Source organism: Plodia interpunctella, chromosome 20 (genome assembly GCF_027563975.2).
Source record: "Plodia interpunctella isolate USDA-ARS_2022_Savannah chromosome 20, ilPloInte3.2, whole genome shotgun sequence".
Taxonomy (NCBI): domain Eukaryota; kingdom Metazoa; phylum Arthropoda; class Insecta; order Lepidoptera; family Pyralidae; genus Plodia; species Plodia interpunctella.
This window is the reverse complement of record NC_071313.1, coordinates 4,227,375-4,515,732: the sequence shown is the minus strand read 5'-3', so window position 1 is coordinate 4,515,732 and position 288,358 is coordinate 4,227,375. Positions and strand designations below refer to the sequence as shown.

The 288,358-nt window shown below is 33.4% G+C and overlaps 1 protein-coding gene across 2 annotated transcripts; it reads left to right on the top strand.

The window, feature by feature from the left end:
- Positions 1 to 53,902: 53,902 nt before the first annotated feature.
- Positions 53,903 to 288,109, top strand: Sox102F. 2 transcript variants are annotated; one of them, XM_053760217.2, is made up of 8 exons: positions 53,903 to 54,256; positions 123,475 to 123,539; positions 218,269 to 218,802; positions 237,382 to 237,526; positions 274,435 to 274,605; positions 276,993 to 277,215; positions 284,771 to 285,065; positions 285,488 to 288,109. In XM_053760217.2, the coding sequence occupies exons 3-8, from the start codon at positions 218,273 to 218,275 to the stop codon at positions 285,735 to 285,737; spliced, it is 1,614 nt and encodes a 537-aa protein (XP_053616192.1). In that variant the 5' UTR covers positions 53,903 to 54,256; positions 123,475 to 123,539; positions 218,269 to 218,272; the 3' UTR covers positions 285,738 to 288,109. The 2 variants fall into 2 exon arrangements, with proteins under 2 accessions (XP_053616192.1, XP_053616191.1); XM_053760216.1 differs by lacking the exons at positions 53,903 to 54,256; positions 123,475 to 123,539 and adding an exon at positions 186,813 to 187,189.
- Positions 288,110 to 288,358: the final 249 nt, after the last annotated feature.

The window sequence follows — 288,358 nt, the reverse complement described above, 5'->3', positions numbered from 1 at the left end:
ACTTTAACAGCCTGATAAATTCTCCCGATTGACAATCACACAGAAAACAAGGCGTAACTACCTTGCTTCGCTGTACACCACAATTGTGGGTACTAATTTACCCAGCGGTGCCTTATACAGCAGTTGGAGTGTTAAGAATCCTTGTTGATCGGCGTTTGTATGAGTGCGACTTAAGAGCGCTTTGACGAATCAGAGTGTACCAAATAGGGTTGGCGGTGTCGTGAAAAATTTGCCTTTCAACCCTTTAATTGGGTGTCGTATAGTGTTTAGACGATACTCGCCGACGTCAAGAACTGTTGACATCGTAGCTTGTAAGTTTATTAAACTAAATGTAACTGATGTTTCACTGTAATTAAATACACGTTTAAGACATAAAAAAAAAACAAATAAATAAAGAACAACTAAATTGAACTTACCTAAAATTATAAAAAATGTATAAATATAAAATTAATTTAAATGAAAAATTTACCCTAATTCATTGCCATGCGATATAATTCCCGGAAGGCTGGTGAAATTCCCTCTATGGATGGCCAAACTCAACCGTTGACAAAATAGTCACCAACCATTGGGTCCCCAGAGATATCGACCAGGCATGCGGAAATATCTTTATAAAGGGTTTTTGCATCTGTATTCCGAGGTTCCAGGGTCTCCACAGCAAAAGAAGCAAATATATATAGCGTATTATTTGCGTAAATAAGTAACTTACATCCATCCCGACATCTATGTAATCTATGTAATCATATCTAGCTTGATGTGGCAGCCTTCAATAGAATTTTACTTTTGAAATGTATGTACTTATGTAATTGTGTAAGAAATATTGTAATTTTCTCTGGCAGTCCAAATAAATAAATAAATAAATAAATAAATAAATAAATAAATCTATCTCTATAGATATGTACATTATGATGATAAATATTAAGTAAAAAAAACAACTTTCTTGAAGCGATCGCCGTGAGGTCGTGACCGAAATAGTTCGAATAGTAGAAAACTTTTGTTATACAAGTTGATAGCCCGTGTGTCACAGCTAGGGTTGTCACTGATTTGTAGCCAAGACGTTTCTTTTAGCGTTGATATGCCGCGATCAGGATGCATGAGGTGTTTGTATTCGGGTTTGTCTACTTTTTGTCCCTAATGAGAGTTCGTTAGTTGTCAAAGTGGGAATACATTCAATTGTTTTAACCAAAAGACAGCATTGTTACAACCTGTTATTTTTTAGATTATCTGTCAGGGTTTCCAGACTGGACAAATGTAACTGCATTCTCATATCCTATCTAGAAGAGAAATGAAACAGCGAACTCAATCCTTCTACTAAATTACTACCTCTGTTAGATCAAAAAAGATGTTTCAAATTAAAAATTACATCAATATATTATAATTTATATATTAAATCATAATTCTCATTGCTCGGAAGTCCATTGTTGGACATCGAAATATCTCGCTCTCATAGACGTTCACACAATTCATTTGGAAACGATGGTTAACTATTACATGATAACTTAGGTATCAGTTCGGTATCAGTTGAATAAAATCAAATGAAAAAGACTGCACCAATAGTCAAACGACTAGTTACACAAGAATCCAGATTTCTACATCGCAACATTGAAAGGTAACGTAGAAACGTAATATAGAGTTAGAACTGGATCTAGGCATAATCCAGGATCATAATGACAGAGATAGCTGATATCTAGTGATTTTAATTGCGGCTGTTGACTCGAATCGACTGTATTTGCCTTGTGTGTATTTTCTCTATAAAATTAATACATGGCGCCTCATCTTTTTATAGCGTGCCTGTGTGTGTGTGTATGTGTGTAACTAACCAATGATGCTAACACTGGTGTACAATTTGATTCAACTCGACCACGAAATTCTGTTGAAAAATTGTTATCTAACGCATTCTTTTTGGAATGTCTTAATCATGAGCGATTTCCATTATGATGCTATTATGAATATTTCTATTACTGAGATTTCTGCAATACCAATTACTGATAACAATCCCTATGAAAGTTTCATAGGACTAAAATATGTTAGACAAGGGGGTCGCACGGTAGATTGGCGAAATAATGGTCGGGGCATATGTAAATGTCAGATCTACATACATCGATCGAGACCATGCCATACTAGTGCTGCAAACGATCGCGATGTTTTTCAAAATTCCAAATTTTTTCCCACTTAAATGTATTGTTTTAATTTTTTTAGGAAGATGGAGGACGGGGTCATACTGTAAATTCTATATTCGAAACCAAAAATTTTCCGCATATATTATATGCGATATTTTCCGAAGTTCCATATCGTTATCTTTTCTGGATGATGGGGTCCATTTATAATATTATCTACGACATACGAGTATTTTAAATTATCTTCATTTTACAGATGTGACTCGAAATTACTGACACATTCATAGACAAACGTGATATTAAATTCTATTAGGCTCAGGCTATTTAAAGACACTAAAGAACCTTTTAGATTACAAATAAATTCCCATTTACAAAAAAAAAAACTAGGTAACGAATCCTGCGATTCTTCGATATTTTTAATTACACAGCGCGCAAAAGGCATTTTTTACTATAAAATATTTATATCTGGTTAACACATATCAATGCAAATTATATATATCACATTACATTAAAATACATTGGACATTGGCTGATGGAATTTTATTGTTTTTTGTCTTTTGATTACTTTTTTTTGTGTTTTGTCTCATACCAATTTCAGTGATATGTCGAAACAGAGAACGTCACTAAAGTCGCGCAGATGTGGGAATGTACCCCGGTATGTCTTCTCAACTATTTGAATACCGTCGGTGGCCTCCCCACTTTTTGTAGCGGATAATTTGAAATTTGCCTTTGTCAGACGTTTCCTAGTCGAATCATGTCGCAGTTTCACGTTAATTGTATTACATTTTCAAATGTGTGGCTTTATGGCTGAAGAATCAACCGGGAAATGTATGTGTGTATGTTTTTTACTCTTTCACGCAAAATGTATTGGACGGATTGTTATGAAATTTTGTACACGGGTGGAATATAACCTGAAAAAATACATACTTTTTATCCCGAAATTCCCACGGGAATGATGCCCCGGGTAATACCTAGTAATACATAGTAATATATTTTTTTCTCATTTGCATTTTTGTGTTACAATGATAATAAAGTGACAGGGTATGGTTCCGACCTACAATAGGACCAATCTATCTATGTCCTTCCGTGGATGTCGTACAAGGCAACTAAGGGACACATATTTAGTAAGCTGATAGGCAACAAATAACGCGTCCTGCCTGATGTCAACCCAGGTTGTAAAATCGCAGCCCATTCTTTAACATTTGAAGGTTATTTTTACGCTGAGACCAAGCTTCGCGGCGTTACAGCCCCGAACGAGAACGAGAATATGCGGAGCCGAGAGAGAGAGATGGACAAAGTAACTAAGTAACTTTCTTGATAAAAAAGCTCTGTGACAAAATAATCTACGTATCTAAAATTCAAATTAGGCAAGGGTTTAAATTTACTAATTAAATTAAAATAACTAAGCTTACATTACCAGCTGTACCATTAACCCATACAAAATTCTCTAAAAGTTCACCGACCTTTGTCTTCCACAATCTAAGGTCAATCTTAACTGGCCACTCGAATCTTTAATTATGTTATTAAAAGAAAAAAAGGTGTTTTTTCTATACTCATTTTGTCGGCTGAGTCGTCCAAAGTGGCCATTAAAAACACGTATCTAAATATCTTAAGAAACCTATCGTATGTACAAGTAAAGACCGTAATTAATTTCTTTAAAATTCAAGTTAAAAATTCAAGGCATTCGCGAGTGTGGTTGGTTTCGGTGATAATGGAATAAAAAGAGATGATATTACCATTAATATAAAAAACAGTTTAGTATCTCTGTGCAGTTAGCGTAAACAAAGCAAATCTTATTGTAACTGAACAATAAATTATATTTTACCTTATTTCGTATAAGGTAAATGCTAATAAAAAAATAGTTGCCTGTAAAGTCGGTTTTACGGGGCGAAGATTTTACGTGACAACGTCTTTTTACGCGCGCGGCAGACCGATCATAGTTGAGTGGGAGAGAGACGCAAGGCATTCGGCGGGCCTCTCTCTCGTTCGGTGACTCATCGTAACGTTACCGGGCGTTACACTTTTTCATAAGTGACTCCCAGCCGCAACCTAATTTAAGACGTTGTCACGTCAAAAAATATAAAGATACAGTCGGCCAAGAAAGTAAAAAAAAAATAATGACGGCGCTATCTTCTGTTGGCTGGCAACACTGGATGTTTATCAACCAATCTTGACAATTCTATTTGGTATTGCAATAGCAAAAAAATATAATTATTCACAAATCTATTTTATTCACTTTCATGAAAGACTGTAGAATGGCAACCAGATCGTTATTACCAGATCAAAAGAAGTCAGCCGGAAAACACAAAAAGTGCTTGTATTCACTTTATTGATTTAGCCTTTATGATAACGATTGATTTATGAACGTATTGATATTTATTTTAAGTATTTACTTACTGGAAAGGAGAAGGATTGTATATAAAAATTTTAAAATCCTGAAACTATAGATCAAAAAATGAAATGGAACGGTATTAACTGCTCTATATTCTTAATACAAAAACACATTGTTTTCGGTAAAACCGTCCAAATGTCAACACAGTAATGATCATTTTTCTCTCACCGATCGCATCTGTGTATTTATCGTCGCTCCCTGTATAATTCCACCTTTATTAAGGCAGTAATACATTAATGAAACGATTACTCAAACTGTTATCTTGTTGCATCGCGACATGCGACGAGCAAACGCGGTGCCTATTGTGGTATTCGGGCCTTAAAGAATTTTGTGTCGATACTCGACTGTTTAATGAATATAATTATGTTACATTGTTAAACCAATCACTAGTTCGCTGTGTAGTGTTCGGTGGACCATTCCACTCGTTATTATGGAAAAAATTGCGACGAGATTAAAATTTACCTTTTTTCTTTTTATTTGTGTCGTTAGCAGTCGAGTTTTAAACTCGATTTAACATTATAAGCAAATATAGTTACAATGTTATTCAAATCACTGTGTAGCGTATGGTGGGTCATCTCACTTAAAATTATTGAATAAATTACAACAACATTTGACCTCAAACTTTGAATGAAACCAATGTGCATAATTATTTATTACTACTATGTAGTAGTAATATAGTAGTAATAACAGTAGTATGTACTACTGTTTGGTATTTCAAGCCAAAAAATGAAACTAAATGAAAGCAAATATTTATAAAGGTTTGTATTCTGCCAAAGTGGCGTACAAATATACAAAATACAATTTATTGGGTCCATATTTCCTATATATAGACCTAATAAACTGTATTTTAACTGACTTTCTAGTCATTTATAAAGTATACTAACAACTACAATAATATAATTTAAGAATGAAGTTTTCCAAATTCTGAGCTAAGATATCAGTTGCAGAATTATCTTAATCGCCTCGCTGCCCTTCCTAGCGTAACTAGGTAATCAAGGGACAGAAGATTTCATTTTAAAATGCGTAATTATAAGCGATCACCGCAATGGTCCTCATGTTATATTGAAACAAACCAGTCTACTTGCAAGAAGACGCATTCTTTTAATAACCCCACTCACTGTGCTACACAAATAGCTTAAAAGATTAGAAGAGGCGTACTGTTCGCAGAATAATATTGTGTATGCTTATCAAATGGTTTTAATTAATAAAAACATTGTCTGGATTTGTGTGTCACTTTCAACATTGGATTCTTCAACTATTTTTGTATGTCAATAAGCATTTTTCCATTATTTATTTCCACTTAACAATTAATGTAAAACATAACGTCGCTGGCACACCCCAATTTTTTTAGTATCAATTGCGTACCTATTTCTCAGGAATTGTATCTCTCCCTTCTCCTCTAGTCCTAACTCCTTACTCTTTACTTACGTATACTGAAGGAATATTATACGCCACTAATTATGTCAAAGAAAGTTTTCCTAAGCGCTCAGCGAACAATTTGCGAAGTTAACTATTCTCAAAGTTGTTCAAAAATTAGTTAAAAAGTTGTGGTTTTTGACTTAGCGGCATGAAATTTAATGACGCTCGTCTTTGAAAGCAAAAAATTTGATAAAACAAATAATTTACTACTCTATAGAGAACAAATTTTACTTTTATAAAAATATCCATGTAATTACTAACACAGGAATATATCTTTCTAATAGCCATTTTTCATGTCCCAGTGTTGTGCAAAGACCTATTTTCCATTCCTCCAAGCCGTTCGATCTTCGGCCATATTGAATTCAAGCCACACTGTCGCCGAACTCAGACACATGCTGATGCGAATGCCTGAACATTGCGTAGTTAATGTGAATGCTTTTATTTATCGTAACGACAAACCAGCAATGTATACCGAATTCGCCAAAGTTTGCCAAACTGTTCTACTACAATGTGGAGTCGGCAGAATATACAGAAAAATTTAGTCACTCAAAAGCATACTTCCACTCTCCAACCCTTAGAAGATTGCCTTTTAAGCCTTTCTATTCTAAGCTATATCAGTATCTACCAGACATCAAAATCAGTCCAGCACGCTTTACGTAAATCAAAACGATAATGATAAAAAAGTGTAATAGAAGTAAGTATTAAATTAACAGCATATTTTCATTAAATAATTTGCCGACGCTACATTACGTAGGTAGCAAGACGTTTGCGCTGGCGCATCTCAGGTAGTCTGATTTACTGCTGTCTTAATGAAACCTGTTATATAACTGGAATATTTATTATTTTGTCCTGCAAAGACCGAAGGAAATTGCAAGCTTCTGTCTTGGATAATAATTAACTTTCTATGAGTACAACGACCTTTGTACTGTCAACAAAAGTGAAATTAATTTAATGGGTAGAATATTTAAGAAGTAGAAGTTGTCATTTTGTATATGATTTCCTATTTAGGAAGATACAACTTAAAGATGAAAAGCCAGCGATGACCAAAGCTTTACTATTTCACAACAGCGGAACTTTATCTGTAGTTTCTTTAACAGTAGTTACTATGATCGATTTGATGTTTTCAATGTTTGTATGATAATAGACAATCAAAAGCAAGAGTTAATTATGTTTGTGGCCTTATACGCACTATTATAATAAATATATGGTTGAAGTCACAATTTGAAAAATCATGGTGACCACATTGTGGTATATCCTGATTGACATTCACAGAGACAGAATAAATTAAAACTATATAAACAGCAAAACAAGAAGCATGGAAAAAACAATAAATAATATCATTATAAGTGTAGGCCCTCTGCGACCTTACGCTCGACCCCGGATAAAGGGTTAATCCGACTAAGGGGTTGCCCTATAAATCATGTTACGTTTTGTTTCAGGGTTGGCAATCAGCACTTATTTATTTTATACATTTATTACACAATTGCCTAAAATGATTGTTTTCCACCATAATTTCTAAATGTCTCGGCAAATAAAATATGTGAGGTAATTTAATTGGTAATTTATTTAGGGCATAGTCCTTGTTGGTTGCTTATCTTTAAATAAATAATACTTCTATCGTCTGTTAGTCCCAGACTTGCATGCATTATTATTCTTATAATGCAACAATGCTTCAATGTGGTTGTCAATTCCTCTGTCTTCATCGCATCTTGCTGGTTGCATTCACGATGATTCAGCTGTAATTTTATGACTGACCACATGATCGATGTCAGCCCTCTTTGGTTGTGTGTGGTTACTATCTAACAGCTATCAATGCTTCGGATCAGATCTCCAATAATCCATATTGCTCGTACGACATCTACGGGGCGGAAAGGAAAAGTTAGAAATGCGCAATAGTGTAAATTATGAATATTTGTATATAACAATGCGTGCTAGTTGCCAACCCTATCATATAATAACTCATTCAGTTGACACAGATGTCGCTGTTGTACATCAAAATGGCCAGGGATTAGTGTCCACTATGATTTATTCCCATCAAGCATTTGTATGTAAATTTGTATGAATATCTTGCAAACTAGTTTTATATAGTACTACCATGCTACAAACTGTTTTTAAAACAATAAAATGTAAAATGAAATTTTCAAATGTTTAATGTAAATTTTCAAATACAAGGAATCTGAAACGACGAGTGAAATTTTAAGTTGAGTTTCAGTGTAGAACAAGGGGACGTAGTTAAAATTTAAGTTGCAAGATTTGATCAAACAAACGTCGGTCCAAGTGAAAGTAAATAAAATCTCGTAAAATATAATTGCGCATTAGTTTGACAATATATAAGCATGTACCCAGGATCGATTCACAACTAAGGAACTCTTCAACGCTTGATAGTTTTTATGTCACTCATTGAGTGCTGTTTCATGCAGATCTCTCTGACCATAATATATTTTCATAACAATTACAAAAAATATATACCTATTGTAAAAAACGTGTTAAATAACAATTAGGGCTACAAACCCAAATATGCCTGTATGTATCTCATAATTTATTCCGTGTATTGCTGGGGTCGTTTTGACGCAATAATTCATAATTGAGCCGAGTAATTGACGAGCGAAGGGTTAAGCCCTCCGTGGCGTTCGCTTTGACAAATGCGATGATGATATTGGACTTTAAGTGATGGCATTAAATAAATAAATAAATAAATATATTAGGACAAATCACACAGATTGAGCTAGCCCCAAAGTAAGTTCGACACTTGTGTTATGGGATACTAACTCAACGATACTATATTTTATAACAAATACATATATAGATAAACATCCAAGACCCGGGCCAATCAGAAAAAGATCATTTTCCATCATGACCCGACCGGGGATCGAACCCGGGACCTCTCGGTTCAGTCGCTAGAACCTTACCACTGCGCCACCGAGGTCGTCGATAGGCATTCTAGTAGATATCGCTATTTAATTGATCACAAATGATTTGCAATGCATGTTGAAAAATAAGTATTTCCATTTATGTAAATATTGACATCTATCTATATAGACATTGGATAAAACTGTAAGGTGTGGTATGTCTGTACATAGGAAATTTAAGAAAAGTAATGTATGAGACGTATTTTGTCTGTCTGTCTGTGAGTTTGTTCGCGCATCACACAAAAACTACTGGACAGAATTGGGTGCGGTTTTCACAGTTATATAGCGGATTGTGTTACTTCTGGTAAGTATAGGTTTCATCGCGATATGGTGCAATAGCTAGTATATTATAAAAAATAAGATTATTTGGATAAATAGGAATGAAAAAACGATTAAAAAGCACTGTTTGGAAGAAAAACATTTTTGGGCTTGGGCACGATCATAAAACAACGTAACAATTGCAATAATTTGAATTACCATAAAAACTTTTCTCTCCACTCTATTATTTTTTAATTAACAACTTTATATTCATTTATAATATTTATTCGTCACGGTTCATCTCATCGATTCATCTTTGTATTTCGCGAAAACCAATCAAACACAATTAATTCCCAACTAGAGGGCTCGCTTTTGTTGAATAATTAATGTACACACTTTGTTAAAATCAAAACTGAATTAAAACAAGCAAATTAGATAATGCCGGCTAATGCCTTTTAAATAGGGTCATAGCACAGTCTGATTAATAATATATTATTGTTATAGGGATGATCTGACAAAGGATTTTGTGCTTTACCCGTTGGTGTTTGAGTTCAAATTTTGTTGTGATTGTTATGGGTTATAAATCTTCGTTGTACAACTTGTCTTTTGCCACATGCGTTGTTTTAATTATATTAAGATGGCAGCTACCCTTGTAGATTTTGCATCTGTGTTGACATAATAAAGCTGAAGATTTTGTTATATAGAATCGATAGATATTTGTGTTTATGATAGCCAATTTCGGGATAACAAATCGGTTACTTTCCTTATTTTTAGCATTTAAGTACTAAAAACTAGTAGAGACCCGGGCTTCGCTCGAGTAGGAAATTCGATAAAAATATGGAATGTGCTATTCCAGTATATATTCTACTCTTGTGTGAAATTTCATTAAAATTCGCCCAGTGGATTTATATGTATGTAAATAAAATTTCATACATATATCTTTACGAATATCTGTAACGTTCTCGAAAAAAGTAAGAAAAGTAGGTCATCAACTTCTAAGTTACAACACAAAACATTCTTCTTCTACTATACAAAACATTTTTTTCTCCTCTTTAGCGTCCTAGTTGCGCAACGCTTTGCGCAGCGGGAATACGGTTTTTAAAATATTCACAGTTTCGCTTCCTTGCCGCTTTCGTCGCTCACCTACGACGCGGGTAATTCTAATTCAGCGAGGCTGTGCAATCCATCAACAATGCGCATGCGCTCATCAGACGAACCAATCCGCTTAGAATAGCGCTCGGCTATTATTCCGCCATAAACAGAACCTGGAGCAGAGCAGAATATAACGATACACCCTTTTTAGTACTTTTTCTAGACTATAGAAGTTTTAGAAATGACTATGGTTATGATGATACTGATGTCCTATGTCACCATGAGTAGAAACGGGATAAAATACTTTAAATTATAGATCTCTGAATAGGTAATGCTAGTTTGCAATTTTATTATTACTTTCATAAGTACAAAAGACCGACTTAAAGCCTATTTTTTCTGCCAGTCCAATTGATTTAGATCGTTCCACAGAGAAACATTACATGTGGTATGTTTGTCGTCCCAGCTCAATGCCATACTGTTGTTAGTCATTGGGACACACTACAATCATTTTTGACAATTTTATTCGAATTGCAACGCGTACACTTTAGTCTTAGACGTACATTTGATACTTGGTGGAAAACCACACTAATTTAATTTACCATAACTTACAAAGAATTATTTATTTTAATACTAATTATTTGAATTAACCTAACAAGAATGCTGATCAATGTATGACAACAATAATACGTAAGTAAGTTTTGGTCAATTCTACAAACAATAAAGGCTATCATTCGCAGCCAATCAGGAAACACTCACATGTCAATCACCAATTACAGCGCAGTTTGTCGAGAGCCACTAGCCGCACTCCAATCAAGCGGCTCAATTTAAATTTAGAATCTTCTATTGTTTCGTCGTCTAACTAAGAACATGAAATTTGAATTTATGGGTTTGATAGAATGCACTAATATAATTTAAGTAACAGAAAATTATTAAACCAAATTATCATTTTAAATTACTTTTATCGCACTATTAAGCGGAATTCAATAAATTCTATTTAAAACCTGTCATTGCTACATTGTAGCTTCTATAGATTCTATGAATCAATTTCGTTGTTAACCTTTCTTTCTCACCTAAACATAACTTTTTCCCTTTTTGAATGAAAAAACGTAAACATCCCAAATGCCGATCATAAAATACACTAATCGTTTCGGAACCGCTATTGTCACACAAATGCCGCCTTCGTAACTATTCAAACATTACTCTTGTAGGCGATCTGTCAACGGCTTAATGGCACCGAAACAATTTCCAACAAAAAAAAGAGGAAGCACACGTCCCTACGCGCTCTTTCCGTTTCCTTGCGACAACAAAAAGAAACAAAAACGTCTAAGGCTTTCGAAGAAAATCTCCCGTGTCAAGTATTGGTAACATTACCCTATATAATTTTCACATTGCAATTTCAACTATACTACTTAAATAGCAGAGCTTATATTCGTTTGGCAGGTTTTGGCGTTTAGGGTAACCGTGCCCATAAAGGAAACCATTATTTTCGAGGGGTTATACTGAAGGCATTTGTATCGCGGATTTGAAGAAGTTCGACAGTTTGTTTTCGAGTGCATTTCGTCATTAATCAATGTTTTGTTGGTTTTCTCTCAGTTTTATATTTGTGTTTTACCTGTTCCAAGGCGGGACTCGCGCTTTGGCAGTTCCCCTTTGTAATTGATTGTTTGGGGTTTTATTTTAGTTTCTTTCGGGTTTTATTATGGGAAAATTTATTGTTACAATGACTTACTTTTACTTATGTGATGTAGGGCGAATATTATTTATCGTTTTACTTCTATATCGAGATATTTTCTTGAACCTTTTTTTAGCTTTAATGAAAATTTTTATAGACGAATAGCATCAACAATTATTTATACCTGTATAGATTGTTTTTCTGTAGCAAATAATACAAAAACAATAAAATAATATAATCTTAAAACTAAGCATGCATGTCAATGTGCCACAGTGGCCCTCAGCCTAAAACTTTTGTTGCGAAGAACAACTGAAAATCAGTATTTTCAGATGTTACGTTCGCAAGAAACGCGACAACAGTAGAAAATGTGTTACCGAATTTACCTACGAATTTTTGTATATTATCTTCTTCAGACTCGTATTCCTCATAGATGAGGGTCGTAGTCATTGCGTGGAATGAAACACACGCAACGACATTCTTGCCAGTACTTGCCATATTATACATCTATATATAATATGGCAAGTACTGTCAAGAATATCGAAAAATTAAATAAAAGATCGAGCTGACCAGTTCCCCCGGAAGCACCTGTTCACGTTCCGAGTTGACGCGTGAGTCAGCCATCGCGAAGCTCAACCACAATAGAGGGAACCTCCCGACCCGATCCACGAAATCCCGCGCGACAATCTACGCGACAATCCCGATCCGATGAAAACTACTGTACATGAGTCAGATTCAATGGTAAGATTGGTATACTCACTCACTTGGCACTAGTAGGATTCGAACCTGGGACCTTTCGGTCACAGGCGGGCATCTAAACCATTACACCATCAATGCTTCCTTGTGTTAAATGTTGTAAATTATAAACGCTGTCTAATCATATATAACGACAGAAATATATACAGGAAATTAGTTTTTATTCTACAAATGTATTAAAAATTGTTCGAATAATAAGCGACAGTAGACTCGCCTTATTTCACACTCATCATCAATTACGGAGCCGGATCATTAATATAACTGTTAAAATATTTTTCCCATAGAATTAATTTTATCTAAACTTGATTCTCTCAAGGCGCCTAAATTATAAAAACAATATGGCAGAGCGACTACAGCATTGTATACAAGAACAAGATGCACTTGCGTCGATCAGATCCCATACATATTTGTCAAAATTCCGGAGTGAGTTTAGTTCAAGTCAAGTTAGAACTTTTGAAAATTTTAAATTGATATAATAATTATACAAAATAATCTATTACATACTATCTTTTGCCCACGGTACCTACTTCAAACTAAAAAAAATCAAGAAGAATAGTTGAGCAAATAAACATACTTAATTTCGCATTTACTATTTAGGATTTTAATGCACACAATTTATGTATTTTGCAAAAGGAATAATGTCTAATACCAGTCTATTGGAAAATCTCTTGCTTTTAGGTATAAGTAGTGACTTATTCCTATACAAATACATGCAGACTTCATAAATGAACGAACTGAACGTAGTGATCATAAACCAAAGTTTTTTACAAAGGGTAGCGAAGGGTACGTAACTCACGTGTCTGTATTCTACTATTTTTACCCGACAAATGGTACTCTTTGAATATCTGTACAATTATTCGACAACAATTATACGATATTGCCACGTAACATGGACTCGATATAAGCGCGATATATTGTGATAGCTATCTATTTTTATTAGTTAAGATTACATTTAAGATTACACTAACTTGCCTAAGACCATGCATAAATTTATTCACTCTAGTTACTATGCTATCTACCTGATTTCGGTCCTACAGCAACAACGGAACGTGACGGAACTGCAATGGGAATATGCTCTAATAGTTTTTTTAAATATTCTCGAAACGTTGGCTTCGTAACATTTTAATAACTGAATACAGCGACAATATAATGCCCACGCACAGCTAAACCTGGCCATCGAGTTTCGCAACTCTTGGCTCTGTCTAACCAGTAAGGGGTAAAGACGTGACGTTGTACTCACGCGTACGTACGTACGTACTTACGCTTCATGAATGCTAATTTATGATGTTTTGTAGATGTAAATAATTTAAGACTAAACGATAAAAACAATTGCAACTAATGAAATGTATCTTAGAAGCAATAGGGCTGTCAATAATTACCTATTGCTGAACCAAGAAACTTTCCGACGCTTTTTATATTCTCTACCTTATATCTTGGGAATAGGATAGCACATGTTCAAAATGAGTGCAAAACATTGGTAATTGTGTAATGAGAACGGTCGTGCTATCCATCAGGCCACGCCAATTACATGGCGTCATGCGTTCGCTCCTTGCAAGCGGGAACCCTATTTCCAGCAAAGTTTTTTGTCATATAATCCATATTACGTAAGAGTGTGCGAAAACAGCTAGATGTATTTTCTTTTAAGTGGTAATCGGCGTGTAGTTTCCGCCCTAGAATGAGCCGGAGATTTATATTTTTAAAGTATTTAACTATTGGCTGAAAATCAATGAACAAGAACAAGAAATGATAAATACCTATAGTGCTAATTAAACACTGCATTCATGGCTAAACCGCTGGATCGATTTTGATGAAATTTGGTGTGCATGTAGTTAAAGACCCCAGTATAGGCTAATTTTTCAAAAATAAACCCCCAAATTACTATCATAGGGGCTGAAAATACACGCGAATGAAGCCGAACATATACAGATAAACATTTAAGAGTACACAGTCCTGCAACGTGATCATTAGGCCACAGAGATCAATTATTTGTTTCTGTAGGGTTGACTTATTAAATATAAGTAGATTATTTTATTTAATAAACGGTTGGAAGCTTCCAACCTAGTTGTTTGATTGACGCTTTATCATGGCGACTAGGATGTGATCTGGGTTTCAATGAACGAAATTTTCATAACAATCATATTTGACGACCTCGGTGGCGCAGTGGTAAAGTGCTTGCCCCTGAACCGAGAGGTCCCAGGTTCGATCAGATCAGAAAAATATCATTTTCCAACATGACCCGACCGGGGTCATGATGAAATTGATGTTTTTCTGATTCGTCTGGGTCTGGGATGTTTATCTATATTATAAAATATAGTATCGTTGAGTTAGTATCCTATAACACAAGTCTCGAACTTACTTTGGGGCTAGCTCAATCTGTGTGATTTATCCTAATATATTTATTTATTTATCTATACTATTATTATAAAGAGGTAAGCGTTTGTGAGTTTGTGAGTTTGTATGTTTGAGGCGGGTAATCTCCGAAACTACCGGACCGATTTCAAAAATTCTTTCACCATTAGAAAGGTACATTATCCAAGATTGCTATAGGCTATATTTTATCTCAAAATTCCCACGGGGGAGAAGCACCGGCCAACATCTAGTTTAATATAAAGAAGTAGTTTTCCTACTCCCATTTAGTATCTACAACACCAGCAAATATACCTATCCCAGTTATTACGGCCGCCTTTGAGCTCAGCAGCAGGGTATTGAGAGATTTCCTATATCCGCCCGTTTTCCTTTATGCTACCTGCAATTTTATCCCTCGCTGCCGTTATGAACTTGCCACGGTACGTTTAAGTGGATAAGACGTACCTATTGCTAATTAATTTTCACATATTCTTATAACTTGATTTTTTTATACTACTTTCACTCTCTTGTATTATTTTGTTGAGAATGTCTGTTTGACTCATCTATCTCTATCTCTCTCAGTCTCAGAGATATAAAAATAAATAAATCTAACTTTGATAATTGACGATTCGATTGTGATTTTGCGACCGATTGACCTGTCAAACATCAATGGGAGGTTATAGAATGGTTCTATTTTAGAACAATATTCGCACGCCATAAATTGTCCCAGTCCACAACCAATTCGTAAAGATCACTTATAAAATGTTTACCATGACAGTTTAACATTTTCATTTATTCTTATCCTTACATATTATAAAACAAAGTCCTTTGTCGTGTCTGTATCTGTTCGCCATAAACTCAAAAACTAGTGCACGGATTTTCTTGTGGTTTTCACCAATAGATAGTGGGATTGAACTAATATAATCATAATAATTTATTATGGTTTTATCTGAGCGAAGTTGGAACGGGTCGAAGTTGACTATAAGTAGGATGGCTATAATTTTCATAATTCAATTTAGCGAAATTATTCTGGCGTATTTTAAAAAATATTGATATAGGCGTGTCCATAAAATCTCATCTTTTGATCGGACATCATTTTCTTGGCTCTTTTAAGAAAATGCAGCTGACTCGGCAGTCTATAACCTCATCTATTAATACGTCTTATTTTTATTAATATCTCAAAGACTTTGAAAACTGTTATTAAGATGATCAAAGTGTGGTGGATCTTCTCAAAGAAGGTAACATAGAATATTTAGACTTTAGTCAATATTTTAGATTGTACTTACATAATTATAAAGATAAGTGTAAATTACGTAGGTGTCCTTACTTTCTTTTTTTGTTAGTGGAGTCGAGTACCATAGCTAAGCAGCAATACTGAAAGAAAACTAATTTAAACAGTTTGTTGTTAAACTCATTTAATGGCGTACTTTAAACTTTAACCTTAAATATTGTTATATTTTAGAATAATATTTTTTTTTGTTCTTTCTTCGTATCATTAAACGAGTAAGTTGAAACATTAATACAGCAAGAAAAGATTTAGATAAATGTACAAATCAATAAGGTTATTTACGATGTCCAAGTGTCATGACAAGCGCATTAAAAACGAGAAAATAGCATCACACGCGATCTGTACGTTCTAAAAGCACGGAGGAATTTTTCATAAATAAATTTAAATATCCCTTTTCAATGTTATAAATCTGTTTGGGACAAGGAATACGGTAGCCGTAGTCTCACGCAAGCTAATTAATATGGAGTAAGCATCGATTTATAGGCTTTTTGCCTGGAGTTACGCGTCTTCTGCTCAATGAACATACGACATTTTATTTCAACGAGTAGTAAATAAATGTTTTATATTTTTATATTAAAAATGATTTCATGAGTACGTTGGTCATCTTTTATTGACGTTTTCGTTTGTATATAAAATAAACAGCTTTTGTCATTTGAAAAAACTATCATATCTCCTCCGTTAGGTATTGCAGCGCTTGCAATAGTTGAGTTAAAATCAATCTAAGAATTACATATCGATATATCGATCGACAACTATTTTTGCAATGAATAGTAAATTTATTTTACTGTAAGTACTAAAATATTCTTGTTCTTTCTGGGCTTCATCCCATTATTTGTGGACAATCCTCATTCTCATGCACCGGGTTTTTTGACCTCGGCTAGGCTTTTCGTTGAAATGGGCCTGTTTCAAGTCCATTGATATTGGTCGACTACTTACTGGTAAATAGGTACTGTGAGTAAAAAATAAGCAATTAAATGCAAATCAAAGTAATATATCCTGCACTGTGAACCCTTATAATGAGTGGAATAATAAAAATGATTAACAAAATGTAAAACATAATGCTCGCTGAAATATTCGTTCGTGTGTTTCAATCGAAGTGTAGGTTCTCACATTACACCTTGTATAGTAGATACTGCGCATACAGATAGCATCGCGCGGTGTTGTCTGCGCTGAAACGGAACACTTTCGGTGATCGCTATAATATTTGGTTACAAATCTATTTATTTGTTGGTAAATATATACATACATACGTATATTATCACACCTGTTTCCCATGGAGATAAGGATTTCCACTGATTGATTTTCTGATTTAAAATAATACTTTCAATGTAATACACATTTCAATGTATTTTTAAGGGTTAATATGGCTTGAAGGAACATTTATTACAATTGTTAGAGTAGAGACCCTGGGGCAGAAAACGTCTAGTCGCAGGAAGACCACAAATGAAAAAACAGCAACCGGATCTTAACTACCCAGAATAGGGAAACTTGGGGGAACTGATGGCACTGATGGCATTGAGCAAACTGATATGAAAAAGGCTCAAGATAGGCATAGCCTCCATTCCTTTTGGAGGTACTAGAAAAAAAAAATATTGTGCAAGGCTGAAAAGTAAAGAAGAAGAAGATATGGAACAGGCCTCAGGAAACAGCTTATCACCTACACAAAGACAGCAATTACGCTGCTATTCTGGAGCTTAGAGACCTTTTTTGTATCCTCATAAATAGTTCTTATGTATATGATTGCAATACTATTATAGTCGTTTATCGGTTTAGTACAATAATTTGAGATTTATAATGCACTATAATTATAAACATCGCGCGTTACAAAATAACAATCTTCTTTATTTGTTAATCCGGACTAATGTAGGGTATAAATAACTGAGGTGGTGTTTATGTTAATTAGAATAGCCAATGCCACTGTGGGACGAGGGCTGGTTGCACGATTGTTTTATAGTAGGATAACACGCGATTTAAGTGAACTAACCATTAGGCAACAGCATAGAGTGGACACTATTGAATATCTATATCTAAATCTATTACAAAGATTTTTAGAGGCGTTATGTCTTCAAATTTGTGTAATCTTAACCGATATAAAAATCCATTCTGTGATAATATTTGGATTTCTTTGATCGCGGTAAGTTTCTGTCTTAGGCTGTATGTAGCAAACTGCTCCGAAACTTGTCTACATGGACCCGCCATCTTTGTTTTGATCGCATTTCGTATGTACGAGTATGTTTATTAATTTTAAGACCAATGCCTTATTGCTCAGTCGTGCTCCGTTGCGACGACGCAACAGGTTCTATCTCCGTTGTTTTCTATAGGTTTTATAAATCCATTTAATCGTGAAATACAGAAATTAATTTTCCCAATATATTTAAATTTAAATTTAATCTAAGCTGGTCATTTATGAGCATGCAGCCACCGGCCACCGAACACTTGAGTCTTCTAAATCTTCGTCCAGACTAACATTCGCGCCCTGCCGTGCTTGCAGCATTGTGCTTTATTTGTATTCGTTAATGTATACATTCTCTAATTACACGCAACGCCTTCCAGCTATAGGGTTGCCTAGACTGACTGGAATCATGAATAAAAAATTTACAAAAAATATTTTCTGTTATTAGCTGTTGGTAGGCTGTATATTTGCCCCGCGTGGTTAGTTTTTCATCGCCCATCCTCCTTATCCAACCATATAAATAAGGCCAGTGCCTCAGCAGTGGGGACGTAGAATGGCTGTAGATGGATGATGATGAATAATCATCATCAACAAATACTAGCTTTTATTTAGTTTCATCTGTCCCGATATGTTTGTTACATTCCTCGCAATGACCAGGACCCTCAGCCAAAAACTGCCTCAAAACTGAAAACGTGGCAACCCTAACTCTCTCAGCTTGCTGCATTAGAAGTCAGGTTCCGTAGGTGTTGTTATCCCCCCCTAATTAGGAGTACTCAGGTGTCGGAATGTCTGTCCTCTTTATTCTGGAACGTGTATGGCTTTGTTCAATTAAATTAAAGTTTACTACTGACTTTTAAAAGTACCCAACTAATCTACTTGCTATTTTGAATAGGTATCTTTATATAGTACACTCCCAAAGAGGGTTAACGTCAAGTAGGCGGCCGATCGAAAAACCGTAGCCAAATTATTATGAGCATTAAAATAAGCGGGTTCTGGGCTCCGACGCTCAATAGAGGCGAAAACAACACAGACATTGCGAAGATGAAAGAGATATATAATTTAGAATACGGAAAAGCACGTGAAGTAGGTCCTTTACAAAATGTTTCCGTAGGAAATTCACATGAAGTCTTTCAATTTCCACACAAGAATTGACGAGAAGACAGAAAAAGATACTATGATTACCTACATTTATATTAATAGTATGTAAATCAATAAATATATTCAGATTTATGTCGGCCAAATGCTATTCTATTCAATAAATTAACAATTCATAATCATACATGGTACGATAGTTGTATACAAAAATAACTAAATGACTTAACAGTTGTTGAAGCATAGCGTGACGGATTTTTTTATGGTCTATTGTTTTTCAAATGGTCTCCCATTGGCCGACGAAACCGCGGGCGGAGCGTTCTTGCTTCTTATTGGCCATTTTGAAATGAATGCGAAATAATAATGGCTGCTTGATTGTGTCACATTGTATTGTTGAATACATTAGTGTAGACTGTTCGTGTGATGTTTTCATTAGATGAATCATAAAGTATGTTACTTAGTATACTTAGTATCAATTGTATTCATTTACGTTGTTTACGTTGCTTATATATGATTGTAATATTGTTGTTTGTTATACGAAAGCCAGAACATAAATTAACGATTACCTTTAGACAACAGCGGATACTCATCCCATGTAGGGATCTATCACCCGCTGATAGGTTAGTAGCTGGTTGGCTAGAAGTAGGAATATTCAAAACTAAGAGAAAAAACAAAATTTAGTTTTACGAAATTTCATCGAAATCAGTCCAGTCGTTATGGCCTGATGAAGTAATAAATATTCCAACATTCGCACGGGTAATTTCTAAGGTCTCAATCTCTAGAAATTCGCTAACAGCAATATATCATTTACCATTTTATCAACCATCTCATTCTCAGAGTATTAATTACAAAATGGCTGCGCGTAAAATTAAACCTATGGATCAGATACGGGGATCAAATTGAATTGTCAATAATTGCGCGTGGCACCGCGGGTCAGCACTAGCATAGCCTGGGAAAGATGGTGGATTTATTATATCTTATTAAATTTCTTGAAGTCGTGTTGATGCAGTGGTTAAGACGCCTATGAACCGAAAGGTCCAGATACGCCACGTACACCTATCTGACTCAAGTAGTTCTCATCAATGAGCACTTGTTTCCTGAGAAAGAAAAAATCGTGAAGACACTTTCACTCTAGTTGACAATAATGTGGAAATAGACAAAAATTGCACATGAAGGCTATGTGAATAATTGGTCGTCCGACACAACCCTCGTCAAAACATCGAACTAGAAAAGTTAACTTCTACTACTAAACTTTTAGTTTTTGTTTAGTCTTAACGTACTTAAGTATATCGTATTTAATAAATACGGTAATTTATATCTAGTCCAATAGCAAGCTAATAAGTAATATCACATGAACCTAGTTTTATAAAGACCAAGGTATAGAAATAAAAGCTTTTAGTGCACATATAAATATAAATACCTAGACCTAATAAAAAAATATATGTGTAGTAACATACCTAGTTTACAAAATCTACATTGGACAGACTCATAATGGACTGGAACGTCTTAAATGAAAACCATGTTAGATAGAGTTCAAATAACAACAACTTTTGTTAATTGAAACCTGCATTCTTAGCCAGGCGCTCCCTATTTGGCTTCGACATAGAATACAAATGGAGGAGAATGTATACAAGTTGCTGTGCGTAGTTTCTTGTTTTCCCACACTATCTACTTGTTTTGATACTATCATACACATATTCAATCTGTATATTATGTTATACTACAAAGTGCTCAATCGAATCATCATTACATAATATCATTTAGTTTTGAGAAGCAGTGACGACAAGAGCAAGACCCTTAGCCACAACGAGCACTCGACAATCCTGACCTTACAGGCGACGCTTGCATGATCCGATATATACTAGTCAATTAGTCCTTTGATTTCTCTATCAACATTTTATCGAATAACCTACGCTCATCCGACCATTTAGTCCTAGGCCTGCTTCGCCTTCTGAACCCGTCAACTTGTTAACTTATATATTTCCTATATGTGGGGGGTTCCCTCATCTTTCGGGAGAGATACTGTATAGATGTAGTGCAACGCTGGACAACAACCAAAGTGGCCTGACGATATCATCGAAGACGCTGGATGCAAGCGACTTTCGATCAAACTTTGTGGAAACCTATGGGAGAGGCGTATGTCTAGCAGTGGATTTTTTTGGCTGAGATGAAGGTAATGGTGCCTGCAGACCACATTAATTTCAGCCTAGTTAGATACCTTTTCTTACACATCACTTACCTTGCCTTTTTGTTATATTTAAATAGTTACATGTAAATAAAATAATAACAACAAAATATACTTTTTACTGTACACTGTACTTATTACTTTTTTGCGTCGTACAAAATCTGTTTTTCTTAATGGTACACTGAGAGAAAATGCTTTTTGCATTAATCACCATTTGTTTTAAGTAAGTTTTTACTTGGAAATATTAACTTTAATAAATAACTTACCTACTTCATACTTAACCAGTATACATTATAAAACAGCTTTATGATGCCAATCCCATATGATATTAGCCGCAGTACATCATTCATCAAGCTAAGATGAAGTAGAATCGATGGCTGTCTGCCGCTACCCGATTAATACGTGAGCGAATGGGTTACGATTAGTTGCCGTGAGAACTGTTAAGTTTGATAAATAGCGATATGTTTGATAAATAAAAGCGATTTTACATGATTTTTGGACTCCTTATGAGATTTATACAAAAGGAAAATTGCCATTTATTCTAATATCTATCTCTCTAAATATTTGGAACACCACATTGGAAGGTTTCATATTTGAATACTTTTCGATGACGAAAAACTCTTTATTTTTAGGTAAAGCAACATCATTATCAAGTTAATCTACATGGGTTAACGTTGGTAATAGCGGTGAATTTTGATGACAGTTTGACGTGCTGATGACTGTGTACACTTTATTTCAATGCCTTAAAAACTATTATTAAAATTAAGATATCTCTTCTCAGGCAACGCCTTAGAGGAATCAAAGTTTATGAGCAACAAATTGAAGCCATAAAATTCGACAACAGCCAATCAAATTGACAGATAACACACCCATAGTTTATCACTTATCATACTAATCACAAGCAGAACACTGCACTTCGTCTAAAATATGCACGCATGCTGTTGAACTTTAAAACTATACACTGAAGATTCATAATCGTTTGAGTGATATTACCGAGAATAATTAGTGCTTATTGTTAGACACCGTCATGTTTCTATTGAGTACACCATAGATAAAATAAATATTTTATATATGGCGTACCATATACAATAGTGTTATACATATAGTGTGATCTATCTCTAAGTAATAATAGGTATGTTAAAATTGTTATTGTATCTGTAGTTTATCAATATTAGTGTTTGGGGCAACATAATGTTTGTCTGTTTTACAATAAACTCTAATATCGAAAACTGTAAAATCTTCATAAAACTTTGCACAGCTATGTACTTTTTAGTCCAACCAAAGAAATAACACAACTTTGAATTGACAAAGAATCGAAACCAACGTAGCTAGAATATTAAAATTAAACATAGTAGGTATCTAATAATTGTAGTAGACAAGAGTTTTGTCTTAAAAAAAAAAAGATTTTTCTAGGTTTCGGAGTCATCCAGTTTTACCAGTGACATTTTAAATTTAAAATTGGAAAAAGTTCTGGTTTACGCCACTTTGTGCCCCTCGGACTCATTGTCACGGCTGATTATAATTATGATTATTATGATATATGGTAAACTTACAATATCCCTGGTTTTCGTGCCGGGGTTTAAAAATAAAAATAAATAAACCGAGCGAATACTGGCTCGTTGAGGCGTTGTAACAATGAATGAAGTCGGCCGCTCGCGGCTGCGCACCTGTATCTGTAAACACGCGATCTAAGGCTGGTTGCAGCTATGTTAAAAAAATATATGTTTATTTTTTTATTTTTTTCTTCTCGAAATAACAGATACATTATATATTTTGATCAGTAAGTAGACACAGCAATCGCCTTGTCATTAATACATAAAGGCCTATAAAATAAATAAATACCAAAAATGGTAATTTTTGTTGTTGTTACTATAAAAAAGTAGTAAAGCGTAACTTAGGTTCTGAGAAAGGAACCAAAAAAATCATGAAATAAAGAGAGAGTTTTATTTTAGATCTTACTACGAAGACTTTAACACAGAATCCTCAAAATTTATATTTTGCCCAATTTAAATCATATTGAATTAAAAAAAACTGCTGTCAACAAAAATATATTGATTCTACATTTAAAACGAAATAAAAAGATTCGCTATATAAAAGTAATTGTTAAAAAATAACATAAAAACAAGAAGTTGGCGGAATTATTAAAACGGTACCAATTAGCGACTTTATTGGGAGAACACATTGTTATAAATGATTATAATTTCGGTTAACGAGCAAAAAATAAGAAATTCAAGTCCAAGTGCGTAAGGACAAAAGGCTGTCGCAAGCAGAGCATGTGTTTTTGTCAATGTAGCCACAGGTTAAATTTGTACAGAAGTCTACGTTTTATATTCGACAACATCGCAATATTCGGTCCATTTTTAGTACTTCAGTAATTTTCCAAATTTAAATTTGATTGGTATATTCCTATGATTATACCTAACGATAGCTTATTACTTTCTCCTTTCATCTATTTAATATTATTATAACGGTAAAAAACCCACATAAGATCGTGTAATAGTAGTATTAGTAGTAGTAAATATGTGCAAACTAGTGTGTTTGATCCATTTTTGTCTCAAAGCTGGTTCAGTATAGTACCAACATATAAGTAAACTCCATGCTGTGCAAAGGCTACCTTCTACTCTTATTTATTCTGTGATCCATCTCCATTGCTCGTGTATTAATAAATAACGTAATGTATATTTTTGGTATAAGTACATACCATAAATGACTTAATGAAAGATTTATCTGAGCCGATAATTTTAGCACGTAAAGAAGTTATCAGAATCTACACTCAGATTTAAAAATAAATTTATATTTTTGATCTATCAGAATATATTAAGAAAATCATATCTGATATCGTGTTAAATGTGAACAAAGCCTAAGGTCCGTACCCGTCGCCTGTGATTACTTGCAAACGGCCGAACCTTTTTAAAAAACCAAAGTTTCAAAAACCCGCGCCATTATTCCCGCGTCTTCCTCATTTTTAATTTGGAAGGACAATGGCAATCACTTTTTCGTTTTTTTTTCTTTCCAGCCAGCATCCAAATTAGGCTAAATTATTATAGGGTGGCTAGCTACGCTGCTGTGGTGGTGTTCCGTTTTCGTGGGAATAAACAGAAAAGTTTAATTATAACTTTTATAACTTGGATATCACCTAGGATGCTTTTTATTACAGATTTTTAAAGACGATATTTTTACAGATGAATTATATCTCTCTACCAATCTATGTTAGCAAAATTATTATAATATAGTATAGTAATAAGATTATTCTTTGTTGGCGGTAAGATTGAAAATAAATGAATATAGTAACTTAGTTCGACAAGGATTCATGCAGCCATAACATTGTATCATAATACTAGGCACTATTTCAATAATTCGGAAATAAGACAACTTAGATTGCACTTAAAGTAAAAATATTATACCAACATATTTACTTGTTTTTCAATGGTTGGCAACATTGTGTGCTGTGGCCATTAAAAATGCGTTTGGATTGTCATTTTACTGAAGACCAGTAGTCGGCATTTTAAACCTCTGGCAACACTTTTGCGGTTACGGAACTCATCTGCAGAACATGTTTTTTTTTTATTATTCAGTTGGCAAATTGAGAAAATTGTGAGGACATGGCCGATTGTCGATTCCGGCAAGCACTTTGTTCGTTTAAGAGGTCCTTTTCAAAATGATAAACACTTATCTCATTTAGTCAGAGAGCCTGGTGCCGTAAGAGGCTGTAAATTAAATAGATTATATGTCCCGCGCAAAATTAAAGGACAAAACCGAGCTGTTTCTTTTTTTAAATATTTATAATGTTTTGTTCTTTTTTCAATGAGTTTGTGTACGGCTGTAACCAATCAGTGGTTGTAAACTACCTGTGCTTAGTTTTTTAATTAGGAAAAAAGACCTTATAATTAAAAAAGACCTGCCAGTATACAAAATATGTTACATTAAAAACAACAATTACATAATTATCTGGTTCCATGCGTTTGCACCGTTGTTTTCTTTCAAAGTAATTTACTACTGCACAAGTTGCCCGACCGCGCGCATATTGATTGAAGCTTATACAATTCGATAAAAATCTCCCGACAATTTTTCATAAACAATAGCCATTTTAATATCGGCAAAAAGGCGAAGACCATAGGCTATTGATAATACAAAAAAATGCAATAATAAATTACCAGGCGGTGGGTAATAAACCGCGATTTGCTTCGGGCGACTTGGAGAGCTACCAGTGCCGTGCCCCGTGATACAAAAGAAAAAAAAACAAGTTAAAAATAATACGCTTAATATCAAAGGAGGTGTAGTTCGTTAATGCATTCGCTGCCTTAAGGCTGCCAGTGCAGACATTGTTTTCTGGAATGTGAATTTAAAAAGTTCGAGTTCTTTTTTAAATTCAAATTTTGATTTCGCCGAATTTGCCCTGGAAGTGTTCGATCGAGTTGCAACGAAATGACATAATTATTTGATTTTTTCTGCTCGCTTTTTTCTCGTTTACAGTTTGATTGCGACGGAAAGTTGTAAAATTTTATAATAATATTTAAGAAAGTGTTAATAAAATTCCCGCACTAGTTAATATATAGTTATGTAGGTAGGTACCTACTATTAAATTAGTTCAATGACCCAAGGTTGACTAGTACATAATTTAAGTGTTTATTATAAGGATTTTGTGTACCTACATACCTTTTTAATCAATAGTAGTTTAGTAATGTAGATAATAATTTTAAATTATAAGAGTTTTGATTTTGAAGTAAGTAAAACGATGAAAGTGTGTGTATTTATTCATTCCACGTACGGTTAAATATGAACATTTCTTATCTGGCAATCTTTATTGGTTTAACAAATTCAATAAATCATAACCTCAAAAGAAATAGTATTTATTTCTTGCATGTATAGAAGGTCGTTTTACAGTAATATGGTTTTTGTATCGTGAACTTAGTGTTAGTCTAAAATTAATATATATTACTTAAATCAAACATAGAAGTTTTAAATTAAAAAATATATAATTATATTAATGATAAAAAATTATGAGTTGGTGTTAGATTTTATTCAAGTCGTCTAAAGGCATCTCATATGTCACGACTTATAGGTATAATGATTAGTGTTAAAAATCAAACGTATTTTCCAAAATTAAAGTAATACCTATATACTCACAAGTTATATTATAAGAAAGTATGTAATTTAAGGTTTAAAACTTCATGATTTTCTAAGTGAAACAAGTCAATTCCAAAAGATTTTTTTTATAGTCTGCATATTTGGCAGGAATGTATTAATACTGACAGCTTAAACCCTACCCGTAATAGAGTAGGTAACTCAACAAAAACTTTTTAAATGAAAACAAAGCCACGCGCTCTTGCTCTATGGATAATACTTACTCTGTGTTTCGACACACGTTGATTTGTATTCCATGCGGTTATTGATTTAAGTGAGTTTTAAGCTGCGATGACGTGTGAAAATCGAATGAGCTTTTGATGAAGTAATTTATCAATTAACTAGCTTTTGCTTGTGGCTTCGTACGCGTGTTAAAATTCCGTTCTCGTGGAATTTTCGGGAAATTCTCGTTTAGGGCTCCTTTCTCCCTTACGGTTCCTTAGAAAGACTTAAGATAAGCTTTTTAGCTTAGTGGTCATTGTATTGTACATTGGAGGTTCCGGGTTTGATTCCCAGTTAATGTGGTTAAGTAAAAAAAAAACATGTATTATCCCACTTATAATATAAATGCGAAAGTTTGTGAGCTGAGGATGTATGTGTGTATGTATGCTTCTCTTTCACGGAAAATCTTTTGGACAGATTATTATGAATATGATTATGGGTAAAATAGATATAACCTGGAATAACACATATGGTAATTTTTATTCCGAAATTCTCGTCACTAATGATTATTAAAATAAATGTTTAATAATCATTAGTTAATCAAATAAGCTACATAAATTTCGGGAGCTAAAACGAATTAATTAAATTAGCCCTCAATACTAAATACGATGTTAATTCACAACCAACCAAAATGTGTTGCCGATAAATAAACGAACAGACAAATAGACCTGCCGAGACCTCGTATTACTGGCGGTGCGTACGGTGCATTAGTCAAAAGAAACTACAATAAGGGTTATTGATAGCCAATAGTTCGTTGGTCAGTTAGTCGACGCGATGCCGAGCTGTGTTAGGTTGTAGGCACATTTAAGTCAAGATGAAAAAATAAAACATTGTCATTCTGCTTATTTAAATCTTATATATCTTACTAGCTTCGCCCCGGGCTTCGCTCCCGTGGTAATTTTTGGATAAGATGTACCCTATGTGTTTTTCCAGGTTTTATTCTACATGTGCACCAAATTTCATAACAATCCGTCCAGTTGATTTTACGTGAAGGAGAACCATACCTACACACATCCTCACAAACTTTCGCATTTATTATATTAGTATGATACAAGTTAGTTGACACACGCAAAACGATTTTAGGCACTAGCTCCTGTGAGCTAACGTATCTTTTCTGTAAAAGAACCAGTTGTTTACACACTACAACAAACAGTCAACCCTTGTGCAAAGTTTCCGCACTTATTTAGTGAAAGTAAAATATAATTTATTTTAATGTAATTTTATTATTGAATGAAAATAGCACACCAGTGTATCTCAACCACAAATGATAGTACAAATGCCCGCAGCGGGGTTCCGTGCGACCGAAACGCGTCGCATTGTCGCTCGTTACTGCGACTAATCGCAGCCTCGACCTCGACTTGTCTTGCTCGCGGTCGCAGCTAATTGTCGCGACCTTCGTCTTATAACTTATAACAATCTTGATAAAATATTATAGTGTTATATATCAGAGCAAGAGAAACACAAAAGATGGATGGATTGTGTCAAAGAAAGTATATAGGAAGGAACTCACAGAAAAACTACACCACGCAAGTTGGAGAAAGACCAAGAATAAGAATTGTACGTATTTTACATGTTTGTTCGTGAATCACGTAAAAACTACTAGCTGGAATGGATGCAGTTTCCACAGGTTCGCGGATTATCTTTACTTGAAATCTGTTATAGGTTTCGCCGAGATACGTTGCTTAGAACTCGCGATATAGATAATAATAAGAACACGAAATAAGGGCAAATCCGCGTTCAAAAGCTACGCTCGTTTTCAGATTATTTCTCGTTCAGCAGTCGAGGTCCTACGGCTCTGTCGACTGAGACCTACAAGATAGATTACGGGACCAAATGTCCATGAATAATGTAGCTATTTGCTGCTGACAAATGATCTGATGTGATGATTTTGACTAAACAATGCAGCTAGATAATATCCTGCTATTTCCTATGAATAAGCTAAAATTAATATAGTTTACGCATCTTTAACTGGCTTTATTGGCCGAAATGAAAGATTTTCAGGATAGTAAAGTTTGGTATTATGCATTTTTAACATGTCTCTCTAATGTTTTTATCAAACTGGGCCTGACATCACTATAAATCATGTCGTGGCTAGGTGTAAAATCACAATTAAAAAAAAAAATAATTTGCGACATGACAGTTTCGAATGCAACTTCGAGAGCCCTTCCTCGCAAAGTAGGTATAATTATAAGACTAGCTTATTTGAAGCGATTAATAATTCTCAAGAACAAGAAATGTTAAACAATAATTGTTATTATGAAATAAATGATATTAGCATGCGATTCGCATTACCGTCACGTCACGTTGATCGTCAGATGCCGATGCTCTGGCGCCGATGAATAGAACGTCCACCTCTATTGTAAGTTAATGCTCTGGGACAAGACTTGTTGGCTGTGAGACACACGGCTTGAGCCAATGACATACCTATCATTATGTACGTATAACCGCGATTGATTGTTTTTGCCTAGGTTCAATCTCCAGACAACCCGGAGTAAAGTTGGAGAAGAGGTGGACAAAGAAACAGAAGATTGTGTTTTAGCTTAGGTTATTTAACATGACTTGCGGTCATGCCACTACATCCTGCCACCTACAGTTTCATCGATGAAATAAAACTGCAGAGACAGCCAAAATCAAAGTATTTTTATCCCAATTATTACCTACTAGACATCAAAATGATCAACTCCTAACGGAACGAAAACACGAAAAGTAGTTCGATTTACAAAGAGGCTATTACTTCACATCTAAAAAAAATACCATAACAATAGTTTTGACCACTGGTTTGAGAAATTTCAATCACGAAAATTCGTGGCTCCATCATTTAACAAAGTGTGTATTAAATCACATAATCAAGTCAGTAATCTGGCTGGACATACTACTATATAAATCTACTCAAATGTCTTTCATTTTCTCGAATTTAAAGTCAGATGACATTGTTTGGGTCACGAAAAAACGGTGGATGAAACTAGCACGAGACCAGTATTTTCAGCCCACAATAAGTAAGTGTGACTTATTGTGGGCTGAAAATAATAAAGCCGTGTAAGTACGTGATAAAGTTGGCGAGCGTGTGCGATGAAAAATACACCCGTGTGTCCCAAGTAGCATCTCCAGAATGGTGATGTGGCCTCAACAGGAAGCCTCCGCTTTTGTTCTCAAATGATAAAAACGTCAAGCAAACCTGCGCCTGCGCTATTGTTCGCAACCGGTATTCGTTTGTTTTATTGCCCCGTGTGGTGGGTAATCGAGCTTCATACTGTATGAAGTTATAAGCAATTTTTTTGTTGGATTCCCTCTTATTATTTCGCAGTGGCGATATGATCTTTAAATGGATTTTTTAAATGATTGTTGTTGTTGTTTTAAAAGTACATACGAAATGAATATTTATGATAATTGTGCCTTGAGCTGTCGCAAATGTTACTTATAAAGTGTCAAAAAACCCAACCTAATTGAAACATTGATTGAACATTGTATTAAATCATAACTAACCACAGATTTTCTCGCAATGGGAAGTATGTTTTCCAAACTAAATTGGACACTTGTGGATGTGGTATATGATGCTAATAAAGGTTACAAAGAATTAGCATTTAAGAGGCTACAATAGCATACTCAAAGAGGGCGAAGGCAGGCAGGCTACCAGTCAAATCTTCAAAATTTTTAGGTTTTTTTTCTCTGATATTCAAGGCATCATATCTACCAATATAACTAGGAACATGTTAGTAAAAGAGCTTATCCTAATAATGTAAATATAAAACAATTATATTAAAGGGATGAATAAACATTTAAAATATTGTTATAAGTGTATAACGTTGCAGTGACTATGTTAAACTTTGTAAATGTGAAAACCTAACCTGATAAAAAAAATACTATTACTGCCATGCTAAACACCCAATTCTCACAATTATCATTTCATTTAAACTTAGATAATACAAATAGTTAAAACAGGCAGCCATGCAATCTAAATACATATTATCAATTAGTAGCACATCAAACTTTCTCTTAATTGCCCCCGAAATAAGTTATGTTGTGGCTTCCTCAGAACTATAAATTACACAATTTATACTTAATACGATAAATAATTTATGTAGCTAATATGATATTTAGCCTGTCAAAACAAAGTGAGCCGCAGGCCTCATTTATTGATGAATATTTAAATTTAAATATACGATCGTAATAAGTAACGGTTTGATACCGTTTTTATTATTGTTTTTGCAATATTCTGCAATATCACTAATTATCACGTCAGTCAGATTGGTATACAAACTCATGTGGTATGTGTGGTATGTGTAAAATTCCAACCTTTTGAACAGAGGCGGATGGTCTTGATCACTTCATATGTTTCAGTTGCTATTTTATATCGGTCGTGTTATTGTTAACACTGGTGTCACATTGTGTGACTCTGAAACATGTCCATGCATTTCTAGACTTCCCTGTACGTAGTATAGTGCACCTGTGTGGAGTGGCTCTGATTGCCGCATTGTCCAGCTCACAATAACTCGATTAGGGCCGTCGTCGGACATGCACGCCACATGCCAATGTGGATACGACAGACTAGATAGCTTTAGAACATTTACAGCGAAGTCCATGAAAAGATTTATACACTATATTATATATACATTATATCCATGAAAAGATATCGAAACGATGATATTCGTGATAATAATGGTTTAATAAGTAAGTGTGAGTTGCACCAGTCTACTTTGACGTTGACTTTGATCAGTGCGCCACAGCTGACGTTTAAACACGTGTGGCGTATTTTGGGTATTTCTGCCCATTGTACATGTATCTTTCTTGGATTAATTTCAATTTCAGCACTTATTTTCGTACAATGAACTTATTACAAACAAAATGTAGCAAAAAAAACATGTCCACACTATTCTACTGCCAACGATCCCCCAATTAGGCCCGAACGGGTGCTACCGCTGCACAAAGGCAAAGATAATGGTCAGCTAACTTAGTTCGGAAGATAGTTCACTTATAGGCAACTTAACTTTATCAACTTGCAATTAAGTTAGCTCGCTTAATTGAATATTCTCACGGCCCACATCACAATTACGACCTCGTGAACTGGCTATCGATCGTCACTTCGCGTCCGGTCCATATTTTGTCATCTTTCTATTGCCTATAGGTATGAAGACTGATTGTGAAACATTTATCTCGAGATTCAAAAGCTTAAATTTTTTTAAGTACTTTTTTAATGACGACAAAAAGTAGCATATGTCACATTCCAGCTCCAAAACTATATCCACTGATTTTGACGTGAAAAATAAGAACAGACAAACGAAATTTTCCGAACTCAAACTGGACTTTTATGTCCTTAAGAATCCAGAGAATCCCAAAAAATTAACACGCCCTAAAAGTGAACCTTTGTGACAGTAGATAAAGAACACTATACATTTGTTGTCGTTGTCTTCCGTTTCGCTCTTACAAGAAAGAGATTACATATTTATCTCTCATCTTGTGCCCAGTTTTTTAAGGTCCAATCTGCCGCTTAGTATGAGATGGGCCGGGAAATTGTAAGGGAATGTTATATCTTATTTGGCTAAGCTAGCTCATCGTTTGTATTTTCTTTGTCTCTGTTCATGACCCTTGCATCTCACTCTCACGGCTTTAAAACTGCGACATATAAACCTCATGTAACTTTATTACCTCCGCGGCCACATCAAAATCTGAAATCTTAACATTTTATTGCCTACATAAAACAGATATAAATAAAACGAGTATTTGTTTATGTCACAGATAACATCGGAATTATAAGCTTTGAATTAGATTTTAATTAACATGACTAATTTAATGAAATATGTTAGGAAAGCGCAGAAAATAACGCCAAAGATTTAGTTATTCTTTTATCGATCGAGATATCAGTTCTCAAGTTCAAGACATAGAAGCAAAGGACGTTAGATTGGCATTGTAGAAACAAAATCTACCTTTGCACCTGATATTCTACCTGACGAGAAGCTCCAACACCGAGACGACCAACCTTGGACAGTGTGTAAATAGACTCCGGGCTGGAGTACGGAGATGCCACGAAAACCGAGACAAGTGGGGCTTTTCTAACCATAGCCTGTGTGACTGCGGTGCCATCCAGTCTATCACTCATCATAAACTAAATCATAGAGTCATAACCATAGCCATATATTGGTCGAAAATTATATAATAGACATTCCGACTCGACAGAAGAAGATTGGGGAGTAGACATTATATGGAACGTGGATATTTTGACTCGCTGGAAGCCAGGCTAATAATTTCTTTCCACTGTTCTAGGGCAACTAGCATGTAAAAATGACAATAATCGATCAGTAAAGAGTGTGAGATTTGCTTTGCATATAAATAATAACCAGTTACCGAAGCTAAAACTTATTGTCTGCCGCCCTTTCTGCCCAACTTTACAGATAGCAATCACAACTAAATCGCTAAGCTGTATCTATGTTTTGACCACCTATAAATATATCTATATTTATAGGTGAATAAACAAAGACCATTAAAAAAAAACAAAATTCATGGATCTATTATGGGGTATAAAATTTTCTACTCAATATAGAAAAAAAGTGGCGATTAACGAATTAATTGAGAAACTTTTCCATTTTTCAAATTAGTTAATAAATAAATAATATTAATCTACCATCTACAGATATTTCAGCCAATTAGGGCAACTCTTAGGTTATAATGACTCATTGTAATATCAATGTTCCTTATACGGACCTATAACTTTTTCCCACTCTCGTTACTGTAAAATATACGTCTATCTGTCAGCGCGGTCTATCTGTCTGTCCTTTGGCAGATAATATACAACAAATTGGCACTATTGGCAAGTTTAAGCATTTAACTGGTGAGACGATACGGCAAATGTTTGGTACAAATTTAATATTGAAACGGAATTATTTGAATAATTTTTATATGTAATAAACTTAATTGCTGGAAGATGGTCACATAAATTGGGTACAAAATTATGTATTTGGTTATATACTATATACTTTACTGACGGCCCGTCCCGGCTTCGCTCGGGTAAAAAGACTTTGTTTGACAAGAATAACGTTAATTACCTTATTTTGATCTCGAACATAATTCATAATTTCCAAAATGGTTTCATTCGTTTTACATCACTTCATCCAAACGCGTTCTTGGTTGCATCCGGACCTAGCTTGTGTCTGTTACTTCTGACTTTTCACCACTTCGGTCGGCGTTTAGCATTACTAGACCATTTTCATTTTAAAACCGCTGCCTCTTTTAAAATTGGCCGATATAACATTGTATCGGCGGCTTCTTTACTTGCCCGCGGGTGCAAGTACACCTGTTCGTCAGGCCTTTACGCTCGCCGCCGTTTGTCAAACATTGCATGAATACGGATGGTGTCGGGAGTAATTTTTGTTTTTTTTTTTATATCCATCTTTATGCCATAGTTTAGCGTTGGTAATTTGGTAGTTGATTGCGGTCGGCATGTCATGTGACAAGTCGTTCCTATTATCCTATCCCATTTATATTATGCCTGTCAATCGAAAGGTTCTAAGTTCGAGTCATACTCGTACCACGTGAGTTTATATACTCATATTTGTATAGTCGTTTTCATCGACCACCGCTTGCTGCTGGTGAAGGAAAAAAACGTGAGGAAAGCTGCGCTCTGTAATGGAGAAGGCAATGGCGTATCACGCAAAGTCGTCATGCGTGTTGCCTACCACTCAATGACCACAACCCTTAGTGATGAAGAATACGATTATAATGAAAGAAATCTAGTATTATTTGGTGTTATCTTTTTCACAATATCGATATTGTGAAGTAGATCTACGTCATTGATGGATTTCTCAGAATTTGACGAATGTGTAGAAAACCAATTTAGCGCTTAAAAGAAGAAAGCAAATTGAAGACTTTGTAATTTCCCGAACTTGACAAGCTTGACATTTCCCGATCTATCTACGTTTCCATACTTTGATATTAAACGCAGATACGATACATATACGTTTTTTATATAGATAAATTTTGCAAAGCACATACAAAGAAGGAATTCTATGACTGTAATAATTAGATTTTTCCAGATTAAAAACAAATTTTGATAATAAATGGCTTAATAAATTATTGCGATAAAAGTCTTAAATTATACTCAACATATTTCGCTATTCTGGTTCAATTAAAGCAACCCTGCAAAGTTAAAGTTACAGTCAGTGAGCCCTATCGACGGTTTGACGGATGATTCAGCGGCCGACAAAAAGCTATTCCCACATAACCTTTAAGATAACGTTAAGAAAATGCTAGTTTTATCTAGAAGTACTTAAATATGAAACTGTTAAAAGATAATTTCGCATTAAGCAAGAAAACCGAGAAGTTAAACTTTAATCGGAGATTTTTTTAATGGTTCAGTTTTGACAGCTCTCCTGAGAGAGCTGCTAAATGTGAGATGGCTGCGTCTGAACGCAGCCATCTCACATTTAAATAAAAATGGTATCAAAATGACCTTTTTGACTTTAGCCCCATCAACACCTCAAATACCAGGCACTATAGTAATCATGATTATGTAGGTATGTATACAGATGATTCTCAGGGATTGGAAGTTTATATCAGTTTTCTACATTTTTTCTGAAAGTCTAGCTACCTAGTCTAGTTTCTGCATTACAAAAACCATTGTCACAAATTTTGAACTCGTCGATCGGTCGAACATTTTCGTTTGTAACTTTGCATACAACCATCGAAAAAAATTGGAGAAAATTGACGAAGTGAACTTCGGGCTCCTAATATGTATACCTATATAATCATGATTACTTAGTGATGCCAAACTAGTGGTCCTATTGTAGGGCGCAACCACACGCCTGTGGTTCCTCCCGTGGATGTCGTACGAGGCGAGTAAGGGACACACAGACTAAGGGAATCTTCAAATTTTAAGGTTTTTTTATGCTGACCTCGGGCTTCGCAGCTTCACAATCCGAGATGAGAGGGAAATAATCATAATTGATGATGTAACAGTGATGAAATGATGATGTAACAGTGTCTAGGATTTACTCAAATTAAAAAATATACCATATAATATAAAACCATTTTATCGCACATAAAAGAATGCGCAAAAATGTATTTTGTGGTTTGTATTTTTTATTAAACAAATTATGAAAAGTTAACTTTTTCGAGCAGTCGGCCATAAAGTTTACAATTTGTAAATAAAATCTAGGTATCTGTAAGTCTAGGCGGGTTTATCTCCTTGATAGCCATTAAATGGTCACTAATTGCTTTTAAATGAGCGTGCGCAGCAATTAAAATGATCCACTAGATCTGGGCGGGCTTGCACAGGACATTTTCGCAAAAAAAATAACATAATATTTTTTACTACTCATGTTTCCTGTTTTCTGTAGTTTATTTTTCGTAACTGAATTATATATTATAAGGCGGAACCACTCTGTTGTATGTATTACAAAATCTGTTCTGACCTGATTTGTGGTGATATGCGCCATGTGATTCTTGCTCTGGAATATAGATGTCGTACAAGTCGATTAAGGGGTATAAAGCCTTGATAGCTGTTAAGTAAAAATAGTATTCTCAAAGGAGGTTGACGTCAGGCAGATTTAAACAAATATTAAAATAGTAGTCCTTGGGCTTTAGCCGCAAATGAGTCACGAACACACGAGGATGTGAGGGTACATTCTGGGCTGTGACGACATAAAGCGCAAAAAACAAACCTGAAAATAATTTTCAGGTAGTCAAATAATCTTGAAAAAAAATATATTGAAATGATCTGGTGTAAGTAAAGCAGTATATTACCACTTAACTACTTAACCACGGACTACCAACCCCATAAAACCTGAGTTTTACCGAGCATTGTCCCAAAAAAAGAGGAGTAGTGTTTTGAAACCGTATCCGAAGCCTAATCTTGGCTGTCATCGGGAAAATAACGTGAATATGAAGCCAGCTAATGAGACAAAGGGTTAATGAGTATAACAATGGCGGCCACTAAAATATTGGATTTATTTACGTGAGACAGCACCAATGATCTGATAACGCGGCAAACGCGTGGTTAAGGAGAAGTAGAAAAGTATTTGTACACGACTGCTCAAAAAATGCAGTGTTATGTTTTCAAAGTTAATGTTTTGTATGCATGTGAGTTTTTAGGGACCCGTACCTCAAAAGTGACGATTATGTCGTTGGCGATATGACCGTTTATGTCGAAAGTTTTGCCATTTCACAGGACACTCAAAACCAATAGGGTAGATTTTGAGTTGACCTAGAATAATGAAATTTGCCAAGAAATTTGAATTAACAATGTAGATAAAGAGAAAAATTCATGCAACTGCAAGGCGAGGATATTGTGAATGGTAGAATAACGATAATTGACCGAGCGAGCGAAGCGATCTACAAATCGCCTTGGGGAAAATATACATTTTTTATATATATTTAAGTATGTATGTATGTACGTAACGCGATAACTTTCGAACCGTAGGTCTGATTTTGATGAAATTGAAAAGGTATGTATGATCTGTCAATAGAAATTTTAAGTTCGTGGGGCATCAAAATCGGTTAAGTCGTTTTTTAAATATTCCCAATTTAGTAAAATTCATTGTGCTCGCGAGGCTAAGTTCGCGGCGAACAACTAGTTAGAGCCAAACAAAAGAACATCGCCTTAAAACCAGCATGGTGTCCACAATGATCAAATTTCGTTTTTATTGTTAATTCGGCCACTAAACGAGGAGGCCCGTATTGAGACCACTAAACAACTGACACGAGAAAAAAGTCGATTCCCGAATTCCACCGATAAAGGCTGGTTTATTAAAATCTCGACTTGTTATTGTTACATGCGGATGGTAGTAAGTTTCATTTTATTATATACGTTTTACTTTTCGGTGTTTTCTTGGAATAAGTAAAATTTGTTGTGTTGTTGTTTGAGATTGTTGGTCGAAGTATGTATTTGTGACTGTAATTTGATTATTTTATTTTTATATAACGCGGTTTCAATTCCAACCTTATTCCAAAACTTCAAACTACAGTATTATCTATCATTTAGTCTAATTTTGGATATGATAATTGAAAATCCACCCAGTCATTGAAACGTGACTTTGACAAACATCTAATATTTAGTAGGAATGTAATAACTTAGAAGTAACAGAATTACGTCAATTCACAATATGAAATTGAATAACATAGAACCATCCTTACATATTATAAAACAAAGTATTGGGCCGCATCTGTCTATCTATCTGTTCGCGATAAATTCAAAAACTACTGCACGGATTTTCATGCAGTTTTCACCAATAGATAGTGTGAATCCTGAGAAAGGTTTAGATGTATAATTTATTGTTTTTACCCGAGCGAAGCCGGGACGGGCCGCTAGTACTATATAAATAAGGGGGCAAAGTTATAGTTTTGCCGTACCTGACATATGACACTTTCTCAAGGCATTTAGCATATTTAATACCAATACCTGTGCGCAAAAATTTTTTTCATGGAAATAATATTATTATCAACAAAATACACAAGCCAATTCTATTTAAACTATTCCAATTTCTGTGCTCGCTGTCGCGTTCGACAACAAAAGAGTTGCTGACAACGACGCGCCTGCAGGTGACTGTACAATGAAATGCTGACTGTACAATGAGATGTTGTATTTCACATTAACATTATGTTCACAAGCTGAGCCGTGTCCGCTATTGTCCACTTATGTTGGAGATCGGTGAGCGTGAGCTCACATGTAGCTGGGACTTAATCTAGACTCGCCTATCATCTTCGAATTTAAAATAAAAATACAGACGAATGGCAATGTCTATTCCAGGCGCATTTCAAACTGATGACGGTTGTCTTGAAAGCCTATGTGTACCTTGCAACCTGCACAGCATAATTATCCTGCTAAGACTACTGGAAAACAAAATGTTGACTATTACTAGTATATATAATACTAGGATAAGCACTGGGGATAAACGAGCTGATAGACTACCTATATGTATTGCGGGAAAAAAACACGTTTCGCTTTTGTGCAAGTATTACGAACGCTTTTTAATAAAAGGATAAAAAAATATTTCCTTTATCGTCATCAAGTCCGCCAAAAAAATAACCACCGCTGGACATAAGCCTCTCCCAAAGACTGCCGATAAAGACCGAATGAAAGCTGCTTGCGTCATGCGCTTTCCTGCTACTTTGACGGTATCGTGATCCATTTACTTGTTCGACATCCACCAGCGCTGCAATCCAATACTTATGTGGCCGCTATTGAAGAAATCTTCCATTCCACCAACTGCCACTTAAACTTCATTAATTCGTGTAATTAACTTCTTCAACTAATTTCTTTGAATTTGTTTATACAAATTCATTTAATTCAACATAATCTACAATCGTCCCACGCTCCAAACAGGGCCATGTGAGCCCAAACTAAACTCCCTCATTGTGGCGGCATTATCCATTGAAAAGACTACCTATTGTTATTTCAGTTAAATTTAAAACAATACGCAAAGGTTTTCACATCGGCCATGTTTTATTTGCCTCCCTTTGTCCATGCCGCGACTGGTTTTATCTCGGCAACTCATTAAGTGGTTTTTTTTGTCAACATTCATTGATGTAGATGCATCATTCACATTCTGATCTGAGGGTTTGCCGTTACTATAGATTGAGATAATGTGATTGACATTGGACGGACACAATTATGAATGAAATTTAGCCTACTTTTTAAATTATATTGTGTAGCCAAATTCAAAAGCGCAGCGTACATTTTCATACATTTATTACAAGATTTTTCATTTGTCACACAGAGTTGAAAATTTAACACTTTGTTGCAGTTCCAATGATAACGTATTATCGTGTGGAGCATCTTGAGAATGACCCGATGTTGGACTTAGGATTGGCTCCCGACGAATGAACTCTTCAATGGCTTACTTCGTCAGCATTAAGTTATACTCATATTCTTAAATGATAGTTATACCAATTAATAATACTATCGTGGTTAGAGTCTTACGGAAACATTGTTACATTGCAGCTTAGCTTTGTCGTTATTTGAACAAAAAAGAAGACATTTTTCTTTATCATCTATAAACTTCAGCCCATTAGAACACTAGAACGTATATATGTGTGTGTGTGTGTGTGTAAATCGATCTACTAAATACAATCTACTTGACCAGATACACACACACATCCATAATAATAATAGTCTCTTAACAGAACAAAACTTATTATCAAACAAATGTATTTTCTGTTTTCATTACTACAATAATGTAAATGCAAAATGGATGCTATAAACTGGGGAATATTAAAATATCTTCAAGATTACAATGCTTTTGTCCCTATATTGGATATGCAATACGAATGGTCTGTGAACAAAATAAAGGAAATACAACCGTCTTAGCCAATGTCGTCAGGGAGTTGAAATTGTACAAGATAAAGATACAGTCTCACACGAATAAAGTAGATTTATTACAAAATAAAATACGACAGCAATTGGGAACAATTTTTGGACTAAAATGCTTTTATCGCCAAGGAAGATATTTTTGCCGACAATTAAGAATACCTGAGGTGGTGGCAATTTTTCGTTAAGCAAAGAATGCGGTGGTGGTGTAATGGTTAAGACGCCTATGGATCGAAAGGTCCCAGGTTCGAATCCTACTCGTGCCTATATTAGTTAATATAGACCTGCTTCCGGTGAATGCTGTATACTGGTTGATTATTAACTTATGTGTAAAATGGTGAAGGCAATGGCAAACCACTCCATTAAAAGTGCCAAGAAAGTTGTTGTGTGTGTTTCATTCCACGTAATGACCACGATCCTTAGCCATGAGGAATACGAATATAAAGAGAAGGTAAGGAGTAAAAGAAGTGCCCAAGTAAGACAGCTGACATTAGACTCCGTCGCTTTATGATTGAGGGAGCAACCAATAAATGGCTCTGCCATTGAAAGATTAAAATGTAACTATACCTTCTGAACAATTTTCTTATAAAAAGTTCAAAATCTCTACATTGCGAGGTATTTTAATGTCGCGCCGACAAAGAATTTCGATAAAGCCGTCAACTCAGTCGAAAATTGTTGGACAAAATGGGACCAATTCCGATTCCTGACAAATTCTTGATCGAATCGGTGTCAATGGATTTCTGAGCAAGATTGATGGCGATAGCAAATTGTTTTCGAATTTTGGAGTTATTTTTAATTAAATGTAATAACCGAAATCATATTTTGAGTCTCACTAGGAATATGTCTGGCTCGTGTGCTTTAAAATACTATTTTTTTTTCAAAGGTACCTAATTTACCTATGCGCGATTTTCACAAGATGTGAAGAAAAAGTTAAAAATTTTATGTCTATTGGTTTTAATACCAAGTTTTCACAATTTTTTACTAAAATTGTGTTGTTATTTCTTTAATTATTCATACTTACATAAATAAAATACGTTTGTTATTACCTCGTTAGATATCACACCAAACCTGGCTATTAAAAAAACAACGACAGAGGTTCGTTGGAAACACAAAACAAGTAATTAATACTAAATCATTAGTGAACGCGAGTGTACGACATATAACCACAGATAGGATTATAAAAGCTAATACAAAAGTTATCCGTAAGTTATCAGAGTAACAAACGCGGCTCAATAAAAAGTGCGACGAACCCACGGTAGTAACCAATATGAAAAATGTCGTCGCTCTGTGGGGAATACTATAGAGATGTTAATTCTCTGTCCTCTTAATAGTTTTTCTTTGCTTGCTTTTAAATTAAAATTGAAAAAAATCCATCCATTTTTATAAATCGAAATAAAGTTAATGGAATTTATATACAGGGTAACTGTAACCCTCTATAAGCTTGGCAATTCTACCTAGGTACTAGTAACTTAAATGTAATTTAAACGTTCAATGTTTCACGTATTACCGAAACATTGTATTGATACGGTCTTTTCGTGTGGAGATTATGGAGTGTGACATAGGCTACTCTGGCTACGGGCGGAGCAGTGATCAAGAGCTTGTTTTAATATGACGTATAAACACTAAAAATAAAATTTTTATACTACACGTAAATTACAAAAATTCATTGTAGTATTATCATCTCTGTAGAAGTACTGCATCGTTTGTGTGATCTCCGCCGCCCGGTGCATTCGATAATATGTGGACAAATACAAATTGATAAACAAAAAAACATTACGTTTTATGTGCATAGCTAATTTTAGCGGCGACAATCTCAAGTCTATAGGTTTCTGTAGGAAAACTTACAAAGTATAAAGTAATATTTTTGTGGTCTTTTTACGGCACTGCATTGATGAGATATTTTGATCGTAATCCACTCCATTTCACGCATACACGTACCGTTTTATTATCTAGTTCCTATGTGTACTTACTTAAGCACTATACTTACATAACAAGTAAGTTCATAAAGTAGTACTTACTTAGATAATAATTGAACGCTTGAATGTGAAAGAAATAGAGAATTACATAGTCTTTTTCCTATTTTTATACGTTACTAACGGCTCGTCGCAGCTTTGTCAAACCATAATAAACTACACATATAAACCTTTTTACAACTCAGATCCGGGTGCGCCAATTACACAAACCTCAGCGGCTCGCAAGTTAAAGTCAACGTTAAACTTGACTGGAGCAACTCGCCCTTAATTTCCTTCGAGTATGTAGCCGTAGTTTAAATAAACATAGAATCGGCTTATTTCACACGATTTCTCACCACTCACACAATCGCAGCTTGTCCAGCTTGTTTGTATTAGTTCACAGCTCTAACAGCCCCATTGATCCGTCTGCCCACAAAGCCCGGGGCGTCCAGCATCCAGTCCGTGCCGTGGTAAATGAAACCGTGATAGATGGGCCTGGATTTTAATTGAGAATACTTGCTTACGCTGTTTTGTGGCGTTTTTCTCGTCAGAAAGTTAATATTTTGTAAATATGTAATATACATTATATTAATTATTAGCGGCCCGCCCCGTCTTCGCTCGGGTAAAACCATAATAAAAAGTAGCCTATGTCACTCCTAAAGGTTTCGTCTATCTCTGTGTCAAATTTCATCAAAATCGGCTAAGTTGTTTTTAAGTTTAGTCATTACAAACAAAATACAAATCTTTTCTCTTTATAATATTAGTTTGGAGTATTGATAATTATAACTAGTTTTACCCGCGGCCTCGCCCGCTTGAATTTTCTTTTCTAAACAAAGACTGAAAGCAAATTTCCAAATCATTTTATTGTTTTTCACTAATCACAATTTGTTGTCACAATTAACAATTCTTTAAAAATGACGAGAAGTTTCATACAAACTTGCCACCCCTATTTCAACCCTTTATTCCAAAAATATTTTCTTAGAGGATTCCTAGGTACATCATAGTAGCTATCTGTATGCCAATATTCAGCCTGATCGGTTTAGTACTTTGGGATATGTGCGTTGATAGATCAGTTAGTTACCTTTGCGTGTTATATACATATATAGTTATAGGTATATTGGTTTATCGATAGTACACAAATGTTTCATTACATTTATCTTTCGCGGGTTTATTTGAAAAATGTCTATAGAAATATGTAGTAACTTATTTCTATAGACTAAACCCGCAAAAGACTTCGGGCATAGTTTCGTTTTACTTAAGCTGGTATGTTGTTTACATAAATAAATTAATATTTTACTTATTTTCTATTGTATTTCTGCCTACTTCAAAATGCCTAACACAATGCTTGGGTAAGTATCACTACATAAAGTACACGTTAATACTGATTTATCAGAACTAACGTGTGCTAGTAACGATGCGGTTTTCACTGTCACATAGGAAATTACTTGGCTTATGCACTATCAACTTTCACAGCGCGATGCTTGGTTGGGTCAGAAGTAAAATAAAAAGTTGTTCATAAAAAATACCATAATAATTGTTAATATTTTTGTACGAATTTTATACGTAACATGCATGAAGAGAGGTAAAATACGGTATTGAAAACAGTGGTCCGTTGTTGGTAATTACAAAACATGGCGAATCAAAGCCTCAAACAATATAAAATGAAACGTACAGCATATCAATAACAGTACACTGTATCATTGATAATTGCGCATGGTCTTGTTCAAATTAATCGAGTTAAAAGCATGCGAGTCGATTGGATTTGAAAAAATATAGTGTAGTCCAGATTTATTTTGAATATCAAGATAGATAGATAATATGAATATGTTTGCATATCTTCTATTCTTTTTGATGACCTCTGTGGCGCAGTGGTAAGTGCTTGACTCTGAACCGAGAGGTCCCGGTTTCGAACCCCGGTCGGGTCATGATGGAAAATTATCTTTTTCTGATTGGATCTTGGATCTTTATATATCCCATAACACATAAGTCTCGAACTTACTTTGAGGCTAGCTCAATCTGTGTGATTTGTCGAATCATATATATATATATATTATTCGTTTGGTTTTGTGTTTAGTTTTCTTGGTGTATTCTCATCCCCTTCTAATCCCCCTCGATCCGCTCATTTCACTCGACCACTGTGCACAAATCCAGACGCGTGCTGCCAATTATTTTTTACAACTGGTAATCGTAGCGTAATCGTTTATTTACCGTAGTGATTGGGAAAAGTCAGTTTTTGTAATCAATGTTGAAGAATTTGTTCGATAGTTTTAATTGGTGCTACGGAATTGGTATTTTATTGTTGGACTTGGATCAAAAGATGTGGCGGCGGCCATTGCTGTTATATTTATTACTAGCTGTTTCTCGCAGCTCTGCTCGCAATAGTCTATGTTTGACCTCGGGTCATTAAGTACATCTATTCCAAATTTCATCAAATCGGCCCAGTGGTTAAGCCGTGCAAACGTGTCAAACAGACTATATTTATAAAATTAGTATGTATTATATAGGATGTATTTACGACAGCCGTCAAATTTTCACAGCAGGTAATGAAATAGAACAAGCAATCGAAGAAGTCTAGTTGTAGCAAAAAATGGCTTCTCTCCCATATACCTAAATATATTATTATCCTGACCGACCTAGAAAAGTCGAATATTTATATACTTTATCAAATTATTGTAAAAATTTCGGTGGCGTTTAAAAATACATCCTATAATGATAATATAGCGGCCGATTCAATAAATCAATTAATTTCTCTCTTTCTCTCTGATCTCAGCGTTTTCCCGGATTCTTTCTCAGCCGTTGAGCGGCCGAGCTCAGGGTCCGCTTTCCTACGTTTTCGTATCCACTTCGCACGGTCGTCGGCATAAAATCAATATATCCTGGTAATTCGAAATGGTCATTAATAAAAAGAAAAAGAAGTCATGATTGTTAGTTAACATATTTCAATAATTGTGTCTGTTTGAAGTAATTATTATCCATTCAATTGATTGAGTCACGTAACACATATACGGTCAATCATTTTCTATGGCATTCAGTGCATTTATTACATGATTATTAGCTCACAATGCTAAAACAATTATTAGACTAACAATGAAATCGGTTTAATCACACTGAGGCCATTCTCATAACACAGTGTTATTCTATGATAGTCTATAATAATAAAAAAATTAATACTTATATTTTTTTAGAAAAAAATAAATGATTTTAAGATTCATGTTAATGACGCATTCATTCAATCGAACTTTATTTACCAATATCGTACATCAAAAACTGAAAGATCATTCATAGTTATTGGTATGAAGTATGAATAAATAATAGTCAGTAAAATATATGTAAACGAATAGGTGAACAAAATATATAGCTTGGCTCTTGTGTTTATGCTAATAAATGTTTTACGAAAGATTTTATTTCAGACGAGACATTGAGTAATTAAGCGAGAAACAGATAAATATATATACATTTTGATTAGTATATCTCTCTGTCCCGGGGCTTTTATTTTGACAAACAAGTGGCCTTTTTGCTAATACAGTGCATTATTATACCAAATTTTATCAAAATTCGTCAAGTGGCTTTTCCATTGCTATTTCGTTCACATCGAAACTTTCGCAATCATAAACCATATTACGACATATTTACATATAATAAAATATAGTCAGCACGAAAAAGTATTCTATGTTGCTTGAGGAAATCAATTGAGTGTCAGGACAATAAGTTGCCAGATGTCAATTCTGTACCCTTATAAAGTCTATGAGAACAACTAACACTTAATTAATGAACATGGACAAATGTAAATAGTAGTTATCATGTAAACACCACACTTGGCTAACCAACGATGACCAAAATATTCGTAGGATGTGTTAAAACAATTTTCAGGCCAATTAAACATGGCACCCTAGCACGTGCCATTCTAAATTCAAAACTGTTCACGCTTCGTTTGACGCCATGGGACGCCATTCTTCGCAATCGAATTGTTTTTTTAATTGTAGACAAATTAAAGTTGAATTTGGAATGAACTTTTATATTTTGTTGGTGTTTAAGGTTGATATTGTACATTATTACAAATGCTGTTAAAATGTATGTAATTATAAGTAATGTTAATTTCTAGACAAAACGTGTTAAGTGTCCGCAATTATAAATTAATTCCAAGAACGAAACTTTGTACGTTTGCAACGCTGCCATCTATAAAAATGGGTTTTATATTGTGCTCTTAACACTTAATATGAACAGGTAATATAAAAACACACTCATTGACTTTCTACATCATTGAATGATTGTTCACAAAATCAAAACTCATCACTTTTGATAGTCTCGGATAGGCATACAATGTGCGCCACAAATTGGCGACCATTCCGCGGTGAATGGGCCGAATCTAGCCAATTAAAGCGATAAGTGGCAGACGCGACTTGTCGCTAACGTGTCGGCGACGTATTGTCGCTGTCGCATTCGATGTCGGCGAAAAATGTCGCCGTTTGAGTGCGCCGCCGACTTGTGATACTAGAATCAGCGAAGGTATAGAAGTTCATGAAGTTGATATTCCCGTCAAATCTGAGAAAATAAATGCATGTAATAATGCTTTTATTTTCTAAAATGTTTACAATGGCTTAGTTCGTATACAGATGATCTCTTCCTAAAAAGTCCAGACAATCTGTCCAGACAGAACCATATACGACTCGACAACCACATATCGACAAGGAAGAGTTAAGGTAAAATTAGTAATTATAAAGACTGTTGCAGTTGCAACTGATCATGTCTTAAAAAACTAAATGTAGGTAGTTATCGAAGCAGTGATGGTGTAATGGTTAAGACCACCTCCTGAAGATCGAAAGGTCCAGATTCGAATTGTACTCGTGCCACAAGAGTTTGTATACAAATCTGACTCATGTATAGTTTTCATAGATCACCACTTGGTTCTGGTGAAGGAAAAACATCGAGAGGTAACCTGCACACTTGTTGATTATTAACTTGTGTGTGAAATGGAGAAGGCAATGGCAAACCACTCCATTAATAATGCCAAGAAAGTTGTTACGTGTATTTCAACCACGAGCCTCAGTCTTAAGAAATACGACTATGAAGAAGAATTATAGAAAACGGGAAACAAAATCCGTGTACTTTTTTATGTTTCGCCAATAATTTTGCGAAAAAAAAACGCAAAATTGGCGAAGTCTTAGAACACGCGGCTTTATTTCTACATTGCTTCGTGCATCCAACACGTTTAAACCTTTTTTTACCGCGCATTTGTAAGCATATTACATAGATTTAAGATAATGTTTACAGATGTTTTATGCTGAACATTGGGCGTTTTGTTTTCGCCTTTATTTTCGTTTCGCCGAAAAATTCGCTGATTTCTGATTGCTGGACAATTTGGACATGTTCTCGATTCGATAAAATAATAAAATTATATCTTAATTAAATAATTGTAGTCGCTATCAACCGATTTTGTTGCATAAAACACTTAAATTTGGTTTAATAAATAAAAATATATTTATTTTTGTTTATATAGTCTGGCTACGACCACGACGACTGCATATTGGTTGAAACATCAACAACATTAAAATAAAAAAGTTTGTGCTAAATCCCGTTAATATAATTCGAGTTTGTGTAGTTATGTGTTCAAGGAGTTAAAGTTTAAAAACACTTTTTTTTTCCAAATTTGTAGGAAAATTTCTACAACAGATTTATATAAGTCTCATCTGTGAGAAGCCGCAACGAGCAACTAGTATTTTTTTAATATAAAATTTTACCGCAAAGAGCTACTTAAATTTAAATACGATATTCATAATTTATACCTATTTTTATGATGGACAATAAATTGTATCTCGGCAGAATATCAAAAGATGTCGCTATAATTTTCAGAGGCTATCGAGATCACATCTATTAATTAGACTGATTTGAGCGATGAGATATACGAATCGTGATTTCATTATAAAACTAAATAGCTATATAATTTTTTTGTTTTTTTTTTATAACCTATATTTATGTCTTTGCTTTTTTTACCTGCAGTGGTGGGACGGCATAATAATTGTGTAAAATTAATTCAAATCCATATATTTTTTTTATTTAAAGTATTATATACATTCGCAAAACATTGATGTATTGAGGTTTGTCTAATTACATTCTTTTTGTCCAAGAAAATAAGAATTTCATATTGGAACTTTCCATTCAAAAAATGGAAAAAACATTTGGGAGTCCACTCCCATATAATAATATTCGTCTGTATTTAAGATGAACCCTTCAAATAACATTTTAGTGCAATATTTGAATATAAAGATAGATACTATCGGCAATCCAGTCAACTTCATTAATCTAAATTAGTCATTTCTACCCGTTACTCCGCCGATAACTCACCAACATAAGTGGCTTAACAGAAAAGAGTAGAAACGCCGAAACGCCCAAAACTCAATTATCTATACGACCAATTGTCCGAAGCCCGGACCAATAAAATTAATCTCACCCGACCGACGCCATTACGTACCAACCCGTATTAATCTCAAAGCGTTGATTAGTAAAACTATAAAAGCGGAAGTATCACAAGAATGCGGTTAATGAGCGACTGAAACCCGATTTTATGGTTGATCGTTAAAATGGCCGACAATTGTCTAATTGTTGACTACTAAACATCTTACATCGTGGGAAGACACATCCGAACTGATGGTGAAAGTCAAAAACATACGCTTTTATAGCGTCACCTGGATTCTAAATTCGAATTGTAATCTAAACAACGAATCGCTTTTAAGATCTAATTTTGAAATTCGGAATCAATTTGTTTTTTATTGTGTCGAGAATTTTATGATGGCCAGTGAACTTGAGTTTTTATGGAGTCGACAGGTTGCAGTATCGGATTCGGCTACATTTGGTATCAAACACATTTTGACTAAGTAATTGAATTTTGTACATAAGTCACCAATATATTTATTACTCAGAAAATATTTATCGTCTTTACTATTTACAAAATAAACGTAGTAGTGTGTTTTAATGCAATATCATAATACTATTTTTTTCCATATCTGATGATATATATCATCGTACGGAGTATTTAATTAAAAGTAATATATATAACAGGTTCAAATATCAATTTACAAAACCTATTAAGCATGCCATTCTTACTTAAAAAAGCAAAAGCTTTTAAAATATGGCAGTCATGCGAATCATCAGCCATCTAATTAGGCAGTTAATAAAATTGATTATATTTTATTTTTCACATAGACAACCGGACATGGTTTACATTCTTTGAATAAAGCATAATTAATAAATTTGTATTTATTTAATTACTTTATTTGTCACATGATTTACCTTCTGTCTTTCATTTTCTCGCGTTCCGGAATGCATTCGGGGCGGTGAGGTCGCTAAGCTCGGGCAAGCCACGTAAAAATAAACCTTCAGATCGCCTGACGCCAACCCTCCTTAGGAATGCTACTGTTGCCTATCATCTGTCAAGCCTTTGTTATGCTCTATTAATCGCCTTGCACGCGAAATCCCATTCAAGGTAGGATAATAGTGGTCCTGGTCTACAAATAAACCACACACCATATCACATGGTTAGCCTTAGTGTCATAAAGTCAAATAGGATCTAATTGCACATAGGTATAATTGATTTATAACAATCAAAAATAATTAACCCAGTCATAAAAATCTTCAATTGTAAAATCTCTTTGGAGAGATGTTTACAGATTTACAAGTTACAGAAGGAGTTCTGTAAATCATGACAATCCCCTACCTGTTCTATGAACCTGTTTACCTACCGGACCGTTATCAAAAACCCGACACAATAAAATTGCCGCCCCGCCCACAACAATCACATAAATCACAACAAAACACAATTAGAAGAAATTACATACTCGTGCGTAATTAAAATCGGTTATATTTCATGAGTGTGTCGATTATTAACAAATACCCGCAGACCACCTACTGTTTTGGTATTTTTAGGAGTTCATGCGTTTAATGTACTTATGTGGCGGTAATAACGGCCAATTTGCAATGAATATACGTCGAGGGATGTGCTGTTAACTTTACTTATTATGGCAAATAGTATTTTAAGGACTATTTCGAGTATCTAGTTAAGAACCTCGAATTCAGATTAAAAGTGACACCGAGACTTACAATGCTGTTCTTAGTTTGGAATCTTAATTAGTAAATATTTTTAACTCTTTACAGCTCGCGGCAAAGAATTAAAAAAAACATTCTGTCATATGCCAATCCACTACAGAATTAGCATTGCCAAGAAAGTCTGTTTCATTTCACGTAGTTATATGATCCTAAGCCTCAAGGAATATAACTAAGAGAGACATTCGTTGCAGATCATATATTGTACTACCTATTATAATATGAAATTTTTAGAAGTGAATAATATGATTATTAATACATAACACTATAGGTATAGTTTCAAAAAATTAATATAATCGTAACAAAATATAAAAATACACACATTTTACAAATTGATTATTTTATGAATAATCTAATTACGGTGCAAAAATTTTGGTTATATCTTGTTTAACTGCCTAAACAAAAGGTTTATAATTCGAAATTCAAAAACGTTATTGGTCACTTTAAATCAAAACTTTGGTTAAGTTTTATGTTAGGTCCGAGAAGATTCTTAGTATCCCACTAGGAAATCGGTTCTTGTATTCACATAACGTAATTTGTACAATACAGCGAGGTGCGTTGCAAAAACTTGTTGTTCCCAATTGAAGACGCTTCCACAGTGTGTTGATTCTTTGCCATTGCTTTATTCATTACAAGCGGCCCGTCCTGGCTGCGATCGGGTAAAACTATAATCAATGTACATATCCCTACATATATATACTATGTAGTGTTATTGCATCGAAGACTCTTCTTTCTTTTCGAGTGTTTTAGATTTTATTCAAGTCGTCTAAATGTATCTGACGTGACTTTTACGACTACCTACCGCGTTTAATAGCAAGTCGTCACATATACACTCTAGTGAATTTAAACTGTCAACCACTGTGCTGGTTGCATAGGTTCAAGTTGTGGTCTATAAAAACTACTAAACATGCGCCATATTGGTCATGTGGTACTCGTAGAAATCGAACCTGGGATCTTCGATCACAGGCGGATAATAATGTGCAACTGAATAAGAAGTCTTCATATAAGCATCCTTTTTCGCTTCATGAAACTAGCATTCAACTCGGATACAACACATCTGACCAAGTTCCTTTGTCGTACATTCAGCAACTACTCACGCTACATTGCAAATTCGCCACTATTACGGCGACATAAAAGCCCGTGTAGGAACTTGATATGCAGTTAACTGTACAATAATAAACGTGCCTAGTACCATAATGCTTGTGCTGCACAACAATAAACGGTTCTCAATGTCGTGAGTCCGATGGACAAAAACATAGAAACGAACACAACACATGGAGACGTTCGCGCGAAAAGGAGATAAAAAAGGTTAACCCTGTAACGGCAAATAGATAAAAATGATAAAATAAATAAATAATATTATGTTAAGTTCCCTACATAACCGGGACACCAAGGATAGCTCACACTAATCACCTATCAAGGCGTTGAATTAGGATATCTTAGATTATTAACAAAAATAAATATTTTATTAATAAATGAAGATAAATTAAAACATTTTTATGTTATAACAAACACACGTACATAAGTAAATACAACAACCCTGAAAATACAACACTTCTTTTTTTGATCACTCATATAGAAACTGCTTCTCTCGGCATCTACCTGACCTAGCAAACCGCTTATTTATCGGGTAAACTTTAATAGCCCACCAAGCACATAAAATACATTTTCACAATTAACTTCATTTATGTCGTATGTACAAACAAAAGATATCGATGCGTTTTCCAATTTGTGACATTTTCTAACAAAACACATTCTTCAATTTATATACCTTATACCGGCTATACACTATAGTCAAGCATTTCACCAAACTACGGCGAATACGGCATACATTACTGGTTTTTCATTACAATAAGTAAATAAAAGCTCTCATGCAAACTACCTATTTAGTAGCATACTATAGCCCTCGTCCACTTTGCAATAATTTCATGTAGTCGGTAGTGCCATGCCAACTTTTCGGAAACATCAAATATAACATCACACTACGCAACGTTCATTTTATTCATGTCGGCATGCGTCTGAGTTCGGCGATAGTGTGTAACTGGCATTAGATTGTCCACAATATCTGATAAATCATGGTATTAACGTTCGTGTTTACAATAGGCAGGTTATTAATAAGAGAAATCCGCTTTTGTGTAATGTTCTGCCTGACCCTAGGATCGCCCAGCCTACGTTTATATACAATGGTTTTCTCCAGCCCTGTTATACGTATGAATACGTAATGTAGGTAAGTGTTGTGTGCACTTTATCTTAAATGTCCTACGGAGCACGCTCGTTGATTGTCATTCCCATACAAAACTTATTACCCCCATATCCATACAAAAAATTTCATCCACTTAAAATATAAGCGGTTTACATTTTGTACGAACAGATCGGAAATTATATTTTTTAAGTAGGTTAACATTTTTGAATAATAAGATTAATATATTTTTTTCATGACATAAGCTTACATTTAATTTAAAAAAAAAACATATGTGACTCTAATTATATTAAATATTAATATAAAATAGGATAATGTTCAAAGTCACACTTTGAGTACCATTTAGATTTGTATTAAGATAGATACAAACACAATTATACCTATATTCTGTGGTACAAAAAAGCGCTACATATTATATTACGCATTGAATGTGCACTGACTTATAAATAGACAAACTCTTCAGCTTTATTAGTATAATTTTCATTTGACATTAATTTGCCTTCGATAGAAGGAAGATTCACCATTTGATTAACATCTAATCATAAGATCGTAACTTAGTAGGTACTGTGCGATTTCTCTCCTTGTTTGTTTAACCTTTCTCATTGCTTCTGTATATCAAGCGTTGAGGCTCCTGATCAATTATATCTTGCACTTAATGTATTCAATACTATGGTGCATATAGTTCCCGCCTTAAAATAGGACCACTTGTTCTCCCGTCTATAGCGTTCAATGATGAGGCAACTAAGATATACAACGGCATTTACAATGAGGGATGAACGTCAGGTAGACAGTCGGTTTTAAAATTAAGACGGAGCTTTAAACTTTAAAGGTTAATTTAAGTTTATATTATCTCGGTATCTTTCTCGGGTAAATATTTTTAACATAGATTTAGTAAATCCTAAAGTATATGTAGTAGGTAATTTATAAAATTGCAAATTACAAAATTAAAATTAATACCTATTTCCTTCCCCAGACACTCATCTCGAAACTTTTTAATTAACAAAAACAGTTACTTTCCATCGTGCACATTTATAAAACAGTGTTAAATCGACCATAATTAGCCATTATTAGAAAAAAACTAGCTAACAAATTACACGGCATGTTCAAGGTACGCCGTCAACTCTGCGTTTTCTCCATAATTGATGTTTTATACTCACTATTAGAAGTCAGAACTTTAAAAAATCACACACCTATTAAACTGATTAGATTCCTATACGTAATTTATTGTCAAACGGGTAAGCCAGTCTACAAGCACAATGCCCGCTAGAGAGGGACGGGAACGAGTTTAGAGCGAGAGAGGTATAGTGGGCCTTGCAAGGTGATTTCAGTTGCGTCTACGCAAGCTTATGGTCAAGTAGTACGCACACAGGCGCGAAGCTGTGCCATCGAAGCCTACCCGCGATCTCCGGAAAATGACCGAAATGTTCCGAAACGCGGGTTCGTTTCCGGAATTCCCGGAAGCAATTTCGGGATGTTCTGTGTAAAAAAAAACATTCGACTATTAAGTGTAAGTGAAAGTAATTGTATGGGAGTGGACTTGGATTAAATTGTACGAGTGGATGAGTGTGGATGATAATTGTCTGTAACATTAATCAATGAGTTTTGTGCAAACATAGTGACTTGTGATTTTTGACTTTGTGTTGCAAGCTTACCGCACATAATTTGGACTAAAAGGTATGTTTTATAGTCCATAACTCAGAAAGTGATTGAATTTATTCTTACTAAATTAGGTTTACACATAAATAGAGACAAATTCAGATTTTGAGATGTCAAATCTAATTAAGTATGATAATTAATCAGTGCCTAAATGAAGCTGTTTAGGTAATAATTATAACAGCTTTTGAAAAACCATTGCGTAGGCATAACAGTTTTTGATATACTGCCTTCTCATAAGCAGAATGATATGAAATATGCAGAATTTCACTGTGTCATAAAGTAAAATCATCCAATAGTACAATCGGAAAAAAAAAATGTAATCGGGTAGTTTCCTTACATATAAACTCTACGAGAAACTTTATTTACATCTTTCTTTCAGTTTTTTACGAGGATTTAAAACTTTAGACCATTTATTAAATCGATTTGATGTATATATGTAAAGTATATTTGATAAATAAATTTAATAGATAATTTGAGTAAATTTCACTACAAGCATTGTAATAATAAATTTATGTCTGAAATCAAAATTAACTGTTTGCACACACCTCAATAAACATAAATATGTAAAAAGCAATTGAAGAAGATGAATAATTAAGATTTTCCGGAAAACTGCTTGTAAAATTGTCAAATTATAGCAACTTTAGGTATTTAACCCTTTCCTGGACACCATCGTGAATAGACGAGAGAAATAAAACTTATTTTGTGTTTTGAACCAAATACAAAAGAAGTTAAAAGAGTTCAAAGCGTTATAAACAGTTTAAGTAAACTTGATCTTTATACAAGTATAAATTAGTATATAGTAATATAATATTACTATATACTAATTTATACTTATATAAAGATCAAGTTCAAAGATCAAAGATCGTATATAGTAATATAATAATATTATAATTAGTATATAGTAATAGTAATAAGTATTTATTTAGTTTATATTCCTATTAAAATAAGTTTTAATAGAAATACAAACTAAAAACCTTGAAAACCAGTAACATGGGATATCCGCGGCTCCGCGCGCAGCATAAGGTTGAATGTAGGATGGAAGTAAGTTTTGTTACTTGACAATACAAAATTTTTTGACATTTGGTGGACGGGTAGCATAGCAGATATTATGTTGTTTCGATGATCAATATCATTTTGATTTGAAATAAAAGTCACTGATAATTGATAAAACGAGAACCTATATTAATTTACTAGCTTAATGAATTGAACAAATTGCGTCACAAGTCCAAGCGTAGGCACTACAATACTGACGGTTTGGGTTTGACGCCTCGCAAGTGAATGGGAATTAGAACGAGTACGCGTAGGGAACGAACTGATTTTACTGTAATCTATCCTATTCTATTATTATGAAGAGGTAAGTGTTTGTGAGTTTGTGACTTTGTGAGTTTCTATGTTTGATATGGGTAATCTCCGAAACCACCGATCCGATTTAAAAATATTTTCACCATTAGAAAGGTAATGTAGGTACCTTCCTATCGAAGATTATCTCAAAATTCCCACGGCAACGAAGCCCGGGCAACATATAGTTATATATATATATATATATATATATATATATATTACGAATACAGTGGTTTTGATATTGATATGTGCTTGTACAGTTACTTTTTATCTCGAAATTCCACCAGATTTTAAGTAAGATCATATTCTATAAAACTGTGAAAATCGCATTAAATTATATTCAGAAGTTTTTGCGTGATGGGTGAATAAACACACAGACAACAATTCTAAAAAAGTTTTCACTTCTATATTAGACATTTCCGTAATATCTCCTATATACTGACATAGGCCACTCACAGTTTTATTATATGTATAGATTATTATCTTAACTCTATAAAGTGCGCTACAACAATAATATGCGACTCTATAAAATGCGCACATAATGGCGCAGCAAATAATTTTGCATACAAAGAGTGATTGTTTGTCATATTCTGGAAAATCCCTTTGGAAAATACTAATACGTGTGTATAATTGCTTAACTATAAGTATGATTTGGTTCACGAGAATTATAAATACAAATAATATTTATTAACTCCACAAGATAAGGATATATATAAATAGTGTTCACATTTTTTTGATAAATAATTAGTCTAAAGCAGAATAAATTAGGGCAGCTCTTTTTAGGGCATAAACAAAATTAAAAATCTTGGTAATAGCATACAATTGTCCACGAAAACAATATTTTCTGGGATAAATTTATCGTGTGTTCCTTCTACATACTCTTTACAATATAATATACATACGTATGCGTTTCAAAAATATATTTCGAGATAAAGCGTTAAGATTCCACAACAAATAAAATTATACGAACCACTCTCGCTTATGATATTTGTTGAGATTGCAACACGCTTTTATACAGGTATTCTATGTAAAACATATAAGTTTTGAATATTATAGCTTGTAGTTCCGCCCTAGAATAAAAATAAAGGAAGACATAGCTCAGGCAATAATAGCATTCCCAAGGAGGGTTGACATCAAGCAGGCGTAGGGATTGTAAAATCACAACTGAATGTTCAACATTTTAGAGTTATTATTTACGCTTTACGGCGTCACGGCTCTGAACGCAACTTAGAAAATATGGAGACAAGTGATTTCTCATCTCCAAATTTTTCCGGCTTTGAGTTTGGAATACTAATTCACTTGGGTAATAATGATATGGAAACAAATGTGTTTTGTTACAACCTGTCGCGATGCGCCGGCGCGTGTCGTTCCGTAATCGCAACTGGACCAAAACAGGCTCCGATGAAAGCCGAGAGAAAAGCTGGGATAATGATTCATTGGTATATCATTGTGGTTTCTTTAGTATCGATGGTAGTCAAGTGATTACGACTAGCGGTAAAAATAGTAAAAAACGTATTTTTTATATGAAACATTCGGGAAAAATCCATAAGTGGAAATAAATTTAAAAAGTCTGAAATATTGGAAAAAGAATACCTTGTAGACGAAGTATGTTAATTCAATTAACTATACCCAACCAAGATGCATGCGATCTACTAAACCAGAGTTTTTTTTTGTCCTGTTGTTTTTTTTTAGCTATCCTTCGATCCTGGAGATAATAAAAACAATTGAATTGCAATCCGATCGGGCCGTGCGCTAACTGAAAAGCTATCTATATATTTCTGATTTCAAAACCTTTCTTTTCTTTTTTTTACGTAATAATCTATATGTATTATAGCTACATTCATAAATAGAGCTACGAGCTACCCAAATTGTTAAAAATCATAAGGGTGCAAAGCCAGTAAATAAAAAAATAATTTCATCTTCATCACATCATGTTCAAAGAACAAACTCGTTGAAATCTTCCGCATGCGCATCGGAAAGCTCGAAAATATAACTGGTAATTGGTGATGCAAACCAACACACTGATTTAAAGTTTAGCTGATATGTGTGTATGTGACTACTTGCCAACAAGTGTCGGTTGGTAGTCGTAAAAGTCATGTCAGATGTCTTGAATGACTTGAATAAAATCAATAATACCAATTAACAGCGCGCACCAACTTAAGTAGGTATATAATCCGATGAAAATATAAAAAATCTATAACAATTTATATAATGAAACTGTAAGTGTATATAGAAAATATTAAAGAAAAATAATTAGGGCAGCTCTTTATAAACAAAATTAAAAAACTTTTATTTTTTAATGTTTGTCTGCCTGTCTTTCTGTCTGTATGTTTGTTCGCGCATCACGCAGAAGCTATTGGATGGAATTTGATGCGGTTTTTACTGTTATTGTTTAGCGGATAGTATAACTTAAAATCTGTCATAGGTTTCATCGTAATGCGTTGCTTAGAATACCTAAATATAAACAATAATAAGAACACGAAGTTAACGCGTGTGAAAGGCTAGTTTTCAATTGAGCTATAAAATACATGGCTATTTCCGTAAATCAATATACTTATTTTAAAGTGACGTAAGAAATATATTAATATAGGAATTTGCTTTTAAAATTGTGGTTTTAGATAATCGTGGTACATCAATTAGTATCTAACAATATATCGAAGAGTCAGGATATACCACCTATGATCGAATTCATGAATAATCCTAATAAGGACATAAATAAATTGACATATTAAAATGTCACGTATGTAAAGTGAACATACTAATGTGTTTCTATAAACAAACCATTAAAACACGGATGTTTTAATTATATCTGTCTGATTTACTAATAGTTAAATTGAACAGAATTTTAGCGTCGCAAAAAAAATGTCTTGGATACACTTTTAATATTTACTGATATTTTTATTGATGACACCACTGAATCAGCAACAATATTATATGTTTTCTTAGAAAAATACATCATGGCGAATATATAAAACTATTTCTAAAGAGATGAATACTAAATTTAATTATTAAACAAAAATAGTACGTTATCGGGAAAATGTTAAAAAAGTAATAATATTTAAAATGATAAAAAATATTTTTTTCCAAAATAAAGTTATTATGAGTATGATAATTCTTTAACCCATAGTTGGAATATCGTATGAATTTTCTTATTTAAGTCAGAATTTGAACAAAAATATTGTTCATAAACATTCGTAGATAACAAACAATTTATTGCACTTTAATTTTGTTATCCATCTACTCATTTTGCAATCTGTCGCTGCGAATTGTTGAAAAAAGGAATGAACGCACCATATTGATTTACATCGAATATTTTTTTGACGCAGTTTAGCGATTTTTTAATCTTTTAAAATAAAAAACGAACGGTTACAGTATTTTTAAAAATAAATTGCAATTAAAATGTAAATTAGGTTACTTTTTCTGAAAATAAATTACAAATACATTTTATTACTTGATTTTTGTAAATAAACCACTAAATATACAGGACATCGAACCTATATACTTAGCCATAATGTCGATATCCACAAAACACGGGAGCGGCGCACGCGATCCTCACTTTTTCTTTTCTTTTCGGCGCAGGAGTTTGAATTATAACACCACGAAGATTATTTGTTTTGGATAATTGCTTTGTGATATTTTTGTCTTTTTGAAACGGTTAATTTTTAGTGCTTATCTGTTTTGTCAATTGCGCAGTACAAGAATGTTTTTTATATTTGAGCGGAATAAATGCAGACTTTTTAGGTATTATCTTTATATTCCATTTAAATATTTATATTAATAAATTAGAAATAGAAACATATTTTATACTAGCCCAGAAATGATGAGTTATCTAGGTTAATGTAAATATCTAAAGATGTTTAACATGCTACTAATCCATACTTCTCTTGCTAGTTATACCCTATCCTACTAATTTATTTTATATTGTAAATGCGAAAGTTTGTGAGGTTATAAATCCGTGAATTTTGGTACACGCGTATATTATAATCTGAAATAACTTGGGGTATTTTTTGTCCCAAAATTCCCACGGTATTATACATTTTAAAATATATTTGTCAAAGGAGGACCTTTTTCACGTCAAAATAGATCGTTGAATAAAATTATATATTGTATGGAGACAGTAGGCGAACTGGAGACTGACATATGCTATTCGTTTAAGTAATAAAAAAACAAACACCATATTGCATAAGCCCGTATACGCAAGCAAGAAATCAAGCGGGCGTTTAAAAAATACGGATGGAGCATAGCGGCTCTGTCACTGCGCAGGTTTTTAGTGCGCAGACTGCGCAGGCTCGATCCTTTTAAGGTAGTCGTCCATGATAGCAAAACCTAGCTTGATGTTGAAGCAACACGAGGATGAGCTCTGATTAGGGAATCTTACCCGTTTGGAATGTCGCCTTAATATTTTCTTAGTTCTCTTCCTTGTTCGATTTGCTCCCGTACATAAAAGATGGTTGTAATTTTTAATTTTGTACATAATATTTTTAATTTGACACTAAATTTTCTTAGCCGGTTAATTTAAAACAGGCACTTTAAAGAGTATGTGGAATTGTTTTCAAATTAGTTACCTATAGTTAAATCACACAGAATTAATAATTTCTGTAATCTAAACTAGTAAGTAAAACCAACAAATAAAACTTAGCATTTGTGTGTAGGTGAAAAAATTTGTGCCACTGTAAAAAATAAAAATGTATATTTGAGTAATAAATAAATTGTATTGGGGATACTTTTGTGTAATATGAAAATAGAATTGGGGATTTTTTTTTAATACTGAAGGAAGAACCAGTAGTTTGTAGCTTGTGAGAAATAACTATAAATATAAAGATTGACCAGAAAAAGTGCCTGTGAAGGTCTAATTTCTGAATAAATGATTTGAATTTGAATTTGAACGTACTTACGAAACATACAAACATTTCGCACGTTACTAACTTCCGAACTTTGTCTATTTTACCCACATCATGCGCGCATTGTGTAGTAAATAAAGAAAGACGCAATGTCGCCGCGAGTTTTATGTTTTTTGGTAACAATCCCCTTGATTCGATAACTTTTTTTTTAAGTAAGTTAATTTTGGTAACTTTTTCTTAAACAAAGGAAGCAAATCAAAAGCTTTCCATCGTATTATTGTGTTATTTTAACACAGCAAAATTAATAATTATGTATTATTGAAATGCACCGCCACTGATGTAGACTGATAAAGCCAGTTTTCCCCATTGTGACTGTACAATGGGCTATTATGAACGATTACTGCAATATATGCAAGTAAATATACCGAATGCATTATTTACCGAGCACGCAGTCACGATTCAGGATATTGTGAAATTATTTTGTTTCAATTAATAAATAAATATAAATGTATGTGGACGAATCACAAAGATTGAGTCAAGACTTGTGTTTTGGGATACCATATTTCAAATGAAACTCCGGGTATCGCTTGCGTGAGAATATGGGGATAAAAAGTAAAACATCGTGAGGAAATCTGCACCCTAATTGACACACACACGGTGATAGATAGAGGTAGATAGTCGTGAAAGTGCTGAAATATTTTAAAATTTTTTGACAATATCTTTCGACACAGATCAAATACAGTGTGATTATAATGTATATCAAAAAATGTTTTGCTAACAGTGATACAAAAAATCAATTGTTAATTATAATTAACGTGACATTTTTCGAATGGCCGCTAAACTTTCACTCGATCGACAAACAAGTGATATTGTTTGTGTACCACATAACGAGCGCGTATAGCTGTATATATATATATCCGGTACCTAATTAGTGTCTACGGTTGAAATTGTTATAAGTATCTATGATTTTAAGGTCTATATAGTAGATATTGATCGGAGCAATGGTGGTATAATGGTTAAGACACCTGTCAGTGGACCCAGGTTAGAATCATACTCGTGCCGCAGGAGTTTATATACCAATATGACTCATGTATAGTACTTTTCATAGACTAGACCATTTGCGTCCTGTGAAGGAAAAACATCGTGACGAAAACTGCACACTGGTTGATTATTATTAACTTGTGTGTGAAATGGAGAAGGCAATCGCAAACCAATCAATCAACAAGATTGTTAGGTGTGTTTCATTTCACGTGACCACGACCCTCAGCCATGAGGAATACGACTATGAAGTAGACCTTAATGATTGGGCCTTAAATATGACCGTTTAATTTTCTGGATTTAGTCTAGTAGATTCTATTTAGTTATAGAAGGAAAGGTATAAGAAAGAAGTGTGAAGGATTGCCTGTAGAGAGAGAACAATGTAAAGAATTCCACCGACAAGAGCCTCGCAAAAATATATGATAATAAAATCCTGGTAGGTAAGAAAAGTTAAAAAATTAAAATGGTATCAGGTTTTTGATAAAAGATCGAATAGGCACTATAAAATAATTATTTCACAGATTTATTTATTAATTATTATTTATTTGTCTGTGGAAAAATAAATATATTTTTTTATGTCTATGATTTATATTTCTTCAAATTTCCCCGCTCAATTTTCATAATCGAATCTTTTTAATACGATTATAAACCTTCTGATTACAAACCTAATTATACAATTGTATCCAAAATAGATTTAAATATCAATCTTATTTAATTTATCCGTGACAATTTGATAATGCTCCATCACATTTTTTGTGTCGGCACATCTCCCCTTAAATCAGTCAAGAGCTACGATAAGATTGAACAGACAGACAAACCGACGGAGCACCAATAGAGTGGTAATAAAAAGGTAGATAGTCCTCGATTCATCAAACGCTAATGCGTTCGCCATTGTTTTTGAGAGATAGCGAGGTGTTGAATATTCAGAGTTGATACCGTGATGGACAGGTGGACTGGCCGGGGCACTACTTCTGGAACTCACTTTTACGCGTGACTGGTGCGAACATGGTGTGTAGAAGTATCAACCTTTCTATATCGGGCGTCGAAGTGCGTATCAAAGTGAAAATCACATAACATCCACAGAAAAATCAAATCGGTATTACACAACTGCAGCTATATCTCGTTTGTTTAGATATTTATGTGGAAGCACACAACACATAATCCTAGCACAACACATATTCATATAAATGAATTAATTACTTTATATGTAATGTTCACAAATTATAATTATGAATCTCAGTTTGGTGTATGTTTCATTAAAAACACATACTGATTTGTACTTAGACAAGTATTTATGTTGCACGTTTACCTTTTTTAAGTATCTACCTAAACAATCTGTGTGTGATTGATGGAATGGTTCAGTCTAACTCGCAACTCGAGCGCCTACCATAAGTTCTTATACGTGACAATCAGAGCTCATAGTAGGCCCCCGCTCGACAGGCAATAGACAGGTGCACGCATTATTATGATTGAGCCATTGTTTCCCACGACCCTCAGATTACTGTTAATACCAGTTTGTCCACTCGACGGAAAAACTATAAAATTGTGTGTCTATTATGAGCTTAAGTCGATGAAATTTTAGATTTTAGAACTAAATTTCATGTTTGACTGCGAAAAGTTCCTTGAAAGGAATATAACGCTTTCATTGTACAAGTTCTGTTCTAAGTAAAAATTTGAATTACATAATAAATACAGTAAAATCTGTGTCAAGTAATAGAATAAACATTGTGGAGCATGGTGTGTCAATGCTAGTTACAGTCACTTTATAATATATTTTTTGTTTCAAAACCGAGCGACCATCTTCGACCAATGACTGATGACATGTCCAATGCGTTTAATTGTATAATTAATTGACTTAAATTTAATTAGTATTTATTTGAAAATAGACTTTATAGAACCGTGTTAAAGAATAATTTATTTTTTCATATTTATATTGTTTGTCGGCGAATTTCTATATTAAGTAAAAAAATAAAACAAGTCGAGCTCTAGTGCATTCTGGCACCGGGGATTCCGTGTATTATAAAGTATATTTTTTTTATTATTATGTCATAATATAGATATAGTGCTGACCTTTCATTCTTATCGAATGTGAATGCTAACACTGATGTCAGATTTTATATTCAAGTCGCCTAAAGTTATCTGACATGACTTTGTTGTGTCTATTCTATAAAACATATTTTTATTGTTTCAAAAGCTGCGCGAAATTAAAACTAAGTTAAACTTTAATTTGTTTTTATGGTTCCGTGCAAATAAAAACGGAAACATAATAATATACGTCATATCATTTTTTCTCTATAACTACCGCATTCCAGAATGTAATAAAAGTCATATAAGCATGTCTACACAATTTGCGTATCTATGGCCATCTTTGGCCTCCCACACACTCAGGCTATCTACCATAATAGAGTAATCTCGATTCAGATTCAAACCTAAAATACTCGTGTTACCGTGTAGGCCGTAATCGGACGCCTGTCAAAATGTCTAGTGTCCACTGCGCCTCCAATATTCGACCTCATCTATTATTTTAATAAATTATCTAATAGTCTATTAAATTATTTTATAATTATAACAATCATTTTGTGCCATGATAATTTTACGCTCATAAAAGTCTGTACCGCCCGTTTTCACTTTGACTGAACTGGACTTTAAAAATATTTTTTATTTACATTTCTTTCTCAATATCAAAAGGGCAATGTTCGAAAATTATCTGGGAAGTCTATGATGTTATAATACATGGGCATTGAATTTAAAATTCTTCGGGAAATGAATCGAAAGGGCAATGAAAATATTGGCGAAAATCTATGTGCGAAATTTACACTTGGGTCGAATCTAGAGAGTCCAGTGGGTACCACACCCGTCAAATGTCCAAGCCACTTATTGTTTCAAAAAATATATCGTGGGACGATATTGTTGATTCGATTTTACGATCAGTAAACCGTTCCGTTGACTAGTATTAGATTAGAATTTATATAGTTTATAGCTTTATTCGAGTTGTAATGTATTGATTTATTTAATCAACGACTAAAAGTATTAATTAGAATAGTTTTAGCCCCGGGCAGCGATTGCCGCAGTCACGGTTGAAAAATTCGCACTCGTAAATTTTAAAATAGAAATTTTAGTAACCCGCTTCGACTTTTTGTGCCAATTTGTAAAAAACCCGTTTTGAAATCTATTTCTCTTGCATCGTGACTCAGAGATATCTCTTGTATAACTTGCTTTCTAGAAAATACTCGAAATACAGATGACTCGATTTGAAAATACAGAATTACTAATAGTTTTCTCATTCTCAAAATATACCATCGATTAAATTTTATTGTAGATTTCAGCACTGTATTATAGGATCACCTATAAAGCCTCCACAATTTTTAATTTTATAATAGAGCCATCAACCAAAATTCACAAATTTCTATTGATCGTTCGGGTCACATTTCGGGTATTATAAATTTTTCACTATAACTTGTCTAAAATATAGTTTAGTTTTGTCAACCCAAAAAAAATTACGCAGTCGAAAATTATAACATTAAAATAATTGATATATCCTACTAATATTATAAATGCGAAAGTTTGTGAGTACGTGTGATATGTATGTTTGTTACCCTTTCATGCATAATCAATCAAAATGGACGGTATACCAGGTATTTTGATGTTAAATACATGGAATCAGTTAGATTCACTTAACAAATAAACATATTTAAATTACTTTGCCCTATGATGAGTAAAAAATAAAAGTTAAAACGACAACTGTCAGATGACATGCGTAGGCGCAAAGGGACGCCGCTTGGCTTTTTAGCTTGGGAGACAAAAAGAAAAAAAAAAGAAAACCCGTTAATGTCCCCGACCGTTGTTCCACGGCAGCTAGTGCTAAGCATTTTATTGAGTCCAAATACTCTTCGCAATGTTAAATACTGTCAGTGACAGGCTAATGAACATGCATTCCATTTTAAAATTTTAAATATAGAAGAAGACTATTATTACCTATTTTATATTTAAAATAGGTACTTATTATTCTTTTTTTGAAATTGTTTTTTTTTTTCAAGATTGCGTGCGTGCCTGCATGTTAATAATACGACATTTATTGCACAAATCAACAAAATAGAAAAAACATCGTAATAGACATAGTCTTAGTCATTTCGATATACGACGACGATAGTCTAGGTAAAGAAGCATTTCTGTTTTATGGATATTGGCTTTATTATCCAACAGATCCCTGTTCTAGGTCTTATTAATCGTAAAAATTGAGTGATAAATTTCTGGAAGGCACCTGCATACATTCTAGGGTTTATGATGGGACAGTTATTGTGATGTATATGCGTACACTGAGGAGAAAAGTAAGAAAGCGGATCCTGGGTTTCGACGCTCTATGTCCAAAAAAAGTAAAGTAACCAGACAACGCTGGGGAAAGAGAATTAAACACGTACGCGTACGTAATTTCAACTAATGAAAATTAAATAAAAATATTTAAGACTCAAAAGTTGCTAGCATCTGCTAGAAAATAAATAATGGTTTCTAAACGTCCGAACGGACGCTATTCAAACATAGCTTTCAATTTAAAATATTAGATCAAAATCGGTTCGGTTACGAGACACGTTAAACTTTTATAACTCCCCTCCTGTCGTCGTGGGCTAAAAACTGACGATAAGAAATATGCGAAGACTTTAAATGACTATCAATATTTCTGACACCAAAGATTAATAAAGGCAGCCGACGGTAGCGTGGCCAATTCGTATGGCCGCCCTAACGAGGTGTAAGAGCTTTTACTATACGAACAGACGGACAAACTACTGTTCCATTAATATTTATGTAAGTATGCATAATAACACTCCTTCGTATTTTTTTCTAAAACGTTAAAAGCGTTTTTTATATGAGACACATAGGCTAAAGATATTTTTACAGCAAATTGTTTTAAAAATTTACTGAAAATAAAAATAAAGAAAATTTATTTGTGAAAAGATCATATTTATGTTTTGTTTAGACATTTAGTATTAAATTAAAAGGCATTCTGGAACTTATTTTATGTTATGTCAATGACGGTCAATAGAATAGACGAATATTTATCATAATTTCAAAATTCGTTTTCTTTAGGTAGGTAATTTGCTTTAAATTTTAATTTTACTATCTGATATAGGTAAATAGACATGGCGTCGTTATAAAATGGTGGGAAAAAATTCTGCAAATCTCATTCTGCAAATGCGCAACTATATTTCCAAGTCCGTTTATTTGTCATCACGGCAAAATGGCCGGCGCCACAGATAAAGAATCAATATCTATTATTCTATTATCCAGTTTCCGCTGGTTTCTCATTCCACTAGATCACTGACTTCCTGCGCGTGCGACTGGGCATATTGTTTTGCAACCAGTCCATAATTGCGTAGATTTAACGCGACAAGTTGGCTTAGTAATTTAATATTTAACTAACTTCCGTTGTTGGATGACTTTTTATTAGGTAAAGACATTAAAAAGATTTAGAATTAAAAATAAATACTGGCCAGTCTAAGATTTTGAACCACAACAAGCTCTAAAAGAAGAACCTCTCGCTAGTAAATTATAATTCTGACGAGATTCATAGCTTGCTTTCAATGAGACCTAAGAAACTAAAAGGCTTGAAGACTGGCTTGTGAAATTCAACAATACATTAATCTCTAATATAAAAAAGCAATACAATACAGGATTGTTTTAAGGCCTATAAACCACCCCACCCCTAATACAATATTGGCTACGCCCTTGAAATCAGCTGCTTTTAAAATTTCTTCACGTGTAAGAAATCTTTATAAGGCAATCATTCAGCTAAACGTGATCTTCTAGTTTTCGCAATTCTTTACTCTATTATACTCTTAAAGGATACATGATTCGATATCTATGGTCCAAGTGCGGGCATTACACTTCTCACCATCTGGATCGCTTCGAAATGAGACACAGCGTATACAGACATACTTCAATCTCACTTCGAATCGAGTCGATGGTCAGAAGTGAAATGCAAACCCGTACTAAACCCTCAGTAAGAAGTCATCGAGTTATACTCATACAAACAGACAATCTAACGAACGGTCAGAATAGCCGAGACGGCAGGTGGTCACCATTACCATTGTAAGTGGGCCGGTAATTCGCTTCCCTGTTCAAATTACGACTTCATTCCTCATAGATTGAAATGCTTACGGTTTTTCGGTTGCGGTTTATGCAACTTGCATATGTAATTTTACCTAGTTAGCCATTTCAATTGTGAGTGCATACAAGTCTGATTTAGTTTTCATTAGACACCGCTTTTCCTTCGAGGAAGCTACCGGGAGAATGCTCAGTTAGAAAGAGACACTGCTTTTTCCTATCTCTTTCATTCACCGATATAAATCTTGGCTGTGGTAACCTTTAAAATTTCGATTGTTATTTTACGAGCATGCATTATTCTTAGTAATAATAAATTTATTTATTCTCTTCTCACAAGGACATGGGTATATGATAAACTTATTTAATTTATATTATATACTTGTGCAGAGAAAGTAGTAGGTCGAAACCTGTACTACAGTTCTCCAGGCTCCCTCCTACCTACTACTTATTGATGTAGCATACGTTTTATAAGAAACTGAAACAAAAGATAATATAAAAAACAAACATTTTCATTAACTGATCTTATGCAACAAAAAAGTTAAGTTTAATGGTTTTAATTCGTATTAAATTGTGTAACAGAAATGAAGGTGTGTAAGTATTCAAAATCAGAACCGTATCGGTCAAAAGGAAGATGATAAAAAAACTTACCTTTAATCACTAAAATTGACCAAAATAATACATAATTTACATAATTAGTTTTACATAATTTATTCCTAAGTCATAGATTATCAATGGGAGAATATGGGGCGGACCTTATTGCCAAGTTTGGACTTCTTCTCAAAGCAGTGTCTCTCACATACTTCTCAAATTCTCACGCCTTACACCTCACAACAATAGAAAACGCTTCTTTCTACCCCCTAATTTCCTTGTCCACTTTACGCACTCATTACCGCATCAATTTAAAACAGTAAATGAAGATTCAGTTATAAACACAGATTAACATTACTGTTGCGGTACAAAACCAGTTGTGGAGAGCTCAAAAGGCACACGTCATTTATCCACTTCAGAGGTCAGCATGTGCTGGTCATCTAAGAGTAACTACCACTCCTCCATGACCTCCGTGAACCTGAGATTTGGTTTATCTCAGAGGTCAGGTTACATTGGAGAGACTAATAGCGTCTATCGTAACTGTTACAAGCTTTATGGCAATTTCACTTGTTAAGTTTTAATAACAGGATAGGGTTGCGTACGCGCTTGATATGGAAGGACTATACCTTGGTTACACTGGTGGTATAAAATAATAATTGAGCGGCGTTTTAACTGGGATAAATATGTTTTAATTTTTTAATTCTTCCTCGGTATTAAGTCGTTTTAAGAGTTAATGACAGTGGAAATTAACAACCTTCTGATCATTTGCGGTTTCATTAGGAATTTCATAAAAATTATACAGATCGCAGTTTTCACATGTAAATATATTCGATACAGGATGTAGCTTTAAACATTGTAAACAAACATAAAGTTTTCGATTTAAACATAATTTATTTGCGCATACGAACACCTGCACCCAAACAAGCATACACTTTAGATTTACAAATTACACGCTGCAACGCCATTTGATTTTGGACTTTATTTCACAATGAATAAAATCGATTTTAGGAGTTGTTACATTCTCGATTTAGCTCTGGGAAATGTTCACAGAAAGCATGATAATTTATTTAAATATGTTCATAAAGCGGGACCTTGGGTCGATGACAAAATGTCTCTATCTGTAGTAAGGCAATGTCACTGTAATAACTCCATTGTTAAGAAGCCCATAATTCAGATATTTATATCCAAAATACTGGATTCGAATTGATTGGAATTCGTAAGAAGAACCATTTTCGAAGTAATAAAACTCACACGTTCCGATAATATGTTTTTGTTCGATGACCGATAAATTTAAGAAATTTAAATCTTGGTCATTTTGCAACGCGTGAGAAATTTTAGATTCCGTTAATTTTGTGATAAAATTTAATGAAGACAAGAATATAAAATGAAGTCTTCTTTTTTTCAAACTTGTCAAATGAAAGTGCGAGTTGTCAAATGCATGCCAATTAAAATAATATACATAATGACAAGTATACCAATTTGACCGATCGATGAAAATTGAAAATTTTCAAAACTAGCAGCGACTTCCTCATCGAGTTAGATCATAGGTCCTTGTCGCTCTATAAAACAGGACGAAATGTTCCAAAATTCCTTAATATACATATTTGACGTCATCTTTCAACATTTAAGTCTTGAAACATGTTACCTTCTGTATTAAAAAAATAATTAAGTTAATTTCTAATTTGTTAATTAATTTATTTTTTAGCATTCCTAAGTAGCTTCGCCCGCGTGATTTTCCTTTCTTACGATCAAAGGACTAGAATTAAATAAATCTTTTGTAGGAATACAAGACAGGAATATAAGATCTGTTAATAAGACATCAGGTCATAGTGCAGTGTTAACATTTAAAAAATAATGACATCAACAGAACATCTGAGATAAAATCATGTGACACTAAAGAAAGATGAATCACCCTTTATATTCGATACAACGATGCATCGATACACCGTGTATCGATTCAAAGATCGATGTTCAGAGCCTTTTAATTGACAACCGACTATATAGATTATTCGAATTTTAAAGTATGAGGGAGACCAACAAATTTATAGTCGATGCAGGTCCGCTTTCTATGGTATGGAATCATTCTATTTTTGTCTACCACTTATGAAATATTTATTCTAGAATGAAACAGAACGCTCCGTTTTGTGAAAGTTGGTTATTCTAATAGGAAATCACATAAAATATTTATACATATATCTAAACAGATAACAAAAATGTAAGTGGGCTGTCTGTACATAGAAGAAGCAAAAGCAGGTGAAATTTTACTTGCAAGATTTGATATCAGACAAACAGACTTTGGTACAGATGAAACGAAACAAAAGTTTGTAATAAAATTATAAAAGTGCCACCTCTACAAAATAACCTAGTAGCTCATTGTCACTAAATGGTAAGTACGAGACAGGTACTCAGATTATGGGATTAATATCAATCGTTGGCACAAATTGGGCTTGCGTCAGTGCTACCAACCTATAGGATTAAATAAAAAAATGCTTTCACATCGCTGATTGGCGCATGACGTCCGAAAATGGTTGTTAAACATCTTGTTGGTTTTATCCAAAGAAATGTCTGTCAAATGGTCTAAAAGGGATTTGTACAGGTTTTGTTTGAGCCATTGTCGTTTGTTATAATATAGATAACATCAATTTACAAACCTATAAGAAAGAATTTATGACAAGAAACACTATAGTGTTAATTCTTTACATACATTTTAGTAGGTATCGGTTTTTTATTACAGCACGTTTAGTTAGCACAACTCTAAAACATTTTAAAATTAAAAAATAATAAGCTGATTTTGACGTTTAAGTACATACGAATTTAAATTCAAATATAATTTTCTATGACACACTTCTTGTTACTCACTCTCTCTCTTTCTCATCTTCGCGTGTTCCCGGTTGCATTGACGCTGTGACGTCCCAAAGCCCAGGGTTAGCATTAAAAAATATATTAAATTTGGCCATAATTTTACAACCGGCCGCCCGCCTGACGTCAACCCGCTTTGGCAATGCTATCGTTGCCTATCAGCTGTTAAGGCTTTGTGTCCCTTAGACGCCTCATACGACATCTACGGGCGGATATGGAGTGGCCTTATTCTAAAGCGGAACCACACGCCGCTTGTTACTTACCTAATTTAAGAAAGCGACAGAAAACAAATAACTTAACCTCAGTTGCATCAGTCAACTTTGCCGCCATCGTCGATTAAATAAAATGACGTACTTTGCGTTGTTCTGCGCTGGTTAAAGTTAACGTCAAATTTGACTTTAAGCAACTCACCACAACATCACAATTAAAGTAAAATGACAATCACGTGAAGCGGACCACATCATCAAAATGACAATTTCTGTGAAGCAAAGTGTAAAATATCTACGCAAATTATTCTGGACAACACTACATACTTTTACTCCCACGCCTTTGCCCGTAGGGATAAGAATAGGTGTTACTAATTGTCAATTTTTAAAATAAATGCCTGGTATTTATCCACCCACTTTTCGGCGAATACAGTTACGCCTAAAGTTCATCTCGTCATAAGATAACAAGAAAACAGAAGGAGACCTCACCAATATCCGTTGTATGGTTTCCATCAAGTACATCAAAATACCAAAATTCATAGCAAATTCGCCGCTATTACCGTGATTTAAAGATCTATTCTTGTATCGCTACTTTCTAAGCAATTATATTTAACTAGCTGCACCCCGGGGCTTCTCTTCCATTGGAGTTTCAGGATAAAAAGTAGTCAATAAATTTTATTTGATATTCTAGGTTATATTCTACCCATGTACCAAATTTCATAACAATCCATTCAGTAGATTTTGCGTGAAAGAGTAACAAACATCCTCACAGACTTTCGCATTTTTTATATAAGTAAGATTTGTTGTTTTTAATACACTGTTATGACTCATGATCTAGGCAAATGTAATGTTTGTACCAATTTTAATTTGTAACATAAAATTGGCAATATTCTCTACAGCACTATCGATTTTCACTACTAATTTCATATGATTATAGAGAGATTATAAAACACACGATTGCAATACTAACTGGCAGCCCGGCCTGGCTTTCACGAGTTAAAATTAACCAAGTTGACAACAGGCAATTTGCAATGGGTGACATTCTGAAGTCCTTCTTCAGAGTTCCCACTCTCAGGGCATTGGGGTGAGTACAGGTTTGACGCGCCTCCGGTACCACGAACCCCGCGAGCTATATGATAATAATATTAGCATTGCATTAAATCATCGCAAGAAAATAATGTAATTAAAATACTTACATACTTAATTTGTATCATAGAGATCTGAGGATAGTCATTTATAAGAGACAGAGATGGAAGCTTTGTTTTTTGTACTAGTATCTCTGAGACTTATGTGTCCCTTAGTCGCCTCGTACGACAGCCACGGGAGGACATACAGTGGTCCTATTATGAGTTAAGACCACATACCACAAAGTAAAAATAATTTATGAGTATCAGAAATAGTCTAACTTCCTACTTATGAAATTGGAAAACGATTGACCCCAACATACGAACTGACAAATACTTCCTCCTTCTAATATTAGTGTTGAAGTTTAGATATGTTTATTTGAAACAGTTATAGTAATTAAAATTGGCCGTATTCGAATTGATGTAATAAATATCATAGGAAATCACATCGACAGTACTATCTCTAGGCCACCAACGAATATTGCGTCTATTAAAACACGCCTCAATGATTTATATGGATCCTGATATTGTTTCAATTATAAATACCGAATTAAATGTATTCTAGTGCCGCCCAAATTACCGTATCGTCTTGTCATAACTTAAAATAGCTTTCTATTGTGCCGAATACAGTGATACTCAAAGTTTAACACAATTTATATACAATTAAAAAATATATTAATGATACGACGTAAACTTATATCGATGAAATGCATTAAATTAACACAAAGTCACAGAATTTTATTTATTATTTATTTTATTATTTTTATAATTTCTAAAATAACTGTAAAAACAGAGTTATTTATTTTATTTAAATCACTATTTATTTCATCTACGTCATGGGGGATTGATCAAATATTTTAAAAAAGTTAGTACCTAAGTATATCATTTTTCCTTGGTCAAGTGACGTCAGATCTGACTGTCTTGATTTTAAAATAATCATAATATTTGGCGGATAAGATTGTTATTCAACAGCACCAGGTTATAAAATATCCTTCTTTCTTTATTCATCAGCGTAACCAGAAACAGTACAAAATTCGCATGTATTTTCCTAAGATTGAAAACACACGGTGTGCGTTTTCTGCCGTCAAAACGTGTACCAGTTTGAGAAACACTGGCATTAATCATATTTATTATGAAATATCAATAAGCACGGATACTCCCTGAAGCTATGGTATTATACCGTAGGTTCCGCCTATACTGTGTTGTGGGTCCCATTATTTTACTTTCCGATTCGATTCTTGATGGCGAATCGATAGTTAGAAAAGTTATGTGAATTATTCGATTTCGCTAAATAGCGGACATCTTTATGAACAGTAAATGTCAGTATCTAACGGTAGGTATAAGTTAGGTTCGAGAAAAAATTTATAAGTAATTAGTTACATTAAAATTTAAACATGTGAATTAAGATAAATATATGATAAAACTAAAGACAATAAAAAAAGCTAAGCCTAGAATGGGTTACATTGGGAAGGGCTTTGAGAAATTTTATTCCTTACATTATTATAATGAAGTCTGCCTGTCGCGTCTGTTTGTATGAACGCACAAAACTCAAAAACTACCAGACGGATTTTTGTGCGGTTTTCACCAATTGATAACTTGATTCCTGAAGAAGGTTTAGATGCATAATTTATTATGGTTCTATATATATGGTTTATTATGGTTCCGAGAAAAGCCAGCACGAGTCGCTAATATTAGATAATTTTCAGTATTAAATAAATATGTTAGATCTTTTAATATTCTATCAAGTATTTTTTGTAATAATATTTTAACGTTTAAACATTTGCAACTGTGCCAATTTTATGATAGTGTTAGTGTGTTACACTATTAGTGTTAAGTACACCAAACATGTCTTCATCACAATAAACCTACATAATATCTACTAGCAATAATTGCTCACAGCCGGCTACCACGATAGCACGGGCGACCACAATAAACCCACCCAAATTATTTGCAAATTCATCTTTATTTCCCACGAAATAAAGGTTTCAGGTAGACTTGTAGTCGATTGTGCTATCGGCAATTTGCAAAATTGCCGCTTTATATCGCCTGTTATTATAAATAACGGAATCGATCACGGAAATCGGATAAATAAGATCTTAAAAGAGTCATAGAAGCGTTGTTATTATTAGCCTATTAGAACTTTGAATTTAACAGCTCTTTAGCTAATTCACAAATCAAACTGCTTTTATTAGCTTTTATTTAGTTTGATCTGTCCTGTTCTTATGTCTATAATAAATATTGCAAGTTAAATTTTACCTACTTTCGCTTGTCCTATATAGTTGTAAATTTCCACGTGTTTTCAGTTTCAATGAATCCAATTCGAATGAAAATCCTACTATAATATGTGAGTATGCCTGTGGGTATGCCTCTTTGGTACACTGGTAGAATACACCTAACCAGGAATAACACATAGAGTACTTTTTATCCCGAAATACCTACGGGAGCGATGCCCGGGGGCGCAACTGGAGCATTATCATAATAAGCATGACCTTGATCACCTCTTAAAAGAGGGGGAAATGGTTTACTGCACGGGAATTTTTATTACATGAGAACTCCTTAACGGCAATAATGGCTTGTGTCAAAAATGACATATTCTTAATTCGGATTTTCCATTACGCATTCCTGTAAAAGTACACTTTTTTGGCGGTTTTTAGCGAGCGGCGTAATTTCTCATCACAATAAGCAGACGCCACTTCTATCTCGTTAATATTAACCGAATTCTATGCAATCGATATATTAGCGAAACGCCTTCGGGGATATACTCTCTACAGTACATGTATAGTGCGTTATCCATAACATTTGTTATGATTGTGTATAATAACAGACAGATTGACAGTACAGTAAACAACACATAAACCTATCAAAATTCATGGCAAATTCGCCGTTATTCGCCGTAATTCGCCGTTAAGCGTTCCATGCAGGGTAACTTAATGTGCGCTGAAAATACATAAAGCGTATTTTTTTATTACGTTTCGTTTTAAGGCGTTGTAAAGTCATATAGCAGAATTTGACTAATTAGTTAGTCTAATGACTTTTGGTTGATTAATTTTTGAATACAAGATTTTATTTGTTTTTTTTTTCAGTCATTGATTTATGCTTTTATGAGGCCGTAAGTTTGTTGGTCATTTAGTTTTCAAAATATGTATGATCAAATGTCTTCTTTGATTGTTTTATAGTGACACTAAAGCTAAGTATCTTGTTTTATTACATATATATAAATTGATTGTCAAGTTGGTAAAAGGAATGTTGACACGTGTAATAAAATGGGGAAAACATGTCTTATCTGTGCATGTTATGGTTTCATTCGGGGCTGTGACGCCGTAAATGAGAAATTAACTATCCCACTATTTATTTTCCGGTTGCTTTCGCATATGGTCATTCTTACATTTAAGTTGCTGCGTTTTGTTCCCCACTTCACACACGTCTTCGGCAACTTAATTGTGGGATCCTCAGCACTCATATCTCCCTTGACGATACAAGAATTTGTTAGTTTGCCACGTAATTGTGACTTCGTTACAATTAATGTGAATTTACCACAATCTGCACACAATTTCTGGATTACAAGTTGATGGTTATAACATTTCGATACTTCCATACTAATTGGGTGAATTTCACGAGCGTTTTGAACGCCGCCGTGGGCTATCGTTAGTGTTTATTAAATTGTACCATAAATAGGAATTTATTTAATTATCCTATTTTATAAATAAGTAAAATACTGGTACAATGTTAATTTTATAAATGTTTAATTAAAAAAATCATTATTTAAAAAAGTGCGACACTAATGAAACGCACGCCGCGTTCAAACGGTCGTGGAATTCACCCATATACGAATATTATGGTTCGTAAGTTCGTCGTGCTCTTACGGGTAAATCGGCAGATATATAATTTGCAACATGTAGTTTTTTTTTATACAGAACTGAGCAAGCAAACAGACATGCGGCCCACCTGATGGGAAGTGGACACCGCGGCCTATGGCTGCAGCCATAGGCCGCGGTGTCCACTTCCCATCCACTTCCCATAAACGCGCGTTGCTTTTCAAACATATGCTACCGTGAGCAGAGCTGTGGGGAACAGCTAGTCGACTATAACTCACCCAAGTCAAGCTTCTTGAATCTGCCTCCTTTACTTAGAGCAGAAACAATTTGAGTATGAATATATTCTCGGATTGACGTCAAGTTGAATATTTGGTGATCTCGGAGCAGGTTGACACCTAGTGAGTAGAAAGTCGTTGACATCGCGCACCACAGCGGTGCATACCGCGGGTTCAATTGGATCATTCTGTCTGTAATTATGTTGGTTGTACCGTCAGCATGAGATCGGATGATCTGAAAATTAAAATTCCTTATATCTATATAATATTTTTTAAACGAAATAAAACGCGGTACATTAAAATTAAATCTAATGCGGTTTTGTACTATAAATTTTAATGATTTTTCAGATCATTTGGTTGATTCCAGCAACAGTTCTTCGTTCCAGTTTTAAATATTATATTAAATACTTTTCATTAAATTTAAACAATTCCTCAAATTTTATGAATGTCAATTTTATGAATTAATTTTTATGCTGACCGTACCAATTGATTTTAACACCGTGAATGATTCTAATTTAATTGTAATACCTGATTTTGCTCAACCGACCGTGAGAGGCAGTGGAATCAGACAGATGTCAATCCACTTTTTTATATACATATTGTTTTTTGCCTCATGAATGGACGGCCGACTGCTTCGTCTTCTTGTCATAAGTAATGAATTATCGATAGATATCTTTGTAATCGGGGTTTTTCATTTGTTTTGTTTAAAGTCGGGTTTTCCAATGGAATTGAAGTATCTAATTTTCATAATTATTGCATTGTTGAGAATGAGTGGCTTATTGTCTTGTCAATATTATCTTGATAAGTACCCAAGGACGAAATGAAGTACCAAACATAAGAACACTGGCTGGAAATAAAAGACCTTTTTCGAAAAAAAAACGAACTCCAATGTTTTTTTCCTTTTTTTCGCAACATGAAAAACAAAAGAAAATCATATCTTGACTACCTAATATAATAAATAAATGCGAAAGTAATTTTTTTGTTACCTCACGCTCTATCTACTCAACCAATCCTCTTGAAATTGCATACATGTAATTTGAAGTATGAAGAAAGACATAGGGTTATATACATTAAATTTCATCTCGGAAAAATAACTGTTCTCGTGGGAAATTAACGCGGGTGTAGCCGCGGGCAAAAGCTAGTTTACAACTTGTAATGGCATAATCATCTTAGGTTAGAATATTGTCAGTTATTTCAGTACCCGTATAAATACGTTAGATTATGTTGATTGGTAGTAAAAGTGTGTTCAGTGACACACCTGATAATCACTACAAGACTTATTATGTGTAAATAATATGACCGCGGTTGCGCTCGCGGTTAGAAGCAAACTATATCACTAATTACTATCTAGAAATAAAATCTCCTTTTCTATGGGAAAGAAAAATAAACAAACTCTTTCACATTCATAATAATAGTTCGGATTACGATTATTGCAAACTAATATGCAAAATCAGTTAACTGACCACATTTTTTTCACATTACACTATAAATCCGTAGTCATAAATGCTAGAAAATCTCCTTTAACAGATTTTAAGGACAAGTTTTTGAATTAGATCGATAATACGTAACAGGAGTCGATACGAAAACAAAAGTTAAACGATACTTAAATATAATTAAATAAATCAAGAAAAAAGTGATGCGTAAAAAGTTCATAAAAACAAAATAAATAAAACAAAAATTTAATTCAATAAACAATATGGCCGATGGAGTCAGGTGTAATGTAGATGGCCACAAGCAGTGGATTTGTATAATTTATTTCGCCCAAAAGTAGTTCCGAGCCAGTTCTCCACTATGAAACCAATTTACTTATCGGAATCATAATCTCGAGCCACATTCTCACTTGACGGTCTTTAAACAATACCATGTTGTGGTGTGTGCTGACCGAGTGCATTTGTGAACACTGCTCTGCGATCGATAAATGAAATATAAATACACTCAAGTCAACAATCACTGCTTTTATTTTTTTTTTAAAATAAGGCATGGATACCATTTAAAAATATGCAAATATTTATTGTGTTCGGAGTTGTAATAAGTCAGCTTTTTTTATTTGTTACTGTATATTTCCATTTCTTTTTTTACCCCTGACACAAAAAGAGAATTGTGAAGTTTAACTGCCATGAGTCCACAGTCTGTGGCACCGTAGCTCTGAACCGAGTCGGATGCTGATTTTCCGGCCATTTTCAGACATGTCAAATCTATATCTATATCATTGTATCCACATGATCGCTCTTGCACGATACGTACACGATATGTGAAATGACAACATGTTTGAATATCTCGTGGCAGACCATCAGGTCGCGAACGTTTTCAATGAGTACGCACCTCAAAGTGGCATTCTTGTCGATGGTCAACAAACAATACGACTTTATGGCACAATATCGTTGCGACACCGTTGTAATCTTGACTAAATTCGCGTACACCGTGAGAATTGATATCTATGACGATAAAGGATATAGCAATGGTTAAAAGGAGACCAAACTATTACGATAAATAGAGGTTAGGATCACTTTTTAAGTAATTATATTGGAAAAATAAGTAATTATGTTGGAATAATATTCATAGGAAAAAAGCAGCACCTTTGTACTTGTACAGAAATTAGTAAGGACAGGGAGTCTAGAGGAATACTAAAGGTCAGTTGCACTAGCCAATTTTTACAACTTTAACATTTAACTATAACCTGCGCACTGCGCACACAACGCAAAGTCCGCCATTGGTCCAATTGAGGCTAAGAGAGGATTTGCCGAAAATACTAAGGGAAAAGCTTTAATGATTTATTGTCTCCAGTTAATCAAATAACCAATTTTGGTCAGATTTAACTATTTTATTTTTCTTTGCAGGTAACACCATCATTTTAACATATATTTCAAGCGAGTAAGTAAATCAGTATTTATTATAGAAACGAATAGAATACAGCCATTATTCATACTGGTCGAGCGGTTGAAAAATAGTTCACAGATGCGCTCCCACTAATATCTAGACAAAAATTACTAACATACATTAAGAATAATAATGTTAGAATTTATTCGAGGCGTGTGGTTCCCGCCTTACAAGAAGACTACTCCGCATACCCACCTGCTGTGGATGACGTACGTAGCTTACTCTACGTACGCAGCGTATGATATGAAACTGGGCCCTTGGGTTCGGGGCGTCACAGTTGGGAATGCTAATTGACACACACAGGATTTATTGGAAATCATTATAGTATTCATCAAATAATTATGACAACGCTGAATGAAAGTAGAGCAACCATTAAATTAATAAATTTAAAGTACTTACAGAAGTTATGTATAAAAGTCTGATATAGAATCGTAATCCTAACTTCCTAATGTTATAAATGCGAAAGTTTGTTACCTCTTCACGCTTTATCTACTCAACCAATCTTCTTGAAATTTTGCATACAATATGTAGTTTGAAGTATAGAAAAGGTACGTTTCATCCCGGAAAAATAACGCGGGCGAAGCCGCGAGCAAATAAAGGATGAAGTCATTAATAAAACTTAACTTATGAAACAAAAGTAAACTTGCAACACTTGGAAGTGTTAATCAATGTGAACATCTTAACATTTTCATAGAAATTGTTCGGCCACTTTCTCGGAGGCTGGTCCGTACGTTCCAGTCGACTTGACAACTTGACTGGACAACTATGTGCCAGGTTACAGATAATGAAACGTTCTCACTAGCTGTCACAGTATTGAAAATTAGCTCCGCTGCGTATTTTAGTAGCCGTCAGCCGTCGGTTTAACAATTTCCCTGTTATTTCGCATGTGAACTGTGTTTCAACGCTATCTTAAACGACGCTGTTGTCGACTTGTAATGAGATTGGTTTATTGAATATTCCATTTATCGACAAGGCTAAAATTTAAGTAAGTTCTGGTTTTGTAGTGAAATATTCTGACTTAGTTTTAGTGTTTTTATACTTTACTAGACGCGAGGCTTCGCTCCTTTAGGAATTTCGGAATAAAAAGTACCCTATGTGTTATTCCAGGTTATATTCTACCCGTGTACCAAATTTCATAACAATCGATCCAGTAGATTTCGCGTGAAAGGTAACAAACATACACCATATACTGAGAGGTTGGGTCATGATGGAAAATGATCTTTTTCTGTTTGACCCGGGTCTTGGATGTTTATCTATATATGTATTTGTTATAAAATATAGTATCGTTGAGTTAGTATCCCATAACACAAGTCTCGAACTTACTTTGGGACTAGCTCAATCTGTGCGATTTTTCCTAATATATATATTATATACAAATCGAATATAATATAACCTCACAATCTTTCGCATTTATAATTTAAGGATTATGACGAGGTGAAGGATCATTGTGAAGGTGGGTCAGTAATAGACTATTTATCATTTGGCGGACATAAGAAACCTAATACTTAGCGGTTATATTTTTTTAATATTTCGTCGTTTGTCCAATAAACTATATTCATTCACTGGAATAAAGTGTTGACCATTTAATTACTTACTATCTCTCTACTCTTACTATCTTTATTAATTACTATCTATACTATCTATACTAACAAGCGCAGTTGATGAAAACTATGTGACATATAAATACTTGTTTGTTTATAATTTTTTAAATTCTTATAATTTAAATTGGAAAATTTTGAAAATTACATGTAACCTGTATATTAAATAAAACACAGTTAATTAATTATTTAGTTATTACTATGATTTCAGCATTTTATGCCATATATAAGGACGATAATCAAATGTATAAATCACGAGTCATTGACTCTCGGCCGGCGTAAACATAGGCGAAACTGTCATTTTTTACACATGTCATGTAATATGACATATATCAATGACATATTTAACGTCATTTTTGACAGCGCCATTTGTTTTGTCACGCGTTAATCAGCAAATACGTCTAGCATGGCAAATAGTAATCAATACGGTGTCCAAGAAATTGATAACAACTTTACTTAGTCATCACTACATAATGCTACTTAAATGGATTTGTTATACATGTCACACATGGTATTTAACTTATTTTTGAAAGTGATAATGAGATGAAAAAATTCTGGAATCCAGCGGGAATTGAACTCGGGCCCTGTCTATCCGGGACAGTGCTCTTCACCACTGAGCTGTCGAGACCATGACAATTCGGCTGAATGCTACTGACATCAATGTCGAAATTAGTGGTTTTTTTGCACTAGCGTAAATTTTACGTCGCGTGAAAAGTTCACGTGTCTTCTATTTCTTATAGCCCTTTCTGTTGGTTTACTAATAACAAAGTGCGCGGAGGTAAAACCCTGGAATTACGACTAGGTAATAATAATTAACACTTCATAGTCGTATTCCTCATGGCTGAGGGTCGGGGTCATAAGTGGAATGAAATACACATAACGACTTTCTTGGCACTATTAACGGAGTGGTTTGCCATTGCCTTCTCCATTTCACACAATCGATAGTCAACTAGATTGAAGGTTTTCTCATTTTTATATTTATTTATTTAAAGAAAGATTTATCTTAAGACAAGAAACATATTATAAAATTGTCTTTTACATCCTCTATTAATCATAGAAAAGAAGTGAAATAATTTTACAAGCGGAAAATCAATATAATTTCTTCGCAAACGATAATTGAGAAAACTTGGAGAGTGGAAACCTCGACGGGTGTTAGAGCGAGAGGTCCTGAATGGCAGGTATGCGCATGCGCGTAACACGGATGTCGGCGATTACTGCCGCGGGAGCAACCGATGGTTAGCTAAGCTGGTATTATAGCTCTTATAGCTGCTATTACGAGCTGGACAAAGGAATTTCTTGTAATTTCAGGTTAGATCTAGTTTGAAGCGGTGTCGCGCTGATTTGCGGTGACAAAAAATGTAGCGCCAGTTTTGTTTGTGTGTATTGAAGATAGCAGAAAAAGTGCATTAATTATTTTCTAAATTAATATCGAGTTTGTCATTGTTAGCAATAACAATCTAATAATAAATAATCTAATAATATTAAAAATAATCTTACACCAGTATTAGTACTGGTGTCAGATTTTATTCAAGTTGCCTAAAGCCTACATTACAAAATAATAAAGAAAAATAAAATTGAAGCTTGTCTACTTGCGTGAATTCACTTTACCAACAGTACACTCACATTTCTATAAACGGAGTGTAGAAGTATACATATTTACTTGACAATCCTTTCCTTATTCTAGAGTTGAATCAACTTAGAATACAGGTTAGGTAAGACTTGCAACACGTCCTTTCTTACGACAGAGCGGGATTTTTCTAACGTCCAGTTTGCAAGAATCTTTATTTGTGTGTCCGTTTGTTTGCGCAACCAATTGAGTTGGTAGTCGTTTCGTCCCTCAACATTTTCGTCCCATAGGACCAACCCACTTCTCTGAAAAAAATGTATAGTGGTAATTGTTATTATTCATTTTGAGCCACTAGATGTCACTGTCACTTTCATTTGGTTCGGTCCTGTGTTAAAGTTTTCCAGTTTTTTAGGAAATGTTTAATAATAGTTTAGTAGTTTGTAGCTTTAATAAATATTAAATTTAATTTTAAAAATTACGTAAAAAAGTTAATATAAAGGCCTAATTTCTGAATAAGTGATTTGATTTTGGAACCTGTCCAAGTCACATCGCCATTTGATTCTTGGCTTGCCCAGTCACCGCCAGTTTATTGTTATTTTGTTAATCATATTTTTTTATAAGTTGTCTACGCCAGTACACCACAACACTAGGCACGTCCCGCCCACGATCGCACGCGCAGCAGCCATTGGCTATTAAACATGATAATTGAAATTTGATTCCTGCGCGCGCACTGCAAATATAGTTTATGTATTGCATTCCTGTTATTCTATTCTAATCTACCAATTTGTATCATCAAGAAAAATATATTTTTTAGCTTATAAGTATTTTATTTTATCTATTACTTACCTAGTTCCGTAACGAACATAAGTACTTCGTAATATTAATTGTTAGACGTATTAAATACATTTCGATTATACAAAAAAAATTCAGAAGAAAGGTTTTAGTTTTTTTTTCGAAATATTTAAAGCTGGGACGAAAATGTTGAGGGACGAAATGTCTATCTACTCAACTAATCACTAGACTTGCCATTTGTACTCAGATCTTATATAGTTATGTAATTCATAGATAAATGAATTAAACAGTTTCGTAACATTATATCAAAATACTTGTTCATGTAATTACAATTATACATTTTATTTGCCGGGATGAAAATTAAAAAAATCTGCTTCTTTTTGATTGTGTAAATAACGTCACGTCATGTTAGACAACTTGTTGGATTCTCGATTTATAGGCTTTCGTAAAAGCGGTTTTAAAAATTACGACGCCCATACCGTACGCCTAATTTTTTGTATTCATATAAAAAAAATATATTATTATAGTATTGAGCAATGAGGGAAAGACGTACAAAGAACTTGACGTGGAGGTGTTTTTTTTTCTAAAGTAGGTACATACTTTAACTTTAAGGTAGGGAACTTTAGCATGCGCGTCTACCAATTTGTTTCATAATTAATTATAAATAAAAAATATAACAATAAAAGAACAAAAACTTTCCCCGAACAGAGACAATCAGAAATACCTAATAAATAAAGCAAGCTATAAACTTAACCACAATAAAAACGAACCCATAACGATTACAAAACACCGCGAGACTATTCCTTATAAAAACTCTTAGTCACAATTTCTCAGTAAATTACACCACGCGTGCCTTTTCCTTAAAAAACCTGCAATCTGTGATCATTGACCCTATAAAAATAATAGATCTATTGTTAAAAAAGGCTATCATAAACAAAATGTTACGTAACTTCAAATCGACAGTAACCAATACGAATCGATTAGATATATATTAGACTGTGGCAGCGTTTGGACGTCGAATGATAAAGGTGGGTGCATGTCAGAGATCTTAACATAAATGTGTTTTTTTTTGGGGTCTTACAGCGAAATATAAAGTTAACACTTGTATCGATATATAAGACTATGTCAATTACAAGACTCCGCCTATTGATATGAAACTGTTGTAGAACGACAACTATACCAAATTTATATAACAATGCATATAGTACTTAGAAACCGACTGTCTTTATAGTGTTGTGTTATGCTAAACAAGATTGAATCAGCTTTTAATAAATCTTTGTTTAAAAAACTAACTATTGCTAGAGTAGAGAGACTAGATTTAAAAAATATCTCTTCAAAATACATTAAAAGATTTTCACGACCGGTTTTGTATTGTCTTCCGATGAATATTATTTTTATATGCAGGTTTCTCATCAGGTTTATCGCAAAATTTCAGTAAATTAAACCGAATCAATTAATGGGATAAAATTAAATGCTTCATTTTCATATTTCTTCTGCCGGTGATACTAAAACTAATCATAATATCAAGTCAACAAGTTAAGAGACAAAGGTTTTTTATAGAAACAATTGTTAGGACAAAAGGTGTTAGTGTGTCCACACCCCAACGGTCAAGCCATTGATGTATTCATATTTATGCGTGAAGGCTCTAACGGCGATAGCTTAAGTATAGGCTGCAACAAATTCCAAATTAATAACATTCCTCTAGGCACCGACGCTTCTTTGAGCACACATCGTGTTTTTATTGAGTTTTTATTTTTATTTTGTTACATGATTGTTTAACAAAGGTAGACTTTGGAATTGATTATCATCTATTTCAGTCATCAAACAGCAGTGCTTGCGTTTTTGTTTTCCGGTTTGAAGAGTGAGAAAGACAGAATAGTTACTGGGTACAGTGGCAAAAGATCCTACGCCACAGAGTCGGCATCGTGCGTGTTAAACCCCTGGTGTTGCAAGCGTCCACAGGCTGCGTTGACCACTTACTATCATGTGGACCGTATGGCTGTTTGCCTTCATGGTAGTATAATAAAACATGAAATATATAAATTTAAGTTTATTTTGTTTGTCATATCGTATCCTTAAAATTATTTAGTACTAGCTTTAGCCCGCGGCTTCCCCCGCGCTAATTTTCCGGGATGAAATACATTTCACCCGTACACCCTATGTCCGTCTCCACATTTCAAACTACATATATGATTAGGATATTATAGTATGATCTAGTTGCAACCAGAAAATTTGAAATTTAAATTTCGAAGCTTGCCATGTTCATCCGTATAAATAGTTTTAAAAAATTGTGTATTTTGGAATCGTAAAATTAAATGATATCCGAAATTTATAAATCAGTCAAAAAAGTTCAATTCAACAGAGTCAGAAAAATAAGTGCACATAATTTTCTTTTATTCAAAAACACCACAATATTTTATTTATGACACCTTTACTCTATCGTTTTTAAAAAATAATTAATAATCCATAATTTATATAAAACTTTAAGATTAAGACAGGAGTCTAAATGTCTAGCAGAAAGTTTTTAACTACATTCGAAATTAAAAAACCTGATTTGAATTTAGTGGTTTTAGTATCATAATTACCATAGATATTCTGTGTTTTACAGTATTTTTTTATTATAAATTAGGCAGTAATTTTTAATCGAATACATCTAATCGGATTAAGATTTATTACAATACTACCATATGTTAAAAATATTAACGTATTTTTCAATTTATGAGCAGAAATCTAGCAAGCTTCTGATAGCTTCTGATAGCTTGATGTGGTGACTGTACTGCGAGGTTTTGACGATGTAAAAGATCACTTATACCACTTAATTTGACGTTAACTATAACTTGCGTACAACCACTCCAAGTTAGCCATGTTATCTAATCGGCGGTAATACGCAGGTTAAAGTTACGTCAAATTTGACTGGTGCAACTAAGACTAAGCATCCGATATATTCGGCCACCACTACTGGGCCGGTATCGACCGCTGGGTCTGTATCAGCCACTGCAATCGAATCTCGGAATCTGATCTAAACAAGCACCTGTTGTGAGCACTCTGTTATTTGTGTTAACTAGGTTTGTAATGTTACTTTGGCTAAATATATCCTAATCCTAACTGATATTATAAATGCGAAAGTAAGTTTGTTTTTCTTACCTCTTCATACTCTTATCTACTCAAACAACCTTCTTAAAATTTTGCATAGATGTACTTTATAATATGGAGAAGGACATAGGGTATTTCATCCCGGAAAAATAGCTGTTCCCGTGGAAAATTTACGCAAGCGAAATTGCGGGCAACTGCTAGTTCAATATATTTTTCAACGTTATAAATTAATCAATTTATAGATAGGTACCAAGTTTTTTTTAACGATTCAATTCAGACCAACGTAGTAACGCAGTTTCGTACGTCAACGCAGGTCAAAACCTATGCGACAAACGAGTGCAATAGAGTGGTAACGCGCTGCGATAGCAACGTAGAACGACGGAGCAATGGAACCGGGTCCTTACATAATCCATTGTGCATTTTTACATTATTTCGTCCGCAACGTAAATTTATCTGTGAAAATCAGCTGTTACATATAAGTTTTGTTACTAACGTTGTTGTTAGTTTTAATTATTATTCTATCTATTTCATTTTCTAGCTAATAACTGTGTTAAATGCACGTAAAGATTGTATCTATCTATATAAAATGATAGTTAAAACAATTAAAACCAAACACTAATTAAACAAAACAAATAAACTAAGTACTTACATAGCAAATATCACTTGTGACAAACAAACGAACAATAAGTTTTTTTTGTCGTCAACGGCAGTCGGTGTCTCAATCTTGTCTCACTTATCATATATCTTGATCAGATAAACGACATTTAGGATTTTAATGGCCCTTTCGATATATTAATGCGCTATACAGACCACAGTGGAATGTTAACGCTCGTTAAAGGTGGTCATCCATTGGATCAGTGTAGTGTGGAAAGCAATAAAAATCAGCGCTATATCTTACTTTGTCACTGTCGTTTTCCTTGGTCTATGCGTTTCATTTTTGTACAACATAAAACATCGACTGACTGACATTAGTGTGTGACGTCATTTCTGTTCAGCCAATCCCGTGCGTTCTCGATCACATGGTCAAACACGGAAATTTAAATAATTTACTAGTGATTCAAAATGAAAAATCACAAATATTTATAAAGTACCAAACCTTACTCTATAAATATTTCTAAAAAAGCATCATTAGCTTTAAAACTAAACTTCTTATAAGCCAACACAGTTGTCAAATAACCTATACTATATATCAATGTTAGATTCAATAAATTTCTAGTGGTAGTCTAGTAGATATTGTGTGGATAAGTATAACAAATCTTACACAATTGATAATTTCAAATTTTTTTTTATTATTGCGAAAAATCTTAAACATTGCTGTCACCATACAGGAATTGCTATTAATTTGCATTTTAGTAATACAAAAAATATCTTAACATCATTAATATAATTTTATATACATTTAATTAGATATAAAAAAATCAAAAAGTACAAATTGCAGATATGGAACTGTTAAATGAATGCCTACTACATTAGAGTCTATGGTAGGATTTTTTTTGTATTATATATACGCACTCAAGTCCGTTTAAAAAGTTATTGTCTAATGGAACATCAGCCTAACATTTGGAACTACGCATATGCCTTTGTTATCTACAAGTCGGGATTTAATTGTTATCAATAAAGTATTGCAGACACATATATCGTTACTTTTCATACGAGTACAGTGTAATATTACGTATATTAATATAACGTATAGTAATTTATATGATAATATAAACAATTTTTCAGTCCATATATATATTTATTTATTTACACTCTTAAAGGAATATACATACCAAGTTTTAGCTTTCGTCGCCCAGTAGTGTTGGCTGTGTATATGTCATTCAGTAAGGTATAATATAAATACAGATAGACATATTAATAAGTTGTTCAAATTCCCTCAAACGGTCAACTGTCGAAGTATGACGCAACAACTGTTGTTCAAGTAAACAAGGCTCTTCAAATACTGCGCCAGCTTCTATTGTTGGTCATATGCCATTGGGATAAACTATATGGATATGGTATTATTTTAGAATTATTGAAAATACGATTCTTTAAAAAAAAACCTACCGTACACTGAATAAGATGAGAAAGGGAGGAATATTTAATTTATAAAAAATTAGATCCAAATCGTTTCAACTGTTTGGCAGCTACAATGCCACGGACAGACATACAGATACACAGACACATTAAACTTTTAACTCCTTCTGTCTACTTGATAACTTGTGTGTGAAAAGGAGAAGGCAACGGCACACCCACTCCCTTAATAGTGCCAAGAAATTTGTTGTGTGTTTCATTTCCCGTAATGACCACGATCCTTAGCTATTAGGAAATACGACTATGAAGATCACTGAGCAATAATGTAGCTAGACGGTAATCTTCGGAAAATCTCAACATATTTCTCTCTTTTACGCCTACTGGTAAAAGAGAGAAATATGTTGAGATTTTCCGAAGATTACCGTCTACAAACAATCAAACAAGAAGAAAACTAGAAATACCATCAGATGACTTGAAAAAAGAATTTTTCTGTCGCCGAACAAAAATACAAATATAAAAGTACAGCTATATGTAATAGAATTTCAGAATTCTGTGTCCAACACGAATACGGCTCATATAAACCCTAACACGACAATTCCCAAGTCGATAAACTTGGAATCAAAAATCGCCAGTACAATGCCACATCTACCAATACACGAGTTTTCTTAGAATCGCGCACAGTCAATATATTGTTGCTTGACACACAGCTTTTGTCTGCCCACTCCCAGTGGACAAAGGCGTGATGTCATAGAAGCGTGTACCGCAGACTAAAGTACTAAATTTTGTTGGGATATAAAGTTTCCAGATATGTCTAGCCCGTTACTTAATGGCAGGAGATTTTTTTAGAAACATCATTAAAGTATGCTTGATCAAAAACAGTTGAATACACTTACAGCTGTACCAAAAATAACTGTAATAATATAAAGAAAGGAAGTAGACAAGATTTTATGGTTCAATATTTTAACATCATAAGAAGTTGTAGCTCGTTTAAGAATTTAGTGGAGGTTAATAAGATTATCGGACTAGAAATAAAACTAAAACCGTCAAGAAACTACAACAACTTCTATGCTATTTTAGAATCACAAACAAAAATATTTAAAATGCTCCTGTTAACGGTAACATTACATCGATCATTGACCAACGCGCAATTTTACCACAATCTTCAAAGTGCACAAAATTTCCGCGCATCGAAAGGGCATGGGATAACATTCGACATGTTGTAATGGTCTTAGTTTACAAAATTAATTATTACAATTCATTAATTATAATAATTATTATTATTATCTATAATAATAATTATTATTATTTATAATAATTATTAATTATTATTATTTATAATAATTATTACGTAAAATAAAATACACATTTTGCATTTTTTTCAGTTTGAGAAGTTTTTGAGGTTTTTCATTTTGACGAGTGCGCGTTTTGAGAAATGCACGTTTTGCGATGTGCAGATTCTATGTCAACTGTTCATTTTGCGAAGTGCACATTTTGCGTGTGTCCCATTGTGACGGATGGCGTATCTAGTCTCACTACTGCGGCAATGCCACACAGGTCTGAAGTGCCATGTGTCGTAAAAGCAATGTTTAGCGTGGCGCGCACCATTTGGTCGCACACAATGTGCCCGGCTTTATAGGTTCGCATACTATTGGCGAACTTACTGTTATATCGACGTAACGACATTCGACTTGTTTGCTGTTATAATATAAGTTGAATTAGTGAGATCATAAGTAAAGTAATCATATAACAATTTGTACTGTCTTCTATATTATTTTTAACGTCTCAAAATTTATTCAGATTTTTTTTTCATTCTGAAATCGATGATAAGTTAGGCTCATAACTTATTTTGGAAGAACTATTTTTGCCTGTTCTTCTTTTTCTAGTACATCCTGAACTTGGATCTGGTTGGATGCAAGATTAGCAGAACACAACAAGCAACAACTTAGTTCTTCCAAGAAAAAAAGGGTTGCACTCCGGGAGTGTCGGCAGAAGTGAATATTAAAATTGTGCGTTTTTGACATCTTACGAATTTTCGACCTGACGTGAGTTTAACATTTTTTACCCATCACAAAAAGTGGACAACGCCGCTAAAGAAGTTAGCAACAAGAAATTGTAAATTACTCTAAACAGCACTAATCCTTACTCTGTCCTATATCTCGTTTATCAACCAGAAAACCGGGTAACAAACGTAATGTGAGCAATTTAATACCGTTTATAAATTGGTGGTTACTGCTGATTCGCTGCGCGCAGCACGCGTTTGGTAAAGGCCTATTATTATGGAGCGCGATAATTCCAACACGTATGTTTTTTTTAATGGAAGTGAACTCGTATCATGTGGATGGGTTCACTTTCACGCGGACAAAAATGATGAAAATCCGACAAAAAATAATGGACTGTGTCAAGGATATCATGAGGAAGGAGATGACGATGTCATATAGTAATGGGAAAAGTAAATGAAAAGAAAGAGAAAGGAGATTAGGGTAAACCTTTACCGCGAACTAAGTAAATCTAGGAGAGAATGTTAGCTAGTTTTTAGCTAAGTGATCTAGGCTTGCATTATCACAATTTTTATTTTATTTTATTTATTTGTTAAGGTTTACCAACATTTGTTTACATCTATACTTAAACATTTGTTTACATCACACTCAATTTTCACGCACGATGAATGCGTTTAATATAAAAAAGTGATGTTTAGCTTTTTTAACCATTTAAGTATCACAAATTTCTACATACTCTATTTTACTTTGTACAATTTTTTATTAACTTTTACAACATATAATACATACATACAAATCTCTTTCTTTGTGAGATTAAACGTTGCAGGTACTATTATTAGAAACTATACAATTTATAGTACACTTTGCGATTTTTAACGGTAGCAATAATTGTGAGCGATTAGAGATGATCGTTCGACATCTAGATTGGTAATAGTAATATAATCGATTGTTATTACAGTACATCGAGAATCTAATACATTCCACGTAGAGATATACAGTAGGTAAACATATAAACATAGAGTATTTGCTGTAGAACACCTATGGTCCACTTATTTATATACAATGCTTTATTTACTTCACAAATTAAGGACTTAAAACTGTCTGTAAAATTGAAGCTAGAAAGGTAAACTATGATCAAATTGATAATTAATTCGAATTCTTACGGATGTTCTATATTCAAAATATGTTTAATTTTTACCAATCTTTAAATAAAACGTGTAACTTTTTACAGACTTTTTATGTGATCGAATATTGCAGGAAATGACTGATCTTATCATGTGAATGGCTACCATTATCTACGGACAGAAGTATTATCACTGTATAAAAAATATTAGGTAGTAGACTTTAAACGTGTTCTATAAATATTGTTACTCTATGGTCGCATACAAATTTTATATTTTTTAAATTGTAATTGAATCCGTGATTTTAGTGGGTTAACAGAGCGAACATTCTTTGGTTTGTTTATTATAAAATATCTTGCTTTATAGTTTATAGTGAGCCCTAGGCTTCGGGGCATCACAGCTCTGAAGGTAACTAGGAACACGCGAGGATGAGAGAGAGCGAGTAATTACTGCAAAAATAAATAATTGATTGTTTAAAATAATTCCAAATAAAGGGACTTTCCAAAACGAACCAGTAAAAATATCGATACAATTTAAAAATTGAACAAAAGAGCGGTTGCGGTCCGTCGCACGCAGTTCGATTCGGATTAGCGAATGAGTTTACCGGCTATTAGCTGGAGATTTATGATGTGAGTGAAGCAACGGGCTCCGATGGACCGGGACGCTGCGTGAGACTGAGCCCTAGAGATGGGGTCACGTCGACAAATTAGACACTACTGATATGGTCGATAAATTACTTAGGTCTCAGGATGTGAAGAAGTATATAAAGACATAATTATGAACCGTGGATTATTCAAAAAGTAACTAAAGGTGTTTTTGAAAATGACTTTATGTCCTGAACCACAAATTTATATACTTATCTGTATTTACATAGCAATTTTGTCAAATTCTACTTTATATGTAAATAGTATTTTACTTTTTGTTGTTTTAATCAACAATAACAAATTTTAGAAAATTATTTGTTTTATTGCAATGTAGCTTAAGTATATTTGTGGAAAATAAAACTTCTGTAAATAAAAGAATATGTGAAATAGGTATTCGCTTAAATCTTTAAAAAAATCGTCAATTACTTATCTAAAAAAAATAAAAAAAAAAACGATTCAACTAATATCGATATTTTCAAGTTCCAACCAGTCCCAACATTAAAACTAGCAGGTCGACCGGTCTAGCCGTACAGGTGCGTTAGGTTCTCACCGTCGTCTGACGCGCGTGTGTGCGTCACATGCACACACATACACACACACAACACTATCGATAGATACCATCACTGATCGCCACTTTGTCGCTTCTCGTACTACTAGGACATTAGAATATAATCACTCACTATGTTTTATCTGTTCTATTTTTAAGGAATTATAATAAAAAACATACATAAATTCTACGAGTATGATGAAGTCTGTCTGTCACGCTTTTTGTTTTGTTTGACAAAATGGACCCGTAAGATTTTGTATATATTTTTTAATGAAAAAGATATTTATGATTTCATATATAATATAATAGTTCTTGTATAATATATAATATAATAGTTAATTTATGATATAATTACTAAGTTTAATCACTACAATTCAGTTTTAATGAAAACCGCCATAAATATACTAAATAAATATTTTTGAATGAAAAAATTCCTGGTATCATTTTTCGCTTGTTTATACTTTAATAATAGAACTTCGATACACCACAGATAATTGTAAAAAAATAATTTATTTTTTGGTTTCAACTATATTTTGGTTCGAAACTAATGTGGCGACATTAAGACGTCTACCAACAGAACAGACACTAGATGACAAACACCAAAAAACGAGTATTCAATTTACTTTAAAACAAGCAATCGATTACAGCACCGATTAATCGAAATTTCGAATAACGTATCTCTATCTCATCACTAATGACTGGGCTGTCAAACGTCTAGAAAGCACTATTAGCCCGAATGATTCAATTAAAATGAGTTATTGACTATCGATATATCGTTCCACTTGTTTTAAAACTACACATGGCAACACTATTTATTGTTTGTCCGTATTGCTGTGAGAATAGAGTTGAAAATTGTTGGTTAATTTTTGTAACCGGATGGTTACATATCTAAATTGGTTGCGACGTCTCTTCCTGGCTATTATCTTGTTCGCATCGAGATTTTGAAATATGGACGATCGAGACCAACGCATTTGTAATTTTCACAAAACATGATTGTCAAAGTGGGTTTATATTAAAAGTCAGAACATCCTGTTTGAAAATCTTTATTACAACAATAATTTGATGTAACTGTTCATTTGTGAGTGAAATATCAACCTAATTAAAACTAACAAATATATTAACAAGACATAATTATATTCGTTTCCATATCTATATATCTAATATAAATTTAGTATAATAATCTAAGCAGGAAATATTTATAATTTTGTTTCGAACGAATAAACCCAAAAACTACTAAACGGATTTAGATGAAATTAGAGGTAGATCGCCTGATCTACCAACTGTCTACTTCAAAATAAACACGTACTTAGTCTATTTTTATTTGCGGTAGACGACATAGCTAGTCGCAATTTCATACAGCTGTTTATAATAAGAAAATATGTTTTTTTTTTCTACAGCGTATATAGTGAAAGAAGTTACTAATTGAAAAAATATATTAGCGTTTATCTTCTGCCCACTGTTTTAAGTATCCATAATTAATGTAATATATCACGAACATTCTTCAACCTTTATTTGCCGATCAAGTTTTACGATAAATTGAAGCTTTCTATAAAAATGTTATTAATTTTTGTTTAATTTAAAAAATGTTGTTCAGTATAGATTGTGGCGTGTAAAAAAATATGTAGAAAGTAGTATGACAACGCGCACACACGACCGCGCGCGTTGATTAGATGCTCTGAGTGCACATAGATCTAGGTCAGTCTCGCTAGATGTGGCAATGTACATTTAAGTATCGTTAATATATTTTTAAGACAGATGTCACATTCTGAAATTGCCAGATGAATTTAAAAGCGAATATTCTGTGAATACCAGACATCAATTATTACATATAATTAGATTTTAGGACTTTATTATTCTTCTTTTCTTTTTAAGATATATGATCTTGTTGGTGACCGATGCCACGTCTGGATGAACAATGCAACAACTTTTTCTGTAATGGTAATACAATTTAATTGGAAACAATATTCGAGTGTTATTGTAGGAAAGGTTGTGAGGTAAGTAGCCTAGTTAAAAAATTGTAACAATGATTATTGCAAATGTTATGCCTTTATATATATACCAATTATGAATTGATTATACGTGTTGCTATATTGTGAGTGACACAAGTACTCACTCGTATACAATTATGAATATTTTATTAGTTTAAACTCAAGCTAAAACTAAAAGATTACATGAAAATCTCGTCACAACAAGCTGTCATTTTAATTACCAATATTGTTGATATATTTATATACCTAAGTATGCTTGAAATAGCATAAGTATCAAATTTTATGAACGATAAATTAACTATAATAATTTTGTCTACATCCTCTGTCTCATCCATTTTAGTCTCTTCTTTATATCCTTGATACCTGCTAGTCAAGCCTCCTTTTACAGTTAGTCGTAAGCAGATACTCGCTGGATTAAGGATGGCAACACTGTCGTATGGGTTGTCATTATGCCGTAGGTGTGTATTAAAAAACAATTTATTGTGAAATAAACGAGCGGTCGCTTTTATGAACCCTCACTTTAATGCCATTTTATTTTACGAACAAGGAATACGAGTTGTTAGTTTGATGAAATCCTGTAATAATATGTGTATGAAGCGAAAATAAGTAATAGAACTTAGAATAGTATTTGTAATAATTCAAACCAAAAGTAAAACTTTTAATATTAACCATCTAAATACGTACCAATTTTTAACACTAAAAGTAATACTAATTTTGAACTATATACAATATATACTATATATATATTTTTTAAATGTTCATGTTTAGTGCAAAATTTTGTATAAATTGTGAACAAATTTTGTACATACATTTAATTTTTTAGTACTAAATCCTTTGGATTTAGTTTTATTTACAAAAATTTGAAAGTATTTATAAAAAAACTAATCAAAATTAATGATTGTAGATGGTACTTTATCATCAATATTGATGAATAAAATTCTAATTTTCTTTTAAATAAATACTCCTGATAACTCATCTGGAACACAATTATTTTGATTTATTTTTCTCAAATCCCTAAATGATAATCAGTAATGACATCACATAACAACCTTGAGGTACGGGTATATTGAATTCGTAATCATTTTCTTTTTAATGCGTTCACGAGTATCAAATTTCTATTCGCATATCTCAAATAAAATTAATGACTATTTAAGAAAATGACGCCATTTGCTTTTTTTTTCTTTTTATTAACTTTTTCTTGAGATGTGAACCCATTATTTTAATTTTTAACTGGGTACTTATATGGGTATCGTAGCAACTGTTCTTTTTAATGATTTTGTGTATTTTTTTATTTAAAATAGGTAGTTACTTACAAAATAGTTTAGTGATATTCAAGTGGCGATACAACTTTAGTTACATTTTAATATCTTAAAAATGATTTTGTGTATAGAATGTATAAGTCCACAATAAAATTGTAGTTTTGTAATGATGTGGAACAAAGTTTAAAATTATTTTAAAATTAAAAATATACTTATCACTCAATATAAAACAAAAATTCTATGCTAAATAGCATTCAGCGCGTCGAGATAAAATCAATAATTTAGTATTATTTTAATGATTCTTATAAAATTTAGCACTGCTGTTATCCGATTAAAATTTATGCGAAGAAATTACAATAATATGTTTTGTAGCGGTATATAAGGATTTAAATATTTATAGAAAGGCTCTTATACAGCCTTGACCTCTCCTTGGGACGTAAAAATTGAATTATGACCATTTTGGTTAGAAGTTTGGGCCATATGGAGTGGCAGTTTTAGTGTTCGAAACTTGTTTTGCATTTACTATGCTAATTGTATTCTACCGCTGATTAGAAGTTGTTTTTGTTTTTTTTTCAACCAGTTTTAATTTGAAAAAAAAAAGAATTTAACTTTTTCTTTTATTTTCGTATAGTGACTTAATCTTAACATTCTTAAAATATGACCTAAATTTGATGATACCTACCATGCTTTTAGGAGGCTAGGGCCAGAGGTTACATATAATTCATAACTCAACAGTTATGTAAATTACAGATTAAGCATTTTTTTTAACTAGGTAGGTATATATTACATTCTTAGTTTAAATTAAGAAATATTTCTCTATTTTTTAAATGGAGAGCAAATAATACTTTTAAAGATGTTTATAATTTTTTGACAAAGCCAACATGTTCTTGATTTGAAAATTCTTTTTTTTTTTAATCTCTTCACCGTGTGGCTTGTTGAAACCACAGACATGACAGGTGCTCAGTGGTCGAGCATCCATCACTGAACAAACGTGGCAAAGGTCGGCGCTCGTATCGATGACAGATCGCCGCAACGCTCCGTATAATGTGATGGTAATGCTTTGTTTTAGATGTTGATATACAGTACTGCCTATTACTTACTCATTGGCATTCTTTTTATTGTTTTACAACGGTTCCATGTATGAAATTAGGAAATATTGAATAACGATAAATTTTATATGACGTATTTTAATATGTTTAGTACCTACATAGTCTTAATCAAATAATAGTGATCCGGTCGTTGCGTTTCGGTTTGAAGGGTGAGAGAGGCAGAGTAATTACAGGATGCTGTGGCAAAATATCCTGGACCACAAAGTAGGCGACGCGCTTGTGACACCCCTGGTATTGCAGGCGTTCGTAAGCTGTAGTGACCACTTTCCATCAGGTGGACTGGGTGATAAGATAACAATATAAGTAAACAAAACCTTACAACGTCGAATTCTCGCGAAAACCTAAATAAAATTGTTATTTTATTTTTCATTTTATTTTTCATTTTTTTTTGTGTTATTATTTTTTGAGAAACAAAAATTCGAAGTAAATCAATTGCTCGATTTAAAAAATGTACAAAACAATAATTAACGCAATAAAAATAAAACAATAATCGTAAATGTAGCCGTCAATCCCGCCGCTCATTCAGGCTGCCGACGGTACAATCAACAAATCAACTTGCTGACAATTAGATTACCGTTTTGCTGACTCATCACGCCCCATTGTGACTTTTGTTGCCGACGCTACTACACAGAATTGATTTATTACGATTGTTACTAATGTTGTTATAAATTAGGCTAGTGATTTTATGTTTGGGGAGACGTTTCTTATTCTTTTGTCCTATATTTTTTGTTTCATGTCTACTAAGCATTACTAAAGAAGATTGTGAAGTAAAAACTTTTTGATAAAATTAATGCTCATTTGAATTATTCTTTAAATGTTTTTAAATACAAGCTTTTGTTTCGTTTCACTTCACCTATCTCGATGTTAGTTTGTCTGTAATCACTTAGTTCAACGAGAGTTGAAATTTTCCACGTCGCTTCACTTTCCATGACAATGCAATATTAAAATGTATTATTATTATTATTACGAGCCGTTGTGTGCCACTGCTGGGCAAATTCATTCTCCACTCTTTTCATTTGATCCGGTCTTTTGTTAAATCTTTCCAGTTTGTGAGATATTTATCCAACTGGTCTCGCTATATGGTTTTGGTTTTCCCGTTTTGAGTTTATTTGTGGAAACCAGGTTGTGGATAAATTTGCCCAGGATTGGGTCTTCGGTGAATGTAACCAGCCCAGTACCACTTCAATATAGCGGGTTTTTAGAGCTACACCTGCGATACCATTTCGAGACCGCAGTTCGGTGTTAGGAACAATTTGACACCCAAAATGCGACGCTCCACTGCACGCATATTATAATAGGCATGACAAAATTCCTGAATACTATAGAGTACATTTTATTTCGATGTTCATACGGGAGTAAATCCTCGGGGAGTCTTTCTCTTATCTCGGCGTTTTTCGGTTTCTTCCGCAGCCATTAAGCGTCAGAGCCCAGGGTCCGCTTTCCTATCTTATATCCTCCACTTCGCATCTTGTCAGACCATTTGCACGTATATCATACTTAACAAAACAACATCCTGTAATGTAAACTAGGGTTGCCATATATTTGTAACACTAGAGTGACACAGAAGATTTCTTTTCAACAGTTATTAAATAATTTTGTCACGATGTTCTCCCCGAACAACAACAACTCCCCGACAACCTCGGTGGCGCAGTGGTAAGGTTCTTGCCACTGAACCGAGAGGTCCCGGGTTCGATCCCCGGTCGGGTCATGATGGAAAATGATCTTTTTCTGATTGGCCCGGGTCTTGGATGTTTATTTATATATGTATTTATTATAAAATATAGTATCGTTGAGTTAGTATCCCATAACACAAGTCTCGAACTTACTTTGGGACTAGCTCAATCTGTGTGATTTGTCCCAATATATTTATTTTTATTTATTTTAAAAGTAGCTCAGTCGAAAATAGTCCAAAGTCAAAATATAGCCCAAGGCGCTTACATAACACGAGAAGGTGTAAAATCGCAATTTCCCCGGCGCGACCTCAGCGGGTCGAACATAATTGATTTACGCCGGCCATGCATTAACATAAGATAATGCTTAACCTCTGACTTCGGTTTTAAAACACCAGTGTAATTTGATCTGAGAACCGAGCTATTGTGCAATACAATGTAATTATAAAAGATTGAGTACTGAAGATGACATTTAGCAGGTTTTGTATACATAAAATTATATGGGGAATAAATTAATTGCTGATATATCATTGTCCGGCGTAGGAAGATCATTCTGTAAAATTGACTGATTCTCTAGAATTGTGTTTGTATATATTTTTTAGGGTGACTTCAACAATTTTTTTTATGTCAAAAAGTGTGATTCAAGGTTTAAATGCGATATTTATTATAGTTTTACCGGAGTGAAGTCGGGTTGGGGCCGCTGTCTAATATTATAAATATACATCTATACACATATCAAAGTTTACGCTAAAAGGTCAAGTAACACTGGCCACGACTTGAACTTTTTGTAGCTAGACAATACGTTTTGACCTCTTTTGAAGTTGTACAGTTTTTGTTGTTACATATGTGTGGGTGTGTAACTGTGTGTTTTGTGTGTGTTTGCGAAGTGGGCTGCGCATTGAGGAATTGTTTGTCTTCAATTAGTTGAATATTGAGGACTTTCTGATATTTTACTGTCAAGTGCCTAGAATACTTCTTGAGTTCTTGTACGCTCGAACTGGCGTGTGATTCCGCCCTAGAATATGGCCCATGGATATCGTACTAGCCGATTAAGATAATAACAAGGAGATATAACGTCAAGCAAGCTGCCTGTTTATATACAGTCACAGCTGAATCTTAAAAAAATTGAACGCGAAGCGGGAAAACACGACGATGAACGACAGAGTAAACTGTCTGAAATTCTAGCCAGATACAAAATTATTTTCAGTTTTGAATGTACAGACAAAGATTTAGAACACGATTCAGATTATCCTTTTTATTTTTCTCTCATATCCGAGCGCCCATTTACCTCATCCAAATCGGATTAATATGATGTGAATTCAGCAACACAATGAATATTTTCAGAATCGAAAGTCTAACAAAAATTATCCACGAGGGAATTTTAGATTTCCTCATACCTACAACTGCTATAACGTTCGAATACAATTGCATAACCTCACAATTCGCGGCAAGCAGTTAATTTTGTAACAAAAGCCAGCGAACACAATGCGACACTTCGGTGGTCCGCACATATGTATATAGATAATGCTGTGTCTATGGTCGGTACAATGGACCAATAGACTATAGGCTGGGACCACCGCCATTCGGACACACACCGTTTTCTTATTTGATTAGCGTCCGATGTTTACTGTACAAGCGAGAATATTCATACAAGTACTCCGATGCTGGAAGAATTTTGGATATGGCAGTTGAAAAATAAAACAGTTAAAATTAAAAATAAATCAGGAAATTAACTGTGCTTCGGGCGTCGACTCTCTTAAAATTTCGGTATAATAATGTACTATTACGCGTAATTAATGAGTAAAATGAATAAATAGTTATTCACACGAGCGCGGAATAAACTCTCTACGGTGAAGCTTAAATATTACATTCGATTATATATATTTATAATCGACATTTCACTTACTGATCAGCATTTAAAATGCCTTAAAAATATAAATAGCGTTATAAAAACAAGCGCTGAAGTGTGAACACATACACGAAGTCTCACGGAGACTTCGTGTATGTGTTCACGGATGTTCTATTGCGACGCCTTTTAAAAGCATGTTGAAAATATTTTCGTGCGTCCAATGCCTTTAAGATATCCCAGAATTTATTCTTACCTGTGTCATACTTCACTTTACAAAAATGTATAATTTATATATATTTTTCATATCATAATCAAGTTTATGTTTAATTTTGATAATAGGAACATAACTAAAAATCAACATATTACTTTGAAATATAAACTTGCATGTACCCGAGTACTTTTTTTTTCTTGAATGGCAATTGCCGCATCCGCCAGTTACTCTCCCTTACTTTTCATCTACGGTCTTCTCACAGCACAGTTAACAAAGTTGACAATTGTTTGCCAGTCATTGTATTATCTGTTTCGTAATTGAAACCAATGGCCAGTAATGTTAAGTATTTGTTGACTACTTGTGGATGACCACCAACACTTCCTAATGTTAGATGGAAAACAGGTGAATTTGACCCGAATTTTCATTTTGGATGTGTGCAAGACAATCAAAGACGGACAATCATACATCTTTACGGGCTTATATAATACTTACTCGCTTTTGTCGCGTGAAATTGAAACACATGATTATCATACAAAATATCATCCCCTGTAGTATGTGTGAACATACCAAATTTCATCGAAATCAGTCCACCGGTTTAGCCGTGCGGAACAGACAGACAGACTTTCGCATTTATAATGTTAGTATGGATTTCTTATAAATGCATTTCCAAACAACCACTGCTAGGAAAAAAATAATTGAAAAAACTCATTTAAGTAACCAGGATCGGGCTGACTACTTCAGCATGTGAAATTCTTTGCCGACTATGAAGCAATCACGAAATGGTCCAAACACATTACTTTACGTATCATTATACGTAAGCGTATTTCAATTAATTGCGCGTTATCATGAGAATCGACCGCTGGGTTAGATCACTATTACAATAAATCAGTGTAAAGGTCAATTGACTACGGGCTGAAATTGGTTACGGTCTCAAAACGTCCAAATAACGTTTAATACTGTACGACATACATTGCTTATTCTGTTGTCTTGAAGCAACACTACCCTGTTAAAATTAAGAAATGTACGTTGACCGCTCGTTTCAATTGGGTTTAGAATGGGCTGTAATATTGGATTTTCGGACACTTTGGACTGAACATCCGGTTGCAAGTGAAGCAAGATGTTACTTATTGTCGTGACTTATAGGGTACTTATATTGACTTTCGTCTATTGTGTAAGAAAAAAAAACGCTGAATCGATATGCATTATTATTTTTTAACAAAATATTCTTACCATTTTTTTTATTTCATTTGATTACTTAAGTTTTACCTGTTAAAGAGTTAATGTTATTTTTATACTAAAAAAAAGGGATTTGATGGACCTTCAAATATTCATTGTTAGTTTAGAGGGTTAGGGGTCACGTACAGTGGGTTAGATGAGGTATTGTCGTGATTTTGACTACTATTGTTGATTTTAAAAATATTAAATGAGATGAAAAAAATCTGAGTTATATTATTGAGTGAGTGATATTATTGTGTTAAATCTGACGGGTGCAAATGTGCGCACGCGTCGTAATGGATGTGGGAAAATATTCAGTTTAAATATTGTTAACATTGCATAAAGTATATCATATATGTACCTATTTGCTTTAAAAAATGTAGACATACAAAAACATTACAAATCTTAAAGCCCTTCCCACGAAAAAATATTGCCCTAAAATAGGGTGCCCGTTAGCATGACGAAAAATAAAACTGTCAAAGTACCTATTTCTATACTATTATTACAAAGAAGTAGCGTTTATGAGTATTGGTAATTGCCGAAACTACCGAACCGATTTAAAAAAATCTTTCACTATTAGAAAGGTACATTATCAACGATTACTATAGGCTATATTTTATCTCAAAAGTTCCACGGGAGCGAAGCCCCGGGCAACATCAAGTCAAAAATAATTAGAAAAGATTTTGAGCAGCTGTCGTATACATAAATATAATATTGGAGCTATTACTATCATCTTTATATTTCCAACTAACCTTTGGCGCAGAAAATCACCTCATCAATAAGACTCGAACTGTGAGAACAGATTCATGGAAGCGTCAACCAATCATGTTCTACATTAGATTAATCAAATTTTCACAGCATTAATCGAACTCGATGTTAATAGTTTCCGAGTCAGTGAAATAAATTATCACGTGGACTGCCCCGTAAAGGCGCCATTCTATAGCTAATTCTGTGAGCTATGCTATAACGTAGCTATTCTTCAGAATCTATAGCTCGAAGTTCCTACATATATCTATTGTTATAACCAAATAATGTTTTTTTTTCCTTAATAAATATATATTTGTTCTTAACAATTAGATAATTATAGGGAACTTATAAAGGACTTTTTGACATGAAATCATCTCATTTTTCTTGTGCCACGTGGACAATAAAATTAGGTCTCTACCATATTTTTCAAAAGACGATAGTTCTACTTCAACTTGCAGAATTAAAAAAATATTTTGGTCTCAACATTTCAGACTGAATTGCAGTGAATATTGATTTAGACATATAGTTTTTCAGATATTTTTAAAACTATGAAATAATTCTTATAATTTTTTATTTTATTTTGTTTATTTATCACGCAATAAATTATAGTTACAATGACATCTAAAATCATACAATGGTTTTAATAAATAAATAGCTAATAAATAATAATAATAGTTAATAAATAGCTTTATTAACTTAGTGTCAAAGTTAACATAATAATGTTAAGCAAACGTGTAGCGTAGTTATCTTCCAAATCGGTAGACACACGCCTTAAATATTTACAAGATATGCCATAAGATTTCCTCTATTGCAATCAAACACGCGTTAATTCCTCACCAATGATTGACAGTTGATGTTTCTATTCAAAAAGTTATTAATAGTCCATCGATGTACCCACGGAAAATCAGATAATACCAGTTTTGGCCGCTTCTAATAATAGTCTCTGTATAAGACCGTGTGAAGGTTTTTTATTGTTATAATATCAATGGTTAGGTATTCTGTGCATACAAAGTTTATCGAAATAAATGTTGAACAAACTAAATAGTATGATAAATACGAAACGAATATTTTTTTAAATAATACATTTTACAGTAAATCATGTTACTTGTGTTTTAAAAGATTATAAATCTTGAAGTCGAATACATCCGTGCGAGTCGCCACACAGTAATGACAGAGGTGGGTTTAGGCCTAGACATAAAAGTTTTTGCTCAGTTTTTTGGACTGGAGATTCTTCTCATAGGCGATGGCTTATTTAATCTCGATTCTACCAATAAGCCTATACAATATGCTATACAACTAAACGTTTTCGCGTTACTCCGTGAGGAATAAAGACGTGATACTTATTGTAAATTCTTTTTATCGATGTAGCTATATAGGTACGCCTGGGTTCACTTCATATTCTTGTTTGCGTAGCGTTTGGGGCTGTGACGCCACGAAGTTCGGGGTCGGCGTAAAAAATATATCCTTATTTTTGTAAGATTAGGCTGTGATTTTACGACCGACCGCTTGTTTGACATTATCTCTCTTTGGGAATGCTGTTGTTGCCTATCAGCCTAATCTATGTGCCCTTTGGTCGCTTCGTTCGACATCCCGGGAGTACATGGAATGGTCTAATTCTAGGTCGGAACCATGCGCAAAAATTGTGCCCGGGTTCTATAAGCACAAATGTTTATGCCCGGGCAAAAACCATCTGTGACATGACACATCAAAATGAGTGAAGTAATTTAAAAAATCTACCGCAATGTGAACACTTGATGCGAGTCAAGACGGTCGATAAGTATCTAGTTGACCTTAGCGTGGCGATTTTTACGTATAACTAATTGTGTATTTTTTACTATCTATTGGGAACGTCATCTTTGAACTTAAGTGTAGTTAAAAACCTCAGTTATTTGTTTACGTACATGCTCAACTGTTCAAATGTTATACTGTGCAAATTTTCGTATTTCGATTTTGTGAACGCACGACGAGACACAAGAAAAGATTTATGGTAACTGCCATAAACAGAGTGATGCATCCGCGAAAGTGTTAAAGGGAGAATCGCACTACATATTTTACCTCAGTAGTGCGTCAAATTAATATTACAATTCTACTAATATTATAAATGCGAAAGTTTGTATGTATGATGAATATGAATCTACTGGACGGATTGTCAGAAATTTGGTAAACGGTTATAATATAACCTGGAATAAAACATAGGGTACTTTTATCCCACGGGAGCGAAGCCCCGGAGCGCAGCTAGTCTTCAATGAAACAAATGACGGTATTATGGGTACATACAACAAATACAAGTAATATTGATCTCCATACCCCAACGCCTCGATCATCGATCTCTAATTGTTGATCATAGTGTAACGCTGGTTACGAAAGCTTAAACAATCAGTTGAGAAGTTAAATAACTGTAGTTTTTGTTTTGCCATCCAGAGTTAAGTGCGACTAGAGCAGACAATTTGATTAATATGATTTTACATGACTTAAATACATCAATCGTTTATTTACTGTGAATCTTTTTATTGATAAGATGACATAATAAAATATATTTTAGAAAAAAAGATATTTTTCAAATCAACTAAACAAAGGACTACGATCGTCACTAAATATCAAATAAGAGCGAGTCAAAACTTACACATAATGTAACATTATAATAAAAAGGTAAATGGGCAAAATGACATAGGAGATATTAAAGATAATTATTTGTCTTTGTTTGTGAGTCTTTATAGGACTAATAAAGCCAAAACATTTTTTAAATATAATTTTTGTCTGTCTGTTAGTTACGCATCCCGCAAAAATTACTGTATGGAATTTGATGCGGTTTTCACAAATTTATAGCGGATGGTCTAACTTAAAATCAGGTATAGGATTAATCGCGTTAAGTTTCTTAGTATGCGAACAATGATCATTTATAATAAGTTTTGAGCAAAAGAACGAAAATCTACCAAGAGCAAGACTAATCTATAATGAAAAAAAAACAATGTTTGATAAAAAATATGTTTGACAAAGCGATAAGCCAAGAAAATAAATAATTAAGACTCAAAAAGAAAGGCAACTGATTGTCTATTGACAAGACCAGTGTATAAATAAAATAATTAGCATTATCTAAAGTCAGACTCGCCAGTGAAACTGGAATCACCAGCCGTTGGGAACATTGACCTCCATTTTCTTACCTATTCAGCTAACAATTCTTATAGGTACACTGGACAGAAACCTGACTTTGCACGGTCCTGACGCAGAACGTCACATTTGGAAAATGACATTTTCGCAGAATATAATTCGTTCAACTCAGGTCTCTCTTGAGAATAACAGTGCTAATTATAACATTTGAAAAACTGATGTAATTCTGATTATCTATACTAATATTATAAAATAAGTTTGTATTTTTGTTTGTAATGAATAAACTCGAAAACTACTAGACCGATTTATATGAAATTTAGCAAAGAGACAGACGAAACATTCAGGTGTAACATAGGTTTTTTATGGTATAACGCAAGCGAAGCCGTTACGAACCGCTGTTGTGTTAGTACAAACAGTAATAATACTACAATTTCTACAAAAACATGTATGACACTGTGAAAATGATGTTTTGCGAAAATGACATTGTGCTAAAATGACGTTAGGAGAAAATGACATTATGCGAAAGTAACGAATTTTTTCTCTATGCCGTTTTGCGAAATTGGCCTTCTGCGGCATGACCCTTCGCACGAAAGAGGATGCGCTTTAATTACATGAAGAAAGTAGGATGACGTCATTCAGCGCATTTTATGGTGATAGCAAGCATTAAAATCGATATGGTCAGATGTTGTAAGTTCCTGGATAGAAATCTACGATAGCTGACTGAGAACTGTAGACAACACATTTTTGAAATTTCATCGTAAATCCAGCTTTACTTTTATTTAATTTAAACTAGAATAGATTTTCCAATACTCAACAGAAAATTAGCAATCAAAATATAAAATTTTCTATGCCTTATAAAAGAGATATCTAAACTCTTCATAGAAAGATTTAAACAACACATTTTTTCTACAAGCTTTTATTGTCGTCAAAAAAGAAGACATGTCCGTGCTGTAAATCGTTGAGGAGTTCCTTCATTGGGTGTACCATCAGAGAGATCATGGCTAATAACGCATTGCCATGGAGACTGAAGCGCGACGTGGATAATTCAACTCTCTAGGACAGGCAAAAATATATAAAATCCTCCAACATTTGATTACAGACATGATTGGTGAAACTAAATAATACGTAAAAAAATCTAAATCAAAATCGGTTCAGCCGTTTGGTCGCTACGATGCCACGGACAGACACAGACAGATACAGACACGTTAAATTTATAACGCTTTCTGTCGTCGGGTGTTACATAGACTGCCGCGTCTAAAATTCGTTTAACTCTACGTTAATCTGAAAGTGTACCAGGGCGATCTTGCAATCTTCTAATTGATTGTTATGATTAGCAATATTTATTGGTCTGGTGTCAGACGATCGATAGCAATCAGTGACGAGCAGTTTTGAGGTTAGGTTAGGCGTTAAATCGCACGATTACTGATCTTTATCTATTACATATTTGTATAATTGATATCTTTTTTGTAGAAGCTGAGGTTATACATATTTTTTTTTTAATTTTTAACACTGGAATATTATGAAGGCGCTCCCGGCCCACTATTGGCACCGTTTTTATCAATTACTTTTAATTAATAACAAAAATTAATAAATACTTCAGGAGATTGTGATACATAGGTAATGGTCGATAATGGACTTTATTGGGTAGAATTATAGATTGTCAATATACAAAATGTAGTCAAGGATTTGTCATAAATTGCGTCCAGAAATACTACTAAAAAAAGAAACCAACTTTCGCATTTATTATATTAGTGAAGTATTGCATCAAAGTAGTGCATCAAATTTCATATGATAGTTTTTTCCTTCTCCTGTCGGATCTGAACAATATGATTACTAAATTAATCGCGTCCAAATGTTTAAATCATAATGTCCTAAATTTAAGACAGGGGACTATTTCATTGCTTATTGATAAAGTATCTGAAAGTCTCATATCGAACAGATAGCGATAAAAATTGTGTTTCCTAAGTGTTGAATAGAGGCATATCTATCCAGAAGTTAGTTTATCGATTTACAATATGTTTCAGAAAGTTTTTTATATAAAAAAAAGTTAAAAATTATAAATTTTTGACAAACAGAAAATGATCACATTAAAATAGACATATGTGTAATTTCGAGTTATTAAGAAAGCCACAAGTTGGCCTTTAAAATAGCAAGTCAAAAACCACATGAGCTATTGAGCATCTTAACGATTTCATCACTACAAGTGTATAATGCAATACAAGTCACTCCACTTAATAAAGTCGTAGTTCCACAACTGCGTATGCTATGTTTCGGTATAATGCGCACGTCGCTTACAAGAGTACTTACTAACACAATCTGTTAGACATGTAGATATAGCAATTATATGGAAAAATAAATCATTGCAGCTGGATTATATATGGATTTAAAAATGGAAAACGATGTTTAATTTACCAAAAAGTTGAAAATTCCCAACAAAACTTGATATGTCTTGGTGAGGTCATTCCAAAAATGAGGTCATTTCACGAATGGAAATTAATAAAATTATGATCATTTATGGTATGATATTCATGTATATGGATGGATACTAAATATGTATTTTCACTTCACCCTTTGCTTTACTTACTCATAAGGAAGCTAGGTACTTTTATTATAGCGGATATTGATGTAAAAACATCTTTATTTTTACTACAACCAACATAATTGAGTAAGACAATTAAATTATTTCATAAATGATTTAAAGCAATTGGATTGATTTACTATTAGCTATTTCAATAAATAAAAACAACAATAATGAAACGAATGATGTAGAAAATTAGATGTTGATCAATAAATACCTAAATAGTTTATTACAATCTCCATGATTTTAATGATTACCTTTGTTTTTTAGAGAACATTATTATTATCAGTGTTAAAGATGACAAAACGTGTTGAAATATCCATTTTTTTTAAATAGAGAGGAACATGAGTGCTTCTTTTATTTTGGTGACGTCACTTCCGAATTGCCTTTTGACGTGCAACGTCTGGACTTGAGGAAAAACTTCCATTAATTATATAAAACGGGTCTTTAGTAACATATTTAGTAGCGGTCTACAAAGTAACAAATAAAAAACCCGCGCAACGGTAAATTTTAGAGGAGACTGCGCGGCGACAACGGTTATTTTTGAGGTCAATATTGATATTTTAAAGATATTTTTTTTTTAACTAGTGTAGTTTTCACGCCAGCAGTTTCACTTCCTCTAATAATAGTTTACGAAAACATATTTTCAAACATTTCTTATTGAGTCTCACGGTATTTATTTATGGTTCAAGAGGATCATCCTTGTATTCTTAAAAATTATATTATAATGTTTTAGGATATATATCCTTTTTAAGGATAAATATCCTTGTTTAAGGATATTATGTCCTAGAATATAAAAACAAATCCTCCTCTGCGTCTGTCTGTCTGTTTGCAATAAACACAAACAAAACTACTACACGGATTTTCACTAATAGATAGTGTTATTCCTGAGAAAGGTTAGGTGAATAATATATTTTGGTTTTGCCCGAGCGAAGCGCGGATGGACCGCTTGTTTAATATAGAGATCAGTTAGAACATAATATTATTTTCTGATCACAGATTGTCATATACTACTATTTGATTGGATATTTCTAAATATTAGTGGGCAGTTCAGTCCATGGATTGAAAAAAGATAATGTTTTTTTTTGTTGAGTTGAGATTGACATCGATTTCAGCAGATTACGTTTTAATCTCATATGATACAAAAACGATCGAACTGATAAACGATTTAGCTCAAAATAAATATCTGGGAACCCTACAAGATCCGGCGAGCCAACCCATTACTCTTTCGTCACTCTCCCATCACTCACACAACTACACACATGTAGTAAAACAATCCATTTTTAATTCATTCGAGACTAGATATAAAGAACAATCGATCAGTTCGGCGCCTCTGCAGTCAAAACGATGATCGATTGCTTGTCGCCTGGCACTCGATTTGACGGGTATCGATAATTAATCGAGTCCGTGCGAGTACAATCGTGACGTAATTGTTGTTTGTTCGATGTCCCGTTGGATATTATATAGACTTTATTACTGGGGTCTTCTAAAATTAACAAGGATAGTCCCGTACGATATTTTAGGATGGCTTTCCCAAACTACAGTAATAACACAATTACTACACTGGTTTTCGTAAAAAAATATGTATGTCTTTCTACGTCCAATTTATAATTGTTACCTACTCGCTCATCTGCGTTTATTTAGTTTCTTCCTCAGCCGGAGGAAGTCGGAGTCTCCTACAATCATCGTTTGTTTTCCTACAATTATCTCCACTTCGCACTTCATCGGCATCCCTGTTTGACAGACCATTTACACGCTTATCGACTTCTTACCTTACTGATAGATTATCATCACTCGAATCACAAAAATAGTCATAAAGTAATGTTTCTATACTTTTGAATCGGTCAAAATCGAATAGCTCAGACAAAATCCCACTCCTTCTTAAAGTCATCATTAAGTTAGGATCACAAGTTAAGCCATATATTTTCTAGCTTGAGAGCTCAATAATCATAACCTGCAGGGTACTCACCATTGACCTAGAATTATGGCAAGCACACTCCCATACACCACCTTGACTTTGACTGACGCTGCAAGCAACACCTGTAGCAGGTATATATAGAGGTCGTCATGATTACTGATTGAAATTTTGTTAAGAACAATTTGTATATTAGATTTTTTAAAGTTTTGGTTTATAAATAAATAAATCTAAATTACTCATAACAACAGTTTCCTTTTTTACTTATTTTATTTTGTATCTGAAAACTTTTTCATCCATAAAATGATATATTTTACTGGCTTACGCTTTGTTTGCTTAACCATGATAATATAATTGCCTCTACTTGTTACTATTACACTACAAAGTAGCCACCAGGAACTACGAAACTCAGGACAAATTCTATGATGTGCTACTACTTCGCACTCAAACCTGATATGTCTCCTCTTGTAAACCATCCACATCCCAATCAATCCACATCAGCCAATTCAATATTATTAATGTCATACTATCTAACTTGCAGACTTTGTTTTCTAATGTATATTCTTATTTGAATTACAAAGAAGTTACACCTATGAAAAACAAATAAATATTTATATCTGTATAATATATCTAGTCTAATGTAACAGTATGAAACCGAAGCATCATATACGTTTGTCTCATCCACGGTTACTTTCGCTCCAAGTCCGGTTTCAATCCCACGCTCCTAGTACCCTTTTTCCCCTCTACAGTTAGCTACTAAATTCCAAGCTTATTCGCACCTGTATAGCCCTACATCCAACATCCCACAAACATAACTAACGACAATAATAATATTATACCACACCGCTTCGCTCTAACAGATGTAATACGTAAATCAATTTTTCGCAACAATGGACCAATAGTTTTTGATAAACATCCTAAAGCCGGAAATTTTAGCGATGAAAATTCAACCTTAACTGATAAACAATAAGATAAAGTTTTGAATGAAGAAGATGGTAATGATACGGCCGTTTACGATGATGGAAATGCAACAATATGCACTTGCGTCCACTTGAAAGGCTTGAATGCTTGCGCCAGATCTAAGCTGAAGTGTTCGCACAGAAACCGTTGATGTGATTTTGTGTTTACAATAATTTATTTGCGATAGTAGTACAATATTTATAATATGGCCTAGCGGTCGTGTATGTCTGATTAAGTTTAATGTGGGCTGTATGATTTATCATTTAGGTTATTTATTGCTATCGTTTCAATAGTATGTTTATAAATATGCACTGTCATATTTGATTTCAACTAAATATGCATATTAATCGATTGCAAAATAATTTCCATTTTAATTGAAAACAAAGACAGATGTTCCATTTTTACTATATTTATTTGACAATGTGCTACAGTTTTAGTTCGTTCTTTTTTACCTGATCTGATTTATTCTTAATTTAGCGATTAGCATATCCATTTAGCTAACATTTATATCTACATTCTTGTCTTGAGATAACAAAAAACTTCTAAAACACTTTTCTATAACAGAAGTGGTTTAGAAATCAACCTCAATACGTACAAAGACAATTAAATAAAGATTATGCAAATGTTGATTTCTACTGGCTGTCACAGAGCAACCTGTTCTCATATGAGCGTGACCTTGACACACATCTACAAGTTTAAGATCTTTGATTTATCTAACATTATCATACTATCATTAGGATTGTCCATTCACTTTCATGTCTTGTTTGCATAAAACATTGTTATAAAATCTATATTAATCTTCTGTTATTTCTTCAGCTGTTTTAGTTGAAATATCATTGTTAAGACAAGAATTTATTTCACAAATTATTCTAGCGAATTAGAAAGACATATGAACAGATTTAAACATCTGCGATTTATCTGCTCTAAAATTTCTATAGCATCTATCTCGATGTTGAGTTTTGAATTATTGATAAAAGATCAAGAAGTTGTTTTGTGAGGTGTTAAAATTCACGCCTTCTTTTTGAGTCAATAAACTTCACCAAACTAGGCACTTTGTTTAAGAACGCTGATTTTGAAATAACTTCTAAAACAGACTAATTTACGAAATGTTCTTGTCATTGGAGTGTTTTTATTCTTGTCGAAATTCAAAACTATTTATAATAAAAAGATAGAAGCAATGATAGAAAGCTACTAACGAGAATATTATAGGAGGCGTGTTTGTTACTTTGTAACAAACACGCCTCCTACTATATATACTACTTTAGTATATGATTCACTTTGTCGAAAGCCTTCAAGATAGAGTGGATTTGACGTCCTATGGCAAAACCCCTACACAGGTGGTCTTTATGTAGGTACTTCAAGATTAGATGAATGTGGTACTACTATTTTTACTTATTAATGCTCAATGATACAAATAATCAAACGTGTACAATAGTAGTTTCCACGGGTTTCTCTGTGCCGCCGGTCTGATAAAAAGGTTGACAAAGGATATTGTATGGAGAGAGGCCTCTATTGTTGTTTGTTTTTAGCGGACCACAACGCAGTGACAAGTTGTTGACTTGCGTACTTGGCTCGTATTGAGTGTAACTCTATTTCAAAACTATGCGTTGTCTTCCCTCGCAGCCTGTATGGAGACACCACTAGGTAATGTGGAACGTGAAACTTGTTAAGTACAATGTGACTCAAGACCGAATGGGAATAAGCAAAGAGGTATTATAGACAGTCGTGAGATCATCAACGCTAAACTACAGGCTACTCTCCATCATCGTTGACTATCAAACTTAAAGCAACCACGAGAAACTAGATCATCACCAAAACGTATGTCGAAACGTATATTATTGGTAATAATACATCTTCCGCCGACATACGTTTTGGTGATGATCTAGTTTCTCGTGGTTGCTGCGTGCGGCAAGCTTCATCATCAGCTACTTTTAATGTCCCTATTGTTGGAAACTAGAGTTTATTTATAGATTGGCTATTAACAATAAATGAAGTTACATTTTATAACCACGTACCAAGATATTATTAAATTGCAGCAAAAAGCCAACAAAATTAATAAAAATATGGCATTGCAAGTGGCAGAGTTTAACTATAATTTACTCAAGTAACATTAAATGTATTTAAAATATCTTTTTTAAAACTTTAAAAAAATATATGTTTCAATTATCAATTTTGTTGGCTTTTTTATATTAAAAGCGAATATTCTGCAGAATATTCTTGTGACAAAATCCATGATTATTATATGTTATTTACATTAGGCATAATTTTATTAGTGAAAAGCATAAATTTATATTTTTGGCAACTATGAACAGATATAAAATTGTCATTTATGATAATTTAATGATATTGTTTTTTGCTTTAATATCATTATGTCGTAGCGATGTGTTTAATGTTGTAATAAATATTTGTTTCTGGAATATTAGGTAGCGGGCAAATCCTTATTAATGTCATTTACATCTACTTTATTATTCAGAAGCTCGGAGCAAGCTGTGATATCAAGACATTTATTCCACAAATTGAGATAATTAATACAGTTTTAATGGCGTCGCTGATATTATAACCTGTGGCAAAATTCAAGATTATATACTATTAGTGAAATTTAAAAATGAGATCTAGTTTTTGGTTTTTAAAGTAGTTATCCAACAAGAATAGACAGAGTGGTAGGAAAAAATTGCAATGTAGATCAAGTTTTTCTGAATGTTTATTAATTACATATGGGGATTTAATCCCGCTTAGTTATTTACCTAATTAGAATTTCTAATTTTTGCCTCAGATAATATTTTAGGTACATATTTATTTATTTTACCTATTTCTACGACATGACACATTTTTAACACCTTAATAAATAAATGTCCTTTCTTTAATGCATTTCCAAATTTTATTTATATCAACTTGCTTTCAAATTCTAATTTATTACAATAAAATAAAAAAAGAAACAAAGTAGAGCATCATCCGTGGCGATGGCACTGTCGAGAACAATAGGAACTTTAGTAGAGATTGCATTTGAAATATTCACAAACTAATTCCGCGCCCGCCTGTCTGCCCTTAACCATGTTAATACAAAACCGCCGATGGACAGGGTCCAACGCAAAATAGCCCTTATTTACACTCCAATAAAGACCATTCAAAATATTAAATAGAAAATTGTAGTATGAGAAAATTTTGAAGATGGATAATTTATAATGTATTTATGCATAACTTATGTGACCTTAGATAAGGTAGGGCGCTGACCCGAGGAAAATTGATTTTAGTCTGTTTCTGTGAAGATAAAGAATTAATTTGTCATAGTTCTAATGTGAACTCGGCATAATGTTTACGACTGGTGTCGTTAATATATCTCATGCATTAACGGAACACGTTATTATAGATAGTGGTTATTGTATGGGCTATACTAATAAGTTTAGTTTACATAAATTGTGGATACCTAAATGGGATTTATGTGCGTTATAAGTAGTTTATAAATGCGTTCCCGCTGCGTGTAATTTCTGTTTTCATTGTATCAACGAAAAGAAAAATTAATACCCGGTTATTATACAGTGATGCAACGTGTGAGATTTTGGTCACTGCTTACATTTACAATAAATACAAATAATAAAATACCTAATTTTCATAAGAAACTTTGGAACTACTTACATAAAATTTGAGGTCATAATCAACAAGGATACAAAATTTCGCAATAATAATATCTCTTATCCCTTTGTCTCATCTCCGCGTGTTCCCGGTTGCATTCCGGGTTGTGACACCGCGAAGCCCGGGGTATGTGTAATGCCAGCTAATGCCAAGAAAGTGGTTGTGTGTGTTTCATTCCACGTAATGACCACGACCCTCAGCCGTGAAGAATACGACTACGAAGAAGACCCTTTTCATACAAATTCTTAATTATCACACAACACCTCTCCGATCAGTCTCCGGTGTTACGCCAAATGGTACTGTCGACCTTTGCGATCTCAGGACTGCATTAGATGCATAATGAATCAAATTAACTATTAGAAACACCCTTTAACACAGCCATTAGCATTCATTTGCATATATTAACTAAAACATTGGAAAGGTATAATTTAGTTTTTGACTACTATTTAATTTAGTTGTCTTATATTGTAATGGCAAGGCTCTTTTATTTAGTTGGCTAATAATGTACCTAGTGGCAAAGGATGATTGTTTTTTTAAACATATTTCTCTATAACTATTTATCTTAGGCAATGGCAATAACATTATAACAATTTTAATTTATGTAAACAGATAATTATTGACATTTTTTTTACATTCTTTCACACAGATTTCGTTAAATAACTGTGAGTTGCACCAGTGAACTTTGACGTTAATTTAAAGATACTCGTTCAGCGACGAGTATCTTAAAATTAACGTCAAAGTTTAGGCAAAATGGCGTGCTTTGCTCTTTTCTGCGCAGGTCAAAGAGGACTTGTGCAACACACCTTAAAAACATACATTGTTAGGTTACAATGGTTAGCAAATACTTATGTCAGAGAGTCCTTAATCATTCTTAACATAATATTACTAAATATTTTATATAAATGTCTATGTTGAAAATGAAAATGTTCATTGGACGTAGACAAAATATAATAAACTCGAAAGTAATTAATATAAGGATATGTTCTAATATTATAAATCGAAATAAATAAAAAGGCTGCAATGTTATATGAAACAGATTACGCAAGAAACTAATTAAAAAATTCTAAAAATGATATGATCTCATCTAATTATAACCTCAATTTTATCACTGTCATGATATTGAATACTCATCAGAATAATAACCAACAATTCATATCGCTGTTAAACAGCTGACCGCCCGTGGGCACCACGCTTCATGTGAGAAACTCAACGAATTAATCCATTTTACTTTGTCTCTGATTTTAATAAAACCAATTTATAGAGATCTCCCACTCAATCTCCCAACTAACCGACGCGAAGCTCAAAAATATTTTAACAGAAAAACTAACCTATAGTCATGTAAAACAAATGTATAATCAATACCAGCGATAGGGGGTCCCTAATTAAATAATTTCCTTAGCATACTTACGCAGTAGGTTAACAGTATTTATCATACAAATTGTTAAAAATAATGTTTATGACGCTATGAAAGATGGTGGCCTTAGGTATTCGAAATCCGATATGGAAATAAACAGGTTGTATATGTTTTTTTTTAAGTTTTCGAATAAAAGTTCCAATAGAAACGCATAGTTAATTAATTTTACCGACTACCTGTATAAGCCAAAACGCTTACGATAACAAATCGGTACATATTGATCATTCGATCGATTAGATACAAGTAAAAAATTATAATTCTAACAACGAATTTGTCAAACTTCACACGATATTTGTATGGTTCTCGTTTTTGGAGAAAAATTAATAACTCTGTCAAAAAGTTTTTAATGTTCTCATGTTGCGTGTTATTCCCTAAACACTCATTTGTTGCATATCATATTTTTAAATATTGTCTTCTATTTGAAAGCGTAAATTAGCATGTTGTTTACGATTCAGTGTTACGAGTTGTAATTTAGTGGTCCTACTAAAACATTCACACTACCAGCTGTCGTCCGCGACTCTGTCCGCGGCAAATAGTGGCTACTATTGTCAATCGCCACCCTTTCAATTTTCTCCACAAAAACAAATAACGCCTGTTTTTACGTGAAAGAAGTACAAACAAACGTACCTAGTTTCATATTTATAACTGTTATAGATTACTAGTACATGCTTTAATTAGCGGCCCGTCCCGGCTTCGCTCAGGAAAACCGTAATAAATTATACACATAAACCATCCTCAGGAATCACACTATCTATTCAAAAAACCCGCATCAAAATCCGTTGCGTAGCTTTAAAGATCTGACAGCGGGAATCAACTTTTATAGTACGTACGTATAAAATTAAGTTTGTAATATAACAAATGTGCATTTATATCTATTGGCAAAATATTAAAATCCATGAAAAGACTGAGTTGCCAAACAAATGATGAAAGATAAATTTGAAATAAATAAATAAAGTGACTAATCCTGCGTCCATCAAAGTTCTTTCTCGTCTCATCAAAATGTATCTTAAGACAAATTTTATTACAATGTGCTATAAAATGAACATGAGCGACAGGTTGCAAAAGTCGTAAATAAACTCTCGACTTTATCAGGCAGTTAAAATTAACCATTTTAATATGCAAAACGGGATTTTACTGTAAATTCTATTTAGAATAAGATTGAAAAGGTGTTTAAGAATTGGTTGGCTTTATTTATAAGTATCTTTCTCTTCCTCAAGTATTTGTAGTTCATCGCGGTTGGACCGGCCTATAGGACCGGCCGCTTGTCTGACTCCAACCCTCGATTATATATATTAGGCGAATGCCATATAAGATATTGTGCACACGACACAATTTTATTTATTTTTTTATGTAGACTATATAACAGACACGTATTTATTTATGATGACCTCGGTGCCGCAGTGGTAAAGTGCTTGCCACTGAACCGAGAGGTCCCGGGTTCGATCCCCGGTCGGGTCATGATGGAAAATGATCTTTTTCTGACTGGCCCGGGTCTTGGATGTTTATCTATATATGTATTTGTTATAAAATATAGTATCGTTGAGTTAGTATCCCATAACACAAGTCTCGTACTTACTTTAGGGCTAGCTCAATCTGTGTGATTTGTCCTAATATATTTATTTATTTATTTATCTAGAAACTGTTATTGTTGCCATGTTGGCCATCGGAAGGCTAAGGCGAGAACTACACTGCGCATATGCAAACAGTCAATCACTATATCAATACTATTCATTATCTATACTTTATTATAAATAGGTAAGCGTTTTTGAGTCTGTATGTTTGAGGAGGGTAATCTCCGAAACTACCGAACCGATTTGAAAAATTCTTTCACTTTAGAAAGGTACCAAACTTAGGTTATCGAAGATTACTTTAGGCTTTATCTCAACTTTCCCATGGGAGCGAAACCCCGGGCAATATCTAGTAATAAATAAATTCGATACCTAAAATGATTAATTGACAAGCTATAGGTATCATAAAAAACAATGCGAACAAAAAGTAATTACAAACAAAATAATGGACCCCGGCACCGGAAACACCCGACGCCATTGGCCGGAAGCGCGTCCAGACAGGAAATAGATTTTTGAAAGTTTCCATCAATGGAAAAACTCATTCTGTTTCCATTTTGAGCTGGTGCCCCTTGTAATTGAATGAACCAATGTTGATGAGTTACATGCGGTTGTTTATTTATAATTACAAGTAGTTGGTGTCCGCGAGTCCGTTCGCAACTAAAAGTAGCTGATGTGACTTCCCGACTATCTCCCTATAAATAGTCACTTAAATCCAATACTCCGTTTTGACGTGAAAGAATGACAAACACACTTTCACGTTACAAATTTTTGGTATGGATTCTTTTTTTTTATATACAGAAATTAGACCTTCACAGGAACTTTTTCACTTTAATTTTTATATTAAATAGTTATTTCTCACAAGCTACAAACTACAGGAATTTCGAAACGACCACTGCTGAGAAGAAATGCCGAAAGAAACTCAGTTGAACAGTATTGGTCCCTATCATGCCAGAAGGGCTTACCATTGTTGTTTCTTACAATTTTTATTCTACATAGACTAGACGTAATACTTCAATATAAATGACAAACAAAATGCTAGTAGTTTGTAGCTTTGGTAAATACCATTTAATTTAGAATATGACGTGAAAAAGTGCCTGTGAAGGCTTAATTTCTGAATAAATGATTTGATTTTGATTTGACAATCATTTCAATATTACTATAATAAAGCTGAAGAGTATCCTTTTATCCCGGAAAATTAACGCGGGCGAAGCCGCAAGCAAATAATTCGTGAATAAAACTTTAAGTGGTTTAAAGTATCTTTAAATTCCTATAAACAGTCTTATGGGAAAACTCTGATAAGTAGAAATTATTATGGCAGCTAATATGCTTTGAAACATGTATTAGATAAGATAAATAAGGTTATTCGTTTATAAATTAGCATTGGATCCTATAGATCTTTATAATGTGTTTATAGATGGACGTGACGTGCATTTTATAATATCTTTTGGATCATAATATAACATTGTAGCAGACAGATTCATAGAATGGTTTCCAACCATCCTGAGTCAATTGTACTAACAATATTTATTATTATTAATTTGTGTCTTTGTTTTTATTGTGTACTGTACAATAAAGAGCTAATTAATTACTTCACACATCATTTTTTATGTTCAATTTAAAGTGAGATGCAAACATTCCTGTCGCTTTCCATCGTTCAACTTATCTCCACACCAAAAATCACCTCAATATAATGCTCTGTTTTGACGGGAAGGAAGGACAAGGAAACAACAATATAATAATATAATATTAGTATAGATATGTGGAGTGGACCTCGATTTATGTAGATACAATACCTAGATGTCAACGTTTTAATCGCTGACGAAGACGAACTATATATATATATATATATATATATATATATATATATATATATATATATATGTGTATTATGTAAATTTTTATATGTAATAAAGTAATATATAATATATAGTTAGGAATAATATAATAATAAATAGTTAGGAAGTATGATTTAATATTATGTAATTTAAAAAAGTTGTATTTATCATCATACAGCTACACAGCGATATGACCATTATTTTTTCTAATTTTAAATTTAAGAATTTACTGTATTTCTTCTTTCTCATTAAAGCACTATCCGGCTACAAATATAAAAATCACATGAAAATTAAAAGTATTAATTAGGAGCCATAATGATAAGTAATAAAATGTAACAATACGTTATTATCTCCATGACTACGACTACACAAGGACAGCACTAAATACTTGAGGCTTTTTCGGAGTCTTTAAATGAAGCAGTTTGTGACTCTCTTTATTTAGAATGGCATTCGAATTTTGAACAATAGCGCCATAACTTTGTTACTTACAGTTTTTTTTTTTTAGTAATATCCATAACAAGTGAACCAGTGTGCACAATTTGTAATAATCGAGTTATATACTTTTAAAAAATATCGCGCGATATTGTAAACCTCCTATGTTTTTGGAGTCGAAAAAGGATGAAGTTCATTTTTAAATGTATATTTTAGATCAAATTGTACATTTAAAAATGAACCTTAACTTCATCCTTTTTCGACTTAATGCAGATAATCTGCATTATAAATTAATTAAAATATATATAATAGAGTATTTGTAAATAATAAGTAGATTTTATTCTCAACTTACTAAAATCAACATTAATAAACTTACATTATACACAAAAGCACAATTTTAGCAAATGGAAATGGCATCATGTATACAACTTTTGACATTAAAATCTTTATAAGTGCAAACAATTCTGATCGCTAACGCAGCTAATTATAACAGCTACAATGCACTGAACATTGTTTTGTTAATTTGGCATTTATCTCTAGTGTCTCAATCGGGCGTTCTTACCATAATTTATTTAGAGTCTATTGTTCGGTAAAACAATACAGGCTGCATATAGAAATTGTAAAGTTGCAAAGCCAATTGTGGCTTAATGACTCGGGCTATAAGCGTTAATCGTTGAAATTGGATGTGGCACAATTAAGAAGCGGTAACGATTACATTTATTGTACTTACTGCCATAGTAGTCCGCTATAGTATTCAAAATATTGGTAAGATTCGTAAGAACATATTTTTATGTAATATATTTAAAATTATTAATTTTTTATTTTATAATCTATATTCGTATAAATATCTATATTCGTTGGGCCGCTTCAGGATTTCAGAGTCACGAATCTGAAATTTTGAATTTTTTACTTTAGCGCTACGCCAACATTTATTAATTGAATACAATCTAGTAAAATATTTTAATCCGCGTTGACATCCAATTAAAACTCATTTGTTCGTTGTCGTTTCGTTCGTTGTTTCTTGACTCAAATCAAAAAATACACCAAAATCATACAGTTTTTGTCTTTGTTTAATTAAAATGAACGATAATTATGACAGAACACTGTCATAATTGGCGTTGCCAGGCATCCAGATAAAGCCGGACATAGGTTTTTTTGATTGAGTGTCCGGACAAAACAGACGGTGTCCGGCTGGTCCAGCTTTTCTTAGGCTTTCTAGATAAATCGAGTCTTGAGATACGAAATATTTACGAGAGAACGGGCAATCAATTTTATTAAATTTTATTAGAATTTAGGAAGAGTTTTGGTAAATAATAAAAAACGCTAGAAATTTGCATACGAGTACAATCTTTTTGTCGTATCAATCTGAAACGAAATCCTTGAGGTTTTCGTGTCAGCATTATTGATAATGTAGGGTGTCCGGCCTTTTTCCCCAAATGTCCGACCAAACTGGCTGGTCTGTCCTGGCAACCCTAGTCATAATCATCATTTTTTCAAAGTCCCCACTGCTCGCTCATTTGCCTTCGTTATCAAAAATATAAATGCATATAATATTTTACTTCTTGAATTCAATAAAACCGCTTCCCTTCACAAATTGCGCCACAAACTTAATCGTTAAAATAAATCTTGGTACGATAATGCGACTAACGAGTGACGATACAATGCGCGACAATCGCAGCGGCTCCTTTCATCTTGACACTTTGTCTCGTATACTGACGTCGCGCGCTTTGGCCCATACTTTATTGGATCCGAATATTCGTAATTAATTGTTCGATAATTCTCTTATTGTGACTGGAACTCGGTTTAATTGGCTCCGACATAGTCAATAGCTCAAATTTGACTTTCTACTTTTGAATTGTAAATAAATAAAGGTTAGTGTATTATTGAGATTACTGTTGGTGGTTGATAGAATTTTGTTCGTGCTATTTGATTGAGTAAAGTCGTCGTTTAAGTGCGTATTTGAAGTTTTTAAAACACGTCAGTGTTCAGAATAAAATATGTAGGTAGAAACTGTTCATAGGTAAAAAGTGCTCTTGAAATTATAACATATTTAGTTATTCATACAGTACACAAACAACACAAAACAGCACTTACATGTGTATTCGTAAAATAACACACATTACAAGCTTAATGACCAATTCACAGCAGCATCACTACATTCGATATTGGTTTATCGGATGCCCCGGTAATCTGCGAATTTCGCCAAAGCGGCGGCCCCTTTGTTCATGCATTTTTTTATTCGTTTTTCAAAATTATCCGCACACAATCACTGGCCAGTGAGAATCCTCGGTGAACTCAAAGCAAATCGAAGTAGCTATGGGAACAATTTTTATTACAGTGATTATTTGAATTGGCTATTTTATTTAAGCGGATAGAGATTTCAGTTTTTGTTTGTTATAATTTGTTGTTGACTTTTTCTCAGGTCAAATGCAAGTGTGTTTACTGCTTTGGGATGGTAACCACTCGTGATTAGGATCATTCAACAATTAGAGTGAAATAATTAATATTTCGATCACAATCAATACATATAAGAAAATTGAAGAAAGGTCAAATTAGTACATCGGATATATTTTTTAAATTCTTCATGGAATATACTTAGTTACTGATATAGATGACGAAAATATAGTTTTGGAAATTTTTGTCTGTCTGTCTGTGTCTGTCTGTCTGTCTGTCTGAACGCGCATCACTCGAAATGTACTCGAAATTCTACACCGTTGAAGTTAGTGACTTGAAAATTTGGATTTTGGTTGTTTACAACAAAGTTATGAATACGTGTTTCAGATTTTTCTGAAAATTAATCCTTCAAAAGGGAGGTGAAAGATTTTGAGGGACTTAATACAATTTTCAAGATAAAAAGCTAAAAATTGGCACACTTACTTTTTGTAGTAAATAACAGTAATAGTAAATACGAAACAATGTTTAATTTACGTTAGCGGTTAATAAGAAAACCGGGACGTAAAACGTACTGGAAAATGGGACGGCACGCATTGCAGAAAGCGGGAGTGGGAGTACACACAGTGGGAAACAGGACGGGACACATTGCAAAAAACATGATGGCACAATATGTAGGAAACGGTACGGGATATCAACGTCCGTACGGTACTGAGATTTTGCTATGAAATTCACGTGGGCGAAGCCGCGGGCAAAAGCTAGTTTAATAAACGTTTTGTAGACCAATGAGGTTTGTTGGGGACGTAGGGTTTCAAAATTTAGGGCCTATTATTATTTATAACCTGCTGGTCAAAGGTCACCCTCAGAAAAACTTTTGACATTAAAAAAACATCATAACAACTAAGTATTTGTTCTGTTTAAGGTACACTCTTCGGGGAGGTGGATACAGTCCTTATTTCAACAGACTTCGGGATGAGTTAGGAAAAGGTGAGTTCACATCATTATATTTAAAAATAAAAGTAATTTAGTTACTTGCATTTCTGAAGTAGGAATCGTAAAAGTCATGTCAGATGCCTTTAGGGCGACTGGAATAAAATCTGACACGAGTGTTAGCAGTTAATACACTCGAATAGAGTGTAACGTGATTTATTATGTATATAAGTAAAGCATAATAAATAAATATTAAATATGAACTTTAGTATGTCCCTCATATGTTTACCACCCTATATCAGTTATCCACAAATACATCGATCGATATTAAACCGTCAGGATTACAACTAACAGCTTGCTCGACTGGTCAGTTAGATGTTTGATCTAACTGTATGAGAAATGGTTTTATGCTAAGTTGCTCTGATTTCATATTTATCTGACACTTGGATCTGCTCGTGCGCAACAATATCTTTATGTTTCATAATACTAGTAATTATATTTATTTTATGTATAAATACATGCTCAGTTATGAGGTGTGTGGTTCCGCCCTAGAATAGAGCTATTCCAAATCCTACTGCGTTTGTAGTACGATGCAATGATTGGCAACATTAGCATTGTCATAGAGCGTTGATGTCAGGCAGGCGGCCGGTTGTAAAATAATAATTGTTAATTTATAAAACAAAATTAACTACTTTTTGTAACATGATCGTATGCATGATGATACTAAAGGTATGTTATAACGAAAATAAATTGAAAACAGAAACGCTTCAAAATTATCTCATTAAGAAGCCATAAAATTTTAATATAATAATTTATTCTACAAATATCGGAACGTACACCGTTAAGTTTTTTCTTTTAAGAACATCATATCAAAGACAACAATGTATATTATTCTGATTGCCTGTTAGTTTGTTAAAGTTTATTATGGTATCATTTTATTTTCCACATAGCTGTATTACGACCAACTGTGTAGATCCCAATCGATGTACTGTTATCGAACAACACTGGGGTCTATGTAATATGGTCGTAATATGAATGGGGTTATAACGTAGTTTTCTTTATGTCTTAATAAGATATTTATGATTGTGGCTGATCCATGTCAGGACTTAATGATTGTTTCCTAATATGCCATAAATTTTATGCTTAGACAATCTCAATGTTTACCGTTAGCAGGAGTCGGTTATTTTGAAAGTAATTCTAATTCTAACTAATATTATAAAAGTAAAGTAAGCATGTTTGTTACCTCGTCACGCTTTACCTGCTTAATCTATCTTCTTGAAATTTTACTCCAATGTTTGAAGTAGGTACGGAGAAGGACATAGGGTAGGTATGTTAGGTACCCTTTGTCCCGAAAATACTTTTTCCCATGGGAAAATCGCACAATAATATAACCTTTACGAAACTGTAATAATAATGGTATGGTCTCATAGTGAGCGAAAAAAATATTAAGTACAATATTTAATCATATGCACGGTCCTTCAGGTCCTTCTGATGAAGGAAAGAAACTAAGAAATAAAAATGGAGTAAACACGCAAAATATTACTGTTTATATCAACAATTTTGTAAATGTCTAATGAGCTTAAACAACTAGAAAACAACGCAATAAAAACTATTTTGAGACTAAATACAGATGAATGAAAGTGGATATTTTCAATTTCACCTCTTTGTCCACTAAATAGTTCTACAAATAAAACTAATATGAAACTGAAAGATATTTTTTGTCATTCGGAACATCAAAAAGATGAAGAAAAATGAAGCTTAAAAAAATATAAATTAATTATGTATGGACTGTGTTATTTATCTGTATGAAATCATACAGATAAATAACACAGATTGAGTTGGCCCCAAAGTAAGTTCGAGACTTGTATGACTGACTCTGTGACTCTATGTGATGACTGTGACTCTATATTTTATAACATATAACTACATATACATAAACATCCAAGACCCAGGTAAAACAGAAAAAGTTAATTTTCCATGTTGACCTGACCGGAGATCGAACACAGTGTGAATTTCACAAGCGTTTGAACGCGGCGGCGTGTGTGTAGTGTTTCATTAGTGTCAGATTTTTTTTTTAAATAAAGAATATTTTTTTAACATTAAACATTTATAAAATTTACATTGTACCAGTGTTTCACTTATTTATAAAATAGGATAATTCAATTGATTACTGTGTATGGTACAATATAATAAACACTAATGACATCCCGCGGCGGAGTTCAAAACGCTTGTGATGTTCACCCGTCAGGCCACGGAGGTCGTCAAAATAATTCGAATGTTCCCAATTCGAAAAAGGAGATCTCTAAAAAGCCAGTTCCAACAAAAAAATGTATCAGTATTGGTATCTTTGGCTATTTGCTAATGAAGGTGTTCTTTTACGAATGCAGACTTTTGGTTTCGGTAACACTCATTTCTATTGAGACCAGATATACCACAGATTCGCGGTTTAATCCGAAAAGTGATAGACTTTTATTCCTTTTTCCCATTAAACTATTGAAGATAGCTTACATTTACAAGTTTTTATTTTTATTTTGTAGTTTATTCCCAATTTCCTGAACAAAAAAAAATAAGACTACCTCCAACAAAACTAGCATATAGAAAAAAAATTAAAAAATTGTTGTACTGACTTGTTTTTTTAATCGAACAAGTATCTATTTATTCAAATTCTGAACAGTCTGTCCTCAAATATTAAAATTGACTTAGTAACACAATAAAATAACATAGACTAGACGCTAAATAAACTATAGAACTATAGACAACCTATACACCTAACGTTTTTTTTCTATTGAGGTCATCGACTCTTCGGCCAGACCAAATGTCGCCGTTCGACCTTCGTGTGAATCCAAAAAATATATTAGATTTAAACTAGTTTTATTAGCATAATCGTGTTCTAAGTCGATAAATTTATAGTGCGTGTGTATATGGCCTTTATTCTAAGGGTGTTGGTCAGTCTATAAAAAGTCAAGCCGTTTAGTTTTCACTTTGTCTCCTGTTTCCATTCCTATTTCTGTCGTATATTATAAAGTTAAATGATAAGTTGTTAAAATGGTGTTGAATTATTTTTCTTAATTTTCTGATTGCTTATAGTGATTATTTAAAAAACATTAAATAAAATAATATATTTGTTTGTCATGTATATTAAGAGTAAAACAAAATAGTTTTTTGATGCAATTGAATTAGTTAAAAAAAATATTTTAGGTTAGGTAAATATAATTACATTAATCAAGCATAAATACATACCTTTCTATAATATGCAATTTAGATTGGCGTCACTAGCAAGAAAATCAGTTTAAAAATTTTACTTTAAAAATAGTTCCTTAAATCCATAAATACTCAAAAAAAAAACAAAATGGTTGGATTGAGGACAACTATCAACAAAATAATCTAGAATTTATATACCGATTTTAATCATTTGATGATAATTGTAAGTTGACAGACTGATATGTGAAAATATTGCGTTCTTTTCTCTGAGATCAGCTTATAATACTAATTCTATAAATATGTAAATGACATATTTTTGAATATAGTTATGTTAATGCATCAATGTGTATGTTAATTGAGGTTTCGACAATTATAACGGTATTTTAAACCTAACCTGGGTTTCGCAGTTCCCACAATTATAAGTTCTGCGTCACGTAATATATTTCGGTAATGTATGTGTTGTCATTTAACAAATAGTTTCGACAAACCGTCAGAGATTTGTTTAATTAATTTATAGTAATTTTCACAAGGCAACAAAATTAGTTACTATTTTATTGCCTTGTGAAAATTCAGCCTCAGTATATTTACCCCGTTACTATAATTAATATTTATTTTAGTTCTAGAAATAAAAAAAAATGTCAGTGCATAATATATAAAAACAAAAAACATCAACATACCTACTATATCACATTATTTTTTATTGTATATAAAACCAAACCATAAATCTCGGTCTATAATTGTAAAATTAAAAAATGCGTCCTTGAGACTACATCCTTGAAAGGCTAAACATTTGTTTTAAATTGTCACATAATTTGAATAAAAATCATATTATTGCAAAAACGTAAATATTAGCATATCGACTACTTAACATATCAAATACTAACGGAACAGGTAGACAAATAAATATATTCTATCGCAGGAAAACTATAGATAAATTAACGAATAGATGATAAATTTTACAAATCCTTTAAAATCAAGTATTTTCGTATAACACTAAAAAAGTTTCTTGTGGAGAGAAGAGAAACATTCACTGAAATAGACATTAACTATGAAAGGGGATGGTTGTATTGGTGTAGAAGAGGAAGGACTAAAAAGAGATAGATGGATTATATCAGAGAAGATGTGAGGATGTTGGGGTGAATGTGAGTATAACTATAGAAGTAGGGAATTGTGGAACGAACAGACATGTTGCGCCGACCACAGATAACGGGATAAAGTATGACAGATTATGATGACATAATAAAATTGTTTTTATCTTCGTATTTTACACACACTCACATATGAGCGTTGTCCCGGATTCACCCTCAGTCGTCGAGCGTCGGAGCCCAGGGTCCGCTTTCATACATTTTCATCTCCACTTCGTACGGTCGGATCCCTAGAATTGAGACTCCAATAGTCACGCATATCATTCTTGACGACATGAGTTATTCTGCCCCTACCAAATAATATAAACAATTTTTAATAAAACACTAACGGATCCACAATATCCGATCTATTCATGTACAGTTTCTTAATATACTTCACACGGATTGCACAGCCATGAACCTACATAAAATTGTTTCTTGTCTTGAAGTTCTACCAAATTATATATATGATCAAAGAAAATAACTGTATTAAAATGTTGTCTCTGTGAGTAATTCACGGGCTGTGGCCCGGTCCTTTGTAGCGAAATGAAAAATAAATATTTCATTTAAAAATGGAATAAAATTATAAGCAGCTTCTACGAGACATTTAATCAGTAGGTATCAAACCGTTGAACTATTTCTTGTTTTAATCTTTGGACAAACACTACTCCGTATTGGAAGGCTTCTTTGTGAATTATTGCGGTTCCGCATAGGGTCAGCTGGCGTCAATACCTTAATGGTGCGCCGTATATTCAGCTACGGATCTCTAAAAAGAAAAAAATAGGGATTCGCGGCTTGGGAATAGGAAACGTTTTTCTAGTCTAAGTAATTGTGGAATCTATACGTAGGTACGTACGTACATAGTATAGCGTAGTGTCGATGTTACGTATACGTGTTAGTAAAATAAAACAAATTTTCTTAGTTGTTATTTATACTTAATTTTAGTTAATTTTTCCTACTTTTTGGTTAGTGAGAATGCAGAAATTAAGAATTTTAGATCTCTAATGATTTTTTGTAATTATTTAAGTAGGTATACATAACAAAACTGTTTTGATATCATTAATGTAATATGATAAATATTGCTTAAACAAGACACAACATGTGTCATCGGTTTTTTTATCTACTGTCTTGAGACATTATTAGTAAAATATAATATGTCACACCAAAATATCATTTCTCTCATCTTTTCATTGTTACATGTTCTTAATTGCATAGGCTTTGATTTTATAACCCTGCCTGAAGTCAAATCTCCTTAGGAATGCTACTATTGCCTTGTCATTTATTTATTTATATGTAATGTTAAGTCGCCTCGTACGATACTGTTAGCATGTTCAAATGCCCTTAGTCGTCTCGTACTACACAAAAATATGTATATTCTTTTTATAGTCGAAATCATAATGGCTGATGTTCGTCGCCTTCATGTGGAATGTAACACACCCAACGGTTTCCTGTGCAATAATAATGAAGTGGTTTGCCATTGCCTTCTCCATTTCACATAAAGATAGACGTTATCAAAACCCAACATAAATTCACGAAATACAGTAGGAAGGGTGAAATGGAACATTCTAAGAGCTTCTTGAAATTTTTATTCACATTTGTACAATATTGACCACTTTATCTGTGATCTCTTTCTATGTATCAGCGGCCTCTTTCGCTCTATATTCTTGTTGCGAGTCGAAGGAGGTAGGCAGATCAGGGTAAAATGGGTACAATATATCACTAGTTCGAAGGGGTTGGAATTTACAACCCTTTAGCTGCAGATTTATTGAACGTTCTTGCAACCTTCACATGCAAAGATCATGTTTTTTTATTTTTTTAAATGACTTACGAAAATAGTTGGGCTATTTTCGTGTTCTGAATAACTTTCTACTGCGAGTTATTTGAAAATAATGCTTATTGATTTCATGGTCTCATGGGATGGTATAATCATTAGCTAAATGTATAACAGTTAAGTTACACGATATGGGCCTCTATGCCGCGGTAATAGAGGTGAAAAAATTCTTGCTCTACAACTGATTTACCGATCGAAATTAATGTTCTAATTTCACAAATTGAAACATAATATGTCTTTAATTGTATTTAATGTACAGTCGATAGCCCATCATACTACACAAATTCATTGTGGACTACGCCCTATTATCGGGGCAAAATAATTATTAAGGGTAATTTGACAATGTGGTCTACTGTACTGCGCGAGCATATTGTAAGAAAACGCCTTGAATTTCGTAACCCAAGTTAAAGCGATAGCCATTTCTCATCCTTGCATGTTCAAGTTTCATTCGCGGCTGTGACGCCGTAATAAAATAATCTTTAAATAGATTCGGCTGTCATTTGATTACTGAGAGCCTGACAGCTCACAACCACAACACTAATATTAAACCATCAAATTTCAACAAAAGTGAAGGTTAACATCCTTGGGTGAGTTAACATTCAAGTTAGTTAATTTCGTTTGAAAACCCTCGCATATCTAGCCTCATTACGACTTGAACGGGAGCGTGTTCGCCGTATCGATGTCAGTTAATTTTCCCCCAAGTGTAATTACCGCGTTTCGCTTTGTTTTTGCAACTAACTTTATTTGCATAGCGCAGTACAGAGTGTATCTTGCCTCGCGAGACTAACGAATGTACGGAGTGGTAGTTGGTATTATAATTACCTCAGATGAATAATAAATAGTGGTAATAATAGACCTACTATTATTAAACTGCGGTGTGTGGTTACAGCCCTTTAATAGTGCTACTACATATTACAAGGTGTTTAAGGGACAAAAAGATTTAGCAGCTGAATGACAAAATTAGCATTTCCAAAAAGGGTGGCTGTCAGACAGGTGGAAGTTTTATTTATTTGAACTTTATTTCATAATTGGAAAAGGTAATAACAATAGGTGGACTTCATGGCTCAGACTTAAATAACTTAAGATTTCCTTTTCAAATAAAACCTGTGCTTTAAAGTAACCAAATAAAGTTAAAATAATGTAACCAGAAACTCTCTAAAATGAGGAAGAAATATAATGTTAAGGACTATTTTGACCTACGATATATCTACCATTGTACCTTTCCTTCTTTCATTCATATTTTCCGTGGTGAGTGTAGGTAACACTGTATAAGAAGCTTCAAGTTGTCTCATGACTCAATAAGTACCATCATCAAAATTAAAAACAAATATAACGAAACTAACCGTTTCTTTGCAACACTCATGCTCTTCAATTTGATGTAACAATGTTGTTTACGAACTAAATAATTATAATTATGTAATTAGGTTAAGTCTCCACATATTTCGCTGTTCCAATCTAAAACTCCAGAACAAGCTAATAGAGACATTGTTCGGGTCCTCGTTAGCGACATCAAGATGGCTGCGCGGGCGCACAGGGGGTCCTCCTCACATTCCCATCCACCCATGATGCCTTTAATTGTTTTTACTATATTTTAATGGCCAGTAATCATGTTATGATTATTTCCAAACGAACTGAATTTATTATTGAACGGCAACACTCAACGGCCCACACTTAGCACAAAACATCACATGGGTTTTACGCTGGCCCCGGGCCAAAAACAAAAGGAGATGAAAAAAGTGCATCCTTGTCACAGCACGCGGTTCCCTCGGCTTCCTGTTACGCTGTTCCGTCCCGCCACGGAATACACTCAACGGCCCACACTTAGCACAAAACATCACATGGGTTTTACGCTGGCCCCGGGCCAAAAACAAAAGGAGATGAAAAAGAGTGCATACTTGTCACAGCACGCGGTTCCCTGTTACGCTGTTCCGTCCCGCCACGGAATAACTCCTACAGATTGCATAAAAGCGAAAGGAAAGATGTGGCACATCAAAAATATCACTTCCCTAGCGTTTGTGCAAATATCTTTGTAAGCACCACGATGTTAAATCCACGTCTTAAGAAGTGGGTCACCGACTGATATTAAACTTTAAGATGGATATTATGAGTTATTTTCAAAGGCTATGCAGTATTTACATACAAAATTGTGATTCAGTTCGATCGCTAGTTTCGATAGTAATACTAATTTTTCATTGAAATTAAAAACAAGAATTGTTGTATACTTTATACTTAAGGGTTAACTACTAACCTCCTAACTTCTGAACAAACGACAGTATTTTTTTCTTCTTGGGATTTGAAAAAAAAAGCACTAAGAGAAGAAGAATGAAATTTACGCGGGTAAAGATGAAAGCAACTCATAGGTAATTTTTTTCATAGGTTATTTATTAATAATAAGCATAAGTATTATGGAAAAGTTAGTATAATGGAATTCAATCAGAAATGGGTATGAAAAAGTACCGCATCTTTATATTTGCGGCAGTTTTAGTTAATGTACAGCAAACAACACATCGTTACCCTGCTTGGGTCCTATGTGGAGAAAATATCGGCAAATTTGCATCGAATTTCTGAAGTTTGATATGATAGTAGTAGACAATGTCGTAGATATATAGTTATTAAAATTACCAGTTATTTTTAGCTACAACTCAGATATCTTAATAAATAACTCAATTAGCATGATAATTATAGTAAAAAACAACATTAAAATAAACATACGCTTTCATACTATTGAAATATTTATAACAACAAGCAGTTATGAAAATATGGAGCTGGTGAAACAGGACTTGTCAGTATCTTTCTTTCACTTTTGAATGTGTTTTCGGTTACTTTTATGGCTGTGACGCCTCGAAGTGCGGGAATCTTTACAGAAATATGCGTAACAAAAAATCAACCCTAATAGTCGTGCGTCGTGTTAAGACCGTCCGCCTGTGATCGAAAGGTCCCAGGTTCGAATCATACTCGTACCACTTAAGTTTGTATATCAATCTGACTTTCATAGACCATGAATTGCTTCCGGTGAAGGAAAACATCGTGAGGGAACTTGCACACTGGTTGACAGAGTAATTACCATACTCGAAAATATATTAACAAATAAAAACTAATTACTTATCTGGTTACCAAACTTCACAAATTCTTTGGTACCACACGTGCATCATGGCTTCGTGGCTCCATGGCACCATTAAAAAAGAAATGCGACTTCTTAATTGAGGCACAATGACAGGGACGGGTAAAACACTCGGATGTACCGAAATAGATGGAATAACAAACAGATGTTGTGATTGTAAAAAGTTTCCAGTAACGGATTTAAGGAGATTTCACACTTACCTACCCAGGTTTATTTACTCTCTTTAACAAGGAAAAAAATGTTCTAAGCAATCTTTCATTTTGAAGGAATATAATTAAAATAAATGGACAACAATCAACGTGTAGGCCGTTGAGTGTTGTCCACATATTTATAGTAAATTATAAGTATGTAATCGGACTAAACACTACTCTTATAATTAAAAACTGTTTTAGCAAAAAGAAACAAGATAAGTATGTCTACATATTTTTAGGAGTTCAATAGCGTAGTGGTTAGCGCACTCGGGTTGTGATAGTGGCAGTTACGAAAGACACTCACAGTGGTCGGTCATCGGATGGGTGACCAAAATTAACTTGAGCTCCTCCGTGCTTCGGAAGGCACGTTAAGCCGTCGGTTCCGGTTGCAGTCGTTAAAACCCGCCAATCCGCAATGGGCCCGCGTGGTGGGTCATGGCCCTAACTCCTTATCCATCCTTAGGAAAGGCCAGTGCCCCAGCAATGGGGACGTTTAAATGCCTGTTGATGGTTATTGATGACGTATTTTACAATACACAAAATATTTTATCCCAAATGGCTATTACTGAATATAAAATTAGCCAAATCTCTTTCAAATAAAATGGTCTATATTATTTAGGTATTTTTTCAGAAATACTTCAATTTCACTAGTGTAAAAACTCTCTTAAATAATGAGACACGTTTAATTGTCACACACTATTTATTGTTTCAGAAAACGTTTCAGGTTACTGCAGTAAATTTAAAAAAAAACATCCTTAGGTGACGGTAAAGAAGAAACGGTTAAAATTAACCCCAAACTGCCATCAATTTGTTAATTGTTGGGGATTTTTTTGTACATACTTATTTATAAATTTAAACGGCGTCCAAAGATTAGGGTTGACGCTAATTTGAATTTTATGAAGTCTATTTTTGTTATTTTCAAAGGGTGAATTCCCACTTGGGGTAGACGATGAATGTTCAGAAATCGCGTTGTTTTGAATACTTTAAATTCATTAACAGTTTTTCTTTGAAGTTTTTTTTTATTATTCAGGAGTGAAGAATCTTTACTTCTTAAAATACGGCGTGATTGATATGCTTTATGGGAAACTTATTATTGCTTTCAATTTAATTTATTTAATTTTATTCAGTGCCTAACGTTACCCCGGTGATATTCGGTGTTATGAGGGCGCAAAGCCGGGAAACAGTTTTGAACATTCAACTGTGATTTTACTACCAGCCTACCTGATATTTAACCCTTTTTGGGAATATTATTGTTGCCTATCAGCTGTCAAAGCTACGTATCTCAAGTTTCCTCCTACAATATTCACGGATAGGAAGGAGTCTTACGGATAGGAAGTAGTCTTATTCTAGGACGGAACCACACGCCACATCACTAAACTAACAAGTAGGTATATACATAAAAATCCTTAATAAAAATATTTAACTGTCTCCATATAATATTATACTTTGCGATTCATTCTTTAATTCGTTTAAGTGGAGTGAAAATATATTTTCTGTTCTAACAACGTAACTGTGAATCTCGAACATATCTATTATTATAGATAAATTATAATAACACTGACAAGATGAGGATTTATTTAACATTAGATGAAGAAGAAGTTATGATCATAATAAGAAAGTAATAACAAGTACGAAATCATAAAGGTTTACGAACAAATGAAGCCAATACAATTTCCCCGCAAATTAGTTTTGTCGCAGCCAGTACTAACAGGGTTTACATTGATAGAGTCCACGAGTTGAGTAGACGATTAATGTTCCATTTCTGAGTAACAATATATATTTCAAAAATTAAAAAGAATAAAACATAAATTTGTTTAAATTGTAAACATATACACAAAATTAAATTAAGTACATAAAATCAGGAAAGTAATGCATTAACAAATTTTTCAAAGACATATTCATTAGGCAAATATCGATCCCTGCAATAAATTTGACAATTTAAAGACTTTTAGAGGCCTACGTTTGCCAAGTAGTGGACTTCTTATGGCTGATATGATGAAACTACTTGATAACTTTACTCTTTATCACGTCTATTCGACTTCGACACAACTCGCCACATGTGAACTAACCTTAATCTCCTGGTTCTATTGCACCGTCCAATCTAACTTGCGCAAGTGATGTACTTGGTTATGAGTTCAGAGGGCTACAATAATAAAGGTTAAGGCATTTATATGTAGTCCAAATAGATGATGGGTGGTTTTGATATTTTTTTACTTAGTTTTTGCGATCCCTTACATGGGTACCTATTATAAAGGGATTTACAAAAATACTAATCATGCTTTTTCTCTGTGTTAATGAGAATATTATAATATTCAGTTATAGTTCTTTAGTCGACTTATGGTTTGCCATTCTCAGAACACTCCCTTTTTTCAAAGGGCGTTCCTTCCCTTAAATTTATGGATCTGACCTAAGTGGATGTTACTTTATTGGATTGAAAATAAAAAAAAGGAATTCTTGTCATTGATAAGTACAGTATAAAATCATACTGCCTATTAAAAATTTGAAATTCTTATTAAAATCTAAAAATTAAATCTATTCAGATTTATTTTATCGGCCATACTAAAACTTCAAAGTCCAGTCAGAATCCAATAGAGACGTCTAGCTTTTTAAAAAGAATTTGACAATTTACAACTTTCCATTTCAAAATTAACACATGTACGATTAGGAGCGACTCGCACTTGACGACGAAAGATAAAAGAAAAAAGTATTGCTAATGACGAAAAATTGAAGCTACTTTTCAGCGGATATGAAATATAAAATGCGCAATAAATCGTAACATAAGTCCGCCTTTTCATGATATTTTTCACCGAAGAAATGCCAATAAAACTATAAAATTATAGCACACTGTCGTGTAGTTTTGGAAGCTGAGGAATAAACAAGCTTTTTATTTGTATGAATTATTTTATTATCAAGTACAATAAAATCTTTGTCTATTTGTAGTTCGACAAACTGTCATGGATACTTGAATCTAGGTCATGTTTTACAAAAAAATCAATTAAATATATACATCTATTGTTTTTATGATAAGAACTGAAAGAAAAAATACATATCATAAGTTTTAAATAATAAAAATCGGATTGGAATTAACTGATTAAACAGTGTCAAAGTTTTCCTATACTTTTCTAATAGACATAATATATCACTATGAAGTCTAATGAACGATTTAGATGCAAAAATTTAAATCAACCGCACAATATATATAGTGTTAGTGGGATTTAAAAAATAAGAGAATCTGAAGTAAAATAGTTATGTTAACGTATCCATATGCTAGCTACGAGTGGTATAACAAACGACCTGTAAAAGTCTTATACGTTGATACACATTTTGTTATCTCCCGTGGACAATAAAATGTTGAATTTATTGTTTCAAATTTACAGTTAGCTCGTAAAATTAAATTTACCTGTCGATGGTTATTAAGACCTCTATTTGAAATTATTTTCGTAAGCATATAAAATGTTCGTTTGATAAGATTATTCTAAAACAATGTAATGTCTGTAATATAAACGGTGACCGGTTTATTTCTATGCGGGAATGTATGACACTAAAAATTATTCCCCACCGATTCAAATGTGATTAGCCGATTTCTCATTAGCAAGAGCGGTCCATGCAAATGAGAAGTCATTAAATATTGTAATAAACTAAATGCATAGTAGGACAATAATTCAGATAATAAAAGTTTCATATTGGGTACTAACTTTTTATTTCCAAAAAAAATGTGAAGATTTTTTAAACGGTAGTAAATTCTCGAAAAAGAAAATTTCAAACACTGAGAAACGAATCGTCTAATAGTAACTATATACAAAGTCATATCATTGACAATATATCATATTATAAAGTAAAAATAGCAGTCATTAAATAAATAATTTAACTCAAAAGTATCAAGTGACGTCGGTCGAGTTGGTCAGAATTATGAGTTACAGAAGTATACGTTTGACATCTTTCGTGACTACCTTGCCAATCGCCGTCAGAGCGTCACAATCGGCGGACATTTCAGCGAAGAAGAACCCATCGAATATGGCGTCCCGCAGGGTTCAATTATCGGACCTACACTATTCCTCGTCTACATCAACCAACTGTGCAATATTGCCTTGCCAAATTGTAAAATTTTTACATACGCGGATGACACTGCCTTAGTAATCCACGGTTCAGATTGGCCCGACATCAAATTCACAGCAGAATACAACCTGTCGATTATTAATAGCTGGCTGTCACAAAATCTTTTAACCCTAAACCTCTCCAAAACATATCTCATTCCATTCTCAATTCGAAACAATACACAACCTCCTCCAAATTTTAAGATATACTTCCACTCAAACTGCAGTCAGGATGATACATGCAACTGTCTTCCTGTTTCACAAGTACCTTCTACTAAATATCTTGGAGTTTATATCGATTGTAACCTTAACTGGCACTATCATATTGACGCACTTACTACTAGAGTCAGGCGTCTTATTCACATATTTAAGACCCTTAGACAGTCAGCCGATCCAGAAACCTTAAAACTAGTTTACTCTGCGCTCTGTCTGTCAGTATTAAACTATTGTGTGTCAGCTTGGGGATGTGCTGCTAAAACACATTTCATTAAGGTAGAAAGAGCACAGAGGGCTGTCCTTAAAGTAATTTATTCCAAGCCCATCCGGTTTCCTACCAAGGAACTTTATACTCTTGCTTCTGCTCTTACTGTGAGGCAGCTCTATTTGCTCAGAACTGTCCTTCGTAAACACCCTAAAGTACCACTACCAGACCCCTTTAGAAGGAGAACTCTTAGAATATGTCCAATACCTGGTCACAGAACCACCTTCGCATCTCGACAGTATCATGTCTCCAGCTCGATTATTTACAACACAGTTAACAGCACTTTAAATATATATAAACTAAATAAATATGAGATAAAAAGAATAATTACCAATTGGTTGTTACAACTTGACTATGATGACACAGAAAATTTGCTACCTAATAATGACTAAAATACCAACACTACTTGACCACACTACACAAACACACTTTGTTTACCACACTTTCAATCTCACTTTTAAATACACACGTACATATTTCTTTTTCTAGCTCATTGTTAATCCTTTTAGCCTAAGCACTCTATTTACTCTTTATATAGGATGTTCCTCAATTATATACGGTCGAACACTGGATTCCAAAATACAGGCTTGCCTAGTTTGGAATTCAGGGTTTATAAAGTAATTTGTACTATCTACTTATAACAAGGAAACACTATTGTATCAGTTAAAATTGTTGTACAAATCCTTTAGTAAATAAAGAATTTATTATTATTATTATTATTTAGTTACGAGCACGGGCTGCTCCCATACGACACAAATAAAATTATACCCAGCCTCTAAACTATTTATAATAATATAATAATTTTCTGCCCCAATTATTCCAACGCTGACACGTTTTATGAGTATATATACGATTGTTGTGCTTCCCCCGTCGATTAATATATTTTTTTTACAATTCACAATTCCAGAAACGTGACAATATTATAAACAAATTCTCCATGTTATGATTCAAAGATGGGTTTACGCCCGTCTGTGAGTCAGACTTAAACGTCCATCGATCTTATATTTGGGTTTATGCCTGGACGTAAAGGTTTTCGCCTGGTGTAAGCCCATCTCTACTTATGATGCATCGTAAATAATATAATTTTGTCACCGGAACATTTGTGTTTACATAACACGCGATGCGGCATCTTAATTTTGCGTTTTTTGACGTTTTATTCTTGTATTTTTGGATTATTGAGGATTTAAATGAAATGTTACACCGAATGACATAAATTAAGCCAGTGCGAGCTGCAAATGACGTACAAAACACGACGTTCATTGATCCATGTTTTGTTCCATGTTGGAACAATAATTTCATGGAAAATCGCTTGAAAATATCCGGGTCGAGTAAAATTCTCGTTCGACATGACTTTAATTTAGACATCAAAATATACAAATTTCTTCTGTATATGACAATAATACTACAAAATATCATAATGATAATTAATCTACTATAAATGATTTTACAAAAAAAAATATTTTAGAATTAATTAAAAAAGAAAAACTATTCAAAGCTGTTACGATATTTTTTAATTAAGATTTTCTTTGTTTTCAAGTGTTTTATTGACTTTTATTAACTAATACCAAATAATAAAATATACAATAATATAACCAAAATACAGTCTCTATACGTGATGATAGTACGTATCTATTTTACTATCACGTCACTGAAAGTATAAACCCCTGGACATACTAGTGTTAATCAAACTTATGAGGGAGTGCACTCACCGTGTATTGTCGTTACAACAGATTGCTTTATAAGGCTGAGAGCACATTGAGTTTGGTCTGTGACATAAAGTAATTAAATATTGAGAAAAATATTTCAGTTGCATTTTTTTTTGTAATGAATAAACTCAAAAATAGGACCGATTCGTTCAGAAGCAACATACCATATTTTTTATTATGGTTTTCCCGAGCGAAGTCGTAAGTAAATCATATTTTTTTTCCCTTTAAAATATCGTATACAATTTTTCTCTTAACTATTTTTCCCTGTGTTTGAGACACATCCATCCCAATTCACAAATTGTGTATTTTTAAAAGTAATTGTTTCCTAAGGCTCAAAGCGAGCGTGACATATTGTATGGTAATACCTATGTATTAGGTATGTGAATTTATTTTGAAGAAAAATAACTGATTTGTCAAAAAACGTTATCACCTACTTCTTATAAAATTTTGTCACTTTTCACAAGATCACTCCTCAGTAAAGCAGAAAGAGAAAAAAAATGTCTTTAATATGTCAAAGTTAAAGCATCATCTCAATGTAAAAAGTAGTTAGTGAATACAGACCTTTACTCTATACTCGTATAGAATTAGTTCACTTCAGAAATAATCCTCGTTAACCCTCGGCCCTGCGGGTGGTTATTGTATGACAATAATAACGCAGTATTGACAGCCCTGCGGTTAATCAGAAAACTTCTCATAATAGCGCAACTTTTCTTGTTTGCCGGGTCTTAGGAAATATTTTGACAGTGCTTGCGTTTTTTTTTACCTGTCAGGGCCAGGGTTGTGAATGTGTATAATAAATGTTGGACGTGTCTGTGTGTGTGTGTCAGTGACATCGTAACTCCTAAACCGATTTTGATTTTGTTATTTTTAAGCCACATTTCAATCAAGTCGTATTTTTTTATTTCTCATAATATTTTTCTTTTTTTTAATGTTCCCTTATATTAGTATTTACATATCTAACATCAGTTGTATGTCACCACATCTCTCACATACATTGCTAGTTTTTCATGTTACCTTGTTTATAAACATAACGAACAACCAGCAATGTATTTCGAATCGCCACGATCATGGCCTATAGTATATATCTGGCATTACACATTACCAATCATCGAACCAGTGTAAAAACTATATTATGTTGACATTCACTGCAAGTTGAAGTAAATACAGAACCATTATCACGTCTTATGGAGTAGACAGAGTCAGAAATGTTCGATGTATATGACAGAATTACCAAAACATACTTGATATAGAGACGAGGCGAAAATTGTGGGAAAAACGGCAAGAAAAATATTTGTCCGAAAAATAACACTCCTTAGAATATTATAATTCATGAGGAAAACTGTCAAATACCAATATTAGGGTACGTAGAGCATAATGCGTTGTACCAAAAAGTTTGTTAATACCGATGACCTGATTGGAAAACGTGGTAAAGATCTTTTATGAAAAAAAAAATCTAAGAAAAATATCCTAAAATATAACTAAATATCCGAATTTTTAAAACTTTTTATATCTAGTGACAAATATTGGTGGTTATAAGGATTTTTTCACGTAAAACTGATGAATTTAAAAAATGGTTTAAATCGTTTCGTCGAAACAATTTACTTACATACAAATGAGTAAAGATAATTAGATTGGTCTTTTAAGATTATATAAACTTTTTATAATTTCAAAAATTGCATTTACCAATTCCTGCGCCCCAGCATTAGTTTACCCGCCTCAAAGAAAGGGGAAGCCGTCATAATCCCTAATATTCCTCGCTCTCGATCATAACACAGACTCGAACCACAAAGGTGACGTAATAACGACCGCTAATCCCCTATTGTGGCGCCATCTCTTGACGGATTGACGCAGACTGAATGGAGATTACGCTGCGCTAAGCTAGGGGGCGCTTTGTTCAGCTTGTATTATGGGAAAATCTTTTGTAAGGGCTGGATAATTTGTTTTTCGGGTTTTCGTCTAGATGAATTAATGTTTTTTTAAGTTTAAATGTCAGTTGTAATTCAACATATTGTGATATCTATTTATTTATGAACTTATCTAATAACGTTTCTCAATGTAGAAAATTGTGTAATTTATACTGGCTGCTTTCAGATCCTTGTAGTTTGTATCCACGTCGTTGAAGGTCAGTCACGGCAACGGTTTCTATCCCCTATGTATATTGTTTTTTTATGACATGATTTTGATATAATGACTCATTTAAATGTCTTATTTAAAGTTTTTAAGGACTTATTGTAATAACTATACTTAAGGCGAATAAAAATAATAGAATTTAATATATTTATACACAAATTGCAACTATGTAGATCTCAATATATCGTTTCTAATATCCCACATGATGGAATTGGCTGCTTTCAGATCCTAATTTGAAGTTTCTGTTCACGTCGTTGAAGGTCAACCACGTCTATTATCTATGAATATAATATATATCTATGAATATTTTTTTACATAGATTTATAGAATATTATTATTATTCTATGAATATTATTTGTCTTTGAATTTAGGCATAATTACATCCCTCCAAATATTCCACTCGATCATCGGGTGTCGCTCTAAAACAAGCACTTAAGCTTAATCCAGCAGAATCGAATGTTTAACCCGAAAATTATTTGGTTGTGTCCCCGTCACTCGATGATGGATCGGGGTAATAATTGCGCGAATCGCGCCCCTAATTTGTTTGGGGGTTATTGATGACTGCCTGCACGAATACGCGCTTATTGTTTTTAAGGGTGTGTAGTACCTACTCCATTTATCTTCAAGAATAATTGTATCTTAAAATCATTGTACTATGAAATCAATCTATGAAAATTATATTTGAAAAAATAATTTTCATTTGTAGAAATTCTGCGAAGAAAATTATTTCAGTTATTGAGAAAATAATACATAAAAACACAATGTGTGTAATGTCAATTATATCATTTTGTTTTCATCATAATATTTTTTTCCGAAAGTGGTAAATCATTGTTTGTATAGAACTTTTTTATTTATATACGTATTGGTTTGGATTATCAAAATGAATTAAATCTTCAATAGGTACTACATGTTGAGTTTAATTGTATAGACAACAGTATTTACTACAAATTGCAATTAGATTTTGGATAATCGGGAGGATAGACCAATCGTTTCCAAGTTAGTTGCTATACTCCTCTAAAACGGCTTGACCGATTTTGATGACATTTTACATCTATATTTAGTAAACCGGAGAGAATGTTATCTATTTTTATAGCCCTAAATTATAAGAGTGGTAACTACCAGAGCGAAGCCGTGACGGGCCTCTACTATCTTATAAATATTTATACAACAAAAAAGTCGCCAAACAACTTGATTGCAGCTATTTTCTAATGAGTAATAGTTTTATAAACACCAGTTAAGATGGACACAGAATGCTCGGCATGCAATGCCGATCGTCTACAATTTAATGAGGCTATAAAAGAGATTGATATCCTGAATGCATCTGTTGTATTGTTTAAGAGGAAGCTCTAACTGTTAGTCGATAATGACATGGTCAATAAACTATTAAGATTTATGTACCGTAAGTCATTAACCTGATATAATATTAAACGTCTTACATGATTTATTTGACAATATTTTCCGAAAAATATAATATTGTAAACATAGCTGACATCATCATCATCATCAAGTTAAAAATTCCGAATTCGATGTACGGATGAATATATTTTTTATTATTTTAATCAATACATATCGACCCACAACACTAACTTAACTATTTATCTCGTGGTGCCCAAAGAGAAACGTTCAATTTTGAATTTTTTTTTAATTAGCTGTTTGAGTCCCACTGCTGGGCAAAAGCCTCCCCTAACTTCTTCCACGCATTCCTATCTTTTGTGTTCTCTTGCCATTCTTTGTCGAACTTTTTGATGTCGTCCGACCATCTCGTCCTAGGCCTTCCCATTTTCCTGTATCCGTCATATCCGTTGGAGAATCCATGAGGTCAATCTGGAATCATGTGTCAAATTTGGAAATCACCTATTCTATAATCATATGTAATTATAAATATATATAAAACACATTGACTGGTCCTCTAAAAGGATATTAGTTATGATTCGAATCTGTGCCAGTTGAATCGGTGCACAGAATGGAGTACCTCACAAAACGACTTACTGAGACCGTGGTTACGTAACATTTCTCAGTCATTTCTTTAATATATTTGAATGGTTATGACAATAATTCTCCCGAGGGGAGTGTCTGCTGTCTAAGATGGCCTATAGTGATTTAAGAGATACGAATGGTGTCTATTTTGGCACGTTTACTTTATTACTATCACGTACAGTCAACAGCACATCAAGCTATCCAAAATCATTGTAAATTCGTCGCTATTGCCGGTGCAGAGAGCTCTCTGTAGGTAGCTTGAACTGCGGTTGATTGTACAGTTACACTGGGTTCATATCTGCAATTTGGTACAGTGATATAGTTACTTAAATTTCGGTAGAAAAGAAAAATAAATTTGACTAACACTATAGCAATTTTCTTTAAAGTAAATATAAATATAAATAAATAAATTTAAAAAATAATAATAAAGGAATTATGTGATGAAAAATATTTGATGTTGAAATTATAATTATAGTTAATATGTTAAAGTTAAGTAAGTTAAGCTAAATTTTACATAATTCCTAGGTTTATTTCCCACGACGACGATTTATCTCTCTCGCTCATATAAGTATAGTCACGGTTTCTTCCCAACAACAAAGCTTTGGAACCCCGGATCCACTTATGTTAAGTATAAAATCTTTTTCTTTACAATAATATCATTTAATAGCGTCCCCTTAACAGAAATCATGTCACATTCAAAAGAGTTATAACGTCATATTTACGCTAAAAAATAATTCTAGAGTATTTGTTTGACGTCAACAATACGACCAAATTTATTGACGCCCCAAAAATATTAATTGTAGTAAGAAACGATTAATTTTTTCATTTGGCCGTATTGTGTTACGTTATATTGGCCGGTGATATAACATGTGGGTGTGGGTATGTAGGTTATTATGTAAAAATGTTGCTTCTTGATGCGGGAAATTTGGATTTTTATATGTTACTTACATATTTTATCTTGAAAATTCCTTGAAAAAACACGCTTCATAAAGAATACACCATAATACAAACATGTATTATTTTAATTATTTAATGCAAAATTTAACATAATACTACAACTAATGAATCCTAGTGTAAATTAAATCCTAGTGTTCTAAATTTAAATCATTAACAATTCAATTATTAGTTTACTATCAAGAAATCGTTCACAGAAAATGGAGTCTTATCTGAAAGGCATAAAAAATAGAATCATTTAACCGTGTAATTATTTTTGATCTACTAGTGATGTGCTAATGTAAACACAAGGAACACGTATCCAAAATATGTCAAAGTATACTTTAGACGACAACCATCGTGACAAAGTAATCTTCAGTCGGATTACTTTTAACTCTCTTGACGTTTCTGTAAAGAAGCAAATAAGTCATTGTCTAAATTAGAATTCTTAGTATAAATAATCTTACGCTGTAGTTTTTATTAAGACTTGACAGTTTGATCTCAAAATCTTGCTGCCACTATTGATTAAGAAGGATTAAACAAAAAAAAAGTACATATCATTTTTAGCAGACGGTGTGCCATATGTTAAATATATATATTTTTTTAATTGTATAGCTAAATTTTTAACTTTCTCACTAAAGTAAAATTACGGTGGACAAATAAGCATTCAATTATAACAAAAAATATAAGGACGTTCGCCCCTTCTATTAATTTACGAATAAGTAACAGTATATAACTAATTCATATAAATTCCACAAACACAAAATCAGACAACAATAAACAGAGATACGAAAATAAAAATAAAAATAACAAAAACCATTCAGCAAGACAAAAGCAGTAAATAACAAAAATTTAAAGTCGCATTTTTCACTCAAAACAACCGAATTATACGAAAGTAATAATCCCATAATTCATATCGAGGTGTAACAAAGACCATAAATTTAATTTTAACAAGAATAAAATATTAACATTGACTTGCGAGTTCCGGCTACACACGGTCGACACAAATATCTAATTCTATATGGCTTCTATTACATAGTATCTAATAATTTTAAAACATATGTTTTTTATATTATCTGTAACAATACAAAAAAAATTAAATTGTTTATTGCACGGATAACATGAGTTTGAGACTACATTTGAAGAAGTTTCTGAACTACATACATTTTGTTTAATTTTCGTAAAAACAAATGCTTTATTGGTTAAGTTACTAAGTTAAAGATAGCACGATTCTTCGCAAACGTTCTTGACTATTTATTTTTTTAAAAAGCTACTTGGACGTTATGTCCTCATTAATCAACCAATAGTGATAACGTTCCAAATTCTATTATTTCTACAGTTATTTTTCTTAGTATAACAAACTGTCAACACTTTTAGCTCTATTGTCGTCAAAAAGACAATGCTTCCAATAACAAAAGTTGAAACCACACTCTAAATTGAATCTTATGGCCCGTGAAATTGAGTGGCAAATCTAAAAAATTAAATATCTAAATAATTTCCAAAGAATAATGGTTGAGCCATTTAAAAGACGTTTAGAAAAATTATGCGCGGATTTTTAAAAAGTGAAGATTGAATTGTTTTCTTTTTTTAAAACAATAGTCGGGATATTTTCGTAATGTAACTGGCAGGTGCTGATTTGTTAGAGATGTTCGCATGCCGAAGACTTTCCACGTCAAAACAAAAGTTAATAATGAAACGAGACAGTATTGTTGCCTCAGTAATTTTCTTACAAATACTTTGACGTCTGTTGCGTACATATTTCCCATTAATTTGGTCCAATTTAATTTAGTAAGATCAACTGTTGCAAATTTTTCAAGTAAATAAATCCTATTGTTAGAGAAACATTTGTTCTGTTTGGAATTTGGATGTAGGTATGTTCTGAGATAGATTTATTTTCAGTTTATATTTAAATGCATATAGGTACTATTTTATAATTCTGTTAATTTATAGACATCGTGTTTTAGAAATAAATTAGACTAAACGAGTTTGACATATTGATTATTTTATGTTATAAAAATTGGTTAAGTGACTGTTTTTATTTATTATAGTTTATGTTATTGTTGTACCAGAACAATAATATAATTTGAAAATATTATAATTTCATAATTCACTTCAATACTGAAAGAAGTACTTTGTTCATCATAAAAGTGTCATAAAAGTCATTTAGCTTTTAAATAAGAGAATAAAAATAATAATTTAAAATTAACCATGGCTCGCTGCGTTGCGAAACAATAAAATAGAATTATTTCACCGCACAAAAAAATAACATTTGGTCTAAAATACCACAAAAGTGATGCTCTATCGTTAATAATCGTTAAAATTGTCGTCGCAATAAAATGGCCAGTTATTGTTTAAATAAACAATGGGCGAGCGACAATAAAGAGCTGTAGAATGGCCCACAAACGACATTGTGACTGACGTGTGAAAATGTAGACTATACGAGTAACAGAATAACAATAAAAAGAATATAGGTACATATTGACAAGCATATCTAACCCTGTGACAGAGTCGTTAATGTCTAATAAATTGGACAAATAAGGAATAAATTATCATAATTCATAATTACTTTTGCATATCATTATCAGTATGTAGATATAAATATAATTTCTAGATGCGTTCGTGAGCTTAGTCCCCGTAGGATCATGGGCATAAATTCCGGAAAAAGTGATGCATACATTTTGGAAATCGGTTTAGTACACTTCCTCTCCATAATCCTCTCATATTACGGTTACATTCGGATATATAAGGCTGAGAAACCAGTGTACATGTAATGAGTATTTAATACTCTTTCATTCGTTTGTTCTATGGATTATGGCCGCATACTAAGAAACAACTAGTTAGAGAGCAGCTAAAGGTAAAAGCATTTTAGTTGCATAAAAGATGAATCTTCTGCGCAAAATAAACAAGTCACTCTTTGCTCAAACTAAGAAGGCGGTCGCATGACTAAAATAACCGTTCAAAAATATTGAGCAGCGTTGAAAAATAGACGTCAAACACGTATGAGAATGAAAGAGGCGACACTCTATATCTGGGACGCGGTTTATTACAATTTGCTTCATTTACTGATACTTTATTACCATTCTACTGGTAATATGTTGGCTACGAATCCGCGAAACCCGTGGTCAGCGTAAAATAACCTTAAACATTGTAATGGCTGTGATTTTACAACCGGCCGCCTGCCTGATGTCAACCCTCATTAGGAATGCTATTAATGCATATCATAGCTGATATGCATTAATAGCTTGGATATATATCTCGCGCCTCGTACGACATCCATGGGAGGATAAGGGGTGGTCCTATTCTAGGGCGGAACCACACGCCCTAGGTAATTTATTACCAATGTTGTATATCAATTTTACCTAGCTATGGCCAGGCTTAATGTCCTTATGCACTGTTAAGGCATTGGTCTTTCTTATGGAGACGGATAAGATGGATAGGTCACGACGGTGGGTCAGTCTAGAACCAACGGCTTAATTTATTTTCCAAAGCGCGTAGGAACTCTTTATGATTTTTGGTCACCAATCTTATGACCGACTTTTGCAAAAGCTGCTTAACCGCCTCAATAGCAACAACATCTATTAAGTATTCACTAATGAAAGAAACAGCTAATTTAATAAATTATTCTATCATAATTTAATTTACGAACTGTGTTCTTTTCGATCGAGTATTTTTCATATACTGCCACTAAATAATAATATGTCAAAAATTAGAAAAAGAATAGCGGAAAACAAAGATGAATTAGTTTTCTGAATGACAGGTCAACGCGGCTGACAAGAGTTAATAAGCGGACGTCAAATGTCATCGCTTTAATTATTTTCGAGTCAAAAGTTCGATACGGAAGTTACAGAGCATTAAATAAATACACAGTATGCTTTTAATTATAATTGTAATATCGGGCTATATTCTATCGGCTGTACATTGCTATTTTTCCCTTGCGGTAATAAAAAACTCACATACAAATTACGCAATGCATGATCTTGCACGTCTCGTCATGCCACGTCTAAGGTTTTTATAGTAATGACAATCGTAATGTAAACTCAGTAAGGCCCTACTTATAGCTACTGTATGTCACTCAAATTAGGTCAACATTAAATTATGATTGTAGAATTTATCTTGTTGAATGACTAAATCTAAAATTATTATGAAAACAATATAACATCTTCTTTTTGATAGGATTTTATAATCCTTTTTCCCCCTTTATCCGTTTTGTTTATACAAAACTAATTATTTTGACAAAATATTTACATGGAAACATGGATTCAATTCATCTTTTCAAGGAATTAAGCGTGTTTTTATATGAAAATACTAAAGCGACGTGGAAAATTTCAACTCTGTAATACAAGCGGAATGTCAAATTAAACTTGCAAGATTTGATTGCAGACAGACAAACAACGGGACAGGTGTAACTAAATGAAAACTTGTTAAAATATTATAATTTTAGTATATAGCCGAATTTAATTTTCCCATGTCATCTCACTTAACATATTTATTTATATTTATATTGAAGACACCTAAACCAGTAGTATCTCATTATGCACGAAGTCGTGGGAAAGCCCTTTGCCCACTAATGGGACGATAATGGGTATCTCATCGGGAACTCTTGATAAACACCTGTTTTGAATTTCTTAACGCTTTCCATATATTTAAGCTTTAGTTGTCAAGTCTTATTTATTTAACACCAGCGACTCGTCCCGGCTTCGCTTGTGTAAAATCGTAATAAATTATACGTGTAAACCTTCTCTAGGTGTCACACTATCAATTGGAAAATTTTTAGTTTTCTAAAATTTTTTATAATGTTAATTTTCAGCGATGAAACCAAAAACTGACAGAGTTTTTGGTTTCATCGCGTTTATAGACGCAGACAACCGCGATAAGAGGACTTCTTTTTATAACATGTAAGGATTTATTTATTTATTATTACTTGCCATTACAAATATATGTTTTTACCAAACTGCTAAGCATTTTAACGGCAAATATTTCATATAATATCAGGGTATTTACAATAATACTTGCCAGTAACATAAGTACCTAGTAATACTCGTAATAAGTGTATGTTTAAAAATAAAATTACCAGATTAGTCTTTTAAAACTTAGTTGTTAAGTCTACAATACTGGCCACAAATAAACATGAAAAAAAAAGCGTAGGCAAGGGCCTACCAAATCCTCAAAATATAATGATAACACTCGTTCCGCATCACGATTTTCGTCACCAGTGCTTGTGTTTTACCCGCATTTTACCATAAGCCATCACTAATAGCCCCACGTCACCATCCATCACGGCGACGAACTTGTTTATAGGAATGTTAACCGTGGTTATTTCTACGGCTAGGTTAAACACAGGACGCGTAACTATGATTATTTCTTATTTTATCTATAACTAGCTGTTGCCCGTCGCTTTGGCTGTAGTAGCCTATGTTTGACCTCAAATCATTAACTATATCCTTTCCAAATTTCATCAAATCGGCATACCAGTTTGGGCGTGAAAGCGTGACAGACAGATTCAACGATTTCAAGTTTAGAACCAATTTCAATCAATAATGAAGTCTCAGTTAAGTTCCAAATTTGAAATCACGAATTCAGATAATGTTTGATTATTGTCTGAAATAATAAGAATTCGTTAGAAAAATGTTGTTTGTAAATAATCCACTTTTATCTGTAATGAAAACGTTATGACTAATTACAATTGACATCATTTTATTTAGTTTGTTTTTATTTGCTAGAGGCACATTCATCTATAGAGGATTTTTTAGCACTTTTATTCGTTGAGTTCTTTTACAAAACATTTCAATATTCAGACTTTTCTGTGGATAGAGACGGATGGAATAGCGGGAGGTCTTTGCTCAGCAGTGGGACAAGTCATCTACGGGTTAAATAAAAAAACTTTAACTAAAAAAAAACTGTTATCACCCTGTATTCCTGAATATCTTGATAAATACAGGGCGTCCCGTGACAAATGGATACAGTGTGTTTTTATGTATTTTTAGAGAAGACACTGGTGTGGCCGTTACAGTACTAATTGGATACACAATACGTCTTCGCCTCTGGATCCAGTCGCAATGTCAAAAATTGAATGAAAAACGCGATTTGGTATCAAAGAGCCGAATTAAAGCGGTGAAATGTTTATTTTCTCGTTATTTTTTATTGTTGTTAATATAATCAAATGAATAAAGTGCAACCTTTTTAAATTTCACGAATAGAACACAAATAAAAATCAATCTTAAGCGTTACATATAAATACCTAACAATAGGTAACATAGGCCCAAAATATACTTAAGATTATATATTTTTTAAATTATTTAATTTGTGATGATGATGTAATTACATGGGTTTGAGTTTATAATTACTTGAGGCTTTTTACAAGAATAATAGTATAATTACACAAGTTTAATATACCTACTTACACAAAAAAAAGTAAAAAAAAAAACACTTAATTTTTATATCCAAACGAAACGTAGTATCTCGCCTCTATGGGTGGGCTGGTGGTCTATTTTAGTCTATGGAAGACAAAACTAACAACTAGCCATAAATAACTACTTTTCGGACAATTAATAATAGAAACTTTCTTGTTCTATCATTAGAATAGATTGTCTCCATTTGTGATTAGCGTGTAACACTAGATTTTTTATATTTCAAAGACTTTAAGTACATAGCGAGCGATATCTAAAAAAATGGTTCGTATTTTACGTGTTTATTAATTAGATCATTTTAACAATAAAATCATAAATAAATCACATGTAAATCACAAATTAAGACATTGCCTATATTTTGTTTATCACAATTTATTCCACAAAAAGTCATAAAAAAATGAGATAAAATTTATAGTTTTATGATTGTTCTTCTACTGGCAATCTTGATTTTTTTTGTAAAAAAGGTTATTTATTAACAATATTTACATTTTACGGATAATTTATAGGCCTGAAAATGTCTAAAAATTCATTTCATTCTTGATTAGGTCCAAAAAATCCGTTTTGTAGAATTTTTTTCGCTTAATCGTCTTAACAGTTATCGTTAAGTGTCGCATCCCATAGCATAGGATATGGATAAAATTAAATTTTATAAGTAATATGGATGTACCCACTACCCATCCATGTCACTAATCAAATTTAATCACGATCCTCTTAAACGCTTGATGAGTTATTAAACAACACACATACAAACTTTCGATTTATACTGCTCGTAAGTTGTGTCTTTTATCAATTGTTTTACGTGACTGACAGCTCTTAACAATTCTCTTAATAACCCAAAAATTAAGACTCTTATAATTAATTGTCGTATTATAACTGATTTCTTTGTTATAAAAAGTACAACAATCATTTAGCGGTAGTACGCAACGAAATTTTGAGTTTTTCTAAATGCCATTCACCTCTAGTTAGTCATTTAATTAGATGGAATGATTCGCCGAAATTTTGAACGGTTGAATGCTAAGAAAACACTGGTAATAGGTTAAGTTTGAAAGTAAACTCCCAATAATGGCCGCCATAGATTTTAGAAGATACTTGTGAAGAATGGTCAGGGTATTTTTTGTTATAAATTCAAGATAGGTATAAATGCATTCATTGCCCCTATTACCGGTGCATAAATGCAGAGTAATTTGACATGCAATTGATATTGAAAATGTATAGTAAGCATGATGTAGATTGATTCATTATCATTTAAATTTTATTAAACTTAAACACAGTATTTATAATCATTTTGTATAGATAGTTGATAATCTTTCTCAAGAAATAATATATTTTAAGACATATTTACTTAAATAAGACTGTAATTTCAAGGCCAATTTCCTCCTTTAATATTACAGTGTTTTGCCATTCAAATAAATCTTGATCCATTACAAAGAAAATGTTACAAAAAATATACATAAAAAACGGGAAATAAATCAGCGCATGTGACATTCGAAAGATTTATAACTCTATGGCGCGGGCCGTTGAAGACGCACGGAAGCAATTGTGAAAAGAATGATTTGCCAAAAAGGAACACTGCCGTTGTTTAACCCTTCAAAATTAACTAAGGAATGTGAATTGTATTTCGAACGCTCACAATATAACTCGTTGTCTGTAAGCTGTCGAATCTTTACGAAAATCAAAATTGATTGTTTACTTGTATCGTATTAATTCTCGTATTAATATTTGACAGAATAGTCAGACTAAAAACTATTTCTATGTAGTCCATATAGAATTTCGAAATTACTAAGAGAAAAATATGACACACAACGTTTTATTGGTTGCCAGTGTTACTGTTAAAAGTATGGGCGTATGTCACATAATTATTTTTCTTCGCTCATTACATTATGATAAAAAAAGTTGAAAGTAACAGTCATACGAAAAACCGATTATGCTTAAGATAGATCAAGTTAGATTCTTTATTATTTGTTTAGAGACACAAAAAAAATTTCAAACTGAAGTGGCTTGTTAGCATGATTTTTGACGTTATATCAATATTTACATGCCTCGACTGAATAACCCTTCAATGCAGTAACGAGGCAAATTTCGCGTGTGATGATAAATCAGTACCAAAAACCAGTGCCAAATGATTTCAGGAAATTTTATTGTAACAATAAAATACGGAGAGAAGTCAGCCACAAATTGACTCAAAACAAATCCTTTTGAACTTTTTCGACGAATTTTTAGTCGGAATTTATTCATTGATTTTATTATCGTTAATTTCAATTAGCTTGTCGTTTCAATGGCTGTTGGAATTTTCTTTGTCATTGTAAATTTATACTATACGAATATTTATGTGATCCGTAACTACATACAAATAATTCTTATTATAAATACAATGTAAACATGCATTAGCCGCACCTCGACATTTTTTAAAATTAATTATTAACTAGCAGCCCGCCTAAGTTTCGCTCGGGCAAAACCAATAAATTATACACGTAAACTTTCCACAAGATTATTGATGAAAACTTATTATTGATGAAAACCGCACAAAAATCCGTGGGGCAGTTTTTGAGCGTTCATACAAATTAACAGACAGACACATTTATAATATGTGATACCACTCGTTATATATATGAAACAGGTACAAACATACACAAGATAGTTTTTGCTATGGTCGAAGCTAGTCGCAAGTAAACCATCATTTGAGTTTTTTAATCAAAAAATATACTTCACGCAAGAAAAAGGAACAATTCTGGACAAATGGACGTAAAAGCGTACAATTAAGGACAACGCGGAATGCCCAGTACCGCAAGATTTATGCGTGCGCGCATCGTAAGGGTTAATTAGAGACCAACTTAGCGAAATTTATCGATCGCTACATGCGACAAATGACGTGCGCCAAATGTTTGATCAATCATGTCGTATCATTGTCTTTTGTGTTGGTATTTATTTTTTAATTAATTTGACGGAAATCTGTCACCGGGATTTACCGGGACCATGCAGTTGTTTTACTGGTGTAGATTTCCTGGTCACTGTGTAGTCGATTTAGGTAGCGTGTAACCCCCTTTTGTACGTGATAAGGTGCTCGGATTATTCTCGAATATCGTGTTCACGAGGGCCAGGTCCGCAGCTGTACTCGTCGAGAGAATTCTCTCTCCCTTCAGGTTACTGCTACTATACTTATAACCACATATACAGCATAACCACGGATATATACCGATGTTCTAATATCGTAGGGCGAAACCACACGCCACCGCAATAATCCAAGAAACTATTAAAAACAATAAAAAGTTTCTCGCAGAGTCACAAGATATACGATGATCACGTCGTAGGTCCCAATTAGCAGCAAGTTTAGCTATGTTTATGCAGCCCTTGTTCGAGACAATTGATGGCCTGGTAACGCGCCGTACTTACGCGAATGTTTGGACAAATGTTGGCCTTCACTCAACATTGTACTCCAAGAGAAACATCTAGAAGTAGTTATTTATATGACGGACACTGTGTCATTTTTGGTGACTCAAATTGGTAAATTTATTATTATTATACTTTTAAGTTAATTATAATTTGTATTTTAGGATTACACTTTGAAATTATTACAGATACTTAGTTATAATTGTTCTGTCTTTGAATTATCTAAATAAACTAAGTCGAATGTAGTTATTAGCGTAAAAACAGATCTCGTGAAAATGTCTCAAGTGTACCGGTTTATTAGGGCATTTTGTATGTAAATCAATGTCTTCATTAAAATATTAATTCAATTCGGAACAATCCTGACCACTAATACACATTCAAAATTGAAAAAGGAATTATTGGCGTATTGGCGACCAATATTGGTCACCGTGCGGTCTTATTCGTCACCGATCATAGCGTGAGCTATAAAATGGGTATTTACTGAAACGTCGTCTATTATTTATTGTAATTGTAACAGGGTCTCTTGGACCGCCTCGTGACCGCGACGGGTTAACATCCAAAGAAAATATTTATCGCCTTAATTTTAATTTTAGAGTTTGTGTGTAGGATTGTTCGTGGATAGGTACGTCCGTTTTTTCTTTTGAAAATATGAATTTTATAAGAAGAAAATTATTATTAGTATTAGTATTTTAAATATTTTTAAAATTTAATTTAATATAATACCGTTTGTGAAATATCTCGGGTGCCACTACTTTCACAGATCTTACCATTTAAATCGGTGAAAAAAATTGAACACATCCTACTGATAGACAGGTAATATGCAAAAAATAAAAGTAAATAAATCAATGATCCCTATAGAAATCAGGATAATAAAATTAGTATAAATGCCATGCCTATCATATGCATATGCTGCACATCAAGTATTAGTAAAAAAAACTGTTAGTTAAAAATTTTAACTGAATGTTTGTGACAATATGTGTGAATATTTTTTTTCTTGTGTCTAATAAAACGACAAAATCCATCACATGTCATGTTTTTGTGCATATTCTATTATAATTTAATAATAATATTTATTTCTGGCAACAAATAACGGTTTACACAAAATAAACAATGATGAGGCCCTTATACCTTAACGACATATAAAAATACTGGCTGCCTAAATACAAGGCCTTCGTTCCCATGGGAAATTTAGGATAAAAAGTAACCTATGTGTTATTCCATGTTATATTCTACACGTGTACCAAATTTCATAACAATCAGTTCAGTAGATTTTGCGTGAAAGAGTAACAAATGTACGTACACGTATTTTCGCATTTTTATTATTATGTACGATAAGCACTTAACTAAAACTTTATTTGGTGCATAAATGTCTATGTCTTTATTTGAAATTTTATACCGATTCCTCAATCGAATAATCGACAATTTCTAACTTCAAACAAATAACGTTATTTATTAAAGCATATTTTATGGATTCGATTATAACGTTACGGTTTATTTGAGCAAATAATATATTTCGAAGCGACATTTCGGACGTTTAGTGTTGGACTAACAAATGTTTATACAAATCTTGTTGATATAGTATTGTATCAATATTATGGGCCAATGCGAATTGTCACAATTTCATGATTTTATTATCTCGTGGAAGTATCATTATCTCGTATACTATTTCCACTATAATAAATTTGTGTTACAGAATTATCTAGTACTAGGGGCTTACCATCATCTCTTAACGTGACCCACTTTGCGACCTAAACTGAACTGCATCGCAAAATCGTACCATCGACTTAATTTTTAGTATGAATGCGATTCATTTTAGGTTCCTAAATTGAACTGAGTTGCATTGGAATCGTTCCGTAAAAATTGACGGTAGGCCCTTGGACCTGTATCTCTCTCCCTCGTCTTTGCTTACATTCAACTGTGACAGATGTGTTTCTCACATTGAACAATTTTTTATCTGTTCTGAAAATACATAATGAGTTATGAAATATGATAATAGAATAAAATGTGCGTCTGGGAGTCACGTATTAGAATAATATTTTATCAAAGAGATTACGGATGAGACCGACCGTGACATTTTGTATGACAAAGTGCCAGTCGGCTTTAGAACACAATTTAAATCTATTCCTGGCTCTATTTAAAGCTATTTGGTACTTTTTAAGTACTTTATAAGTACATTTGAAAATAATTTTAAATATTTAAATTATATAGGGGATAATAGGGACAAATAACAAGAGTTAGCCCCAAAGAAAGTTCGTAACTAGTGTCATGTGATACTAACATATTGACAGGTTATAGTACCTGTAACGTATACTTACCTATATAGATAAACATCCTAGACCCAGGTCAATCTGAAAAAGATCATTTTCTATTTGGACCTGACCGGGGATCGACCCCGGGATCTCCAGTGAACTCCATGAACTCAACCATAATGAAAAATATTTAATGAAAAAAATATAAAAAATAATTCAGAACAAATATAGCTTTTTTCGCTAAGCTACTCTATCGTGACGTCACATTAGAGTATCATTTAGTATGGACCATTTGGACGAGTCCAAAAACGTGTGATTTTATTTTTGTTGTATCTTTGAAAGTATTGTGATTATCACAGTAATTTTATCATGGATGTTACCAATAATATAAAGGCCTCCGAATAGTCACCAAAATAAAAATTAGTCATGTACCCTATTTTCCTCGTTATGTTTTTTGTTTAAAAATAGCGTATTTTATGTTCAATTTAAAACGACATTCGAACCTGAGACCGTCCAATTGGCGAGACATCCCACACCACTTCGTAATGAGCACCTCAGGGTGGCATAAATAAGGGCTGCTCACACTCCGGAGACTAGAATGTAACTGGAAAAAAAGCTTATTACCGCGCCCAAAGAATCAAAAAGCGCTTTATATTTTTCAAGTGAAAATTATTTTGTTAATTTACGTTCTATCGTCTGAGCATGTTCCCGGTTTCTTCCCACCGTTAAACGTCGGAGACCAGGGGCCGCTTTCCTATTTTATCGTATCCACTTCGTACGGTCGTCGGCATCCCTGGTTGTCAAACCATTGGCACGCACATCATTCTTGACGACATCAAGCCAACATTTCTTGGGTTTGCCCCTTCTGCCAGGGTCAGGTAGGAGCGGCAAATTTGTTAATGTACGTTCGTTAATTATTTGACGAGAGTAATTTTTTGACGAACCTATATTGACTGCTGCGTCAATCAAGCGAATGATTGATACTTGGTCTGACTGCGAAAATAGATGTGATCAAGTTCCAATTTAGACCTAGCCCTAAGCCCTCCGGTTTCGAGGCCCCGCCACCCCGCCCCTATCAAAGGATACGAGCTAATGTGAGAAGACATTAATCATTCAGTTTTGTGACTTTGCCTTTGTGGGGGATGAAGCGATCGAGCTGATATCTGAGCGAGATGAGAGATGCTGGATTAAACTTCTGATTACATACATAAGATCTAATATATTTTATATATCTCGTGAGATTATAAAATAATGTTAATTCTAGAGAGCTATTTAAACGATTTTAATAAACATGTAACCTGTTACTCTCTAATAAACGAAGTAGACATAGTATCGATAGCTCAGTCGTTAAGAGACCCGGATAGCCTGCGGTGTGGGTTCAATTCCTACTTCATACCAAATTTTCAATTGCATTTATATAATACGCTATCCATACAAATATCATATGAGTAGTACATTGTTATTTTTTTATTTTTACACGTATAGCCAAGCTTTCATATCCAATCCAACCATGCACACTGTATTTAATATTACGCAAAAATATATGTATTAAAATATTTATGACAATCTGGCATTCCGTCGCCTATACATACAAATTATTTGGATAGTTATAGGACAATTATTTCAATAAAGGCATAACAAGGTTTATTCATATGTAAATAATAAATTGTGTCGTCAAGAAACAATGTTGTATTTGCGATCAGACCACATAATATGCCGTGTCCCTTTTCTTCAGCCGACATCATTAATTCGTTTTTCAAGACGCTACAGGGCGTCCCATTGAGCTGCGTAATTACAAAGTGTGGGTGACATCTACTCGAATGTTTAAGAGTCTGTTAACTCTATACAACACATACAATGACTTGACTTTGTCTCGCCTGTAATTATCACACCCCTTGTACATCTACACCAACTAGGTTTGCAGTTAAGCAAATTCATTTTCAACCTTATGCAAAAGATTTTAGATCGTGAATTTTTTTGCCGATGTTTTTTGGTAAGTATTGTAAGAGAACACTTGCCAGATACGATGCAAAAATGTCGGGTTTTCAATTGTTTGGTTAGTTCAATGCTAGCTTTTAAAAATGTCACATCAGTGAGACAGGCTGTTCTGTAATTAAGTAGGTAACAAGAATTATATTTGTTATGTACATTGTAATCTCCTCAGCCTGAGGCAATGACCCATTTCCACCTTGTTATTAAAATTTATTTGTATAATAAGTGAAAGAGAACGACCTTATAGAAGTATTGTATGAATTGAATAACTCTTATTGAATGTCAATTTGATATTTTATTTTACGACAGACTATGACATTATTTGTGACCTGTATTCAAGTATGTTTTGTGACATTTGTCAATACATTGACGTAGATACTGTATACATAAATGTCAACCCTATTTTCTATAGTAAATAAAATAAAATTAAATTAACTACATACAATCATTTCAAGCAAAAAAACTAGATCAAAAATAGGTTCATCTGGGAACTACTATGATACAGATACACAGACACATCTAACTTACTATACAACCCTTTGTATGAGGGTTAAATATGCAAAAAATATGTAACACAAGTTACAATTAAATATTTTTGCGTGTGGTTCCGTCCTAGAATAAATAGGACCACTCCATATCCCGTGGATGTCGTACGAGGGGACTAATGGACACACAGCCTAGATAGCTGAAAGGCAATAATAGCATTTCCAAGGAGGGTTGACGTCAAGTGAAAACAAGTTACAATTAGATAAAAATAAATATTTTATAAATTTTCCGTCATAGTCAACCTGTTATTTAAAATTTCCCCGCATAACCTAACCCTTCAAAGTACTATATCAATATTGAACTATTATGTTTTTATCTATACTGTATGACCTTAGGGTACCTTTTCTCGTTTGTGTAAAAGCTTTTGGCGAACAAACTCGTAGTAAAATATTACGAGGGACATAAACAGTCACAATAACTCCGCCTCGGTTAGACTTGTGTGTTTGTCTGTTTTATAGCGGTACTTTTTTACTGCTTTTCAATATTATTTCGCGCCATTTTTTGATGCTACCGTATTGGTTTTATAGGGGCATTATAATGGGGATAAGAAAATAATATATATTAAAAAAATGATAACCATGAAGTAATGTAAAGCTAAAGCTGAGGTTTTAATCTTTTTTTCATTAAATCTTAATTTTTTATATCTTAAACAGTGTTACTCTTGTTTGGATTCCAAAATTAGATTTGCAGATACTGTATTTTATTTATGCAATTTATTTTTAGTTAAAGATGTGTACAACACTACTAATCGGTTATTTTAATTAATAGTTTTATTAAGACCTCCCAGAATTATTTTTCTTTAATTTCTCCTATGTACATACATAGCCCACTTACAAATCCATTTTATGTATTATATATTTTATGTATTTGTATTATATGCATTTGATGTATTTTATGGATCATCTTGGCTATATCACAGCTACAACTGAAGCACTTTTCTTATTGACCATATTCTCTCAAAAAAAAAGTAATGTCCACGTATTCCCGACGCACTGTCCTCCACAATACCACTTCAAGCTATCGAGTGTTTGAAAAAAAAAGTTAAAAAATCACCCTGAGCTCCAGGGAGAGTCATAAAGTAGACCAATTAAATATGTATGAACTGCCCCTCTCATTACAGCTCCCTAGCGCACGGACAGTACTGGAATTATTTATTGATCATTGTAACTCGAGTAGTTTATGGAATAATACCACCGAAATGTATCGTTGGATAAAGGTCACTTAATACTTAGTATGGAGTAAAAACACACTTTTGTTTTTAATCAAAACAAAACATGGATTTTATTTCGAGTTTTTCGCTGTTTATTTCTAAAATTTCTGGCGTAAACCTAACCTTTATATGAGTAGATGTGCTCCCGTCTCACCTATTTGGAATAAATTAATTAATAAAATAAATAAATTAAAAATTATTAAGCTATATTATACCTAGCTCGAATAAAAACATAATAAACTATAGACCTAAACCTTCCTCAGGGATCACTATGTCTAATAAACAAACCAGCATCAAAATGTGTTGCGCTGTTTTAAAGATTTAAGCATACATAGGGATAGACAGACTACATACATAGATAGGGAAGCGACTTTGTTTTATACTATGTAATGATGATACACCAGATATATAACTTGTTATATCGTAGTTGCATTAGGTTAACCTGTAAATACAAACGGGAAAAAGATTAAATAAATAAATAAAAAAGGGAAAATATTGGATTTAAATAATATAGCCTAGATACTGCTTTATTTATTTCTTATATAATGTGTACTGGTATATGATTTTATTAAAATCGCCGAAATGTATTTGACGTAACTTTTATTAGCCTGGAAGGTAGCCTTAATAGTTTTTGTCACCCATCCAGAGTCCGCCCATCACTAAGGTTGCTTAACTAGCATTATCGGATACCGAGCGCTACGCATCCGAGCACTCAAATAGAAGTTTCAAATTTATCATTCAGTAACAAAACCCCTCAAATCTATTCATTGAACATTTCCTACTCATCAGAGCTGTCCTCGTAAATAACCTATAATCCTAGCTTTAAACTATCTATCGACATTGTAAAATACTCTATAACCCTCAATGAAAACTACGTCAATATTTCCACTTTGACATCCGTTGCTGCTATTCTATAAATAAATCAACCTACGTCTTAAATAGACACAGCAATAGTTATAGAACATTTTGTGTTGAAAGTGAAACAGGAATGGCAATGGAGGCTTGTGGTACAAAGGTCAACAAAAGTAGCGAGAAACTAATCCTTGTATTGTTAACAGAATCCAATTTAAAATTCCACAGACAAAGCCTGATTGATGCGATTGTAAATGTGTTTTGGTGAAACACGCTATACGACGCCCGAAATGATATATTGTTGGAATGTGTTGAAGGAATTAAAGAGATACCATAGGATTAAATGAACTATTTCTGATAAGTTATATATTTTGATACAAAATTCGGGGATATAGGAAATTGAAATTCGAGTTAAAAATAACTAGTGATTCGCTATCTCTATATCGAAAACTTTCATGAAAAAAATTACTTCAATTAATGTAAAAATATTAAAAATCTAATTCCAGGAATAAATGCTAATTGTGCAATTAGATAAGGAAATTGCAATAATGTTATAAAAAGCACGTACGATAATGACCCTTAAAACATGAAAGTAGTATTAACAAGCGAACATTTTTCAGATAATCTCATCTGAAAGTGGTTGAGTAATGGCCCAGTCACACGGCCGTCCAGTTTCTAACATTGTAAAATTTTATGTTTGCCACATTTTCCATGATAGCAATCCTGAGACGGGATTTTTAATTTATAGATATTATGTCTAAGAGAAGGGAAGTGCTGATTAGGCGTCTAAAATATAATTCCAGTAATCATCTTCGTTTAATGAGATTTTTCTTGGTGCAATTCAAATAAGTGCATTAGCAACAGCTGCTGTTATCCGCTGGTTATGATGAAAACGTATTAATATATGCATCCTTTCAAAGGCACTTTCACTATCTCATGGCATCTTCCGCCCGAGATTATTGTGGAATTTCATTTCTATTAAATTACGCTTCCTATTGAATGTAGTAGCCTTGAGGACGCATACTACTCAATTGATATCTTTAATATGATTGTATGCTGATAATTTCGATCCTAAAACCGATCTCACAAAGTTAATTAAAACAATCCTTATACATACATCATCATCTATGAGAGAGACTCTTGTCAATAGATTTCTTTCCATCGCACTCTCTCCACAGCTAATTGAGTTACTTCTGGTACGATATAATGCCCACTTTTTAACTTTGTCTTGATCTTCCTTCTCTCTTTATTAATTAGGTACAGACCTCTTTATTAATTAGGTATATACCTAAAGAAGGCATCGTGTCATATCAAGTGTTCTAACATTTTCCCTCCTCTATTTTCAAAATGTTTAAGAAAGCGACATTTTTCTCCACTTTGGTTTTTCTAAATAAATAGGAGATAGTTACTAATTTTTTTTTCGGGGAATCATTTCCAAGCTTATGCCTAATATCAAATTTAATTTCTTTTACCTCATGCACTGATCTGTTATATAAATGGCAACTTTAAAAGCCTTGTATAAAGTATAATAATTGACATTTCAGAGCCAATTACCCACCTTCCTCGTCAGATCTTGAATGAAGCTTTGTATTTCAGTTGCGTATTCTAAATCATCTTTTTGCTAAAAGCCGTCTTCCGGTGGACAATTGCCAAGAATCGAGTTAAAGGACATCATCTATCTTTGTCTTGCTAATATTAAAATGGTATTTTTGTCCCGCTTCAGTTAAGAGAATTCTCTGAATGAAAGGATCTTTTCGTTTATTTGCAATACCGTTGGGTATTGAGCCAACTAGTAAATGAATATAATTTTGTCAGTCTTCGAGTATGTGATAATGAGAATTCTCCTTAATGTCAGCGGCTAAAGGGTCAACGGGAAACGGATTCAGTATTTTACAATTGTTTACGAACGATTTGTATGCAAAGAAGATAGTTGTTAGTATGGCTGGGTGGAAGTGCGAGGTGATTTAACACGCCATAGATAATATGGCCGGAGTAGAACCAGTACGTCGACTGGACAATCTTTACACGTTTCTCTCCGGTTAACTAGATTGAGTGTAGCTTGTGAATGCTACTAAAAAGGAGATAGTAGATACAATGAATGGATTTACCTTTGTGAATAAATAACTTTATCTAGTTCTTTAAATTCAAAGATATTTTCGTACTTCTGCGGCAGTAAACAGAAATGCTATTCTAAGCAAAACTTTAAAAAAATTAGGACGATCTAATTTATCTATAACAACTAAATATTTAATTAATTAATAATTATGAAATTATAAACTGATTAAGTTTACTTTCTATTAAAACATAAATATGTACATAATTTTGTAAATTTGTAAAATACTTAGTATGAAACTTGTGAAAATATATTCAAACAGCAGCAATAGACAGTTAATATCTATTATTAAATATGCTTAGAACAATGCAAAAAGGAGAGAAATCTGATATTAATCTACACAGCATTCCGGTGTCTGTCGTTCGCATTGTTTGTTTAAGAATACCTAATAAGATCTCCCGGGCCGTAATCATTTCTCTTCATCTTGGCCGGATGTCATAGATCTAATAACTTTTAGAAAAGGGCACTATAACTGTATAGCACCACACTTACGTATTATCTTGATATTCATTTCAATTTTATTTCCCTCAAAAATATTTTTTTATGATACAATAGGTACAAGTTAAAGGTAATCGACCAGATTAACTTAGGTTTAATTCATTTTAACATCAATTTGTATATTTGTACTCATGTTTTTGGCAAGTATTTTTTTTTCTTTCTTTCCTTCGGTTCCTCTGATTCATCTTAACCTGACTGGGAATCGAACCCATGACCTCCGTTGTAGCAGTCCGGCATGATAACCAAGAGGAAGTTAGGATCAGGATAATTCCAGCTATTTTATTTATTATTAAAAAAGTTCAAAATACAATATACCATAAATTAATGATATTGGAACTAAAGGGACATAGTTTTCAGATTTAAAACTCTGACATCAAATTTTAATTACCTTATAACTCAATCTGAAATGGATAAATGTTATGTTATACAGGGATTACACTTGTAACGTCTAAGATATAAAAATACACGTACAGTCGCACACGTATATTACCTGTACATTATTTGTAAAATGCAAAATTTTTGACATTGTGTTCATACGTTAGTACTTTAGACGGTTTCCAATTTCGCATGAACCTTCTACAACATTCTTAACTCTGCCACACGGATTTCGCTGTGTATTTCTGGCGGCATCAATGAAAGTGAGACTTCATTGAGTTACTCGCCGCGTTTAGAACAATTGCTTTTCTGTCCGACTCATGACTCCATACATTTTCCATTCGGAGCTCAATGCCACCTCTATTTTTTTTCTTCTCTCTCTCTCATCTGATCGAGTTAATGCAGGCTGTGACTCCTCGAAGCCCAGGGTTCGCATAATAGGTAATCAGAATTTTGAAAATGTGTCTGTGGTCTCACTGTTGCCTTCCTGGCATCTCCTTCCTCATCAGCTAAGAGCAACAGTATTCTCAAAGAACCTTCTTTGAGAATGCTGTTGCCTCTTAGCTCATTCTTTACAATTTTAGTTATGAGGAAACTGAGAATATTATACAATAGGTCAAACAATAATGGAACGCAAAATTGTGAATAATGAAAAAAATATTACATAGTACTAAAATAGTTAGATAAAGGACACCCAAGACAAATGTGGATTAATTTTACTTTTACTATGTACCTAAAATCAAATAAATTCTATAGGTCACAGTCATTACGAAGAATACGAGGACGGTATCAGAAGATTCAATAAATATCTTTCGACGTGGACAATTATATTAACCAACAATCGTGTGTGCACGACGAACATAAAATCGGGTGAACAAACGATCGATGAACATCTAACAATCCAACGATTACTATCCTCACTCATATATTAAAGCTGTAGAGTTTGTATGTCCATAAAGTTAATACTATATAGAGAAAACATTTGTATTTTTGTTTGAAATGAATAAACTCAAAAATTACTGGACCGATTTTTATGAAATTTGGCATAGACCCAGACGAAACCTTCAGGAGTAACATAGACTACTTTTTTATTCTGGTTTTACCCGAACGAAGCCGGGCCTAGCCGCTAGTTGGTTATAAAGCGCTATATTATTCTCGAATCCACGTACGAAATCGGTAGCTACTAATATATATAATAAATACATACATATCCCACAACACAAGTCTCGAACTTACTTTGGGACTGTGTCTATGTCTGAATTTGTCCATATTTTATTGCTTTATTTATTTACTTTTCAGATTAGGTACTTGTCCATCTGGGCACCGCCATTTTAAGTCCAACTGTTTTTTTTTGCTGTTTATTAGAAAATGTTTGTTTTAAGTGTAAAACATTTAAAAAATTAATTCGCATCGTATACATTTTTTCTATTTTAAATATATTTCATAAATAGAAGTATTTTTCTAATTATTCCTAAAAAATATTACATTAGAGTATTTAAACTGTGTACAAATAGAACCAAGCGGAATCGGGAATGTAACCTTTAATTTATCCTTTACACCTAGAGTTACAATGCCCGCGTGGGTAGAGACGACTCAATCGGCTGTTAACTTGTAAACTCTTGTCGTAAACTAGCACACCAATACGATCGCAGTCCTCATCGCGATTTACTACGAATACGTTGTTACAAGCGTTGTTCTGTTTTCTACAGTCAATCGCATATCAATTTACCTTTCATGGAACTGTTTCTCACATCTCAGCAGGTTAAATTCTTGGCTATGACGTCTTGAAACCGAGGTCGACAAAAAAATTAAACCACAAAAATTTTTGAAATTTCCTGATGTCATTCATCTTTGGAATTGCTGTTATTGCCTCTCCACTGTTAAAGCTTTTTATCCCTTAATCGCCTCATACGATTGGAGGATTACAATGGTTTTATTCTAGGTAGGAACCACATATAGCAGTACCATGTATGGAATTCTCAGCAAATTGAAATGATGTTGACTGTACTAACACTTCCACAATAGATTTAAAACACGACTCGAGGTATTTCGGACTATGGTCAAATAGAACCGTAGTGGGAATTATCCTTCCGTTTTTGAATCGGCTTTAACACTATTATTTTTTTAACATCAACACAATTATAGACAGATCTTTTATTATTTTTGTCACAAACAGACACATATCAAACAACATGTGAATATATAAAACAGACACATACAAAATAATATATGTTCATGACTTTTGCTAATATTTTCTTATCATTATTTCTTTAAACAATAACAAGTTTCCAATTTAAAATGTTGTAGTGAGGAAGGTGAAAAATTAAACAAAATTTATTTAATATGAATAAAATCAGTTGTTGCCTTTTGTTTTCAGGTAAGACTGAATGCATATTTCGTACTTCGAGCTAGATCAACCGCAATAGTGTTTGTGAGTATTTTTCATCTTTCTTTAGTTCGATATTCTTTAGCCCGGTACTGTCTACGCTTCATTCCCTACTTCATTGCATACTTAGTTTATTATGTTTTACATACTACCTCTATTACTAATGAAATAAAGCTGAAAAAATGTATATTGCTAAAACTGATGTTAGATTTTATTCAAGTTGCCTTTTGTTTGAACTACCAATTTGATTTAAAAAAATATTTTATGTATACATAAAATAATACATAAAATATTTTTTTTAATCAAAAATTTCCTAAAATCATGTACTACAACCACCCTAAAATTAATAGAAAAAAAACTTATATAGCACAATAGCGCTATTTGGTTTGTAAAGCGCCATTGACTATCTGATTTGACCAAATCCTACAGGAATTGTGTACAACAATAATCAGCGTTATAGCGTGATGAACGTAACAACATACTCACAAACTTTCGCCTTTATAATGTTAGTAGGATGCGATTAAAACTCATACAAATGACGAAAGTTACAGGACATTAGGTGTACTGTTTGTTATATCCCTAAAGGATTACAAAACTGCGAGGAACAGTAAGAGTATATATATATATATACCATATATATATCACTCAGATTGAATTAGCCCCAAAGTAAGTTCGAAACTTGTGTTATGGGATACTAACTTAACGATGATATATTCTATAACAAAAACTTAACGGTGCTATATTCTATAACAAATACATATATAGATAAACATCCAAGACTCAGGTCAATCTGAAAAAGAAATCTGAAAAAAAAGATCATTTTCCATGTTGACCTGACCGGGGTCGAACCCGGGACCTCCAGTGTAACAGTCCGGCATGATGACCACGCAGGTCGTCAAATAACTTTTAAAGTACAAAATAACTTTTTCTTTTCTCAATTTCCTAAAATATTTTTTTAAGGAAGAAAAGTGGGTTTTGAATTGTATCTAAACTGCAATACAATTTACGTGGGGGCTTGAGTGAAAAGGTATTCTATCAAATCGGTTCTCATTGTTGGGGGAGCAACAAGTGGGTTTATCTAGTTTAATACCAGTTGTTACTGGTTCGAACAGGGCTGCCACTGTGTGATGTTTCTATATATTTTGTTGTTTTTTTACTTTTATGAAAATTTTATAATTTTAACATAGACAAGAATTAGTCTTATTATATGTCTTTAAAATAATTAATTTGTATTGTGGTAATGTAAATTTTATGAATGATGATTGACTTTGGAAATGATTCCTTCCTCAAGAAAATTGATGGACCGTAATGACCACCCAAAGTGTACATAGAAACCTTGTATTTTAGAGATTTTAAATGATGTAAATATAATCCAAACAATTGGTATGTTTTTTTTATTTTGTGTATTCGTAAATTTAGTATAAAGTTATTGTTTTCAGTAGCGAGTAGTGACTTAAAAATGTTGAATTTCTTAGTTAACTATCTGAAGTAAAGTTGTGAAGACATGTAATCGGGTTTTTATTTCTTAAATGTTTACGCACTAAAGCTGCTGGTAGGTAGACAGTAGACACCTATGAAATAAAAAATAATAAAAAAAATCGGGAAAGTAAAAAATCAAATAAAATTATATAGAATTTTATTTGGTCTGCCTGAAACATTGACCAGCGAACTCAAAAATCAAGATTGTTACATAAATTATATGAAAACAACCCTAATTTCTATATGTAACTACAAACAATTACTTCAATTTCATTGTACAGTTTTCTCTCGTAAGCAGGCTATTTATGGACATAAATTAATAATAATATAAATAAAACTAAATTAATTTTCCAATATAACTGGCAACCCTACCAACAATGCAACCCTAAATAATAGGGGTGGCACGGCAAACATTTGTCATGTCGATGCTTGGAGCAACAAGTAGCGACCGCATGCAAATTCTATCTTCTGTTAAATTATCCCTCGTCATATAAATGATATGTTATTATGATAGACAGCCTTGTCAATGAGAATACTATTAGATTTAACTAACCGCGACTTCACCCGCCGTAAATATAAGAAAGCTTCATTACTCTTAAAAGTCCGGTCTATCTCTGTGCTAAATTTCAACAAAGTCAGTCCAGCAGTTGTTTGTTACAAAAACTACAAACAAAAATACAAATCTTTTCTCTTTTTAAATATTAGTATGGTTAAAATAAAATTGTGACTAAAACACATATAATTTTTTATGTCGGAATTAAAATTAAAAGTTGAAGCAATACTTTATCACTCATTAAATACAAATTGCATTGCACTCGGATGACTAATGAGGGCCGGATGCGACAATCGCACGCGCAGACTGCGCCGGAAACGATGACGTTTTGCTTGAAACAACAACCATTAGCGGGGAAAAATATATTTCGTGCTGAAATATTGCACCGGGCAGCGATGAATTGTCATTTGTCTTAAAAAATACAGTGTCACGTCTTAATTCTTTACGAGGTAGACAGAGTCCAGTCGTGAGGCTCGTGAAAATTCAAAAATGGCAAAAAAAATACCAAAGATCAATTTTAAACTTCTTGTAAGTAAGTTATGTTCTTTTGTCGTACACTGTACAACAAAAAAACATAGCTTTTACTCGCGCAAAAATTCCATTTTTTTCCTTCCCATGAAATTCGAGGAACCCCTTACCTTGACCTAGGAATGTACATACAAAAATTTAGATACGATAGTTTCGACCGCGTGTTGTCTGTATGTATGTATATATCTTCCCGTGGCAAAATGACATTTACATTAATTTTTTTAATTATTTCCTATGTACTCAACCTAGTTTAGCGAACTATGAGCCACACAAGAAAATATGAAGAAGAATAGGCAACTAATATCAAGCTAATAATTACTAGGTCGAATAATATCTAATGCATACATTGCAAAGTTTTGTCTCGTGTCAACGCACAGCCCACATTAACAAGCTACAATGATTGGCGACAAAACGTTGGTCCAATGTACTGCGGGCTTCACAACACAAGATTAAAGCGAAGCAAATAATATAATAATAGCAACACGCTGTCAATGCATCGATCCATTTGTGTTCTGCACACGCGCGCCATTCTTAAAAGATCACTTCTTCTCAAAATAGATCACAATAATTCATAACCCTTATGCGCTTCGACTAATGCGGGAGTGGTGGCGTCGAGAATTGGTCCCTTCTATTTTAAATTCGATTTTTCCCGATTACAACTTAGTGAACTTCAAGGCAAGAGCGAATAAACATTTTTTGAGCTTGTGCGTAGCACTATAGACCTCAACTTTGCTTCTCATCAGGCCAAATTGAACTCAGAGTGAAGAAAAAAAAACTTCTCATTTTTGACATTTTTCATTTGCCTTGTAGCGACTATTTGTCATTTTTCATCATGTAATGTGTTTGTTTTTTTAAATGGTTGTTGACGTGATGTATTCAGATTTGAAGGAGTTACTTCAACACATTCCCCGGTTTCTTTCTCACCTACTAAACCCGTACTTATAAAACGTTAACGTCAGTTTGATTACCCAACATGCTCCTGTTTAGAATTTTGGTTGATCCGTCCGATCCGATTTTTAAATCATTTATTTATTTTTACAAATTCCTTCAATTCAACTGTCAATTACTTCTTCTTTTACAGAATTTTGCAAACACCATTGCAAACTTTCCCACTACACACTGCTCAAACAAAGCTTCGTGACATCGTCACTGTAATAATAAGCGGAAACCATGCCAGAGCGCCTGCGCGTGTCTAAACTCAGCCGAGTGACAGGTGACCGGCAACAAAGGGCGACCTTTACTGATGTATCAAATTGCTCGTTTGTCAGACCAGATCACACTGATGGAGATCTACAGACAGACTTGAATCTTCATATTGTTATTCTTAATCATATCTTTGTCATAGTGCATTAAATTTATGAATTTTCTTCTGTCACTGGTGCCAGTGGAACTAGAACAGGTCTATGTCTTATATCAATCATAGCAGAATTTGATTAAATTACAACTTTTGCTGTCTTAAATCCAAAGAGGCAGAGAGGATCTTCTGTGGACCAATAGACCTTCAAATAGCTAACAAATACCAAATCAGATTAAGATTATAGGACATTATCATCATCAGTTTCTACCTTACCTGGTCCCTTCATCTAGGTTTGATGCAAAATTCATTCCCATATATATGACAACATGATAAATTAACAACACAAGAAATGATAATTTTTAAATTTTTTTTGGAAAACAATTGAGGAGATTCCATGCAAAATTTTAGAGGCCAGACGCAATTTTGAATGGTCTAAGAACAGAAACAGCGGACGTTAGCGGACGTGTGTATATGGTGTTACTTTGTCTATAACCGTCCATCTTTCTAGGAATGGCTCAAAGACACAATGCGGTCTTGTTGTCTTGTGTTATGATGTTTGGTGACATTTGCTTGAGTGCATTTATGATCTGTTATTTATAGGTTCCATTTTCGTTCCTTTCTCTTGTGACAAAAAGGAGGTTATGATAACTCTTCCGAGGCGGCCGTCCATATTGTGTTACTGATTTAACAATGTTTCAGAATTTACTTTTTTTAATTTTCATGAATATTTTATTAGATATAATAATTTCTTTACAGTATACTACAAGTAATGAAAAAAAAATTAAAACTAATTAAAAATTACAAACTATTAAAAAAAAGGATGGCAATTTTATACATATGTTTAAAAATACCAGTCCCTGCAATTCGTTATCCTGAGGTAGCGTGCCCAGTAGGCTGACAAAATTGCTATGTGGAATGACAATGCTTATTCTCTGCGCGAGATTTTGATGGAGATTTTTTTATAGATTTTATATGATCTAATTTATTTTTGCCTAAATCACAATGATATCGCTAGCTATATAGTATATTGCCCTATATACTATTGTAGTGGTGGAATGCAATATACTTCAATACCTACATAATATTTTAATTGTATCCAAATAAATCACAACTGTCAAATTATTTTGCTATTACATATACACTTCAAGACAATAATGTTAACATAGCAAACCCACAGTATGGCTACATCTAAATGACCTCTTTTCGAGAACCTCAAACTTAAAAAATACAACAGAGAGCATTAGATCATCCATATAAGGAAACAAACATTCGAGCACACAATTCAATAACTTAGAACGCAAACATCTTGTAGAAACATAAAGTGCCCTCTTGCGTTTTATTGTCAATGGAAAAACAACAATGTACAGCTTGTTGAATTTAATAAACCCGCTTGTCTTGCCTTGAACTAAGCTTTGCTAAGGTTGGAGACATACTAGAAGCTCAAATATTCCCAATAAAATATATGACGTAATTTTAAATTTGATTAAATGGTATTTTGAAGCAGTGTTAAGTCTGAGGTCGAAAGGTCTCAGGTTCCAAACATATTCGTGCCAACAATGAGTTTGTACACCAATCTATAGTATAACCTGTGTGTAATAGTTTTATCATTCTGTCTAAACTTATGTAAGTGCTAGACTGTACAGTATAAATAATACAAGTTCTGCAAATTTTCCTATTTTTAATATTAGCTGGAGAAAAATGTATTTTTCTTGCATAAATCTGTATTTTAACATCAGCCGTTTGAATGTTCCCACTTCTGGGGTACTGGCCTTTCTTATGGATAGATAAGGAATGAGGCAAAGACTGGTTTTAACGACTTGAAATACAGTGAACTGCTTGACGCAAGTTCCAAAGCACGTAGTCGCTCGATATAATACATTTTTGGTCACCCATCTAATGATCAACTATGTGAACAGTGTCTTGACCACTTGGTCGCGATTCATTGTGCCATCGAGCTCCTTAACATATATATTTAGCAGTCAGAAATGAAAGTATAGCAATAACTGCACGCAAACTTTACTTTGAGCTTTTCAAACCAGATTTAGCTCAGACAATTGACTTTGTTGGCCGTAAGTCAGACATAAAACGGATGTCTGTGTCGGAGTGTCCGCAAGCAGAGTGCATTAATTAAAATTTAGGTGTCATTTTTGCTAAATACAACATTAGCTTCAGACGATTTAATAACAAAGTATACATTACTATATTATAGGAACTAGTATGTATGTTATAAAACATGAACCTGTGATCAGAATTGGAAATTTTAAAATACAATTAGAAAAGTCATTTTATTCAACAGAGGCGACACCACGCCGGCCTAGACAAGTTTGTTCCAGTAACCAGAACACTTGGTTCTAATTTTATATTTTAACCCGCTAGCTAGCCCATCATACTGGTTGCCACTGACAAACCTATGGTATTATTTAACCCGAGTATATCGTACAAAAGGGCAAGAATGCCTATCTCAACTTAATTCGCGTTAAAAAAGAATTTACTGTTAGCTGGCGCTAAAGTGTTTGATTTAATGCCATCTAGCAGTAATTCTTTGCAAAACTTGTAAAATGCAGCTACCATAGCACACTAGAGAAGGCGAAGATCTTATTAGGAGCTGTTGAAACGACTTCGTAACACTTTCCCATTACTTTTTTAACCAGAACGTAATAAAACTATCACATAAATATAAAATGAGCCGTATTAAAAAGACCGAAGGACTATTCCTCACCAAAATAGTCTAATTAACAGTATAGAACCAGTTATGACATTAATGGCGCTGCTTTACCTGCTACTGAGTGGTAAATCATACTATTTTTTCGCTAACTCGACCTATAATTATATTATAGCTGACGATGGGTAAATACAGGGACTGAATGGTAGGTACATAAATAACAAAAATAAAATGATTCCCTAATAAAATTGCTCCCTAATAATAATAATTATTAGGGAGTTTTAATTAAAATGAAAACTCCCTGAAAAAAATTGTAATTATTAAAATAAAAATTCTTTTATAATATATATTATACTTGCATATTACAAAACAAAGTCCTCTGTGCGTCTGTCTGTATGTTCGCGATAAACTCAAAAACTTCTGTACAGATTTTTGTGCTGTTTTTTACCAATAGATAGTGTTATCCTGAGGAAGGAATAGGCATATAATTAATTATGATTGTTCAACTATCCTACTATTAGAGGTTGGTCATCATACTCGGTCCTCTTGCTGTATATTTAATCACGTCCCTGAATAAGGCGCGGGATGGGCAGCGGCAAATTATTATAATTTATGATCAATTAACCGAACTTGGGATACTAAAACTAAAGTATAACTTGTTAATGACATATATATCCTACTTCCTACTAATATTAAAAATGCGTAAGTTTGTGAGGATCTATGTGTGTGTATGGTTGTTAATCTTTCACGCAAAATCGACTGGACAGATTGTTATAAAATTTGGTACACGGGTAGAATATAACCTGGAATAACACATAGGGTAATTTTTATCTCGAAATTCCCACGGGAGCGAAGCCCCGGAGCGCAGCTAGTTATGTACATAGGCTATGCTTTTTACTGTCGTAACGTAAATGAATACATTTTGTTATTATTTATTTATCATTACGTTTCTTACAAATTGTTTATAACAAATTGAATATAAAATTTCGCGATCAAAACTCGCTTTTTTACTTTCCATCAGACAAATTTACTGGGCAGATTTTGATGAAATTTTGTAAACGGTATCAATTTTAGCTTGGCCCGATCTGACCTATTGTTGTTCAAAAGTTTTTATTATCTCCGGGATCGAAGGGTTAATGAGCATATACTAATTTGGTTTCTTATCTATAAGATTTATATAAGTCGTCTAAAGGCATCTGATATTATTTTACGACTACCGTCGTAAAAGCATACGCACGAATGGATTATATTTCTTTATTTCGTAAATAGTCAGCCAGTGTCCAGGATTCTTCTTTTATATAAGTTATATAAAAATACAAATGCACGAGTCAAATTGGTATACAAAGTCATGTTGCACGACTTTGATTTGAACCTGCGACCACTGTTTTAACCACTGGACCATCGCTACACTATACGGCAAGATACTTTTTCTATTTATATTCAGGTAAGTATTATAAAATACAATAAATTATTCTAAGACAAACTAATGTTTCATGCAAACGTCAGTCTATCACTATAATGAGTTGACATTTTCTTTTATCTAGGGCACAAATTAATTAATATCACAACATTAGCTACAAAGTAACTTAAATCTAATTGGTGAACCATCACCGGCATGTGGTTCCGCCCTAAAATACGACCACTATATCCCCCATCTCGTCATCCTCATAAAGCTAATTTATATTTCCAATGAACATTGACGTCAGGCAGGCGGTCATAAAATGCCAGCTGAATATTCAAAATTTTAAGGTTTATTTTCTTACACCGACCTCGGGCTTCGTAGCGTCACAAGAATGCAACCAAGCGGAGATGAGAGAGAGGACAGTCACATAAATATTTTCTCCTCTAAGATGAATGCGAATTACTTGAATGAGCAATACGTTGACCTCAAAACCATCTATATCGAGTTGCAGTTATTGTCGGTATTTCTGTACGCTCTCTCTGACATTTGCAATAGAGCGGATCACTTTTGTTTCATTCACAAGGTGGTTAGTTTTAGCATGTAGTCTGCATCAAATCTGAAGATAAATCACTCATATTTTTATAATTAATACCTTTCAAATCAAATGACAGTTGACCATCGAGAATATTTGAGATTAGAACAAGTACCTACGTTCGAACGTTTCGAACGATTACTATATTATTTGTTATCGGAACTCATGAAAAGGAAAATAAAACTTTTCTGTAATTACGTCTACATGTTATTTGATTGATAAGTTTATCGCTTGATTTGAATGACGACCTCGATGGCGTAGTGGTAAAATGCTTGCCTCTGAACCGAGAGGTTCCGAATTCTATCCCCGGTCGGGTCATGATGGAAAATGATCTTTTTCTGATTGGTTATCTATATATGTTATAAAATATAGTATCGTTGTTGAGTTAGTATCCCATAACATAAGTCGCGAACTTACTTTGGGGCTAGCTCAATCTGTGTGATACCGAACTGAATTGATCATGCTTTGGTTTTAGGTTATATTTACGACAGTTTTCATTAACCTCATTGTTCCATTTCTGGGCAAAGATCTCCCTCAGAACATCATCAGTTACTTAATAAAATCCCCAATGAACACATCAAGCACATAGCTATTTCAGGTCGGCCGTAAATGTGTGAAAACACATAATGTGTGTGATGTTGTTGTGTGATCTTATGTATATTTTCCTTTATGAAGCGACACAAAGTGTCTCTTAATTTCGCCTCCCCCACAGACGAGCTATACAGAGTTGTCTATTGTGTATGGTCTGCAAAATAAGCTTTGAAAATTTTCAGTGAAATTTTATCCCAGTTTTTAAAGCGACATTTCTCAACATTTATCTTATACAAATTCTTGCCTGTGACGCCCGTAAACCACAGTCCACATAAAAATTAAAAGATTTGCCATTCTGTGTCAACCCACTTCGAAACTTATGTTGTTGCTTAATAGAGTATTTTGTATTAAAATGGACCGTACATTTTTGTTATCTTTGTCATAAAAATGTAGCAGTATCTATTGACATAGATAGGTACCTATGTACATATATGTACCTATGTTAATAGATAGAATAAAAATAATAAAATCATGACTAAATCAATATTTGGAAATATCTCTCTCATCTGATCGACTACGCGGTTTCTTCCGGAGTGTGTGTGTTACCATAGAATGTTGAAGCCAAGGTCCGCTTTCCTACTTTTTCTCCTTCACTTCGCAAGCTCTCTGGGTCTTGGACACGTCACGGATTACACGCACGAAATAAAAAAAATGCTAATAAATAATATAACAAGAAATAAAGCAAACCGGATATATTAATACAAAACTCTGGTCTCGATGTGTTTAAAATACATCATTTTGAACACCGTCAATTTGTTCATGAAATAGTAAATTTATCAACGGCAAGATATATCTGTAATAAGCCTGATCGCTTTATGATTCTCATGACAAAGTGTACCAAACGCGCGTAATGTTTGTTCGTCCCAAATACCTCTGTGACATTTTCCGCCACGGATTTACAATCAATGTGTTGTTAATAAATAAAACATGCAGGATGTTACACCTGGAAATGTTGGATTATGGGATATCCATCGATCAACTACTTTTTATATTAAAAATAAGAACTATAAAAGTACCGACACTACAGTGCTATTCCAGTTTATATCCTACACGTGTCAAACATCTTTTTTTTTTCAAAATATACCTACATTTATATTGTCGCTACTGTTAAATAAATAAAAATACAAAATGACGTTTGTGAAATAATTTTAAATTTTGTTAACGCCACGTCGGTCCTCGTGCCAGACATCAATATTTAAACAATATATTTTATTTCAAATAAAATGACATAAAAACCTTTTTTACTGTCGTTACTTCACGAGGGTGGCACACAAAGGCCCCACTGCTCTTTCCTCCGTTTTCCTTCCACTTTTTACTTTTGGCTCCCCCCCCCCCCCATTCCTGCGATGCGGCGGAGTTTTTGTCTTTCCATCGTACTCAGTGATGCGTTTTGTTTCGATCTGTTTTGTGGCAAGCTACAATATACTTTAAATCTATGACAAATAAGTTTTTTTTATTACTTTATTTTGACAGAAGTTCGTCAAGGATCAAAGATATCTTGTTGATTCAAATGACAAAAAAATGTAATAGAGCAAAAGTCATTTTTAGCTTTTTGAGAAATACATGAAAAAACGCCAGTGAAGGTTTAATTACTGAGCAAATGCTTTGATTAAGCCATTAAGGAGTTCCTTCGTTGGGAGCAGATCCACCATTAGGTCATGCTTATCATAATAACGCTAATAAAATTAATGTCTGTGTACTCGTAAGAAACTGAAGCGAGGAGTTTAAGTAGACCCAGTTCCGTTTATCCTACGATAAACGGAACTGGGTCAAATCATGATCGCAAGTTTATGATCAAAAAAATTACATTTAAATATAACTGTTTGGATGAGAAGAATTAATAAAAAATCAGAGGCAAAAACCAACTCAATGTCCACGTTGAAAGTGTGAATTATTTATTATTTTTTATTTAGTTTCCATTGCATAATAAGTAGATCAGAACGATTAAGTATCAATTTATTATCGAACTAGATGAAAAAAAGCAAACAACAGGAATCATATAAAAACGTTAGTTATGTAACAAACATATTTATATAAACCTCTTTAGTGCCATTACATACGAAGATATACAAACTTAGCACAAAACCGCTCAACGTCTTCTGCGGCTTTGCTTCTAAAACGCACACTGACATAAATTTAAAAACCACTCAGCTAGACCCTCACACCCCTCCCCGACTATTCCATAAAGAAACATCATAAGGGTAACTCCATGCATTCTTGGAGGTCTCACATAAATGGCTATTGTATTGCGTTTACCAACACCAAAAGGAACTTCGGCCTACCTTATTTTCTTATTCATAAGGCTAATTCTCGCACGATTTAGGTCAATATTAAGTTGGTATTGTAACTTGTGTTGTAAGTTACGTGTAGCACTCCCTCTCCACCCCCACCCGCCACCCCCAAGCAGCGTCTTGGAAATGTTTAGTCTTGCTTCTATAGACATTTTGTTTGCCTTTTCTTATAGGACGGCTTTCATGTGGTATAGTACGTAGGTATGTGTGGTGTGATTGAATTGATATTTACACAAAAGGTTTTGCCTCTGAAAGGAGGTATTCGCTAAATGACAAGCAGATTCTTCAATGATACAGCTACTTTGTAAGCTCGTTATGTAATGTAGGTCTAATAAGATTATGTTGAGAATTTATATCGCTTTTACCGTTCGCGTATCAATTCAAACCACTTTATAACTCGTGTGATATAGATTTTGTAATTCTGGAAACAGACGTAACCTTTAGAAATGGAATCTTTAAAATAATAATCTAAAAATTTTGACGTTACCTATTTATTTAGATCTAAGTACGTATTTAGAAATATACTAAGTAATATAAAAATAGCTTAAAATGAAGCTAGATTTAGCTAAAACATATTGATTATCCATCTTTTCATACTAATATTACAAATGCGCAAGTCCGTCTGTTTGTCTGTAGCTACTCCGCTTTCAGCTAAACAGCCGGACCGATTTTCATGAAATTCTGTATGAATATAGTTAACGACCCCCGTTCAAATACCTAAGTAGGCTAATTTGCTAATGCGCAGTGAAAATTTATCTGAAAAATCGTGTCTGTTTCGCTATTGCAGAGAAATTGACGAGGGCGAAGTCGCGGGCAAAAGCTAGTAGATATGTGTATAAGTGCATACGTGGCTGTTTTGGTCCTACAACTTTTTCTTTCAAAATACTTATTATGAAACATTTAATTGTGAAATTAGTCTTGCTTTGTTTCACTCCCACATTTACCCGCAAAATACAAAGTACAAAACTAGTACGAAAATAAAGTAACTTGTATATTAATCAAAATGTAAAGTTAATAAAACTTCTTAATCATACGATGTCACATTATTAGCTCAATTATCATAAAGTACTTACAAAATTGACTCTCAAAATCACTTGATCAAAGTTCAACGATAACCGAGTACAAAGCACCAAGTTAACTGAGTTGCCCCGGCTTTCCTTCGATCTAATTACTTAATGCATAACTTCGGCAGACGAACCTATTTCATTAAGTCGTAACGACTCGTATCATCTTCAGAGGGGGGTCTCGAATACACCCTGTTTGTTCCCGTTGGCGCACCCCGGCCACGCCGGGTGACAACGGGAAAATCAAGAACTATTTATCAGGTATTTTACAGCTGCATTCTTTTATTCTTGCCGAGAATTTTATTCAAGTAAAGGCATCTGACATGACTTTTGCGACTACGCTACACTAACAACCAGTGACAAGGAATCGCATATTCATAATCATTCAACGTTAGTGTGCTATGCGGGTTGTTCACGGGTCTATGGCAATTATATAGGCACTATACATGAGTATTGACTCATATAGGTGCAGGGTTACTGGTATCAAACGCAAAACCTCCGAAAGACTACTTAGGTACATTAAAACAAGCAACTTTTATTGTACGAGTTTTCGTTCCGTAGTTTTATTTTCATATAAATAAAAATACAATCTAATTTGCTATTCTACACATTTTAACTCTATCTAATAGCCAAGCAACATGAGACAATATATTTGTATTTATTACATTTAGACAAAAGTCAACAAAAGATGTTAGTCTCTGTGTACCTTATTATGCGCCCATGGAAGGTTATGCGTTAGATACCAGTAACCCTGTATGGTAGGCCCGCACGCTGGACCACCACACGGGGCTAATGCGGATTGGTGATTTTTCCACATTGGCAGAGGTTAATAACACTAGCGTTACAGTACTGACATTACCTACCCCTTACAGTTGCCGGCTGACTTAGGCCGAAAGTCATATATTTTCGAACGCACTGCGACTATGGCGCCAACCCTGGCGTTTTATATTACTCATAAATGCCTCTTGCGCGTTCACTTGCACGAATTATATCAGTGCGAAAAATACACGCGGACGAAGCCGCGGTCATCATCTCATAATAAATATAAACATTCGAACATGAATCTAATAAAATAATGCCCGGTACCACGCAACTACATCTTAGTAAACTCCTGTCGCTATACTATCGTTTATAGAGTAAAATAAGCGTATCGCATCGCATTTCGTAACACATTCTGGACCGTGGTAGGCGGGTAGCATGACACCTGTTCCGTACATCCGGTGCATTGCTAAATGCATTGCACACATTTAGACGAAATGTCGTGTTGAAACTCGAGTTGTTTTTGTTTTGGTTATGAAATTCAGACGTTTTCAATATACTTAATACCACTAAAATGAAGTTCGAATGTGAGCGTGTGTGGGGATGTTTGTTAGTCCATCACGCTAATACTGCTGAATGGATTTTGATGAAATTTGGTACATGGATAGAACGTAACCTGGAATTGCAAATAAGATAGGTTCCCACTTTTATCTCGAAAATTCAATCGGAAAATCGAAATCGGGAGAAATACGTATAGGTAAGTAAGTATGACTTATTTTGGCGCACTTAACTATTTTACTTATTATAGTGATCGTTGTTGATCTAAAAGTTACTTAATCCCTTGATAATAATATGGAAGCATACTTAGCCGGAGCAGAAATATCCAATCAATCTCCAATCTGCTGAAACCTAAAAAATATTATTAATGAAAGTACAAATGAAACCGAAACTTTGGCATTAAAAATATTTATAAAAATAAAGGTAGGTACCTATACATACCTACATACTCCTGAATTTCGAAAAAAATTTTGAAAAAATTTTCCGAATTGTGACAATTCGGAAATTTTCAAATATAGAACGGCAAAAGTATAAAAATAAAGGAACATACTCCCTGAAATTATTAGGTACTTACACAATCAAAATTACAACTCACAAAATTTCAAATGTAGAACACCAATCCGACAATAGAGCAGCGAGCATTCCAATTCGGTGCGCTATTGTTGAATGGTGCGCTGTGATTGGCCCGTTACACAATGGGCCACGCCCACTACACAATGCCCTATTGTCGTTTCAGCGCCGCCCAGTGAGCGATTTTTATCAAATATCGGGTTTAAAAGAAATGTATTAGAATAAATAGGTAGATATTTCAGAAAAACCCTAGTTAAAATTTCAATAATTCTTCTTTATTGTTTGTAAAACCTAATAGTAGCCAGTAATTTATTTTCCTATTTAAGTACTTAACTCACATTAGTTTTAATATAACAGTAGGCCATAAACGTACCCTCAACTCGTAGACCTGTAAATAGTTTAAGTACTTGTAAACATCTACGTAAAAAATATAAAATTTACGACGAAATCAATCTGCAAACGTTAAAACAGATCATTAGGAAGGTTCACATTGGTAGAGTACCTACAGTACGTAGTCTAATAAGTATTTACTTATAGAATTTATAGATTCTAACTACTTCAAAAAATTCAGTGAATCTTTTAATCGTTTGTTTTTCATGGCACAATTTCAACAATTCTAGTTATAGCCTAAGTAGAATTTAGTCCTTTATATTAGGAAAATTATTATTAAAAATTTTAAAACAGTCAGTCTATATACATTGGCCTAATTAAAGTTCAATAATTATAGAGAATAAGTATACCTATACATTATGATACGTACGTATACTAATAAATAATACTTAGGTAAGTATAGTTTTTATAAAGATTTATAGTGATTTTGTCCTTGTTGTGAAAGTTAAGATAGAATTTTTTCGACAACCGAGAAAAGAAGCTCGCGATTTCTTCCCATTTGACTCACCCAATGTGAACTAACCGTAACAAAAATCACATCTTCAGGTAAAAGCCGATATTTTAAAAGCCGGAACAACATGGCGGCAATAAATTTAAAAAAAGTCGCTAAGTGGCCGAAATGGAGCTACGATTTTTTCGTAAAAGCATCATTTAAAATACTAAGCGACGGTCATCTGTAAATACTTGGACAAGAGGGGAGCTCCCCTCAGGGAGATTAGTTCTAATGGGCCCATTTGAGCAAGTTACCGAGTATATTTTTACCATCGCTGAAACGTTTTTAAATAGGATCATTTCGTTCGTGTAAAAAGTAATTTTTGTTTTATAAGTAAGTTCGTCATAGGTATCCTAGCATTTCGATGGTATGATTATTTTTAAATTGATTTCAGTTTTATGAAATTTCCTGTTTAGGTAACAAATTAATAGAATTATAGTATAGGAATTGCTCTAACATATAGCTGTTGTGTAAATAATTTTCTTGAAGAGATTTATCGCAAAATTTAGATTAATAATATGTAGATAAATGAACCACTGGGGCAAAGTTTGTTATTAATATTATGAAATAATTAAATTTATACAAGCCTATCCAAATGCTTCACAGATAAATAGTAACACATGGAAACTAAAATTTAATAACAGCGTAATTATAAGCAAGGATCAAAGGCCTAAAATTTTAATGCGAGTGTTATCAAAATCTTCATTAAGTTTGTATCTGTAGCGTTAAGTTTTACTTACTATGTATAAATACATATTTGAGTTATTGTCATACATATGCCAATCTGTGTGATTAAAAAAGAACTAATTTCAGTATCTAATAACAATATACTTAGGCACATGTCAGCACTTAAATTCATGAACTTTTTGAGCTCCTATATAATATCTTGACTAAAACCATTTTAATTACGTTTCCCAATGCCATCATCTTCTCCACCACCACGCTCTGAAAACTGAGGAACTAATTATTTAATAGTAGGTAGATTTATGTTTTGCAAGTCGGTAGAGTACCTACTTGCTTAGTAATAAATTATACATTTTCAAAAATTAACTTTGCCTTTTTTTGTGTCGTACTATACCTACTGCTCTTTACCTTTCGTTTTTACAAAATTTTCAAAAATATTATCTACATAGGAAAATAGACACATTCTTTTCAATGTAACATTTTTTACTTACTTTATATTAAACTGTATTTTCGCTGAATATTATTTTTTATGGCAACATATTATCTTCATTATCATATTTATTACGATGCAAGAATAAGAATTCGGAGTCACGACTCAACTATTAAATATCCATTTCATCCCTTATAATAAACATACACGAATCAGAATTAATTAGGTTCAGTACATGCAGAATATCAAAACACGCGAGAACAAGGGGTGAAAACAACCCCTTTCGCCCCTCCCGAACAATCTAGAAGTTTGCGTGTCTCGTGTTTGCTTTATGAGAGGCTCGAATAATTTGATTCTCGATTTGATGAGATTCCTTAATCTACAGGTATGTTTGTTTGTATTTGATATTTTACATACATATAAGTAGGAATATATCACCTGCCCTATCTGATGGAATAATGTACTTATGTAATGATTTCTACTCAATAAAAATAAAATCTACATATTTAAAACTTTTGTAATTAATTTATAGTTATTTCTAGTGACCAAGAAAGATATGGTTTTTACTTATAATTTTTATGTCACATCAACTTAAATTATTTTGCTGTTACCACAACAACAGGCACACGTTGCGATGGACATGTTATTATGCGGACGACTGTACTTACAAAATTTGTCATTCGCCTGCGTGATTTACCTTCGGGAACATTTTTCCTGGGTAAAAGGTTTTCCCTATAACCTTCAAATCACATTATGTAGGTATGCAAAATTACAATGAGATTTATTAAACAGATAAAGCGTGAAGTGGTAATAGGTATAAGTAGTAGGTTAGTTAATTGCGATTTGTAATATTTGGCTTCGCGTCAAATTTTATCAAAATCGGTCTAGCGGTTTAGCCGTGACAAACAGAAATACAGACACACTTTCGCATTTATAATATTAGTACGAATTAATAGTACCTACACACCTAACGATATACACCAGCTGCTGCGGTCGGCCGCAAGAACGGAAACGCACGATCAGATCTGTTCGGATTTAGATCCTTAAATAGCTGCGCGGACGCGCTAAGTGACACCAATTAGACTATTAGTTCCTTTGACGACAGAAATAACGACTGTATAGAACTCTAAACTATTGCTCTATTACGACAACACATTTTTTATGAGTAACAACATTTCAGAGAGGAAGGCATAGATACTTAGTAGGTACTTACTTGTGTTAAGTAGGTAGATAGGTGCTAGTTGAAGTTCAAGCTTTAATCATAGATAGTAGGTAACTTCAAGCTAAAATTGGTTTTAAAATAAATAGGTTATTATTAGATTACACTTAAATAAATTTACACTTATAAACATTACATTACACTACATTTATAAACATTTATATTATACACGTATAAACTTTACATAACATTACATTATAAAATAAATTCAAAATTATAGGAATAAGTACTAAGTATTTAATCATTCCAATCACATTTTGATTAACCTTACAAACAGACGCTCAGGGCGTATCAGGCTTGGAATCTCGTTACACAAACAATCTTTGTGGAGTCTCCTTGACAAAACACCAAAAACCAATCAAGTAATTGCCGGGAGCTCGCCCGATAATCTTCAAAAAGGGGTGAGATGTGGGGGTGGCGACCCCAGGCGTATAACGTTTTGGCTCAAAATTAGGTCAATTTTTTTTGCGCTTTTGTATAAAAACAAATTGTACAAAATGTTATATCGTTTAGATCTCGAAGAAACGAGACTGTAACATTAACATTCGAAGTCAAAACAAAGGGGCATAATTCTGCCATCCAAATAATTTCAATTTGCATACACGCACACCTTCCATGCGACATGTATAGACTTAAAATCCGATCACCAACACAATAACAGCTCACAATTACATACAAGGGATGTACTCTCATATACTCAAGAGCCGCTAAATAACCCAGCAACGAGCCACCCCCACCCCCACACGTGGGGCGGGGGAGTAAGACACAAATTCCACGCGTACGCTGCGATATAGGTCATACGTATTGTCTTAAAATAACTGTATTTTCTTTTTCCTATCGTTGTCGCGATCCAGCCCGCCTTAGCTCCGATAAAACCATAATAAATTAGACACCTAAACCTTCCTAGGATACTATCTATAAAAAAGTCCGCATCAAAATTCGTTGCGTAGTTTTAAAGATCTATTTAAAAAAACTTGCGTAGGTTTAAAGTTTTAAAATGAAATCGCTTCCCGCTATCTGTCGCTATGTACCTAAGCGATATCGTATTATAAACTCTCTCTATGTTGACCTCGATACATTTACAGAGTAAACAATACCTAAAAAAAAACTAAACTGAGGGATCTATTAATAAAAATGGTACCTAGATGAATAATAAATTGCGAACAGTTAAGTTGCAAGGAATTTTAAGCACTAGGTAAGTAGCTAGTTAAGTACATTATCACTTAAACATTTAAAATAAGTAGATATCTAGCAAAATACCATCTGTTCATATTTTTACATAATTCCTATTTAGATTTATTTATCTATTAGACAGCTGACCCATGAAATTGGATCCGATAATTTTTATAGTTTTCCACTGGCCATTAAAAAGTTAACATGCATTTAGTAAAACGTAAAGCTTAAATTAACACACTTCTGTTTTATTAATTAGATTGTTTTATCTAATTAATACACGTGCAAGCAAGTGGCTAATGAATTATTTATTAAGTATTTTACTTTCTTTGAGTTTTATTTTCAAATACTGTTAGAATATTATAATTTTTCTGTTTTCAACACAACTTTTATCGATTTTTTTGTTTGAACATAGATCAATTCTATACGTAAGTACGTAATTTGTTTTATATTATTGTTATTTACCCGTCTAGAGATATCTAACAGGTAAAAACATATAATTAAGACTTTGGATTCGTCACCTTACATTAGTACCTAGCTAGATAGGTATGTAAGTAATAAATTAGGTAACTAGGTATCTAATCAACCGAATACCTACATATTTATTACAAAATGAAATTCTGGACTGAAATTAATATAGGTACTTAAATGAATACTTGCACCATGACTTACATCTAAAAAAAAAAATCAAAACTTTTATGTCAACCCTTTTTCGCCCACTGGGGCACAATGCAGAGTAGGTATCTATACTATCTACCTACCAATTTAGAATAATTACGAGATAGCACAGCGTAGGTAGGCAGAGATTTGTAGTAAGAGTGATAAAGAATAGGTTTGGTATGGGAGTTAAAATTCTTTATTTATATTGCAAAATTAAAGATTTGAAATGAATTACCTATACAACTTTGGTTGTATAATGCTATTAGCTATCGAATGAATCGAAGAAATGGCAAGTGTAGATATAATAACCGAATTGTTATTAGAGAAGCCATTCGCCAGCTGTGAGTTTGTAATGTGCTGGAAGTGTCTGCTAAAGATATGAATTGTTCCCTGGCCTGTTTGGTGGGAACATTCAACAATAGGGTTCGCCAATCGCACAATTGGAACCGGCCACACAAAAGACCGTTTTTCTGGCCACGCCTCGAACACAATGCCACACGCCCAGCCGAGGCATAAAGAAAATTTCCTCCACAAATACAAATGTAACAGAGATTGTATTGACTTTTTAAACGCCCTCATAGAACCAGCACACCCACCTGACTTTCATTGTGGTGTGCGAAAATCGTTTCACAATGCTCAATGCCCGGCTGTTCACCGCAGTACGCACACTGTGCAGGCTCGGCGCACACTGAGGCGGCCGCCTGGGCGGAGTCTAGAGCGAGAGGCGCTCTCGCCTAGTCGCCAAGAATGCGACCGAGCGGGAGAGAGCAAGCCACTCGGTCACGCACACATTGCCCGCTAGAAAAGGATGGGCTGAACGGGCTTTGTATAGATTCCGCGGGACGAAAGCTGTTATTCCGAATAGACAATTGATTGTAAATGCACTGTTAAATAGAAGTTATTTAAATTTTTACACAATTTTGTAGATCTCAGTGCAAAGATGATTAATTTGGCGATAGAATATGATGTTTGATTTATGATGTCGATGCAAAGACCTTCGAAGGACGGCATTGTTTGCAGGGCAGTGACATTAGGTCGGTGCGTCCTTGTCGCACGTGGTGCGGGGGGCGGGGGGCGGTGGTTATTGTAGCGCGCGCGTATTGTCGGCCCGCTTCGATCTGCCAGCATTGTGTATCGGCGCCGCGCGATTACAAGACGTGTACTGCGTCCCGATTTCAAATCCGAGCGTGCACGATCGCGACGTTGCGAACTGTTAATTTAGCGCGACATCGTACTAGTTTATTATTTAATTTGTGTTGGACTATTATTTAGTTTTTTGTGTTTTTGTTTGTGTGCTATTTTTAACGTAGTTCTGTGACTGTTTGAACTATTTAGAAACTGGATATGATTGTGAGAAATAATGCCAAAGAATCGGTGTGATCGGACTCTTTACGTGTTTCGTTTGTTTTGTTATAATATTATTATTTAGTTTGTTTTTACGTTTTTGTCGCATGCAGATTTTTCTGATGTCTCAAAAGACAAGAGGAACAATGATAACGCACCTGAAGGTAAACTATTTTTATTATACTTTTAACTATTTTAAATGAAATGTGTGTAAATAATTTTCGTATCATTTAATACTAAAATATATATAATTGCTAACTAAAAGCCCCTTTTAGATGTATTACAAGATTCTTATTGGAAAAATTTATTTATCCACCAAGAGGAATGGCAAAATTGCGAGCAAAAACCACTGTGCACTTTTATTTATCCGGTTTTTTGCGCTGGATTTTAATCTGGATCTAAAAGATTCAGATTGGAAGGTGTTTTAGATTCGAATACGATGAATTATTTTTTGTAAATAATTTCTAGTCCTCTGTTAATTTTTCTGGACATAAATAGTATCTACATACCTACCTACTCGGTTCTAGAAGTAGAGTTTGCTTGTTTGTTACCTCTTCACGCATATCTACTGGACCTATTGTTATGAAATTTGGTACACGGGTAGAAAATAACCTGGAATAACACATAGGTACTACTTTTATCCCGAAATTCCCATGGGAGCGTAGCCCTAGGGCGCAACTAATATTTTATAAATTATATTTGAATAACAGACAGGTACTGTACCTACGAACTTTTTTTAATGACGAACTTTTGACGGTTAGGTATAACTTGACTTAAAAAGTTCGATAACGAATGTCGTACTATTATTACGTAATCAGTTGTTTGGAAATTTGCCTGTCTTTTTTAATTAGGTACGAAGTGATCTTACGGTTGACTAATTAGACAACATCCTACATAAGCATCTAGATAGGTTTGTGTTTCATTCTCATTAAATTATTTTACAGATGTTACTACTAATCTAATACATTATACCTACCTAGTACCTACATTATGCTATGTCGTAGATATGCGCCAGATTACATTATTTTTTTATAAACAATTTTTGTGTTAGTTTTAAATCCTTCTTAGATATTCGTCATGGCTGAGGATAGTGGCCATTATTTGGAATGTAACACATATCGACTTCCTGGGCAATACCTATTATATCTAGAGTTTGCCAATTCTTTCTCCATTTAGAGTGAAAACCATGGTGATATACCTAAATAGAATACCTATCAAAATACTACTTAATTAAAATATCTACCAGAATAAGAAGACATAAGTTATAAGTCTATTTAAAAAATATACCTACTTACCTAATATCAAGTCGGATAATACCTACCTATTAGATACAACAAATCAAATGAAGTAAGTACCTACTTACCTACCTATACATAGGTTTCAACGGACATTCAATACGTACCTAGGTGTACCTACTTATTAATAAAAAAATGATCACAAGTTACCTAGGTAGGTACCTAGGTAGGCTATTGGTTGGCTGTACAAATATGATTACGTTACTTACTCATAGTAATTGGGTATACCTACCTAATTACATCTAAATACATTTTCAGATATTTCTGTACATTCCGTGCTTAGGTAGGTACCTACCTACCTGCTTACCTTTTTCAACCGTGACGCTTTGAATTAATAGGTATCTATAATGAGGCTTTTATAGCGGGTTACCTCATTCGATGAGCGATATTAGCCAAAATTTAATGGATAAATAGATTCGTGTCCAACCTCTATCGATTTAAAAATACGATTTTGGTGTAAATTAGTCAATTTTGTAGATTATCGATAAGTTTAAGTACATGTTTCGTGAAATTCATTATTCATTAGACAGATACCTACCTACGTCGTCGAGATGAAAATCAGATGGATTGACAACCTACCTACTGTAGCTTGTATAACGAGGTTGAATGAAATATATTGCTTTCGTTCTATTCTTTTGAAATAATCTAAATAATTTACGAACATTATTTATTTTAAACAACTGTATTATAAAATCGATTTATTAAAGATAAATTATAAATATTATATAGGTATTCACCAAATAATGCGAAAAAAATGTTCCTAAAACAATTTATTATTTTGTCACAAGAATATTTCCAAGCTTTCTGTGTAAAAGTAAAATAATTATTCTGTGACAATCGCTAATTGGCACCCTTTAAGCCTTCGGTGCCAGGATAAATGGAATATAAACTGTATTGTTGATTCAGCTTACCACACAAATTACTGCATTTAAAATTTTAAATTAAGTACGTGGTAAATTAACGTGAATTGATCTCTTGTTTGTCGAAATTTCGAGCGCCGTTGTGGCCGCATCGCTCCGTTTATTTTCAACTTAAATAACTTTTAATGAGTTCAGTTTTGGGTAATAAAAATGTGTCAATTTGTTGAAGATACTGCAGAGTTACGTTTTGGGTAAGGTACCTACCCGAGTTTGTTTTTGTCAGCCAACTATTGTTTAGCTAGGTATCCAGGATTCTGTTATCTAGATATTATTGTGGTTTATTCCAAGCTTTGTTGTGTGTGGATTCCATTACAAACTTCATTCATCCAAAATTTCGCAATTATAATAACTACTTTTAAAGATAAATTGTCTAATAGGTATTCATGTTGTTTACATTTTTGTCGCAATAATACTATATTTTTATCTACAATAATCTTACAGTGAAAGTTTTTATTGTAAGCTCTAGTAAAAATTCTCCTTTCATTTTTCCACAATCCACAAAACTAGGATAGCGTATTCAATTGTTTTTATTAAATATTATTTTCGTTATCAACCAACAGGAAACCGTCACGTATTTATATTAAACAGTGGCCGCAATGAAAACAGTCGTAAATCCAATCGAATATAAACCTTAGTCTACGGTGCCGGATGCTATGGTATTAAAAATATGTAACTATTTAACCAGACAGATATACTAAATACGTAGATAACGCCCAACGGTGCAGTAAAGGTGCGGTTGCATAAACTTCGTATTTATGAACTTTAAAAAATCTATAGGATGTGGTTTTGTCTTTAAGATTTTAAGCACTAAATCAAACAGTGCGGTTTGGAATATGGCGTTTAAAACGAGTTTATGAGTTAGCCTAATGAAGTAATGGCCGTAATGTGTTTTGGAGTATCTTCTTTGACTCTGGATCAGGCTCGACGACCGTGATGTAAGTGGGTTTATTACTATATTTATGTACTTGTTTCGCAAGCATATTAGGTAATATTATATTTCCAATTGAAAGTTTATTATTATCATTAACTACATAAGTATCTGAATCTATATGTGGCGATATTTTCTATTTTAATAGGTATTCAAGAAGCATACGAATATTTTTTATACAATTTACGAATTGAAATTTCTTACAGGAAATCCATTATCCCTGAGAGATTCGATTGTGCTCAGTCAATTTACATCTGAAATCTTAGAAGCCAGCAAAATTAAGTAGGTCGATCACGTAGCGCGTTAGTATTGTGACATCCAGATATCGCACAAGACAGCACGCCACCCTTTTGCTCTCGATTTTTTTTTATTAATTCCCAACACGTCTCAACGTCTCGTCTTTGTTCGTCCCATTGTGAATAGGTACGTGTAATAGGAATACTGAGCGGATTGAAAGGGATTTTCGAATTTTGTCCACAAATTGTTGTCATGTAACATTATGCAATAAGTACAAGGCGTGTTTAAACATAATCATCTCATGAATTCTCAAAGTCGACTTATTCAAATTGTTAGTGTAATATTAAATTATTAGTCAAAATGAAAATTATTAATATCAAAAAATTTGAAAATTATTTTGGTAAGTATCAAAAGGCTAATAATGGCAATTTCTCTCATTTTCTCAATTATGAAAAACGAATTAAAAAAAAATCTAGATTTTCTTTCGAAACGCATGTTTATGTAAATATTAATCCGTAATAAAACTTTCATGATTTACACAGATTTAAATAATTGAATGTTCGGTACTTTAATTCAAAAACTTTTGGTCAAAATTGTCATGCATGTTACGACTTGCACGAATTTTTGAAATTTCCCATTGTTCAAGTGCGTAGAATTCATCAATTTTATTATTCACACCCCATGTCGATTTTTATGCTAAATAAACCTCGTTGTTACGCTACAATAGAATTTGCCCTTTGGATTCAAACCCCTTACTTCAATTTGTCCATTTTGGTAGACAACAGTCTTCCGTTCCTTTTAATTCCAAATTTTAGAGTGAGATAGAAGAAATATTTTTTGGTTCATGTAAAGAACTGAAGCGTTTCAGGGTGTCAAAAAGAAACTGTTTAAAATGTCGTCAAAAATGTATTTGTATTTTATGTGCATCTCACAATAATGATTGACCGAGCGAGCGAAGCGAGCGAGGTCTAACATTCTACTTGTGTGTATGTTTGTAACGCGATAACTTTCGAAGCGGTGCTGGTATAATGGTTAAGACGCCCGCCTGTGGATCGAAAGATCCCGGGTTTGAATCCTACTCGTGCCACATGAGTTTGTATACGAATCTGACTCATGTATAGTAGTTTTCCTAGACCATCACTTGCTTCCGGTGAAGGAAAACATCGTGAGGAAACCTGCACACTGGTTGATTATTATTAACTTGTGTGTGAAATGGAGAAAGCAATGGCAAACCACTCCATTAATAACGCCAAGAAAGTTGTTGTGTGTTTTTCATTTCACGTAATGACCACGACCCTCAGCCATGAGGAATACGAACTATGAAGAAGAAATTTCGAACCGTTGGTCTGATTTTGATGAAATTTAAAAGGTATATAGAATCTGTCAATTGAATTTTTAAGTGATCATGGGCCATCAAAATCGTTTAAGCCGTTTTTGAAATATTCACAATTTTGTGAAAACTCATCAATAAATTATTGTGTTCGCGAGGTCTAATTTCGTGGCAAACAACTAGTCTTTTTTATTTTGACTGCTTTCTCTGTTTCTTCGTGCAATAAAGAGTTTACAAACTACCGTAAGAGATTAAAACAATTTATTTTATCAATATAAAATTGTCAATACTATGTACATTTTTGATTTCTTTGATTCTACATACTGATTTTTATTGCACCAAATCGAGCACTGAAAAAGTAGCATTTGATATGCCAACTTATTGATAGGTGCCGTTTGTGGTAGCACGACGGCATTCTGCTACAATAATTACCTTACATAATACAAAATCAGAAACTCGCGTTATAACATTTGTAGTTTAATTTATTAGCGTCACTTCTTCTATAACTTAGACCTTTTCTCCCGAAAGAAATAAAGAAACCCTCTGTAGGTGTCTGCGTCATTGTTTGGGGGAACCCTTCTGTTTGCCTAGCACGTGTTTTATTGTGCAATTATTGGACAATTATTGAAGGGCTACCGCGCGGGTTGAATGGTGAGGAAGTGGCATTGTCCTACTCGGAGTAACTTAAGAGAGTTCTACTTTATTAGGAATCTAAAACTACTCATAGAACTGCTAAGGCCTGATTAAAATGTTGAGTTACTCCAAATTTTTTGAGTTAGCTTCGGATGAAAGTCTACAAAAACAATCGTTAAGATACTTTTATCTTTCTAGGAAAGACGAAGATTGCTATAGAATTGAAGTATTGAAATTCGCAGTTTTATTTTTATGTTCTGTTAATCCATAACCTGCATTAGCCTAGTAACGTTACAGACGTTGCCTGGCTTTTCCTCAATTATTTAATAAATGAATTTGATCTATTTCAAAGTGCCTTAAGCTCAAAGGAAATACTCTATCTGTAACCGCTGTTAGCATTATTGTTATGTGCACCAGATGCTTCTCTATCACGGTGGTCTAAAGTAATATCAACCGGTACAATGTTATCTTTATTAATAAAATCTGCTTCTGCCTTACGTGCTTCATCGTCTCATCGGTGGATCGAGAAAATAAAGAGTTTCCTGTACAATTGTCGTTGAACATTTGACCCCAAAGGAAATGCCCATTACAATACATCTTTACAATAAGATTTACACATGTGCTCAGATTTCGTGTTGTTATGTGTGAGAAAGGATTTTGTTGTATGAATCAAAGGAAACCTGTCGAATTTTATGCCCTTGTCTTTTAACTACCTACCACCCAAATATTCATATTATCACAGTTAGGACCTCCGATGTGAAATTTATTTGTCTATTTCTTTTCTCTGATCAAATTTATATTGCATTTTAATTGAAATATTTTTAAGACATTCACTACTGGTTTTAATTTTGTATATTTTAAATTATCAACTTAATAGCCAGGAACTTCAACAAATCAAGATAATTGGTAACTCAAGACATATGAAGTCAAAACGACCGTTAAAAATATCGTAGATTTTCCAACAAACAGTCGAACAAAGATGGATGCGATTCCTATATCGTGGACTGTAGACAGTTGAAAGTAAACACGTTGCTTTAGAGACATATGTTTGTTGGTCCACGAGAAATATAGCTGACGGAACAAGCCTCGATTGACATATTGCCCCAGCATTGTATAAGGATTGATTTAGATTTTAATTATGCAGTCGAAATTTAAAATAACATGCAACAGGTGCATTCGAATTTCATATCGTTTTGTATATCTTAACGTCACGATTTTTGAATTTGGATTTTTTGTGAAAATAAAGGTTAGTCACAAATAGAAGATAGTGTTATAAGTTTGAAGTCTCTGGTTGTGAAATATGATTTAATCGAGAGTGATTTTATGATGATACAATGAAGGATTTTTTTTTCTTGGATAAACACCTCTGAATACATAGTTTTAGTGTCAATATAAATTTTATTAGATTTAAATAGGCATCTTATCTATGGAAAAGACTTTTATTATCCCGAGAAAAAAAAAATACCAGGAATCCATAAAACTTCGTGCTTCGCTTATTGTTTTTGATAAATCCTTCTAGGCCGTAAGATATAAAACGCTAAAACATTTTACGACAAAGATTATACTCGTTGAAAAGCAAACACATTGTTCTTACAATAACCGGGCATAGTCCTGCATCCTGTGGATATTTTACTATCGTTCGATGCGTACACCCATAAAACTCTTTATTATAAATATATAACAGTGAGCGATAGTTTAATTTTATGGAAAAAACGTTCGTTGTAATAATAATCAAACGAGCTTGTTTGAGACTTCCGTTGAAGGCGTGTGTTCAGTCTAGTGTACCTACTATTTCACGGGGAATGGAAACCGATAGTACGCTTTTCCTAACAGACAACCAAACACAGTAAAAGTTCAAGTACCTAAATGTTGTCTGTAATTTTTATCAACAAAAATATGTGCTTGTCACTTGCGATATTAACTTTGAGAGTTTTCAATAGGTTTTCTTTTAATAATCTAAATTAGGTCTATACGAATATATACCTATCGTAATAAATGCCTATAGTATATACGATTAGTTTCAGTTCCTTTAACATATAAAATGATTCCAAGTAAATTCATCATAATTCTAAACTCACTTAAACGAAAGGCAATCTGGTCTAAAAATACAATAAAATAATACGATGCATCGAAAGCACTCACATGCATTGTATTGCACAGCGAACCGAACACATGTAGAGCATTAACGCATCTGGGTCGAGCGGGAAAACAAAAAAATATCAAATTTCTCGAAATAAATTTTGGCCAATTTTTTGCTATTCCCAACCATTGGGCGACGTTTACTTTAACGATTTATTGTTTGTGATTGATTGTGTTTTTTTTTTTAATTTTAAATATCCAATATCTACTGGTCTTATAAAATTACAACTAAGTTTAACTTTTATGAATATAAATATAAGTAATAAACGAATGAAATGATGACTTAATTTCTTTTTAATGCCATTTTAATAAAAAAATAATACAACTAACTTTTATGTTTGATGAAATTGTAATAAAATGCTTTATTTTTTGTTACAGGTAAATCCGACAGACATTTTATTGATAAGTTCGGCAGATAGGTGTTAACATACCTTGTAATTTGATTGTAATGACAGCCCATTTATCACATAATAAATTATGTTAATTTCAATACTGCTATTTTAACACATCAACCTGATTTATCAGGTTTTCGATTGGTATTTCATGCACGAATATTTCTCATAATAATAATATACATAAAAATGGCTTCGCAATAGATCAGAAACGAGAAGGAATACAAATAAATCGTTGCAGCTCACGTTTCAACATAATTGCCGATATAGTATAATTAAACAGTGCCAGGTTCGTATTGCTGTGTGTATACTACATCTATAGGTTAACTGACACTCGACACTATTTCCATTTTCGCTTCAACCCTCAGTGTTAGCACTAATAGACACATGCTACTATCATTAATACGCTTCTAACTTGGCAACTATAGCGGCGTGTGGTTCCGACCTAGAATAGGACCACTCCGTATCCTCCCGTGGTGTCGGACGTGGCGACTAAGAGACACAAAGCCAATCATAGCCAATCTTCTAAATTTAATGTTTTTTTTTTCACGCTAACCCCGGGCTTTGGGGCGTCACAGCACCGAATGCAACCGAAAACACGCTGAAGATGAGATAGAACTTAGCAACTATGTTTCAGTATATTTCAGTCAGTATATTTTGTTGCTATATAAGTTAAGCTCGTGAATACAAAAAAAAATGTGTTCACGAGCTGATTGCGGCAGAAGAATTTCGCGTATGCATTTGTTTTATCATTTGTGAATCAATCTCGTTATTTGTATATCTTATTACGGATGGCGCCTCTACAGCAAATGTTACAAAGGCATTTTGTCTCTGGTCAAGTGTTAGCAGACGTCTGCGGCCATAGACAATAATATCTTTGTGGCCACGAGTGGCCGTATAAAGCCCATTGTGGCCGAATCAATTAGCCCATAATGTACCCATTGTGAAATACACGCTTAACATTGTCTTAATGTATCTCACTCTTGTATCGTAAAATAATTTTTATAGTTCTATTTATGGCAGACTAAATTTATTGGCCAGATATGTTTCAGTAGCGTTTTGGTTTAGAATTACTGATTCAGTTTCAAACTCACTATTTATATCATTGAAATACAAAGCGATAATGCCACTGATTCATGCTTATTTCTGGATTCCTAGATTAGACCAAACATTTTCCTTACAAACGTTTTCACCTGTCGAGAAAGACAAACTTGGTGATATCAGATTCCAAAACATCAAAGAAAAAAGTGCATTGACTCCTTTTAGAAATAAGAAATCACAAGCTAAAACACTTGTAATGGCCGAAGAATATGAGAAACTTTGAAGAGGCAGTCATTATTGTGGAGTAACCTAAAACCGACACATGTGTCACATATCGTCCAGGATTGCGATGCCACATGTGAAATGGAAAAAAAAAGACAAAAATCTGTTGTCATTACTCCCCGAGGTACGAACAATGAACAACTTAGACTTGTGACTGCCCTGCAGACAAATTTAGACCTTCATCGGTGTCAGCACAAGGGTCACATTGATGAGGATTAATCAGGATTTACGGACGATTTCTTTTGAACACAAAAGCGTTTTGTGAGAATTTTTTGCTCAACCTTCCATAACCTTTAGCCTGTGACATGGATTGTAGATTAGGCATATTGTTGACCTTTTTTGCTTCCTCGCTGCACGTGTAGTTCTTCTTTTTTGTCGGTATCCTCTCGATTGCTTTTTGTTTTTGTTGAATGTTGTACAAGATTTGCATGTGTGGAACCCAATCCTGTGAGATTTGCTCCGTGTTAGTTCAGCTCTTGATTTTTTCTCAGCCGCGATTCTCCTTCGAATTGATAGTGAAATCTTTTTGTTTTAGTGCGAACGGAAGTTCTAATATTGGAGCGGCTCGTTCACGCGTACAGTCCGTTGACAAAATTAATGTTTTATTATGAAACAATGAACAGAATGGTGTTTCTGATAAATAATGCGTGGCAGCGTGGATGAGAGATGTCTCTGCTCCTAATGATCGCATTCTGACCGACCGATGATATGTATGTAATTATGAAATTGTGCTAATAAAGAGATGTCATCAGCTTTCGAAGACCTTTCTAATAACCAACGATAAAAATATATTTTCCGTATATAATTTCTTAATAACTTTCCACTTGTAAAAAACACATTCTCTAGATATAGTTAATAGTTAATTGTATTATTTTATGAAGCTGTGTTAAAATAACCAATAATTTTCATTGGAATATATCCAATGTTATAAAATTTATATTCAAATAATTTCTACTTTCTGCCTCATTTCTATTTATAGGAACAGGTAGGATTTTATTTCCATTGACAATGGCCAAGCCATCTGACAGTCTGTTTAAGTACCGAATCAAAATAAATAGTGCCATTACTTACCTAATTGGGTGTGAAACGATGACTGTTCTAGGAACCCCCATCGCCGCACTTCTAGAGGTGGAAACGTCTGCCAACGCAGATTTATGGCCAAATCCCCAAGATGTGTTACGAATAAAAATAATAGAATTGTCGTTTCTAATAATATAGCGGCCGTTTCCGTTCGCCTTTTGGTTTATTTTGGTTCTTGCTGCGAATATCATAACGCTCATTCATGTGAACATAAACGTAGGATTTTCATAGTTATTATGCATGTGATTATTGTTATTAGATGATTGTACAGGGCTTATTTTAATAACCTCAGTTTTTACTACCGTCTCACAGCCATTAACACTGGTTTTATTGATTGCAAAATTGTTATAAGGCTTCGTAATGTATGTTTATTCCTTGGGCTTGGAATTATATAACTCAACTAACGGTGCCTCTTGTTTGCACTTTGGTTCGAATTTCCAAAGAAGTTAAATCATCTCTGCCTTTGCCATTTTTATTTGGAGTAAACGCAAAATTTCATGGTCAAATAAGTTTTTATTTGTCATGAATCTGACTTTGATACATACAGTTTTTATTTCAGTTTTTCTTGTCACTTGTCTAGCGCAGGATTCATATAATATTAAATCAAATGACAATGTTGTTTGAAGTAGAATCATCTTTAACGTCTTTATTATTGTTTTTATGAATTATCGCCTACGCGTCTTCTTCTCCACCGGTAGCATCCATCACACTTGGCGTGTTATTGTTCCAAGCTCCGGTATGCGGGAAAGAGAAAGGAAGAGGCATTTGTCAAGGGATTTGCTTTTGTTTTCTGAGAGCTCGTTTGTACGGATTAAAATGGCATTTTGAAGGACAACTTTAACTTTGTTTTTTATATAACTTAATTTATTATCCTAATATTTTGAATAAAGAAATTTGTTTTTACCTTTATGATCCATTGTAATAACACAAATTTGGGCGGAATATATTAAAACGTCACTATGATTGAATCTTCTTGTACTATGAGCAGTATATTTTAATTAGAATATTGAATTGCTAATATAAAATCAAGTATAGGTATTGGTTGGTCAAATTTCTATTCACAACTTCTTCTGTCGTTCATTATTGAATACAATATTTTAACCAGTATAGTGTCTTGATTTTTATCATGAATCATCAACAACATCATCAAGAAACATCGGATAGTTTAGTAAGTATATTTTCATATATAAATAGACCGTAATCCTGAGATTAGTAGAAATTAAACAGTGCAGTGTAATAAAAACTTCATCCATCTAACTATATAGCACTTTTGCCAGTGTTGAAGTAGAACGAACCACTTCTGTTTTATTGTTGGGGCCATATTTTATGGCTGGATTGTGTACAGATTTAGAATCTAAAGATGAGTGTCCATGCGTCGGCGCAACACTTTGCACTTGTGTTGTAACTATTACTTTTAATATAATATTAATTAAATCGATTTGAAAAAAATCCCTACTTAATAAAATTATATGTTGCACAATCAGGTATTGTCAATAAAAAAAATCGCCAATAAATTATTTTTTTCTCTAAACATGAGCTCTAAAATTGTGATAAGTTGCTGTTCAAATTATTTTTGACGACTTATTAGGTCTAGATTTGATGATATCGTTATACCATTTGCATTCTGAATTTCGCAAGTGTAGACTTTCTCCCCATTTTTCTTAATATTACCACTATGTATAACATTCCTTACAGCAAATTCATTCGTGCGCACTCACCATACGTAGCGTTCAATCATACAACTGTTCTGCTATCTTTAAGATTATAATGAAACTTTTATGACTTCAATTTCGATGTGAACAACACATCTCTTAAAACAAAGATCTCGCTGAGAATTCGCTTTTGGTAAGGTTTGAGAATATTAAACTATCGAATATTGGCCATGTAACATGACTTAAATATACCCACTTTACATTTGTTTTAGGCTAAATCTAAGCCAAAGAATATTCGTGCACCAAAACATCGTTTGCGAATGATAAATAATAATTTATTTTTTGGACTCACTATAGTTTTGATTTGAAGCTGATGGACTACTGTCTTTATATATAAAAAACAGTTATAAACCAAAACATAATGACACACAAAATACATATGCTACCGGATTGGAATATGATTATTTTATTGTTACCAAACTAAATTAACAAAACGCCACACTCACTAAATATAATGACGATGTAGATTCCGACATTACCTACGGACAAATCAAAGGCACAACAATAACTATTGTGTTACCGGTTGCAATCATTAGTATTGATGACGCAAACATTACAAATCTCAAAACAGATGTAGAAAAAACACTGAGAGCCAATAAGAAGCGTACAGGAGCGCACAATGTGGTGTCTAATAAAGAATGAGATTTTCACAATGAGGTATTACCTCGTAATAAAGACGCAGCGAGCACATTCAAAAGTGAAGAGCGTAATGATTTGGAAGAGAGTGGATGTAGTACATCCACTGAGCGAGAATGCGAGGAGTGAAGCATGAAAATTACAAGGCAGCTCAATCCAGCCGCCCTTTTGTGTTGCACAATGAAGGCACAATAGACGGTCAAGGACTTACGCTAAGGGACAAAGGGTTAGACGGGAATTCGGGATTTGTTTTGACATTGAGTTGCGTAGATGTATTATAAAATGCTAGTTCGTAAGATTTGTCCTTGGTGAAAATAATCAATTGTGGTTTTTATTATACATACACTGCGAAATTTATTCGAACATCACGATAGAAATAAGAAAATATAAAAAGAGTTTTGCCTACTCGTTTTTAGAAATCGAACCGTAATATTTAAACATACGTTATAATTTTTCCTGTGTATTGTCAAAGGTAAAATTATATTGTTATCAGTAATTCTTTTTCTGCATTTTGTTTTACAAGAAATTACGCGTGTTTGTACAGATTATAAATATCTGCCAAAAGCTTTTCAAAAATATCAATACGTTATGAATAAATTAATTTAGACACAACACTTTTAATCAATTAGGCAGATATGATTCAAGAACATGCTTATGAATAATGCAAAGGTTGTGATGGTACAAATCTGTTCCGAGTCACACAATCCCGGGGCATTGTACGAGGTTAGAGGCATCAAAGTGAGATCGACGTGAATAAAGGCATCTGAGCTGGACCGGAGCGGACCGAAGGGGTAGTACACAATGTCGGCGAACGCCAAACAAAAACTGACAACACAATACGGAGTGACCCAACAACAGTGGCCGCTCATAAATCAACCTCAGACAAAAGTAACAATGGTATTGAGGGTACCTTATAAGAGATCTTAGCATTGTGTTTATTCTTTGATGTTCACTAATAAAACCTTTGATTAATATCGTATAGATGGAACCAGTTGGTATGCAAATAGTTGGTGTACAAAGGTCGGATTCCTCAGTAGTCGAATCCCACGTGCTCGGTGATGGACAAAAGGATTATGCTACGTCTTCGCTTTTGTTGGTGACGGACATGGCCGTTAGTCGGAAACATTCGAAGGTTACTTTATCACATTTGTAGAGAGAACCCTTGAGGTATGTCTATCGAATAAAAAAAATGCCTACTACTATCTGACTCATCGCATGAACACTCATACGCAAAATTTGTTTGTACGATTAGTGAATATATAAATTAAATTGGAAAAAACTATTTTCATTTCTTCAAATATTGAGACACATAAAGTAGCAATACTACTAGTTTGACCTGACCTTGTTTAGGGCAGAGCAAATAAAATATCAGGGACAGTCTCAATGTGACAGATGAAATAAAAACATGGACGAAAATTCTTAACATTTCTGTAGAATGCAATAGAGATGTGTATATTAATTTGACTTTCTATTTCTATAACTTTACAAAGAAAAGGTTAGCATCGGTCAGTATTTGAATTGTTTGTGTAATTTAAACTATTATTTTGTTTGTAACATTTATTAGAGTTTGAATCATCTTTGTTCCAAGAACTCCAAATTCTAAATGCATCGCACCTCGGAACTTCGGAATGATAACGTTTGTTGTTATTTTGTCTTGTTTGTATGTATAGATATACAAAACTATATATAGGTCAGACATTTAGCCGCCAATCGACCCAAAGATAAGTTTTTATTGTATCTTTTATTGTTTCTATTTTGGTCTCTTTATCAACTAAATTATGTTATATTTAGGTTAGCATCAAATTATGCAGCGTCGTTCTACCCACTGAATTAAAATTAGATTTTAATAACTGCGTCCCCAGGGACTGCTCCTGTAACAATTTCAGAACCAAATTAATCCATGTGATATCGTAAACTACCGTTCAGTAGATTTTGCGTGATTGTTGTTATATTATCTAGCAAGCAAGATTTGATTGTAATTTAGTACGTCGCTGTTGTTGAATAAATAAGTCAATAAAATTATTTTATCAAATATTCTTTAGTCATTAAATTTGTTTTTATTTGCGTGTTTAATTTGTCTATGATCTATATGAATGATCTATGGATAGGTATCGTTGCGTATGCTACTTTATTTTTAGAAATTATGTGTCACAATTATTTCCCGTTTCTTATGAAAGATCCCAAAGGTTATCAGGGTGACATCGTTTGTATTTTTGTGTCTCATTTCTCGTAATCTATTCCGTAATAATAACAGTACCTAGTCTTAAACAATTACTAAAGTAAACATCATTGTTGATTTAATGTCGGAACTTTTTTATCTGTGTATCCGTTTCACGTTTTGTTTTTGCTAAAATGTTAACAACACATTTTTTACATCGACCAAAGATCATATTTGCATTATCATTTGCATTGTTTAATTGGAATTTATTATTTTTTACAATTTGATTATAGATATTATTATAAAGAGTGCGTTTGTGAGTTTATATGTTTGAGGCGGGTAATCTCCGAAACTACCAAACCGATTTCAAAAATTCTTTTACTATGAGGAAGATACATTATCCAAGATTGCTATAGGCTATATTTTATCTTAAAATTTCCACGGCAGGGAAGTCCCAGGTAACGTCTAGTGTATATTAATAGAAATTTAGTGGTAAATAAGGTGAAAATGCCAGGCGAAAAATGTTAAATATTAAAACAGACATACAGATACAAATATATCAAAATTATTACACATTTCGGCCAGTGTCGATGGTTGAATAAAACATTTGAATGTTCAAATGTATAAACGCAGATTTAAAACTTAGTCCTTCGTCGAATATTTCAAAAACATCAAATTCTATATGTTATTGCAGCAAAGTCTGGCGAAGTTTTATTGGAATTCAAACAGACAGAGACACAAAGTTAAATGGAACAACATCCGTTTCCTATCGCAGTGAAAATTTTTCGTTTTACTGAAAGCCAATTATGACAGCTACTGATATTTATAATATACAAATGGGTATTGAAAAAAAACGGTCAAGTGCGAGTTGGAGTCGCCCGACGAGGATTCTGTGACACTTTGGAATAGTTATGCAAACGAGCAAGCGAGAGTGAGCTGGTGAGTGCCCACCACTGCCCAGGAAAAACTTTAACTTTGATACTGGGGATGACGCCCTCTTGTATTTCAGTTTTTCATACATCGAAAGGTAAAAATGGAACCCACATAGGGTCTTTGTGGTCCTTCTGTCCGTCCGTATGTTTGTAAAATTTCAAACAAAAACCATAAGACTAGATAATAATAATTGTTATTGTCATTCACACTGTCTCCTGAGAGTGTTGCCAACAACTCGTTCTTATTGAAATAATTCTCGTGATTTATTACGTACTGAAACAAAAAACGCTTTGTTGTAAATCTGTAATCCGTCATATCATGGCACGGGAGACTTCTTAAATAATTTTTCACCACAAAATAACTATGGTACAGAAGCTTACCTCGTGAACTCATTCGGACTGGCAAGATTTAAATAAGGAAAACTACGTGTTACAATTTCAAAATTTAAAATGTTTACTCTTAAAACGCTCGTGCTCAGAGAACCCCTAAAATCACAGTACCAAGCATTTCAAAATAATAAATGTTGCGTGCGCACTTTTTACTGAACATCATATTGCCGGGGGAGAGCGAGGTGCAAGAAGTAAAGTGACCCTGAATGTAATAATGTAGCAATGACCTCTAGGGTCACGAAGGTAACACAAGTAAAAGATAGTGCAAAGTCATCTTTTAATTTGACTATTGAAACTTTAACTTATTTTTTTCAAATTTACTATCCCGTACTTACCAAGCGTGTGAGTGAGCCACATCTTACTTCCCTTATTTTGTAGCTAAGCAGAGGAAAACAAAGAGTGATTTTCGGCAATGGCCCACAAAATTATTTTTATCTGATTTTGCACCAGGTTTTTATTAGATTAGTAGTGAGTAATTTAAATCATAAATTTCCAGTCACTATACAAACATGTTATGTCAGTGAATATTCGGGAAAAGTGTATTAAATAGACATACATGATATAAACTAAATCGAATTACAAGATAGTATTATACTAATTAAACGTTATTCCCGTGTTGACATACAAACAGTGTAATTTCAAAGCTTTTGTTTGAACTGATCAAATTAAGACTGACAAAAAGATCACAACATGAATTTTGAAAAGAATGCCAACTATAAATCTCTCTCTAACAAGCAGTCTCATAAAAATGTTTTTTCTTTAATTTGACAGTGCGTTTGCGCATTTTATGCACCGCTGAATTGCACATTCGCACAATGTTTGTCTGATTTCGGACCCGATCATACATTTTGTCATAAGAAGACGATTTCAGACATAATAAACATAACTGACAAATTTTATCGATTTTATTCTTTATTTTTATATTTGGAATACAACTATTTACTTACCACATTAAATATGCAATTTTACATAAAAAATCAGTGTAACTCGAAAACACAACTTTCTTTTTATTTCCAACAAAAGTTATGTTACACGAGAATAACTTTATTCACATCGCAGTTTTGACTAGTCAAGTAGATATCTACTTAATAAGTTTTATAAAGATTCATCACACAATATACAAATACACTATTAAGGCTATCATTTTATGACGTCTTCAACAAAAATATCCACTCAATTATGTCCACATCTAACAGCTAGATTTGACATACCTAACATATTATACTAATGTCTATCGTATACGGTTGGCATTCGAAGAAAAATTGATGGAAAATGTCATTATTACATGACTCACAATAGCTCATCGGCTCTTTGAAGTGACAGCAAAACATAATCAATGGCTATTGGAGAAAAGACGTCCCTCGATGAAAGCAATGGAACCTTGAGATCTAACGTTACTTCCCCAATATTAGCGTGTTGGACAGAAGCCATAACATTATTATGTACTACGATATCGTTTAATGTGAAAAAATCCACTTTATATTTCGGCAGCGTTGTTCCATGCTTTTGTTCTTTCGTTTGATCTCTCTATTGTTGAATATTTATATCGTGTTCGTGGGTTTCGTCTTCTGTTTTCCTATGATTTACAATGTCCATTGTACCATTATTGTCACAGCTCGTTTAGTTATTTTTGAATTATTCGTTACTGCTTCATTTGTGGTGATGTTGTTGTTGACTGCAATATTGGCAGCGATGATATTATTTCAACAATATTTGTGTGTTATTGTTCCAATGTTAGGATAATAAGACATTTCAGACATTATTATGTAAAAATGTATCATTTGGTTGAATCCAATCCTTTTGTGTCACAACAACAACAAGCCGCAAATATCGAAATGTCACCGGAATCGATTCTAATCCGAACGTCTCCATCGAATAGTGTTTCCATGAATCGAGACACATTACCGGCCCTTGTTTGTCGTATCGATTATTCCGCTTCATCTCACAGTTATTGGGTTCAAGATAACTGACTGTGTTCTTATGATTTCGCCAAATTAGCTTGATGTGAAAATAAAAATTGCCAAAAATAGTTGTACTAGAAATTATTTCAAGCTACTTATATGGTAAAAGGTAGATAATGTTTATGATAAAGAGTTGAATTGTGTATGTCTATGGGTTGGGAGTACCCACGATGCCCACCATCAAAAATCATATAATTAAGTATTTACGTAAGTACTCAAACTCAAATACTGAGTGTTTTCGAGCATGTTAAGGTCTGATCACCTAAAAATATCTTGAGCGTGGTTTCAAATATTTCGACAGCGTACAAGGAGCTAAATAAGTACAAGCTATCAAGTACTCAAAACATTGATTACGTGACCCAAATAGTTACTTTGCAGATTCCAAAACTAATCGTAGTGTGACAAATCCAAGCCTGTGTCAAGAAATGCCTTTAGAATTTAGTTGTATAGACGCTAATGTAGTTTCTCTCTGGAGAAAGCTCATTGTTTTCCATACAATCGTTTCTAATTGTGATAATATATTGCAAACGTGAAGGTATTATTACAGAGAAATGTATTTTATTATTTTATAACAAAATATATTGGTATTAGTTAATGTTCAAATGTTGGTAGGTTTAGTTTAATGTTCAAGTAATTAAAATGAAATTATAAATGCAATATCTATTTTTGAAATGCAGTTATTTTAGGCAATCCTGCTCTATAGATGTTTTGACACTACAACTATGACACTTAAAACTTGGTATACATTGCAAGCGCATTGCAGTATAATCGCAAAATATCTATATAAGAAAGGACAAAACGAATTATACAACCATTGCATCACAACCAAGTAAAAGGACAATTGTAACCGCAAACCCATTTCACAATGAGGTAATAATAAAAACCACAAAACTACATGACAAAATTAACGCTAAAAACCCAAAACGAGGTGTTTAAACGAAATGCTTAGCGCATTATGGAGGTTTGACAAATAACCGCAGATTGAGATTGTGCCTCCTTGAAAGGGTTAATAATGGCGTTGATGCCGTGAGATTGTTGAGTGTAATTCGGTTTGGAATCGCTCTAGATTGAGCTATTGTGAGCGACGTAAACAAGGCTGAGGAAATTGATGTGGAAACAGAAACTAAACTCGATATAGTGGCTTTAGATCTGGCTGGTGAATTGAGCGTGTGTGGTTGACGATTGAGTGTTAAGTGACAAATGAAAACAATTGATTTTTATTATATTACATTAAATATAAATGCAGCACTGCAAATTTCTTTATTTTCTGTATAAGCAGCAGTTTCTTTATGGAAGTCGTTGCCAAGTGCCCTTAGAGTATCTTATATAATCTTTTCATTAACTATATATTTGTGGCCGGTTCATTGTGATTTTGGTTCTAATAAACTATTCTTTACCTTTAATGCTTTATATCCAAATGACCCCAAAAAACGCTGAAAAGTTACGTAAGTCGCCACCGCATCCCAAACGATATTTTATGGGACAAACAAGGGGCACCACGGTCCCCTACAAAAATAATATGTGTCTAACATCTAAATTATTCACAAAGGTGTAGTTGCTTACCCTAGACCTTATGAATAATATATAAATCATTCGATATTATTCGATGTCAACTTTTGCTGTTTTCCTATGGAAATTCCGTGTTTACCCTAATTTAGTGGTAAAGTGCCCAGTTATTTTGTGAATCCATTTAGAATTCGTTCCTGTTATATGAATTATTTAGTTCACTGTTTATTTTACAGATTAATCGTGTATGTTTAATCCATGTTTTTGGTCTCGAAAAAAATATCATCGTATTTACTGTATTGCTTATTATTTTAATAATTATGTGATTACAAGATTAAGATATTGATAAAGAATCTATTACAATTGATAGAGATAATTTGAAACTAAAAATAATAATGGTGAAGAAAGAACGTGAAAGAAGAAAGAAAAACTGCCTAAACTATTAAATAACAATACATAAAATGCAAGCAGAAATCTATATACAGAATGAGATGAAGACGTGCATGGCAGATCAGTAAGTCACCAAGACTTGGTTGACAATAAGTGACGGCGCTCCCCAAAGCCCCAGTCGTCTGATTTCCTTCTAAACACAATAAACACGAAGCTAGAAATCGAAGTGCCTTAGAAAGCGAATTTCCTTCGTTTTCACATATTTTATTTATATTAGTTTTCACATATTTTATTTATATTTATTTTAGTTATTGTGATCTTCGTTTTTGTAACGGTTGTCGATTTGTTCTAACTTTAAGATGTTAAAATTAGTAAGTTTAAAATTAGTAATTAATTCCAAAAAGATGTTTTTTTACAATAGATATTCGATTAACATTTTGTAATAGTGCAATATTAAAGTATTTAGTTCAATGTTCTAAACACATATAAAGTAATTATCTTTTCAATCCGCCATTTTTATTTTATTTCCTTACATATTGTAAAAAAGTCCTCTGCTGCGTCCGTCTGTTTGCGATAAACTCAAAAACTACTGCACGGATTTTCATGTGGTTTTACACTAATAGATAGTGTATTTCTAAGAGAATATACATGTTTATCGTATTAATCATTAACTCATATTGCTATTTAAAAAATAAGCCAAAATTGACCTTCGTAGCTCGACGGGGCGGGGTTGGAACACCCCTGAGATTGCACAATAATTCCGATAGATCCTCTATTCTGTACCGCAATGAATACTAAATTGCTACTAGCTCTACGTTCTTGAACTCAACCCATTTCAATTTAGATTATTGCTCGCCATTCTGCAGTGCAATATCTTAATAGAGATCCCAGACCTTAACTCAATGGTACCTAAAGATACTCAGACAAATAGACTTAAATTCAATGTCTCATTACCAAATCTGCAAACGAAATCAAAGCTCGAAGATATATAACGAAATCTGTACTGTGTACTTTATTCATTGACCTCCCAAAATTAACAGAGATAACGTGCACAAAGGCTCAGATTGAAAGGTGCCCCTTTCACAAATTCGCCACTCTTTAATCTTCCATCGAAACAAAACTCGGGAACGTAACAGGATTGTCTGTCCGTTCATTTACTTAGCAAATTATTCTTTGTCGAACGGAAGAGAAGGCTTTGAATCCATTAATTCTGTGATGGGGTCACAAAGAGGTGGTACGAATTAAAATAATGTATTCTACGACTTCAATAGGATCCCTCGTCCGGTGCTCCTGTTATTACAAGAATAATGTATTTAAATCAGTCTGCTTTCAGATGAAGATGTCTCGCTTTGTGCACTCCGAATAAGTGATCACGTACGGGGCCATTAGGATGTGTTTTATGTGCAAATTATAGGCTACCATTTTTAAGCTCGAATTTCAGTCCGCATTCTGAACAATTTGGTTCGTTAGAAACTTTCTGGGATGGGATTCATTGTGTATTTTAACCAGACAGTCTCCAACTGTATCATAGTGAATGGTAGTCTATTATTAATTTGAAATCCCGGTACAGTCGATGTATGCACAAACAGTAAATTAATCCTAACCATCAAAAGGGTTTGGGAAACTACCCTCTGTTAACAGATAATTTATGATCACCCCATTGCCGAATATTTCGAACAAACATTTCGATGTATTTATTCTGGTGTTTATTTTGAAGCGTAATATGTCGTGTTCCACTTTGATGTCGTGAAATCGCTTCTGTTCTTTGTCAGTCGCCCAAGGATTTACATCTATTCCAGCAGCCACCTAAATTTCAGTTTTACTGTATTCTATTTTTGATTTGAAATCCCCTGTAACTTGATAGGGGCTTATAACGTTTGGGAATTGTAGTTGGCCGTATAGAATTATTGCATATGGTTGGTTGGAGTTTGTTTGTCAGTATGAATGGTTCATTATACGTAGGGATACCGGGAGTGGGATGGAGATAATATTTGCGATGTATACCATTGTTTTGATTTGGACAATTGTTTATGTTGCTCAAAGGATGCGCACTTGTTTGTTTTATGCGACAGGGGCATGGTTGAGTGCATGAGTGCAAACAAGTGTGTGAGTGATGAATGTATTCATGATCTTAGCAAATTACAAAAGATGATTCTGTACTACTTTTTTACTTATATTAATCATTTTCACAAGTATACCAACCAAAAAACTTATTTGAGGAGTGTGATTTTCAGTTTCCTAAACAGTAAAGAATATCTATATACTTAATATTAAAACATAATGCTAGAAATCTATATTATGTCGAACAAGCAACGAACGAAAAAGTACTGAAAGAGCTAGAAAACAAACTTGTTAGGTAAATTACGCGAACGGAATTGGCAAAAGGAAACAGCGAACAAAATGTAGCGAAATAGTTGGAATGAGAACAAGCAGCTTTCAATAAAGGTACACTTCGATTTCACCCGGCTTCTCCCGAAACTGTTGAACCAGTTGCGATACTACTTGATCATTTTCTGATGAAAGAAGTCACAATGTTTTTATATTTCTCCTTGCGACTTACTGATTTGTTCCCTCTTAAAATAACAGTACTATTCAAAAGTTTAAAATATCTGTATTAACGAAATTTCACAAATAGCATTCACTGCATTAATAAAATAGCCAAAATATTTGTCTTTTTTTTTTCATCACTTTAAAAATAATCAAAAATTCCCATTTTTTTCTACTTTCGTCAAATTTTGTAAAGGAAAATTTCCCGCCAATATAAGACATATCAATTAAGGGTTATACAGAGTCGACGGTGAATTTCCTAAACAAGAGACGCTGATGAGTGGCATTGTGCCGCGTCCTTATATAATCTGAGCCTTAGGTCACTGAATGAATGAAAAGAATGCATTCAGACATTCATCTATGACACGAGTTGGGGAAAACTAGTGGAATTCCAAAGCTTTTACGTTTTCATGTCTATTTTTGAGATATTTTTAAAGGTTTGTGTTTTTGTAAAAAAAGATGATCTGGTTGATAATTTCTATTTGTTATTCCTTTGTATTTTAAGATCCAGTTTTCAGTGATTGAATTGTTATATTTCGAAAGTGTCAAATGGTACTTATACTCTCTGCTTCTTTACATTATCAAGAATTAACACCCATCGTATTCGTTGCATGCTATTCATGCTTTCACGGTTAAACCGCGAAAAAAATTTAGATGAAATTTGGAATAAATATAGTTCATGACCCGAGGTCAAACATAAGCTACCGCGGACCTGCGGGCAACACCTACGATTTGATAGGTATGTGCAATAAACAAATTAATTATAAAACAATTATACAACAACTTCCATTTATATAAAAAAAAATATTATTATATCAATCTTTGCCTTTAGTCTTATATATCTGCCAGAAGCTGCAGTGACCATTTCCCATCTGGTGGGCCGCCTGTTTCATTATAAAAAGAAAAAAATAGTATTGGATCACTTGTAAAAACTTTCAAAATAATATTTTCACCCCAAGCCAGAAGTTCTGAGCCGTGTTCACTGATGATTGGACATTGTTCACGCAGTATTAACAGTATTGTTTGTGGGATAATCATAATGACCTCTTATTACCCTCAGAGGGCGGGCGGGAAAAGAAGTTGCGTGGAGTCGCCTTCAGTTTATTTTTTGGCTAGTCTGCAAAAATTTATCAAAAATTGTTTGCATTATTATTTTTACTCAGATAAATTATTAATTGCTTATATATATATTTTTGTAAATTTATGTGGAAATATACATGATTTTGTTTTGTAGAGTTATTCTCCCCTCTTATTTATATTTGCATAACACAGTTGGTGAAACATGTAGATTTCAAGCATTTTATTTCAACAATACCAATTTATTTAAAAAACTATTTTTTCTCGTTAATAACCTTTCTATGCACACGTACAAGTTGAAAATACTATACACATTTTTTTTTTATATAATCAATCAGCAATAAAAATATTGTGTTAAATTTATTTCACGGCATTTCTAGAACATCGTTTGTATGTGTGTTAATGAAATTGCCATAAAAGTTGTCGCCACGTTATCACGCCTACTTGACTGTCACAAACCCGGTGGGTAATTTTACCCTATTGTCAGACGCAAGAAAATGTTCCTACACAGATGTAGAGCGTGTACTGGAAGGATTAGGGCTACATTTTTGCTTATATATGTTTTAAGATTGTTTTGTTTAAAACATATTATGTCGGTTTGTCATTGAATCAGTAACAGTAAGTTTCAATTGTTAAAGGTGAATTAATGTCACACTTAAATCATTATAGCGAATAAATAATAACCACTTTTATTCAGGCTAAATCTTGCCTGAATAAAAGTGGTTATTATTTACGATCAATTGATCGTTTTCTATATTTAATTAGTAAACATAGCTGGTATCTAAGAACAATTTATTAAAAAACTTTGTTATTGGTAGTAAAACTAAACAAGACATTCGTCGAAAAATAAAACCTTTTTTATTTTAGCCTGCTATTGTCAAATGCTGCCAGTAATTCTAATAATGCCTAATTAATGTGTTTTTACTGTGTTACATCCAGTTTAGCTATCTCCGTGTAAATATTAAGCCTTGTCATTTTGCTCAAGTTTTTGTGTACGGGGACATTTCGTGTAATTCTCTCAATAATCTCGCTCCCCCTCCACCTTAATTTCTCTGGTTTTCAATGGGCCAATTTTTACGGCGATGCAAGGTACTTTGTGTTACTTTGATGTCTCCAAAATAAAACGTGATTATAACATTTGATTTCTTTCTGTTATGTATTGATTTGGAATTAATGTTGGTGACATTATCTTCATTTTCTTTTAAGACAACCAAAATTATGTTGGTATTGTTTTGTTGTAGTGTCTTGTTATTAATGTAGATATTTTTGCGCTAAGGTACTATAAAATAAAAATATTTACGTAATCATATTAAATCTATTTATTTAGTAACTAGACCGTTACATTCACGTCAAATTTTGTATTACGAAAATTATTAATTTTAAATGCACAATTTACTAGCAACAACTGACCGTCGTCAGTCGATTCGAATGGACCGCTGCTAATAATGAATTAAAAAACACATTTAATAGTCAGAAAAACAGTTCAATCTACGCTTTACGAAAAAATACAGATTTTTTGTAAATTCATTTTTTCATTTCATTACTTGATCATAACACCCTCCCTTCTTCATATACAAAATGCCAATGTACTACACATTCAATCGAAATAAGGCATTAAAATCCATTAAAAATGTTTCCAACAACAAAATATCTTATCGAAACCTAATTTACGCTTCGCTCAGCCAATTTCACCTCTTATTGTAAATAAACTTATTATTGAATAGAATAATTCAGTTACCTCAGGAGTCCGCCGTCTTAGGGAAGAAAAATGTTTAGCATTCGTCATTCGATTACTGGCTCTGCACAATATTTTCTATTTAGATTTTATTTCTCATTGTAACTCCGCGGCAATTTCATCGTGTTCCATTTTTTATATTTTATATTTTTCTCCCGTGGCGTTTTTATTTTCTGACAGTGTTTTCGGGTCTTTTCGAAGTAATGATTATTTTTGGCTGAAAAATTAGATAAATAGAATGTCCGGAAAGTCGATGATTGAATTCTATCTTCTTTTAGTTATAATAAAACCAAACAATATTTACAAGTTCGTGCAGTCTTTTATTTATCCTTCCTTATGTATACAAATTATAAAACGTCCTCTTCCATGTCTGTCTGTTCGCGATAAAATCAACAATTTATTTTTGTTGAACCAAACAGTTAATTACAGATTTACATAAACTGGCAAAATGTGAAACATTTTGTCGGCAGCTACTGCACGGACTACGGCACGGATTTTCATGCGGTTTTCACCTTTATGTAGTGTGATTACTGAGAAAGGTTTAGGTGTATAGTTTATTATGTATTTACACGAGCGAAGCCGGGATGAGCCGGTAAAAAAAAACAAGAATATGTTCCTCTCGGTGAAGAATTTTCACAATCAATTAATGAAAATAATTTTCAACCCTTGTGATTATGACTCAAGTAAACCTGCTCAGTAGTAGTCAATTGATTTACGGCCCTTAGGATTCAATCAGCGCGTGTATTAATAGATTAAAGGCTAGAAACCGGTAGTTTATCTAAGAAGACGACCGGCCATCGGCAATTTCCTTCAGATAGATTGGATGTCTTCATTCCTACAGGATGCAGTGTTAATCTCATAAATTAAATATTCACATGTGATTGGACTGATTCGTGAAGCCTACAGCCTGTGGACAAAACTGAACGTTTTTATTTGCATGCGTTTATTTCAATCGTAAAAACTAGGTAGGTACACATCTAAAAATAAAATATAATTATTATGTACAATGTTACAACATGCCGAAAAGCATGCGGAGTGGAGGAAAAAAGTAGGAAAGTGGACCCTGGGCTCCGACGCTCTATGGAGGTGGAGGAAATCAGTACTCGAATGTAGGTAAAGTTACCTTTTGAACATGATCTTGGGAAATCTGTAAATAGATTAATGAGGAAATCTCAAAAACGAATTAAAGCTGGTACTGTTGGTACAGTGACAAAAAGAACTACATCCTTGTAAGTTTTCATGGCAAATTCGTTATTATTACCGCTGCATAGAGATCTATGATCCTTGCGAGGTAACTCGACATGCAGTTAAATAATATTAAAAAAAACAGTGATAAGACGAAATCTTTACCTTGAAACGAAACACAACATGTAAAGAAATATTGATAAAACAAAAGAGACATGCCAAAATTCAGTATTATGCTGTAACAACGATGTTGGCAGTAACTTTTCTCGCGTGAATAGGGGTGTGCGTTTCGTTTAACTAAAACAATTTGCTTCCAATTTGGTGACGACATTGTTCAACGCCCTCCGTTCAGAAATTGAAATCAGCTGTGCCCTATTGACTTGCCGAGATATTTTTATTGCTTTGTCACTTTAAAGTTACATTTTGATAAACTATTTTTATTGTATTTAAAACTTTTTTGACTTATTATAGCGATTTGATTAGTTTGGTTATGAATATATATTACTACAAGTTTAGTAGTAATACCCGAAATTGAATAGATTTATTTTTATGATAAAAGCTAAAATCAGAGGATTGTGTATTTATTATAATTTCACACGATCTAACCGTTGATCTATAAATCATTAATCTGTCTCACATAATTACCTACTATAAACTCGTCATCAAAAAACGAGATGGCATCTAAAATTATGACAAAAATATAATTAAGTACCAAATATTTCCGAACATAATATTGACTTGTCAAATTTCCCGCCAATCGGCCATATTGTTCGCACCACAGCAGGACACCATTGTGTACGTAATGAAAAGGAAATTAATAGTTGCAACCCACAGAGATTCACTTGCGCTTATGGAAATCTTTATTTCTGTCCTCATAAGGACGAAAATAGTTTAATAGATGATTTCTCGTGCGATCTTAACGAGAAATAAGACAAATGCTGAGGGATTTAGTGCTGAATGGTTCTCGAAATCGATTTCAGGCTCATTCAGAATGGTAAATAAAATACACGATTCATTTGATATTAGATTTAATTTTCAATAAGCAAAATTCTTATCTTACAAAAGGTAGTTTCGGAGATTACTCGCCTCAAACATACAAACTCACAAATGCTTACCTCCTAATAATAATAGTATAGATTATTTCTTATTTAGGAATTTGGATGGTCTGGACGCGTCCTTTTATAAAAATGTACGATGACCCCAATATTATTCCACGTCAAGTTCGCAATTTGACAGTTAAACTTCAGTTGCGGTTGGGTTTAAACCCAAACATCTGTGAAATCGAAATAGTGAATTATTGCGATCCGTTAGCTTTAATCTTAGGCGTTAACATAGAACTAACGTTTATCCCCGATACCAATTTACAAAAACATGGTGGATCGCTCATTATCATCGTCGTCCTGCAGACACGTTTGCCTGACATGATATTTTTTTAAATAAAGGACAATATTATTGGTTTATTCTTAGAGTGGTTTGCACCAGTCAACTTTGACGTTAACTTTAACAAACGCAAAGTACATACGCCATTTTATACAAAAGCCAGCAGCGCACAGGTTAAAGTCAACGTCAAGGTTGACAAGGGTGAAACTTATCCTTGATTAGTAATTAAAATAGTCATTCAGCTCGGAAAGTCAAATGACAAAATGAGGGATTTAAATATATAATATTGATATTCTTACTAAATCATATCAATAATATTGAATGCCTCGATGAATATTCGTACCTCGTTGTCACTTCCCTTTCTGTCGGCGGTGTAATGCGATTGTGCCTCACTGTGCTAACGGGTCTTTTATATTCTATTTCCTATTATTGATTTTCTTGGTCTGACCTTTAATATAGAGCATCCATAAAGAGACTATTTTTTTTAAATGTCTGAATTTTCTTGGCCTTTAAAATATAAAGCTTTGTGGCATAAGTTCAATAGCTCAATAGCGCAGTCATTAGCGCGCTCGGTCTGTGTTAGTGGCGGTCAAGACACTATGGTCGGTCATTGGATGGGTCACCAAAATTATCTTGAGCTGCTCCGCCCGTCTGCTGTTCCGGTTGTATTTTATAAATACATTTCTTAATCATTTGCAAAAACAATTTCAAATCTACTAATACTTACTAATGATAAAACTGAAAAGAATGTACGTTTTTGAACGCGCTAATATGTAGAACAACTTGACAGATTTGTAAAAGATATTTATTTGGATTTATTTTATTTATTTGGACCTTTACTAAGAAGACTACCACATTAATGCTGTCTAGTATCCGCCACAGGCCTAGTCCTTACATATTATGAAAATTCCGATAAACGTGTAAACGCGATAAACTCAAAAACTACAGAACGGATTTTTGTACGATTTTTATCAATAATTACTTTACGGATCAGGAGGTTTTGGAAGCTAAATCTCCTTGAGTGCACATAGACTACAATATATAATGCTCTGAGAGCAAAACGTCCTCAATTTGAAATGGGTTCGAAAGCTAATTGGCCTTGCCAATAATTAGTCCTCTAGACATAATGTCTTCGAATCTTTTTGTTAGTGTGATTCCTGTCTGTGTTTAATTTATTATTGTTTTACCCGAGCTTTCAAACAAATTGAATAGAAAAACGATGTCCTTATAATTAGGGATAAGAGTTGATACGCTAAATAAACAGGCAAACAGACATCAAGGCTCCAGACAGGCTGCGCAAGAAATTCGTTTGTTAGTTCTGCCAATGAAGACGCCAATGCTGTCCCTTTGCCCTAGCGAGTTTCGACTCTTGTTTACGTTTCCCAGAAAATGTCTTTGAATGAAGATAGCATTGATTATTATAACACAAAATCACTTTATAACCCGAAAATTATTTTCTATGTAAAATTTTTATTATTGTTTATTTATCTGGAGTTTATAATTTGTTAGAATTTTAAGGATGCCTAAAATATATAATCGATGCCTATAATCTATTAATCGATAATTACAAATCAAACTCATTTATATTATTCAAAATCAATTTATATTTAAACACATATCTTGCTTGAGGTACTCATAATAAACATTTTGAAACAAATTGGAACATGACGATCTAAACACAAGTTTTTTAAATTATATTATTATAAATTCACCACTAATCCACAAGCAAGAAACCGTTATACATATGTACTTTTCTTGTACATTAATTATAATTTACTGTACATTAATTATAATTTTCTGCAATGAATTTATTAGAAACAAACAAAAATATGGAAACCGTTAATATTTATTTATTGAACTTTTAACCGTTATTTTTACATACCTGACTATTATCAGAAAACATCTCTGTCACCGCAATGAGAGTACATCTCACTCAGATTAGCTTTGCGACGCATAAACAGTGCTAAACACGAATCACAAACGTTTTATCTCGACATTAACAAACACAGCCCAAGAATAATCAAGATCACACAATCTGGTCCAGAATCTCCCGACCCGTTCTATTAACCCTTGCTTGAGACATGGAGTTATTTAGTTTTAGAATTGACATTGCTAGATAAAGTGTATTGTCTAAATCATTCATCTGTAACACCCATCGTTCAACATAAACAAAGAGAGTTATATGATAGTTTTCTAAATAATGACAATATTTTATGATGAAGTGATGTATTATATACGAGTATGTAATGATGTATTTTCTATTTGTTTCCAAAATGCCTATCTCATAGGCTAGGCAATTCAAAAAGTTTGTATGTATTACCTGCAATGTTATGTTATTGCAAAGTAGTAAAAACAAATTACGCATATCTCTTTAGGCACTTGGATATTATGTAATTTGTAGTTTATAATATCTTGAATCGTGTCACTCTTTTTTAACTACAGGCGTGCTACGCGTATAAAATTTTGATCTCAAAATAAGTGGTTGTAGAACTACAAAGAATCTTGGATTTAATTATAAGTTAGTCCATCTGGTTATAACTATTAGTAATACCTCTCCGATATAACACAATCGACGAGAAAATCTGATCTGTGACGTTCGAATTTCAAAGTATTGTGAAATTCCAAATTCGAATGTTTCTTCAATTCACATTTCCATTGTCACTTCTTTGCCAATATGTACCAATGGTGAGCCTCTCAACTTCAGATTTCGAAGGCTCCATCTACGCTGGTCGGTGCTGGTTCACTGGACACCTTAAGTCCAAAGGCTTGCAATTAGCACTATTAGTGAGGCCAATTAGGTGCTTTAACGAAGCTACTCCCGACTCGAGTTTTGGAGACAAACACTTAAATACATTTGACGTCTGACCCGATCTACAGGCTTGTTTGTAACTCTGGCACTTTACTTGATTATTGTATAAATTGACTTACTTGATTCCGTTTTACGTTTTAATAAACGAAGCTAAAGGATTCAGATAGTTACTCTTTAAATCGGTCGTTCATTCCTGATTCTACTCTTCTTGTGTTTCATGTGTGTTATCACAGTATGACTTGACCAATATGATTTTATTCAAGTTTATTTAAGTTGGATTATATTCTAAAGATGAAATAAAATTAGTTGTAAAGTTGAAAAATATATTAGATCCAGTCGTAAAATTTTAAAAAGTTGAGTTAATTTTAAAGAGTTGTAAAAGTTATTCATATTAATTGATAATAATACGCAATTAGTATTCTGAGGTACTTTATTTTTAACTGCTCGATACTTACATTACATGCAGATTACGAAATATGTGCCTAATGTAGGTAAGACATATAATTTTATAGTGTATTTGATGTATAATAAAAGTATTTCTTCCACAGAAACATGTCATCTAAACGGAAGTCACCGCCGTCAAAATTGCAAGAAGGCGCCGCTGATTCCGAAAAGCCTGAACCGGGCCCTGCCACCCTGGACTTCTCAGACCATCCCGAGTCCGACCCTGAACAGCAAAACTTCTACAAGTTCTCCCCCAGTTGTTCAACAAGAAGCTCCATTAGCGAAGAAGGTTCAAACTACGACGACGAAAGACCTACAAAAAAGCAAAGATTTGATACAGACATGACAAATAATCTTCTAGCACCAGGCCCTTTCCTAGGTCTTCATCAAGTGAATGACCTTCAAGGTAGGAGACGCGGCTCCTCAGAATGCAGTAGTCCAGGTGCTGAGGCGAAAGTCTTGGGGCTTTGTAATAATAACAATTCATTGCTGAATCATAACAGCGCGCTGTCGTTAGCTCAGCCGCATAAGCGGTCGATGGACGATGTTCTGAAGAGATTAACGTCGAAAATGAATAATAGTACTATTAAAGAAGAAAAGAGGCCGACGCCGTCAACCACGCCGGTGAAGCAAAACAAGTAAGTACCTTTATTTAAATCGGAGATGGAATTAAAGAGGGCGCGTACGTCAGTAGACATTGTTAGATCGTAACCAATAAACGAAGTTAAACGTTTTAGATTTGAAAATCTGTAAGGATTGGAGACACTAGTGAATACTATATGATTTTTGATGAAATATCTACATCTGGCATAATGTCTACATCCTTTGCGACAGATGTCCAAAATAAAAATTGGCCAGTTATAGTAATATTTGTGAAACTGAAAATATATGGATTAGATTCCATTGAATAAAAGTGCAAATTCCACAATATATGTTCTACATCCGCTTATTTTACGCCAAATTTATTCGAATCCATAAAAAACATAGATAAAATATTTGATGCAGTCCTTAATTTTGAATTCCATGCATTCTTAATCAAGATTATTGTCAATATTAAAACAGCAGAAGATATTTAGAATAGGATAGCGAAGGTTGAACCTAAGGGGTACAGTAAGAATAAATTCACGCCAAGACCATTAAATGCCAGAAATAAGAACTTGTAATTGTGAAATTTACCTAAATTATTTTAGATGCCGTAAAGAAACTGAGAACGAATAAATAATGTTAATTCGTTATAAGCGAAAGAAAAATATAGAATGTACCAGCTGCTTTCAGTCCCTCGCAAATTGTAAAATCAATCAAAAGGGAGACAGCTTTAAACTGGAAATTCCTCTCATACACAATAAGTTAGCAACCTATCACTATTTGACATAGTGGTTGTAGTAGTGGTCTCTTTCGTGGCTACAGGAGCTACTATCGTTACATACAGTATAAACAAAGTCGCTCCCCACTGTCTGTCTGTCCCTATGTATGCTTGATCTTTAAAACTACCTATTTTGATGTGGATTTTTATAATAGATTGAGTGAGGAAGGTTCAATATATATAACACTAGCTGCGCCCCGGGGATTTATTCCCGTGGAAATTTCGGGATAAAAGTACCTTATGTGTTATTCCAAGTTATATTCTACCCGTGTACAACATTTCATAATAATCGGTCCAGTAGATTTTGCGTGAAAAGGTAACAAACATCCTCACAAACTTTCGCATTTATAATATTAGTAGAATATTGCATATTGCACCCGTGCGAAGCCGGATAACATGGCAATTCTAGTGTTTTAAAATGTTCTGATAAGAATGTACGATCACAACAGAGTCCATTTGTATTTACATTAGAAACAGTGATAAAGTGATAACAATACCTTGTAATTATAACACCAGGGTGACCCTCGCCGCGTTTGTTTTGTCTGAGATTGTTTACATCTGATACGGAAGTAACCGCCAGTTACTTATCAGCAGCGTACATATCTATTTTCATAATAAACGGTTTTATATAAATTTTTAATGGACTATTATTATGCATGGCCAGCTTTTACTCGTGTCTTATAGCTCTATTATGTATTATAGTGTCGTTTTATACAGATCCCGCGGTTTTAAGAATTATATGCAGGGTGCCTTTTTATACATTGGTAATATTTTGTCTACAGGCTCAGTCAATACTTCTGAAAAACTTTTAGTACGGGAGTAACTCTGAAATCGCGAAAAAAACCCAGCTGTTGTATACAAAATTAAATAGGTACCTAAGTTGTGGAAAATGTATGGATCAGCAGATTTTTTTTCGCGATTTCAACGTTGCTTCCATACGAAAAGTTGTTCAGTGCCATCGACTGAGCATGTAGATAAAATAAGGCATTATTTTAGGCAATAATAAGAAATCAATCTGTAGGTTGACTACACAAACCATATGGAAGCACACCAGGGAGTTCAAAATTGTCGAAGATGTCCTCTGACTAAAATCGTTCTCACATCATCATATATACTCGATTATTTAAACTAACCTTGTTTTAACAGGTTGTTAACCAAGGCAACCAAGATGAAACAAGGAATATTTCATTAATGTATAATTCGACAATATTTCTGCACACATCGACAGCATTTCTTTTACATTATATCGTATCATCTGTTCCATCCCAGGTTAAGTATGTGGACATAATACAGGCGTTTAAAACAAATAAAAATTTTGCAGTTGGTTTAGATGACAATATTAATATTCAAAGACATTTTTATTTAATTAATATTTTTTTTGCTGTCCGTGCCGTAAACTGACTTAGTATCGGAACTATGGACAGTAAAAAAATATGTTACTTTTTTCACAATATGTTCAGTACATGTACATGAAAATTTTGCTGGTGGTTAACCACTCTGTATTTCTTCTCTAAATTTAATGTAGCAGTGTTGTAACATCTACAAAGAAGCCGTTTCACAGACTAACAAAATACAAACTGAAAAAGCATTGTACATTACAGTTTAATGACGTTAGTTAATTGCCCGAATGCTACATAAAACCGCTGAGACACTTTCATAGCTGCCTAGTTTGATTGCTCATAAGGCTGTCATTAAAAACAATGTTGGCGACCACCGGGGACCACTATAAAACCTTAACACGGCTTTTATATAGCTTAACGCTGCCGCGGTGACGTCTGTAGGATATTTTGAGGATCACAGGTATTTTACGTTTGTATATTTAAATTAAATTACAAATGCAAAGCAGAAATACATTTTGTAACGATAATTTATTATTTAGACATTGCTTTTGGTGATAACCACGCTCCTTATGTTTGTACGCGTTTATTACTTCCAATTTTTTTGACTTTTTATGCAATAATAATTAATAAAAAAATACAAAGACGTTTCGAAAGAATAACTAATAATATAAGAATTAAAATATTATTTTGTTTTTTCGAATACATTCAAGTTTAACCATACTTAATGCTACGCTAAATGGCATTTTTGACTTAATGTTAAATGACATTTTTCAGTATACGTACATACTGAAATGTCATTTATCAGTATCGGTTAAATAATCAGCTCGCTCCCGATATCATTTTGAACATTTTAAATTACTTTATATATTTTTTATAAATTTGAAAATATTAAATTATGATAATTTTAAACATTTGGGATTGATTTTACGACCGGTCGCAACCCACTTTTCCTATAATATAATAGTATGATCAAGACTCGCTATGTTGATCACTATCAGTATTAACGGACAATTTATTGACAATTTTGAACAAAGTGTCCCCTAACGGATCGAAAATTTATTCGCTTCATAAATTTTCATTTGCTGTAAATTATTATGTGCAGTAATAAACGTACTGTTCGCACATAAAATCTACCTGACTATATTCAACGCTGTAACATTGATTTAGTTTTTATTGTTTGGGCACTTCAATAAATATTTTTCTGACTGTACCTCAGGTCTTTGCTTCTGTGGGAATTTTGGGAATAAAATATCCTTCAGGGCATATCCACAGAGGTAGTCTCAAAAAGAAATGTAAAAAAATATCAGTCAGTGAGTGATAAAAATCTAAAATGCTACGTAACGTAATTTTTATTTTTTCATTATATTTTTTTTCCTAACTGAGTTCTCTTACTGTGTCTACCGGAACTCGATAAGCTTATTAACTGCCAAACATATGATCATGCTGTTTTTATCAATAGGCAACTAAAAGAAACGAGCAAACCGTAGGTAAGAGCTCGTAAACAACGATTCGGCCATTAAAAAAAAATGAGTATAACGTTTTAAAAAATAAACATTTATAGTCATAAAATGATTCAGATGTAGGTAATTCATATGTGTATAAAAATGTTAAATGCATAAATTGTTAGCCTTACCAGCTCAAAAAAATTTAGGCGCATTTTTTTTCTGTACAAAGCAGAAAGAACCAAACAATGTATCACCTAGTTACATCAACAGATATAATTATCCACAATACTAATTACACTGATAATGAGCTTAGTAAATATTGACATGCACGACACCGCCTTAACCCCTGCACTTTATCAACACAATATCTATATCCAATTTTACAAATAGATCGAATAATAGACTCGATTCTGATATATGAATACACAATCCTAATGTACCTAAACAGCATTGGAGAAGCTGCACAGGTACGAAGTTCAAAACGTAAAAAAAAAAACATGATTCGGAAGGCATTGTGAGCTGTTGGATAGTTGGATAGCCCGTTAGATAGTTGTTTGTGTTTGGTGGTTGGTGGTTGGTGGTTGGTGGTTGGTGGTTGGTGGTTGGTGGTTGGTGGTTGGTGGTTGGTGGTTGGTGGTTGGTGGTTGGTGGTTGGTGGTTGGTGGTTGGTTGTATGTCTCCTATCTAAATTGGGCCCAAGCAAAATGAGTTGACATGACCCATCTGCATGGAAATGGCCTTCCCCATATATCTATAAAGAAGACCTGCATTGGCGAAACACCTAATTGTGAATAATGATGATTATGAGACATACATATATATTAATTAGTCTATACATCTATGTTTTCAACAAATTTTCTTATGTTGAAAGTGTACTAAATCATTATAGTCTCTCGGTTAAAATTTTAGATTTCAAATCTTCTTATAATCTCCTTTAAAATTTGTAGACCCAATGAAAATTGGTAATTTCCAAAAATATTTATATTTATTTATACTTCAATTTTAAACTCTTCCAATAACCTAGTAACTATCCAGCCTTGGCTCAATCAACGTTATCGATCACTATTGTTATGATCGACGGTTGAATATTTGGAATAATACAGTACGTTATCACATGTTGTTTTAACCCCTGATCTGGCTTCATTATGATATGGAATTACCACCTTTATAAACAAGTTCCGAAGTTTTTTTCTTCTTCCTGATCATAATCTCATTGACATACTCTACATCCTAACCTAGCATGATAGTGGAATGCAGGAACGCAGCTGGCCGCGGGGGTACCATCCTCACACCTCGGAGCTCAAAGTGCGTGACATTTTTTTCAAGCATTAAATGAAATAAGATCACTCTGACAACAATAAAAGCTTGCGTCAAAAATGTCATTTTTGTAAAAATCTTATTTATTATTTAGTACAAGAAACCACTATACCTACAGCAGTGAATATTACTTTAAGCTGCACTTTGATGTGGCTGAGCACTGTCCACCAAATTAAGTCACTATAAATAACATGAAATTTAGTGAGGTTATGTTCTTAGCGTTGTACGGTAGTTGTCTAACATATTTGTTTCGAATTAGGGTTATGACATGCCATTTCGTGTGTAAATTAAAATTTACTTCTTACCATAAGTATAATTATCAGTAGGTGTTTTTAAAAGTCATGCCAGATGCCTTCAGGTGACTTTAACTAACTTGAACCAGTGTTAGCAATAACACACTCGAAAATTAAGAAGTGGAGGTAACACGGACCTACCAATCTGCTGCCTCTGTCTGTCATTTCACGATAAACTCAAAAACTACTGCACGGATTTTCATGCGGTTTTCATTAATAGATAGTGTTATCCCTGAGGATGGGTTAGGATAGGTATTATGTTTTTATTCGAGCAAAGCCGGGACGTATGTACGTCTTCTATAAAATACAGTGAAAGTAAGACAGTCAACCCTACGTAACACTAATCTCACATACAGTTATAATAATTAACTGGCCAACATTTAGCCTGCTAACAATAACCACTGTATTGTTTTACATAACAAGTCTAGTCCACTCTAATTAGCCTCATGTAACTTCGCTAATTAAAATGTTATTCCTGAAGCCGCGTATTCACGGCGGTATGTCGTGAATCTTGTTACGTGTAACTGAATTGAGATAGTTTTTGAAATGAAACATACGATAGTATTTTATAAGAGACAGCGATTCGCCAGCGAATTTGTCTGCGGTAACCGAAAAGTAGGCTATTTTAGTTCTGCAGCAGCCGATCTCTAGATAAATCTCTAGATAAATCGTAGTCATTGAGTTTATTTTTTAACAATCAAAAATGGAAATTTTCTAATTTATAGTTTTAGCGTGATTAATGTATAATGGATTCATGACGTGTCGGTTATGTATTCATTTTAGAGGCTTTAACATATTAGATGTACACGAAGTACACAAAGAATCTTGAGTGGAAGTCGGTGATAAGTTAAAAACGCGTATCATTATTTTTTATAAAATGTCTTTATTATATCAAGATTTTGTGTGTTGGGAATTTGTTTATTTTTTAAGGAAATAAGTTTTTATTTCTTATCATTTGAAATAATTATCGTTTCGACTTCATCTTGTGAATTTAGTATGACTTCCAGATGAAGTAGGTACCTGTAGATAGATGCTAATTTTGCAGTTATAATTTCTCATAATATAAGGTTTAAAGTAAAAAAATAGAGCTAATTTATATTTAATTCTGTTTTTAAGAGGTTAAAAGTCGGTCCGCACTCGACAAAATATCGCTCGTCTCTTACTGTTTTAATTTTGGTCTTTCTGTTCTATAGCTCATCTGTGCACCTCAACAATAATAGGTCTTAATTACATTTCATCAACTCCTAATAAAAATGTTCAATTAACCAACAAGATTTGTAACAATGACGGATAGATCTAAATAAAGCTGCGTTTACAATGGCCGAACCCGAACAGAGAACATATTATGACGAATGCTCGGCCATTGTCCTCGGGCCTGTAATTAAACGCGGTAATCTGGCTTCAGATTAAGATGTGCAGTAATGTACCATAATCCATCTCAGTTATGACTGGTGTGAATCCGACTTAAGTTGTGTGGTCTAAGTTAGAGCAGGTTGTGGGAACTGGCCGTGGTAGCGGCCGCCGCGCTGCCTGTACTGTGGAGCGAGAGTAGCACATGGTCCCGGCACAAATGCTGTTGGCATTGGTACCGTTTTGTTTTTGTGAGAACTGATTTTTTAATTCCCGACGACTGAATGAGCGTTTAAGTTTAACGTAACGTGTCCGTGGTTATTTTAATTTAGTTTTTTTATTTGAATGAGAATTTTATCGAATGTCCTATGTTATAGTGTAGTATGTGGAACTTATTAGGAGCACAAATGGTTGCGACAGCGCTGTCTATATTCTTGTTTCTTTCGATCATTATCTATGTTTGTTTTTATATTATGCTAGTGGTTCATCCCGGCTTCGCTCGGGTAAAAACATAATAAATTATACACCTAAAACTTCATCAGGAATCATTTAATCTATTGGTGAAAACTGCATGAAAATCCGTGCAGTAGTTTTTGAGTTTATCGTGAACAGACAGACGCAGTAGAGGTCTTTGCTTTATAATAAGTACGTAAGAATTGTAAAAGAGTCATCATTCTATGACTTGCGCCACACGCCACCACGAAAACGTTAACAATGGTCGAAGGCGTGATTTGTGCGGTGATATATATTCCGAAAGCACAATGTAAGTGGTCGAAATTATAAAAGACCGTAACATTAGTTAATATGAACATCATATTTGTGGCCAAGAGCGATCTCCCCAGGGCATGTTTAATTTCGAAATTTAAACGTTATTCGGGATTTATTGAATTTTTGTAGTTCTAATTTTGCTTAAGTTCTAAGTTTCCCGGTTTCCGCCTCAGACATAGTCCAGCTCAGCTAACGTTAGCTCAGGGACCCTGAGCGTTTCTAATTTCTATTCTTCATTTACCTCGGTCATCATTTTTTATTTCCCTTGCGTGTTCTCATTTTATTTCCTCTTAAAAAAACCTTTGAGCTTTACATTTTTTGACCAGCCGCTTGACTGTCCTCTACACTCTTTGGGAATGCTTTTGTAGCTTCTAAGGCCATTTATCCCTTATTCTCGTTGTACAGGAGAATATTAAGTGGTATTCTTGGACGGAAACTGTACGCTTCAAGGTGGCCGTTACAAGCTTGAGAAATATTAGTGACTATTTATAGAGGACATGTCATCGAAATTATAATTATAGTTATCTGTTCATTACTATTGTTTTAATTACATCTGCGTACTCGAAATAACTGTAAAACAAGAAATTATTGTCGTCCTTATCGGTCGCTTAGTATTGAATGCAGTTCAGAGATCAGGGAATTACTATTATCATTTAGAAAATTGTTCGCTCAAGGTAAACGTTAAAACAATTGACAGTCACTAATAATGCAGCTTTGTATTGGATAATAACTCTTCACTAGTCGTGGTATTTCATTTAGCGCACCTATCGAATCGCACCGCACCTATCTGGCTCCGTTAAATTATTCCGATTCGATTCGAGGGATAATTAAAATTTAGGCGTTACTCCTAGACCACTTCGAGCTAAGAAGATACTCTACTAAATAATCTAAAAATAATTAAATTATAATGACGATGTCTATTTGTCTTTAGGAATTCTAATCAACTATAAGGTATTTATTTTATTTCGTTTTACTAAACAAATAGTAGGTATTATATAGTAGAAACAACTTAGTTCTGGGTGCTCTAGAAATAATATTTTTAATGGTTCCTCAAATCGCACCTAAAAATAATTGACTGGTACAGTCAACAGCACATCAAGTTAGCCTGCATGAACTTCTATGGCGCCGTGGTAATAGCGGCGAGTTTGCAATTAATTTGGGTAGGTTGATGTTCTGTTTACTGTACTCTAAACGGAACCCGTTAGGTGCCATTCGAATTGATGCGCTGAACAGAATATCTCCATATGTCATCACAATGAGATATTTTGCATAGATTTACCCCACACGTGGAAACAGTATAATAAAAGTATTGTTTGACGTTTACTCGTATGTAGTGAATATAAAACGAGCATTGTATATAGATTTGTTTATAGTTCACTGTAACTTATTTTCAATGACCATAATATTTTGGTTCGCTTTGATCCAGAATGCCTGCCTGTCATCTAAATGAATGCCATTGTTACCAGATGTTGCCAACATCCTTACCAGATGTTGCCCGGGTCTTCGCTTCCATGGGAATTTTGAAATAAAATATAGCCTATAGTAATCTTGGATAATGTACCTTTCTAATGGTGAAATAATTTTTGAAATCGGTTCGGTAGTTTGAGAGATTACCCTCCTCAAACATACAATCTCACAATCGCTTACCTGTTTATAATAATAGTATAGATTATATCTAAGTATTTCTAAAATCTAGATTTTAATATTTACATTATTTTTTTTTATTGCGCAACTGTGAAAGACTGTGTGGCTGAAACGAAGTATTAACTAAACAACTTCTATATTTAACTGCCAGCCTTTTTACCACGTTACCGCAAGAGGTATAATATAACTGTTTAATTTGTATTTTTTCTTTTCAAATTGAAAATAAATAAATAAATGGATAATACTCAACGGCCCACAATAAGCACTGAGCTTGTATCGTGGATCCGATGGACACGAACACAGAAACAGATTTGTGATTACAGGTACATATTGCCCACGTTGGGAATCGAACCTAGGACGTCCATTACGAATTCAATTTAGTTTTTACTTATGTAGTTGAACGATCACGACATAGCATTCAATTCAACTTTATTAATTTTAAAAGGTTTAAAAGATAATTTTAAAAGGTCCATTTAAATCTGCCTTATTATGGTCATAATCGCGTAAGGAGTGTTTAGTTGGGTTTAGTTAATCTCCAGTGATGGTGGCATCATTAGTTAATGTCAATGCACACAATAGTTGGCGATAATTATTGTTGCACACGTATAACGTAAGCCAGGAATATCGCAACTTGCATCGTAACCTGTTGCAATTTTGATCGAGCGATTTTAGATGAAATCAAAACTCAAAATCATTATCGCAAAAAATATATATAATCTATTTATTATTTATATTAACATAATAATATTATAAATGCGAAAGTGTCTCTCTGTCTGTAATTATCTTCACACCAAATATCACCTCAGCCAATGCCAAGTATTAACGTGAATGAAGTTTAAATTAACAAATACAAATCAAATTATCAATAATCAAATCACTTTTACAATACAATTATGGATTAAGGGCTCATATCTGTGGATGCCACCGAGAAATCTGAGATTCAATTTCATCATCATTCTATAGACCGCTATCTAAAACCAGCCTACAAACATTCTCAACACATCCTTGATATGAAAGACTGGAATATTTTTCACGTGCATTCACAATATACGTGTCCCCAAAATAACAGATAAGCGTACAAACAATATAGGAACAATTTCGGTGTGTCACAAGGTTATCACTCGAAACACTCTGAAGATACGTATAGAATAGAATTTGCACTCAGCACTTTGTTATTAATTAGGGCACTAAATAGGGTAATTTATTTAAAATAGGGTCACAATATGCATTTTTCGTGATAAAAACCGGTCAAGAACTTTTGACTTGATTTTTGTTGTTTTTTATGTACTTGTACTCCGTGTAATGTATTTTCACTACATACAACATCATATACGGTTTTACAGTTTTATTTCTTAAAAGTGCTGTGAAAACATTATTCTTGCAAAATTCCATAATTCTAGGTATTCATCACATGTCTGTTTAATACATGATCCTCATAATATGTTAATCGTGTTGACTTACAAGCTTCATTATTTCATAGTTGAATTAGACCTTAGATCGCCGAGTACTTAATACCTCAAGAAGTCCCCGCTGAACGGCCTTGAAGAAGAACAGACAGATGGACAACGAAATAATGCTATAAGGTTTCCTTTTTTATTTTTTAATGTACAGAACCCAAAGAATTGATAATGGAGTTTTGTTTATTAGTCTGTTTTTTTATCGATTGTTTGCCACTAAATAAAAAAATATCCAAGGCTCTTTCGATACTATACAATAAAACAAGTGACACTAATATTATTGCTTATAAATTTTAATTAAAACTCCGTTCATTTCATTCCACTGCAATTAAGTAAAGGAAACATGTTGTCGGTTTCTGTTGAGAACAAATTACTAATTTTGAATGAATCGCAGGATTTCTCGATAACCCGATGTAGTAATCCAATCATTCATACTTTAAATTCAGATCTGTTCGTAGCCAATTTCGTTGTGTAATAGCAAAATTATGTCTATTCCGTCCGTAACGAAATACTTTGTCGTCAGTTTCCCGCCTTCGTTCATTTGAAATTGGAATGCAACACTAAGCGCAACGCTGTGATTGGTTCATACAATATTCAGGGCAGCCAATCGCAGCACGGCTGTGTCGCCAGTGCATCAAAAATTCCATCTGAATATAGCAGTGTGGCGAGCACTAAAAATGATAATGCCCTAACGTGGCCAGCCATACAATTTCGAATGAAGTATTCATGCAACATACCCGTTTACATTTGGGGATGTATTTTTATTGATCACAGAGAATTGGACAGGTCCGGCAGCTTTATTGGGGTAATATTGGAAAGCAATTGCGTTCGTTGTTTTTTTTATTTTATTGCAAAATGAATGAACGACTTTTGTTAAACGTGTTCTATTGAACATAGATTTTAATTCAATTATTTGATTTTAATTTGCAAATAAGTTTAGTTTTTATTTAGTTTTTTATACTGTTAAGTATTTGACTTTTGAATAGCTGCATAGGAAGGTCTAATTTCAGTAAATGCTATGACAAGAAAGTGTTACATATAATGTGATGGAGTTTTCTTTTGAAGACGTCTACACAGATTGTTTTTTTTTTCACTTCAAGATTTTTTAAAAATTATAAATGAAAATTTTCGCCCAATAAATTGAGACAGTATTCACTTCGTTTTCTTAGTTCTTTTTGCCGAAAGTGCTCGACCTTAACCCGATTTAAAATGCCATCAGTCTGTCCCCCGTCGCCGCCCGCGGTTCCGTATGCTTCAATAAAAACCGCGCTCTGACTGACGCCAGCGCTCTGTTAAATAGTAATGAGCATATTGTCCGAAGAAACTTGTGGACATGATGGATTATCTTTTGTATCCGTGAAAAAAAAAGTTTAATTACAGATGCATACTGAAATCTATCCTATTAATATTATAAATGCGAAAGTTTGTATGAGGATGTATGTGTTTTTATAAGTGTATATTTGTTACACTATCAAGCAAAATGCATATACCAAATTTCATAACAATATATATATATATATATATATATATATATATATATATATATATATATATATATATATATATATATATATATATATATATATATATATATATATATATATATATACATATATATATTGTTATGAAATTTGGTAAACAGGTAGAATATAATGTGGAATAATACATAACGTTTATTCCGAAATTCCAATGGGAATGCAGGTAGTATTGTAATATAAAAGTGAAAAACTCACTCGTCACTAAATATCGAAAACTACTAGGCCTATTAAGATAAAATTTGGCAGGAAGGTAAAAGGCTAAGAAAAGATTTATGCAAATCATCCTTAAGTGGTTGAACGCGGGCGAAGCTTCGGGTAAAAGCCAATAACTCATATTATTACCCACCCAAAAATTAAATATATAATAACAAATTAACTAGTAATATATCTATATTTATTTATTATATATCTATATGTGAGACATGATGTTGCGTAATTATTTTTATATGTTTTACAAAAACAAAAAAGTTCGTTCCCACATTAGCATGCATATAAAGTAGCAATTAATTTAATTATGCCTATAAATAATAAAATCAAATTGTGTCGGTTAACACTCAGGTTCGAAATCGCCAATTTTGATTTAATGCTGAGATGAAACGGGTCAATCCAATTAAATAATACATCCTATTTGTGAATCCGTGATCTTCGTAATATATCAAGCAATAATATAAAGTAAAAAGGCAATAAAATAGCGAATAAACATAAATTTCATACTAATTAGGTGAATGAAAACAGATAAATAATATTTGATTAAAAATTACATTAAAAAGGTAAGTATCAAACTAGATGCATAAAATAACGATTATATTGCTGGCGATAATGAAGAAACTGGTGTTGTAGAGTGTTATTGGATAAAAGCTACCAGCTTGCTATATTTAGCACGCTGGTAATAAATAATATTATATTTAATATAAGTAACTAACCATTACAACCTCACACATAAAAAAAATACATTTCAATTCAAACCAAAACGTAATCTCAAAAATTCTGATACTCAATGAGTTTTTGAAGAAAATGCTGCGGTGAAGGTATGTTACGCCGCTTCCTTTACCTGCGCTTGAGCAGTTTTTATAATAAGTAAATTTCTTGATATCAATCCTACAAATATTATAAAAGCGAAAGTTTGTGAGCATGTATGTGTGTATGTATTATATGTTTATCATTCTTTAACGCATAATCCCCGGGGCAGTATGGTATGTCCATATTAATCCAGTGTAACTGACAAGAGGGGCGAACAAGACGGATAACCCTACACCGTTGTCTCGAACTAAGGGATTTTTTATTGTTGCCACAAATTGAGCGGAGATGGCAACCCTAACTCTTGCATACTTGATATCACTATGATGTGTATTTTATTTCGTTTCGTCTATCGTCGGCAACCGTAAATGATAGAATTTTAGATTCTTCGTACTTCGTTTTAATTGAGATTACATTTTCACGTTCTTACATTGATCTTGTAAGTTTTAATTCTACCGATTTGTTCTTCTGAGATCGACGAGTAACATGAAATAATTTGATCTTCCTTTAAAATTATCCCCTATAAATAAAACTGATATTTGATATCGTCCGTATACCGTCGATTACCTAAAGTACAAAAGAAATTGATACACTTTTGCATGAAAGTGATCAGAATTTTAATCTCTCAAAGTATCAATTTAATAATGTCTGCGAACCACAATAGAAAGAACCATGATCAGAAAAAGTAATAGCTAATTAATTCTCAATTAATCGTTTGCAATCTATGAAAAAAAATCTCAAAGAAGCCTTCTCAAATACTAAATTATTTTCTAATTTATTCCGTTCCTTTAAAAGCCGTCAGTCTGATCGAAGAGGGCGGGAAAATCAAAGAAATGCGAGAAAAGGTAATTTTGGGGTTCCCTATCTTAAAAGTGTCGATGCTTCGTTCATCTGTCTGTATTTTTCTTGGATCAAGTGACTTGTTGTCAATATCGAATACAATGTATTTTGTTTTATAAATAAAATGAATTATCATATACGTCAACTTCATTCGGTCGATATAGATTCTTCAAAATTGTGATGAAATTATTGCTTTAAAATAAAATCAATGCAATTTCAAGTTTCAAAATAGAAAGGTAGTATGAAAAATTGCTAATAAATACTTTAGAAGACATTTGATTAATTTAGTCTTTGCTCTTAGTTTTCCTATAAGGTTTATATTTGTCTTATGACTATACATTAATAAATATTTGAATATTATGTGAAAATAAAATTTGTAGATACGTATATGTATTTTGCTACTTTTGTACCGATTTGTACGGAACAGGTTAGCTAATAACACTCACGCTTGGCAAAATCACAATTACAGTCGGCAGGTGCGCAAGACAGCGATTTTCGAAAGTTTAAAACTCATCGAAGTTTATACGGGATGTTGTTGATCATATGTTTTTGATTGTCTTTGATTTGTTTATGGCGTTTAATTTTTTATTTACTATGAAGATGATAAACTATAGACAAATTGATGAGAATTTCATTTTGCCGTTCCTTTCTCAGATTTAAAAGTGTATAGTTACTACATTTTTGCTTATTTGTCAAGTCATAGTTACTTCCCAAATTAATTAAATAACGTTATTAGTTTTCTTTGTATTTTTTTGTTTAATTTTTAAATATTCTATTTTTGTTAATATACTGCTGTTCAACAGCAATATACTATGGATTATATTATGAAAATGCAAATTAATTCTTTCAAAATTTTCTTAACACCCTGTTTGAAAACACCGTCACCCCTGTATCAAATTTAATAACATTCCTGTTGGAGACAACTTAAAAAAAAAAGAAAGCATGTCTTTTGTTAAGAAAACAAAAAATCTTGTCACATGAAAATTTAAACGTCACTAATGTCTAACCTTATTTAGAATCTCTTTTACTACTATCTGTTAAAATTTTATCTGACAGATAAAACTTACAACAAGATAAATATGCCTGATGTGATTGGCCAGTTAGCCCAACAAGTGAAATATATTTTTTAACGCTATCTGATCGATACGTTATTTATAGACTATCAGACATTTTATCAGCAAGTGGTGAAACAGACCCACGTTCGTATTTTACCGTTAAAATAGAACTAACCGTTTGTTTACCATAATTAGCTAATACGTAAGTTACGTACATAATTTGATAATAGGCGCTTAGCTGTATATAAAATACATACCTACAGGTGTAACAATGTTTTGTAGACTTTAATGCTAATTATCTGTAATGAATAATTTTCTTAATAGATGATTAATATTTTAAGGAGACAAAATGTGCAATAAAATGTCTTCTTGTCTCTTATTCTTATTTATTGAATTAATCCTTGATTTAATAATTATTTGTATCACTAAATCGTTAAAAATATTGTAATGTTATAGAAGTTCTCAAATTGTTTCTATTACTGATAAAACTTATTCATTAAAATATATTTATATAAAAATATTACAATCATAGTTAAAAAAAAAAACAAGGCAAGTTAAGAGAAGCGTATAAATTTCCAAATTTAGCTTGCACTAGGCAAATTTCCTAGCTTAATACAGTTTTATAGCTTGAAATAGTTACAAACGATAACATTATAAAAATCGTATTAAAAAACCCTAGTTTATAGTTTTCGACTTAAGCTAGTTCAGTTCGTCTAACAGTACAACGCAGGTAATGAACTCAAAACGAATTAAAAAGTAGTTGGTTCCGCCAGATCTCACTAAAACAATAAATGTCGTTGGGGGAGCGAACTAGGGTGAACTAATAGAGCTGTCAGGCCACTCCATTTGGGAATCGATGCGATTATCCCATCCCAACGCACATTGCTTCTGTCAATTGACAAGTGAAAATTATATTGCTGTTAGTTATTTTAATCAGATTTTGTAAAACAGATGCTTTAGTCGATTGACAAGTTAAAATTATATTGTATTTATTCATTTAAAATTTTATTGCGCAAAATCACAAATATAAATGTACAAATAGTAAACTGAACGTCATATAAGTGCATTTAATAAATAATTTGAAATAAATAGAATTATTGAAAATAATTAGATCTCGCTAAAATTATAAATTCCATGAGATTAGTCAGAATTAGTTTTATTAAGCATATGGACAACAAAGTGATACAAGCAGGTCTGTAGATATAAGGGATCAGTTTTTAGCTTATAAGTACGTAATCCTAAATACAAACCCTTGTCACTTATTATTAAAGGGTAATGGATAAGAAAATACTACCTGATGTGGACCTTGGGCTCCAACGCCTTGTGGCTGAGGAATGAGTTGAGAGAGATAATAAAGCGCGGAAAGGTAGAATCCATCAACATTTAATATTCAGTGTTTTAATTACTACATGATTTTACTTTACATTACCTTACAAATACAAAATATGTAAGTACTTAATTATTACCGAAAGCTTGCATATCGTGTATTTTGTTCTTTATTTCACTTACTCAGCATAATAATAAATCATGAACGATATAAAAGTCCACATGACACAAGTATGCCACAGGTAATAAGGAAAACCTCGTATTGTCTTCAAAGGTCGCTTTTTACTACACCGTAGGCACTTAATTTAACAAAATTTCCAAACAATAAAGGTACTTAACAGAACTGTAATGTTAATAAGCCTTTATTAAACTGGCATTTCGTTTGAGAAAGTAGCCCTTTTTTTGTCTGGACTGGTTGTTTCGCTCTGATTTTGAGGACCATGTCTCAAAATAACGGGGCACAGAAAGGCATACATATTGATTGCGGCGGCTCGCATAATTAGATAGCAAATATATACCTATACGTAAAAGTACATAAAATCATGACAAGAATTATGTATTCATAATGTACATTATGTATATTTTCATTGTTACATTACGGAGCAAAAAATGAACATATATTTATAGCCATTCTTGGATGATAGCGACCAATACTGTTTAAATTAATAATAATATAATCGGCATTTCTTCTCAGCAATGCTAGTTGATTGTTGCTTTGGTAAATATTACTTATTTAATTTAGAATATGATGAGAAAAGTGTGTGTGAAAGTCTTATTTCTGAATAAATAATTTGATCTGAGAAAAAACGACGTTGAAGATTGAAGACAGAGTTATGCTGCTGATCACATAACTATTTGTACACTAACTAATTTGCGGACCACGCACGTTGATCAAATTGCGGTAATTTCACGTTATGATTGATCAACGGCCCCTGCGGTCCGCTTTGTGTTTTTTTTTGTTGATTGACAATAAATTTTAGGAGACATGTATGATAAATAATGATTTGCATAATTTCTCTGGCCGTCATTCGGCCATTCTTAAACATGTGCATTTTGTGCAAAAGTGGGTCGTTTTTTTTTTGTGGAAATGCAATATATTTGCTGTCTCGAGTGATTAACAAAAAATATTAGGTTATTCCCAGTACATGCTCTTACCGAGTAGTTATCCTTTTACTGATAGTGTCTTACTTATTTTATTCTACTAAACACTGAATTTCTTCTTTCAAAGACTTTCAAACTAACAAAAATAGCGCATTATTTTGCACACATATATACAGTCTTTAAAATAATATTAGACAACTTATTGCGGTAAAAGTAATTTAAATTCTGTGAGAATATCTTGGACGAGATCGTTGTGGAATTAGATGTTAACGGTTCCTATATAAACATTACTCATTTTCAACAAAACGTAGTTGCCAACAAATGTTTTTCTAACGTATACCTAATCCAGGTATACGATTATTGTTTCGTAGTATAGACTTAGTAAAATATGACGTCACGATGTCTCAGAGTCGGCCGCCGCAGCATAAATAATTCAGTTCCGTCCCTAGTGCATTTGTTTGTGATGCAACCCCTACTATAATGGCGTTTTACCAAGGAACGTCGTTTGAAGTAACTATTTAGTAATCTGTGGTTTTACTTTCCCTAAGAGACCTCTAGGAATATTCTGTGAAATAGTCTATGCGTATGCACAGATTAAATATTATGTTTTTTTCCTACAGCTATAAACGGCCAGTAATATGCTATGTCACTCAAAATAAGTAAGGTCAAACTGTGCTTATAAAAGCGTGTTCAAACGGGCGAAGGCGCGTGTTAAAGCTAGTTTTATATAAAGTTATTGGAAGATAATTGTAAAATTAGGATAGAGAAAATATTTCTACTTACGTAAACATTTTTACATCCTATCAGTTTTTTTATTCTTTATATTATTTTCTTTCTATGTATTGTAATACTGGCCAGTAATACTGATATTTTCAAAGAGTATTCCAAACAATTATATATCTACCTAAAAAAACATTCTTTATTCAAAATCTTGGTGAGTTCAAGTGGTACCGTGCTAGTGCTGTCGCGTCGCGTACTATCTTTGTTGATATGACGCTCAGGAGCGGCTTGGTTGTTATGAATTATTCAACCTGCTTGTAATTTGCTAGTACTTATACTATCTGAAAATAAAAGACGATCTTATAAAGGTTCCTTTTTAATCGATAGTTGCCAGTTATAATTTCAACTTTTTTTTTATGTTGACATTTACTTATGCATAGCGTATATAGACTAGGTTTGACACGTAAACTATATTGGTGTCAAAATGTTCATATACGAAATTAAATTTAATCCAACATCGCTTTTTAATTAAGCTAATTAGGAATAAAATGACAATAGTGTTAAATTTTAAAATTATTATTATCAAATCTGCCTGAAGTCTTAAAAGTGACAAAGTCTCATATTCGTAACTTCTTGTCCACAGTGAGCGACGAGGCGTGCTAGACGCAGCAGCATTACAAGCATTGGCGGGAGAAAGCGTGCTGGAGAAAGAGAGGCAGCTGTCGGAAATGATCCTACAGCTTCAGATGGTCAGGGAACAGCTGTTGTCGCAACAGGAGCAGGCTAAGGTAAGAATTATATATACATATACAGTGTCACGTTTTTAACCTTTACGGGGTAGACAGGGCTAACAGTTGCGAAACTCGAAGGCCTCGTTTATCTCTATGGCAGGTAAATAAAGTACATTATGTATAGAAGAAATAGTGTAGAATATAATACTCGTATAGCGTGTAGGAAATACGACAATGATTTATAGCTACAAAGAAAAAGAGAACAGATTTTATTACATAATGGAATCAACTCAAAATCGTTGACGGATGATATAAGAGAAAGAAGACTAAATTTATATCAAGGGCAACACATGTACTATATATGTTAACAATATAATAATTTACTTAGGTAAGTATTTATTCATTGTCTAAACAATATATAGTTCCATGAATCACAATTCCAAATGGTTGATACTTTCCATAATAATGATCATATATCTCAGATCAAAGTGACAAAAATGTAACAGAAAAATCTTTCAATACAGCGTGATACTGAATTATTCCGAACACCGCATATTTTGCAAGTCAACAGTCAATCTGGGTATACGCGGAGACAATAAACAAGAATGGGGCAATTGAGAGATACCCAAAAGGGGAACAAAACACCATCGCTCAGACCAGGGTCCTTTTGAGGCCGTGACGCGGCATGCAAAGTAGGGACTTCAACCTGATTGGCTTGTTCCAATTGGATTTGAAGAGCAAAGTGTTCCAATTTATTTTATTGGAATGCAACTTTGTTTGAATGCGCGATTTTGATGGTTTCATAAATGTGAGAATTGAACTACAAATGTTTACAGACCAAACTGAAATAGTGATAGCAAAACCGGACTTATCTCATGGATGGATCTCTTTCAATCAACCGGCAGGAAAAGATATTTTACAAATACAGAGGGCAAAAGAAGAAACAATACTACATATAGCTGAAACAAATAAAATTAATAAATAAAGTAAACAAAGATCATAAAAAGAACAATTTTTTAATCGCTAGTCTTCGCCAATGGGAAAAGATTAAAAACTTAAAAAAAAAACCTAAAATATCTGTAGTTTGTTAATATTTCGTCCACAAAGTACACAACGGGGCACAATGACATTTCGTTCAAACCTAGAATAGCACTATACCAAAATTCTCAAGGGATCAAAGTCCCGAGCAGAGTACCTAAATAAAATTCTTAGTAAAAGTACCTTCTTTGCATTGAACTAATTCAAATTCGAGTGGCAAGTGGCCCCAAACAAAAAGGTCAGATTTAAATTGTAAGTGTATTGTGAATCTCCCGAGCCTAGACTGCCCTTGTGGATGAGGACCCCGTACCTTTCCTGTAAATTAGGTTTGTTCCGAAGCCGTGCTTTAAGGGTTGTTTTCCGTTCTGCAATTGGATTCTCTTTGGAGTACATCTTTGTTTTTATTTTGAGGGTCCAATTATTTTTTTGTTGACTGCCAGAGTTTAGACACAATGCGATAGACGTAAGTTGAACTAAACGTTATATTTATATTTTTTTATAGATTTTGTATAGTTTATTTCGTATAAAGATTTTATTTTTTATCTATTTTAGGATCTGTCGTTTTATTAATGTATACTTAACCTTGTTTCTATTTTTAAACCAGTGCTATTGTTGGATTTATTACGTAGAATTTACAGTACAACGACTTTTTTTAACCACATAGTTTTTATTTTAGATTTGGTAAAAAAAAACCATATTCTATTGAACATGGAGGATAACGAACTTTGTACTACACGATTATTGAAAGAGCATTGAGAAGCAAATTAATATTTTTTCACAAATCAATCAATTATGGACACTTCTCATTTGTTATTAAAAATAAAATGTTCTGTTTTTAAATCAAAACCAATAATTACAACGACGTGCGATACGCAGTTTCCTGAACGCGTAGCATCGAGGCGCCACCAGCGGTTCAACAAAGACACTCTCATACTAATGAATCAGCGATAAAAACTCGAACAACACTCGATCACATGCCCTCGGGGCAGGGCTGCCAATCGTTGGTAATTATGAAATTCTAATTTTTATGTTTAAACTTATTGATGAGACCTTATGCTATATCTAAACCGTACTTAAATATAGACCTAAGTAGTGTATATTAAAGTAAAGTTAACTTAGTCTCAGTTTCATATAGTTCCATACATTTCAATGCAGTTGGCTTTTTTAATAAGTGATGTAAACTTGCGTAGTTTGCTTTTGATGACTTCATTTTACAGTGATCAATGTATTATATTTTTCACGCAAAAAACTACTTGATCACAAAATAATTTCAGTGCTAAACGTCAAATATTCTGCAGAATCTGTTGTCCATTTTGAATGATACTTATAAGATTGGGTAGAGCGTTGGATGAATATGAAAAATATAGATTTATTATAATCAGTAAATGCTGCATTAACAACCCTACATTGTTGACGGTACAGATTGAAGAGGCAGTCTATAGATGCACTGCAAATGGGAGCGGCTAATGGCGGGCCGCGTTCGCATTCGCGTTTTTTCAAATACAGAACGTCCCTTTGTTGACTCCGTTCCGGATCCATTCCGAATAGGCGTTCGATACTGGCTGGTTTGTTTTCCTTTTATAACGGTTTCTCATTTTCTTTTTGCAGCCAGACTGTTTTGTTTCGCGCTCTGTTCGAATTTTGAATCATATTGATTATATTCTAATGAGTATAGAAAAATGAAAATAACGTTTAACGTTTAATACTTACCTGTTATTTAGTAGAATTTAAAAGAAGTTAAAATTGGTTTGTTCACTTTAAACAAAATCTAAACTTTGGGTCATCGTTGTCTTTACTAAATCAAAGTTATCTCTAATAATTAACATTTTTAAAACATTAAATAAACCATCTTAACAAGGTGTGATGCACTTCAAAAAAAAAAATAAAGAAAAAACCTCATTGATATTTAAAATCCTAATGAAACAATTTACATAAAATTAAGTCTGGAGGAGTCTCATCAAGAATCAAAGCAATTAAATTACCCCATGAAGAGGCCATTCACTCATAAACATCCAAACATTAATATTCAATCCCAGCGGGGACAGTATTGTAACCCCTCGCAGACAGACAAACGGAAATATGAAAATGAAACGACGGTACGGAAAAACGCATCACTCGTCCGCACCCGTCAACAGTTGGATAAAAAATGAACACAAACACGCTTAATTCGCAAAGAGCCCGTTTGATGTCGCTAATTGACAATCAGTTGGGGACGCGTCTCATTGGTCTCCGCGTTCTGTTTTTAAAAATTAAAAACAAATAAATTATCCGGATGTCTTCGTTACTATCCGTGCTGAAGAAGTCTTATGCTAGTCATATCGGAAACTATAGGTACAAAATTAATAAAAAAGATAATTACCTAATGTTTCTGGGTTAAATATAAAATTTATAAAAATATTTAAATAACAACGCACCAATTTAAATTTAATTCGAAAAGGTCAATTGTATTATTTATGGGATATATTTTTAGTTCTCATTAAAGTATATTAGGAATTCTTTCGAAATCAAAAATACGAGAGAGACGTCATTCCAACATCAAGCAGTTATATATGTATTTGAATATATTAAATGTATAAAATAATAAAATTTTAGTAAATCTCATATTTACATGAGCCGTAATTGAGATAAAAAAGAGAAAAACTGTGCCATGACTCTCAACGTAACAAACATAAAGGGATGTCATTTGAAACTTGTTAAAATCGCGTGTCAACAAGTAGTGACGTTAAAAAACGCTCGTTTTAAATTTTAAAAAATGTATAAATATGTCCCCTGACATGGCAAGGTGTCAGACCAATTAGGAGCGAATGGGAGAGGTGGACATGTGTTCATAAAAGCGAATCGTGTTAAAATATTAAAAAGTTACGCTAGATTACGATGAGCTTTTGAAATGTTTTTTTTTTTAATTATTGCGATTTGCTTTGGTGGCCAGTGTTTTTGTCACTAGTTTTTAAACTCCTTTTTATAAATTACGTAGTTTAAGTTTAAGACTATCGGATATTTTGAAAAATTCGAACTGAAAATAGGCCTGAAAAAAAGGAAGTGAAAATAAGTTAAAACTAAAGATTAGCTTTCGTGTACGCTGATAATTCATCAAATTTCCCAAAGTCTGCAAAGTCACAGTTTAAAAGCCATGAATTCCATGATATTAAAAAACACATGAAAATAGGTTAACCGCCTATATATTTCAACAAACATTCCTATGTATTATGATCTCTATTCAAAGTCATACATAACGCGTCTATTGTTTTCCCAACGATAACGACCCAATAAAATTATTGGCTGCGCGAATTCACGCAACAAACAACCTTATTACAGCTATTTCAGTATTAGCTGAAGCGAAACTCCTACAAATCTCTCTACTAGGGCAGTTCAATTTGCGGTAGTGGGGATAACAATTGTCTATTGTGACGCCTATCTCTTTTGCGCATCGACCGGCGGCTCCTTTGTTAGTGTGTGATAGAAATATACAGCTGCTCTATTCTGGCACAATGATCAGTGGAAATAGGCACGCCTTTGTATCCGAGATTTTCCTCCATTCGTCCATTTGTTTTCATTCTAGTTATCCTATTTACTGCGCATGTCTGCATTCTTGGTTATAGATCCGTAGATATGTTGATTTAATTAGTGACGCTGCGTTTATGAAATTGTATAAGTATTGTTTCTAGGTATCGCAGTATACTTAAATTATTAACACTAAATTATAGTAAATTCAGTAGCACGTATACGATTGTTGTTATAGAGGATCTTCGTTTATCTTATGAAATAAATTAGAAGTTATAACCTGTTAAAAATAATTAACACTCATTAGGTACATTTACTGAACTGAAGCAATAAAATCTTTACAAAGAGTCGTATGAGATATTCAATTATAGTCGGCATTATCCAAAGTAGTAATTAAGTTTCTTGGTTATATTTTCATATCACTATTTCCCGGACCGGTTTCCCGCCAACTGGTCTCGCCGTCAAATTTTGCAATACATTCTTCCGTTTATGAGTTTTCATATTAATAGGGTTGGGAATAATTACTATCGATTATAATTACACAACTTGTATTACGCATAATATATAAGATTAAAAGTATCAACATTTTAGTCCATTTTATGCGGTGTGTTAAATCTTGGAATGTGATTCTGTACTTCTTTTTTAGGTTAGATTACCGACGTAGTTAATTGTGTAAGCTATATAGCCATCCTGTAAATTAAATTATTAAATGAAATGTATTTTTAAGTACGAAATACGGTCAACAACATGAGATGTTACCCTGCGGAGATCTTTAAGCCGCGGTGATAAGGATGTATTTGCATTAATTTGTATAGTTTGTTAAGCTGTTGACTGAAAATACAAAAAGATCTTCAGTTGCTTATGACTTAGAGACACCTCAGACAACAAATTAAGCGTAACGTTTACGAAACCCATTAAAATTCTAGTTATAACTAGTCATGGTTTTAATTTAACATGTTAGCCGTTTTAATAGTTAAATAGTGGGCAAATGATGTATGGTCGGGTGTATTGGAACAAATAATGGCGGCACGCCAATCACCGGTACCTGTTGACTGATAGTGCTGTCAGTGGTCTAATCGAGAAGTCGGTAACTCGATTTCTAGTGTTGGCCGCAAACGCTGCGTAATGTAAAACATCTCTAAACATCTACACTACACATTTCATTTTTAGTAGAAATTAAAATGTAAATATCTTTAGGTATATTTTCAAATCGAATGCTGTTGTTTACTTTGCTGAAAATGCAAATAATAATATTATTTTCGTCTTTTGTTTATGAATTCGTTTAATATACATAAAATTATGTAATATTCAAATTGGAAGAACAGAAGAGTGTTCTTCCAATTTGAATATTATATCATTTTAAAAAATAACAGCACCAAACACACAGTCTTTTATTTCTTCTAAAATCGTACTGGCTATATTCGATGCAATAGTTAGTAATGAATATTAATCGAAACCAGTTAACTTCACTCGATTATGCTGGTTAAATATCTTGCACTACTTAGTTTCTAATGTAATCTACGAAAGTTAGAATAACATTAAGTGGAAATGAAATATTCCCTTTGCTTAGAAATGTATAGGTAATTTAGCCACGTGGAAATTAACGAAATAATTTCATTCCAACTCCTATAGTAATTCAAAAGTGCGTTTATTCCTTCTTCAGGCTAAAGCCTGAAGTGTGGATAAAACTACACTAACAATTTATTTGAAATTTCTCTTACATATGGTTAGTAATATGGAGAAAGCCTTTACCTTTCACCCCGGAACATAGCCATGGGAAACTAACGCGGACGAAGCCGCGAACAAAGGTTAATATAAAACAAAACGGTTCCTAATTGATTTTTTAATTTAAAAGATCTATACAATTTATAATATGAAGAAGTATACGTAAAACCATTTGTGCTGGAATACCGAATAGGTACTTCCATTGATAAAAAAAGTAAACAGATAAAACAGAAAACGACACAACAAAAAGTTAAGTCGTGATTAAACTATGACGATAAGGACTTTCATTATAATATTTAATATTGTTTTACTGCCTCCATTCCACATACTAATGTCGGTCCCCTATTATTTACATCTCGAGAGCTATCTTTGTAACTGTTCGATGTAATACAAGCCGGAATAATCTTCTTCCATTTGCCGAAGCACGATTTCACCTTTGTCGCAGCGGTAGCGACATTCCCTTAATGGTTGCATTAATCTATGACTTGCAATCAACTACAGTTTATACTATGCACTTAACTTTTATACCTGCCAGTATTAACACACTGTTTATTTCTTGTTGCTGGCTGGTTCCGTTATGAATAAACGATAATTAAAAGTTTATGGGTTTGAAGACGATTTGAATTTGGAACGTTTTAAGGGCGTGAAGATATTACGTATTCTAGATATCATTACTTATTAAAGTATAAAACAAAGTCGATTCCCTCTGTCTGCCCCAGGTATGTTTAGATCTTTACGATTTTAATGCGTTTTTTTTAAAATAGATATAGCGATTGAAAAATAAGGTTTTAAGGTTTTTTTACGGGTGTATAATATTGCACCATTGTTATGAAATAAAAAGACAATAGTAATGACGTATTTAGTCAAAGTTTACTAGTAATGAAATCACACATAAAAAATCCACTTACACAAGTTACATATCAAATATATTTTTAATATCTTTGTGGCAATATAAAGAAAATAGTATAAAAGTTGAAGTTGTGTTTACAGCGGTCGACAGAAAGAAAATTTAAAAAAATATGTTACAAACTGGCTTAAGAAGCCTTTAGAAAATCATAACCTCTGCCACCCTGGTGGTGGTGGACAAGGGGGAGTATGAGATTTAAATAGTACATGGATAAAAATAGGCTTCATAAGTATCGGACAAGTTAAAAGTGTTTTAATATTTATTGAAGTCCGTAATACTGAAGAAATTAACTTATTTCCCACGGAAACAGTAATTTTTCCGGGATGAAAGGTACCATACTTCAAACTACATGTATGCAAAATTCCAAGAAGATTGGTTGAGTAGATAGAGCGTGAAGAGGTAACAAAAAAACTTACTTTCGCATTTATAACATATCTTGGATTTACATATACATATAAGTGGAATTAACAACAAAATGTAGGCTTCGAAAATACTATTTATTAAAATACTGCAATACACCTTTCGCATCGAAGTCCACAACAAAACCCAACTGAAAAGTAAATTAACCTTTCTGCTGTGAAACTCATTTACCGATACAAAACCGGAATCCAATACAGTTGGGCGAATCGGAAAATATCGGATGAAAAGACGTCTGAAACCAGAACCAGTAAGAAATCAACACTGAAACGCGTTCTTTGTCAGTGCCATTGAGGCGGAGGTACACAAATGCTTTTCTTGGAGGCTTTCACGGATTTCTATGGAGGCAATAAAGGTTCCCACGGACACAATGAGCCGGGAAGGCAAGGAGAGTGATGAAAAGTTGGAATGTGGGCCGCGCTCCCGTGCGCTAGGGATGCTGATTTGTCGATTAAAATTTTTTATGAAACGAGTATGTAAGAAAGTTTGCAAAATCACGGCTACCTCTAGCTAATTTGCGTCTATTATTTTTTATAAGTATAAAAATATTACCTACTACTTTATATAGGCTACTGCTTGTCTAGTTTAGTAACAAATATTAATTAAATAAGTATAATAATAAGAGTAAGTATTTCATAAAATTGGTTGATATTTTGTTAGAAGTTTGTTAAACAAATCATTGTCTGTTTAAATCTTTGTTGATCAAATTGGTCTCGGCTTGGCGACAGATGCTCTTCACAATCGTTCCTCGATATCGACTTTTCCGCTCCTAGTCCCGTCACTTTCTAATTATTTTTGCGGGCTTTCTTCGCTACAGTCCGCGCTGAATGCGGAACAGAATACCTCCGGTTTTAAGGAATTACCGCCTTTGTCCGACAGCGAGTGAGTGAGCGAGAGAACAGCTTAGTTTTTCCTTTTCTCGCAACTTGCGGTTAATTTATTTAATAAGTTGTTGCTGAATAGAACCCCGAGTGGTGGGATGAATCGGGTTTTCCATTTTCTTTTATTTTCAGCACACAAAAGTGTTTATTTTATATATTTTTTTGTAAATAGGTTTGGGTTCTTCTTTACATTTCTCTTTTGTTCCCGATACATTTTCTTTCAGTATGATGTGATGGTTTGTTTTTTTTTCTGTTTATTGGATAAGTATTTATTTCAAATTTGTTACGATCATAGCCAAAGTTAGCCAAAGTTTTCTGAAAATGTTTATGTTTACACTATTTTTCTCTCGTGATGATGGTGTTTTAACATATATCACCTAACCTAAAAGGCAAAATAGTTTACTTTTTTCTCACAAGTGAGCATACGCAAACATGTCGACTTTTCGACCAAAATTATTCTTACCAAAAAGCAATATGGAAGCAATTATTTAACAAAGTTTCCTGGTACATGTAATCATATGAAACCACAATCGGTTTCCGAAAGAATTGTTACGGTTAATTCGATGCGTGATACACGACTCGCAACTCTTGTACTTTCCCGCAATTATACTTTTAAAATTTTAATTTTAACAACAGTTAAGGAAATTATGCAAGTTATGCATTGTGATTTTTTAAATAATTTTTTAAACAAAACGCGAGCTGCTTTTCGGCGTTCAGACTGAAATTGGAATCTAGCACTACTTTGTAGATTACTATTAGTAGTCAACATAGAAGGATTTGTTTTCATCCATACAATAAATAATTTATTAAAATTTAATGACTGTAACAAAATAATATCAAGTTCTATATTTTATTTTACAAAAACACCTCTCAAAAAAAGCAATATGTCGGACGTGCGTTCGAAATTCGAATTCATCAAAATAATGCGCGGAACGTGATCTCGTGCGAAGACGTTGGATGAACGTTTATCTTGCAATGCATTTCAACGTTTGACACGAGGTGCGCGGGAGTCTTGCCTTATTCTTTTTTTAAAATATTTTTATTAATTGCCAGCCATTGTTGGCGGTGTTGCGGAACTTCTTAAATGTATTATTTACTTTTTATTCAATTTGTGTTTTTTCCCAAATCGTATTTATAGGAATTTATTTCATTAATAATTGAACTTCAGCTGTATGCTGTGAATAGCTGTTAATAGCTGTTAATATGACCAATTAATTACATACAAACTAAACATTGTAATACTTAAAAAAAGTGTTTGGTATAAAAATGCTAAGTAAACACTGACTTATGATCCTAACAACTAATTGGCATAAAATACAGTACTACAGCTGCATAGAGTTGTCAGTTTCTTATTTATTTATAGATACAAGTTTTTATTGAATTGTGTTTATGGCGCTCTCAATGGTATCTTAAAAAGGTTATTTTTGTAAATTAAATGATGAGAGGACTTAACAAAAGAAAGTCTTTCATTCAATTATTATTTCTTTGATAAATTTTATTTAACAAATGCCTAGCCTGATGTATAAATAGTAAATTTTTGCTAAATATTTAATCTATTCTATTGTAAGTGAAATATGTTCTAACTTATCAATTGGTTAAGTAATAACATCCAAAAAGTGTAAGGCCTTAACTAAAATGTTTTTAAATGAAGTTATAATAAATTAATTTTATTGTACGAAAGCTTAAGATTTGTAAATTTATTGAACGACTTTTATTTAGTCGTAAATCAGCCCTCAAAAACATTATTTAGTCAACAATGACTGCTGTAGTGTCAACATTTCCATTTTATTTTATTGTACTTACAATCTTTCTGATCTGAGCGTCTTCTCAGTGTCTTCCTTAGCCGTTGAGCGGTGGAATCGAGGGTCCGCTCGCTCTCTTACCTTCCGCCTTCTCTGACCGTCGGAAAAACCCCTAGTTGTTAAAACATTGTACTTACAACAGTACTTACAGACATTTTTTGTATTAATATACTAAATATGTTGTTCATTGCACTTCAAAATTAATTATAATATGAAACCTTTGCATAAAAACAACTACTTAAACCCTACGACTATGCAAAGCGGAGACGAAAAAACAGTAAAAGGGACCCTGGGCTCTGACGACCAATGGCTGGTAAGTAACCAGGAAAACTCTCAGTTAAGAGAGGGAAGTGTTAATCCAGGTTCTACTTATAATCAAGCATTGATCGTATCATTGTTGCTCTTTGAATTTCATCCACTTTTTCTGTAACACCTTGCAATTTATTTACACTTTTGTCAAAATTGATTTACACTTCAATAAAAGGACATAACGCCGACTGTTATAAATGGTGTATTTATAACAAACGATATATTTCCTAAATTGTTCGTAAAAGTCCAAGGAACCATTAAGAGTAAGTGCGCAATATATATTCGTCTCAATGATAAACGTTAAGTGTGGAATGATGACGTCCTATTTATATGTAGAACGAAATTTTTGGTGGTTCTATCAGTAGAACGAGATGGATATGGCAACTAACGTAAACTGAAAAAAAGTGGAGATGTGCGTTTTAACGTAGCCACTTGAGAGATAACTATACAAGCCCACGATAAGGGGACTAAGATACTAGCGCTGTCCCTTTTCTACTCATGTATTTCTCGTACGCGTTTCTCTCTCTTTTATAAGCGAAATGGAAAACGAATAGACGTCGTTATACATTTTATTTCACTCGTGCAAGAAAGAGAAACGCGTTTTGAAATACAGGAGATGAAACGGGACAGAGTGCTAATCTTTTGTCCCTCATGGTGTACCTTGTTTTACATCGTCTATTTTGCTGATTTGTATATGATGGACCAGGAAATAGTGTTGTTTATAATGAGATATGATTTGACGACCTCGGTGGCGCAGTGGTAAAGTACTTGCCTTTGAACCGAGAGGTCCAGGGTTCGATCCCCGGTCGGGTCATGATGGAAAATGATGTTTTCTGATTGGCCCGGGTCTTGGATGTTTATCTGTATATATATTTATTATAAAAATATAGTATCGTTGAGTTAGTATCCCATAACACAAGTCTGGAACTTTGGGTCTAGCTTAATCTGTGTGATTTGTCCTGATATATTTATTTATTAGATACATACTCTCATTTGGCTACTCTCGATGTCTGTAGAATCTATGAAGGCGAGTTTTCTCCATAGACTAGAAAAAGGACATATAATAATAAGTTAATCTTTTCATTGCCTACAGTGAGAAACGTCAGATTGTGATGACCAGATTAGTTCAAAACCTCATATTCGGTTCTATAGTATTTGTCTGTGGTCCTGGTCCACACTCGTTTATCACTTGGGCCACACCGTAATTTGGCGGGTGGACTACATATCTGTCAGCGGTGGTCATCAACATTTTCACCGCAATATGCCGTCCGATTTATATAATAGGCGTCAGGGGTGACAATCAGTAACCGACGATTATACAAATGCTGTTTTGTATAGAAATTAAGGTAATTTTGAAATACTTTATATTAAATGTGCGGCTTTATGCTTTCTTTTTGCAACTTGACATAGGTTGTGCAATTTTTACCAATACGATTTAAGATATGATATTAGATATGTATGATTATGATACGATATAAGAGACATGCAACATATGAAAATTTTAATTTGGTAATGGTAAATATTATTTTCTCAGAATATATTGACGTTTATATCATAATGTCCCAGATTCCTCCGTTTTCAAGCTAAGAAAATTAGCGCTCGTTGTTGCGTTTGGAATCAAAATGGCGTCGCCTTAACAACGATAGCTATCTATCCATCGACACATCGTTTGCTATCCAAATACTTTAATTCCGCCACTGAGACAGATTTACGTTAGAAACGCGCTATTGTGACTTAAACATTTTATTATATTCCGTTTCTCATTTGTTATTCTTAATAATAGTCCGGTATTTTGAGGTTGGTCAATGTATTTATGGTTTTAAGTTTATTTATTGTTTGAAGAAAAATGTAAAGTAAATATATTTTTTGCAGTCTTCCGGTTCCGTCAACAAACTAAAGTCATAAAAAATATTGTTATGACTAGGTATTATATTAGAATAGATTTGAATTATTTTCCGATTTTATTAAAAAGACAGCTATAAAACAATTGACTACTTACAAATTGTATTTTGTAAATTCAACACTTCTTAATGTTTTACTCTGTTAGGATCACTTACAAAAACGGCAGTCATGGAAATTTTTTAAGAAAATTTCGAAAATTAAATTGTAAGAATTTTTTTTAGGAGAAAGTAGCAATCTTCAATGTCCTTTTCATGATTACAAATGCAAACACATTTATTCAAGATCTAATGTTACATTTAATTAATCGATTTCATTTTCATTGGCGGCCATTTTATCTGCTTCCACAAATAAAACAAAGCGTGTTGATTCAGTTAAAATGTTTCAAATACTGAATTTCAATTAGCTAATGTTGTATTTATATCGGAGTATATTTTACAACTAAATAACAATTATATCGTGTTCTTTAAATTCTTGGATTGATTTTCATTACAGATAATATTTTTATTAATTTGAAGACTTCTTTCTTCTATACTTAATTATGAATTCTCTCATTGCCTCTTTGCCACTAACTAAACATACCATAATGCCTATAATATTACAAATGTGAAAATCTGTCACGCTTTCATGATACAAAAATTTAGAACAGATATAGTAAATGACCCCAGGTCAAACATATGCGTTTACTACGCGGAGCTGCGGGTAACAGCTAGTAATGTATAAACTACAGTCCTTCTTATGTATTTACGTAAGACAAAATCATGTTATTTGTGTCACCAGTTTACATAACCCATATTTTCGTCATATTTTAACAATTTATCTTTAAAACTGACATACGTTGTCAGAACTGTCATATTTTGTATGAAACTCGGGTTCTGTAGGTAAGTTTTAAATTTTTCTGCGTCTAAGAAATTCATATATTTATAATACGCTTTGTTTGTAATTGCCAAAGTAACATTTCTTTAGCTACGATTTTGACTCATTATCCACTTCTCACATAACAAGGTGAGAAGTGGGATGATCCTAGTCTATGATAGCGATAGCCGTGCCGCGCGACAGATCCATAGATAATATAGTAACAGTAACGTCAGGTCAGTAGTCTAGTGTTGTAAACAGACGAACAGACGCGAGAACAGGATTACAATGTAAACGTGAGGCGCGAGGTTGCTCTTTGATCTCGCCGGCTAGGGCTGCCACAGATCATAAAGGTACGGAAGTATTTAGATAATAACTTATCTAACTTTGGAACAAAATTTGTATTTATATTTAGAACATTGTGTTTATTTTAGGTATTGCAAAACAAGAATAAAAACATGAGACAGTATTAAATCTATTCTTGAATGTATTTAAAAACGTATGCGATAGAAAAAAAATTGTGTTTATATTTTTTTGTTGCCAGTAAATAACTTAGGACAATTTCTTGCATTTTTACGATATACAAAATGTAATTTCCACAACAATTTAAGGATAATGTGTAAAAAATTTATGTTCGTGATGGGGATGAATATGTTTACAGAAATGAGAACAGATTATATGAAAATTAAAATGCAAAATTTGGAAAAGCCAACCCTATAACATAGAGTACGCATAGAACAGAGTTTACATTGGCATCATTCAAATGTATGAAGTCGCTATTTACGTTTGACCAGAGCACTCATTACGGATTGTTATTGGAATAATAAAGAGGGAGGGATACTCGTATCCGTCTAGATGCGATCGTAACTTGTTTCCCGGTACACCATCATTCCGTTGCGAAACGCCTATCGCTTTATTCTTTGTACGATTCCGCGAACTGACACTTCTGTTGTTGTTTACTAATCTATGTTTATTCGTATTCCGAATAGAGCTGTGTGAAGTCTATGACGTCTTGTTTGGATAAAGAAAGTGTTTGAATTTCGAATAGGTAATATTTTTAAGACCCTAATATTTGTTTAATTGAGTGGTAAATAATAATGTTATACTTTAAATTGGATACTACGTTTACGCCCACGATTACCTACATCATACATAGATAAAGAAAGCTATTTGAATTTCGAATTCTATATTTTTTAACTCAATTTATGCAAATGTGATTCGCATTTAATTGAGTGTTAATGTTCACATTCGTTTTTACGTTTACTTATCTAGAAATAGAGTAAAAATGTTAATGGCGGGGGAAAATAAGTAATAAAATTTTATTGTGTGAGTCGCGAACATAGTTTTCGATGTCACCTAAATAGGTGTACACACAAATCTGTCCACAGGGTGCTGTGTTATTGCGCTCGCGTCGCCATTTCGCTTGTCGACGGCCGAACAAGCGATAAACTGTCGAAAGCGGACGAATGGGCGAACGTTAGCATGTTCCCGGTTGGCCCCTAAAGACACATTATAGTAAATCTTGATTAGTATAAAAAAACTAAATTAGTTCCAGTATATCAGTTTGACAGTGTTGTTAATGTATTCAAGCGGAAATGTAAAGGTTTCCAACACCATCTAAATTAAAAACCATTATGATTTGATTGTATGTAGTATCTTCAAAATCTTAAAATAAATTACTTTAAGGAAATTTCTTAGCGATTCTGTGAAAAAGGTGAAATAGGCAGCGTCTACTAAAGTGCCTTAAATTTTTTAATTGCTACGGCCTTATGATTATTATTCGTCTTTGTGCATTCAGAGGGCAACACACGCGAGACTTTTCCGAGTAATGCAAGTGTACCGCTAGAATACTGGCGCAAGTCATAGGAGATAAGCGATCTATGAAAAAATCGGAATCTGATTAGAATTAAAAATTAATAATATAGTCTTTTGTGGCTACAAATGAAACTTGAAATTAATATCATATTGTATTGGATTTGTTGTGACGCATAATTGAATCTTATATATTTTAAACATTACTTCTCAAATAAAACACATCTATTTATATTTTCGTGTAGCTACATAAAATTATAGACATTTTTACCGATATATATATAAAATAATTAAAACAACAAATGTTGTTTCGTCAGAAGTTATTATAATTATTCATTAAAAACTCTATGAACATTGTCACAAACTTCTGTGAAGCTGAAATATTAGCACTTTAAATATTGCTTTCACATTAGGTTCTCCGCTGGCCCCTCTCTTACATAACCTCAATTTATCTCCGCTCGTCACTTGCACCACAGCGCTAGAATTTAATAGAGTTGCTCCTTCAGCGACACCCTGTATGTGGACCTAAGAACACTCTTTTAAGCCTGTACAATATTATGAATATTATGCTCATTAGTGGACGTTTACGTACTTTGCGGACACGCTGTTTCATGGAACTGTGACCTTTTAGCGCTTGCCATTTTTTATTCAGATTTTTACGTCACTTTTAAATTACAAATACGATTTCTTTTGTTTACAGGTAAGAGGAGTATAATTGAGTTCAAAGTCAAGTGCGTGATTTTTAGGTATTTGTACTTTAAAGTGACATTAAAATACAAATATATTTATTACGTCCACCACGATTTGGTTCCTTCTCTGCGAATTGTTGAGGTCTGGAATTTCCTCCCCGCATCGATATTTCCCGAATCTTCAAGGCAAGAGTTATTAGACAATATTTGAGTTTGCGTGTAACATCTTAAACCTCATCTCTGCTTACCATCAGCCTAGATAAAGGTCAAACGCACTCAAAAATTAAAAAAAAAACAAGAAAAAAAGCGATGTAATTATATAACTACATTTTTACAAAACTCCATTTAAGATGAGTGTGATAAAACTACACAATTAATTTCAACCAAATCCGAAGTCATTATGTCGCATTTTCGGGCACTCGAGAAAAACTATAAAACAGTACTTGAAACCAGATAAAACCGGTACAAACGTTCGTTGTCAAAACATAATTAGAGCTCTTTCCCACAACCCGGGATCACTTCACTTTTAATAGTCCGTTTAATTGCATCTAAACAGACAAACAGACTGGCCATTAGTATGTTACCGCATTATGTCTAAAATTACGACTTAACAGTAACATGGCCACAAGTCATTGTGAGTTTGTTATTTTTTTCTAAATTCAAAATTATTTATTCAACTTCGGATGACATCAAATATTGAGTATTGATTTAGTAAGTATTTAAAGTACCTACTAATTCCATGGTGCAGTTACAACACCAGTCAGAGAGTTTGTAATTTTTTTTTTTTCAATTTCTTTATTCAAATTCGAATGACATCACTTATTGAAGTTAAAAATTTACATAGAAATTCTACTGTCGACTTCTAAAGTGCAGATGAAGAGTCGGTGCAACATACTTCACCGCAGTTTTTTCTTAAAATATGATTAACAAAATGTGCCTTTACATTGGACGAATATACTTTTATAGTGTCGTAATTTATATATCAAAACGTAGCTTATTCCATAAATTATTGAAAATTGTCAACAAATAAAATACAAATGAACGCCAAACATTCTTTAGTTTGTCCGTGCTTTGTTCTGTTTTGTTTTAACTATTTTCTTCGCCTCAGACAATTGTAAAGTTCTTGGAGTCTATGGAAAAATATTACTAGATATTTAATATAAATACGAGCAGTAGACAGTTTTTAGTTTTTCATTAAATGCCTCGTTGAAAATCTAATAACAAAATAAACAAATAAAATGTTGGCTCTGTTTCGTAATAGGTACTCTATAATATAAAGAAAATTAACGTTTATTGATATCAATGGACTGTGTGAAATCAATGAATTTGAAATAAATTACAGATATTACACCCTCCCAGTCTTATTATGCGCATTATCATATTAATAACAAACATAGTGGAACCCAATAATCTATTGAAGGATTTATTCAACAATAAAAGACCTACTGGTGTGACAGAATAGTTTTCAACGCGAAGCAGATACGAAATTTGATATGCCTGTTAACAAATATAAACCTAAAATTTGAAACCATAGAGCATATTATAATAAAATAGATATAGATTCCATTTGAAGTGTTCGATAAAATATTCAAATGGAATCGGTTAATAAAAGAATAAAAAATGCTAATGGTCAGTTCACACCGCGTCGGCGCGTATCCCACGCTTGACAGTTGACAATCGTGTATAGCCACTTCATGCACTGCCATAAATTCTATATCAACTGGGATGAGAACCAATGGTAATGAAATTATCGTGGGCAAACATTATTAATATTCATTTGTGAGCCCATAAAAATCAATATTAGAAATTGAATAAGTAAAGAAAACCTGCAATTTCGAAGGTCAAACTCTGTTAATAAAGCAATAGCTAGCTAGTAAGTATATATTGATGATTGCCCAATTCCCAATCTGTCGAACTAATTTCGAGAAAAATTGGTGTTACTTTTTACTAAATCAGCAAATATCAAAGTCGAAACTTTTTATTTAAATCGATAGATAGATCGGCGAACGCTATAGCACCTTGAGATTCTGTATATACAAGTTAAAGAGTACCTACTACTGTTCCTCGAATACAAGATTTTCTCTCTTGTAATCAAATTTTTCATTGTATTTAATATGGAAAGTTTTCGAAACCAAAATAGTTTTTTTTGTGTTTGTTTTCATGAGGTAAATACAGATAATCTTAATTTATTGATCTCATCACTCTTATTAATGATGTCTATAAAATTAAAGGAGAGATGTTATCAAAGGTAAGGAATCTAATCAATTTCAAGTATTTCTTGCGGCGCCTGTACTGCCGTCATTACCTTTTTTCTTTACTCCTTCTGATTTTAAAGAGACCACAATAACTGTTTCTTAATATGCTATATTAACTGCTTTTAGAATATTTAATCTGACTGATTAATAATCGTGTTCATTATAGGCCGTGTACACATTCCTCACGTTAAAGACCGTTTTAGACGTGTTGACGATTGTAGTACAGAGATTAAATGTCTTTACGTAATTTATTATGTTTTTAAATTGTTAATGAGGTATAAACTGTAGTGTTGGACATGCCTTTTGTTGAATTCTTAAATCAAACACGATTCTACAATTAGAGAAAATTCTTTCGGTTTCGATTTGATCTAATCTAATGTTTTAGTTTTTATATGCTATTCCAAAATTTTTCAACGTATTTGCTTTTTTATTTTTGTCTTGGCATTAATTACATAGTACTTTAACATGTGTTCGTGTGAATATGGCGAGTTAAACTGATCTCGAATAAGGAAACGTCATAATCCAGGGAACTGAAAACAAAAACAGAAACGTCAAAACAAAGCGTCGTCTGCTTTGCATAATCTATGGTCATTCAGGCCCGTATTCAGGTCTTGCCTTTTCATCTGTCCGTCAACAATAGTTGACAATAGTATGACAAAACACATATTTTCCCGTATGCGTACACACAATGGCTCTTTGTCCATCTGTGCAATGTTATGCGCTTTCTGAGTTTAGCATTGCAAGTCACGTAGTGCAAGATTGTTTAGCTTATATTGTAGTGATCTTTGGGTGGGTTAAACATAATTTACCATGATCTACAACTGTAATATGGTTCTTGTTTATTTGTTAAAATACATGCAAACTTTCTCCAAGATACTTTTTATTATACCGATTATTTAAATTGGTTTTTGCCCCAAAAATCCTCATTGTATTTTCGCTAGTGTCTAGCACTTATTCTCATTTTATTTACCTTTAAATTATAAGCAGTGTTTTAGTTAAGTACCCACTACTTTAATCTAACTCTTGCGCGCATTCCAAATTTAACTCAAGAATATAATTTGTGGATACTCAAGTCTCTTCATGCTAACTATATGTACACGGCTTTACTTATTTTGAAACATAAATTATGCAAGCCCTCTCGTGCCGTGAGAATTTCGCAAATATTTGCAAGTTGGTTTTGTTCTTTTTAAATACATTTAATGATTCCGCCGACGCGACTCACGACAATACACCTCGACGGTCGACAAAGGAGTGAGCCGAGCGGGGCATAGACAACGAGCTGGGGTTTTGTCTCGACCATAGACAAAAGCTCTTTCATTGGCGGAACAATGATGGGTTGTCTTTGCCTCATTTATCATACAGGCAGGTTACTTTCATCCAATAATTACAATGTACTGCAGGATTTATATATTCACAAAGGCTTTTAACGTTCCCATTGTAGGAATTAATTACACAATTACTACTTATTTTCATTATATAGAAAGGATAAGAATTTAATATTATTTTTTCAATTGTTATTTATTTGTTATGACATGTAAGTAATTTATATATGTAGGTTCTAGTCCAAAACATGTTTAAACTTCACTAATCCAGCCTTCAAAGATGTAACATAATTGGTTTGAAACCCAAACCACAAATGTGACGATATGGGGTTTTAAAAATGAAAAAAGAATGTCAAAAAGTAGCATCTACTTTATCGCCCATTATAAAAAGACTTTTTTATACTTTTGTGTATAAAGTTCTCGTATTTTTATTAAATTGGTTGATCAAAGACTTTATCTCTGACAAAATTACGACCTAGCATTTAGTCCGGGGACATTAGTAAGATAATAATTCCCAGAATCATGTTACTCGCGTTATTAGGTGAGAAAAGAGACAAAACACGCACTACTAATTAGGTAGGCAGCATATGCTGGTATAAAATACATTTTGTTTATTACACTTGCTCTCCTACTTCCAAAAATGTGTCGTCAACAGGCGTGGACATTAAAATAATGGGTTACTTGATCTGTGATTCTTATCTTTGAAACCCAAGGAATTCGGAATTACCGAGTACTGTCCTTATAATTACTAGACAATATCAAGTTTACTTTATTTGAGATCAAGCATTTGTTATCGCTGATTAAATATTCGGTAATATACAACGTTTTATAAATACATTTATAAAAAAGATCTAATGCTGTTTTTGTGTAAATTAAATATGAATGGCAGTTAAAAAGTTGCTAACCCATATTAAAAATTAAAAATAAATTGGAATTTGAAAAAGGAACACGATCCACAATTGAAAAACAAAAGGTCGCGCAGTACGCTCCGTTGAGTCCACGGGCGGCAAGCGGGAGGCAAAGGCAAAGGAACGATGTTTTTGCAGCCAGTTGGAAGCTACGCTCGATGCGGTTTCAAGCGCTGCCGAGGGCTGTATTGCCGTTGTTCCAAAAGTGCACTTGTGCGCTAATTGTTTGCGGAAAGGGTTGCTCGAGTATTGTTCCGATGAGTTTTTATGGTCGGCAGATAAAATATCCGTTTTGTTTGTAAACTATCATGGTGGGGTGGTATCCGTTTTGATGATACTACATATTTGTATAAGTAGTTTTTTTTCTGACTACATAGTTATGACACTGACTACTCATACCGTTTATTGAAGGACTAGTTTTGATTTCCAAATTTTTATTATCAAATTACTATTACATACGAATATTAGACTATATGATAGACATCATATAGTCTAATATTCGTATGTAATGACTATATGACAGACGTCTAACTACTGAATATGACATTTTCTGTTGCTGCAAGAAGCTTTAGTATGACGAAAGTACTAAAGCTTCTTGCAGCAACAGAAAATATCATATTGCCATATGATGTATATAAAATTAAGATTCCCGTCATAAGTGTACAATTGACGTAGCGAATTCTAAAATTCTATCAGAATAAATAAACACAAATTAAACAAACAATGATATTGCCGACGCTATCCTTGTGCACTTTGCCGCGGCAATTTTTCTCTAATTAAAATTATGCCGATTGTCGTTTGGTATGAAGCCGCACGTTTGCTCCTGACGCGTGCCGTATGAAGCGTCCTTGTGCTTTTTAGTACCCGTGTTTACCCATTCGGGCAAACTTCTGGGTATAATAGTCAAAGTCATGTTTTTATTTTCATACGATGGGGTTTCGTTAGTAGTTTATGTTAATCACATTCAAGTACGATGTTAGAATTTTAAGTACTATTGAGGATACACGTATTTCGTCATGTTAGTTATTAGATATTATAATGTCAGTTATGTTGCGAAGTGGAGAAGAAAAGTAGTCTTCCAGGCGTTATAGCTAGGGAAGCAAACATAATAGCATTCACATTAAAACAGAATGTATTTACCTACTATTCTAGATTCACATATTCTGATATATAATCTACTAGGTACTTATAAAAATTAGCGAGTTAATTCAAACGGAAAGATGTGGGCATGGAACGCTATAAATGTATTAAGAACCTGAGAAAACCACGATGAAGCAATTTTATTTCAAAATAAATTATTATTTATAATCAAGGATAAGTTATTTTTACCAAAAGTTCAATTTTATCAATATTTTTTGCCCTTATTTTCTCTGGAATGAGAAAAATATTTTTTTATATGACGCGATAAATCTATAACATAAGACGTTATTGACGATATTTATGTACAAAAACACAAGCCAGCATTTGCTTTCAGTGCTTATCGGTTCAAAGTTTCTTCCAACACATTAGCCGGCAAAAATTTTACGCATATTGTACGTGTGCGGTAGACCACGCGTTCGCGGCAAAAAATCTGAGATAACCATAGACAAATCGTGTCAGGATGACGCGGCGGTGTTCCTAATGACGCAAAAATCCCGCTATCTAACCGCGATGACGTAGAGGGAGACAAAATGCTTGTTAAAAAAAGTAGGGGCATGGAAAGGCCCTTTGTGGGCAATCGTGTGGTGATTGGACGTCGCTGGTTTGATTTTTCTCACGTTAGGGTGATTTATGCTAGTTTAATTGGGATTGATGATCGTTGAGTTTACAATTGTTTGGCAACGATGGGTTGGTACAATACATTTTGTATTTCTAGTGCTTTTAGAGAATGTTAACGAGGATATGGAATAAGTATTTCAGTGTAAGTAATTTATCGATTAAAACTTTAAAAAACTTGAAGATTTTTCACTGAAGGAAATTAAAATCTTACAAATAATGTAGATTATTCCGAGTCAAAGGATATGTATCAAGTAATATTCTTACATGTCATAATGCCCTGTGTACCTTTCAGTATTACATACCTAAATTGTCCTATACTTATTATGCGATAGAAATTCGTAGATATTTGAGACAGACAATAATAATTGTAAAGCAGGAACCTCTTTGAACTATTTATCTTATTAACAACTTTGGCTCGTGTCGCAAAATCACGCCTAGCATTGCATTTAATGTCCCTCCGACTAATAACCTCTGCCACAAAGAAGATTAAGCGTTAAATCCTACCGCAGTTTCATAATCGCTACATCTTTTGTCTTTCTCGCACAATAGCCAACGACGGACATTAAAGCGGGACAAATCTGTGTCGTGTTTATTACTAAGGGGCTTAAAATCGACATCATCAACTGTATTAGTCGATTCCATTAAACAGGCACCCTCTAAACAGGGGCAGAAGCTAACAGAAAACGTCTTTGTTTAAACAGATAAAATCTCTTTGACAATTTGTGCTTATTCAAATAAGGCAGCCCCTGATACATAATGGCTTAATATTCGCTGATTCATAATAATGTTCCTCCCCTAGGTTTGTTCAGGTATTTTGTTTAATTGGCCTTGTGTGCTATAGATGAATTAGATAAGGTGTGGATTGTGTTTCTAAAAACTTAAAATTTTGTTTCATTTTATTTTAAGTATGTAATTAAGTACCTAATCAAAATTAATCAAAATGTCTTTATTTGAAAAAACAGATTATAAATTATTGAAGGAAATGTTGTCTCTTTTTGTTCAAAAGAAATATTTAAGTACTGAGTTAAATATACGGATTAGCAAGTTTGAAACTATCTCCGTGAAAATAATTTTGATAAATAACTAATTTTATGTAATGTTCGAAGTATATAACGTACGTGCGCGTTTAATACCTGTAAGTATTAAGCAATTGGGAAAAATAGATGAACTACATAGAAATCTTATAAGCTTCTAAATGTAAATCTTAGTTCTTAGTTACTTATATTTTTAGTCTTGACAACAGAAAACACAAATACTTATTGCAAGGCCATAGAAACCGCCACCAATTTCGAAAAAGGAATTTTCCAGTTCAGTTATCCAGCCGCGCGGTTTCGCAAATGGGAAGAATCGGCGGCAAACAACGCCCACCCCGAACGCTTTGAAAACAGCAAATGTAATCTGTTTTGTTAATTTTGAATTTCGAACGTCTCGTTTGCCTGTGTTTTTCATCTGTGCCCACGAGAAGGAATGGTTAAGTTCTGTTTACTTTTGTTGGGGCTGATTTTGTCAAACGTTTGGTTTTTTTTCTATGATATCGCGGTTTGTTTTTAAAACTAATACACGTATATTAGCGAAATTTCAAAAGTAAATGTATTGATTAATAAAATATGTATCTTGTACGACATATATTATGGATTAGATGTTAGGTTAACATTATTTACAAGCGTGAAACATTAATATTCAGAATATGGTAAATTCTTTTTTATCTATGTAATAGTAAATTTATTGACACATCGATAAATTTACTATGGCTGTGTTTTCTTTTACCAAAACTCTAAATTTTAAAAGCCATAAAATACATAGGTAGCTAATTTAACATTCAAGAATTTTAGGTAAGTATGTTTGTTTGCTTTAGGTATGTGTATCACTAGTAATTAGTAAATAAATGTGTAGGTAAGTAGTCAATTATTTGTAAAATATTCTCAATATTTAATGAATTTAGCTTCTTCTAAATTTCGATTACAAGTAGGTACCTATATATGCAAACAATGTTCGACAAATCACGAAGCTCGAGAATCCTAACTCTCAACAAATTCCATGTTTAAAATTTGACTTGTCTGTTGACTTTCTTTGCTTGTTTTTAAGACGTTCATTTAACTTGGTCTCCGATATCTCATGCCTCCATCTTTCTTATATTTTGAGATTTCAAATCCGAATCCGATGAGGGTGGGGTCAATATAAAATGGCGACTTTATTAGCGTTTGGTACGTAATCGTTTGAGAATCAAAGGCGTTCGAAATCCGAATTCTGACGTTGATTGTACCGATAAGCTGCTTCGGGAAATTAGGCAAGCGTGTTTATTTGTTTTGTATTCAGCCAGTAATATAATTTGTTTGTTTTGCGAATGTTTTTAGAATTCAAAATAAAAATGCTTTTATTTAAGCAGTCATTTTCCACATAATAATCGTAATAGGTGCATATCATTATCAGATGCTCGGGGCTATTACTCAATCGGGTAGGTCAGATTGATTCTGTTCGAAATTCCTGTAAGTGTCATAAGTATGTAAAAAAAGACGTGTGACTAAAGGTATCCTCTAATAACGTGGTTGTTCAGGTTAAATTTTAATCATTAAAATGATTATTTTAATATTCACTTCGCCACCCTCACCCCTGAAAACATATAGGGAAGTATCATAAAGATTAAAAGGGTCCTATTGAATTTTCGCTGACCACTTGCATAATTATTGTGTACGTCTATCAAAGAATCTTCGCTTTTGTGCGGTGCTGGATCAAGAAAATATTAATTTGGCTTTTTTTCTTTTTTAGAATTTTTCCTTTTGATCTTCTTCGGTAATGACGTGTTGTCTTTGAAATTGTATCTTGTCGTGATTTTGATTATGTTCGGCTTGTTTTTAATGGAATTGAGAATACTGAATCTGTTTTATGTAGGATAGAGCACGGTTCATTGAAATGCGGGAGTTTTGTCAGAGCACTTCTCAATATTACCGGGCGTGTAGAGATAGCAAAACAAAAACGTATTAAACAATATTTAGGTACTTACTATTGTTTGTGTTTCATACAAAATAATGATACTATATATATTATACCATGATGTTATTTATGTTTTTTTTCTGTAAGCAATTCACATTTAAATAATTTTTACGTTAGTTTCAAAAACAGTTAGAACTTCATAAACAGTTCGAGTTTTAAAAAAATCTAAAGTTAATAAACTTGTGCCCTTAAAATTCCCAAAATTTAAGGCCCGTGTTTCTGTGGTATTTAAATAGGCTAAAAAGACTCATTTAAATATGTCTTGGTTTATAAGGTGTATGTTTAATTTAACTTACAAAACCTTCTTGTTTTGCCAACGGTATAAACATTGCCGATTATCCGCAAAACGGTCAGCAAAAGGGCTTCCAGTAAACAAACATAAAGCGGACGTTACCTTTGTCGTACCGTCCTCGCATTACCCTACCATTTGAATTTGGGGGTTTGGAACATTGTGACATACTCTTTACACAATTATTGTATCGGCAAAAAAAAACAAACACTTGTTTTTACTTCCCACACTGTCCAGCTCAAACCCATGTATAGGTAGGGAAGAAACTGGGAAAATATATTCTTCGCGTAAACCCATCTCTGAAAATTCGACGTGTTATTATCAACTATTTTATCGAAAAATTAAAAAAAAAAACAATCAAGTGTGAGTTGGATTGGCGCACCGAGATTTTTGTAAAATTACCTTTTTTTACGAAGCACTTTATATTTATGGTTTTCGAATTTTTATCTTTATATTGTCCGGTCAAAATGCTATCCAAAATGAAAATATTACCTACACATAGTTTTAAGTAAGCTACAAAACATAGGTAAATTAAAAAAGTTGACGTTAATAAGTGTTTAATAAAGAACTTCATATTTGAAAATAGAAGGTCAAAATTTAAAATACTCCAAATAATGAAAATGCAAATAGCTCCCCATCTACAAATAGAAAATTTTCGCAGAAGCAAAGTATTGATGAGATACAATGGACGTCCATCGTAAAGTTGAACGGAAGAATCGCGATCGGAAACTTCGGCCTATCATGAAATGCACCTTATTTGTTTGTAATAGAGATGATAATAGCTCAGCAGAATCCACCGACTACATCAAAGGCGTGAACTCAGGATGTGAGATTGAAATTCCTGATCTGACTAGTAATAAACTCAGGCCAGCTTAAAAGAGATATCAAAAGAACTAATAAAGAAAACGAAGATGTTATTAAAATTCGAACGGACGGAAGAAAGGGTATTTTTTTAAAATGACACCGGCCATTTTGTTTCAATTCCTTGTCGTTGGTTCGACGACAAATCTCGCTGTTTATTGGTATTTAATTCGGTGTCGGCGGGATATAAGACGTTTTGCGTTGTCGACGCTAAATTATATATTGTGCTTCAGGAATTCTCGCTTAATATTACCATTATATCTAATTGATACAGTACTGTATATTAATATTTCATACTGTTGAAAGCCGGATATATTGATGCCGAGGTGAACAACGGAGCCCAAAAATATCGAATCAATTCACTTGGGTATAAGTCTCTAAAATTTGGTAAGATTATTTGACATTTAAAAAATAATTACTTTAAAATTGCTTATTAACTGTTCAGTAACTACTTACTAGTAACAGGCAGAATAATGAAGTACTTAAAAACTTCTCCTATATGTTAATGACGGTTCAAACGAAATATTTACCACTTGGTGACTTCAATTATAGTTATATAGTTTAATAACTAGATGGCGCTGTCGTACCAATAACCACCAACAGGTTATACCTAACATTCACCCACCCACAAATTTGACAAGCAGTATCTATGTTTGGTAACCGCACCATGCCAAGAATATGTAAAAACGTAAAAGTTCTAAAATTCAAATATCTGATTATGTAATGTTGTTCATTTGTTAAATAGACAAAGGCCACTGTTTAAAAAACTATTTAGATCGGGTGTTCTGTTTAACATTGAACGAACAGCATTCGATGTTTGTTATTTTATTAAGTGGCCAGTACGAACATTTATTGTAATACCGTCAGTGGGTACATTATAAAGACCGCGCTGTTTACGTTAAAGGCAAGTGCTACTTTTATTTCGAAGACTATTCCCGAACTTTTTAGTATTCCGTGATTGTGTGGAATAAATATTTATATTTGGTTGTTGTGAGCTTCTTTGTGAGACTGGCTTGTGTTATGTACATTCAAAGTGTTTAATAAGGAATTTTCTGTGTTAACGTAAAATTATTTTGGTGATTATTTTTATCTTCACATCAAAAATGGAAACACATAAATAATTTTGTTACGAAGAAGAAAATGTTACGAATTATTTTTTTTGGAACATGAATACTTAAAAAAATAATCGAAATTTTGAATAAATATAAATTATTTGCAACATAAACAAAGCCGTCATGAGAAAGAATAATAGCAGTCACAAACATTGTTGTAGTTATTTTATTTAACCAAAATACTTCATGACAAATGTTCAATTAAAGTGTTTATAGAGAGAGATTAACACACATTCGGTTCTATAATTGTATCTAGTCGCATCTAGACAGACGTCATGTTTTGTCTATGACGTCTGTCGCATATCTTAAGACCAGTTTGACACATAGGAATACATCAAATTATAATTAGACTTATTCCGGAAGACATTGAAATCTTTAGTTAAAGCGTAGTGTCGGAGTCAGATCCCATTTTTTAGCCACTAATATATTTTCAACAGTAATTTAATACTATTTGTACCTACTTTAAAATATCAATAGCACGTATTAACTAAGATATGCCAAATAAAGATTCTATCGTCATGAAAAGAAACATATATATGGAAAAAATATTTACACAAACCAAAAATGACGCGATTATATTCACTAATTTCACAGCACATTACTATGGCCACTACCACTCAAATACCTATAATATTTGAAAACTCTAAAACCATTCTAAAACCCATTATTTTTAGACTAATCCTGGCACAAAATCATTCGTTCACTTAAAAAAAAAGAACATTGATTCGATTTATCAAGAGTCCAGACTGATGCGTGTCAGTCTTCACCACTCCTTACATTGTTTATCAAAACAGCGATGGCCGCGACGATGGAACTAAACTCTTTTGATAAAAGAAAAGATCTCTCAAATGGTTAACCATTTTACAATTTTTAACTTCCAAATATTTGTGTCAAATCATGTAACCTATTAATATTTATTGTGGGTCTAATCAGGCATTTGATTTATTCATTTTTGAGACTACGCATTTTGGTGTTCTCTATGTTATTCAAATATTACAAAGAACCGTTGCTACTTGGGGACTAGATAAAAAAATATAAAATTTAATAAATTTTCAAATGATTTTGTACCATTATTAAAGAATGATCTTTACCATTATTAAAGAATAATAAAAGTCATATACAGAACATTCCGAGATCTTCTATTGGTTTATTATTTCCTATTAAAGTATCCTCTCATCTTAAAAACCTAGATTTTCTTATTTGCAATGTATATATCTACCTCGATACGTTTTTGTATATGAATACAAAAATGTATCGAGGTAGATGTATACAAAACTATGCTTCACTGATTTATTTATATTGTCCACAATTTTTTCAACATATTTATATTTTCTTGAATGAGAACTAAAGAGAGAAAATCTAAAACGATTACATGTTTACATTTCAATCTAAAGAGATACTTCACTAGTTATACATTATTTATTTAATAAAAATACTTTTATCATAAAAGTAAAATGTTACAGTTTCATTCGTTTACGAGAACTTGTTCGTTGGATATGACAAGAACAACATACTTACACCCAGTTTCGTCAGTAACGTCAACATTCTCAAACAAATTATGTAATTATGAAATAACGTAAAGATAAAAATAGTTACATTTTATAAAAATAATAAAAAGAAATGACGTTTCAAAAGCGTTTACTTATTACCAAAATTCAGTTCCTAAATATGAGCAATCTCATAATTATCTTATTCCATATTTCAGCAAACATTGGTCCAACAGCCAACGTTGGCCACAAAGCGCCCTCCACTGTTGCTCCGGTGCATCCTCATTACAGACTTTCACGTCTCGTTACCCGCATCTTGCTTTTACCCGGATACACCGCATTTTACCCGGATCGCATTTTACCGGATACCCGCTTGTTACCATCCGCCCGGTTAGCTCGAGTCTCCTCCAATTATATCCAGTAAAATCCAGTAAGAACCGGTCCAACTGAATGTAACTTTAATTTTTCGGATTCTTGACGGTTCTAGTAACTTCTGGCGCATCGCATTTGACTTTTTGGCAAAAATTATATAACTACTTGGTCTTGGCATCTGAAAAGTAGGATTCATCTATATAGACGATATATTTATATGAAGTTATAATGTTCAAAGGAAAAATAATGCGACAATCCCTATAGTTTCGGAGAAACTACATTTTCTTATTCCCGAGAGATTAGGGTCGCGTCCATTAGCCACAAAAGACAGGTGGGCGCGACAAGTGTGCGCTAAGCTTTATTAATCTTTTCTTCTGTGGCTTCGCACTTCGGCTTTGGCAAAGGGGGAATATTTTTATATTTATGCCAGCCGTCATAATTTCTTCATGTTTTCAGTTATTGTGTGACATCCACTGTTCTAATCGTATTAATTTTCTCCTTATGCCTTTCATCCTCGAAGCCCAAACTAACTTTTTTGTAAAAAAGTTGTGTATCAACTAAAGAATTTCAGTAGCACTCATATTTGATAATACATAATATATAAATTATAGAACTGAATGTGGTATAATGACAACTCGTCGCGAACTTTACAGCTTACAAAAGGTCATCTTTGATCTCTGTTAGATTGTTATGGATATGACATCTCCAAACGTATATAGTGGAAGATTATCAAAGATTTTAGTTAAATGTTGTCATGACATGGTTTTTAATAATTAAATTAAGAATTTGTACAAATTCCTGAGATAAACTCAATTTTTATTACCTGATTTATTTTTATCCTGATTTATTCGTGCTCGTTTCGCTTAAGCAGAAAGAAAAAAAATATAGGTTACATAATCCTAGTTGTTACTTTATTCATAGACTTTAAGGTCGGTCATATATTTTAGATCATGTAACAATCTGCTTTCAAATAATAAAAGTCATATACATAACATTCCGAGATCTTCTATTGGTTTATTATTTCCTATCGAAAATAGTAAAATTAGCTTGCCGCAGTACAAAATGGTGTATCTCTGAAATTCCATGCAATTATTTGCGCCGGCTAACGGAAAACAAAAATAAACAGGAGTGGGCATGGAATAAAAGAAATTTCGAGTGGGACGAGCAACGTAAGGAGGCAAGACAGGCGAGAAAGGGGCTTGGAGTGGGGGAGGGTTGCCGTTTGAGCGAGGGGGGCACCCCGAGGGATTGGGCCTTCTTTGTTTATATTTTGATATGCTTTGATACTTGAAGTTTTTGAATTGTATGAGGGTTTAATAATTTCCGCACGGGTTACTTTTATATATTTTACATCATTATTACATTCACTGAGTAAAGTTCGCTTTATGAAAAGAAAAAGTTATGACTAATTACAATGATTAATTTAGTGTTTTACTGCATACATTTTCTTCGTTACAATGTTCAATCTTGAAAGATTTTTTAGACTTATTATATATATAATTTTCTGTACAAAATCTTAATCTTTTTGTAGCTAAACTACATAAGCATAATATTTCGGAATATGGAAAATATACCTAAAACCAATCAAGGAAAAAATATCTCTAATTATCTAACTGTCTTTAAGAATAATAAGATGTTGTCAACGTCATGCTAATTTTAATAAAAACATGCATTAAAATAGCGGTCCTTTTTTAAATTCAGAATCAACGCAACTGTTCCCCAAAGAATTCCACCAAAACGTGTTCCGAATTATCCTTAGCTCCCTTCTCAAAGTCCGGATGTCTAAACTGCTTTGTTATTGACTTACATATATAAAAAAACTTGTCTAAAACGGTAGCCCTATGATGTGGAGATCCTAATTCATGATTTATTTACAATTTTCCTTTGAAATGTTTCGTCGTTGTTAAGCGTCGGATTATTAGAAATAACACGACTTTATTTAGCTTCTTTCCTATATTTAGATAGTAATGTCATTTGTTTTTTATTTGGTTTACTAAGCCTAAGAATATATCTATAAGTTTGTGTCCATATATCTTACCTGATTCTAGGTAAATAGGTAAGTGACCTATTTAGTACTACTAGTATATATACTTATATTTATAGATACCTAGGTAGGTTGGTGTATGCTATAGATATAAGCATAGATTTAAATTAAATCCCAAATATGGTAACTATTCTTTATTTCGTAAAATCAATCAAAATTACTCTCTAAGTGCAGATTTAATAAAATGTCAAAAGAAAAATCGTGAAGTTTAATAAAATAAAAACAGCCTACGTAAAATTTGTTACATCTTGATATTTTAGGTTACAATTTTCAGATTATTCAGGAATTAATCTAATAAAATTGCAAGAGACTGGAAATCAATAAACAGTTCTAAATTCAAAGTAGGCCTCACAACAAACATTCGAATAATAGTTAATCACAAAATTGAGCAAGACAATCGCGAGAACGTTGGCGCCCCTGCGGTTTCCATATTAGTGGAGATTTCTGTCAACTGCGGAGCGGCACGTGCCGATCTTAATTCTTTTTTCGAATAGGAAGTAGGTACTACTTATTCCTTGTCATGTTTCTGGAGAGTGAAATTGATTGTTGATTTGTAATGAATGTAATTATTGAGTTACAAACTGAGCTTCAGGACTTTAATTTTAGTTTCTTCTACTAGTTTAAAAACAAACTACATGGTAATAATAACTTTTTAGGTTAAACATTTATTGTTTTCTTTTTTCAGTAAATGTGTGTGTTCATTTAAGTTCTTGGTAAACAAAAAATCATTGTAATACGAGTTGATATCTCCACACACCATGGCACTCTTATCTCCGTTAAATCATAACAAACACCAAAAAAAAGATGGCGGTTCGCAAAATGCATAATCACTGCACCGATGGCGAGATACGATCGGCGGATTGCAACTCATGGCCCATCACAATAAGTGGATAAAAACCTTGATAACTGAACCCCTGGGGCCGGTCGAGCGACAAGTCGCCCGATCGGTTTGACAGAATAATTGGCCGTCGAAATGTTTTTACAAACAAATATTATTGTTGTCAGTTGGGTTTGGTTTGTGCTCTGACTATGAGTATGGCTTAATTTGATTTTTTTTTATTGGAATTTTTTCGTGCGTTTATTATTTATTATTGTCAATATCTCGGGTATTAAGAAACATACCACGTTTCGTTTGCTCGTTTTTATTATAGACTAGCCGCGACCCGGGACCTCGCTTTCGTGGGAATTTCGGAATACAAAGTACCTATCCTATATGGTATTCCAGGTTGTATTCTACCCGTGTACCAAATTTCATAACAATTGGTCCAGTAGATAATGCGTGAAGAGGTAATCACGAATATCACGATGAAACTTATACCTGTTTTTAAGTTAGACTATCCGCTATACAAGTAACTGTGTACACCGCATCCAATTCCACCCAGTAGTTTTTGGAAACAAACATACAGATAGACAATGATTTAAAAAAAAATTGTTTTGGCTTCTATAAGTCCCATAAAGACCCCCATAATTATTTTTCTTTAATATCTCTTATGTACGGATATAGCTCACAATTTTATTATACTATGTGTAGATTTATTATGATGATCATTCAAATCCAATATAAATATAAAAATGCCAAATTGCACCTGTATAAAAAACTTACCTTAATATAATTGATAGTGAAACTAATCTTCGGATTTATCCGCCGATCAGTCTTCAGGTCAAGTCGGACCAAAACTAGTTATGTTATTGCAACTCAGCGATGTAATAATTAATTCAAAGCATTATTGTGCAATCTGTTGTCGATATTAAAACACATTTAAACTAGAACAAAAAAGTTGTAGAGTCGACTTTCTGTTTTTAATATAATATTGTTAATTAAAAAAGGAGTATTTAAATTTTCTGTCGCGCTGTTTCAAACAATTCATCATGAAATTATCAAAAGGATATACACCTTGTTTGTTTAGGTTGTATAGGATTAATTTATAAGGAGTGTAATTTCAACAAAAAGACAAGTCACGATAGTATATCTTTGCAAACATCTAAACAAACTACCTATAGGTCCAAACCTGGTGAAGGAAGTCGTCAAAATCAACAATATCATTCAAATAAGTAACGTGTCAAATAAACCTTTATAAGTTTTCAATAACCTTGAACTGCTCCATTACTTTCTTGTCCAGAGCTGCACATTAGCGATTCATTCTGATATGTCATCGCATCGTAATACCCTTTGTGGAAGCCCTGTCTGCCGATTGTACTCCCTTTTTGTACGGCATTATTCAAATTATCACCACTTTACATCTACACTCACAGTTTTATAGTGGGTAATGGATTAAGCGAGAAAAAAGCTGGATGCGATATTAGAGATTGTTAATTTGTAGTCTAAAATTAGCAATAGATGCAGCATCTTTCGCCCGCGGCTTCCTCCACGTAAATTAAAGTATCAGTTATTTGTCCGGGATGACGTCCCTACGTACCCCACGTCCTTCTTCTTGCTTCAGACTGTATGTATACAAACTTTCAAGAAGATTGGTCGAATAGATGAAGCATTTATAATATTAGTTAGGATTTTTGTATATTGGTTTCATTTCTTTATAATAAAATCCACATTTACTGACTTAACAATATAATAATAAGCTACCTTGAACTACTCCCTGAAGAAAGCTATTGCAAAACTAACATACCTACTGTAGCCAAAATTAGCAAATTCAATGATCATGTGTGTATATTTATAAGTAGGTAAACATCACTGACCACAGACAAAATGCTGTATTTTATTTTAAAACTGCACCTGCTAACATAAACAGGAACACAGTTTATCGCTAAATAATTCGAATATAACACAAATCCCGAATCTATGACCAGAATAATCTATCCAGAATGAGAACGTGTCCAGTTGACAGCAAATATTATGATTTCACCCAAGATCTTGCATCTCTTACGTCAATGTGACGTCTGTTTCATTACACTGTCGCATTTTCGCCTAATCTCCTCTTAATTCTTGAATCTTAAGCCCACCGAAGAAGGGCTATAATCGTCTGTTCGTCAACCATTTGATATCGGCGCCGGCTGTATAAATTATGTCATGGTATGTCCGGTCGTCATTTCTGATCTCTTTGTCTAATCTATATTCTTTGGGTTTTTGATGTCAACTATCCCATGCTTTTCATCTTAATCACCGGAATTAGGACATTGGACCCTTTTGATAACGGCTTAACTGAGATTTACAATATTTCGTTGAATTAATTTTTTGTCAATTTCGAAATCTTTATAACTAACGCGAGTTCTGGATTGTCTTAGAGCCAAGGAGAATTGACAGGTGAAGCTATTTATACCGTCCATATTTATTGATCGGGCATCGGCGCGTGCGCAGCATGTCGTCGCCAAATCACACCCAACTGTTTCTATTGGCAAAGCTTCCATTGTCGTAAGATAACCGCTTCATCATCCCTGTACGACTAGATATTTCCATGTTCCGATGGCTTGTCCCACCTGCAATACAACAATAAATTGGAACATAGCAGCTGGTCTCTTCTATCAAAAATCACATTTTTACATCATCTGTAATATTAATAATGCTATCAAAACGCGGTCGAAATGCCAAAACGACGGTCGGCTGTAAAATATAAGCGCCAATTGCTAGGACATCTCCGCAGAGCTATTAAATAAAAGTCTTTTTACATTAGATAAATCGCGTACGTTATTCGGGAACATCTGTCCCTTGCCGATTACGCCCATACATTATGCTCAGTTTGTTGTTTTTAATAAAAAGTTTAATCCGTTCGGTTATGACGGCAATTTGTCAGGGCGATGGAAAAACTTGGTCGTTTAGCGGTGGCGCGGCGGTATGGGGTATACCTATAACAGCCAGATTTTTTATTCATTCCGCGATTATGTCACGCTTATTTATGTGTTCGCTTTTGTCTTCCATTAGCGCTTTTTCTTTTTCATCTCCGCCGCTCGTGATTCACTTAAATACTTCACTGTCAGCCGCACATTTGTGCAGTAAAGAAATTTTAAAACGATCTCTTTTCATATTTGCATCAGAACAGATTCGGTCGTCCGGAAAGCCGTCTCGTCGAGTTGTTTCATTTTCATCACCTTATAACGTCTTGCTCGAGTCAACCATTAACAATTCAATAAGATCTTAATGAAGACCTGATAAAATGTATATAGCATTCGTCATGAGTAATTAATCGGCATCGTTTTTTGCGGCATTTGCTTTATTACCGTTGAGATTTAGTGAGTGTTCGTTTTGTTGATTTGTGCGCAATTTTACTTGTCTTCTTGTCGTGGTTTTAACTTGAATGAGCAGTAAATGTGTTTCGCGGTCATAGACCCTCATGAAATAAAATGCGTATGCAAATACGTCACCTAAAATTAAGATTCGCCAATACTACAGAAATATATAGAATAATCGTCAACACATTAACAAGTTACAGTTTATGTCTTCTTCTTAGCGTATCGACTTGGCTAATCTGCTGAATGTGGCGTCATTCAAAATTTGCAGTGAGATTTGTATACAACATATAATAAAAATCAGCGGAAAGAAAATTGCTTTTTTATATTAATAGTATTGCATGGATGGATTCGATTCCCGCTCGAATACAATTTTGTTTCGACTCATCATTTCAATTTAGTAAATTGTTTATTACACCCTGGATCTTTCTGCTAAGAAACACTGAATTTGCAACATTTTCAGTACACTGACATTTTACAAAGTTTTAACTTTGCAACTTCTGTATGCTCCTTACTTTGTACTTCAGTTAGCGATTGCCGAAAGCGCTGCAGTTTCGGAACTGGTTGTTACCGCAACGTTCTTTTGTTTCTGAAATCATTCTCATTATCTTACACCTATTTATTACGACCGAGTTTGTGAGACCTCGTTCGCGTAAAATATTCCGTTTACATGTTCTGTATTAACAATTACAGATGTATTTACAGTTACATTATCTTTTTTACATGGTCGAAGGTTATGGAATGAAACACACTTGTTTCATTGCAGGTTCAATGGAGTGGTTTGCCATTATGTTCTCCGTTTAATATACTAGCAGATAAATCAGAATTATTTTAATCAACAAGAATTCAGCCCTATTATAAATATATTAAACATAACACATGTGTTACCCTTACGTTGGGTGCGCATCAGCTGATCGGCCTTTCGTTTTGTAAGAATGCTTAAGTATAGAAGAAAACTTTTTATAGAAGCTTAATTACAATTTGCGTGCTAAATTGTTTATTTTATCACGCAAATGGTATTTTTTAACGAACTATCATTAAAACGGTATCTAAATAAAGGGTGACTTTTAATAGAAATACTTAATTATATACCTACATAAATGACTAATGGCTAATTTATTAGCTATTACGTATTGGAGTTAGAGTACGATAAAAAAGTGAAATTATATTATTTTTTCATCGTGTACAAACTTACATGTTATTTATATTCTCAATAGGTAATTTGATTACCAGATCTTCTTAGGTTTCTTCCTTAATCGTGAAGCATAGGAACCCAGTTCTTTTTCCTACTTTTTCTTCTTCACTTCGCGCGGTTCTCGGCATCCATAGTAGCCATTAGGACGCATATCAGCCTGACAACACCTTGACATATTTAATAACAGAAACTGAAAAATCATTTTAGCACAACTAATTTTTAGAAAATGACCTTACTGTAGAACTACCACTTAAAATTAATTTGATTGCAACCTACCAAGGTTAACAATTTCTCGACAAATTACAAACTCTCGGGATAGTTTACAAACAAAGATTACAATCTCACTTTTGCTTGCAGAGTCTCGGCAATGTGACGGCGGAGTTGGAGCTCCAGAGATTACAACAGGAGCACCTTCGACGACAGGAGATGGTGCGGCGGGGCCAGCACGGGCTGTACCCCGGGCCGCCACTCGCCTTGTTGCCCCTATTGGAACAAATGAGACCCCAACCACAACAAGCACCACAAAATGTAACTATTTCAACTTTTACAACACGAATAGATATAAGAGCATCTTCGGAGACAGTACAGTCAACAGCACATCAACCTACCCAAATTCATTGCAAACTCGCCGCTATTACCGCGCCATAGAGGTTTATGCAGGGTAACTTGATGTAGGTGTATGTACAGTCAACAGCACTGTACATACACCTATTACTTAATTTTCATAGGATTGATCAACATTTGCTTCCAATGAAGAAAAACAGGAATCTATGGCACACTGACTAACAATATAGTTCACTAGTGTGTATGTGACGACTTGTCACTTGGCAGTAGGTCGACTGCCTAAAAGTCATTCAGATGCCTTTAAGTGACTTTCAAATAAAATTAGTGTGACACAAGTGTCAGCAATATAAGAAAGAATGTCTATGACTAGGTACCACATACATTTTCTGTTTTACAGTATCTAAACACTAAATTTTAAAAAAAAAACATTTTATTTGTCCACAGATTTTTCTTCTAAAAGTATAGTTAGGATACGTTTATTTTAATACAAAATATAATAAAATTTGTACCTACATCTAAATTGGCATCTTTTGACATTTAAAGCGATACGAGTAAACACAATTATTATTTACAAAAAATATTCTGTCAATTGATAACATTATACAATTACTATTTTTATAATATGCAGCTGCTAACCCGTTCACATAGGTATTACAACAGCCATTATATCAACATATCCCACCACATTGAATGTTTTCTTTCTAAACGCCACATATTATTTAATAAAGACAGAAATACCATCCGTCCTTGTCAGATATATAGAAATTAGTTGTATTTAAAAGAGATAGTGTACGTTACTGACAAATTGTCTTGGCAAGCCAACGATTATCATATAATATGAGTGGTATCCTAATATTATATAAGAATTTAAAACAAATAATTTATTCTGAGCGACCCTGTCGGATTTTCTGAGACCGAGGTTAAGCAGGCATCAATTTTCATTTTAAAAGTCGTATTAAAAAGTATTTTTAAACAGCATTTTTCCTTTTCTATTGAATCTGTAGATTGATATTGTGATTATTAATCAAAATAACTGCAAAAGAATTTATTCATATAACAATACGGCTTGGAAGGAGTTCTGGGAGACCTTGTTTATCTATATAAATAGGTATTTATATGTTATAAAAATATAGTGTCGTTGAGTCAGTATCCCATAACACAAGTCTCGAACTTACTTTGGGGCCAACTCAATGTGATTTGTCCATACATATTTATTTACCTAGCAGTAGGACGGAACAGGTTAAAAAGAAATGTTACCGCGACTTAGTACTAGACGTAAGTACTCATTCCCTTAGTAAATAGTTACCATAAACAATACACATAAGCGGGTACAAGTTATTTTTTTTGATATTGATCAAAATATAAAACAATGCTAAAAATGAAAAGAAAATATTTTTGTAGATTTTTCGTAGCTTTGGATTACATTATAAATACTGGAGATGGCATTCGAATGAAATTTTCAATTAGACCAAAAATACAATGTGACCTCATTCAGATTTCACAAAAAACTAACCTTAAAACCTCCTCGCCCTAGCCTCTAGAGACGTTCAAAAACGAAAGTTGTCTAATTACCCAAACCAGTGTTATATAAAATTATAATTAGATGCGCTCCATCATCCAGTTTTAACGTTTCATTTGATGTTAAATTGTGGCAATTTCCTCTCTACCGGGTTACGTCACTCGGCGATTGTTGTAACATCTCCGATTGCCGCACTCTCATAAACATGTTTTATTTTAACATTTAAATTCACTTCTTAAAATATCAGTGGTTGTTTATAGGTTCAAATTGTTCATTTTGAAATTAAATTTTTGGTTATTGGGTTCTCAGAGCGTTTCGATCGCTGCGGCCACGCTGTCCCCAGCTATTAATCCTATCCTCAAATATCCTCAAATCTAGGAAAATGGGAAACAAATGAAATAATTAAATAAATTAATAAATAAATAACGTTACGTCATATTCATTATGCAGCTAGAAAAATGTATCGTCGCATAGAGATGCGCCTTTGGCATTCGGGGCTGTGACGTCGTGAAGCCCTAAAAAACCTGAAATTTGATGATTCGGCTGTCATTTTATCACAGGTCACATGCCTGATCTTAACCCTTCTTTGGATATGATTGTAACATCATCTACCAACAGCCTCCTTAAAAGCGGAAATAAAATTATATTAAAAAATAATAATGGTAAGCTCCTCTGTCATAATTTGGACTAATACTGTTTAAATGATCGGCATTTCCTCTCAGCAGCAGTCGTTCCGAACTTCCAGTAGTTAGTAGCTTTTTTAGAAATACTATTTAATATGTGACTTCAAAAAATGCTTTGAATTAGACTAACTATCACTTCTCCTCCTCAGGTAGTCCCAAGCCAATGGCCTGCGACGGCCCAGCTCGCCCAGCTGACGGCCAGCGCCAGGTCCCCCCCTCCGCCGGACCCGGACGCCCCCCTCAACCTGAGCAAGCAGCGCTCGCCCTCCCCCCAGCCCCTCATGCTGCCTCGGTTCGTGCCCTACCCCCCTATGGACGAGAGCCCCCAGTACAGCATGCCAAAAGATGAGGATTACAATAACGCCTGTAATAGTAAGTATTAAACTTAATTGGATCACTATATAGGTATATATATAAAATAAAGTCGCTTCCCGCTGTCTGTCCCTTGTGTATGCTTAGATCTTTAAAACTTCTCAACGGATTTTGTTTGATAATGTTATACTTCATTAATTTAGTCGTCCATCATAATTAGATGCTACTTTTTTACAAGCTTTAATTTGACTTGTAAAGTTTGTATGTTAGTGTGAGTTTAATCAAGTAGGCCCCCTAACCAACTGTTCTGAAATTTGGAATTCATTATTAAGAATGCATTATTTTGGTATGCGACCTGGATTGGCTCCCGACGAGGGAACTCTTCAACGGTTTACTGTACGGACTTCATTTTTTGTCATGTGTTGAATGTAACAAGATATCTAATAACAACTATAAAAACTTGTACCAAAAATTACATTTTCGTAAAAAAACTTTTTCGTTATCTGACCATATTTTTCTCGCCTATTTTCTACATTTTCCCTTCAAAATGTTTATTATACATGCAATGGGCTGTATCATGGCGATAGTAAAGATGACGTCCACAGGAATTATCCATCTGAATAATGTGTAGATCAGGTGATACGGCGACCCACTTGGCAGCTGTGCATTTTTATTTCGTCCCGTTGCCAAAGTTCGCTATGCTATGAAATATTTCGTGATTATATATCAAAATATAATTTAGTATTATGTGAAATTATTGCACGTAGAGAAAATAGAATATTTTTCTTCCGTCTTGTGATTTTAGACATTTTGTGAAACATTTCAAAAGTCCAAAAGAATTCAAAAGAATGGAATCAAAAAGGATGATCAATAAAATGTAAATACTAAGTGGAACCTACAAAAAAAACTGTTAAAATGTTTATGTCTTCGTTGAATGTTTTAGTTCGTTCTGCTCCAGTACCACAGTTTATAATAAAACCTATCATGTCAGATGCCTTAAGGCGACTTGAATAAAATCTAACACAAAATATAGCAGTAACACAGTGGATAAAAAATAAAGAAAATAAATCTTCCAAATACGATTTTGTAGCACGATGCAATAATATCGCAAAAACGAAAATACTCAATACCTGTTGCAATAAATAATAACTTAAATGTGCTTGTAGCTAAAAATACGAGTCATATTGTTAAAGAGTTTTAACAGGAAAATGAGAATACAATGACTAAACAGATTATCATATAAATTACCTCTCGACTGACTCACATGGAAGAATGTCAATAAGAAAACTGGTCCACATGATATAATAACTGTTGAGTTCATGACATACATAAGTTTTACTGTTTAGTGTCCCTATATGTAGAATAGAATATAGTTTATTCATCACTAAATTAGAAACAAAAATATTATAATACATCTAACTTATCTTCATTATTTTGAAAACAAGCTTGTCATTTATCATTTATATACAAACCAAATAAAAGCATATTACAAATAAGATTTGGTAGTGTCAAGTGGGTATTTAGCTTTATTACCCAACTTGTTTCTCTTTCCATCCAGAGGTTGGGTGGAAGAAATTGCATTAGCGATAAGTCCGCCTTTGCACTCATTATGTTTGAATATCTTGTTGTAACTTATAGCTCCTTTGTGAATGGTGCAATAAAGAATTTATCTATCTATTAAAATACGTGTGGGTGAAACAAAATATTTTTGTCCATTTTTTTCTCAATTTCGTCAAAATTTTCTCATCTCGTACGTGTGTTGACTTTGACCTCGAGTATATAATAATAACAAAATTTTTATCAAAATCGGTCCAGCGTTGCAAAGCGTGATAGACAGATAGCTTTGGCATTGATTATATAGAAGTGTGGAGATGTGAATGCATACCTACTTCTAAGATGAAATCTGCGAGTCTCAGATAGGTGACGTAGACTGACGTCACGAAGACGCAGGAGATCCAAAAATATGGCGCGGCTGTTTGATTGACTCATTTAAATGACACCAGACAAATCCCTGGTGAAAAGATGTTATTCCTATATTAGAAGACTTGTGCTACTGTTAAATGTACATAAATAAAATAAATAAATTAATAAATAAATATTAGGACAAATCACACAGATTGAGCTAGCCCCAAAGTAAGTTCGAGACTTGTGTTATGGGATACTAACTCAACGATACTATATTTTATAACAAATACATATATAGATAAACATTCAAGACCTGGGCCAATCAGAAAAAGATCATTTTCCATCATGACCCGACCGGGGATTGAACCCGAGACCTCTCGGTTCAGGGGCACTCACTTTACAACTGCGCTACCGAGGTCGTCGATTTAGCAAATGATAAGGGCAAAACCCACAGATAAATAAATTATCTAATGAAAAGGCTGCGGTGAAGTTGGTTACACCTCCGTTTTTTCGTCACCTGCACTTTTGAAGTCTGCAGTAGACTTTTTTTTACAAATAGACTATTTTTTAGTGATGAATTGTATATACATACATCACCATGATATACATAATCCTAAGTTGAACAAAGAAGGTGGTTTCATCTGACCCCAAGTATAGGTACTTACCTAAATCAAAAGAAACAAGGTTTTTACAGAAATGTTATTTTTGCCCCAAGCTTTTATTATCGTCAGGTCAGAGACATCTTGTTGCATTCGGCTAACGAAAAAATTATACCATTAAACCATCGTCTAGTTTGGGATCCGAGACTCTATGGAGGCGGAAGCAACTGGGATAACGCTCAGATGAGAATAGCACCTGTGTTACGAGTGCATTGCAAGTTAATTATTTCAAACGTGATATCTTACGAAATGTTGACTAAAATACACAAGACACGGGCTTAGATAAATACTTAGTGCTAAAATTAAGAAATGTGCCGTGTAGCCGACATTTTGATGTTTCCAATTTAATTGCTGAGTATAATTTATTCTGAGCGTAAAACAGATTTTGTCGGTAAAATATTGAACGCAATATGCAATTTACATACGATGTCGGTTTGACAATGTTTTCCCGTGTATTTGAAACTTTATTATGTCTTTATTAGTTCCATCGATTCTGTCCGCGATTTCGGAAAGATTTATTCCCTATATACCTGTATGAATTGAATCCAAGCTGAAGAAAGATGACGAAAAATGTCAAATCAATTCGTGAAATGAGGACACTCAAAATTCAACTTTGTTCACCCAAGTTATATCTATCGTCCTGATACAAATTCGCAAACAAATAACATAAATGGCGATTATAATATGCAAATATTCAAATAGGTCGGATAGTGTTGGCTAGTTCGAGAGTAAAAGGTACCTACATATTTTTAAAATATATTTAATATAAAACTATAACACAAATGCACTGCGTTATTATTTTTTTCTTGTGCTATTATATAATGATAAAACATACAAACAAACAACAATTTCATATGTTACGATACGTTTTTATTAACTTTTAAATATAGCTATGTGTGTGTAATAAAATGTATAAAGTTAATTAAGAAAGTAACTTATATATACAAAATAAAATTAATAAAAACCTGATAAAAATAACATTTTACGCTACCCGGATTAATTCTCATCGTGTTGTGATAGCAATTGGCATCTTTGGCCATGATCTTAAACACACAATATCATCAAATTAATCCATAATAAGTATATGTCTATGTTTCCATAAATGGGAAAGTATCTGTTTGTTAAGTTTTCACGTCTCATCCGCTAGATTGATTTCGATGAAATTTGGAACTATTTCTAAAACTGTCAAAATTTAGGCTACCCTTTACAATAGTAATAGGAAAGTAATATTATTGTAATAGGGTCTCTTCTATGAACACGAATGTGTACCTACATTCATTGTCATAAGTATCCTTCGTCCGTGTCGTCACTCATCCAATTTGTTACATCCAGTAATCAATTCCCAAAAATGTTCCTATATGCCTATTTTATGCCCGGGTGCAAACCCGATTAAAATCAACAATAACCGACTTTGCCCTGTTAGTGCCCAGATCTAAACTCATCTCTGGTTACAGCTGGGTAACCTATAGGTAATTCTATACTCTGTACTATAAATCAGTGCCGAAGTTATGGATAGTGATTGACCTAAGAAACATCACATGAAAACTGGCTAATTTCATTTATATTAAGAGTTAGATTAGCCCATTGATATAAGTATTATAAGCACAGAAACTTCCGTCTACGTCACAAACTGTCGTCAATGAAATATAAATACAGTAAATTGGCTTCATTCGAACCGACCAATTTCTGTGACAATAAAGCAAATAATACTTAAGTATTTGGCGGGAGTCCAAACCGCGATGGTTACAAAATCGCAAGTGTCATTTCGCTTCCTTTAAAACAAGAAAATTGCGTGGAATACGAAATAGATGGCGCTCAAGACGCTAACTTCCGCTAGACGCGACGCCCTATCCTTGTGTACAATCGAGTAGAAATTAGTTTTTAGGGACACTTCGATAACATAACATTATTTCTAATTGTGGTACAATTTCTATTTCATTGCAATTAATTGTATTTTATATAGGCGACAAACTCTTTGCTTTGAATATGAAAAGAGTTTTTACAATTTTTCACACCATTTTTGGTATAATATTAATAGTAAATATTTAGGTTACTCTACTAAAACATGCAGAAAATCAAGATTTTATACACTTATGTATCGAGATTGTATCCATCAATAAGCCAATAACCTGGTTACTTTTTTTACTGTTTTGACTTTGAACTGAAACTAAATTGATACTAACAGACATTAGTTTTATACTGCACGCGGTATTAAATCACTTCACACATAAATTGCTACTAATGTTCTCTCAAAACGACTTAAGCAATAATGTATCATATCTTAACCTCTGCATCAATAAATTTATGTGCCCAGAAAAAGTTAACTGCATTAAATTAATTAATACGAATCATTAATTAAAACAAGATGCTATTCATATATGTGGCATACATAATTTTGTCAGTAATAATAGTTATAGTTGTCTAGTACTCAGAAACCAGTCGTTTTATTAATTCGGTTTCAAGTAACTAACGGCGTGCCGTTATTTTAATACCATTTTATGTTAATTCATTTTACTATACTTGATATCAGGTGCCATAGGTGATATGTAAAAGTAATCGTAACACTAAATTTTAATGGAGCTTTTATATTCGTGTGAAGTGGAAAAACAAGAAATTATTATTTGTTCTAAAACGACATCGTATTTTAGAGGAAATGATAATTAAAAACTGTATATATCTACAAACTAACAGAATTTTTAATTAGTTGCTATGAGTTTATTGTTTCAGTCGTGAAAATTTCATGTTACGCACACGTAATGAGAATTACTTATTAAAATGATGAAGATAGAAAAGAAAGTCATTGCTGATTGAATACACAATTAAAAAAGTGAAACTTGATCAAACATTTGTCAAAACATCAATTTCCGCTCGTCAGTACGCGTTCCCATTCTGGGGTATCGCGCGAATCAACCGCTGTAGGATGTTATAAATTATCTAACACCGTGTCAAATTAATTCAAGGAATGCGCAAGCTTTGAGAGGTGGATGTTTCCGTACAAAATATTAATTGTGCGGACACTTGGTACCGAATCCGTCAGGCGAAATGTTAAGCGGATACGTCCAATGTTTGACCCAAATATTTGCGTTGGCGGGGGTGCGTTTATGAATGTAAAATGACAGTTGCATAATCGTCTTGCGTTTTGATTGGTGTAAACGCACGCTTTAATGTCCCAGGATGCTATTTGCATCGTGTTCATAAAATGGGATCTAAGTGTGTTTTGGGTTTATTACTACTTATAGTTAATTGTGGAATCCTCACAATCCAGACAAAAATGTTATCATATTCCAGCTGTATTATAATTTGGTTCTTTCAATGTGGAAGCAGAATATAAAAATGTAAACAATAGTTTGATTTTAAACACGGATGCCGTAGAAACATCTCGACAGAATCACATCAACAAGGTGACAACTAAAAATTACGATGGCAGTTAAACTACATTTTGGACATTCCAAAAATGTTTATGTGTACTTTAATTATAATCTATTCTAATGAATTCATCACCATAAAAATGCCTTTTACCGCCGTCTTCAAATAGGCTAATCCCGCTAACACCTGTCGAATTCCGTTTAAAGAATTTTTCTCGTGATTGTACTATCATCGCTGTGAAAGATTTGGAAATATATATATTTTTTAAGTTATGTAATTTGTTGCACACTTAAATAGCAGAGCATTGGCTATTTTCCAATTAGTCAAGTCGGATAGGTACTTTTGTGATATTAAATACAAAAAATATACCTATGGAGATATGGAGCTTGGCAGTGATATCCTGTGACGTCACAATTTTGGAGTAACAAAAAATAGTACATCGCGTAATTAATAACACTTATGAATTAAAGTGAGATTTAATTATTGTTTACGAATATTTATAATACTCAACTAAATAGCCTATTATGCTTTTATTTTATAAAAAGTAATCAATTTTCTTTCAAACTTGTTTGACAGTCTTACTAAAATTAAATGTATTGGCAACTTAGATATATGGCGATTTTAAAACACCATTTTGTGTAAAAAAATATTTATATTGAATTAAATCAAGCTATTAATAAACCATAGTAATTAACATGTCAAATACTTGATTTTATCCAAATAACTGGCCCACATACAATCCTTATAAGTTACAGTCAAGCTTGGCCAAAACAACATTTTCTTAATCTCTATTTAACGATTGCTTTATGGTCTCTATTCTCAATGGAAGACATAATTTACAGCGTCTTAGAATAGCTTCCGATTATGTTCTCCATTACAGAAAGCAATTTGGATTATTTCATAAATATTTTACGGTAATAAATTTTATTGTGTGGAATTAATAGAAATTCCAATATTTTTTATAACCAAATTCGGCATTTGGACAATGTTGAGTTTGATTCGTTAATATTTTGTACGATGGCAATAAAAATAGCGAATTAAATGGTCGTTGTTAATACGAGGATTAAAAAAAACTGTTTAGGTAGAGTTATAATCCAATCACAAATTCCCAACTAATTGCGAACGAAAGTTTATTTATTAGTTAGCTTCTTCATGCTTTATCTACTCAACCAATCTTCTTGAAATTTCGCATACATAGGTACTAGTTAGGATACATAGTGTTACCGGAAAAAGAACAGTTCCCGTTGGAAATTCATGCGGTCGGTTGAAACCTCTGGCAAAAAGTAGTATGTAAAGTCTTATAAAATGGGTTTCCCTTGCATCATTTTTCAAAACATACATTTCCATATCATCTTATTCGTATCATTCTTGACAGAGTGGTCGTGGTCAATATGTCCCGCCATCTCTCCCTGCTTGAAGTCATCCTGGTGCACTCGTGTACAGGTTCCTCCACCAGCGACTTTACCTGGTCAGTCCATCTCATTGGCGACCTTGTGCGCGGCCTAGTGCCTTCAACCTTGCCTTGGACAACGAGACGCTCGATCGAGTCATGGTTTCGTCTCGAGATGTGACCAAACAGCTTAACATTTCCATATACCTAGTGCAAATCTTGGCACCTACTATGATAATGTCAATGTAGTTGAATAGATTTGAACAATGCTCAATGAAAAATTTTCCCTTTGCAGCGTCATCATGGGGCCAATCAGCCCAAGAAGAATCAGACAAAGCCAAGCTGGTGCGTCAGCCGAAGAGGGACGAAGCTGGGAAACCCCACATCAAACGACCCATGAATGCTTTTATGGTCTGGGCTAAGGACGAGCGCAGGAAGATCCTAAAGGCCTGCCCTGATATGCACAACTCCAATATATCCAAAATACTCGGCGCTAGGTGGAAGTCCATGTCGAATGCTGAAAAGCAACCATATTATGAGGAGCAGTCGAGGCTGTCGAAGTTACACATGGAGAAGCACCCTGATTATAGGTAAGCTTTGTTTTTAAATCGTTCAATCTTTTTACTAATGTTCTTTTAGGTACCTATTGGTGTTCGACTAGTTTTTCTACGTATTAAGTATTCCTTAGTTGTATAAATTCCATTTATTTATGTCAACAAGGATGATAGGTATGCTTGCCAACAGTATGACAACTAGGGATGCCGACGACCGTGCAAAGTGGAGACGAAAAATAAGGAAACCGGGCCCTGCGCTCCGACGCCCAATGACTGCGGAAGAAACCGAGAAAACGCTCAGATGAGAAAGAGAGGATGTAATTGACCTATCTGTTCTAGTTTTGGACAAATGTTTGTCGTAAAATTTTCGAATAGTATCTACATTTTAATTTCAAATGCTTTAGATGAAATAAATATCTATGAACAAATTTAGAATACCTTCCTTTTTCTTCTTTCAGGTACAGGCCAAGACCGAAAAGGACTTGTATAGTTGACGGCAAGAAGATGAGAATATCAGAATACAAGAACCTCATGCGATCTCGCCGACAAGAAATGAGGCAGCTCTGGTGCAGAGACGGCGGGAGCGAGATGGGATTCCTCCCATCTCTTTCATCCCCTGGACCGTCTAACTCGTCCCCCCCGCCTAATGGGGGGAACTACATGAACCAAGCGTTTTCGCCTCCACTGTCCCCCAGAGAGGACGATTGAGGGTCGGCGCGCGGCTGGCCGTACCCGCACGCCGCGCCCCTCCAACGTTTACCCCCCTCCCACCATCCTTGGTAAGACTCAATACCCTAAAACCCAAAAAACAAACGTTTAAAATTTGAATCAAACGTACTAATTAAAAACGAATACTGAAAAAAATATTCTTTATGGAATTTAAAGCTATGGGTTCGTCATACTAATAAAGGGTAGTTGCATAATTTAAACTAGGACAAAAACAAAGGAGGCAGACAGAGACTATCATGACAAAATAAATAGTAGGTTATGTACTTATAAGGTAATGTCGTAATCTCGAATATGTCTTGATTGTAGACTTACTAAAGAATTAGCTGTTGTTTCGGATCTTAATATTTCTTATATCTAAGAATATAGACTATTCTCTATGGACGCCCGTGTCTATTGGATCTCTCGTTCGTAAAAATAATATTATGAGATTATTCCATTAGTTCGTTAAGGAAATTAAGAAGGACACGGTATCACACGAGTACTTAAGCTGTCGCATTGTTTTTCATACGGCTGTTGTATGATTTTTCAAAATATAATTGGCATAGTATTGGAAATAAGTATTTTAGATCTACGTAAAGATCTTTTAGAGATTCGTACCTAAATCGATTAAGATTTTTTTTTCATAGTTCAACTTTGTTTTTCATACAAAATTATTGTAAAAGTTAGGACATTTAAAAACTTAGGTAGGTACTTAATGCATTAATGGCTAGATGTCACATATTAAACATGCAAGTACATACAATGAAGTCATGTATTCAGCATAAATACAGCTAGAAATAACGTTGTAAATAAACAAATTTTAATCCCATATTTAATTCTTTGATCTATAGTTTAGGTTATGTAAGGAATCTATGTAAATAAGTAAGACCCCATGTAGATAATAACTGATAAACGGAATAGGTCTACACTAGTTGTAAGTTGATATGACTATTGAGTGGCCATGTAAAATAATATATGAATTAAATAGATAATATTAGATGCTAGGCCTCTAAACGATTAAAATGTCAAACCAAAAATTGAAGCGAAAGGCTTGAAAATTTTACTCGTGTGTTTAAAACACAACTGTGAGATGTGGATATCTTTGTAATGCATATAAATACTCATAGATTAGATTTTGATCCATAGTTGTGTGTAATAGTTATGGTATCGGATATTTTGTATTAAAAATGCCATCATAATAAAGTAGGTACAATTTTATTGTTTATTTTATACCCAAGTCTGTTCTCCATTCTAACTTTGTGAATCTCAGCGCGGCCCCATTGCTCGGTCGTGTTCCGTTTGGTGGACACAACTCATTGTAGCTACGTACCGTACAATACTGATTCGTCGACGGAGCGCAGTGCAACGTAACGCAACGGAGCAATGGTGCCCGATCTTTAGTTGGGAGTGTTCGAATTTAATAAAGTTTATGATTGGTTAAAAATATTTGGCCCAGTTATATTGACAATTCTATTAGTCAATTGCGAACATGTCAATTATTTTATACTTTCTTTTTTGTTGTTAACTCCCGTACGTGTTATTAAAGTAATTAAAATATATATTCCACCGACTTGTGGGATTACAATAAAAACATTTATACAAAATATTCGCTTCATCAAATCGTGCAATTTATATAAGTAGATAGTAGAAATTAAGCGGTAGTTACAAGTATAATATCTACGTTATATAGAGGATCACTGTATAGTTATCTTGTAAAATTAAAAATTACTCGTTGATAGCCATTTTTTTATTTTTGTTATTTATTTTTCTAATTATAAAAGTCTTGTTTTGTTTTCACTTCGTCTTTTAATGCCAGTATCAACTTGTAGGTGACTGTAATACATGTGTACGTGAAACTTAATGTTTGTCTATTAAGTAGTGTGTATTATTCTTAATAAATGTGTAAGGGTTTAGACAGTGACGTTAAATTATTTATTTTTATGTTGAATTCCTGTAAATATGCGATATTTTGATGTAAAAGTTAGTTGTGGTTATTTAACGATACTTAATCTGTGTTTTGAAATATGTCTAGATCTCCGTCATTATTATAATTTATATCTAATAAGGCCATCGCTCGATCGCAATGAAGTGAATCGACTTGCCATATCTAATGCTATTTTGAAAGTACCTTTAAAATTGCTGGTATATGTACTTAGTGATTCAGACATTGTTATTTTTTTACTTTTGACTTTTGCTCTTGTAAACCCAGTGGTTGATTTGAACTCGCTCATACTTCAGTGCAGTTAGCATTCGGAAATTCAAATGTAAGTAGATAGAATTTAGGTTTTATTACCTAGTGTAAACCAGGACACATTATTTAAAAATTGTGCCAAAACCCAAAAGTATAATAAAAAATAAACATTAAAAATATATGAATTTGTTTCATTACTGTTCAGTGGTATCATCCCGAAGAAAAGTAGGAGAACGTAATCTGGGCTCCGACGTTCGTCGCCGGTGAAATAACAAAAAACGCTCAGGTTAGTTGAACCTATGAAAATCCTCAAATTGAAAGTTGAGACTTTATCGGGGCTCACTGTTTAAAAAATCGTGTACATTTTGAAATACATGTCACTGTAACAGGAAAATAATTAGTACTGTATTCCCTTTATACACGCACAAAT

What these genes read in the sequence shown, in the direction of transcription:
- Sox102F (XM_053760217.2), top strand. Translation starts at nt 218,273, where the DNA reads ATGTCATCTAAACGGAAGTCACCGCCGTCAAAATTGCAAGAAGGCGCC. An exon ending in CGCAACAGGAGCAGGCTAAG is followed by an intron (nt 237,527 to 274,434) that starts GTAAGAATTATA and finishes TTTTGCTTGCAG; the next exon opens with AGTCTCGGCAATGTGACGGC. An exon ending in GAGAAGCACCCTGATTATAG is followed by an intron (nt 285,066 to 285,487) that starts GTAAGCTTTGTT and finishes TTCTTCTTTCAG; the next exon opens with GTACAGGCCAAGACCGAAAA.